The sequence below is a fragment of the Oncorhynchus mykiss genome, chromosome 11, assembly GCF_057628025.1.
Source record: "Oncorhynchus mykiss isolate SJ-2025 chromosome 11, ASM5762802v1, whole genome shotgun sequence".
Taxonomy (NCBI): domain Eukaryota; kingdom Metazoa; phylum Chordata; class Actinopteri; order Salmoniformes; family Salmonidae; genus Oncorhynchus; species Oncorhynchus mykiss.
The window spans coordinates 61,493,375-61,746,904 of record NC_143032.1 but is presented as its reverse complement, the minus strand read 5'-3'; the positions used below and the strand labels follow the sequence as shown (position 1 = coordinate 61,746,904).

Here is a 253,530-nt window from a genome sequence, read left to right as displayed (position 1 = left end):
TTGCAATTTGAGTAAGTAGCTAGAAACAATTGCTACAGAACATCAATGATGTACTTATGGCAAGGTAATAACAATTTTGAGACGTTTTCCCTAAAGACTGTTGGTGACATTGATTCAGGAGGCTTTGAACTCAGTTTTGTTGTGGGTGTCAGTTTTCAGGGCCTGGAGATCAGCATCGACGACCGCATGGGAATCTTCAGCACTATGCACCCTGGCATCGCTGGACTCACAGAGTTGGACTCACAGAGCTGGACTCACAGAGCTGGATGCACAGAGCTGCCTGAGTCAATCAAAGCCCTGTTCAGACCTGTGGTGGTCATGATGCCTGACCTGCAGCAGATCAGTGAAATCATGCTCTTCTCAGGGGGATTCCTCTTGGCCAAAATGAGCAGCATATCCTCTCATCAACACACACACACACACACACACACACACACACGCACGCACGCAGGCACGCACACACACACACACACACACGCATACACTCACATGCACAGACACATACACTGTTATAGATAAATGTTGTATCTGACATTGTTAGACAGTCACATTACTCAGTTAGTGATCTTCATTTGAATGCAGATTCTGGCCAAGAAGATGACAGTGCTGTACAAGCTGGCCAGGGAGCAGCTGTCTAAGCAGTTCTGCTATGACTTTGGACTGCAGGCTCTGAAATGTGTGTTAGTGATGGCGGGAGAACTGAAGAGAGGCTCACCAGATCTCAATGAAGACCTGTGAAAGTCCACTGTGATCCATCCGATTCCTCTGTATTTTATTTACAGTAAGTAGACAAAGCGAGCATTCATGATTTTCTGGAAATTGTGGGTGGTTTAAGTTCTATGCCCTTGAAGATGTCTTAGACAATTGTTCTCTTTCTCTCCCCCCTTTTTTAAAATGATCTTTCCCCTTCTCCTTCCCCAACTCCTTCTCACCCTCTCTCTTTCACTGTTTCTCTCTCAGGATTTTAGTGTTGATGCGTGCCCTGTGTGACATGGACCTGCCTAAGTTTGTGTTTGAGGACGTGCCTCTGTTCCTGGGGCTGATCTCAGACCTGTTCCCGGGGCTTGACTAACCCCTTGTGCGCTACCCCAGATTCAACGATGCTGCAGAGCAGACCCTTCTCTGTCTCAACGTTAAATCTCAGGGCATTGGAAACTTTGTGAAAATGACCATTAGCATTATACAATTGAAAGATGACAAATTCTGTTATTATTTCAACACATGAAACTGGAGATGTTAAGTCCCTATCCTAATGCTGTGGTGTGTCTGTGGTGTTCAGGTGGACAAGGTGGTGAAGATGTACGAGACCATGATGACCAGACACACCGCTATGCTGGTGGGCCCCACAGGTGGAGGCAAGTCAGTGGTCATCAGCACTCTGTGCCAGGCCCAGACCAGGTCATCAGCACTCTGTGCCAGGCCCAGACCAGGTCAGTGGTCTTCAGCACTCTGTGCCGGGCCCAGACCAGGTCATCAGCACTCTGTGCCAGGCCCAGACCAGGTCAGTGGTCATCAGCACTCTGTGCCAGGCCCAGACCAGTTCAGTGGTCATCAGACCACTGGGACAGCTGGCTTCCCAACAGCTTGGCTTCTCAAAGCATTCAAAAGAGAGTGTTTTGGGGGATAGGTTAGGCTTGGTGACCAAGCTGTACTCCCTGAACCCTAAAGCCATGAGTGTCATCAAGGTGTACGGCATTCTGGACCCTGTCACCAGAGACTGGACTGATGGGATCCTGTCCAACATCTTCAGAGACATCAACAAGCCCACCGACAGAAAGGAGAGGAGGTAAAGATCATGTCTGACTGCATCCCAGTTGGCACCCTATTCTCTTTATAGTTCACTACTTGTGACCAGGGCCCATAGGGATCTTGTCAAAAGTATTGGTCTTTAAAGGGAATAGGGTGTAATTTGGGTTTCAACCCTTGTCACTGCCATCCCCTTGTAGAACCTAACTCGACTCCACTGTATGAAGCTTCTTGGTATTTTGTTAGAGCATAGTATCCAATGCTGTATATATACATATCTTGTTGAGACATGGCCATAACCTACAGGTACATTCTGTTTGATGGGGAAGGAGATGCTCTGTGGGTGGAGAACATGAACTCAGGAATGAACGACAACAAACTGCTCACCCTGGCCAATCGAGAGAGGATCCGTCTGCAGAACCAATGTGCTATGCGCTTTGAGGTTTGTCAGTATATGATCACTATGGTCTCTTCAGACCAAACTTTATTTGCACAGTTGTCTGATTGAGAACCATATCAGTCCAAACATAGAAATGGGAAAACTAAACACACAACATAGAATGCCCACTCAGCTCACGTCCTGACCAACAATAAAACAAAGAAAATACAAAAGAACTATGGTCAGAACGTGACAGTGCCCAACACTATTGACCTGATAGTGGAGGGTATTGTTGATGGCAAACAGGTAGAGAAACTGAAGTCCATCGTCCCTCAGACAGATCACATGGTTAGTACAGCCTGGCCTTCTCAAGTGTTATAACACGTTGCTAATGATAAGAATATCTTAAGGCAGAGGTTTTTCCCAAATTGAATCTCATATTTCCTGCAACAAAATCAGTTGCTGTATCACGCACCTAAGGTTGGATCCAGCAAATTTCTTACCCTACATTTCTACTTCCATAGTCCATTTTCATGCCTGTCCATAACGTCTGTCTGTCTGTCTGAAAAAAAAGCCAGACTATGGTTTGCAACTGCACATGGGGACAAAGATCATACTTTTTCGAAAAATGTCTTCTGATGATCTGATGAAACAAAAATAGAAATGTTTGGCCATAACGACCATCGTTATGTTTGGAGGAAGCCGAAGAACACCATCCCAGCAGTGAAGCACGGAGGTGGCAGCATCATGTTGTGGGGGTGCTTTGCTGCAGGAGGGACTGGTGCACTTCACAAAATAGATGGCATCATGAGAAAGGAAAATTATGTGGATATATTGAAGCAACATCTCAAGACATCAGTCAGGAAATTAAAGCTTGGATGCAAATGGGTCTTTCAAATGGACAATGACCCCAAGCATGCTTCCAAAGTTGTGGCAAAATGGCTTAAGGACAACAAAGTTAAGGTATTGGAGTGGCCATCACAAAGCCCTGACCTCAAACCTATAGAACATTTGTGGACAGAACTGAAAAAGCATGTGCGAGCAAGGAGGCCTACAAACCTGACTCAGTCACACCAGCTCTGTCAGGAGGAATGGACCAGAATTCACCCAACTTATTGTGGGAAGCTTGTGGAAGGCTACCCAAAATGTTTGACCCAAGTTAAATAATTTAAAGGCAATGCTACCAAATACTAATTGAGTGCATGTAAACTTCTGACCCAGTGGGAATGTGATGAAAGAAAAAAAAGTTTAAAAAGTTCTATTATTCTGACATTTCACAATCTTTAAAAAAAAAGTGGTGATCCTAACTGACCAAAGACAGGGAATTTTTACTTGGATTAAATGTCAGGAATAGTGAAAAACTGAGTTTACATGTATTTGGCTAAGGTGTATGTAAACTTCCGACTTCAACTGTATGTGTGCTCAGCAGAAAACAAATAAATAAGCCATCCACTGGATTCCTACAAATAGCAAATGTACTCTTTTTTCAAACCTCACTTTTTTCTCCCTCACCATAATTTTTCTCTTCCCTCTTCCATCCCTCTCTTTCTCTCTCCCTCCTCTCTCTCCATCCCTTTCTCTCTTCATTTCTCTCTCTCTTACAGTCCCTACCGTGGACACCACACAAGCCAGCTGGCTAATGGAACAGATGGTGAAAATCAAGAGGCCTGTAGTTCTGGTGGGAGAGTATGGCATCTCCAAGACAGCCACCACCCAGAACTTCCTGAAGAATCTCAACATGGACACTACTGTGAGTTTACATCATAGGATGTCACAGAAACACAGACAGAGCCCAAGGCTCTGAAATAGCAACCTACTGCATTCCATAAAGTGCATTACTTTTGACCAGGGCCCATTTAGGACACACAGCATGTGTTTGAACTATGTTTAATGTTGCTTCCTTCAGCCTCCAGATGATGCTGATCATCAACTTCTCATCGCAGACCACATCCATGGACCGCCAGAGGAACGTTGAGGCCATCGTGGAGAAGAGCACAAAGGAGATATACGACCCTTCCATGGGCAAGAGACTGTTGATCTCAACAAGCCCAGGGTAGGTACCTGCCTGTTCTGGCACACCATCACCTTCTCTTTCATTCCTCAACTTTCTTCATCCTTTGCATGTGTCTGAATTGATGTAGGTTAACATGTTTGTTTGGTTGTTTGTATGTTGGTGTATAACTTTATCTGTGTCCTATGAGGTGGATGAGAATGGGACGCAGCAGCACATTGCCCTGCTGAAGGAGGAACGAGGTGGGCACTCACTTAATTTCCCTCTTCAGTGTCTTCAACATCCCCTTTCCAGAGGAGTACTTCCATCTCATCTACTCCTCCATCCTCAAGACACACCAGGGTGAGACTGTCACAGCTTTTAAAATACAGCTGTTACCACCAAAAACAGCATTACCACACATGAACTAAGAAGATGTTACTAACACCAACAAGCTCATGTTGAGTGTTGTGTCATGTTAAGACTCTGTCTCTGACGTTTCTCGCCTACATTTACATTTTAGTAATTTAGCACGACTTACAGTAGTGAGTGTATACATGTTCATACTGCAGGTTTCTGACGGTCACCCAGTTTGTGCGTGTGTGGAGGAACGAGTGCCTGAGGGTGTTCCTTGACAGACTCATCAATTAAATTGACAAAGCTCTGGTAAATTAATCTGCATGGTTCTGTTCTGCTTAATATTGAAAGTGACTTCAAAAGTTAGATTAAATTCTCGCTCTCAACAAGTCTGAGCCACGAGTCTATGAGGACACACAGGAATATGATGCTTTCAAAGCCTTGTCCCAGGTACTCAGAAGTCAGAATGATTACTTTCAAACATGTTTGATTTGTACCTTTTATAATTTGAGAGCTTCGAACTATAAGGTTCTATCTACAAAAAGATGATTCTGAGAAAAATGGCTTTAAAGTTCCGAACCCTCATTGGTTTGAATGGGGTTTTTAATATTGTATTCTTGTAACAACATGAATTGAGGTATTTAGACGACACTGAACAAAAATATAAACAAAATAGAGCTGAAATAAAAGATCCCAGAAATGTGCCTTCTGCAAAAAAAAGCTTATTTCTGTAACATGTTGTGTTGGTTTACATCCCTGTTAGTGAGCTTTTCTCCTTTGCCAAGATAATCCATCCACCTGACAGGTGTGGCATATCAAAAAACTGATTAAACAGCATGATCATTGCACAAGTGCACCTTGTGCTGGGGACACCTTGTGCTGAGGGTCACTCTAATGTACAGTTTTGTCACACAACACAATACCACAGATGTCTCAAGTTTTGAGGGAGCGTGCAATAACATGCTGACTGCAGGAATGTACACCAGAGTTGTTGTCAGAGAATTTAATGTTCTGTTCTCTACTATTTGCCTCCTTCAACGTTTTAGCGAATTTGGCAGTACTTCCAACTGGGCTCACAACCACAGACCACGTGTATGGCGTTGTGTGGGCGAGTGGTTTGCTTATGTCAATGTTGTGAACAGAGTTCCCCATGGTGGTTTTGGGGTTATGGTATGGACAGGCATAAGCTACAGATAACAAACACAATTGCATTTTAGCGATGGCAATTTGAATACACAGAAATACCGTAATGAGATCCTGAGGCCCATTTTCTTATTGTATCTGTGACCAACAGATGCATATCTGTATTCCCAGTCAAGTGAAATTCATTGATTGATTAGGGCCTAATGAATTTATTTAAATTGACTTATTTCCTCATATGAACTGTAACTTAGTAAAATCTTTGAAATTGTTGCATGTTGTGTTTTATATTTTTGTTCAGTGTATACAGTGCATTTGGAAAGTATTCAGACCCCTTGACTTTTTCCACATTTTGTTACGTTACAGCCGTATTCTAAAATTGATTAAATTAATATTTTCCTTGTCAATCTACACACAATACACCATAATGACAAAGCGAAAACAGATTTTGGGAAAACAGAAATACCTTATTTACATACACTACCGTTCAAAAGTTTGGGGTCACTTAGAAATGTCCTTGTTTTTGAAAGAAAATCATTTTTTTTGTACATTAAAATAAGATCAAATTGATCAGAAATACAGTGTAGACATTGTTAATGTTGTAAATGACTATTGTAGCTGGAAAAGGCTGATCGGAATATCTACGGAATATCTACATAGGCGTACAAGAGGCCCATTATCAGTAAAAGGCAAATGACAGCCCACTTGGAGTTTGCCAAAAGGCACCTAAAGGACTCTCAGATCATGAGAAACAAGATTCTCTGGTCTGATGAAACCAAGATTGAACTCTTTGGCCCAAATGCCAAGCGTCAAACCTGAAGGAAACCTGGCACCATCCCTACAGTGAAGCATGGTGGTGGCAGCATCAAATCAAATCAAAATGTATTTGTCACATACACATGGTTAGCAGATGTTAATGCGAGTGTAGCGAAATGCTTGTTCTTCTAGTTCCGACCATGCAGTAATATCTAACAAGTAATCTAACAATTTCACAACAAGCACCTTATACACACAAGTGTAAAGGAATGAATAAGTATATGTACATAAAAATATATATGGATGAGCGATGGCCGAATGTCATAGGAAATATGCAGTAGATGGTATAGAGTACAGGATGTACAGTGCCTTGCGAAAGTATTCGGCCCCCTTGAACTTTGCGACCTTTTGCCACATTTCAGGCTTCAAACATAAAGATATAAAACTGTAGTTTTTTGTGAAGAATCAACAACAAGTGGGACACATTTATTGGATATTTCAAACTTTTTTAACAAATCAAAAACTGAAAAATTGGGCGTGCAAAATTATTCAGCCCCCTTAAGTTAATACTTTGTAGCGCCACCTTTTGCTGCGATTATGGCTGTAAGTCGCTTGGGGTATGTCTCTATCAGTTTTGCACATCGAGAGACTGAACATTTTTCCCATTCCTCCTTGCAAAACAGCTCGAGCTCAGTGAGGTTGGATGGAGAGCATTTGTGAACAGCAGTTTTCAGTTCTTTCCACAGATTCTCGATTGGATTCAGGTCTGGACTTTGACTTGGCCATTCTAACACCTGGATATGTTTATTTTTGAACCATTCCATTGTAGATTTTGCTTTATGTTTTGGATCATTGTCTTGTTGGAAGACAAATCTCCGTCCCAGTCTCAGGTCTTTTGCAGACTCCATCAGGTTTTCTTCCAGAATGGTCCTGTATTTGGCTCCATCCATCTTCCCATCAATTTGAACCATCTTCCCTGTCCCTGCTGAAGAAAAGCAGGCCCAAACCATGATGCTGCCACCACCATGTTTGACAGTGGGGATGGTGTGTTCAGCTGTGTTGCTTTTACGCCAAACATAACGTTTTGCATTGTTGCCAAAAATTTCAATTTTGGTTTCATCTGACCAGAGCACCTTCTTCCACATGTTTGGTGTGTCTCCCAGGTGGCTTGTGGCAAACTTTAAACAACACTTTTTATAGATATCTTTAAGAAATGGCTTTCTTCTTGCCACTCTTCCATAAAGGCCAGATTTGTGCAATATACGACTGATTGTTGTCCTATGGACAGAGTCTCCCACCTCAGCTGTATATCTCTGCAGTTCATCCAGAGTGATCATGGGCCTCTTGGCTGCATCTCTGATCAGTCTTCTCCTTGTATGAGCTGAAAGTTTAGAGGGACGGCCAGGTCTTGGTAGATTTGCAGTGGTCTGATACTCCTTCCATTTCAATATTATCGCTTGCACAGTGCTCCTTGGGATGTTTAAAGCTTGGGAAATCTTTTTGTATCCAAATCCGGCTTTAAACTTCTTCACAACAGTATCTCGGACCTGCCTGGTGTGTTCCTTGTTCTTCATGATGCTCTTTGCGCTTTTAATGGACCTCTGAGACTATCACAGTGCAGGTGTATTTATATGGAGACTTGATTACACACAGGTGGATTGTATTTATCATGATTAGTCATTTAGGTCAACATTGGATCATTCAGAGATCCTCACTGAACTTCTGGAGAGAGTTTGCTGCACTGAAAGTAAAGGGGCTGAATAATTTTGCACGCCCAATTTTTCAGTTTTTGATTTGTTAAAAAAGTTTGAAATATCCAATAAATGTCGTTCCACTTCATGATTGTGTCCCACTTGTTGTTGATTCTTCACAAAAAAATACAGTTTTATATCTTTATGTTTGAAGCCTGAAATGTGGCAAAAGGTCGCAAAGTTCAAGGGGGCCGAATACTTTCGCAAGGCACTGTACATATGAGATGAGTAGTGTAGGTTATGTAAGCATCATATAAAGTGGCATAGTTTTAAGTGACTAGTGATACATCCAATTTTTATTACATCCTTATTACATCCAATTTTTTATTATTAAAGTGGCTAGAGATTGAGTCAGTATGTTGGCAGCAGCCACTCAATGTTAGTGATGGCTGTTTAATAGTCTGATGGTCTTGAGATAGAAGCTGTTTTTCAGTCTCTCGGTCCCAGCTTTGATGCACCTGTACTGACCTCGCCTTCTGGATGATAGCGGGGTGAACAGGCAGTGGCTCGGGTGGTTGTTGTCCTTGATGATCTTTTTGGCCTTCCTGTGACATCGGGTGGTGTAGGTGTCCTGGAGAGCAGGTAGTTTGCCCCCGGTGATGCGTTGTGCAGTTGTCACTACCCTCTGGAGAGCCTTACAGTTGTGGGTGGAGCAGTTGCTGTACCAAGGAGGGGATACAGCCCGACAGGATGCTCTCGTTTGTGCATCTGTAAAGGTTTGTGAGTGCTTTTGGTGACAAGCTGAATTTCTTCAGCCTCCTGAGGTTGAAGAGGCGCTGTTGCGCCTTCTTCACCACGCTGTCTGTGTGGGTGGACCATTTCAGTTTGTCTGTGATGTGTACGCCGAGGAACTTAAAACTTTCCACCTTCTCCACTACTGTCCCGTCGATGTGGATAGGGGGGTGCTCCCTCTGCTGTTTCCTGAATTCCACGACCATCTCCTTTGTTTTGTTAACGTTGAGTGTGAGGCTATTTTCCTGACACCACACTCCGAGAGCCCTCACCTCCTCCCTGTAGGCCGTCTCATCGTTGTTGGTAATCAAGCCTACCACTGTTGTGTCGTCCGCAAACTTGATGATTGAGTTGGAGGCATGCGTGACCACGCAGTCATGGGTGAACAGGGAGTACAGGAGAGGGCTGAGAACACACCCTTGTGGGGCCCCAGTGTTAAGGATCAGCGGGTTGGAGATGTTGTTTCCTACCCTCACCACCTGGGGGCGGTCCGTCAGGAAGTCCAGGACCCAGTTGCACAGTGCGGGGTTGAGACCCTGGGTCACCGAGCTTAATGAAGAGTTTGGAGGGTACTATGGTGTTGAATGCTGAGCTGTAGTCGATGAACAGCATTCTCACATAGGTATTCCTCTTGTCCAGATGGGTTTGGGCAGTGTGCAGTGTGATTGTGATTGCATTGTCTGTGGACCTATTGGGGCGGTAAGCAAATTGGAGTGGGTGTCAAGTAGGGTGGAGGTGATATGATCCTTGACTAGTCTCTCAAAGCACTTCATGATGACGGAGGTGAGTGCTATGTGGCGATAGTCATTTAGCTCAGTTACCTTTGCTTTCTTGGGAACTGGAACAATGGTGGCCATCTTGAAGCATGTGGGAACAGCAGACTGGGATAAGGATAGATTGAATATGTCCGTAAACACACCAGCCAGCTGGTCTGTGCTTGCTCTGAGGACGCGGCTGGGGATGCTGTCCGGGCTGGCAGCTTTGCGAGGGTTAAGACGTTTAAATGCTTTACTCACGTTGGCTGCGGTGAAGGAGAGCCCGCAGGTTTTGGTAGCGGGCTGTGTCGTTGTCACTGTATTGTCCTCAAAGCGAGCAAAGAAGTTGTTTAGTTTGTCTGGGAGCAAGACATCGTGGTCCGCGACAGGGCTGGTTTTCTTTTTGTAGTCCTTGATTGACTGTAGACCCGGCCACATACCTCTCGTGTCTGAGCCGTTGAATTGACTCTACTTTGTCTCTATACTGATGCCTAGCTTGTTTGTTTGCCTTGCGGAGGGAATAACTACACTGTTTGTATTCGTTCATGTTTCTGGTCACATTGCCCTGATTAAAAGCAGTGGTTCGCACTTTCAGTTTTGCACGAATGCTGCCATCAATTCACGGTTTCTGGTTGGGGAAGGTTTTAATAGTTGCTGTGGGTACAACATCACCGATGCACTTGCTAATAAACTCGCTCACCGAATCAGCGTATTCATCAATGTTATTGTCCGAAGACTATGCGGAACATATCCCAGTCCACGTGATCGAAGCAATCTTGAAGCGTGGATTCAGATTGGTCGGACCAGCGTTGAACAGACAGTCGTCTCAAATAAAACTTTGAAGGACCTCGGCGTTACTCTGGACCCTGTTCTCTCTTTTGACGAAGATATCAATACTGTTTCAAGGACAGCTTTTTTCCATCTACGTAACATTGCAAAAATCAGAAACTTTCTGTCCAAAAATTATGCAGAAAAATATATCCATGCTTTTGTTACTTCTAGGTTACACTACTGCAATGCTATACTTTCCGGCTACCCGGATAAAGCACTAAATAAACTTCAGTTAGTGCTAAATACGGCTGCTAGAATCCTGACTAGAACCAAAAAAAAATATCATATTCGTCTAGTGCTAGCCTCCCTACACTGGCTTCCTGTCAAGGCAAGGGCTGATTTCAAGGTTTTACTGCTAACCTACAAAGCATTACTTGCTCCTACCTATCGCTCTGATTTGGTCCTGCCGCACATACCTACATGTACGCTACGGTCACAAGACACAGGCCTCCTAATTGTCCCTAGAATTTCTAAGCAAACAGCTGGAGGCAGGGCTTTCTCCTATAGAGCTCCATTTTTATGGAATGGTCTGCCTACCCATGTGAGAGACGCAAACTCGGTCTCAACCTTTAAGTCTTTACTGAAGACTCATCTCTTCAGTGGGTCATATGATTGAGTGTAGTCTGGCCCAGGAGTGTGAAGGTGAACGGAAAGGCTCTGGAGCAACGAACCCGCCCTTGCTGTCTCTGCCTGGCCGGTTCCCCTCTTTCCACTGTGATTCTCTGCCTCTAACCCTATTACAGGGGCTGAGTCACTGGCTTACTGGTGCTCTTTCATGCTGTCCCTAGGAGGGGTGCGTCACTTGAGTGGGTTGACTCACTGATGTGATCTTCCTGTCTGAGTTGGCGCCCCCCCTTGGGTTGTGCCATGGCGGAGATCTTTGTGGGCTATACTCGGCCTTGTCTCTCGATGGTAAGTTGGTGGTTGAAGATGCCCCTCTAGTGGTGTGGGGGTTGTGCTTTGGCAAAGTGGGTGGGGTTATATCCTTCTTGTTTGGCCTTATCCGGGGGTATCATCGGATGGGGCCACAGTGTCTCCTGACCCCTCCTGTCTCAGCCTCCAGTATTTGTGCTGCAGTAGTTTATGTGTCGGGGGGCTAAGGTCAGTTTGTTATATCTGGAGTACTTCTCCTGTCTTATCCGGTGTCCTGTGTGAATTTAAGTATGCTCTCTAATTCTCTTTTTCTCTCTTTCTTTCTCTCTCTCAGAGGACCTGAGCCCTAGGACCATGCCTCGGGACTACCTGGCATGATGACTCCTTGCTGTCCCAGTCCACCTGGCCGTGCTGCTGCTCCAGTTTCAACTTTTCTGCCTGTGGCTATGGAATCCTGACCTGTTCACTGGACGTGCTACCTGTCCCGGACCTATTATTTGACCATGCTGGTAATTTATGAACATTTGAACATCTTGGCCATGTTCTGTTATAATCTCCATCCGGCACAGCCAGAAGAGGACTGGCCACCCCTCAAAGCCTGGTTCCTCTCTAGGTTTCTTCCTAGGTTTTGGCCTTTCTAGGGAGTTTTTCCTGGCCACCGTGCTTCAACACCTGCATTGCTTGCTGTTTGGGGTTTTAGGCTGGGTTTCTGTACAGCACTTTGAGATATCAGCTGATGTAAGAAGGGCTATATAAATACATTTGATTTGATTTGAGTCTGAATACTTTCCAAAATGCACTGTATGCTGTAGGTAGAGAACATTGAACAGCACAAGGCTATGTCAATAACTACATTTTGACAAAATAGATAGAACCTTATAGTCCCCAGCTTTCCCCCATCTGTACTTGCCACAATTAAACAGCACCGTCAGATGTCAGAACTTCATTGTGTGTCCAGTCTGGATCCTTGTCTTTGTGTCAGTGCTGACCTGCCCCTGTCACTGTTCTGTAGGAGATCCTGGAGGAGTACATTGAGAACAAGTCCAGAATGAACCTGGTTCTGTTTGATGACGCCGTGGAGCACCTGTGGAGGACAAAGCCAAGGATATCGAGGAGCAGAACAAGGTGATTGCTGTGGGGAAGAGGGATGCTGACTTGCTGAGAGCTCATTGGCTGAGGCCCTGCCTGCCTGCCCTGGGCAGCCCCCCCCCCCCCACACAGGCTGAATTCCAAATGGCACCCTATGGTGCACTACTTTAGACTGTACACTATATAGGGAATAGAGTGTCATTTGGGAGGCACCCATAATGTACTGGTGACACTCATATCAGATAGCCGGGCCCGGAGTCTGCAGTCTAGTCCTGATGAAGTGTTACGTTGTCATCTGGCCCGTTCCCCGGCTCTTGGTCCTCAGGAAAATAGGAAAATTGTGTCATAGGAAAATTACAGATGATTTGGGGAAATGTCTGATGTTGATTAATGGAACAAGTTGCTCAGTGGCTTTAACTTACACAAAGCATAGCAGACCTCCAGGAGCAGGACTGAACTGAACTAAACACACATGGTTCAGACCCCTAACCTCCTAGATAGAGGAGGCAACTGTGGTTAGACACAAATCAATGAAAACATATTATAATTAAACACAAATCAAATGCATGTCATTCCCACACATTAAAAACATTAGCTGGGAATACGTTTTGTTTTTATGCCATCTGTTGAAGGAGGATGTAAGTACGAACCTAGTGTGACCTATGCTTTTTTCCGTTATCCTTATCCTAATTCGTTGAAAACTCCATTTCAACAGTGCTCCAAAGAACATAAATCCTGTTTTACAGATTGCATTGTTGTGTTTAGAGGCTGTATATTCCTCCCTTGGGGGGGGGTGTAGGATTTGCAAATCCTATTCATTGTACACTTAAATGATGGATAAAAACAAAACAAACATTTTCTGCTTTAGATCGTTTTCCTGCTTGACTCCTTTAAAGCTGGAATCCATGCTTGGTGAAACTGCCACGTCCGTTTGGGATATTATAACAACCTATTATAACAACAAAGAAGTTACTCCCGAGTGGCGCAGAGGTCTAAGTCACTGCATCTCAGTGCAAGAGGCGTCACTACAGTCCCTGGTTCGAATCCAGGCTGTATCACATCAGGCCATGATTGGGAGTCCCATAGGGCGGCGCCCAGCGTTGTCCAGTTTTGGCCAGGGTAGGCTGTCATTGTAAATAAGAATTTGTTCTTAACTGACTTGCCAGGTTAAATATTATTATTATTTTTTCATTCTTCAAACAACGAACACTGTTTTTCCCCTCAGACATCATTGCTTACGCAATAGAACAGCAGAGTATGTACTGTGATTTTTTTTTACCATGATGCCGGACTTTCCTCTCCTCCATTTCATCAGCAAAACAAAATAATGACAAATCTGCTATGGCGAAACAGTGGCACTGTTTAACCTGATCCAAATTGCCTTAGAGCTCCATTCATGTCCATTGATTGTTGTTTTCCTGTCTTGTCTCTCTAGTTGTGCTTCTGTTTACTCGTCTGGCACGCCACCGCTGTGCAAATCGTTTGTCAAGTGACCCAATCAGGTCCAGGTGGTGTGTGAGTGCATTCTGGTTATGCGAGGCCAGGAGATCAGCTGGAAGTCAGCCAAGAGCATGATGGAAATGTACTGGGATGCCATCAACACCAGCCAGGTCAAGACTGTCAGAGGTAGGTCACTTCTGTTCTGTGGTGTTCACACCAAACAGGACAACAATAGGTCTAACAAAATCCACATTGCAACTTTAACATGAGCCATAAAATAGCAAATATACCATTTTACATTAGTCTGACATATGTTCACTCTATTCGCCATGTGTTTCCCCTTGGCCAAACTCTTGGAGAACCTGAACACCAGCTTTGAAGAAATGCAGACTATCAGTAAGGCTGGTTCTGGGATGTTCAAGTTTGTGGAGGCTGTCATGGGCTACTGTGACGTCGCCAGGGAGATCAAGCCCAAGAGAGAGAAGGTTACATGACCCAGGCAATATGATCGAGATAGTATAAACAGTGTACATTACTTTGACCGGCATTGGGGACCTTCCATAGTTATGAATCTCTTCTGTTTACGTAGGCATAACACTAGCCTGCACATGGCCCATGGCAGTTATATGGCACCAGCCAATGAGAATTAGCAGTGTTGTGTTAGTTAGTGGTTTTTCACTCCCCCTGGCTGTCTGTTGCAGGTGAGGTGCCCAGAGAAGAACATCTTCCAGAGCAAGCGTGAGCTGGAGCGTATTCAGAACCATCCATAGGGAGCCGGGGGCGCTGGGGGACAAGTACAATACTGCCATGGGGAGATGCAGTTGCTGCACAAAGAGGCTGAGGTCATGGAGAGGAGGCTGATCGCTGCTGACAAACTCATCTCAGGCCTGGGCTCAGAGAACAAGTGGAGTGGATATATTCACACACAGAGAAGACAGCATGGCTTACAGACAGTTGAAAGGCTGAGGATCATGTTGATATGTTCCATTTTCTGACTACCTTTTCTGTATCTTCCAGCCCTTCCACTTCTTCCACAACAAGGAGATGGACTACAAGATCCCTCCTGACGGGCCCAAGGAAAATTATGTTGGTCAGTGGATTAAGTTCATCACTGATCTGATATGCAGACGACAAATGTAGCTTTTTACACACGAGCTCTGCTGCACGACCATTGTTGTTATTAACTTGTCATCATCTTCCATGTTCTCTGATTTACTTGTTTTGTGTCACTGGGGAGACTGAGACCCTGCCACTGGCCAATACTACAGAGATTCATGATCTCATACGTTCTTTCTAACACACATCTCATAGAATATGCAATGAGTGTACAAAGCATTAGGAACACCTGCTCTTTCCATGACATGGACTGACCAGGTGAATCCAGGTGAAAGCTATGATCCCTTATTGATGTCACTTGTTAAATCCACTTCAATCAATGTAGATGATAGGGAGGAGACAGGTTAAAGAAGGATTTTAAACCTTTAGATAATTGAGACATGGATTGTGTACGTGTGCCATTTAGAGGGTAAATGGCCAAGACAAAATATTGTGCCTTTGAACAGGGTATAGTAGTAGGTGCCAGGTGCACCGGTTTGAGTGTGTCAAGAACTACAACGCTGCTGGGTTTTTCACGTTCAACAGTTTCCTGTGTGTATCAAGAATGGTCCATCACCAAGAGCATCCAGCCAACTTTGCACAACTGTGGGAAGTATTGGAGTCAACATGGGCCACCATCCCTTGTAGAGTCCATGCCCCAACGAATTAAGGCTGTTCTAAGAGCGAAAACGGGTGCAACTCAATATTAGGAAGGTGTTCCTAATGTTTGGTATAGTCAGTGTATATTATTAAAAGTTGCACTGTCTCAGTATCAAAGCAGCCATGAATATGCACGTCTCGTCATAAACAGATACAAAATACAACACTGTGTATACGGTATGTGCATGCATGTTGTGCATGTACTGTGTGTGTAGTTATGTTGTACTGAATGGTTCTTCCTTCCAGGTGGATGAAGTGGAGGCCCAATGGGATGTGGTTATCTGGGTTGCAGGTCCCAGAGTCCTACCTGACCGCTCTGGTTCAGGCCACCTGCAGGAGGAACAGCTAGACTGCTCCACACTCTATACACAGGTCACCCAGTACAACACTGAGGAGGAGGTCAACGTGAGACCTGGACAGGGTGAGAATCCTTTAACAGACACACACACACTGTCACGCCCTGGCCATAGAGAGGCTTTTATTCTCTATTTTCGTTAGGCCAGGGTGTGACTAGGGTGGGCATTCTATGTTCCTTATTTATGTTTTGTATTTCTTTGTTGTTTGGCCGGGTGTGGTTCTGATAAGAGAATTTTGTTCTCCAGGTACATAACCCAATTTAATTATATTACTCCGTCTGCAAACCAGAATTTGTAAGATCCTGGTTGAATGAAACAGACGGAGGCCCAGCTACAATAGATAGTCAAAAAGGTTTATTCACAGGAACATACTAAAGTCAGGAATACAAAACAATTCATTTTATACTGACTTCTCACGACCACACATTCACACAACCATACGCACACACACACACACACACACACACACACATGCATACAAACAGACGCACACACATGTCCTGCTCCCCAGCCGCCAGAGATTAGTGACCTTGTCCTTGAGACATACTCCCTGTCCTTCTCCCAAATCTCTAGTCAGGTCGGCACCAAGCTCAGACAGTCTGTGTTTATAATACCACAAAGACATATTGTCTTTACCCTAATTCTGACTAGACTACACATTTATTGATTATGATGATATACATTCTAATCACTTCCATACAATTATATGTTTCAGGGCAGAATATTCTAATCATTCAATTAACCGATAATTCTCACCTAACAGCTTCTCAATCAGAGGCAGCTGTCTATCGTTGTCTCTGATTGAGAACCATACTTAGGTAGCTTTTTCCCACATGGGTTTTGTGCATAGTTGTTTTCTGTTTTTGTGTCTGCACCAGACAGAACTGTTTCGGTTTAATTTATTCTCTTGTTGTTTTTGTTAATCAGTGTTCAAATAACAAAGATGAACACGTACCACTCTGCGCTTTGTTCCACTCCTTCCAACAGCCGTTACACACACACAGTGATGCTTTGATACTGAGGGTGCTGTTTGTGTTCCCCCAGGCTGCTTTGTGTCACGCCTGTATCTGGAGGGAGCAGACTGGGACATAGAGAGGGGTTGTCTGGTCAGGAGTAAAACCATCCTCAAGGTCATCCCCATAGAGGCACATCACCTCAAACTACAGTTAGGGAGAAGCACCACCTTATCTGTTTAGAATCTGGATATCTGGGATATCTGGCTGAGCTACTGTCCTCTCAAGCTACTGTCCTCTCAAGCTACTGTCCTCTCTAGCTACTGTCCTCTCTAGCTACTGTCCTCTCTAGCTACTGTCCTCTCTAGCTACTATCCTCTCTAGCTTCTGTCCTCACTAGCTAGTGTCCTCTCTAGCTACTGTCCTCTCTAGCTACTGTCCTCTCAAGCTACTGTCCTCTCTAGCTACTGTCCTCTCTAGCTACTGTCCTCTCTAGCTACTATCCTCTCTAGCTACTGTCCTCACTAGCTAGTGTCCTCTCTAGCTACTGTCCTCTCTAGCTGCTGTCCTCTCTAGCTACTGTCCTCTCTAGCTACTGTCCTCTCTAGCTGCTGTCCTCTCTAGCTGCTGTCCTCTCTAGCTACTGTCCTCTCTAGCTTACTGTCCTCTCTAGCTGCTGTCCTCTCTAGCTGCTGTCCTCTCTAGCTGCTGTCCTCTCTAGCTACTGTCCTCTCTAGCTACTGTCCTCTCTAGCTGCTGTCCTCTCTAGCTGCTGTCCTCTCTAGCTGCTGTCCTCTCTAGCAAATGTCTCTTTTGCCATTTTCTAACTGTGTCCATGATGTCAGTGTATATGTCTCTTAGAACACTCGAAGGACTCCAGTGTACACGACGTTCATGAGGACGAATGTTTTGGGTCTGAGGCTTGTGTTTGAGGCAGACCTCTTCACCACCAAGCACATCTCCCACTGGGTGCTGCTGGGAGTCTGTCTGTGCATCAATGTAGACTGTTTCTGTTTTTGTTTTATATTTATATGTAGATCATTTAAATGCTGATTTTATTATATCACTACAACACAAATAAATGTTTGGGAAACTATCACATATCGCATTTGATGACATGCTTATAAACTTACTATTACTTAAATAAAAATCTTTCAGAAAATGGATTACTCCACAGGTGTTCTTATTATCGCTCTAACACTAGGTGTCAGCCCACCCCAGTCCCTGGTCCTCTCAGGGTAGTGTAGTAGAGCCCCACAGCAGAACTCCTGTCTCCAGTCAGTCCTCTGGAGAGGTGCCAGTGGATATCAGAGCCTCTAACCCGAACCCCTGCTATTTTTAATCTCTGAAGACAGATTTCTTTATTAAGTCCTCTGTCTGCTTTATTCCGTGTGACATTTCTAACGCCCAGCATCTGTGCTCAGGTCACCCTGACCAACTGACGGGGGAGATAAATCCACAAGGAGAAGAAAGTCTGCTTTGTATTCGTTTTAATTAAAATCTTAACATTATTTCTCCAGGTTATATTTCATTCTCCCTCCTCCTTTTCCCTGACTACATAGATCTGGCGTATTGGGGGAGGAGGCCCTCAATTCTGATTCAGACTGAAGGGAGACGTTTTAAAATATATATCCCCACAGATTAAATGTAGATTTAGGTCTGAAACTGATCGTACAGGTCAGATGTGAACGTGCTGTCTCCATATGTTTGTACTTGAGTTCTTAGAAACATGTCATTTTTTTCATACATAATCCAAAATGTCTCAAAAGGAATTCAGTCAATGTTTAAAGATTAATGGATTATAGCTGTCGCATTGGGAAAACCAGGAGTCTGGAAAATGTGTATCTGAGTGAAACATTGACCAAAGTGCGCACTGTGAAACTTTTCCACAAACTTATCCTAGACCTCCTATATTCTTATCCTTTTTCATTATTTGACTAAGCTCTGGATATAATCTTTGCCTTTGTTCTCTCCCTTAAAGCTATTCAGAGTGAGCAAATAGACTTTATGATATTGACTAATCTCAGGTAGTGAGGTGAGACAGCAGTCTGGGTCACAGAGGGGCTCCAGGGTGACCATGACATCAACATACAGCACATGTACAGGCAGTTCTGTCTGGAATGAATTGGCTAATTCACCCTGCTCAAGCTCTGTACTGTATAATCCCACAGCAGTGATCAGTGAGCAATGTGACTTTAGTCCTCCTGACAGTGTGGGGCAATGGTAAGAGAGTGGGAGCCAGGCCAGAGAGCACTCACTGGTTTCACTGGTACGCTGTCATAAAGCAGACAGCACTGTGGACAGGAGCAGAGCAAGAAACACTTTTATTAGCCTACTCAGGAAGGGAGGGGGGGGGGCAGTAAAAAGTCTGTGTTGCCACTCCATAGAATAGGGAGTGGGAAAGGTCTACCTTTTAGTATATGTGCACAGCAAATTAGTCAAAGGAACTTCAGTAATTCAACCTTAGGGAGACAATAGGTAAAGGAACTCTTTATGTTTGATTGCACAGTGGAGAGAAGAAAAAAGGGTAGGAAAAAAAACTCAATGAAAACGACTCCCACCTCCCCCTTCAGAGGCCAAGATTATTTTCAGCTGTGAGGGACTGGAGGGATTTACATTAACCCTAAACTCTTCCAGTTCCTTCTTGGCACCGCTCTGCACCGGCCTGCTGCCTTATAATATGCCACCAGTGCCCTGAATCTAAAAATACAGACACATCACTAGCCCCCCCGCTCCCCGGTGTGATCGGGAGCAGGTGAGCCTAGGAGAGAGTAGACCAGAGCTCCCACTGCGCTGCGAGGAGAGCCCTGCGCCAGTCCTAAACCATGCACATCTGTGCCAGGGTGTCTCTGAGTCTGCACCCACCCTGTTACAGCCACAACTACAGACACTACATTAGGGAAGCTTGGCCAGTGGCCACCTAATGTGTGTAAGTGCTACCTAATCACATCATCACCAATGCAGGAGTGAACCACCACACAACATTATGTGTGCCCTCAGGAGGACAGGATGCCAAGATGTCTGTCCTGTGTTGTGGTGTAACTGTGTGCTGGTATGAATCATGCTCTTAGATGGCCTCTCTTCCTACTTGGCGTCATGCCTGCCTGCAGTGGTGAACGCTACTGTGCTGCCCATTGGGAGACCTGAGAAGTGTAGTCACTCTGACCACAGATATAGATTACTGGTTTCCAGGCTGCCAGGTGTTTAGCTTGGAGCCGTCCCACAGCCCTGTGGTTAGTGGCTGTTTGGACAGAAACCCTCCAAGTTCCACCTCCACTGGGTACGGGAAAGAGGTTACAGAGAGCTAACCTCCCCTGCTGTCTGGCTCTGTCTGCCTGGACCATGCCCAAACATTGGTGTTTGCCCGCACGGGCTGCTGAGTTATGATGCCAATGGCAACCACATAGCTCAAGGCTGGACAAAGGCCAAGATTGGGAGGAAGTGGGAGGAAGAAGGATACAGAGAAAAGTGAGAACAAATAGCATGTCTCTAAAAGGGTTGGGGTCAATTTAATTTCAATTCCAGTCAATTCAGGAAGTACGCTGACATTCCAATTCCAATTAAAGTCAATGCTTTTCAATTAGGAAAATGTGTAATTGGAATTTGGTTTACTTTCTGAATTGCCTGGAATTGAAATGGAATTGACCCCAACCCCGGTCAATATAAACCAGATGACACAATGCAAAAGTGTGTCTGGCATATGGGTCTTTTGTCCTACAGTAAAGCATGCTAATTTATATGACACTCAATGACAATCAATAACAAAGACTTTAATTTAAGGTCATCAACACCACCATAATATTAAACTACAGTATGTGTATGTATTCTTGTTTATTATCATCACTTTATTATCATCCTATTCACTTCTTTATTTCACAATCATGTGCACATGATTCCCACTTGTACCATAGTAGACTTTCTAAACTAAATGATTACTGAGGAATATCAGTCACTCTGGGGTAGTTCAGTGTTTAGTGTAATGACGTGATGACAGATGCGTAAAGCGAATCCGTGTTGTTGTAGGCATGCCTTGTCCGCGGTGAAAGGTTGAAACGGGGAATGGGCAGGGTAAAAGACTGCAGGCTCTGCTTTTAAAAGACTCACGTAGAGTATAAAACTATAGTTTCTTGCCCATTGTGAGACGCTCGACACGAGACAGGCTACATTACGCACAGACGGGGGGAGGGAGAGTTGATATTGAAAAGAAAAGAGACTGACCAGTCACAATTCCAAGTTCACTTCGTCTGGTTGCTTCGGAACACTGCTGATAGATTTGGGCATGTGGGGAACTTTCGGCTAAGTCCGTGATTTTGGTTTTTGTGCGACATCACGGGGTGTCATTGTCACCTTTCTTTTCGTGGCATTTACAAGGCATCCACTTAATTTTTTTGCTATTATAACGGTACGTGTAAATTATATATTTACATTTTATGTATTTGGTTGATGATGGGATGCGCTCCCTCTCGGTGACGCAAAAACCTGGACTTTAAGGCATATAAATATTTCACTCACTAGCTCTGCTTTCCAGTCAGCCTGAGTTTTTTAGGAACTTTTCTGCCTGTGCTTTTTTGAGGCCGCGGAAATGGGAGCGTGTCAACGGGACGTTGTGTCCGCGCTTTGCCGAAAAAGTTTCCGTTGGATTGTGCTGCTGCTGTGGCTGACCTCTGCAGCTCATGCCACCTGGAGGACGGGGCTTTACAAATATTCAGCTGGGACCCAACTCAACAGAGAGTCGTCCGCAGCGTCTCAAACCTCTATTTATCAAAAAAGGTATGGATACATGCATGATCATTTATTGTTGTTTATCTTCTAATTTCGTGTATTAGAGGCTAATTATAACATTTCATGGAAATGTTGATGATACTGTAAGTAGGCTAGATCATCATAAGGCATAATAAAACAAACGTGTCAAAGTCTCACTCAAAGGTTCTGTGTCCTTCAAGCATCCGTTCAGATGAACTACCTGCTTTAGTGTGCGTACCATTCTTAATGCATTTTCACAATGTGACACATTCATAGACTGTGCTACATTTAATGTCCCTCAATAAATACTCTATCCACAACTCGTTTTAGTTGACTAAAATGCTATTATTTATTTTCCAATATACTTATAATTAACCTTCTATTGTTATCAATTCCATCCATCTCCTCAAAGTCCCCTTTTCTGCCTGTTTATACAACCAACAATGACAGAGCTTCCCCATCCCTATCCTATCCATCTAGCAGGTCTCATTGTCTTCTTCACACTGGGCTTTCCTTTTTCCTGTCCAAGCAGCACACTGTCCCATCCTCATTGTCTCTGCGTTCCTGCCTGGCCTGCCCACTGTCGCTCTGGGTGGCCTATTGGCTCCTGTCCTGTGAGAGAAGCGCTGTCTCTAAACTGTGCTCTAGTCTGTCCAGCAGCACCTCTCTCTTCTCTCCAACATCTGCTGCCGCTCAGCTGTCATGAACCTCCTCACATCTGACCAGGCTCAGTCCTCAGTCCTTTGAGGCTCTTCCACTAAGCCCCATACACATCCTTAACGACAGGCACAAACCACAAACTCAACACTCTCATCTGGGGAGTTCTACAATGGGAATGGGTAGTGAATGGACAACCCTGGTCTGTTTTATGTTATAATAAAGTGGATCTGCTGAATAAAGGTACTATTTATCATTCTTTGCACAAATATACAAATATTTTGTGTGAACTGATAAGATCTCTGTTTAGTACTCTCTCTGTCAGTGTTTTGTATTTCACCCTTTGTGTGTTCCTCCCCTGTGATCCTCAGAGGTGAGTGTTCCACATGACAGCAGGGTTGTTGATGAGGGTGGTTCTGTGAGCAAAGCCCTCAGACTAAACACAGAGGGGGAAAACACCAGCTTCCCTTTAGAACACGTTTTTCACAGAGCCCAGACAGCCAATGTGGATGTGATTAAGTTCCCCATCACACTAATATTTACGCTCTCAGGTTCTGAGTGGTGGGGGGCAGTGGGTGGAGGATCCTCCTGATGGGTGAAGTGTCCCTGGGAAGTGTCCAGATGGTGCAGAGAGATCCTGGTTTTGGTCCGCTAGTGCTGTGTTCACTACCCCACCCTGAGCCTCTCTCTGTCATTCATGTGCCGTGGTTGGTGGACATGTTTGCTAAATACATTCAGCTGCAGGCCTAATGCATCTGGACTTGGAAGAGGTGAAGTGTACAGTTTACTCTGCTGCTTTTTGAAGGTTACTTGGGCTAGTGGGGAAGGGAGGGAGGGCGCATGGAGGGTGGAGAGGGGGGTATTCTAGTGAGTCAGCCCTGGTCTGAGGATGGGATCAGTGGGTTTGACATGACATTAGAGGAGCTGCATAACTAATCTCCCTCCACCTGCTGTCTGTCTAGGCTGCTTTATGTAGACAGGCATGTTTATGGTGTGTGTCAACAAGACCAGTTGGGGGCATTACCATTAGCTCTGTGTAGGACAGAGGGCTGTCCTCTCCGCTCACATGGCCATAGTAGGAGCACTGTAACATTCCTAAAGGCCCAAGTCCTTTGTCCACATACAAGGCATTGAACAATGTATTGACAACAGAGGTACTGAGAGAGATAAAAGTTGATTTCAACAAGGGAAGGGTGGTCAAGAGATAATGAGTATTGGTCAAGAGATAACAATGACTGAAAGAAGTCTCCAGTCATACCTACCTAGTGCTAGATTCAGACCAGCAACCAGAACGGCATAAAAAGGAATCAAAATAAAGAGAGACCTGGACCAAGACCGCATCATGAACGCGTCATACTTTAAAGTACTGCTTAAGTAGTTTTTTTGGGAGCAGTACTTTATTTTACTATTTATATTTTTTACAACTTTTACTTCACTACATTCCTAAAGAAAATTATGTACTTTTTACTCCATACATTTTCCCTAACAGCCAAAAGTACTTGTTACATTTTGAATGCTTAACAGGACAGTAAAATGGTCGATTTCACGCACTTATCAAGAGAACATCCCATGTCATCCAAACTGCCTCTGATCTGGCAGACTCACTAAACACAAATGCTTTGTTTATAAATTATGTCTGAGTGTTGGAGTGTGCCCCTGGCTATCCATAAATTAAAAAAATTCTCAATATAAGGATTTTTAAATGATTCGTACTGTTTCTTTTACTTTTGATACATAAGTATATTTAAAACAAAATACTTTTTGACCTTTACTCAAGTAGTATTTTACTAGGTGACTTTCACATTTACATGAATCATTTTCTATTAAGGTATCTTTACTTGTACTCAAGTAGGACTATTGGGTACTTTTTCCACCACTGCACATCAGTATCACACAAACAGGACATACATGACATACAATCAGGCAAAAATTACATCAATGCAATAAGCAGCACGTCAGTAAATAACATGTACACGACACAAGCCAGAAAAATATCAGAGTGCAATACGTCAAGCATCAGAGCTTGCAAAAAATCACATGGCTATTACATTTTTCCAAAATATTTTTAAGTAAACCACTATGCATTCTTACAATAGAGGCATGCTGACTAGTGACAGCCAGTGGCAAATAGAAACACTAAAGTATTAAAGCCAATACAGTATCAAAAATAATCGTACTAAACAACTATGCTTTCTTACAATAAGGCAATGCAACTTTTGACATTGGATAATAACTAGAAACAACTGCATGCCCCAACAACCTGTTCAATAGAAATAGTACCACCTATGCAAATGGAAGGGGTTAACTGTACTTGAGTGAGCTCTTGACTTGTACCGTCCCTCTGTTGAGTAGCCAGCCCAATGCAGCAGTTTTTCAACCGTGGCCTTAATGAGGGCTATTGGAGCCAAGCAGAGGGAAGGGTTAAGACAGCAGCTATTTCCTGTGCTGCCTGAGGAGGGGAAGTCATGGTCTGACTGCCAGACAGCCTACTCCCTGTGGGACCTTTAGAACCTGACCCATCACCACCTCCACTCAACCTCACCACGCATTCTCCTGAACTACCCCCAACAGAGGAGCTGACAGTCACACACACACACACACACACACACACACACACACACACACACACACACACACACACACACACACACACACACACACACACACACACACACACACACATCACAGGTGAACTCCAACCTGTTGTCTTGGCCACAGCTGGGCTGGATGAGGATGGGTCCATTCAGGCTCACTGTGTCAGACTGCTGTGTGATACCCACTTGTCTTCCAAAACCCCTTCAAGGCCTCGCTCTGGTACTTTGATGGTGTCTAGGTGTTTTCATTGGCCGTTCACTGACCCAGGGCAGGGACGTTTATCCAGTATGGAAAGCCCTTTTGCCAGCTCTGCTTGGCCCCCTCCTCTCATTCACCTGGCCCCTGACATGTCCTTTGAACCTGATTGAACCAGCAGCACAATAGGCCACCCCTAATGTCCCCAATTAAACTCTCTCATTCAACACCTCCTCTACACCTCTGCAGTATTTCAATCCACAGAGCAGTGCCGTGAAGACCATGAAACTCTCTATGTTAGTATTACTTATATCATCTTTACTTTTCTTTGGCGTTATCTTTTTTCTGTTGATCTCTTTTGCGTTTCTCTATCTCTATTAGTGTGGTTTTCTAAAAGAAAATACCCTTCTTATCTAACTCTGTGTTGTATTCTCTGATATCCTTGATAAAAAATCAGTCCTTCTAACTTTCCCTCTAGCTTTGTGCAGAATAATGTATTTCATTTGTCGACTAGATAGTCTAGAAGCTCGCTCTCATTCTTTCTAGCTCGTTCTCTCCAGTATCAAAAGTATCAAAAGTAAAAGTGAAAATAATTTAAAATTCCTTATATTAAGCAAACCAGACAGCATATTTTTCTTGTTTTTTATTTATTTACGGATAGCCAGGTGCACGCTCCAGCACTCAGATATAATTTACAAATGTGTTTAGTGAGTCCATCAGATAAGAGGCTGCAGGGATGACCAGGTATGTTCTTTTGATAAGTGTGTGAATTAGACCATTATCAATGTCCTGCTAAGTATTTGTGCGTACCTTTGGGTGTAAGGGAAAATGTATGGAATAAATATACATTAATTTCTTTAGGAATGTAGTGAAGTAAAAGTAAAAGTTGTCCGAAATATAAATAGAAAGTACAGATACCCCCAAAATCAACTTAAGTAGTACTTTCAAGTATTTTTACTTAAGTATTTTACACCACTGTTAATAAGGCTAGGGGTTCCTCGACAACATCCGCTGAAAAGGCAGAGCGCGAAATTCAAAAGCTTTACGAAAAAAGCACTCCATGCAATAATCTGAGTACGGTGCTCAGACACAAAAACAAGCCATACAGATACCCGCCATGTTGTGGAGTCAACAGAAGTCAGAAATAGCATTATAAATATTAACTTACCTTTGATGATCTTCATCAGAATGCACTCATAGGAATCCCAGTTCCACAATCAATGTTTGTTTTGTTCGATAAAGTCCATCATTTATGTCCAAATACCTCATTTATGTTAGCGCGTTTAGTTCACAAACTCACAAGGCGCGGGCAAGTCCAGGCGAAAGTTCAGACGAAAAGTCCAAAAAGTTACATTACACGTCGTAGAAACATGTCAAACAATGTATAGAATCAATCTTTAGGATGTTTTTAACATAAATCTTCAATAATGTTTCAACCGGAGAATTCCTTTGTCTTTAGAAAGGAAAAGGAACGCACCTACCTCTCACTGGCGCACGCGAGACTGAGCTCAGGGCACTCTGCCAGACCTCTTACTCAATCAGCTCTTATTCTCTCCTCCTTCACACTAGAAGCCTGAAACAAGGTTCTAAAGACTGTTGATATCTGTTGACCCCATTTACACTGTATATTTGATAGGCAATGAGTTGAAAACCTACAAACCTCAGATTTCCCACTTACCTGTGCCTTTGGACCCACAGTGCATCCTAATTGGTCCATCCTCTAACCCCTTGTCTCTCCTACTGGGGGCTTCCTTTGTGAACTCTATGGTAAAATGACCTCTGCCTCCTCCTCTCCTCCTCCTCTCCTCTCCTCTCCTCTCGTCTGGCTGTCTGCCAAATCTGTCTATTGTCATTTGTTCTCCACAAGCGCTTTTCCCACAGCCAGAAATCTAGAGAAAATCTGTGAGATTTTTTATCATACTAAATTTCATATTGTTTTGCATTCTACCCTCCTCACACAGCATAGGGGTAGAGAAAGAGGGGAATAAGGGGGGCTGGGAGTCTTAAACTCTGTCCTAAAGACAGAGCGTTATTGAGAGGGAGAGGGACTGAAACAGGAAGCTCAGTGGGGAACGCACCTGGACGTTATTCACCCTAACCTGGCCTTCTTCTGTACTCTGTGAGCCTGCCTGCCTCAACTACTTTTTCTTTCTCTTTGCATCTGAGGGCTTGGCTCTGGGGTTGTTCCTCTCTTTATCTCTCTCACTCTCTCTGTTGTTGTTCATCTCTTTCCAATGTCTCTCTTAAAGCTTAAAGTGTTATTAGCTAACTATATATGGTCTTGAAGGAGCCTTCTTGTGTTAACAGTCCCCAGCCACACTGCAGTGAGGGGACAACAGCAGCACATCTCTTTTTGAAGAGTAGAATCTTGTCATCAGCATCACGCTCCCCCCTCTATTTTACTGTCTTGGCGAGATCTTTCTCCCTTATGGATTTCTATTTTCTTTCTCCTTCTAAACATTGGCTGTGATCTGTTTGAGTGCTCATGGTGCTTTGTGATTTACATGGTTTTGGCCCAGCATCAGGAGTAAAGGAGGGAGGCAGGGAGGGAAGCTGGCAGGAAGGGAGGGAGTGTGGGGTGTTTGCAGAGAGACCTGATACCCACTGTGGGCCTGCCTGCCTGCCTAGTGCCAGTGCCAGTTAAACACAGCCGTGCTGTTGGGTTTCACACCTTGTACCCATGGGAACAGCTCAACGCTGTAGAAGGTTTGCACTAGAGGTCTTCACGGGTCCAAAAAGTTGGACCTGTTTCGAAATAGATCTGTAGCTTTCCCACCCGACCTAATGTGCATAAATATACTGTATATATTTTTAAACATAGACCCGTTCCGAAAAAGGCCCATTGGAAAAACAGACCCAAACAGACACGTGCCGGTTCGGATCCAAGAGAGCAGTATCCACATTGGATGTAGTGATCCTAATATAATAGCCATGTCTAGAAAAACCAAAGTTCCCGAAGACTGGACCTAAAATTGTGTATAAACAATCAAACAAGAGATTTTTCAATGATTCCTACATCGAAGGCATCACTTGAAGCATTTATTAAACTGCTTCTTCCGGTTACTGATAGGCATGCATCCATCAAGAAACTGACTTTTAGAACTGCCAAATCCCCATGGATAGATGATGAATTGAAAAACTGTATGGCTGTCACACCCTGGCCATAGAGAGGTTTCTATTCTCTATTTTGGTTAGGCCAGGGTGTGACTAGGGTGGGCATTCTAGTTTCTTTATTTCTATGTTGGTGTGGTTCCCAATCAAAGGCAGCTGTCTATCGTTGTCTCTGATTGGGGATCATATATAAGTTGTCCTTTTTCGTTTGGGTTTTGTGGGTAGTTGTTTTCTGTTAAGAGTCTGCACCTGACAGGACTGTTTCAGTTTTCCCTCTTTGTTATTTTGTTTGAGCGTTTTTAGTATTACATTTATCATGAACACTTACCACGCTGCGTTTTGGTCCACTCCTTCATACGACGATTGTTACAATGGCTGAGAGGGATGAGGCAAAGGGAATAGCAAATAAGTCTGACAACACAGCAGACTGGAAAACACACAGTAAATTGAGAAATCACCTAACTAAACTAAACAAAAAGAAGAAGAAACTATACTATGGAACAAAAATAAATGACATAAAGAATGATAGTAAAAATATATGGAGTACTTTAAATGAAATTCTAGGCAAAAAAAGAGCTTGGCTCCATCCTTCATGGAGGTAGATGTCTTGTTCATAACAAAAGTCTTTGATATTACCAAACTAGTAACATTTTTGCTGACAAGATTAGTAAACTTAGGTATGACATGTAAACAACAAATTCTGAGTGTTCATATTCATGCATAAAGGACCAAATAATGAAAGACAAGCGCTGTAGTTTTAAGTTCCACAAAGTGGGTGTCGAAGAGGTGAAAACATTGCTGCTGTCTATAAATAAGTACAAACCACCTGGTACCGACACCTGGATGGTAAATTGCTAAACGTTGGTATTGGAATACATTTTGACTACATATTGTGTGTATGTATTGATATGTAGGCTATGTTTGATGTTTTAAATGTATGTATTTCAGTCCTGGACTAATACTATTCTGTACTATGTATTGTGTCATGTTTCATGTGGACTCCAGGAAGAGTAGCGGCTGATGGGGATCCTTAGAAATACCAAATACCCATTCATTTCTGAGAGTAGAAAGAAAGAGAGAAAGAAATCTCCCACCGGGCGCTGCCAGTGCCATCAAATGACTGAAAATGGCCAAATGATCCACAGTTACTTGTCCTTAAAACCTGCCTAAAACACATTACAAAAAAATATTTGTTGTGTTTCGTTGTGTAGGATATTCAAAACTTTATAGCCTATGGTTTTATTCATTTTTACTTTCCTAAAACAATAATTGTTCACCTCACGGTTCAGCTGTCAGAGATTTGAGCACTAAATGCATCAGGGCACTACATACAGATAGGCCTATAGGCTTAGGCATCTCCACTCTACAGTATATTTATATATTTGATAAATATAATGCTTAGGCGTCTCCACTCTACAGTAAATTTATATATTTTATAAATATAATGCTTAGGCGTCTCCACACTACAGTATATTTATAGATTTTATAAATATAATACTTATATAATACGTCTAATATATATATATATATCTGATATATATATAATACTTATATAATACGTCTCCACTCTACAGTATATTTATATATTTTATAAATATAATGCTTAGGCATCTCTACTCTACAGTATATTTATATATATATTATAAATATAATGCTTAGGCGGCTCTACTCTACAGTATATTTATATATATTATAAATATAATGCTTAGGCCTAGTCCTAGAGAGATCAAGAGAAATATAGACATATGCCGGCGCCATGTTCCTGACACCAACATGCATTTATACTTGTCAGATAGGCTACTATTGCTATAGAGATATAGGCGTACAGAAGGATAAGCATTATTGTTAGATTAAAGTCTGGTAGGTCTAAAACCTTCTTCCTCAGCTCAAGTTCAACTGTCGGAGTCAGTTGAAACACTGGTGCGCATTGCCTTCATAAGCCTGCAGTAGTCAAACCTAATAATAGCTACACCACACCAAACCTTCACAAAAGTTTCTTAACTTTATTAGTGTAATACCAAAAGTAGACCTAAGTCAAGTCATACAAGCAAGTTATTATATTGCAGCATTAAATTAAGTTTTGCATCTCGCCCTCTTTGGTTTTTCCTTTTTATGGTTTTGAGTGCGAGTAGCCCCAGGACTACCAGTAATTCTGTTATATTGCGGCAACATAACATGAACATAACATGAACAAAGAAAATGGCATTAGACACGTGTACCTTGTGCTGGGGACAATAAAAGTCCACTAGAATGTGTAGTTTGGTCACACAACCCAATGCCACAAGTTTTGAGGGAGAGGGCAATTGGCATCCTGACGGCAGAAATGTCCACCAGAGCTGTTGCCAGAGAATGTTATGTTCATTACGCTACCGTAAGCGTGTGATATCCAATTGGTAGTTACGAACTTGTCTCATCGCTGCAACTCCCCAACGGACTCGGGAGAGGCGAAAGTCGAGAGTCATGCGTCCTCCGGAAACATGCCAAGCCGCGCTGCGTCTTAACACATTGCTCGCTTAACCCGAAAGCCAGCTGCACCAATGTGTCGGAGGAAACACTGTCCAACTGACAACCGAAGTCAGGTTGCAGGCACCCAACCTTTCACAAGGAGTCGCTAGAGAATGATGAGCCAAGAAAATCCCACCGGCCAAACCCTCCCCTAACTCGGATGACACTGGGCCAAGCATACGCCACCCAAGGGGCTCCCAGTAATGGTTGGTTGTGACAGAGTCTGGTATCGAACCTGAGGCTGTAGTGACGCCTCAGCAGTACAATACAGTGCCTTAGACCGCTGCGCCAGTTGGGAGGCCGTTTTAGAGAATTTGGCAGTGTGTCCAATCGGCCTCACAACCGCAGACCACGTGTGACCACGTGTAACCACGCCAGCCCAGGACCTCCACATCCGGCTTCTTCACCTGTGGGATCGTCTGAGACCAGCCACCCAGACAGCTAATGAAACTGTGGGTTTGCACATCTGAAGAATTTCTGCACAAACTGTCAGAAACGGTCTCAGAGAAGCTCATCTGTGTGCTTGATGTCCTCACCAGGGTCTTGATCTGACTGCAGTTCGGCGTTGTAACCTACTTCAGTTGGCAAATGGCCCCTGGCACGCTGGAGAAGTGTCCTCCTCATGAATGAATCCCAGTTTCAACTGTACCAGGCAGATGGCAGACACCGTGTATGGCATTGTGTGGGCAAGCAGTTTGCCGATGTCAATGTTGTGAACTTGGTGCTCCATGGTGGCGGTGGGGTTAGGGTATGAGCAGGCATGAGCTACGTACAACGAAAACAATGACATTTTATCAAAGGCAATTGGAATGCACAGAGATACTGTGAGATGTTGAGGCCCATTGTTATGCCATTAGTCCACCACAATTGCCTCATGTTTCAGCATTATAATGCATGTCCCGATGTTGCAAGGATCTGTACATGATTCCTGGAAGCTGAAAATGTCCCATTTCTTCCATGGCCTGCATACTCATCAGACATGCCAACCATTGAGCATGTTTGGGATGCTCTGGATCGACGTGTACGACAGCGTTTCCAGTTCCCACCAATATCCAGCAACTTTGCACAGCCATTGAAGAGGAGTGGGACAACATTCCACAGGCCACGTTTCCTAGACGTTTCCACTTCACAATAACAGCACTTACAGTTGACCGGGGCATCTCTAGCATGGCAGAACTTTGACGAACTGACTTGTTGGAAAGGTGGCATCCTAAGACTGTGCCATGTTGAAAGTCCCTGTGCTCTTCAGTACGGGCCATTCTACTGCCAATGTTTGTCTATGGAGATTGCATGGCTGTGTGCTCGGTTTTATACACCTGTCAGCAATGGGTGTGGCTGAAATAGCCGAATCCACTAATTTGAAGGGATGTCCACATACTTGCTGCACGAAATCTAAGGAAGTCTCTAGATTTACTCGCCTGAAGTAGAATGTCTTATGATGAACTGTAGACCACACTATTTGCCAAGAGAGTTTTCATCTATACTTTTCGTGGCTGTCTATTTACCACCACAGATGGATTTTGGCACTAAGACCGCACTCAGTCAGCTGTATAAGGAAATAAGCAAATAGGAAACCACTCACCCAGAGGCGGCGTTCCCAGTGGCCGGAGGCTTTAATACAGGGAAACTTAAATCAGTTTTACCTAATCTCTATCAACATGTTAAATGCGCAAAAAGAGGGGAAAAAATTCTAGATTACCTGTACTCCACACACAGAGACACGTACAAAGCTCTCCCTCGCCCTCCATTTGATAAATCTGACCACAATTCTATCCTCCTGATTCCTGCTTACCAGCAAAAATTAAAGCAGAAAGCACCACAGTCTATAAAAAAGTGGTCAGATGAAGCAGATGCTAGACTACAGGACTGTTTTGCTATCACAGAATGGAATATGTTCTGGGATTCTTCCGATTGCATTGAGGAGTACACCACATCAGTCACTGGCTTTATCAATAAGTGCATCGAGGACATCATCCTCACAGTGACTGTACGTACCTACCCCAACCAGAAGCCATGGATTACAGGCAACATTCGCCCTGAGCTAAAGGCTAGAGCTGCCGCTTTCAAGATGCGGGACTCTAACCCGGAAGCTTATAAGAAATCCTGCTATGCCCTCCGATGAACCATCAAACAGGCAAAGCACCAATACAGGGCTAAGATTGAATTGTACAACACCGGCTCCGATGCTCGTCTTATGTGGCAGTGCTTGCAAACTATTGCACACTACAAATGGGAAGCACAGTTGTGAGCTGCCCAGTGACACGAGCCTACCAGACGAGCTAAATCACTTCTATGCTTGCTTTGAGGCAAGCAACACAGAAGCATGCATGAAAGCATCAGCTGTTCAGGACGACTGTGTGATCACGCTCTCTGTAGCCGAAGCCGAAGTGAGTAAGACCTTTAAACAGGTCAACATTCACAAGGCCGCGAGGTCAGACGGATTACCAGGACGTGTGCTCCAGGCATGTGCAGACCAACTGGCAGGTGTCTTCACTGACATTTTCAACATGACGCAATCTCTGTTCCACTCCACACTGCCCTTTCCCACCTGGACATAAGGAACACCTATGTGAGAGTGCTATTCATTGACTTCAGCTCAGTGTTCAACACCATAGTACCCTCAAAGCTCATCACTAAGCTAAGGAACCTAGGACTAAACACCTCCCTCTGCAACTGGATCCTAGACTTCCTGACGGGCCACCCCCAGGTGGTGAGGGTAGGTAGCAACACATCTGTCACGTTGATCCTAAACACTGGTGCCCCTCAGGGGTGCATGCTTAGTCCCCTCCTGTACTCCCTGTTCACCCATGACTGCACGGCCAGGCACGACTCCAACACCATCATTAAGTTTGCAGACGACACAACAGTGGTAGGCCTGATCACTGACAACGATGAGACAACCTATAGGGAGGAGGTCAGAGACCTGGCCGGGTTGTGCCAGGATAACAACATATCCCTCAACGTAATCAAGACTAAGGAGATGATTATGGACTACAGGAAAAGGAGGACCGAGCATCGCCCCCATTCTCATCGACGGGGCTGTAGTGGAGCAGGTTGAGAGCTTCAAGTTCCTTGGTATCCACATTACCAACAAACTAGATTGATCCAAACACACCAAGACAGTCATGAAGAGGGCACAACAAAGCCTATTCACCCTCAGGAAACAAAAAATATTTGGCATGGGTCCTCAGATCCTCAAAAGGTTTTACAGCTGCAACATCGAGAGCATGGTTGCATCACTGCCTGGTACGGCAACTGCTCGGCCTCTGACCGCAAGAGCAAGCGGTACCGGAGCGCCAAATCTAGGACAAATCTAAGGCTTCTCAACAGCTCAACCCCCAAGCCATAAGACTCCTGAACAGGTAATCAAACGGTTACCCAGACTATTTGTATTGTGTGCCCCCCAACCCCTCTTTTACGTTGTTGCTACTCTCTGTTTATCATATATGCATAGTCACTTTAACTATGCATTCATGTACATACTACCTCAATTAGCCCGACTAGACACATTGGCTACCCGGACTATCTGCATTGTGTCCCGCCACCCCTCTTTGACGCTACTGCTACTCTCTCTTTATCATATATGCATTGTCACTTTAACCATACCTACAATTGGCCTGACTCACTAGTGCCTGTATAGAGCCTCGCTACTGTATATAGCCTCGCCACTGTTATATCTTTTTACTCTGGTTTTTTATTTCTTTACTTGTCTATTGTTCACCTAATACCTATTTTTTACTTAGAAATTGCACTGTTGGTTAGGGCCTGTAAGTAAGCATTTCACTGTTTTACCTGCTGTATTCGGCGCACGTGACCAATAAACTTTGATTTGATTTGATTTGCATTGGACCTTTAACCCTACCTGACCACAGCTCTGTCGAGACTGAATGGTACTACTGTGTGACTTCACCTGGCTTCGGGAAGGTGGAGGCTCTAACAGTATTAAATAGGGAAAAGTGACAGTAGCTGTTGTCGTGGTCTGTGTCAGGTGGATCAGTGTTTCCCCTAGGATTTTTTTCAGCAGCGGTGGCAGAGTTAGCAGGGGTGGGCGTTTTCCTGGGGCATACGTCTCTATAGCTACACAGTAGATGGTGCGCCACTGACTCTGCTTAAAGCATATTGGGAAACCTCTGGGTGGATGAATAAGAAGCAAGAGTTTAGCACTAGCATCCAGAAGTATGTTAGTTAGATGAAAAACATGTAAAGAAAGACTTCATTGTTCTGCTTGTGCTAATTCACCATGAAAGAGATCATTGTGTTTGCACAATTACGCATATTAAGTGTGTAGGTGGGAGGAAGACCTGTGCTCACGCATGGCCACTAGGAGCTGCCAACAGTGTCCTGCTGCATCCCACCTCCCCTCCTCTGTCTTCTAACGCAGATAAGGAAGTTGCATTTAGGATTTTATGCCCTTGGAAATTGCTCAAATAGTTCAAACTGGTTCCCTATATCATACAGCCCTAGTAGGGGCTTGTGTACGGACACCACAGCATGTGTGGATTGTTACTGTGAGGTGTTGGCATTGCCCAGCAGTGTACACACACACACAGTCTCACACACATTCAGTACAGTCATTGGTTGAAACATTGTGACTCCAGTGTTACTGTGTCACTTCTATTCAGCCCTAGCCATATGAGGGTAATCAGGGTATTTGTGCACTTCATTGTTAATAAAAGACTGCTAACACATGTTTCGTGGAATAGCCTCCGTACGTTCCTCATACATTACATGCCGCTCCATGTTTCCTTGATTTATGGTTGTTGGGATGGCTGATGAGGAAAAAAATATGATTTAATCCATTTTAGATTAAGGCTGTAACGTAACAAAATCTGGAAAAAGTGAAGGGTTCTGAATCCTTTCCGAATGCACTGTAGGACATGTTTAACGAATACCATGGAGAGGTTTTCCCCTTTATTTCTGAGTATTGTTTCCCTTGTTAGCATTTTCTTCCGACCAATAATGCAGTGATTGAAACCATCCCATAGCTCCTCTCCTAATCCGACTCAGATATCTATTCTACACGGCACAGCCCAGGGAAACAGATCTAGTCCTGGTTGACTAACATGGACAAGAGCTGGTCCAGGCTAACTGATACACTACTGCACTGACTCCCTCTTCTTTGTCCTTGGCTGCATATGGTTCAAAAGAGGTCCGAAAACCAAGAGCTTCGCTAGTAGTGAGAGCTTCATAAGTAGTGAGAGTAAGTATACAAAGCCTTTATAGAGACTATATAAAAACTTGAGGTAAATGTGTATAACTTATTCTTAAAAGACACATTTTGACTAATGAGGGCTCCAGCATCTGGTGTTGACCTGTGACCGCTTCGCGTTCCTAGGAAACTATGCAGTTTTTTGTTTTTTTACGTGTTATTTCTTACATTAGTACCCCAGGTCATCTTAGGTTTCATTACATACAGTCGAGAAGAACTACTGAATATAAGATCAGCATCAACTCACCATCAGTACGACCAAGAATATGTTTTTCGCGACGCGGATCCTGTGTTCTGCCTTACAAACAGGACAACGGAGTGGATCCTATGCAGCGACCCAAAAAAACGACTCCGAAAGAGAGGGAAACGAGGCGGTCTTCTGGTCAGACTCCGGAGACGGGCACAGCGCGCACCACTCCCTAGCATTCTTCTTGCCAATGTCCAGTCTCTTGACAACAAGGTTGATGAAATCCGAGCAAGGGTAGCATTCCAGAGGGACATCAGAGACTGTAACGTTCTTTGCTTCACGGAAACGTGGCTTACTGGAGAGACGCAATCCGAAGCGGTGCAGCCAACAGGTTTCTCCACGCATCGCGCAGACAGGAAAAAACATCTTTCTGGTAAAAAGAGGGGCGGGGGCGTATGCCTTATGACTAACGTGACATGGTGCGATGAAAGAAACATACAGGAACTCAAATCCTTCTGTTCACCTGATTTAGAATTCCTCACAATCAAATGTAGACCGCATTATCTACCAAGAGAATTCTCTTCGATTATAATCACAGCCGTATATATCCCCCCCCAAGCAGACACATCGATGGCTCTGAACGAACTTTATTTAACTCTCTGCAAACTGGAAACAATTTATCCGGAGGCTGCATTCATTGTAGCTGGGGATTTTAACAAGGCTAATCTGAAAACAAGACTCCCCAAATTTTATCAGCATATCGATTGCGCAACCAGGGGAGGAAAGACCTTGGACCATTGTTACTCTAACTTCCGCGACGCATATAAGGCCCTGCCCCGCCCCCCTTTCGGAAAAGCTGACCACGACTCCATTTTGTTGATCCCTGCCTACAGACAGAAACTAAAACAAGAGGCTCCCACGCTGAGGTCTGTCCAACGCTGGTCCGACCAAGCTGACTCCACACTCCAAGACTGCTTCCATCACGTGGACTGGGAGATGTTTCGTATTGCGTCAGATAACAACATTGACGAATACGCTGATTCGGTGTGCGAGTTCATTAGAACGTGCGTTGAAGATGTCGTTCCCATAGCAACGATTAAAACATTCCCTAACCAGAAACCGTGGATTGATGGCAGCATTCGTGTGAAACTGAAAGCGCGAACCACTGCTTTTAATCAGGGCAAGGTGTCTGGTAACATGACCGAATACAAACAGTGCAGCTATTCCCTCCGCAAGGCTATCAAACAAGCTAAGCGCCAGTACAGAGACAAAGTAGAATCTCAATTCAACGGCTCAGACACAAGAGGCATGTGGCAGGGTCTACAGTCAATCACGGACTACAGGAAGAAACCCAGCCCAGTCACGGACCAGGATGTCTTGCTCCCAGGCAGACTAAATAACTTTTTTGCCCGCTTTGAGGACAATACAGTGCCACTGACACGGCCTGCAACGAAAACATGCGGTCTCTCCTTCACTGCAGCCGAGGTGAGTAAGACATTTAAACGTGTTAACCCTCGCAAGGCTGCAGGCCCAGATGGCATCCCCAGCCGCGCCCTCAGAGCATGCGCAGACCAGCTGGCCGGTGTGTTTACGGACATATTCAATCAATCCCTATACCAGTCTGCTGTTCCCACATGCTTCAAGAGGGCCACCATTGTTCCTGTTCCCAAGAAAGCTAAGGTAACTGAGCTAAATGACTACCGCCCCGTAGCACTCACATCCGTCATCATGAAGTGCTTTGAGAGACTAGTCAAGGACCATATCACCTCCACCCTACCTGACACCCTAGACCCACTCCAATTTGCTTACCGCCCAAATAGGTCCACAGACGATGCAATCTCAACCACACTGCACACTGCCCTAACCCATCTGGACAAGAGGAATACCTATGTGAGAATGCTGTTCATCGACTACAGCTCGGCATTCAACACCATAGTACCCTCCAAGCTCGTCATCAAGCTCGAGACCCTGGGTCTCGACCCCGCCCTGTGCAACTGGGTACTGGACTTCCTGACGGGCCGCCCCCAGGTGGTGAGGGTAGGCAACAACATCTCCTCCCCGCTGATCCTCAACACTGGGGCCCCACAAGGTTGCGTTCTGAGCCCTCTCCTGTACTCCCTGTTCACCCACGACTGCGTGGCCACGCACGCCTCCAACTCAATCATCAAGTTTGCGGACGACACAACAGTGGTAGGCTTGATTACCAACAACGATGAGACGGCCTACAGGGAGGAGGTGAGGGCCCTCGGAGTGTGGTGTCAGGAAAACAACCTCACACTCAACGTCAACAAAACTAAGGAGATGATTGTGGACTTCAGGAAACAGCAGAGGGAACACCCCCCTATCCACATCGATGGATCAGTAGTGGAGAGGGTAGCAAGTTTTAAGTTCCTCGGCATACACATCACAGACAAACTGAATTGGTCCACTCACACAGACAGCATCGTGAAGAAGGCGCAGCAGCGCCTCTTCAACCTCAGGAGGCTGAAGAAATTCGGCTTGTCACCAAAAGCACTCACAAACTTCTACAGATGCACAATCGAGAGCATCCTGGCGGGCTGTATCACCGCCTGGTATGGCAACTGCACCGCCCTCAACCGTAAGGCTCTCCAGAGGGTAGTGAGGTCTGCACAACGCATCACCGGGGGCAAACTACCTGCCCTCCAGGACACCTACACCACCCGATGTCACAGGAAGGCCATAAAGATCATCAAGGACATCAACCACCCGAGCCACTGCCTGTTCACCCCGCTATCATCCAGAAGGCGAGGTCAGTACAGGTGCATCAAAGCTGGGACCGAGAGACTGAAAAACAGCTTCTATCTCAAGGCCATCAGACTGTTAAACAGCCACCACTAACACTGAGTGGCTGCTGCCAACACACTGACACTGACTCAACTCCAGCCACTTTAATAATGGGAATTGATGGGAAATGATGTAAATATATCACTAGCCACTTTAAACAATGCTACCTTATATAAATGTTACTTACCCTACATTATTCATCTCATACGCATACGTATATACTGTACTCTATATCATCGACGGTATCCTTATGTAATACATGTATCACTAGCCACTTTATACTATACTATGCCACTTTGTTTACATACTCATCTCATTGTACATACTGTACCCGATACCATCTACTGTATCTTGCCTATGCTGCTCTGTACCATCACTCATTCATATATCCTTATGTACATATTCTTTATCCCCTTACACTGTGTACAAGACAGTAGTTTTGGAATTGTTAGTTAGATTACTTGTTATTACTGCATTGTCGGAACTAGAAGCACAAGCATTTCGCTACACTCGCATTAACATCTGCTAACCATGTGTATGTGACAAATAAAATTTGATTTGATTTGATTTGACCTCTGGGTAAGCTGTTTTCCTGGCAGGTCATCCCGCTCCCAGCCTTTCCAGCTGTGCAAAGCAATTCCTGATAACGTATTACGAAAGGAGTCGTCTTGGAAAAGGAGTGGGCCTATGACCTACTATTAGCCTGTGTTTGAAAACTCACTCTATTCTCTGTGTGAGACCCTGCCCCCTCTGGTCCCCCTCAGTGACTCTGCCTCTTCTGAGACCCAGGCGGGAAAAAGCCAGCGGATGTGTATTGATAGGGGAAAGACCGCAATATAAACACAGCCTACAATGCACTCCCGCAAGTGTCACGGCTGATTGAACTCATGTAAACACCATAAGGACTTTGAAAAGAAAGAGGGCAGAGAATGAGAAAAGAGATTCAAATCCCAGAGTAGATGGCTTACTGAGTGCGAGGGCACGGCTAATTTCCCTTTGTGTGTGTGTGTGTGTGTGTGTGTGTGTGTGTGTGTGTGTGTGTGTGTGTGTGTGTGTGTGTGTATGTGTGTGTGTGTCTGTGTGTCTGTCTGTGTGTGTGTGTGTGTCTGTGTGTGTGTTTGAGAGAGGGAGAGAGAGATTGCAGGGTGTGTGTGTTTTTATCAGATAATGATATGACCACCTGTGGCTTGTATTTTTTTTTGTACAGGTGTGGAGCCAATAGTGTGTTTCTCTTACCCTTTGTCTTGTTGAATTTGAGTGTGCATGCTAAACCTGCTCTGTGTCCCACTTTCTCCCTCTCTCTCCCTCTCTTTCTCTCTCTCTTCCTCTTTCCTCTCTCTCAGGAACTGGTGTCCCCATACGGTCACTAAGACGGTGACATGCCAGGTGCAGAATGGGACAACCCTGCAGCGTGTCTACCAGACATGTCGCTGGCCACAGGGATGCACAGGGGGAAGGTGAGTCTGGGACCTCTTATCCAAAACACTGCATGTCAAAACCTCACCAAACACACCCGACATCTACACCTTGATGAATGAGCCACAAGATCAGAGGAACTGTTTCCTCCTTACACTGTTTGTGATGTTGGCCTGTGTGTGTTCCCCAGCTACCGGACAGTGGTCAGACCCTCCTATAAGGTGGTGTACCGTACCATCAACTCTCTGGAGTGGAAGTGCTGTCCAGGCTACAGCGGCACGGCCTGTGAAGAAGGTAAGAGGGCAACAGAGGTCAACATCTTCTGGGATTTATGCACTTACAGATTTCTCTGTTCTTCTCCAGCTGAGCACATCTCTGTACATCTCTGTACATCTCTGTACTTCTCTGTACTTCTCTGTACTTCTCTGTACTTCTCTGTACTTCTCTGTACATCTCTGTACATCTCTGTACTTCTCTGTACTTCTCTGTACATCTCTGTACATCTCTGTACTTCTCTGTACTTCTCTGTACATCTCTGTACTTCTCTGTACATCTCTGTACATCTCTGTACTTCTCTGTACTTCTCTGTACATCTCTGTACTTCTCTGTACTTCTCTGTACATCTCTGTGCTTCTCTGTACTTCTCTGTACATCTCTGTACATCTCTGTACTTCTCTGTACATCTCTGTACATCTCTGTACTTCTCTGTAAATCTCTGTACTTCTCTAGTTTCTGGTCCCTGTAGTGCCTTTCTCTCCTCTCTCTGCATCTCCCTCCCCCCTCAATGCTCACAACTGAAAACACATGAATGTGAACAGAACAATGAGGACATGAGATTTTGGTGCGAGGCGAGAGAGAGACCAGAGGAGGTGATGGTAATTAAGGGCTGAGGTAGTGAATCCTAGGCATGTGATATGTAGTCCTGGAGCCTGGTTCTGACGCAGCTCTGAGCGGGGGCCAGCCCATCAGCCATGTTGTGGTCGGAGAAACCATGAAGACCAGACGGCTGCCAGGACTGCCTTAGCTCTCCCCCACTTCCTCCTTCTTTCCACTCTCACTTCCCCTTCTCACTCTCTCTCGTATGGTTCACTTTCTCACTCTCAAGTTTGATATCTCTCTCATTTCTCTCTTTTTTTGTCATCCCTTTCTTCCTGTCTGTAAGTTATCTTTTCTCACTTATCTCAAGTTCAATAATGTATCTTTGTCTTCGTTCCATTCCCCATTTCAACATATCTCTCTATCTCTATTTTCCTCTGTGTTATCCAGTATCCCTAGTTCCTCACTGTTAGCCTCTTAGGGGTTCCTCAAAACTAATAAATGAGTAACATGGATAAACACTAGGATATCCCTCTGTTTGCCTGCATATCAATACACTCACTCGCCAGTGGTCTAGAGAAACCTCACATCAGCATTTTAGGGCAGAGCCAACAGCCTCCAGTTTATTCATCTTTTAGGTTTTTTAAGTGTCCAACTTGACTGTTATTGAATTGCATAAGGTCAATTATTTTGTATGGTTTTGCATTTCATGGTCCATCTGCAAGTATGGTTTCATCCCCTTAAAATGCCAACACTCTGTTATTGCTATTCTGATCCTTTCAACTCCAGTAACTCCCCCTGCCTACACTCCACACACTTCTCCTCACACCACTCACCCAGAACAGAGCCTAATAATTTCCCTTGGCGCTGGCTGGCCCCCTGTCTGGTGTAGAGGGTGGAGTGACTGTTTGTCCCAGGACCCAGGGCTGATTACAATAACCCTTTACTGTGATAACATGTTGAGTTCTCAGTGGTGTTGACATGGGACTACTGTTTCCCTCACCAGCCAGCCCACTCCTCCCAGGTGAGCTAACAGTCTCTCTGGGGGGCTCACAGGGGCCCACTACCTGCTGAAGGGTGCTTTAATAGGGCCTCATTTGGGAGAAATTACCCCACTTTTCCCATCCCACCAGCAACCCCTTTACACATGTGCCTAGGGCTGTGCTGGTCACGAAATATAGTCAGCTGGTGATTGTCAAGCAAATAACTGTCAGTCTCACGGTAATTGACCGTTAATTAACATAACACATTTAGCATCTCCTGGCTTCCACACAGTGGCCTACAAGCCACTGAAGCAGACCTTTGGAACATCTACATTTTGAAAAGTCTAATAAATCCATATAATATAGCCTACACCTTCACAATAAGTCCATTATCTATTTTAGACAGATCTAAAGAAACATGAAGAAAATGTCATGTATTTCAGAAGAACAGAATAGCATACTCTGAGATGTCCTTATGTTAGGTCCTGATCTGGCTATGCCAAACGGCTGTGGGCTACACTAGTTCATTTAGCAGACAAGATTTGCTTAGAATCTTGTGGCATTATTTTATATTATTTTATAGCATGAAGAATACAATTGAACAAAGCTGAATAAGATATAAAGGATATTTTCTCCAAAAGATTTGAGGGAGTGCGCACATGCAGCTATTCTGGGTTGAGTGGTTAACGAAGATATACGTACTTCTATATGCTTAATTTTTAGTTATTCGTGTAATTTTAGTTGTTCTACATACGTTGGGCTATATGTTTTGATTTTCAATACACTGTAATGCTGCGTGATGCGACTCTAATGATTATTTGAAAAAAGTTGCTTGAAGGGCATGTGCTCTGCTTTGTTTTTATGCGCAGGCTGTACAGACTCAGTCTCTCATTCACAATTTGGCAAGCACTTGATAATGCCTCGGATTTCACAGCGGCATCCCCTATGTGTGGATGTAATGCACCCTACAAAAATCCATGCTTTTTTAAGGCCAATGGCTGCGGTGCCTGGGCCCTGAGTGCTGCATTGTGCCCTTCTCCCTGAGTGCTGCACGCTCTGAAGCACCTCTCACTCACATGGCTCTCCATCCGTCTTTCTCACAGGCTACAAGTGAAGACAGGCACATCAGGGATGCAACTGCATGCGTCCTTATCCAATTCCGAGGTGCATATTGAAGATATTGGAAGAACTGTCCACATTTACTTTTCGTCAGCCGACAAGATAAGTAGGCCTAATGAACAGCAAAAGCACTAGCCTATGTCAATCTACTATCCCCCAAAGTACAAAAGTCGACCCATTATTTTCTGTGCGAGAAATAAAAATTCCAAACATAGTCTGGGACAGTTGTGGGATGCGATGGATCCCAAATGAATACCACTAGCATCAAAAAAACTTTTTTACGCAATGTGGCTGACACAATATCAGAACGTTTAGCTTGAAATGTTGATAAACTATTTCTTCACATTATAAGCGCAGCAATGCGTACATGGCAGAAGGCTATAAGCGCAAATGTTCCATTAGCGGGAAAACACTATTATCAAAAGTGACCACAAATGTGATTATGCATATAACGCTTTTATTATAAAGGTGCATTTTTATTGTGAAAATGATCTTCTCCAAACTTGAAACTCAAGTGCTGCTTATATACTGTATATACACACACACACACCAGTTAGGCTCTACTGTACACCTCTTGTATTGTAAAGCAGATTAATGTGCTTAATTTTAAGAAGTTTTTTGGCCACTTTAGTTGTGATACAAACCTTATCAAAAAATATAGCCCTACACTCTACATGAGGTGTGCCACTATGATTAGAAAAAGTTGCAAAAAAAGGCATTGTTTCTTATGCTAGGCATCATTCATTCTAGATTGAATCTTGTCTTTACATATACTAAATAATATATGTGTGAAATTTGTTTTGATTTAGAATGGACCATTATTATGCACCTGTCTTGAAATACATGCCCTCTATGCACTTAAATAGCGAATGGAGGATGCTTTTCCCATGGTTTATTTTCATGCCAGCCAGGTAGCCTGTATTCCTGTTGTAAAGATAAGCAATGTGCTTAATATTAGGAAAGTTGAGAAATAAAAATAGTAGGCCTAGCCTATAGAAAGCTGATGGGAGCCTCCTCTTTTTAGTAGAGGCCATCCCTCTGTTTTCTCGTACAATTGCATAGCCTGCAGAAATGTTGCACAACATGAGGTCATGGGCTCTTATGAAGTGTTTGAATCGATTTTTGATTACATTTGCATTGATGTCAGAGTTATTAAAGGGACAATAGAGTGCTGAGTACCAGGCAGTTAGCAAGATTGGTAGGCTATTAATCACCATCAGCAGCATCAGAGCTTGGAGAAGCCTAATTACCGTGACTGCCTTCATGAGTCGTCACAGCCGGTGTGGCGGTAACATGGTCACCGCAACTGCCCTACATGTGCCTACACATGGTACAAGGTGTACCGGTGGAGGCTCCTCAGAGGAGGAAGGAGAGGGCCATCCTCGGTAAATTTCATAAAAACAAAATTTTCAAAACATTGAAAAAGTTATACTTTTTAGATAAAACTATACTAAATAGAATCACGTCACCAAATAATTGATTAAAACACACTATTTGGCAATGAACGTCTACAGTAGCCTTAACAACACTCTGCAGGGTAGCACCATGGTGTAGCCGGAGGACAACTAGCTTCCGTCCTGCTCTGGGTACATTGCCTCAGTACAAAACCTAGGAGGCTCATGATTCTCACCCCCTTCCATAGACGTACACAGTAATTATGACAACTTCCAGAGGAGGTCCTCCAATCTATCAGAGTTCTTGCATCATGAACATGTTGTCCACCCAATCAAAGGATCAGAGAATTAATATAGTACTGAAAGCATAAGCTACAGCTAGCTAGCACTGCAGTGCAGTGCATACAATGTGGTAAGTAGTTTCAAAGATTCAAAGAGAGTGAAAGACAAAAGTTGAACAGTTTTGAACAAATCCATTTCTTCCAAAATGAAGGAGAAGCAAGTGAAAGATAGATACATCATTTATTTTTTAACTTTCAGTTTCACTTACTTAGCTAGCAAATGCGGCTAGCTTGTTTAACCTACTCAAACACCCTGCTCAAAAATAAGGATGCTATGTTAGCTAGCTGGCGATGACTATCCAACAAAACACGAGAACCCTCAAAATCAAGGTAAGCTTTTGGTTTTACTAATTTATTGCTACCGGGCCTGCCGGTGTAAGAGCTAAACTGCTTACTGACTGTAGACTGTAACGTTACTGTAACATCTTTTAGCTATGTTGACTATGACGTTACTTTAGGTAATATGGTGACAACGATGTAGGCTGTGTGTAGTGGTTATGATATGGTTTGGCTTGGAAAGTTTTTTTCGCTTGATCACATACAGCTGATGTGTTGTGCATTGAAGTCTACAAGCAAAGGGACAAGGTGATAGGAGGAGAGAAGGAATACAACTCTGCTATGAAAGTGAACTGTGAAATGTGATCAGAGGTGTATTCATTCTACCGATTCTGTTGAAAATAGTTTCTTAAACGGAAGCAAACGGAACAAAATGGGGATAGACGTACCTACATTTGTCGAATAGAAACTCTCGTTTGCAACTGTTGGACTAATGATTACACCTTATATCAGCTAGATGCAGGCAAGACTGTGCAAGGCTGTATTTAATGTGTCACTGTCTGTCCATGTGTCACTGTCTTTCACCTTAAATGTATCTCTCGACCTGTGTGTACCTACTTTGTAAAATGTCATTCATAGGCTAGGTTGTAGCAACCTCGTGATGACTATAGGGACATTTTTAGTATCATGTAGTAGCCTAAACCTCTCGCTGTTACATTGAACTGGGTGAATGGGATATGATTGACAGTCATCCAATATGCTATAAATATAGGCCATTCTCATGAAAAAATACATCTTAAATGTCACTGACCACCACTGAGGTGTACATATGTCAGAAGCCCTCTGATACAGCGTATGAGACACTCAAAAACTCCCACTCACGCATGGACAGACTACCGAGATACACACACACAGACAACACACGCACGCACGCACAGACACACACACACACACACACACACACACACACACACACACACACTGTCAAAAGACCTAGAATTATCCAGTTAAGTAGTACTAGAGGGCCATGGTGGGGGTTTGTCTGGGGGGTTTGAGACAGGGACAGGGATGCTGAGATTAGACACTTATGAGAGCGCCGTTCCGGGTGTCTCAGATCACAAGCAGCACTGAGTGGAAGTGTCAGCTCCTATTCAGAGAGCCCTACTATGCAGTGGGTGGATAGCATCCAGGACCGCCGCCGGGACTGTGTAGGAGAGGCCCCTGCCAGCACCCAACCTGATACCCCTCCTCTCAGCCCCCTCTTCAACTACCGTAAGGACAAATACAAACCAGCGACACTGGATGACTGGAGATGAGACAGCACATGTACAAATTGTTGCCATTGTGTTGCCAAGGGAAGTTAGTGCAGCATTCTCAGTTGATGCAGCATTCGAGTGCGAGGTCAAAGATGAGCTGTGTGTGACGTTGTTGTGATTGTTAGCCTCTAGCTTTGCGGATACATGGCCTAGAGAATGTATTTGTGTGTTTTAGACACATAACATAGATGTATGTTATTCATTATTCGTTGAAGTGGACATACGGGATATATCTTTGGTCTGAAGTTGAACTAATGTGATGTCCTGTTCTCTTGATCTATGACCCATTCAAAGTTCCAGTTAAGAGTAGTCTTAGGTGTTCCCCCCTTCCTTCCATCTACACACTCCCTCTGTTGCCTGTCTGCTGTCTGCCTCTCACAGACTGTGGAAAATGTGCATGATCCTTTGATTTACTTTACCTCCCCTAACTTCTCTGTACTGTACCACTACCCTGACTGACCCCCCTCCCAGGGCTGGTCTGAATTACTGCAGCCACCACCACAGCAGACAGGCCAGCTGCAAACTGGGACTGGGACTGGGACTGGGACTGGGGACTGGAGACTGGGACTGGGACTGGGACTGGGATTCTCACTGGGAGGGTGAGAGTTAAGGTGAGACTGAATGATGACAATCCTCCTCATTCAGGAAAGCCAGAGCGGTGAGGGCGCTGTAATCGTAGCGTTGATTGTTGGGGGTTGTTTTCACTTTTGTTCCATCACTCACTTAGCTGAGTTCTTTCCCTTAAATGCATGTACTCACTGACCTTGTTAGGTGCTTTGGAGTTTGGTCCCCTGCCTGCTGTCAGAGTGGCTGACTAGGGTCCAGTCTGTCTGGTGTGTCTGACCTAGAGATAACACGTCTCTGTTTTAGTTTAGAACCTCTTGAAGTGTTTCCCCCAGTCCCAATGGCCCGGGTGCAGAGTGCCCAGACCCAGGATGAGTGAGTGAATACTATTGGATGGGTTCAAGTCACTCAAGTCACTCCAATCAGAGGATCCTGTGGGATCTGTGGCCCGTTGGCTCCACCACATCCAGCCCATGGGCTCCAAAAACAAAACATTACATCACACACAGGCTGATAACAGACAAACCCACTGAGTCAGAGAGAGTCTATGTGGAGTAAGATAACACTGTATTAAGACAGCCACCCCTCATATTTCTCTCTGTTTCTCAAGCCCCCAACCAAATCTCAAGCCTTGGCTGAAATTCCAAACCAGTGGTGTAATTACCTCATCGTAATTGTTTTCTATGAGGTTGGGGAGATATTGTCTTACTGCTGGACCTGCATTACAATGGTCTTTATCTCTGATTGAGCTTGAAAAAACATCTAAGTATTTGCAGATGGAGGCACTTTTATAAACGGCCAGAGAACATGGATATAATGTATGCCTGGATCGCATCACCCTTCCAAGCAACACAACTCTTGTTTTCACTGGGGATATCCCAAGTTACAATACATAAAATAACACTATCAAAATTATACCCCATTTTATTACAACAGAATATCAAACATATTCTGTGTTCCTTATATTTGATTATGACATTGGAGTTTATGGTTGACTTCAGGAAGCATAGAAGGGAACATACCCCAATCCACATCAATGGGACTGTGGTAGAGAGAGTCACGAGTTTTAAATTGTTCGGCGTCCACATCACCGAGGACTTTCATGGACCAACATCACCACCTCCCTTGTCAAGGCGCAACAGCGTCTCTACTTCCTATGGCGGCTGAAGAAATACGGTATTCTGCCCTGGGTCCTCTCAAAATACTACGGCTGCATCATCGAGAGCGTCCTGACCGGTTGCATCACAGCCTGGTATGGGACTTGCTCTGTCCACGAAAACAAGACCCTCCAGCGGGTGGTGAAGACGGCCTAGCACACCCCTGGGATCGTGCTTCCACCCATCCAGGAAATCTACTGGAAATGGTGCCCGAAGAAGGCCGCAGCATCATCAAGGACCCCACACCCCAGCCACAAGCTGTTCACTTCTTTACCATTGGGCAGAAAGTATTGGAGGTCTGATACCAACAGGCTCAGAGACAGTTTCTATCTACAAGCCATCAGACTGCTGAACACTTGAACCTGCTCTGATTCTTCGCATCTTAGCACACATCACAGCTGCTGCTACCAGCTGTATACGCATATGCGCTGTGATAGTATTCCTGTCTCCCTGACATATACGCTGTGATAGTATTTCTGTCTCCCTGACATATACGCTGTGATAGTATTCCTGTCTCCCTGGCATATACGCTGTGATAGTATTTCTGTCTCCCTGGCATATACGCTGTGATAGTATTCCTGTCTCCCTGACATATACGCTGTGATAGTATTTCTGTCTCCCTGGCATATACGCTGTGATAGTATTCCTGTCTCCCTGGCATATACGCTGTGATAGTATTCCTGTCTCCCTGACATATACGCTGTGATAGTATTTCTGTCTCCCTGGCATATACGCTGTGATAGTATTCCTGTCTCCCTGACATATACGCTGTGATAGTATTTCTGTCTCCCTGGCATATACGCTGTGATAGTATTCCTGTCTCCCTGACATATACGCTGTGATAGTATTTCTGTCTCCCTGGCATATACGCTGTGATAGTATTCCTGTCTCCCTGGCATATACGCTGTGATAGTATTCCTGTCTCCCTGGCATATACGCTGTGATACTATTCCTGTCTCCCTGACATATACGCTGTGATAGTATTCCTGTTTCCCTCAGGTCAGGTGTGTTAGTTGGCCTCCTGCCCTTTTCCCCTGCTGTGACTGAGTTATGTGAGGATAGAGTGTGAGAAAGAGAGGATGACAATGGGAGGTTCCAGTTGATATCACAGACTGAACATGATTTATAAAGACAGACACGTGAAACAACACAACACCGGGCAGCTTACCTCAGGAGGGGGCCGCAGGCAGCACATTGAGACATTAGGGAGGCAGTGGAGGCTGCTGAGACACATAATAATGTCTGGAAATGAGTTAATGGAATAGCATAAAACACATGGAACCCATGTGTTTGACATATTTGATACCATTCCACTTAAGCCATTACCAGGAGCTCCAGCCATAACCAACCTCCTGTAAAGGGAGGAGGTTTTGCTGAATTAGTGCGGCTGAAAGAGCCCCATCAAGCCATGTTTCTCAGCCAAGCGGAGGCTGCGGTTTCTGGGCTGCAATTACGGCGTGGCCGAGAGGCAGAGGCTCCGCATCTTTAATAAGCCGCAAAAATGTAATCTGTGTTTTCACAGCTCAGCTCGGCTTATCAGAGGCCTACACTCTAAGCCCCTCACTTTAAACATCGCTGGGCTGCAGCTTGCCATTAGCAAGGGGAGTGTGAGAGTACGTGGGGGCTGGTGTGTTCAGGGTGTGTGTGTGTGTGTGTGTGTGTGTGTGTGTGTGTGTGTGTGAGCGTGCGTGCGTGCGTGCGTGTGTGCCTGCGTGCGTGTGTGCGTATGTATACATGAGTGTATATGTGTGGGTGGGAGAGCGAGGTGTTGAGCATTTGTATGATGAAGGATGCAGCTGTTAAGCGTGATTAGCCGTTTTAATGACTGTAGTTTTTAGTAGCTGTAAGTGGAAAGACCCCAGTGTGAGGTCACGGGTGTGGGAGCCGCACGAGACCAGTTCCTCTCTCTCTCTGAGTGCTGACCACTCCCACTCCTCTTGGATCACACAAAGGAACACTGTCAAAAACAACATATTATGACCCAACATAAAGCCACCACTTTCCAGAGCTGTCTCTGAAGTGGCCCTTCTCTCTCCTCTCAACCACCCCCCTGGTCCCACAGTCGCCTTGTTTGCATTAAACAGGTTTTAAAACCACTGGAACACTGACACGGGACATACACATACACATACACCCAAACACACTCATACATACACATACACCCAAACACACTCACACATACACATACACCCAAACACACTCACACATACACATACACCCAAACACACTCACACATACACATACACATACACATACACCCAAACACACTCACACATACACATAAACCCAAACACACTCACACATACACATATACCAAAACACACTTACACATACACATACACCCAAACACACTCACACATACACATACACCCAAACACACTCACACATACACATACACATACACCCAAACACACTCACACATACACGCAAACACACTCACACATACACACTGATTTATTTAGAAGGAAACATAGACACACACGTCACGAATTACACACATAAGCACTTTCAGATGCACACACATACTCCTGCACGTACACGAACACACACTCACCGTCAGCCACAAAACACTATTTGCACAGACACACATAGCCATGAAGGCATCCTATACATCCACACAGACAGGCATGCTCCCAGCCGTATGCAGACAGGCCTGTGCTGCGGAGATTCATGGCTGTGTAAATGGCAAGCGACAGCAGCACAAGTGCTGAGCCCAAATTGGAAGCAGCTGAAGCCAGGCAAGGCAAGGGGAGGAGAGCAAAGGGTCCCAGATGAGATTAGAGACGAGAGAGTCCAGCCCCTGGCACCTCGCTTCTCCACTCAGAGGGGATTAGTCACAACAGTCATTCATTACCATACGACACCAGCCGATTTATTAGTGGGACCAGCCATCAATTAACTAAAGCAAACAGGGGAAAGGAAGCTATTTTTCTCTCTCTGTCTGTTTTGCGCGCTACTCTGTTGTTGTGTGTTTGTGCTCATTTGTTAAGATGGAAAGAGTTGTTTTAGACTATTTCAAAGTATATCTTAGAGGAAACCAACTATTGCCACAGGTCAGATGAAGGTTGAGATTCCCTGTGCTGCAGGTCAGTTTATTTATGGTTTCCCTGGCTTCCCTGGAGTCCCAAGGCATCGTGGATTATTGAAAATCATGCTTCTTCTTCTGGGGAAATGGACCCAGCAGGCAGAGATAGAACTGTGTGCATGCCTGCCCTCTCCACCACACACACACACACACACACACACACACACACACACACACACACACACACACATACACACACACACACACACACACACACACACACACACACACACACACACACACACACACACACACACACACACACACACACTCCTGCCCTAGCCCAATGGCAGCCACTATGCGCTCCTCTGTACCCAATAAATGAGAGGCATTACCTCTTACCCTGCAGTTTAACATGACCTATGTGCTGCTGTATGAGTGACCCACAAGCAAAGGACTATCAATGAAAATGCGCAGAAAGGAGGAGAGGCGGGGGGAGAGTTGGGGAACAAACATAAATTGGGTTTAAACATCTAAAAGAGAACCCGTCAGATATCCTATTCTTTTTGTTTTGGGTCAGTGCTGCTAATGACCTCACCCTGATCTCCCTGTGTTAGCCTCAGTTCTCAGGAGAAGCTTGTGGTGTAAAGAAGGTCAGCCATGGTGTGGAATTGTGCTGCAGCCCTCGACTGTCTCTGCTCTACATCCTGACTGAGTGATGTCATCAGAGGTGCGCTAGGTCTGTCTGATGAGTCTAAACCTATTACCTTTACTGTAGCTTTGATGGATTATGACAAGGCCGGGAGGTATATTTCTAAATGTTTTGACATCGTTGAGGCTGAGACAATCGCAGCATTAATGGGACTGGCCTGTGCTCTCAGGGTGCTGGTGGTAATGTGCTGTGCATCCCTGATGAGTTCACCTAGCCCAGCGCTGGCTCCCAATGGGATTGCCCTCCCTTCGTCTGTGGATCTCTTTCACGGAAGGACCTCCACTCATTCCCTCAAGTTGGGGCGGCGCACAATTGGCACAGCATCGTCCGGGTTAGGGTTTTGCCAGGGTAGGCCGTCATTGTAAATACGAATATGTTCTTAACTGACTTGCCTAGTTAAATAAATTAAACCTAAACTATCGTTTCTCTTTTCTCAATCTATCTTCTACCTCTCTCCTCACCTTACCCTGTCAGTCTCTCCACTCACTTCTTCTCTCCTGTCTTCTTGCATCCTCATTCCTCGCCTCTCCTCTTTCCTCTTATCCTTTCGCCTGTTCCTCTCTTATCTCTACTTCTCTTCCCTCTCGCTGTGCAGTGCGTCAGTCCTGGCTGCCTCTCAATCCTCCACACTGCCAACTCTCTCTCTCTGACTGATCCCTTTATTATTTTATTACAGCCCTGGGCAGCTGCAGATATTAATCCAAATTAAATCGAATTATGCCCCTCCCTCCTCCTCTCCTCTTTCCTCCCTCCCTCCTGCAGTTGTCCAGATGCTGCAAAGCAAAATGTTTAGTATGAAACCAGCATGGAAACTATGCTAGCAGTTGCTATGCTGGTGCTGTGTATCATAGTGTATATGCAGTATTTGTTTGAGGTTTTGCATACTCCCAGAAGTCTTAATTGTCTGATTGCACATTCGTCATCTTTACATGAGTTCATAAACATATACGACGCCACATGAAAGGGACTCAAAGAATTGTGGTCCAATTGGTGTGGATTGAGAAAGCAGCTATCTAAACCAAACCATGCCTACCACTACTACACTCCCCTATCCCAAACCACAGACAGACAGACAACCACAACAAAGCATTGGGCTGCGGTGGATGGATGGGTGGTGTTCAAGGATCATTTCAGGGACCTCCCAAAACCCATCGTCTTGCTGTTCCTCTACAACCCAATCCTTCAAACCTGCAGCCACTGGATAAATAGGTAGACTCAGGTTGCAGTCACATTGCTATCCCCACTCTGCCCTTTGTGAACACTATTTACTGTTCCTCTCCTCTCGTCTGCGTATGTGGTGGAGTGAGGTGGTGCTGAGTCAGAAAGAGAGAGGTTTGGTGATGTTAGTGATTCATTATGGGTTGGAGCTGGAGAAGGGGTTTTGGATGAGCTGCACTTGCACACAGGCTAATTAGAGACAAGCCTGGTTCTGTGAGCAGCAACCAGAGACTACAAAGCACAATACTTCCCTCTGGCCTCTGTGGAACCAATCGCCTTGACTGGGGGAAAATGACTTCACCTCATAGGCTGGAACAGGGAACAGTGGAAGGTATAGGAGTGTCTCTAACGATCCGATTACTGGAATACAGTATGAGGCCAAATTAGGGGTGTGAACATTTAAACGTTTAAATGAAGTTGGGATCCTTAAAGCTGCAATATGTAACTTTCTGGGCGACCTGACCAAATTCACATAGAAATCAGTGGAGGCTGCTCAGGGGAGAACGACACATATTAATGGCTGGTATGGAGTAAATGGAATGGTATGAAAAACATAGTTTTCATTTGTTTGATACCATTCCATTTACTCCATTCCATCCAGTAAACTCCATTCCATTTACTCCATTCCATCCAGTAAACTCCATTCCATTTACTCCATTCCATCCAGTAAACTCCATTCCATTTACTCCATTCCATCCAGTAAACTCCATTCCATTTACTCCATTCCATCCAGTAAACTCCATTCCATTTACTCCATTCCATCCAGTAAACTCCATTCCATTTACTCCATTCCATCCAGTAAACTCCATTCCATTTACTCCATTCCATCCAGTAAACTCCATTCCAGCCATTATTATGAGCCGTCCTCCCAAGTCTAAGAAGCGGTAGATATGCTCTAATGGCGATATTTCAATGCTTCTTGTTCTTAAGTTTAGTTTTTTTACATCTTTTACTTTCTGTTTTGTTCACCAGCTTCAAACAGCTGAAAATATAATACTTTTTTAATGGGAACTCTATTTCACAGAGGTTTAGATGGTTCAATGATTCTCTACGCTATACTTGCTTGTTTTGTCACATAAACTGAAATTAGGTGAACTATTCACATTTTTGAAACCAGGAAATGGCGATTTCTGCATCTTTAACATCAAGGGCATCTTTAACGTTAAGAAAACTCCCTAGCCGACAATATGCTATAAAGTCATTGGGTAAAGTTGTGTAATTTCAATAAAACAGAGAGGAAGAGCTAAACTAAGCTACTTTGGTGACTCACTCTCCCTCGCGCTGGCTCGCCTGCTTTTGCTCGCCTGCTTTTGCTCTTCGCCAATGATTGCAAGTGTGTATTCAGTCTTCAGTCTGTTGCGTGTAAAATATATTATCCTATTAATTGATGTTAGGCCCTTCTTTACTGAAATTGCAAGATACAGCATTCCATTGTGAGATACAGCTTTTGATTGCCGATAGATAGCCCTAATGCACGTTTCTGACTGTCTGCCTTGTGGCCGACCTGCTTATACTGTGCCCCTCACCTCTCTTTCCATCCCTCGCTAGCTCGCTATGAAAAGATGTGGGTTCTCGGAAGTATGGCAACTAATCAGTGTTAGGGTTAGAATTAAGCTTAGGGTTAGGGTTCGGACGTAGAGTTAGTTTTAGAGTTAATGTTAGGGTTAGGGGTTAGGGAAAATAGGATTTTGAATGTGACTGAATTGTGTGTCCCCACAAGGTTAGTTATACAAGACTGTGTGTGTGTGTGTTGTCAGGCCCTGGCTGTGAGCTCAGTGTGAATGAGTGAGAGGATCATAAACACCTGAGGAGGCAGGAACACACAGCTCTCTCATTAGGCTGTATTATGTTCCTGACCAGAGTGGAGCGGGGGAGTCCACTGTTGGCTCTGCATGGCCGTGGAAGGCAGGCGGGGGTCCAACCATAACACAGGGCCATTAACCCATTCTGGATGAGTCCCAGAGGGTAGCAGGGCGGGGCAGGCGGAATGCAGGCCTGGGATTGGAGGTTCAGGGGTACGTCCTCTTGTTAATGATCTCACCCTGCAGAGACTCTCTGGCCAATAAGTTCTCACAGTTTCACTTCAGAATTAGACGTTCATCCATGTTTCTCAAACGTCAAATTTCTAAGTTGTCCCAAACGTCGAAATTCAAAGTGTTTTTAAGGTTAAGTTTAGGCATTAACTCGGTAATCATAAGGTAAGGGTAAAAAACAACTGTCACACTCTGACCATAGAGAGCTTGACTAGGGGGGTGTTCTAGTCATTTATTTTCTATGTGTCTGGTTTGTATGGTTCCCAATTAGAGGCAGCTGGTAATCGTTGCCTCTAATTGGGGATCATATTTAGGAAGCCCTTTCTCCCACCTGCTTTGTGGGATATTGTTTTGAGTGAGTGCATGTAGCACTTCAGTACTGGTCGTTGTTTGTTTCTTGGTTTGTTTAAGTTTCACTAAAATAAAGATGTGTAACTCCAATCCCGCTGTGCCTTGGTCCTTCTCTCCGCACGACCGTGTCAACAACTTTCTATGGCTGGATTCAAACGTGCAACCTTTTGCACCAGAGGCAGATGCTATGCTTACCCCCATCCGCCATCCCTGTCCACAACGCCCTAGCAAAACTGAAACCTACTTGAAGGTAACAGCGCTCACTGTTGCCCCTAGTGGCTGGTTTCCATGTCAACTCCTGACGTCCTCAGACACGGATGGGCATCGAATACTGACTTGTATCACGGGGGACCTGGCTGCTCTGACGTATCACGGGTGACATGGCTGCTCTGACGTATCACGGGTCACCTGGCTGCTCTGACGTATCACGGGTGACCTGGCTGCTCTGACGTATCACGGGTGACCTGGCTGCTCTGACGTATCACGGGAACACTGCTCTGACGTATCACGGGCACACTGCTCTGACGTATCACGGGTGACCTGGCTACTCTGACGTATCACGGGTGACCTGGCTACTCTGACGTATCACGGGTGACCTGGCTGCTCTGACGTATCACGGGCACACTGCTCTGACGTATCACGGGTGACCTGGCTGCTCTGACGTATCCCGGGTGACCTGGCTGCTCTGACGTATCACGGGTGACCTGGCTGCTCTGACGTATCACGGGTGACCTGGCTGCTCTGACGTATCACGGGTGACCTGGCTGCTCTGACGTATCACGGGCACACTGCTCTGACGTATAACGGGTGACCTGGCTGCTCTGACGTTTCACGGGTGACCTGGCTGCTCTGACGTATCACGGGCACACTGCTCTGACGTATCACGGGTGACCTGGCTACTCTGACGTATCACGGGTGACCTGGCTGCTCTGACGTATCACGGGTGACCTGACTGGTCTGACGTATCACGGGCACACTGCTCTGACGTATCACGGGTGACGTGGCTACTCTGACGTATCACGGGCACACTGCTCTGACGTATCACGGGTGACCTGGCTGCTCTGACGTATCACGGGCACATTGCTCTGACGTATCACGGGTGACCTGGCTGCTCTGACGTATCACGGGCACACTGCTCTGACGTATCACGGGTGACCTGGCTGCTCTGACGTATCACGGGTGACCTGGCTGCTCTGACGTATCACGGGTGACCTGGCTGCTCTGACGTATCACGGGCACACTGCTCTGACGTATCACGGGTGACCTGGCTGCTCTGACGTATCCCGGGTGACCTGGCTGCTCTGACGTATCACAGGTGACCTGGCTGCTCTGACGTATCACGGGTGACCTGGCTGCTCTGACGTATCACGGGCATACTGCTCTGACGTATCACGGGTGACCTGGCTGCTCTGACGTATCACGGGCACACTGCTCTGACGTATCACGGGTGACCTGGCTGCTCTGACGTATCATGGGCACACTGCTCTGACGTATCACGGGTGACCTGGCTGCTCTGACGTATCCCGGGTGACCTGGCTGCTCTGACGTATCACAGGTGACCTGGCTGCTCTGACGTATCACGGGTGACCTGGCTGCTCTGACGTATCACGGGCATACTGCTCTGACGTATCACGGGTGACCTGGCTGCTCTGACGTATCACGGGCACACTGCTCTGACGTATCACGGGTGACCTGGCTGCTCTGACGTATCATGGGCACACTGCTCTGACGTATCACGGGTGACCTGGCTGCTCTGACGTATCACGGGCACACTGCTCTGACGTATCACGGGCATACTGCTCTGACGTATCACGGGTGACCTGGCTGCTCTGACGTATCACGGGTGACCTGGCTGCTCTGACGTATCACGGGTGACCTGGCTGCTCTGACGTATCACGGGCACACTGCTCTGACGTATCACGGGTGACCTGGCTGCTCTGACGTATCACGGACACACTGCTCTGACATATCACAGTCACACTGCTCTGACGTATCATAGACACACTGCTCTGACGTATCACGTGTGACCTGGCTGCTCTGACGTATCACGGACACACTGCTCTGACGTATCACGGTGACCTGGCTGCTCTGACGTATCACGGACACACTGCTCTGACGTATCACGTGTGACCTGGCTGCTCTGACGTATCACGGGTGACCTGGCTACTCTGACGTATCACGGGCACACTGCTCTGACGTATCACGGGCACACTACTCTGACGTATCACAGTCACACTGCTCTGACGTATCACGGACACACTGCTCTGACGTATCACGGGCACACTACTCTGACGTATCACGGACACACTGCTCTGACGTATCACGGGCACACTGCTCTGACGTATCACGGACACACTGCTCTGACGTATCACGGGCACACTACTCTGACGTATCACGGACACACTGCTCTGACGTATCACGGGCACACTTCTCTGACGTATCACAGTCACACTGCTCTGACGTATCACGGACACACTGCTCTGACATATCACAGTCACACTGCTCTGACGTATCATAGACACACTGCTCTGACGTATCACGGACACACTGCTCTGACGTATCACAGTCACACTGCTCTGACGTATCACGGGCACACTACTCTGACGTATCACAGTCACACTGCTCTGACGTATCACGGACACACTGCTCTGACATATCACAGTCACACTGCTCTGACGTATCATAGACACACTGCTCTGACGTATCACGGACACACTGCTCTGACGTATCACGGACACACTGCTCTGACATATCATGGACACACTGCTCTGACGTATCACGGGCACACTGCTCTGACGTATCATGGACACACTGCTCTGACATATCACGGGCACAGTGCTCTGACGTATCACGGGTGACCTGGCTGCTCTGACGTATCACGGACACACTGCTCTGACGTATCACAGTCACACTGCTCTGACGTATCACGGACACACTGCTCTGACGTACCACGTGTGACCTGGCTGACAGGGTGGAGGTGTGACCTCACCTCCACCCTACCCGACACCCTAGACCCACTCCAATTTGCTTACCGCCCAAATAGGTCCACAGACGATGCAATCTCAACCACACTGCACACTGCCCTAACCCATCTGGACAAGAGGAATACCTATGTGAGAATGCTGTTCATCGACTACAGCTCGGCATTCAACACCATAGTACCCTCCAAGCTCGTCATCAAGCTCGAGACCCTGGGTCTCGACCCCGCCCTGTGCAACTGGGTACTGGACTTCCTGACGGACCGCCCCCAGGTGGTGAGGGTAGGCAACAACATCTCCACCCCGCTGATCCTCAACACTGGGGCCCCACAAGGGTGCATTCTGAGCCCTCTCCTGTACTCCCTGTTCACCCACGACTGCGTGGTCACGCACGCCTCCAACTCAATCATCAAGTTTGCGGACGACACAACAGTGGTAGGCTTGATTACCAACAACGACGAGACGGCCTACAGGGAGGAGGTGAGGGCCCTCGGAGTGTGGTGTCAGGAAAATAACCTCACACTCAACGTCAACAAAACTAAGGAGATGATTGTGGACTTCAGGAAACAGCAGAGGGAACACCCCCCTATCCACATCGATGGAACAGTGATGGAGAGGGTAGCAAGTTTTAAGTTCCTCGGCATACACATCACAGACAAACTGAATTGGTCCACTCACACAGACAGCATCGTGAAGAAGGCGCAGCAGCGCCTCTTCAACCTCAGGAGGCTGAAGAAATTTGGTTTGTCACCAAAAGCACTCACAAACTTCTACAGATGCACAATCGAGAGTATCCTGGCGGGCTGTATCACCGCCTGGTACGGCAACTGCTCCGCCCACAACCGTAAGGCTCTCCAGAGGGTAGTGAGGTCTGCACAACGCATCACCGGGGGCAAACTACCTGCCCTCCAGGACACCTACACCACCCGATGTTACAGGAAGACCATAAAGATCATCAAGGACATCAACACCCGAGCCACTGCCTGTTCACCCCGCTATCATCCAGAAGGCGAGGTCAGTACAGGTGCATCAAAGCTGGGACCGAGAGACTGAAAAACAGCTTCTATCTCAAGGCCATCAGACTGTTAAACAGCCACCACTAACATTGAGTCGCTGCTGCCAACACATTGACACTGACACTGACTCAACTCCAGCCACTTTAATAATGGGAAATGATGTAAATATATCAGTAGCCACTTTAAACAATGCTACCTTATATAATGTTACTTACCCTACATTATTCATCTCATATGCATACGTATATACTGTACTCTATATCATCGACTGCATCCTTATGTAATACATATATCACTAGCCACTTTAACTATGCCACTTTGTTTACATACTCACCTCATGTATATACTGTACTCGATACCATCTACTGTATCCTGCCTATGCTGTTCTGTACCATCACTCATTCATATATCCTTATGTACATATTCTTTATCCCCTTACACTGTGTATAAGACAGTAGTTTTGGAATTGTTAGTTAGATTACTTGTTGGTTATTACTGCATTGTCGGAACTAGAAGCACAAGCATTTCGCTACACTCGCATTAACATCTGCTAACCATGTGTATGTGACAAATAAAATTTGATTTGATTTGATTTGATTTATCACGGGCACACTGCTCTGACTTATCACGGGCACACTGCTCTGACGTATCACGGGTGACCTGGCTGCTCTGACGTATCACGGGTGACCTGGCTACTCTGACGTATCACGGGTGACCTGGCTGCTCTGACGTATCACGGGTGACCTGGCTGCTCTGACGTATCACGGGTGACCTGGCTGCTCTGACGTATCACGGGTGACCTGGCTGCTCTGACGTATCACGGGTGACCTGGCTGCTCTGGCGTATCACGGGTGACCTGGCTGCTCTGACGTATCATGGGCACACTGCTCTGACGTATCACGGGCACACTGCTCTGACGTATCACGGGTGACCTGGCTGCTCTGACGTATCACGGGTGACCTGGCTGCTCTGACGTATCACGGGCACACTGCTCTGACGTAACACGGGCACACTGCTCTGACGTATCACGGGCACACTGCTCTGACGTAACACAGTCACACCATCCTTCTCTTTCTCCAGCCCTGAACACATGACCTGGGAGTACAACACACTCCCTGACCATCACTTGGAAATCTCTGTACCACAGATCTAATCCTCTTCACCAACAAATTTCTATTCTCTAGTGAGGCAGAAGGCAAAAGACAGTGCCTAAGTTTGGTTCTGCCAAAGTCCCCGCCCCTCCATTCTGGGCTTGAAGGAGAGAATATATGTGCGTGTGTGTGTGTGCGCGCTTGCGTGTGTGCGTGTGGATACATGCGTGTGTGGTTTGTGTATGTGTGTGTGTGTGTGGTGTGTGTGTGCATATGTGGGTGTGTGTGTGTGTGGGTGGGTGAGTGCGCGTGTGCATGTGTAAGGACAGTATGATGGAGACTCTGAGGTGTGACAGTGAAGGAGTCAGGACAGAGGAGATATGAGCTCTTTCTTAAATGATGCATGTCTTACACGCTCTATTAACACAGAGTAAACCCTGCAGAGGGAAACGCTCCTCTGTGTGTGTGTGTGTGTGTGTGTGTGTGTGTGTGTGTGTGTGTGTGTGTGTGTGTGTGTGTGTGTGTGTGTGTGTGTGTGTGTGTGTGTGTGTGTGTGAGAGAGGGAGAGAGAGAGAGATAGATAGAGGCAGATAGGGAGAGGCAGAGAAGCAGAGAGAGGCAGATAAGCAGAGAGAGATAGAGAGAGAGATGAGGTCTAGACATAGTATAGTCTCAGTGCTACTGGGTGGGAGCACAGCAGGGCCTCCCATCACAGCCCTGTCTATCTGCTGCTGTCGTTGTAGTGAGGTAGGGTGGCTGTATTATTTATGTTGGCTCACCTCCATGTTGTCTGTCTGAAGGATTCACCTGACAGGGACTGCACTATCTGGGTCTGAGAGACAATGGGACGGTCAGTCAAATAACTGCTTATTCTGGAGATAGATACCTGCCTCTCACCTAATGAATGAAATGAAATAATGCCCTGGTTCTCAATCATCTCTGAGATGATCATCAGACTGTACACAAATCTCTCTCTGTCTTAGTCTCCTTAAAGATTATCATTCCTCCATGGACATAAATCCTTCATTACATCCTATTTAGAAATGAACTGAAACCTTATTCCCAGCTAATGCGTTTTGTATGAAACCTCCACTTTGGCTGTGTAAATCTAGCTGCTGGTGTAAACAGAGACACATTCAGACTGTGTTACTGAAACGGTAGCCAGATGGGTTCAGAGACTGTTGAGAAGGACTGAAAGTCCAAGCTCAGTTTAGATCCTTCTCTCATCTCTCTCCTCTTCTCTTTCTCCCTTTCTCTCAGACAGGTAATAGTCTATTCACCCCAGTTGTAGATGGAGAGAGAGAGGAGCTATTTTGGCAAACTGTGATTCCTTTCTCCTGACTGCACCTGACAGAACAGAAACCTGACCCACTCCTAACAGTACAGCAGGTTTCATAAAGCTGCGGTGTTCCGTAGTGTTCCATAGAGCTCCATAGTGTTCCATTGTGTTCAATATAGCTCCATTGTGTTCAATATAGCTCCTTAGTGTTCCATAGTGTTCCATAGTGTTCCATAGAGCTCCATAGTGTTCCATTGTGTTCCAAAGAGCTCAATAGTGTTCCATTGTGTTCAATATAGCTCCTTAGTGTTCCAGAGTGTTCCATAAAGCTCTATAGTGTTCCTTTGTGTTCAATATAGATCTATAGTGTGCCATAGTGTTCCATAGTGTTCCATAGAGCTCTATAGTGGTCCTTTGTGTTCAATATAGATCTATAGTGTTCCATGGTGCTCTATAGTGTTCCTTTGTGTTCAATATAGATCTATAGTGTTCCATAGTGTTCCATAGAGCTCTATAGTGGTCCTTTGTGTTCAATATAGATCTATAGTGTTCCATGGTGCTCTATAGGGTTCCTTTGTGTTCAATATAGATCTATAGTGTTCCTTAGAGCTCCACAGTGTTCCATTGTGTTCAATATAGATCTATAGTGTTCCATAGAGCTCCATAGTGTTCCTTAGAGCTGCATAGTGTTCCATTGTGTTCAATATAGATCTATAGTGTTCCATAGAGCTCATTAGAGCTCCATAGTGTTCCATAGAGCTCTATAGTGTTCATTTGTGTTCAATATTGATCTATAGTGTTCCATAGTGTTCCATAGTGTTCCATAGAGCTCTATAGTGGTCCTTTGTGTTCAATATAGATCTATAGTGTTCCATAGTCTTCCATAGAGCTCTATAGTGTTCCTTTGTGTTCAATGTAGATCTATAGTGTTCCATAGAGCTCTATAGTGTTCCTTAGAGCTGCATAGTGTTCCATAGTGTTCCATAGAGCTCTATAGTGTTCCTTTGTGTTCAATATAGATATATAGTGTGCCATAGTGTTCCATAGTGTTCCTTAGAGCTCCACAGTGTTCCATTGCGTTCCTAGGAAACTATGCAGTGTTTTGTTTTTTTACGTGTTATTTATTACATTAGTACCCCAGGTCATCTTAGGTTTCATTACATACAGTCGAGAATAACTACTGAATATAAGATCAGCGTCAACTCACCATCAGTACGACCAAGAATATGTTTTTCGCGACGCGGATCCTGTGTTCTGCCTTTCACCCAGGACAACGGAATGGATCCCATGCAGCGACCCAAAAAAACGACTCCGAAAAAGAGGGAAACAAGGCGGTCTTCTGGTCAGACTCCGGAGACGGGCACATCGTGCACCACTCCCTAGCATTCTTCTCGCCAATGTCCAGTCTCTTGACAACAAGGTTGATGAAATCCGAGCAAGGGTAGCATTCCAGAGGGACATCAGAGACTGTAACGTTCTTTGCTTCACGGAAACATGGCTCACTGGAGAGACGCTATCGGAGGCGGTGCAGCCAGCGGGTTTCTCCACGCATCGCGCCGACAGAAACAAACATCTTTCTGGTAAAGAGGGGCGGGGGCGTATGCCTTATGGCTAACGAGACATGGTGTGATGAAAGAAACATACAGGAACTCAAATCCTTCTGTTCACCTGATTTAGAATTCCTCACAATCAAATGTAGACCGCATTATCTACCAAGAGAATTCTCTTCGATTATAATCACAGCCGTATATATCCCCCCCCAAGCAGACACATTGATGGCTCTGAACGAACTTTATTTGACTCTTTGCAAACTGGAATCCATTTATCCGGAGGCTGCATTCATTGTAGCTGGGGATTTTAACAAAGCTAATCTAAAAACAAGACTCCCCAAATTTTATCAGCATATCGATTCGCAACATGGGGTGGAAAAACCTTGGATCATTGTTACTCAAACTTCCGCGACGCATATAAGGCCCTGCCCCGCCCTCCTTTCGGAAAAGCTGACCACGACTCCATTTTGTTGATCCCTGCCTACAGACAGAAACTAAAACAAGAAGCTCCCACACTGAGGTCTGTTCAACGCTGGTCCGACCAATCTGATTCCACACTCCAAGACTGCTTCCATCACGTGGACTGGGACATGTTTCGTATTGCGTCAGATAACAATATTGACGAATATGCTGATTCGGTGTGCGAGTTCATTAGAACGTGCGTTGAAGATGTCGTTCCCATAGCAACGATTAAAACATTCCCTAACCAGAAACCGTGGATTGATGGCAGCATTCGCGTGAAACTGAAAGCGCGAACCACTGCTTTTAATCAGGGCAAGGTGATTGGTAACATGACCGAATACAAACAGTGCAGCTATTCCCTCCGTAAGGCTATCAAACAAGCTAAGCGTCAGTACAGAGACAAAGTAGAATCTCAATTCAACGGCTCAGACACAAGAGGCATGTGGCAGGGTCTACAGTCAATCATGGACTACAAGAAGAAATCCAGCCCAGTCACGGACCAGGATGTCCTGCTCCCAGGCAGACTAAATAACTTTTTTGCCCGCTTTGAGAACAATACAGCGCCACTGACACGGCCTGCAACGAAAACATGCGGACTCTCCTTCACTGCAGCCGAGGTGAGTAAGACATTTAAACGTGTTAACCCTCGCAAGACTGCAGGCCCAGACAGCATCCCCAGCCGCGCCCTCAGAGCATGCGCAGACCAGCTGGCCGGTGTGTTTACGGACATATTCAATCAATCCCTATACCAGTCTGCTGTTCCCACATGCTTCAAGAGGGCCACCATTGTTCCTGTTCCCAAGAAAGCTAAGGTAACTGAGCTAAACGACTACCGCCCCGTAGCACTCACTTCCGTCATCATGAAGTGCTTTGAGAGACTAGTCAAGGACCATATCACCTCCACCCTACCTGACACCCTAGACCCACTCCAATTTGCTTACCGCCCAAATAGGTCCACAGACAATGCAATCTCAACCACACTGCACACTGCCCTAACCCATCTGGACAAGAGGAATACCTATGTGAGAATGCTGTTCATCGACTACAGCTCGGCATTCAACACCATAGTACCCTCCAAGCTCGTCATCAAGCTCGAGACCCTGGGTCTCGACCCCGCCCCCTGTGCAACTGAGTACTGGACTTCCTCACGGGCCGCCCCCAGGTGGTGAGGGTAGGCAACAACATCTCCACCCCGCTGATCCTCAACACTGGGGCCCCACAAGGGTGCGTTCTGAGCCCTCTCCTGTACTCCCTGTTCACCCACGACTGTGTGGCCACGCACGCCTCCAACTCAATCATCAAGTTTGCGGACGACACAACAGTGGTAGGCTTGATTACCAACAACGACGAGACGGCCTACAGGGAGGAGGTGAGGGCCCTCGGAGTGTGGTGTCAGGAAAATAACCTCACACTCAACGTCAACAAAACTAAGGAGATGATTGTGGACTTCAGGAAACAGCAGAGGGAACACCCCCCTATCCACATTGATGGAACAGTAGTGGAGAGGGTAGCAAGTTTTAAGTTCCTCGGCATACACATCACAGACAAACTGAATTGGTCCACTCACACAGACAGCATCGTGAAGAAGGCGTAGCAGCGCCTCTTCAACCTCAGGAGGCTGAAGAAATTTGGTTTGTCACCAAAAGCACTCACAAACTTCTACAGATGCACAATCGAGAGCATCCTGGCGGGCTGTATCACCGCCTGGTACGGCAACTGCTCCGCCCACAACCGTAAGGCTCTCCAGAGGGTAGTGAGGTCTGCACAACGCATCACCGGGGGCAAACTACCTGCCCTCCAGGACACCTACACCACCCGATGTTACAGGAAGGCCATAAAGATCATCAAGGACATCAACCACCCGAGCCACTGCCTGTTCACCCCGCTATCATCCAGAAGGCGAGGTCAGTACAGGTGCATCAAAGCTGGGACCGAGAGACAGAAAAACAGCTTCTATCTCAAGGCCATCAGACTGACTGTTAAACAGCCACCACTAACGTTGAGTGGCTGCTGCCAACACATTGACACTGACACTGACTCAACTCCAGCCACTTTAATAATTGGAATTGATGCAAAATGATGTAAATATATCACTATATCACACTGTGTATAAGACAGTAGTTTTGGAATTGTTAGTTAGATTACTTGTTGGTTATTACTGCATTGTCGGAACTAGAAGCACAAGCATTTCGCTACACTCGCATTAACAACTGCTAACCATGTGTATGTGACAAATAAAATTTGATTTGATTTATATAGATCTATAGTGTTCCATAGAGCTCCATAGTGTTCCTTAGAGCTGCATAGTGTTCCATTGTGTTCAATATAGATCTATAGTGTTCCATAGAGCTCATTAGAGTTCCATAGAGCTCTTAAATGTTCATTTCTGTTCAATATGGATCTATAGTGTACCATAGAGCTCTATAGTGTTCCATAGTGTTCCTTAGAGCTCCATGGTGTTCCTTTGTGTTCGAAATAGATCTATAGTGTTGCTATGGAAGCAGCCAAGGAGCCTGAGGGTTCTATCACAACATGCAGCCTCGCCCCCCTTTCCACCCTCATCCACCCACAGAAATATGGTAAAATGCTTTAGTGCTGAAATTGCTGTAAATTACTTTAGCATCTCATCTCACCACCAAGTGATGTCATTTATAATTACAAATCTTTTATAAAGATTTTAAATTAAATACTTTTTACGGCGGCTTTGTGTAACGACCATTTTGATATTGATGGGAGTATAATGACTTTAAAATACTTATTTTAACATGATTGCCCTAAATTGTCCCTTGTGATTTTTACAGATTTCATGAGTAGTTTAACAGGCTGCTGATAAAACATAGATAGTCTGCTAAGTCAAGGACCTTGTTCTTATTAAACTCTACCAAATATATCAAAACATTTCATACTCCCTGAAAAAGGACTTAGGAACTTCAGTTCAATTATACCTTCATAAACCCATTAAGTCCCAACAAAGAGTTGAGGATGGAGAAGGAGAAAGGGAAAGACAGGATGCGTGTGTGGACTCTTCACTGGTCTTCTTCCTCTTCCCACTGTTGCATCGTTTAGATTAGAGTTACTGTCCAACGGTTTGTATGACAGCTGGATCCAGGATCACCCCATCACTCAAAGCTACGCTCACCATGTAGACACATACTCACACACTCTCACTTATCCACATCCACACACCCTGTCCTGCTTACAGTACCAAACATACGCTGTCACATTCTCTCACTCAGAGACACATGAACACGCACACACTCTCTCTGTCTGTACCTGGATGCCACTATGTTTGATTTATGTTTCTTGTCTCACCAGTTCCTGGGCCAGGAGTGTGAGAGACAGTATACTATATATCCATTCGGCTTTACTACATTACACTGCCATACGCCTAGGGACCTAGGTCTCTCCCAGCCAAGACCTCTGGGCCTCCTCCAGAACACAACACACACTGCCAGACACATCAGGAGGACACACACACACAGAGGAGAGATACAGTGGAGCAGACAGAGAATGTTATGGCTGGATGTTTTATAAAGTCTCTGTACGTGTGTCACAGCACTGCGTCTGGCTGAGTGAAGAGTGCTAGTCTCTGGAGCGTGGAGCTGAGCTGGGCAGGTTTCCATTGTGACGGCTTAGAGGGACTGGGACCACTCCAATAAATCACCCCGACCCCAGTAACCATGGGGGGTCCTGCCTGCACATGATTTAGACCTTATAAACAGTTACAGTTAGCAGCCAGAAAACACTACTTTAACTGCAAGTCTCTAATAACTCGTAAATGCAGGAGATTTTCTCTGGTGACCATGTTTGCGTCCAATAAAATCAGGTAATGAAATTATACCCAGTCCCCTACTCTACTAGATATCAATGATTTGATAATATTACACCATGTTCCAATTTGTTAGTGTTTCTTTATTATGCCCCCCCCCCCCCCCCCGCTACATGAAAGCATATGGCTAACATCAATGGGTCATTCACATTGGTTCACCCTTCCACCAAGGCTGATGTGTGTGGGAGGGAATGTAGTACTTAGTGGTTAAGGGCTTAGAGTGGGGGAGCATGTGTTCTTTTGAACCAGTGTGCTGAGATAAGGGCCCCGTCCCACACGTATTCCCTTGCTGGGCCCCTGAGGGTGAGCTGACCCATGTTGACCCTGAGTTGTGATCAAACAGACCCTGTTTTATTAGCTGACGAGAGAACAGCTTTCCACAGATGGATGGTTCTGGATATATATATATATATATATATATATATATATATATATATATATATATATTCATTATTTCCCTTCGTTGTCGTTTTCTCTACAGTAAAGCCAGTGATAATTCTATTTTTTGTTCCTTTTCCGTTTAGATCTGCCTCCTCTATTGTCCCTCTCTCCTGATCCTCTAATCCTCTTCCACAATCCTGCATAGGAACCTCCGCTCTGTGCGTGCGTGTGTGCGTTCATGGCGCACGCGTTTGAGTGTGTGTCCTTTATCCCTGCATGTCTTCACATACACAGCTCTGTCTGAAGGCATATTGTGTTAATGTGCTTTTCAGAGATAAGATAAGACCCTCATCATTCTGCCTGCTGGGAAAAGGAGGGAACAAGAAGGGGGCGAAGACACCATGAATAGAATCCTCCCGCATTCTCTCTCTTACTCCTGTCCTTCTTTCACTCTCATTCAGTTTCCCTGCCTCAATTTCTCTCTGTCTCTTCCTGTGGTTGACGTGTAGTGTTGAGGTGGTCCAGTGTATTGAGAGAGCAGGCATGTGTCTCCGTCATGCTGTTATTGAACCCCAGCCTCAGCTGTATTGTTGCCTGGCTGGCGCTTGGGCTGAGAATGAATGTCAGAGGAAGGCTAGATCACTTTATCACTGCAGCAGCATCTCAACAGCTCAGGCTGATAGATGGAAGGGAGTTGGAAGAAGAGAGAGAGAGGAGAGAGGAGAGAGAGAGAGAGAGAGAGAGAGAGAGAGAGAGAGAGAGACAGCAAGAGGGAAAGGGAGAGAGAGGGAGAAACAGAGAGAAGGGGAGAGAGAGCAGCCGTCTCTATGGGCCTCTCTCGGAGTCCTCTACTGGCCTTGGTGTATTTCAGCCAAGACGCTGAGAAAGCCCAAGCCCCCACGTCTGCTATAAGACTCTGAGAGCACTCATCACACGCTTAATAAATTCGACCTTTAAAATAAACAACTCCCTCTTTTAGCCACAGTAAAACAATAATGACTGGGAGGGGTGCATGCGACGAGGGCATTTTCTGTGTGTGTGTGTGTGTGTGTGTGTGTGTGTATGTGTGTGTGTGTGAGTGTGTTGGTGTGACTGGTGAAATTTTACTGGTGCCTACACCTTGTTTTATTCATGCTTTCATTTACATTTTAGTCATTTAACACACACACACACACACACACACACATGCACACACACTGCTCTGGCACTTTTCTCTCCAGTTACTTAAGTGTCTACATTGCAGTCTGCCACTGAGTAAACACTCATTTGGACACTTAACTCTGAGAAAGGCCCCATGTTGAACCAAGTAGCCATCCCCAGTCCTCTCTCCTGATCCACTGGCCCCCGCTGACCACTTCTCCCCCAGCTCTTCTCTCCCTCCCCAGCCCTGCTCTCTCCCCAGCCTTGCTCTCTCCCCCAGCCCTGCTATCACCCCAGCCCTGCTCTCTTCCCCAGCCCTGCTCTCTCCCCAGCCCTGCGCTCTCTCCCCAGCCCTGCTCTCTCTTCCCAGCCCTGCTCTCCCTCCCCAGCCCTGCTCTCTCCCCAGCCCTGCTCTCTCTTCCCAGCCCTGCTCTCTCCCCAGAGCCCTGCTCTCTCCCCAGAGCCCTGCTCTCTCCCCAGAGCCCTGCTCTCTCCCCAGAGCCCTGCTCTCTCCCCAGCCCCCAGCCCTGCTCTCTCCCCAGCCCTGCTCCATCTCCAGCCCTGCTCTCTCCCCAGCCCTGCTCTCTCCCCAGCCCTGCTCCATCCCCAGCCCTGCTCTCTCCCCAGCCCTGCTCCATCCCCAGCCCTGCTCTCTCCCAGCCCTGCTCTCTCCCCAGCCCTGCTCTCTCCCCCAGCCCTGCTCTCTCCCCAGCCCTGCTCCATCCCCAGCCCTGCTCTCTCCCCAGCCCTGCTCTCTCCCCAGCCCTGCTCCATCCCCAGCCCTGCTCTCTCCCCAGCCCTGCTCCATCCCCAGCCCTGCTCCCTCCCCAGCCCTGCTCTCTCCCCAGCCCTGCTGTCTCCCCAGCCCTGCTCCATGTCCAGCCCTGCTCTCTCCCCAGCCCTGCTCCATCCCCAGCCCTGCTCTCTCCCCAGCCCTGCTCTCTCCCCAGCCCTGCTCTCTCTCTCCAGCCCTGCTCTCTCTCCAGCCCTGCTCTCTCCCCAGCCCTGCTCCATCCCCAGCCCTGTTCTCTCCCCAGCCCTGTTCTCTCCCCAGCCCTGCTCTCTCCCCAGCCCTGCTCTCTCCCAGCCCTGCTCTCTCCCCAGCCCTGCTCACTCCCCAGCCCTGCTCCATCCCCAGCCCTGCTCTCTCCCCAGCCCTGCTGTCTCCCCAGCCCTGCTCCATGTCCAGCCCTGCTCTCTCCCCAGCCCTGCTCCATCCCCAGCCCTGCTCTCTCCCCAGCCCTGCTCCCTCCCCAGCCCTGCTCTCTCCCCAGCCCTGCTCTCTCTTCCCAGCCCTGCTCTCTCCCCAGAGCCCTGCTCTCTCCCCAGAGCCCTGCTCTCTCCCCAGAGCCCTGCTCTCTCCCCAGCCCTGCTCTCTCCCCAGCCCCCAGCCCTGCTCTCTCCCCAGCCCTGCTCCATCTCCAGCCCTGCTCTCTCCCCAGCCCTGCTCTCTCCCCAGCCCTGCTCCATCCCCAGCCCTGCTCTCTCCCCAGCCCTGCTCCATCCCCAGCCCTGCTCTCTCCCAGCCCTGCTCTCTCCCCAGCCCTGCTCCATCCCCAGCCCTGCTCTCTCCCCAGCCCTGCTCTCTCCCCAGCCCTGCTCCATCCCCAGCCCTGCTCTCTCCCCAGCCCTGCTCCATCCCCAGCCCTGCTCCCTCCCCAGCCCTGCTCTCTCCCCAGCCCTGCTGTCTCCCCAGCCCTGCTCCATGTCCAGCCCTGCTCTCTCCCCAGCCCTGCTCCATCCCCAGCCCTGCTCTCTCCCCAGCCCTGCTCTCTCCCCAGCCCTGCTCTCTCTCTCCAGCCCTGCTCTCTCTCCAGCCCTGCTCTCTCCCCAGCCCTGCTCCATCCCCAGCCCTGTTCTCTCCCCAGCCCTGTTCTCTCCCCAGCCCTGCTCTCTCCCCAGCCCTGCTCTCTCCCAGCCCTGCTCTCTCCCCAGCCCTGCTCACTCCCCAGCCCTGCTCCATCCCCAGCCCTGCTCTCTCCCCAGCCCTGCTCTCTCTCCAGCCCTGCTCCCTCCCCAACCCTGCTCCATCCCCAGCCCTGCTCTCTCCCCAGCCCTGCTCCATCCCCAGCCCCGCTCTCTCCCCAGCCCCGCTCTCTCCCCAGCCCTGCTCCAACCCCAGCCCTGCTCTCTCCCCAGCCCTGCTCTCTCCCCAGCCCTGATCTCTCCCCAGCCCTGCTCCATCCCTTCCTCTGTCATGTTTTGGATGCCTGTCCTTCCCTTATCATCCCTTTGTGCTCTACACAGAGCATGCACACTTATCTCCAATGGTGCAAAACACAAACAGCTTGCGGGCCAGAGGGCTCTCTCTATTTCTGTCTGTCATGGAAATCAGATGAGAGACAGACCCACGCGCCTCTCTAACACTGTTCAGGAGAGGGGGGCTGGGGTGGCTGGTTCAGATCGGGATGAGATAAAAGGTGTAGATGCATAGATCTGTAGCACAAAGGACCAGTGTGGAGATTAAATGAGATGAGAGGGCTTCCATCTGGGCTGATATCAGTGAGACAAGAACAGCACACACAGAGAAATAAGATAACACTATACAACCATCCACACACACACACACACATTCTCAGTATTTGTCTTGGCTTACCCATTCATTAAATGCCAGGGAGGGGGAGTTGTGCCAGCTCCCGCCTGCCCGCCTGCCTGCCCACCTGCCTGGTCGAGCTCACCTGGTGCTGAATGCTCAGGTCCTTTAAAGGTCAATTAACTGCTATTCATTCTTCTCACAAAGCCATTGGATTTAGTTCAACTAGCATATTTACACTTATGAAATAACATATGTATTTATCTTATTACAATAGTCTTGTTACATTTATTCAGTGCCCACATGTTACCCACCAAAACAGCAGAATGTGTTGTGCTTATTATTAAAGTGTGTTCTGCACAGACCTCCCAGTCTATTGTATGGTTCATTTGTGTCCATATGCCAATGTGCCAACTATTTGAATGACTCCTATTATCTCTCCAATCTGTTTGTTGTCGTAGAGCAAGTGGGAGTGTGGGTGTGTTTGTGCACTCATGCGTGGGCATGTGTGTGTGTTGAAGTCTGTCACATTGTTGTGCTATATTTAGGTTGAGGTTTGAGATGCACCGAATATCTAAGGCTATACGTGGATAATCCATTGAAATTCCTGCACGCAAAGAACAAGGTTGTGAATGTGTGTGTGTGCTTGTGTGTGGGTGTTTTCCCTCTGTGTGTGTGTGCGCATGTGGACACACTGAACTGCCATGTATCATGTGTTGGTGAAGTGGCCTGTAGGCGCAGTAGAAGCAGGTTTATTTCCAGAGTGTGCCCAGGGGGGCCTCATAAAGCCATGCTAATCTTCCTCTTGTTTATCTCCATGTGTTCCCGGCCAGAGGGAAGAGAGACAGACAGAGTGCTAGGATCTCTGCCAACTCCACCTCTACTTGAGCTGCTTCACTTCCTGACTTTTACACAGTCTATTTTGATGATAAAGACTTGTCATTGCAGAACAGAGGAAAACCCTTCAGTTAGACATACTATTGAGAAATCTGCTCTTTCTCTCTCTGTGTCCCTCTGAGAGTATTTAACCTTTATTTAACTAGGCAAGTCAGTTAAGAACAAATTCTTATTTACAATGACGGCCTACCCCAGCCAAACCTGGACAACGCTGGGCCAATTGTGCGCCGCCCTAGGGGATTCCCAATCACGGCCGGATGTGATTCAGCCTGGATTCGAACCAGGAACTGTAGTGATGCCTGAGATGAGATGCAGTGCCTTAGACCGCTGTGCCACCCGGGAACAATTCCACGGAGTGTCTGCTGGTTTTTGCTCCAACCTTGTACTTGATTGATGAATTAAGGTCATTAATGAGTAAGGAACTCCCCACACCTGGTTGTCTAGGTCTCAATTGAAAGGAAAAAACAAAAACCAGCAGACACTTGGCCCTCCGTGGAATGAGTTTGACACCCCTGGTCTAAAGTAATGCCCTTCTATGACAGTGGTTCACAACTGTTTTTTCCTCTGGACCCAAATTGAACCAGGTTGTCTCAGTGGCGATCCAATATTTATGTGCCAAAATGCAGTCTGGAAAACTATGTTTAATGCTATATTGATAGTAAATGTACCAATTATATGACAAGGGAACAACACCTTTTTCATTGTCAATAATTCCATTTTGGTTTGAGACCACAAAATCAATAAAAATCCGCTAAATTGCGCTGCTAATAACTCTATGTTGAAAATACATTGATTGATAAAAAATAGTTGAGGGTATATAAAAAATATACAGATCTGGAAAACATTGAGACCACTGCAAAATGATCAGTTTCTCTGGTTTTAACATTTTTGTTTTATTCTATAAACTATTGACAACATTTCTCCCAAATTCCAAATAAAAATATTGTCATTAAGAGCATTTATTTGCAGAAAATGACAACTGATCAAAATAACAAAAAAGATGCAGTTTTGTCAGACCTTGAATAATGCAAAGAAAATAAACAACACAATACTGATGTTTTAACTTAGGAAAAGTTCAGAAATCAATATTTAGTGGAATAACCCTGATTTTCAATCACAGCTTTCATTCATGAAATTTGGTGGCGGATTGGTGATGATTTGGGGGTGCTTCAGCAAGGCTGGTATCGGGCAGATTTGTCTTTGTGAAGGCCGCATGAATCAAGCCACGTAGAAAACTTGCTTCCTTCTGCTCTGACAATGCTCCCCAATTCTGAGGATTGGTTTTTCCAGCAGGACAATGCTCCATTCCACACAATCAAGGTGTGGATGGAGGACCACCAGATCAAGACGCTGTCATGGCCAGCCCAATCTCCAGACCTGAACCCCGTTGGAAACCTCTGGAATGTGATCAAGAGGAAGATGGATGGTCACAAGCCATTAAACAAAGCCGAGCTGCTTGAATGTTTGTGCCAGGAGTGGCATAAAATCAGCCAACATCAATGTGAAAGACTAGTGGAGAGCATGCCAAGACACATGGAAGCTGTGTTTGAAAATCAGAGTTATTCCACCAAATATTGCTTTCTGAACTCTTCCTAATTTAAAACATCAGTATTGTGTTTATTTTCATTGCATTATTCGAGGTCTGACAACACTGCATCTTTTTTTGTTATTTTGACCAGTTGTCATTTTCTGCAAATAAATGCTCTAAATGACAATATATTTATTTGGAATTTGGGAGAAATGTTGTCATTTCCGTTACAGCCTTATTCTAAAATGTATTAAATTGTTTGCTTTTTCTTGTCAATCTACACACAATACCACATAATGACAAAGCAAACACAAATATGAAATGTTTGCAAAATTTGTAAACAACTTAAATAACACATATCACATCACAGTTTTCAGACCCTTTACTCAGTACTTTGTTAAAGCACCTTTAGCAACAATTATAGCATCGAGTCTTCTTGGGTATGACGCTACAAGCATAGCACACCTGCATTTGTAGAGTTTCTCCCATTCTTCTCTGAAGATCCTCTCGAGCTCTGTCAGGTTGGATGGGGAGCGTCGCTGTACAGCTATTTTCAAGTCTCTCCAGAGATGTTCGATAGGGTTCAAGTCCTGGCTCTGGCTGGGCCACTCAAGGACATTCAGAGGCTTGTCCCGAAGCCACTCCTGTGTTGTCTTGGCTGTGTGCTTAGGATAGTTATTATGTTGGAAGGTGAACCTTCGCCCCAGTCTGAGGTCCTGAGTGCTCTGGAGCAGGTTTTCATCAAGGAACTCTCTGTACTTTGCTCCGTTCATCTTTCCCTCGATCCTGACTAGTCACCCAGTCCCTCCTGCTGATAAACATCCCCACAGCATGATGCTTCCACCACCATCCCTCACGCTTGGCATTCAGACCAAAGAGTTAAATCTTGGTTTCATAAGACCAGAGAATCTTGTTTCTCATGGTCTGAGAGTCCTTTAGGTGCCTTTTGGCAAACACCAAGTGGGCTGTCATGTGCCTTTTACTGAGGAGTGGCTTCCGTCTGGCCACTCTACCATAAATGCTTGATTGGTGGAGTGCTGCAGAGATGGTTGTCCTTCTGGAAGGTTCTCCCATCTCCAAAGAGGAGCTCTGGACCTCTGTCAGTGACCATTGGGTTCTTTGTCACCTCCCTGACCAAGGCACTTCTCCCCCGATTACTCAGTTTGGCCGGGCGGCCATCTTTAGGAAGAGTCTCGGTGGTTCCAAACTTCTGTCATTTAAAAATGATGGAGGACACTGTGTTCTTGAGGACCTTCAATGCTGCAGACATTTTTTGGTACCTTTCCCCAGATCTGTGTTTCGACACAATCCTGTCTTGGAGCTCTACGGACAATTCCTTGGACCTCATGGCTTGGTTTATGCTCTAACATATGTTGTCAACTGTGGGACCTTATATAGACAGCTGTGTGCCTTTCCAAATTGTGTCCAATCAATTGAATTTATCATAGGTGGACTCCAATCAAGTTGTAGACACATCTCAAGTGGAAACAGGATGCACCTGAGCTCAATTTCGAGTTTCATAGCAACTGGTCTGAATACTTATGTAAATAAAAATGTCTAAAAACCTGTTTTCGCTTTGTCATTATGGGGTAGTGTGTGTGCAGATTGATGAGAAGAAAACAAATATTTACTACATTTTAGAATAGGACTGAAACGTAAATATGGTATTTTTGTTGTCATTATGGGGTATTGTTTGTAGATTGATGAGGGGAAAAAAATATTTAATCCATTTTAGAATAAGGCTGTAACGTAACAAAATGTGGAAAAAGTCAGGAGTTCTGAATATTTTCCGAATGCACTGTATTTACAGTAACAGTCAAACCTACTCATTCAAGGGTTTTTCTTTATTTTTACTATTTTCTACATTGCATAATAATAGTGAAGACATCAAGACTATGACATAACACATGTAGTAACCAAAAAAGTGTTAAACAAATCAAAATATATTTTATATTTGAGATTCTTCAAAGTAGCCACCCTTTGTGTTGATGACAGCTTTGAACACTCTTGGCATTTTCTCAACAGCTTTACCTGGGATGCTTTTCCAACAGTCTTGAAGGAGTTCCCACATATGCTGAGCACTTGTTGGCTGCTTTTCCTTCCTTTGGTCCAACTCATCTCAAACCATCTCAATTGGGTTGAGGTCGGGTGATTGTGGAGCCCAGGTCAGCTGATGCAGCACTCCATCACTCTCCGTCTTGGTCAAATAGCCCTTACACAGCCTGGAGGTATGTTTTGAGTCATTGTCCTCTTGAAAAACAAATGATAGTCCCACTAAGCGCAAACCAGATGGGATGGTGTATTGCTGCAGAATGCTGTGTTAGCCATGCTGGTAAAGTGTGCCTTGAATTCAGAGTTGCAAAGAAAAAGACATATCTCAGACTGGCAAATAAACAGAAAAGATTAAAATGGGCAAAAGAACACAGGCACTGGACAGAAGAACTTTGCCTTGAAGGCCAGCATCCCAGAGTCGCCTCTTCGCTGTTGACGTTGAGACAGGTGTTTTACGGGTTCTATTTAATGAAGCTGCCAGTTGAGGACTTGTGAGGCGTCTATTTTGCGAACTAGACACTCTAATGTACTTGTCCTCTTGCTCAGTTGTGCACCGGGGCCTCCCAATCCTCTTTCTATTCTGGTTAGAGCCAGCTTGCTCTTATAATCTCTACCCGGCACAACCAGAAGAGGACTGGCCACCCCTCAGAGCCTGGTTCCTCTCTAGGTTTCTTCCTAGATTCCTGCCTTTCTAGGGACTTTTTCCCTAGCCAACATGCTTTTACATCTACATTGCTTGCTGTTTGGGTTTTAAGGTAGGTTTCTGTATAAGTTGAAAATAAAAGAGAGCTGCACACTCTAGGAGCTCAGATGCAAAAATTTAATTTCCAACGTTTAATTTAATTACCAAATCTAAATTATTTATTTATTCAGACGAAAGGTACTGCTATGGGATCCCCCATGGCTCCTAACTATGCTAATTTGTATGTGGGTTACATGGAGAAACAGTCTATTTTCAATCCTCTCAAAAATATTTTCTTGCCTCACATCATTATTTGGAAATGGTATGTTGATGATATTTGTGTTCTGTGGAGGGGTGATGCAAAACAGCTCCAGGCGTTCCATGCTTTTCTTAACTCCTGTTCTGAGCATCTGAGATTTACTATGAAATCTGATACACGTCAAAATCAGTTTTCTTGATCTTCTGATGAAGATAATGTTCTATACACTGATCTTTACAGGAAGCCTACTGATCGTAACAGTTTGTTAAGGGCTGATAGTTGTCACCCACTTCCCTTGAAAAATAGTTTGCCCTAAAGCCAATTCTGTCGAATCAAAAGAATTTGCAAAAAACAATCAGATTTCAACAGAAATATGGCTGAGATGCAAAGAAAGTTCAAGGAGAGGGGCTACAAAAATGATCAGATTAATATTGCCATTGAGAAAATTCTAAACGAAACGAGACATGACCTTTCAAAAAGACGCATTCTTGTGTTCTAACTACCCGCTATTCAAAGTGCTCTGAACAAATTAAGGGAATCGTTCACAAACATTGGCACATCCTAAAATCCGATGATAGTCTCGGTAATGTGTTTTCGGACCTTCCCTTGGTCGTATTCTCGCGGGGCAGAAATCTCAGGGACCAATTGGTAAACTCTGATTTACCACCCCAATATATTCCTGAACAACGTCTATTTGCGCCCCTACTGGATGGAAATTACAAATGTAATGGCTGTGCTCAATACAATGGCACTTATAAATGTAGATCCTTCAAACACCCACAAACAGGGAAATCGATCCCAATCAAAGGTGTTATTACGTGCTCCACTAAGGCAGTTATTTATTTTATAACTTGTCCGTAAAAATTATGTAGGTAAAACAAACGCAAATTAAAAGTACATATCTCAGAGCATCGTAGCACCATTAGGTGTAAAAACTTTACTTATCCGGTTGCGGCCCACTTCTTGGAGGCAGGCCACTCGATTTCATCTCTGCGTTATATTGGCATCGAACATGTCACCCTCCCTAGGAGAGGGGGTCACCTTGATAATTTATTGTTAAAACGAGAGGCTGCCTGGATCTTTAATTTAAAGACCCTTGCGCCCTTCGGTCTCAACGTAGACTTTGATCTGAAGTCATTCTTGTGATTATTGTGACTTTGCCATTGTAATTGTTTGTAAGCTTGTGTAGTCAAATTAATCTATGATTGTATGTTATCCATTTGTTTGTATGCTGTTCTTTGTATGACAGTTTAATATTTGATTATTAACCAATGATATTAGGCCACTCTTGGCCATGATTACAGACACCTGTGTCTTTTGACACTATATAAACAAGTCATCCCGCAGTGTTTGTGATTATACCCTGATGAAGACAGCTTGGCTGTCGAAACGTTGGTAATTAAATTATTGCACCTGAGCTCCTAGAGTGTGCGGCTCTCTTTTATTTTCAAGTCTTCTACTCTGCTAGCCAGCACCTCGTCTTAATAGGTGTTCTACTCCGCTAGCCAGCACCTCGTCTTAATAGGTGTGTGTTAATTTTTCTTCTAGGTTTCTGTATAAGCACATTGTGACATCTGCTGATGTAAAAAAAAGCTATATAAATAAATGTGATTGATTGATCGATTAAAGAATTCTAGATTAAAATCAAAATAATTTCTAATTTGTGTTCCTTGTTTGTGTAACCTCCAGTAACGGAGGTCTCGAATAATTTGTGTAAACCCAGACCCAGGGCCAATCTGTCTCATCACAGCTCAGGTTAGCAGTGACACGAATTAGGTCAGATTTGACCCCCACCGGGTGTGTGTGACCTGTGTTAGTGTCTCATGTCTTTGCCGTGGTGTCAGGTTTCAATGTCCCCCTGTCAGTCTCAGGTGAGTATGGGCTCAGTGTTCCTCACACCACCACCCTGGAGGCCACAGCCCAATCAGCTTTGATCCCGCCCCACTGCCTCTGGAAGTAAATGGGTTCTAATCCCCAGAGAGCCCTATAAAACACAGAGGAATGCCTGGCACACAGGAGACCATTCAAGCAGGGATTTCACAGAAAGCTGCTCAGTCTCATGCGACCATTACCCCGCTGTGCGTGCGTGTCTGTGCGTGCGTGCGTGCATACATGTATATACTGAAGAAAAATATAAATGCAACATGCAACATTTTAAATATTTTACACATGAATGGGACTCCAGTCTAAGGCACTGTATCTCAGTGCAAGAGGCGTCACTACAGACCCTGCTTCGATTCCTGTAACAATTGTCTTCCTCTTCTGATGAGGAATAGGATGGATCGGACGAAAGTGCAGCGTGGTACATATTCATAATCATTTTAATAAAGATGAATACTGAACAAAGACAACAACCTGACAAACAAACAGTTCTGTAAGGTGCAACAAAAACACTAAACAGAAAATAACTACCCACAACCCATAGTGGGAGAACAGGCTTCCTAAGTATGGTTCTCAATCAGAGACAACGATTGCCAGCTGCCTCTGATTGGGAACCATACCAGGCCAAACACAAAGAAATAGAAAACATAGAACACAAAACATAGAATGCCCACCCCAACTCACGCCCTGACCAAACTAAAATAGAGACATAAAAAAGGAACGAAGGTCACGACGTGACAATTCCAGGCTGTAACACAACCGGCCTTGATTGGGAGTCCCATAAGGTGGCGCATAATTGGCGTTGTCCAGGTTTGGCTGGGGTAGGCCGTCATTGTAAATAACAATTTGTTCTTAACTGACTTGCCTAGTTATATAAAGGTTAAATTAATTAATTAAAAAAAATATAAGGAAATCAGTCAATTGAAATAAATTCATTAGGCTCTAATCTATGGATTTCACATGACTGGGAATACAGATATGCATATTTTGGTCACAGATACCTTTAAAGAAGGTAGGGGCATGGATCACAAAACCAGTCAGTATCTGATGTGACCACCTCATGAAGCGCGACACATCTCTTTCGCATACAGTTGATCAGGCTGTTGATTGTGGCCTGTGGAATGTTATTCTTCTCCTCTTCAATGGCTGGTGAAGATGCTGGATATTGTCGGGAACTGGAACACGCTGTAGTACACGTCGATCCAAAACATGATGAGTATGCAGGCCATGGAAGAACTGGGACATGTGTACAGATCGTTTTGATATCGGGCTGTGCATTATCATGCTGAAACATGAGGTGATGGCGGCGGCTGAATGGCACGACAATGGACCTCAGGATCTCATCACTGTATATCTGTGCATTCAAGTTGCCATCGATAAAATGTAATTGTGTTCATTGTCCGTAGCTTATGCCTGTCCATAACATAACCCCACCGCCACCATGGGGCACTCTGTTCACAATGTTGACATCAGCCAACCATTCGACCCACACAACGCCATACACGTGGTCTGCGGTTGTGAGGCCAGTTGGACGTACTGCAAAATTCTCTGGCAACAGCTCTGGTGGACATTTGTGCAGTTAGCATGCCTTTTGCGCACTCCCTTACAACATGAGACATCAGTGGCATTGTGCTGTGTGACAAAACTGCACATTTTAGAGTGGCCTTTTATTGTCATGTTGCATTTATATTTATGTTCAGTATATGAGTGCCAGTACCAGATCACTGTGCAGGGGTATGAGGTTTTTGAGGTATATATGTACATGAAGGCAGGGTAAAGTGACTAGGCATCAGGATAATAAAAAGGGTTTTGTGCGAGACTGTCAGTGAAGTGAGTGTGTATATCACGGTTTCCCAACTGTCGGGCCAGATTTGGCACGCGGATGATTTTATTTGGCCCCCCAAGTTTCCTGAGCAAAAAATCAGCTCTAAGTGATTTTAATTTTGGAAATCTGTTCCAAAAATATTCCTATGCATAATATACCATATATATTTTGAAAGTGTTCCATAGGGATGCTGGCCCATGTTGACTCCAATGGTTCCCACAGTGGTGTCAAGTTGGCTGGATGTCCTTTGGGTGGTGGATATTTATCAGTGGAGGCTGCTGGTTTCAATGTGGTTGATACCATTCCATTGACTCCATTCCAGCCATTATTATACATACTCTGAGTGTACAAAACATCTTTCAATGACAAACTGACCAGGTGAATCCAGGTTAAGCTATTATCCCTTATTGATGTCACCTGTTAAATCCACTTCAATCAGTGTAGATGGAGGGGAGCAGACAGGTTCACAAAGGATTTTTAAGCTTTGAAACAACTGAGACATGCATTGTATATGTGTGTCATTCAGAGGGTGAATGGGCAAGACATGAGATTTAAGAGATTTAAGTGCCTTTGAACAGGGTATGGTAACCGGTGCCAGGCACACTGGTTTGTGTCAAGAACTGCAATGCTGCTCGTTTAATCACGATCAACAGTTTCACATGTGTATCAATGGTCCACCACCCAAAGTGGCACAGCGGTCTAAGGCATTGCATTTCAGTGCTAGAGGCGGCACTAGAGACCCTGGTTCGATCCCAGGCTGTATCACAACCGGTCGTGATCAGGAGTCCCATAGGGCGGCGCACAACTAGTCCAGCGTCATCCGGGTTAGGGGAAGGTTTAGCCGAGGTAGACCGTTATTGTGAATAAGAATTTGTTCTAAATTGTTCTTAACTGACTTGTATAGTTAAATAAAGGTTAAATAAATAATAAATAAAAGGGACATTCAGCCAACTTGACAACTGTAGGAAGTATTGGAGTCAACCCTTTCGACACCTTGCAGAGTCCATGCCCCGACAAATTGAGGCTTTTCTGAGAGCAAAGGATGTGTAGTCCTGTGAGTGCATAGTCAGTGCAAGATACGATTCGTGCAGATAGTCTGGGTAACCATTTAATGAACTATTTAGCGTTCTTATGGCTATTTATCAGTCTTCTGGCTTGAGAGTAGAAGCTCTCTCAGAGCCTGTTGGTCTGAGAGCCGATGCTCCGGAGTCGTGTGCCGGACGGGGGCAGAGGGAACAGTCTATGGCTTGGGTGGCTGGAGTCTTTGGCAATTTTTCGGGCCTGACACCGCCTGATATAGAAGTCCTGAATGGCAGGGAACTCGGCCCCAGTGATGTACTGGGCTGTCCGCGCCACCCCCTGTAGCACTTTGTGGTTGAGGGTGGTGCATTTGCCATACCAAGCGATGATTTAGCCAGTCAAGATGCTCTCGATGGTGCAGCTGTATAACTATTTAAGGATCTGAGGGCCAATGCTAAATCTTTTCAGCCTCCTGAGGGGGAAGTGGCACTGTCGTGCCCTCTTTACGACTGTGCAGATGTGTGTGGACCATGTTATGTCCTTAGTGATGTGGATGCCATGGGCTCCACTACATCCCTGTGGATGTGGATGGGGGTGTGCTCTCCCCTCTTTCTCCTGTAACCCACCATCAGCTCCTGCTATTCTTCATATTATCTAGTGGAAGAGACATACTGTTCTTTTAGATGTAGCTATTATGCACTAAGGTTTTACAGTCGGCCCAAACCGACTGTGACGTTTTTATATGTGAAGAATAAATAGGCTATCTAAATCAAGGCCTCTGAGACCCAGCTATCTGTCCGCTGTAGTCTGTGTCTCTGTGAGTCAGGACCACAACAAAGATCTTCTACTGTTAACATAATTACTGGCTGCCTTACTGCCTGGCTGCCTGGCCCGCAGACACTGTAACCATCCAGTCTTCCATGTCTGTCTTCCATAGCCACAACCTCTGCTAGGAAACCAGAGGACCCAGAGTGCAGAGCTGTATACACAGATGGACCATAAGTGCTATTGTACATGTCAGTGTGGTGCCATCTCTGCCTGAATACTTGGGAGACTTATACATCAGCATTATGTCTGGAACTACTGATGCATAGCACTGAATTTACAATAACACAATGAATATAAACCAGGAAGTACTGTGTACCTAGCACTCTTTCCGGGCACTCTCCCTCTGCTCTGTACAAGTGTAACGGCTTTCCTCTTCCTCTTCTGAGGAGGAGTAGCAAGGATCGGACCAATACGCAGCGTGGTAACTGTTCATCTTAGTTTTTTTAATAAGAATAATGAACACTGAACAAAACAATAAACGACCACGTGAAAAAAACTAAACCGAAACAGTTCCGTGTGGAACAAAACAAAACACAAAACACTTACTCCCCCCATTGTGCCTGTCTCTGCTGCTTGGCCCCCCTCAATGTGCCTGTCCCTGGTGCTTGACCCCCCTCAATGTGCCTGTCCCTGGTGCTTGACCCCACCTCACCGTGCCTGTCTCTGCTGCTTGGCCCCCCTCAATGTGCGTGTCTCTTGCTGCTTGGCCCCCCTCAATGTGCCTGTCCCTGCTGCTTGGCCCCACCTCAACGTGCCTGTCTCTGCTGCTTGGCCCCCCTCAATGTGCCTGTCTCTGCTGCTTGGCCCCCCTCAATGTGCCTGTCCCTGCTGCTTGGCCCCACCTCACCGTGCCTGTCTCTGCTGCTTGGCCCCCCTCACCATGCCTGTCTCTGCTGCTTGGCCCCCCTTTACTGTGCCTGTCTCTGCTGCTTGGCCCCCTTCAATGTTCATGTCTCTGCTGCTTGGCCCCCCTCAATGTGCCTGTCCCTGCTGCTTGGCCCCCCTCAATGTGCCTGTCCATGCTGCTTGGCCCCCCTCAATGTGCCTGTCCCTGCTGCTTGGCCCCCCTCAATGTGCCTGTCCCTGCTGCTTGGCCCCCCTCAATGTGCCTGTCCCTGCTGCTTGGCCCCCTCTCAACGCGCCTGTCTCTGCTGCTTGGCCCCCCCTCACTGTGCCTGTCCCTGCTGCTTGGCCACTCCTTACCGCGCCTGTCCCTGGTGCTTGGCCCCCCCTCACCGTGCCTGTCCCTGCTGCTTGGGCCCCCCTCACCGCGCCTGTCTCTGCTGCTTGGCCCCCCTCAACGCGCCTGTCTCTGCTGCTTGGCCACCCCTCACTGCGCCTGTCCCTGCTGCTTGGCCCCCCCTCACCGCGCCTGTTATTTAACCTTTGTTTAACTAGGTAAGTCAGTTATTAAGAACAAATTGAAAAGACAAAAGCCCCTGCAGCGGGGATGGGGGCCTGGGATTAAAAATATACCACATAAATATAGGACAAAACACACATATCTACAAGAGAGACAACACTACATAAAGAGAGAACTAAGACAACAACATAGCAAGGCAGAAACACAACATAACAACAACATGGTAGCAGTAAGGAAGGTTTATGGTTTGCTTTTGGAGCAGAATATCACAGAGAGGGGAGTTGGAATAGCTACGTCTGGCAACCGCAGCCTGGCTTGGGGAGCTGTGCAGTCACTCTCATATAGTCAGTCAATGCATTAAAGCAAAACCTTTGTTTTTCGTTGCCATGGATACAGTTGCGCTGTTGTCATAGGGGGCTCTTGATTTTTTGCTGGTTATTTGGGTGGGTGGTGACAGGAGGGGAAGCTGGAAGTGTTTTAAGCCTTTTATTAATAAGCCTTGCCCTCATCTGCTCTCACGGACAGATCAGCTCTCTCTGTAAGGAAAACACAGTGCTATGGGCTGATGGAGCAACACCAGGCCCCAGAGCTATAACAAGTGATCTGGGTTTTACTGTGGCATATAAACTATGTGTGTTGGAGTCGGCTTGTCCTTCAAACATTTAGGCCACAGCGTGTACTCCCACAGAACCTTCTGTATATAGCATTAGACATGGGGCAGGATGTTTAGCTGCATGGCTGGACTGGGCTGCTTCATGCTTGACTGGCGTTGTGGGCAGAGTGGGCTCATTTGAATGTGTCCCAAATGGCACCCTATTCCCTATATAGTGCACTAATTTTGGTCAAAAGTAGTGCATTACATAGGGGCCCTGGTCAAAGTAGTGTACTAAATAGGGAATAGGGTGCCATTTGGGACTTAGCCCATGTCACCCCCAGGGTAATGAGCAAGGCCAGAGTACAGAATTCACTGGCCAAGATCAGGGTTCTTACCTGGGTTTAAGATCAGTGTTCTTACCTGGGTTTAAGATCAGTGTTCTTACCTGGGGTTAAGACCAGGGTTCTTACCTGGGTTTAAGATCAGTGTTTTTACCTGGGTTTAAGATCAGTGTTCTTACCTGGGTTTAAGATCAGTGTTCTTACCTGGGGTTAAGATCAGTGTTCTTACCTGGGGTTAAGATCAGTGTTTTTACCTGGGTTTAAGATCAGTGTTTTTACCTGGGTTTAAGATCAGTGTTCTTACCTGGGGTTAAGATCAGTGTTTTTACCTGGGGTTAAGATCAGTGTTCTTACCTAGGGTTAAGATCAGTGTTCTTACCTGGGTTTAAGATCAGAGTTCTTACCTGGGTTTAAGATCAGGGTTCTTACCTGGGTTTAAGATCAGGGTTCTTAGAATAATAGCTACAAACTTTCCTTTTCTCAGTTTTCAAAAATGTTCAAGCCAAGAGTGCAATACACTACATGCCTCTTAAGGCACTTCTAATAACTGTGTGTATATTTACTATGTATTGTCAAATTTAGCTAATCAATTCCTCAGTGGGTGTGATTTTGTTTTAGAATTTATGCATCGTGAGCATGGATTTCATATCTGTTAGGAGTGTGTATTGGAGGCAAAGTCAGGTGCAGGAGAGCAGAGTGTAGTGAACAGGCGCACTATTTATTCCGGTTCAAAATCACAGCACAAAGTATCATAAAATGTGCCCAAACACAGAACATAGACAAAAAGTAATGCGCGTAACAATATCCACAATTCCAAAATACACGTAACACAAACAATCTTACACAAAGACATGATGGGGAACAGAGGAATAAATACATACGGATTGATTGGGGAATGAAAACCAGGTGTGAAGGGAACAAGACAAAACAAATGGATACATGAAAAATGGAGCGGCGATGGCTAGAAAGCTGGTGATGTCGACCTCCGAACGCCGCTCGAACAAGGAGAGGAGCCGACTTCGGGCGGAAGTTGTGACAATATCTCATTGCGAAGTATTAATACATAGTAATGCATAGTAATGCACAGGATCGGAGCTGCTCTGTACTTGCTGTGTCCAACCTCAGTGAGCAGGGAAAGGCTGTGGTTATATGTGTCTGTGTATGTGGTTTTATCTGTGGCCATGTATGTGGTTATATCTGTGGCTGTGTCAGTGGTTATATCTGTGGTTACATCTGTGGTTATATCTGTGGTTATATGTGTGGCTGTGGCTGTGTCTGTGGTTATATCAACGGCTGTGTCTGTGGTTATATCTGTGGTTATATCTGTGGTTATATATGTGGCTGTGTCTGTGGTTATAGCTGTGGCTGTGTCTGTGGTTATATCTGTGGTTATATTTCAGCTCACTGGTCACCATAGCAGCAACATCCGTAGCACGCGCTCCAGCAGGTATATTTCACTGGTCACCCCCAAAGCCACTCCTCCTTTGGCTGCCTTTCCTTCCAGTTCTCTGCTGCCAATGACTGGAACAAATTGCAAAAATCACTGAAGCTGGAATCTTGTATCTCCCTCACTAACTTTAAGCACCAGCTGTCAGAGCAGCTTACCGATCATTGCACCTGTACATAGCCCATCTGTAAATAGCCCACCCAACTACCTCAACCCATATTGTTTTTTGTTTTTTGCTCCTTTGCACCCCAATATCTCTACTTGCACATTCATCATCTGCACATCTATCACTCCAGTGTTTAATTGTTAAATTGTAATTATTTCGCCACTATGGCCTATTTATTGGCTTACCTCCCTAATCTTACTACATTTGCACACACTGTATATAGACTTTTCTGTTGTGTTATTGACTGTACGTTTGCTTATCCCATGTGTAACTCTGTGTTGTTGTTCGTGTCGCACTGCTTTGCTCTATCTTGGCCAGGTCGCAGTTGTAAATGAGAACTTGTTCTCAACTGGCCTACCTGGTTAAATAAAAGTGAAATATATTTATATATTTTTAAATATATATATCTGTGTCTGTGGTTATATCTGTGGCTGTGTCTGTGGTTATATCTGTGGCTATGGAGATGGTGTGTGTATGGAAATGATTAGGCAGGCCGATTCCTGGACCCAGTTATTTTTGGAACACTTGTTTGTTGAGCCGTTTGTGGCTGTGTGTTGGCTGAGAGGACAGGGTTTTAATTGCTGTGCTGTGTCAGGACAAGAAGGGAGGATGTCACAGACGGTCCCTCCCTGTCACTCTAAACACACAACAGAGGATAGTGTGGTTTCACCCAGGCACTGTCAGTAGTACAATGCTCCTGGTTTTAATGGTCTCCCTGGTGACCATTCAAGGGGAATGAGGAGAGGGGGAGGAGGAGGGAGGGAGGGAATGCTAAGACACATCACAGGACAATACTCTTCTTGGGTTCAGAGAGAGAGAGAGAGACATTTCCTCAGAGAGAGATGTACATTTCCTCAGTGAAAACAATGTACTGAGCAAATGTCAAATTGGCGTTTTACTAACTTATCGTACAACAAACCGCATATTCATCCTGCACACCCTAATTTGACAAACAAACAAACCAAAACAAAGGCAAAATCTTGTCATGCTTTGTTGATTTCAAAAAAGATTTTGACTCAATTTGCCATGAGGGTCTGCTATACAAATTGATGGAAAGCGGTGTTGGTGGGAAAACATACAACATTATAAATCCATGTACACAAACAACAAGTGTGCGTTTAAAATTGGCAAAAAACACATTTCTTTCCATAAGGCCATCGGGTGAGACAGGGATGCAGCTTCAGCCCCACCCTCTTCAACGTATATATCAACGAATTGGCAAATTAGAACTAGAACAGGCTGCAGCACCCGGCCTCACCCTACTAGAATCTGAAGTCAAATGTCTACTGTTTGCTGATGATCTTGTGCTTCTGTCCTTGACCAAGGAAGGCATACAGCAGCACCTAGATCTTCTGCACAGATTAATTCAGACCTGGGCCCTGACAGTAAATCTCAGTAAGACAAAAAATAATGGTGTTCCAAAAAAGGTCCAGTTGCCAGGACCACTAATACAAATTCCATGTAGACACCGTTGCCATAGAGCAGACTAAAATGATACATACTTCGGCCTAAACATCAGCACCACAGGTAACTTTCACATGGCTGTGAACGATCTGAGAGACAAGGAGAGACAATTCGACATCCCAATTAGGACCTGGCTAAAAATACTTGAATCAGTTATAGAACCCATTATCCTTTATGGCTGCGAGGTCTGAGGTCCGCTCACCAACCAAGAATTCACAAAATGGGACAAACCAAATTGAGACACTACATGCAGAATTCTGCAAAAACATCCTCAAATATCAAAAATATATCAACATCCAGAAAAGAGCCATTAAATTCTACAACCACCTAAAAGGAAGCAATTCCCAAACCTTCCATTACAAACCCATCATCTACAGAGAGATTAACCTAGAAAAGAGTCCCCTAAGCAAGCTGGTCCTGGGGCTCTGTTCACAAACACTAACAGATCCCACAGAGCCCCAGGAGAGCAACAGCAACACAAGCAGACCCAACCAAGTCATGAGAAGACAAAAATATAATTACTTGACACATTGGATAGAATTTACCAAAAAACAGAGCAAACTGGAATGCTATTTGGCCCTAAATAGAGAGTACACAGTGGCAAAATACCTGACCACTGTGACTGACCCAAAATTAAGGAAAGCTTTGACTACGGACTCAGTGAGAATAGCCTTGCTATTGAGAGAGGCCATTGTAGGCAGACCTGGTTCTCAAGAGAAGACAGGCTATGTGCACACTGCTCACAAAATGTATGAACATATTAGAGACACATATTTCCCTCAGATTACAAAGACCCACAAATAATTTGAAAACAAAGAATTTTGATAAATTCCCACAATTCCCATTGTGAAATATCACAATGTGTCATCACAGCAGCAAGATTTGTGACCTTTTGCCACAAGAAAAGGGCAACAACAAACACCATTGTAAATACAACCCATAATTATGTTTATTTATTTTCCCTTTTGTACTTTTACTATTTCCACATTGTTATAACACTGTACATAGCCATAATATGACATTTGAAATCTCTCTATTCCTCTGAAACTTTTGTGAGTGTAATGTTACTGTTAATAGTTTTTATTGTTGATTTAACATATGTGTCCTATGCCAATATATCTTTTTGAATTTAATTGAGAGAGGAGGGAGAGGGTGATGAGGGAGGCGTCTGCATGCAGGTCAGCTGGGGTCACGAGACGGGGGCATGAAAGGAAGGAGATTTTATAGTTTTCCAATGTTTTTGTGTCTGTCTTAATAAAAAGTGATGTTGGGATTTGGTAACGTCAGCCTTTGCCTCACGTATTTATTGGACATCTGTTACTTTCAAGCGGAGGAAATGTTTAAAAAGCGTAGAGCGAATTTGTGGTGCAGCCCATCCCAACCGCACACCGTCTCAAACGCAGCATGCTTCATTTCCCCAGATGTGCCTGCTGCTAATGTTTGCCACTTTACACAGACCACAGCGTTGTTTGTTTTCGCGGCACCAAGATAATTGTTTCCATTGTGCCGTACACTAACAATCCCTATGTTTTGGGGGATGAAGGGGAGAGCATTGTCTTATTATGTTTCTACTTTTAAACTCCACTTTTTTAAACCATGTTTAGCCTTGCATTTTCACATCTGTTTGTTGGAATATACGATTCCAGAATAGTTGTATTTCCTGTGGCTTGCTCTGTGAACACACCCAGTTGTTGTTGTTGTGGGCATCCAGACATCATGTTGGTAAGATGAAACTTACTGAGAGGACTGACAGAGTGCTGAAGCAGATAAGAGAAAAAAAAGAAAGGGATATTTTGGAGAGAGAAATAAAGTGGTCAGGCAGCAAGAGAGGGAGGTACTGTAGTTAGTATACTCAAAGGTCAGAGGGAAAGTGAGGGGAGAGAGAGATTATGAAACAGCTCATGGTTTCTGTATTCACTATTATAGTCATTATTATTTATGAGAGCGCCTTGGAGCGATTCTCAGCAGTGAAAACTGTCAGGGGGGCCAGAGGACTGCACTCCAGTGTAGGTAACCACAGACCAGGCAGTTGGGAAATAATAACCAGAGGGTCAGAGAGGAGTGGAAGGAGAAGTGGGAGGGGAGCGAAATTAAGTTAAAGGCTGTCCATAGCAACCAGTCAGTCGGACAGGGTCCCAGTAGGAGCAGATGTAAATGTTCTAGACAGACAGATGAACAGACAAATAGGCAGGCAGGCAGATAGACACCAGTGCAGCATACAGCCAGGCCAGGCTAATCTGTAGTTGTAGACTGCTGCCTGCCAGGGAGAAGGTTGGTGGGGCAACCAGGCTCCACAGAGCCGTCTGGGACCCTGCCCCTGCCATCAGCCTCACCACAGGTATGGGAGAGAGAGGGAGGGAGAGGGAGAGGGGGCAGGAGAGAGGAAGAGAGGGGGCAGAAAGAGCAGCCCCTGTCTGGGAAGAGGAGGCGGGAGATTAGAGGTCCGTCTGCGTGCACATCTGGATGGAATAGATGAGCTGACAGGGCTGACAGACCAGCACTACACTACTGTAGGAACTTGTGTGTATGTGCGTGTGCACGGGAGCTTGTGCGCGTGTATGGATGCGTGTGTGTGTTTGTGTGTTTGGCTGTGCTCCATATTATGGGACAGCTTGGGCATGGGCTGCTTTAGGGTTAGTGCCACCCTGAGTCTGTCTGTCTACTCTGTAGAGGCCAGGTGAAGGTAAACTCAGCGATATGACGTAGGTGCATAAAGTAAACAGCATAGTGGGGCAATTTCTGCAACAACTAAGAGTGTTGAAGTGCGAGGCTAAACTCCCCACTGTTTTGGTCCCGTACTAATCTCTTGTGGACAGATTCATGTGTAAATGGAAAGTGACAACTTTTCAAGATTTTCTACTTCTGGGTGACCGAGATTAGTCCCGCACCTACCACGCTCTAACTGCATCGAAGTGAACCCATACACATGCGCAGACACTGTGTGTGACAGTGTGGGAGTGAAGTCTTGCATCTCACTTATCGCAATTTCTGCAGTGGTACTCGTGGCAATGTAATTTAGCTGAGTCTACCTTTATCATCTTAACTGGAATCAGAACACACAGGTGTGTTCTAGAACAAGAGGAAAGCATTAGAATGAAGTCAGTAACTGCAACCACACAAGTACCAACACTCCATTGAGTGGCCAGGCGAAGTGTTTGTTAAAGATCCCAGGCAGTCTTAGTCTGTTCTCAGACCCATTAGCGATGGAGTTATGAAGGTCTAGACTAGTGGAGGTGGAGGGGAGGGGGGGGGGGTTCTGGAGGCCAGGGATCTCCTGTCTGACTGTCTGGTCTGCCTGCCGGCCTGCTGGTGTTGACTGATGAAGTGAGATGTGTCTGTAGGAGGCGAGAGCCCCTCCCTGACCCCCCCACCACTCCACCCCTCACCTCAGGGTCCTAAAGGCCACGTCTGGTTTCAGTTGCAGTTTGGCTGGCCCAACACCTCTGCAGCAGGTCTGCTCACAACAACAGCCTTAGCAGTGTGTGTTTGTGTGTGTAGCCAAATATGTGTGAGTGTCCGTGGAAAGACTCTCTGAGTTTAACCTACCCTTATAGTGAATTCTGGAGATAGTCCATGTTGGCCCAAGGACCCCCCTTCCCCTTCCCCATTCAACTGCCCCTAATTACAGAGTCCCACAGGAACCCAGCGGGCACTGCAGTGTGAGAAGAAATTGTGGGCCTCACCACTGCAGGCTGAGGTGGGGGGTCACTGGAGAGTGGCAGTTCATGATGTAGGCCACCCCTCCCTCTCAGCCAATCACCTAATAAAAGCAAAGCTGGAATCCTGGGAAAGCACTATAAACGCTGGGGTGCAGGGCAGTTTGGGGTTGGCCCACTGAAGATGAGTCTCGGGTTGGTCACAGTGACGATACCATGGTCCCAACGCAATTTGGGAGATGGAAGCCATGTGTAGAGAGAGAGCGAGAGAGAGAGAGAGCGAGAGAGAGAGAGAGAGAGAGAGAGAGAGAGAGAGAGAGAGAGAGAGAGAGAGAGAGAGAGAATGAGAGGAGGCAGAGAGACAGAGAGAACTGGAGGAGCATCACCCAAATTTGTTATCATATGCCTTTTTTAGTCACACTAATAAACCAGTGAAACTGCTGGGTCAGAACTCATAGACAAAGGGTAGCCAGCCACTCTGTAAGGAATATTTGCAGGATCATAATTTTGTCTAAGAGGAATGCATCTACAGATGCATCCAAATCTTTGTCCACATGCACCAGTGGTCTTTAGTCTTCATGAAGGCTTCAACAGCAGCGTGACAGATAAAAACTCCCTGGCCTGGCTGGTCAGCAGCACCCGGTCACTCTCTGAGCAGACAGAGATGGATCAGATCAGGACGATTCCTCCCCTCCTCAGCCCGGCCCAGCCCTGTGTTGACTGGATGGTCTGTGTCCACAGCTGCTCGCCGCTCCCTCAGACCCCATACCTCCTTCTGGGAACCTCTGGCTCTGAGCTGAACCAGTCTTATGAAACTCAAGCTAAAGGAGGAGGAGGAGAAGGTGTAGACAGAGCCCCAGTCCCCTCTGACAAGAGTTCATTCTCAGGTTCTGACCTGTGCTGTGGTAAAATAACATAGTTTCAATGTACACCTCGTTGTTGATTAAACTCCATCAAGGCCACCACTGAGACGAGATGTGTGTGAGCTTGCATATAATCATCCTCCCACCATTACTGACCATATGTATTGAGAAACAAAGAGACATTTTAGCCATAGAAATACCTCCAGAAGACAGGCCTTCCTAGCACGAGGGCTGTCTGTCTGCACATGGCTACGTCTTTTGCATATCAAAGAGAGAATAAATAAACCAGGGCAAATAATGAGCTAAGGAGAGGGAGCCTAGAGTGAGTTGGAGCGTTAATGGGCTCTGTAAAGAAAAGAAGGAGGAAATGTGCTCTCTGGGCAGGCTAGGCTGGCTGGGCTGGCTGCAGAATGGTCTGGTTTATTTTCACTGGGAAAGTAACACTGGAGGACTGAACTTGGACCATTAAACACAAATACACACACAAATACACACAAATACACACAAATACACACACACACACACACACACACACACACACACACACACACACACACACGTTTGTTGTACTGTAATTAAGGGGACCAAAACATGTATTCCCTAACCCCTAACCTTAACCTTAACCCTTAATGTACACTAGCGTTCAAAAGAGCGGGGTCATTTAGAGATGTCCTTGTTTTTGAAAGAAAAACTTGTTTTTTGTCCATTAAAATAACATCAAATTGATCAGAAATACAGTGTAGACATTGTTAATGTTGTAAATTACTATTGTAGCTGGAAACTGCTGATTTTGATTGGAATATCTACATAGGCGTACAGAGGCCCATTATCAGCAACCATCACTCCTGTGTTCTCTTTGGCACGTTGTGTTAGCTAATCCAAGTTTATTGTTATTATTTATTTATTTATTCATTTTTCACCCCCTTTTTCTCCCCAATTTTCATAGTATCCAATTGGTAGTAGTTACAGTCTTGTCTCATCGCTGCAACTCCATTATGGACTCGGGAGAGGCAAAGGTCAAGAGCCATGTGTCCTCTGAAACACAACCCAACCAAGCCGCACTGCTTCTTGACACAATGCCCATCCAACCCGGAAGCCAGCCGCACCAATGTGTCGGAGGAAACACCATACAACTGAAGACCGTGTCAGTGTGCACTGCGCCTAGCCTGCCACAGGAGTCGCTAGTGCACGATGAGACAAGAATATCCCTGCCGGCCAGACCCTCCCTAACCCAGACGATGCTGGGCCAATTGTGCACCGCCCCGTGGGCCTCCCGGTCGCGGCCGGCTGTGACAGAGCCTGGACTCAAACCAGAATCTCTAGTGGCACAGCTAGCACTGCGATGTAGTCCCTTAGATCACTGCGCCACTCGGGAGGCCAAAAGTTAATAATTTTAAAAGGCTAATTGATCATTAGAAAACCCTTTTGTAAGCACAGCTTAAAACTGTTGTCCTGATTAAAGAAGCAAAAAAACTGGCCTTCTTTAGACTAGTTGAGTGTCTGGAGCATCAGCATTTGTGGGTTCGATTACAGGCTCAAAACTTTCTTCTGAAACTCATCAGTCTATTCTTGTTCTGAGAAATGAAGGCTATTCCATGCGAAAAAATTGCCAAGAAACTGAAGATCTCGTATAACGCTGTGTACTACTCCCTTCACAGAACAGAGCAAACTGGTTCTAACCAGAATAGAAAGAGGAGTGGAAGGTCTCGGTGCACAACTGAGCAAGAGGACAAGTACATTAGAGTGTCTAGTTTGAGAAACAGACGCCTCACAAGTCCCTATCAATGTCTACACTCTATTTCGGATTAATTTTATGTTATTTTAATGGACAAAACATTTGCTTTTCATTTCTAAGTGACCCCAAACTTTTGAATGGTAGTGTATATGTATATTTATATTTCAGACTTTTTCTGGATTATGTGTGTATCGTTTTTTTATATTGCTAGGTATTACTACATTTCACTACACCTGCGATAACATATGCAAATCTGTGTACACGACCAATAAACATTGATTTAATATGACACACACACACACACACACACACACACACACACACACACACACACACACACACACACACACACACACACACACACACACACACACACACACACACACACACACACACACACACACACACACACAAGCCTGCTGGTTGGTGAGATGGCTCCCAGCCCCCTCTCCCTGTGACTGTGTGCTGTCAGGGGCCTCCCCCGGACTGCCATGGAGGGCCCTCAGGGGCTGCTTAAAGGGTGTTGGAGGGGGTTATTTTGGTAACCACCGTCACAGGGGGGGAAGGTGTTATGCTCCTACTGCCAGTATTGACACATACACACACACACACACACACACACAGTGCCTTGCGAAAGTATTCGGCCCCCTTGAACTTTGTGACCTTTTGCCACATTTCAGGCTTCAAACATAAAGATATAAAACTGTATTTTTTTGTGAAGAATCAACAACAAGTGGGACACAATTATGAAGTGGAACGACATTTATTGGATATTTCAAACTTTTTTAACAAATCAAAAACTGAAAAATTGGGCGTGCAAAATTATTCAGCCCCCTTAAGTTAATACTTTGTAGTTCCACCTTTTGCTGCGATTACAGCTGTAAGTCGCTTGGGGTATGTCTCTATCAGTTTTGCACATCGAGAGACTGAAATGTTTTCCCATTCCTCCTTGCAAAACAGCTCGAGCTCAGTGAGGTTGGATGGTGAGCATTTGTGAACAGCAGTTTTCAGTTCTTTCCACAGATTCTCGATTGGATTCAGGTCTGGACTTTGACTTGGCCATTCTAACACCTGGATATGTTTATTTTTGAACCATTCCATTGTAGATTTTGCTTTATGTTTTGGATAATTGTCTTGTTGGAAGACAAATCTCCGTCCCAGTCTCAGGTCTTTTGCAGACTCCATCAGGTTTTCTTCCAGAATGGTCCTATATTTGGCTCCATCCATCTTCCCATCAATTTTAACCATCTTCCCTGTCCCTGCTGAAGAAAAGCAGGCCCAAACCATGATGCTGCCACCACCATGTTTGACAGTGGGGATGGTGTGTTCAGCTGTGTTGCTTTTACGCCAAACATAACGTTTTGCATTGTTGCCAAAAAGTTCAATTTTGGTTTCATCTGACCAGAGCACCTTCTTCCACATGTTTGGTGTGTCTCCCAGGTGGCTTGTGGCAAACTTTAAACAACACGTTTTATGGATATCTTTAAGAAATGGCTTTCTTCTTGCCACTCTTCCATAAAGGCCAGATTTGTGCAATATACGACTGATTGTTGTCCTATGGACAGAGTCTCCCACCTCAGCTGTACATCTCTGCAGTTCATCCAGAGTGATCATGGGCCTCTTGGCTGCATCTCTGATCAGTCTTCTCCTTGTATGAGCTGAAAGTTTAGAGGGACGGCCAGGTCTTGGTAGATTTGCAGTGGTCTGATACTCCTTTTCAATATTATCGCTTGCACAGTGCTCCTTGGGATGTTTAAAGCTTGGGAAATCTTTTTGTATCCAAATCCGGCTTTAAACTTCTTCACAACAGTATCTCGGACCTGCCTGGTGTGTTCCTTGTTTTTCATGATGCTCTCTGCGCTTTTAACGGACCTCTGAGACTATCACAGTGCAGGTGCATTTATACGGAGACTTGATTACACACAGGTGGATTGTATTTATCATCATTAGTCATTTAGGTCAACATTGGATCATTCAGAGATCCTCACTGAACTTGTGGAGAGAGTTTGCTGCACTGAAAGTAAAGGGGCTGAATAATTTTGCACGCCCAATTTTTCAGTTTTTGATTTGTTAAAAAAGTTTGAAATATCCAATAAATGTCGTTCCACTTCATGATTGTGTCCCACTTGTTGTTGATTCTTCACAAAAAAATACAGTTTTATATCTTTATGTTTGAAGCCTGAAATGTGGCAAAAGGTCGCAAAGTTCAAGGGGGCCGAATACTTTCGCAAGGCACTGTATATACGCCAGTGGAGGCTGTTGAGGGGAGGACGGCTCATAATGGCCGGAACGGAGCAAATGGAATGGCATCAAACACCTGGAAACCATGTGTTTGGTGTATTTATACTGTTCCAATGATTCCACTCCAGTCATTACCACGAGCCTGTTCTCCCCAATAAAGGTGCCACCAACCTCCTGTGACACACACACTCAGAGCTGTGGATAATTGTATAACACTAATGAGATTTTAATTAACCCTGACACAGCAGTGGTGTGACCTTCACCCTTCTCCTTCTGTCTCCTGAGAGAGTTTCACCAGGCAGGCCAGGCCAGTGGGGAGGAAATGACTTGTCAGTGTTTGTAAACAGTGGAAAACTCCCCCTTGTGCTGTGCTCTGTGTCCTGTCCTGTCCTGTCAGCCACAGAGCCTGGAACCAGACACAGAGCTGATGTCAGGACAACCTCTCCTCTCTCCACAGGGGTCTCTTCTAATGAAGAGCTCTGATTCAAACCTTGATTAGGGCCCAGAACATCACAGGGTCAAGGGTCAAATGCACTCAGGCAAGTCTCTCTGACCCCCCCCCCCCCTTTAGCCGAGAGAGAGAGAGAGAGAGAGAGAGAGAGAGAGAGAGACCAGTCACAAGCCCCGACATTGTTACTCTTGGCCCAGATGAATAGATCACACTCAGCACATCCAAGTCAACACACACTGCTTCACAGACACTGTCTATGGGAATATAGGAAATAAGTTGACTTGTTATCCTGTGATTTCTCAAACTTGAGACATGGACAGGCAGAGTGAATGAAAGAGAGAGTGAGAGAATGGAAGTTGGGGTGTGTGGGGGATGGTTGTCTGAGTGCCAGAGCCAGCTGAACGTTTTATACAATGTGTTTAAGTGTGGGAGGGTGGATCTTGGCACGTGAATGGTCTATAATCTAAAGAGAAAAGAAGTGCTGTCTGTCGGAAAGGGAGTCTGGGTTAGAGGTGCCCAGTGCGTTCTGGAGCAGGGGTAAATTATCAATTCCGAGCCTATTTGAAATCGGACACTGTCATCAATATTACCTGGTCTCCATAGGACATCTCCATTGAGTCCCGCCCCACCCCACCCCTACCATACACACACACACCCTCACATAGACAGGCAGACAGACGGACATGGAGCAGAATGAAGACTGTGTTATTTCCCCACTCGAAGTTCGCCGCTAATTTTGCATTCTTACTGAAATGGAAGGTAGGGCTTTTAGCAGTACATCTTTACACATTTCTCAGAACATACCATTGATTTACAGTCTCAGCTTGAACCTTGTTTCATTTCCACATGTGCTAGTAGTAGCCCACTGAGAAAGCCTTTCAACCCAAAACATAGAAAATCAAATCCACAAAGATTGAGGGCAAGTGTCTGGAGCAGGACCCATTTACACTGTTAATTTCCCTTTCTCCTTCTCTCTCTTTATGGGCACTAACTATTTCTGTTGTGCTCTCTTTTGTCCTCTTTTGCTTTCTCCCACTGAACTCTGAACAGAACATGAACTCATTGTACTGTATTTCTGTCTGTGCTGTCACTGACGAGCATCAGTAGCACATAATATATATTACAGTAAGTGTGGCTGACTGTGTGAATGACAGAGAGAGATTGAGTGAGCTCAGGCAGTGCTCAGGCAGTGTTGGCCAGTGGTTTGCAGTGTGTTTGGCTCCAGCTGACTCTGAGAAGAGGTGTTGGCTGGCGTCTAACGAGGTGCTGAACCCAGACTCTTGTTTGTGTCCGCAGAACCTGGGTCATACAGACACAACAACAGTAACACACACAGAGGAGACAGTGTGGAACTCCTCAAAGGTCTGCCCATTTAAAACATCCCCAACCCGCAGGAACACAAACTCCCACAGGCGAGATAGAACAGAGCACTCAGAGCTGAAACTGTTTTTATATTCAATCAAATCATACCAACATGAAAGCAGTTTGGCCAAGTGTAGCTTTTGTTGTGTGTGAATATGATACAATTGCAGTGTACAAATCATTTGATCACTCTTTTGTTGCTGAGAATCTTTCTGCACAGCAGGAAATGCAAACTTGTAGTGTATTCAAGGTATAAAAAGGCTTCTAAAGTTTGTAATTTTCCCTTTAAAATGCCAGACTTGATTTGCCCTAAGAAAAATGTATCCATTAATTATAATCCACATAATAATTCACATTTCCTGTTGTTGCAGGATTATTTCCTTGCTGTAGCAAACTGGCTCAAATTAAGATCCTACTTCTGTAGGATGTTTACAGTATGGTATTTGGTATTTTATTAGATAAAAGTCACGCCTGCTCTAGCATTATCATCCCTCTTTCTATCCATTCCTCCATCCGTCCATCCCTCTCCCTTGTGTTCCTCACCTGCTAGCCCACCCTGACAGTGGTGTTGGTGAGGTCACCTGGTAGAGAGAAGCTCCCTGTCTCCTTGCAGTCACAGGACGCTAGATAGTTTTTGTCCAGGGCTTTCAGAGCAGAACTCTCTCATGCAGTCCAACTAGCCTGCCACTGTGCTTCATCATAATCAGAATGACAAATTATGTGAAGAAAAATAATGGAATAAAAAAAGACTACTGAATTGACAAGGGAACTGAACATTCTGAAATTGAGTGAAAATACTTTGTGGGAGGGTTGGTATTTTCTTGTTGATGTGGACTGATTATGCTGTTGTCTGGAAGCCTCACTGCTTATAAGGGCCATTTGCATGACTGACTTAGTGCATCATAACGGAATGACGACTGTATGAACTCACTGTGTGGTCTACTGAAATGACTCCTCTTCAACCTCCCCTTCCTCTTCTGCTACAGAGTCAGGAAACCAGCTGGTGGCTCAGGAGGCGGTGAGGAAGCCGTCCACTCTCCGCCGACCTCCTGCCTCTGCCCGCACAGAAGCAGGAACAGGGGAGCAGCTCTCCACCAGTAAGAACCAGGACCCTAACACTCTCTCATACTGTACTATGACACCTGGAACCATATTTCTCTTTTAAATATCAGCAGATTCAGAACACCTGGGATCCAATTTATCTCCTTTACAATGTTTTGCTTTAACACTCAGGCCCCATGTTTCTCATATTCATTGAAGTACATTTTTGGAAGTGCTTTTTGCAGATATCGACACTTGTCCACGTATAGTATTTTTTTCTTTGTCTGTTCTCCAGATTGCCTCAACTGTAGTCGATTCACAGCCCTGACAGACAGACTCCGCTCACTGGAGGAAAAGGTACAGTCATGGACTCCTCTACTGAAAACTGTGCTGCAGCGAGAGGCTACAGTCTCTGATCATGAGTCCATTTGAAAGGCATTGGCATTTCTCTGATAAATGAAAACACACATGCACACTACAATAAATTCGAAGAATTTTATCTGTATTGTCTTTTTCGTTATGTGTCGGACCCCAGTAAGACTAGCTGTCGGCACTGGTGTCGGATAATGGGGATCCTAATGAAAATGTAAATTAAAACGTCTCTTCAAATTTCTCTCTTTCCTATTTTATCCAATAGGTCCAAGTGCTGTCCTCTCCTGGCTCCACTTCTCACCGCCACCTACAGGGTGAAGAAGGAACGGCACCGGAGTCTTCCTCACAGACAGGGGCTCCACAAACCAAAGGAGCCCCTGGCGAGCAGGGATCCGTAGGTACGTACAAGTCTCCTATACACATGTATGGGCAGGTTTTAGGAACAACCATGTATTCCTACTGATTTGAGTGAAGTGGGTTATGTTTGATAATTTCTTAGAAAATCACTCTGCACGGCTCTCTTCGTGTGCTGTAATTCGTTCTCCATTGCATCTCAAACAGCTCTCCTCCCCAATATCATATTTCTTCTGTCGCTATAAGAGAGACGTGCACACACGCATGCACACACACACACACACACACACACACACACACACACACACACACACACACACACACACACACACACACACACACACACACACACACACACACACACACACACACACACACACACACACACACACACACACACACACACACACACACACACACTAATTTCCAGTTGTCTGCGCTGCTCTCTTTCAGGGTTCTGTTGTGTGGAAAGTGAACACTTCAGGGCATGAAAGCCCTCTCCTTCCCTGGAGCTCAGCCCAGCGTTGGCTGCAGCTAGAAAGATAGAGTGTTCTGCTGGTGCACTTTCAAAAGGCTTTTCAATAGTGTATCAACTTCCATCCAATTACATTCAAATCTGTTTTAGCCAAAGGCTCTCTCAGGTTAAGATCCTCACTGGCCTTCTGAGGCCTGTAGAAGAATGTAAATGCACCATTATGTTTGTCCTGCCACACAGACAATGTTTGTGGGTCAGTCTTAGTAGTTTTGAGAGAGAGAGAATTATCTGCTCCGTGTATACAGTACCAGTCAAAAGTTCTGACACACATACTCATTCAAGGGTTTTTCTTTATTTTACCATTTCTACATTATAGAATCATAGTGAAGACATCAAAACTATGAAATAACACATATGGAATCATGTAGTAACCAAAATAGTGTTAAATATATTTATATTTGAGATTCTTCAAAGTAGCCACCCTTTGCTTTGATGACAGCTTTGCACACTCTTGGCATTCTCTAAACCAGCTTCACCCGGATTGCTTTTTCAACAGTCTTGAAGGAGATCCCACATATGCTGAGTACTTGTTGGCTGCTTTTCCTTCATTATGCGGTCCAAACTCATCCCAAACCATCTCAATTGCGTGATTGTGGAGGCCAGGTCATCTGATGCAGCACTCCATCACTTTCCGTCTTGGTCAAATAGCCCTTACAGAGCCTGGAGATGTGTTGGGTTATTGTCATGTTGAAAAACAAATGATAGTTCCACTAAGCACAAACCAGATGGGATGGCGTATCTCTGCAGCATGCTGTGGTAGCCATGTTGGTTAAGTGTGCTTTGAAATCTAAGTAAATAACTGACAGTGTCACCAGCAAAGCACCCCCACACCAGCACACATCCTCCTCTATGCTTCACAGAGGCAACCACACATGCAGATATTATTCGTTCACCTGTTCTGCCTCTCACAAAGACCCAGCGGTTGGAACCAAAAATCTAGAATTGGGACTCATCAGACCAAAGAACAGATTTTCACCAGTCTAATGTCCATTGCTCATCTTTCTTGGCCCAAGCAAGTTTCTTATTATTATTATTGGTGTCCTTTATGTTTTGTATATATTTTACCTTTATTCAACTAAGCAAGCCACATAATTTACAATGATGTCCTCCCCCTGCCAAACCCGGACGACGCTGGGCCACTTGTGCACCGCCCTATAGGACTCCCAATCACGGCTGGATGTGATACGGCCTGGATTCAAACCAGGGACTATAGTGTCGCCTCTTGCACTGGGATGCAGTGCCTTAGACCACTGCGCCACTTGGGAGCCCTTTGGTAGTGGTTTCTTTGCAGCAACTCGACCATGAAGGCCTAATTCACTCAGTCTCCCCTGAAAAGTTGATGTTGAGATGTGTCTGTTACTTGAACTCTGTGAAGCATTTATTTGGGCTGCAATTTCTGAGGCTGGTAACTCTAATGAACGTATCCTCTGCAGCAGAGGTAACTCTGGGTAATCCTTTCCCGTGGCAGTCCTCATGAGAGCCAGTTTCATCATAGCGCTTGATGCATTTTGCAACTTTTTTTTTAGCAAGATGGCGCCGATAGAGATGGTCGGCTCACTTCGAGTCCTTAGGCTGACCCAAAACAACAGCGCCGCAGAAGGGGCAGACGGAGCGGTCTCCTGGTCAGGCTCCGTAGACGTGCACATCGCCTACCGCTCCCAAGTGTACTACTCACCAATGTCCAGTCTCTTGACAACAAGGTTGATGAAATTCGAGCAAGGTTTGCCGTCCAGAGAGACATCAGAGATTGTAACATTCTCTGTTTCATGGCTCTCTCTGGATATGTTGTTGCTTCATGATTAACGACTCATGGTATAATCATAACAACATACAGGAACTCAAGTCATTCTGCTCACCCAACCTAGAATTCCTTACAACCAAATGCCGGTCATATTACCTCCCTAGAGAATTCTCGTCAGGTATCATCATAGCTGTGTACATTGCCCCTCAAGCAGACACCAAGATGGACCTCAAGGAACTCCACTGGATTCTATGTAAACTGGAAACCATATATCCTGAAGCTGCATTTATTGTAGCTGGGGATTTTAACAAAGCAAATCTAAGAACAAGGCTATCTAAATTCGATCAGTATATTAATTGCACTACACGAGGAGTAATACACTCGATCACTGCTACTCTAACTTCCGCGATGCATACAAATCCCTCCCCCAGCCTCTCTTCAGCAAATCCGACTACAACTCCATCTTGCTCCTACTGTCTTATATGCAGAAACTCAAACAGGATGTACTAGAACCATTCAACGCTGGTCTGACCAATCGGAATCTACGCTTCAAGATTGTTTTGATCACGTGGACTGGGATATGTTCTGGTCAGCCTCAGAGAACAACATCGATCTATACACTGACTCGGTGAGTGAGTTTATAAAGAATGCATTGGAGATGTTGTACCCACTGTGACTATTAAACCTACCCTAACCAGAATCCGTGGATGGATGAAGGCATCAGCGCAAAACTGGAAGCGCGAACCACCGCATTTAACCATGGAAAGAGGTCTGGGAATATGGCTGAATATAAACAATATAGTTATTCCCTCCGCAAGGCAATCAAACAAGCGAAATGCCGGTACAGGGACAAAGTGGAGTCGGAATTCAACGGCTCAGACACGAGACCTATGTGGCAGGGTCTGCAGGAAATCACGGACTACGAAAAGAAAACCAGCCACGTCACGGACACCGACGTCACGCTTCCAGATAAAGTAAACACCTTCTTTGCCCGCTTCGAGGATAATCCAGTGCCACCGTCACGGCCCGCTAACAAAAACTGCACCCTCCCCCTCTCTCCTTCTCTGTGGCTGACGTGAGTAAAACATTTAAACGTGTTAACCCTCGCAAGACTGCTGGCCCAGACGGCATCCTTAGCCGTGTCCTCAGAGCATGCGCAGACCAGCTGGCTGGTGTGTTTACAGACATATTCAATCGCTCCCTATACCAGTCTGCTGTCCCCACATGTTTCAAGATGACCACCATTGTTCCTGTACCTAAGTAGGCAAAGATAACTGAACTAAATGACTACCGTCCCGTAGCACTCACTTCTGTCATCATGAAGTGCTTTGAGAGACTAATCAAGGATCATATCACCTCCACCTTACCGGCCAACCTAGACCCACTTCAGTTTGCATACCCCCCCAACAGGTCCACAGACAATGCAATCGCCATCACACTGCACACTGCTCTATCCCATCTGGACAAGAGGAATACCTATGTAAGAATGCTGTTAATTGACTACAGCTCAGCATTCAACACCATAGTACCCTCCAAACTCATCATCAAGCTGGAGACCCTGGGTCTCAACCCCGCCCTGTACAATTGGGTCCTGGGCTTTCTGGCGGGCCGCCCCCAGGTGGTGAAGGTAGGAAACAACATCTCCACTTCGCTGACCCTCAACACTGGGGCCTCTCCAAGGGTGCGTGCTCAGCCCCCTCCTGTACTCCCTGTTCACCCACGACTGCGTGGCCACGCACGCCTCCAACTCAATCATCAAGTTTGCAGATGACACAACAGTAGTGGGCTTGATTACCAACAATGACGAGACAGCCTACAGGGAGGAGGTGAGGGCACTCAGAGTGTGCTGTCAGGAAAATAACCTCTCACTCAACATCAACAAAACAAAGGAGATGATCGTGGACTTCAGGAAACAGCAGAGGGAGCACCCCCCTATCCACATCGAAGCGACAGCACTGGAGATGGTGGACAGTTTTAAGTTCATTGGCGTGCACATCACAGACAAACTTAAATAGTCCACCCACACAGACAGTGTGGTGAAGAAGGTGCTGAAGAAATTTGGCTTGTCACCCAAAACTCTAACAAACTTTTACAGATGCACAATCGAGAGCATCCTGCCGGGCTGTATCACAGCCTGGCACGGCAACTGCTCCGCCCTCAACCGCAAGGCTCTCCAGAGGGTGGTGCGGTCTGCACAACACATCACCGGGGGCAAACTACCTGCCCTCCATGACACCTACAGCACCCGATGTCACAGGAAGGCCAAAAAGACAACAACCACCCGAGCCACTGCCTGTTCACACCGTTACCATCCCACTAGTCACTTTAAACAATGCCACTTTAAATAATGCCACTTCAATAATGTTTACATATCTTACATTACTCATATGATATGTATATACTCTATTGCACCTTGCCTATGCCGGCTCGGCCATCGCCCATCCATATATTTATATACTGTAGACATATTCTCATTCACCCCTTTAGATTTGTGTGTTGGGAAATTGTTAGATAACTTGTTAGATATTACTGCACTGTTGGAACTAGTGGCACAAGCATCTCACTACACTCACATTAACATCTGCTAAAATCATCTGAGTTGATTTGATTTGAAGAAACTTTCAAGGTAATTTCTCTTTGCTTATTTGAGTTGTTCTTGCTGTAATATGGACTTGGTCTTTTACCAAATAGGTGTCACGGCTTTCTTCCTGGGAAGGAGAGGCGGACCAAAACGCAGCGTGGTTATAGTTCATGGTTTTTTAATAAGAAAACTCAAACATGAACACAACTACAAAACAAGAAACGTGAAAACTGATGCAGTAAAAACTGGTGCAGTAAACACAAAGACAGGAAACAATCACCCACAAAATACCCAAAGAATATGGCTGCCTAAATATGGTTCCCAATCAGAGACAACGATAAACACCTGCCTCTGATTGAGAACCACTCTAGGCAACCATAGACTTACCTGGACAACTAAACTGAACACAACCCCATAAATCTAATAAACCCCTAGACAAGACGAACACAATAAGTCACCCATGTCACACCCTGGCCTAACCAAAATAATAAAGAAAACAAAGATAACTAAGGCCAGGGCGTGACAATAGGTCTATATTCTGTATACCTCCCCCTACCCTGTCACAACTCAACGGATAGCCTCAACTGCATTAGGAAGGGAAAAAAATCCACAAATTAACTTTAAACAAGGTTAATTGAAATGCATTCCAGGTGACTACCTCATGAAGCTGGTTGAGAGAATGCCAAGAGTGTGCAAGGCTGTCATCAAGGCAAAGGGTGGCTACTTTGAAGAAGTATATATTATATTATTATATTATATTTTGATTTGTTTAACGCTTTTTGGGGTTACTACATGATTTCATGTGTTATTTCATAGTTTTGATCTATTCACTATTATTCTACAATGTAGAAAATCGTAAAAACAAATGAAAATCCCTTCAAACTTTTGAATGGTACTGTACGTTTTGAGTTTCAGTACAATATAGGAGCTTTAATTTCGCAGAATCTGCTGCCCTGTGTGGGACTCTTGGGTTTTAGTCTCCCATGACTAGCTAAGGGGTTTGTTCCTCTCTGGCACCTCTGTGGCCCTAATTAACATCTCAGTGCTTAGTCTTTTAGCCAGTCTATCTAATCCAGTCCACGGCTCAGCTGCTCTGCCACCTCCATCTGGTAACCCTTCACCTCAGGAATCGCTCAACGTCTAGTCCATTTTTCCACACAAGGCAATGGAACCCCTTTCTCTCCCTCTTTCCCTGGACCCTTGTCTGCTCTCTGACGCCTGTCTATTTCTTCCCAAACACACAGGTCCACAGGGCGATAGAGGCAGAGACGGTACCCCTGGACAAGATGGTAGGTTTGAGGTGTCAAGTCAGTCATTGCTTTGTAACACAAACTCTTATTTGTGGCTGTATCAGTATGGCTCAATGGTTACTAGTGTCTGTCCACTGTCTTTGCTCAGGGAAGCTAGGGTCTCGGGGACTGCCGGGCCCCAGTGGCCCCAGGGGCGAGGCTGGGATGAGAGGCCCTTCTGGGACCCCAGGACTAGTGGGTAAGATACTTACTGTAACTAGACAATGACAGAGTGTATGATTTATAACAACCACTGATTTCACTGTAAAATTGTGTAAACCTACAAATGTGTGACAGTCATTCCTTTTGGCTGAAATATGATAATAACAGACTGTACTCAGTAGATGTTTGTTTCATGAATAATAGATAAATTCCAGATTTCCAGTTGATTAAGCAGGGTGCACTGATGTCAAACAAATGCTTCTTGTCTTACAAGACATTGACACTGTTTGTCAATAAATACGCTTGTGGTAAAGATGGTGAAGATCAGTGTAGGGACAGGGGGATTGTGTGTGTACCCACCCACTTAACCCATTGTCTCCAAGACAACTATGACAGTACTCTCTGTCTGCCAGGGCAGACAAGAACCTGTTGACTTAAGGCCTGAAACAATTGTGGAAAAGTCACTCAGATCTCAACAAATTGCATCATGACATCCTGCATCAGAGTGTTTGTCTTTCTGTGAAACCACTCTGCCATTCCACAAAGCCATGTGTAGTCCATAAAAAACACAGCAGTTCCTCTGCGGACAACATGGTGATAACTTACAGACTTTTCAACCATAAGACTTACTAAATGCAAAGTTCGCTGATTCAGCATGGTTTCCAGCAGCCCGCCAAAAATATTTCTCTTCAGACTACACAAAACTCCCCTATGGCTCGCAATACTCGCTGTTGTTCCTGCCTGCTGACTAACCAGATTCGATTCGTTCAGCAACATAAAGAAAAGCATAAATCTGTTGCTTATATTCGAGGGTAAATGGTTACGGACAAATAAGAAATAACAGTCCGAAAACAAGAAATCCCTAGACATTCCTGAGCAGCTATGAGTTTAATGACAATAAAATACATAGTAAAATAAGTTTGTCATACATGTGCTCCTGTAACTTGCGTCTGCTAAATTACTCAAATGTAAACGTAGAATGTTGGAGCTGGTGGCTGTGGTTCTGGTTCCTCTCTGTATGGAACAAGCAGACAGTGTACCCCTCCCTCTCTGAGGGACATATGACCCCTGCTCTCTGCCTGCTGCTGCTTGGTAGAAATGAGATGTAGAGCAAAAGTTAAGCTACAAACCCACTTTTTGAGAAACACCATGTGAATCCAATCTGAAATGAACATGAGCTATGTGTATAAATCCTGTCTCCTTATGTCTTCCATATGTCTGCGGTGTTATTGTTGTCCCCCATGATGAAATCGGGGAGGGAACTGTGGATCTGTCTCCATCCGTACGTACATTCGTTCGTACATTCGTTCATACGTTGGTCACATGCGATATCTCAGACAGCACTGGGCTGATTTTGACTAAACTTGGGTGTAACTAGACAACTAGACAAATGTGTCTTGCCATAGAGATCTGGCATTTACAAAATTGTACTGATTGGCCCAAGGTGGGAGCTGTAGTAATTCACAGAAATGTGTTAGTCACAAGGTGCATCAGTGGTGGGGGACGACGTGTTTATTGTTGCCTTGTTTATAGGGTTTCTATTACAAACAATTTGCTCCCCTATATGCTGAATTCTTCCTGTACATTGCACATACTAGAAATGATAACATTGACAAAAATGTGTTTGATGTTACTGTAACCCTGAGCCTTATGAGAGCATGTTTGGTAGCAAGAGTTTAGGAGGAAGGGAAATGAATGATCTCAGCAGTGGTGTAAAAGTGGTTCAGACAGATTCATAAAGAGTCAAGGGGAGACTGTTGTCACACTCAGGGACTTCCGCAGGGAGGGAAGCAGTGTGAGGTTGGAGTTAGGGTTGAGGTGTGTGGAGCCGTGCACTGATGTATTTTGGGTTGTTTTTCCCTGAATCAGCGCAAAGACAGGACATGTGTTTCCTGTACAGAAGAACTACGATTTCCTTACACGCATGCACGCACACAGGCACCCAGACACACACACACGCACCCAGACACACACACACACACACACACACACGCACACACACACACACACACACACACATATGCACACACACAATTTTACTCACACCTTGACACTGTAGCCCACAGCTGCTCCAGGGCCCCATTATCCTGCTGGAAAAATAGAGCCTAGTTTGCCTTAACGTCATGCTAACACACAGACTCTGGAGATGGAGCCACTTTGACTACCCAGCTGTGCCACTGTGCTGCTGACCATGGGTTATGGTCCTTCAGGTGGAATTGAGTGTGTGCAGAACCACAACACAGTCAGTCTTTGCATTAATGTTTACTAAAGCAAAGTGAAAATGAATCAGCGAGGTGTCAAATCCAATTAGAGCAGTAATAACACATTACAAATGACCCTCTTCTATGCCAAGTTATTCATAGTTGATAATACAATCAATGATAGCTGTTGTCAGTTGCATCACCCTCCAGAGCATTATTCGGGTTCACAAGGCAAAGAGATAGGAGATAGAGGGTGTGTGTGTGTGTGTGTGTGTGTGTGTGTGTGTGTGTGTGTGTGTGTGTGTGTGTGTGTGTGTGTGTGTGTGTGTGTGTGTGTGTGTGTGTGTGTGTGTGTGTGTGTGTGTGTGTGTGTGTGTGTGTGTGTGTGTGTGTGTGTGTGTGTGTGTGTGTGTGTGTGCAAAGCATTACCTCAGGAAAGTGCAAACAATGATGTCAGATGTTGTTGTGGTGGGGAGGTGAGGCACTTTGTTTGGGTTTGTGGATGGAGCAGGCCAATCCAGCTGGGCCACAGGGACAAGTCACATCTCAGCTTTTCTTTCTCACCTTTTTTCAACAAAAGGAGAAACCGATGTGGGAGGGAGAGAGAAACACTTTCACGAGCTGGCTTGTTGGGACTGGTTGTGCACACACACACAACCGTGAGCGCTCTCACACTCCGGCTCATGCAGATGCAGACAGCATTTAATTTATTGCGCACCAGTGCCGCTAATATGCTCCAACATTTAATAGTGTTTATTTGAGTTTTCCCAGGTCCTCCTTTGAGCTCCCACACAGACATTAAGAGCCTGTTAATTAAAGCTGAACAGCAGTCAGTCGCTCAGCCCGCTCTCTCCTCTCCTTGCCTGCTGCTGATGTTAACCACCAAGCACAGAAACCTAATACACCATGCATCGCTCACTTCCTCTCTCCCTTCACATTCTCTACTATACATCTATACAGCCCTGTCTGTACCCTACCAATTTGTCTAGGTTCACCAGGCCTCCCCTGCCATTGTGCGGCATGCCAGGAAAGGCAACACAGGGTGAAACCTCTTCATCGTGGGTTCACCTATCTGGTGCCCTTTGAAATGATGAAAATACTCAATGAAAAATCTAATGATATACCAAAAGAGAATAAAAGTTTCTCTCTGGACACCGGGCACTTTCCCCACTGCACTAAAAACTGAAGAAACTTCTGAAGAAAAGTAATCTAGATTCTTCAGCTCTTAGCAATTTCCGGCCAAAATACCTTCCATTTTTAAGCAAAATTCTGGAGAAATTGGTTTTCATACAACTAAATCATTTTTAAAGTGCCAACTGTATCTTTTTTAAATTCCAATCTGTTTTTTGTAGTTTTTGTGCCCACCACAGCACAGCCTTAGTTAAAGTGGTACATTATCTAATGGTGGTGTCCTTCTGGACAGACTGGAGAGGTGGGTTGGCCTCTGGTCCAGCTCTAAATTGGTTTAGAACCTATTTAACCGGTCAATAGTTTTTTTGTAACCGTTGGTGAAGATAACTCAGAGAAAATGCATATCACATGTGGCGTTCCACAAGGTTCCGATTTTGGGTGCGGTACTGCTCAGTTTACATATGTTAACCCTTGGCAGCCTTGTAAGAAAGCACAGCATATCATGACTCAGGATATGACCCAGATGCAGACACAGGATGCGGATAGTACAGTTCTCAATCATTTATTATAACACAGGGCAAAGGGCAGGTCGAGGGCAGGCAGAGGTTCGTAATCAGGTCAGAGTCAAGCAGGTACAGGACAGCAGGCAGGCTCGGGGTCAGGGCAAGCAAAATGGTCAGAGTTGGGAAAACTAGGAAACAAACACTTGAGAAACAGGAAACCGGGAAAGCATGCTGGTAAGACCTGACAAGACAAGACAAACTGGCAACAGACAAACAGAAAACACAGGCATAAATGCTCAGGGGATAATGGGGGAGATAGGCGGCACCTTGAGGTGGGTGGAGACAAGCACAAAGACAGGTGAAACCGATCAGAGCATTGATTTTCACTACTATGCAGACGATACAAAACTTTACATTTCTGTGTCACCAGAGGATATTAACTCCACGGATAAATTATTAAACTGTATTAGTGATTTAAATACTTGGATGGCTCACAACCTCCTCCAGCTAAATCAAGACATGACGGGAGTACTTATTGTTGGAGCCAAAGCACAGAGAGAGAATCTGGCTGTACATTTTAATTCACGGGCAATAAAGATAAAACACCAGGTAAAAACCTAGGTGTCATTTTTGATTCTGAACTCAATTTTGAATCACATGTGACCAAAATAGCTTTTTACCACCTGAGGAACATTGCCAAGGTGCTGTCATTTCTCTCTCAGGCGGATGCAGAGAGCTCATCCATGCTTTTATTACAAGCAGGCTTGACTACTGTAATGCTCTCCTGTCTGGTCTACCCAAGAAAGCCATTGGTCAACTGCAAAACGTACAGAATGCTGAATGCAGAATGCTGACCAAGACCAGACGTAGAGCACACATCACACTGGTTTTAAGGTCTCTGTACTGTAAAACATACAGAATTCTGCAGCACGGGTACCGACCAGACGGAGAGCACACATTACACTGGTTTTAAGGTCTCTGCACTGGCTGCCTGTGAGTTTTAGAATTCATTTTAAGATAATTCTATTGGTTTTTAAATCAACCAACGATTGTGCACCCCAATACATGTCAGACATGCTCTTAAGTTATGTACCCAGTGGGTCCTCAGGTCATCTGGCACTGGCCTTTTAAAGCCTAGGACCAAGAGGCATGGAGAGACAGCCTTTAGTTACTATGCCCCCAGCCTCTGGAACAGCCTGCCAGAGAACCTGAGGAGGCCGAAACTGTGGACATATTCAAAAGACATTTTAAAACACACCTTTTTAGCTTTGCTTTTCCTTGGGGTGCTTTTTAGTCTTATTCAGTTTGTATTGGTATTCTTAGTTTTTTATCCTAAAGCTTGATTTGATTTGAATGCTGTCCCAATGCTGATTCTTGCTTTTGTCATGGAGTTTTTTCCTACCCTTTCCATTGTTGTCATGCCAATGCTGTCCCTCAGTGAAACAGTGCGGTGTATCTCCCCTCCCCCAGGACCCAAAGGTCCATCAGGTCTTCCAGGAGAGAGGGGTCTACCTGGGCTTCCTGGACCTCCTGGACCCCCTGGACCCCAGGCCCCAGCCAGCGCCCGCATCCCAGAGCCAGACCGGGGTAAGAGAAGCACCACTATACCCTAAAGACATATCCATCACCACACACAATCAGATTAACAGTTGTGTTATGGACCACTCAAATCATTTGTTTATAAATATAATCTTGGTGGGGCAAAATATTGTTTTTATTTTTCATGCATGGGCTACTAACAGCTTATTACACAACATACACTTATTATTACTTTCTTAGCTACAGTATACATATCTCCCTGGCATACAATACATTTTTGGACTCACCTTGTTGTGCTGTGCTCACTTGAACAGGAAGGTGGGGCGGCAGTTCTTCGTGGGGCACATTTTGTCATCAAACTTTGTCATCAAAGTTATTCCCTGGATTTATTATATTTTCAAGACAACTCGGATCTCTGAAAAAGGTCCAATCATGATGACGTCAGTGATCTTCAGGTTGGAGCTCTAGAAAGAAGCCCAAGTTCCCGACTTGGAATTCCGAGTTGGATGACCGTTCAGAACATATTTTCCCAGTAGGAGATCGTTCCCAGTTGTCTTGAACTCACTGAAGTCAGATTTCCCTGTTCTGAGTTTCCAGTTGTTTTGACCGCGGCAGAAGTCATGCTGGATTGACAGCATGGCCAATGTTGAATGTTTATCCTTTTAAGTTTGGAAAAGAGACCCACACACCCACTCCACTGAATACCAGGCTAGTGATTGCTTTGCAATGCTTGCAGTTAGCCACTGATTCCTTCAAAATCACTCATTGTTGAATTTGCGAATTCCAACATGTTGTGTAATGTCCAATGGCCGATGAGCACCAATACGATTTATCTATAATTTCTATTACATTATTTCTCTTCATATGACAACGATTAAAAAGGATTTGCCAGTAGATTGTCAACTAGATTCATGATAAAGACAACTAGATTCCTACCTAAGAGTTTGAAAGTATGATGTCGAGATGATCAGTCCAATCAAAGCTGCTGTAGATATAAGATGATTTGACATTTTATCTGTGGCCAATGACCTTGAGCCTTATAGGATGGGCACTTCTAATGTAACTCTATGGCAGCGCCCAAGAGGCTTGAATTTTCGAGCTCTACTCTTAGATTTGGTGGTAACGTATTGTCCCCATGACTGACAGAACACTGAGCCAATAACGGCACAACTAGAGAACATTACCAACCCCTACGCTCCATATTTTCCACTGGCTACCCCACCACAACAGAAAGCACCGAGCTAGGCTGAAACACCTGCATTTTGGAGCTACCTTACTCAAGAAAGCCAGAAAGAGACAACGTTTCTATGCAGCTTAATTAACTTTTTTTTACATTGTTTGCCCACTGATATGTTACACGTATTAATGCCAAAATAACATGCAAAACAGGCATGCCCCACCTGCCCTGAATGACAGGTAGCCACTGTCCATGGGTAGGCCAATGTGCTTGCCTTGCAGCCCTAAGTGCTCCATACCACCCTCGCTCATGCCCATCTGGGTACAATTTTCCATTCAGTGGGTATGTGTGAATATGGTAAACCATTCTAGTGCAGCTCATGAGTTTTCACACCCCAGTATTATGGACTTGGAGATGTCCCAGAAGAAAAAAAACGGATGGATAGTCAGCCCCTGTCAGACAACCACCCTCACCCCTCCCCTTCTCACAATAGGTGGTCTTTTTCTGGGCCAAACTGGAGGAAGTGACCTCAATCCGCACATAATCAATTCCAAAATGATTGGAGCTGCAGAGACAGTAGTTTTCGTGAGAGGTGTGGGCTGAGGATTCTACCTTGCTTAGATCTTTAAATAGGTGATACTGTTTATTTCCACTGAAAATCAACATGTTCCCAATGTCTATTACATTACATAGAGTCATGATGAGCATCTATTTGAGTTAGAAGGGATGGAGGGAGGGAGGGAGGGAGGGAGGGAGAGCGAGAGAGAGAGAGAGAGAGAGAGAGAGAGAGAGAGAGAGAGAGAGAGAGAGAGAGAGAGAGAGAGAGAGAGAGAGAGAGAGAGAGAGAGAGAGAGAGAGAGAGAGAGAGAGAGAGAGAGAGAGAGAGAGAGAGAGAGAGAGAGAGAGAGAGAGAGAGAGAGAGAAACTGAAGGAGAAACAGAGAGAATGGCAAAGGGAAAAAAAAGTAAGGATATTAGAAAGAGACAAATGTATGCAATGTGTTTTAACGGACTCTCCCTCTCACCTGTCATGTGTGCCTGCCAAAGGCCTGAGAGGAAGGTGATTGAGTGGTTGAGAGGGTCTGAGTCTGGGGAGAGAAAGAGAGCGGCAATGGCTTGACCCAAACGTCACATGCTGGGATAAGGACCTGTCCGCCGCTGATGTCACTCAGCCACTTCCAGATGTGGCGTTGAACCAGCTGGGGGGGGTTCATAAAGCCTCACTTAAGGGTTGGAGCCCAGGCAGTGAGAAGGGATGAGGACTGAGAGTATGAAATGTGTTGAACAGTGGAGCCCAGGCAGTGAGAGGGAATGAGGACTGAGAGTAGGAAATGTGTTGAACAGTGGAGCCCAGGCAGTGAGAAGGGATGAGGACTGAGAGGAGGAAATGTGTTGAACAGTGGAGCCCAGGCAGTGAGAAGGGATGAGGACAGAGAGTAGGAAATGTGTTGAACAGTGGAGCCCAGGCAGTGAGAAGGGATGAGGACTGAGAGTAGGAAATGTTTTGAACAGTGGAGCCCAGTCAGTGAGAAGGGATGAGGACTGAGAGTAGGAAATGTGTTGAACAGTGGAGCCCAGGCAGTGAGAGGGAATGAGGACTGAGAGTAGGAAATGTGTTGAACAGTGGAGCCCAGGCAGTGAGAAGGGATGAGGACTGAGAGTAGGAAATGTGTTGAACAGTGGAGCCCAGGCAGTGAGAAGGGATGAGGACTGAGAGGAGGAAATGTGTTGAACGGTGCACAGATGTGTAGGTTGACAGAATAATTCTAGCTGTGGGTAACTTAAGGTTGGCATTGAGAATTCTGAGACTGTGAACTGTTTCTTTCACACCAAAGTGAAAGCAGCAGATGCAGGGGTTATGTGCTAGGCTTCCTTTGGAAAACCCTGGCTTATTGGCTGTCCCGTCTGGATCTGGAGGCTGGAATCTCCTGCAGCAGAATTGGACTGAACCCTCCAACTTTAAGCTGGGACAGGGTCACAGGTAGAGAAGAGGAGGATAAGGGGATGTAGGAACCCAGCCATCTTAGAAGATCATATGCATTACATTGTAGAACACTGTGGGGTTGGAAAGGACATGGACAGAGACTCACTATCAGAGAGGGTGTTGAAGTACAAGAGCTGGAGATGAAGATAAAATCATGTTTCAATAGAGACAGACAGGCAGGTGGACGGACAAGCAGACAGGTAGGCAGGCAGACAGACAGACGGACGGACACCTCTTTTCCTGGGCTATTGTTAGCAAGGTTATGTGGGGCTGGAACAGGGATCAGAGTCAGTCTGGCAGCTGGAGGATGTGTCTCGTTGACAGTCCTTCCCCTCACTGTGGTACTCCATCAGCACAGTGCTACCTGTCAGCCTGAGACAACCCTTTAAAACCACACACTTACATCTTTCACTGGACATTTCCTACCCTTCTCCCTCTCTCTTTCCCTACAGATAGATATAGGTCAGCTCAGAAGTGCTCTGTCAGCACAATGTCAATGGAGGTGACACAAGTCTTTCTTAATAAGTACTGTACCATGTGTACCTGTAGGACATGAAGTACACATACAAATGAGTGCAAACAATGTGATAATTATGATATTCAGCCATATATATATATATATATTACATTTACCTTTATGAAAGATGGACAGTGTAAAGGTTTGATACTTTATGGGGCTGAAAGAAGCCTGAACATTTGTGCGAGAACATCGCCCCCTGTAGGTACTTTTCAGGTATGTGGTTCAGCCCTCGTTTGTCCTTTTTATTAACCACTCAATCTTCTGTATTCCAGGTCAGGGCAAGGAGCTGCTCCTCTCCAACACCTTCCCTGACCCACGAGGGATGCCTGTCCAAGGCCCACAAGGCCCTGCTGGACCTGCTGGTCAGTATGTCTGTTTTTCTCTCCTGGTCGCTAGCCACTAGCCAGTAACATATTGGTTTCATTATCCTGTCAGTGTAGTGATTAAATTCAGTATTAATTTGGGTTAATACTTAAAAGTCTCCATTCTCTGTCAGATTCACTGAAACACAACTCCCCTGTCCTCAACTCTCATCTGGAGATGCCTGACTTCCTCTTTAGAGGAAGTTGGATTTGCTCCCAGTCTCTCAAATGTTGGATTGATTTGTTGTTTGCCTGTCCCTCTTGCCTCAGTTTGCATCAACAGTGTTCCATCAAATCATTTGTCAAGATGAGCCTTTTCCATTCTCATTTTTAAAGTGAACTGTCAGTGAGCTTCGGCCAGCTCCTACTATTGATCGGATTTTGGATAAGACTTATCCAGCATCACTTCTATCATGACCAAACAAGGAAGATTTAAGAGTGTTCATTATAACATTATAACAAGCATGTCCATATTTGTAATGGTTTGCCATGGCCAGTAATTCTATACACACCTATGGTGAGGGTAAGAATAGAAAGACAATGTGGACACAGTTGTTAGTATTCATCTGAGATTTCTGGATATTTTCTTACTTTGTTTATAGTGGTTTATGTCATAGTCCAAATACCTTTGCATAATCTGATTGTCTTAACCCTGCATCTGTTCCTCAACACACATGTAACATGAAACCCTTTCCTATCGTTCATCCATAATTCATCATTTTTTCCTCCTTTATTTTGTCTCTCTTTTCATTCTCAATTTGCCTTGTGTGTCTGAGAAGAACCTATCTTGGCCTATAAAGGCAACCTGACCGAAAGGCTGCCTATTAGGTTGATGCTCACAGTCCTTGTGTATACAGGTCCTCCAGGCCCCAAAGGCCCCGTGGGACCCCCTGGCCCAGCAGGACAGAACGTAAGATTTTGCCTTAGGATTATAGTGGGCAGTGTGTAATGGAGCAATGGAAATAATAATCATATGAGTGAGATTAGATCCACTTACTGTCCACTTTAACAAATGTGTATGTGTCTGTTTGAACCTTTTCTCCTGTCTCTCTACAGGGGAAGTCAGGTGCCCCCGGGTTACAGGGCCCGGTGGGGCCAGAAGGAGAACGTGGGGAGAGAGTGAGTACCATGCACAGGCCAGGGCCCAACCACACCTAATGTTTCCTCCCCATTCTTTCCATCACCTAGATAGAGAGACAAAACTCCTTCTAACTAGCCTCTGGCTTCCTAGGGTCCTCTGGGTTATCCAGGAGAGAGAGGTTTCAGAGGAGAGCCGGTAAGCCACCTACTTCCTGTCTAGCTGTGGCCCTAATGAGTGTGGCAAAAACCAACACGTCACACCTGATTACACCATGGTCAACTATACAAACCAGTGATCTCACAAACTCGGAGAATGGGTTTTACTGCTGCTATTTCACCAAAAGAAAGGGAAAGGGAGATACCTAGTCAGTTGTACAACTGAATGCATTCAACTGAAATGTGTCTTCTGCATTTAACCCAACCCCTCATAGTCAGTACTTTCATGCCAGTGATAACTAGTTATCACTAGTGTGCCATTACTCTTGACTCAATGTTTCTATACAGGGAGTAGCAGGAGCCAAGGGAGAGCCAGGACAGAAAGGCCTGCCGGTAAGACCACCAGAGATGGGGCCGTAGCTCACCCTGTGCCTCACTGACTCTCACTGGGCTGTATAGGACCAGGAGCCAGGAGGGGAAATAGTGGCCGATTCCCAATGTCTTTCCTTGATTCCTTGTGTCTTCTATCCTTGCGTCCTTCTCAAAACTCATAGGAGGAGAATGTCTGAGGGGAGGAACCTTGGGTCTTCTCCTCCAATGGGGTTTGATAAGGATGCGAGGAAAGAGGATGCCAGCAATTGAGAAAAACACATTGAGAAGTAGTCAATTTCCCCACTGTATGCTGTGTAGACAATTATTCTGTGTCTGTCTAATCACTTATTTTCCTTTGCCTCTATCTCATTTTACAAGAACAATCTAAATGTAAGGGATTTATGAACCAAGTCACCGCTTGGTCCTTTTTATGATCCATGTCCAATCACCACATTTACATATTTATTATTTTTATCAAGTTTACTTTCCACTTATCTATATTGTTATTGGTGTTGTTCTGCAAATCGTCCTGCACTTGTTTTAAAATGTACTCAATTACCCATAGTATGTCAGTTTGCGGCATGTGGGATTGTGTTTTTTGTTGTTTGTGTGGGCTCTGTTATGATGTTGGGATTATTGTGGTTTTTTGGTCCTCGGGGTGTGCTGTGGGGTGCTGCCCCTTGTTGAAAACACTGTCCTACTCCTGTCTGACCCTAAAGCTGCCTGACTCCCTCTGCAAGCTACTGTCTCCATGGTTACCTTTCACAGTCACATTCTGAGCATCTGACGTTGGCATATACACACACACACACACACACACACATACACACCTGCTGTTCCTACATCACGCATACTAAGGCATTTGCTGATTGAGGGAAAGAAAATAGAATCTAAAAGAATCTGTTGAGTGTCATGTAATACAGCATTGTATTATTGAGTATATTGAGGATCAATATTTGGTCATGCCATGCTTTTACAAACACTTCTACCAATGATATAAATGATGCCAAGGATGACATGTTCATATGTCAAGTCATCTTGTGTACAGTACGTACTGTTTATACATTGTATAAATTAACGTTGGTATGTGTGGAATGTATATGCCAAATCACTCCATATAGAGTTATTGTGGGAACCGTGGTGGTGGGTTAGTGCTGGGTGGACTGGGGTTGGAGATGTGAGTGGATACAGCTATCCTCCAGTGTCCCACAATGCATGGCTGCATGGTCCCATCCTTAGTTACTGCACTGTTTTCCATCTATCTCTTGCTTGCCAAACTCATATGTAAACGTTTTAACTTAGTGTAACAATTCATCAATAACACAGGAACCAGGCAAGGTCACTCTAAATTGTATCTCAAACCAAAAATATATTTCTTATCTCCTCAATGGTCTCACAATAGCCCCGTTATCCTTTCAGCTCTAATCTGCTCCTCATCAATCAACCATGACTCAGAGGATCTTGTTATTGTGGAAACGTACAAACTGGACAAACAAAAACACACTGGACATTAGTCTTTGATATGATTTATTGATATAGCTTAATGAAATCTTGCCTGTTGTTCCGTAGAGGTTTGTCCTTTGCTCGTTAATCAGTTTATTTCTTGACCCAAGAGAAAAATACTCAGGCATCCATACTAACGTCATATTGTGCATGCATTCTTTATCAACTGTCACTGACATGATTGCTTTTGTCTGTTTTCTTTCTGTTTATTTTTTTCAATGTTTCATATTTATTTATTAGGGGTTGACTCATAAAGCCAGTGGGTCTTTCTTGACAAGTAGATATTGATCTGTTTCTCATTTTAAACAGACTCAATAAAAATAGTAAAGGTTTACTGGCTTTATTTGGTGAGCATGTTTAATACAGTGAGTGATGGATGGGCAGCTATTGTGAACTCAGCTCTAATAACCGTTATGTAGATACAGTATACTGAGACTTCAGAAGTTTATTTTCAACCGTTTTAGAAAATCCCTCTGAAATGCAACAGAAACTTGCCTGGCTGAATAGCTGCTCATCTTGATCAAGTCCAGAAGGAATGCAGATGGCATGGTCAAACCTGAAGCCCTGGACCGTCTCCTCCACTTCTGTTATGTCAACAACATGGGAATGTCCTGTGATGTGCATGCTGTTTTTGCACAGCATGGCAAAGACTGGCCTGGTATGGCAGCATGGCCAGAGAATGAGGGAGACAGAGAGATACAGGGGAGGGATAAGGTACAGATGTAGGATCTTAATTTGATCACTATTTTGTGGCTGAGAATCTTCCTGCACCGCAGGAAATGCAAACTTAGTGTATTCAAGGTTTAAAAAGGCTTCTAAAGTTTGTAATTTCCACTTTAAAATGTCAGACTTGATTTGCCCTAACGGAAAATGTATCAATCACTACAAAAAAATGTTAATTCACATAATAATACACACATTTCCTGTTGCTGCAGGAAAATGTTTTCCTGCTGTAGCAAAGTCTCTCAAATTGTCAGGTCTACTCCCGCTCCACCTCTCTGGCACTCATTGTCATCAGTTTATTCATTATTACACACACCTGCCACCATCGTTATGCGCACCTGCGCCTCATGAGACTCACCTGGACTCCATCACCTGCCTGATTACCTCCCCTATATTTGTCACTCCCTTTGGTTCTTTCCCTAGGCGTTATTGATTATGTTCCTGTGTTATATGTCTGTACGCTACTCGTGGTTCTTGTTTTGTTCCATGTTTGTTTATTTATTAAATTCACTCCCTGTACTTGCTTCCCGATTATTAGCTTACTCGTTGGAGAATAACGGCTCGATTTTTATTTTTACTGGTGACGTTTGGTCCAAGGGCGGCTGCTGACGCAACCCGGGGATGCCTCAGCCAGCTCGTCAGGCTTCCATGCCTCAGCTGGCTTGACAGGTTCTCAAGCCTCGGTCGGCTCCTCAGGCTCCCATGCCTCGGTCGGGATCGTCAGGCTCCCATGCCTCGGCCGGCTTGTCAGGCTCCCATGCCTCGGCCGGCTTGTCAGGTTCCCATGCCTCGGCCGGCTCGTCAGGCTTCCATGCCTCAGCTGGCTCTACAGGTTCTCAAACCTAGGTTGGCTCGTCAGGCTCCCATGCCTCAGCCGGCTCTACAGGTTCCCGCGCCTGGTCCTCGGGACCGTCCCTCTGGTCACGTCTACTACCGCTCCCCCTCTCTGGCACTCATTGTTGACAGTTTATTCATTATTACGCATACCTGCCACCATCGTTACGCGCACCAGCGCCTCATGAGACTCACCTGGACTCCATCACCATCCTGATTACCTCCCCTATATCTGTAACTCCCTTGGGTTCTTTCCCCAGGCGCTATTGATCCTGTGTTATGTCTGTACGCTACTCGTGATTCTTGTTTTGTTACATGTTCGTTTATTTATTAAATTCACTCCCGGTACTTGCTCCCGATTAGTAGCGTACACGTTACACAAATGAAGATCCTACATCTGTAAAGGTTGCGGGGTGGGTGCGTGGACTAGTTTTAACCTTCTAACTGCTGTATTAGTTTGATAGAGAAAATTACTTGCACCTTGGCGAGCAATATGTTTGGCTTGTGCTCCTTACCTTGACGGCTATATCTATCTTCACAGGGGGACGGGATACATCAGATCAGAGAAGCGCTGAAGATCTTAGCTGAGAGGGTTTTAATCCTCGAGACTATGATCGGTATTCATGGTGAGTAGGAGGCCTGAGGCAGCAGGGTCAGCTTTAGGCAGGGGTCAGACGAGGCTGGGTGTCACCCCACCCTCCACTCCTGGGCCGTGAGACAGTGGGTATGGCCAGAGTCAGACAGCCCCAGGACCAGGCCTGGTGTGTCCACTCCCCACCCCTCACCCAGTCCCCTTGTCACTGTTCTCTGATAGGACATTAGTTTGAAGATGTTCCAAGACTTGCAGGCAGACCTGGAGCTTCTGGCTCGCAGGGTGACGCTGCTGGAGGCTATCATCTGGCCAGGTAACGCTGGTAACCATCCTCACCCCCAGGTCACACTAGTACATTATCTACTGCATTAGGCATGCAAGAACCATATGAACAATATATATTTTATGTGTGTTTTGATTTAAGTTGTTTGTGTAACTGGACTCGCATTAGTGGGCACCTACCTACTAGTACAATCTTATTAATTCACTAAATAGCTGATGTTACTCAAAGATTTAGACTTGTCTAGATCACTTTCATAGTTAGGCACATCATAATGATGGATACAGTGCATTCTGAAAGTATTCAGACACCTTGACTTTTTCAAACGGTTGTTACATTACAGCTTTACTCTAAAATTGAAAAAAACAAATCCTCATCAATCTACACCCATATCTCATAATGACAAAGCAAAAACGGGTTTTTAGTAATGTTTGCAAATGTATTAAAAATAAAAAACTGAAATATTACATTTACATAAGTATTCAGACCCTTTTCTCAGTACTTTGTTGAAGCACCTTTGGCAGTGATTACCTGCTCGAGTCATCTTGGGTATGATGCTACAAGCTTGGCACACCTGTATTTGGAGAGTTTCTCCCATCTTCTCTGCAGATCCTTTCAAGCTCTGTCAGGTTGGATTTGGAGTGTCGCTGCACAGCTATTTTCAGGTCTCTCCAGAGATGTTCGATTGAGCTCTGGCTGGGCCACCCAAGGGCATTCAAAGACTTGTCCTAAAGCCACTCCTGTGTTGTCTTGGCTACATGCTTAGGGTCATTGTCCTGTTGGAAGGTGAACCTTCGTCCCAGTCTGAAGTCCTGAGTGCTCTGGAGCAGGTTTTCATCAAGGATCTCTCTGTACTTTGCTCCGTTTATCTTTCCCTCGATCCTGACTGGTCTCCCAGTCCCTGCCGCTGAAAAACATCCCCACAGTATGATACTGCTGCCACCATGTATCAGCGTCGGGTTGGTGCCAGGTTTCCTCCAGGCATGACACTTGGCATTCAAGCCAAAGAGTTCAATCCTGGTTTCATCAGACCAGAGAATGTTGTCTGATGACTCCAAGCGGGCTGTAATGTGCCTTTTACTGAGGAGTGGCTTCCGTCTGCCCACTCTACCATTAAGGCCTGATTAGTGGAGTACTGCAGAGGTGGTTGTCCTTCTGGAAGTTTCTCCCATCTCCACAGAGGAACTCTGGATCTCTGTCAGGGTGACCATCGGTTCTTGGTCACCTCCCTGACCAAGGCCCTTCTCCTCGATTGCTCAGTTCTAGGAAGAGTCTTGGTTGTTCCAAGCTTATTCCATTTAAGAATAATGGAGACCACTGTGTTCTTGGGGACCTTCAATGCTGCAGAATTTTTTCAGTAAACCCTCCCCAGATCTGTGACTCAACACAATCCTGTCTCAGAGCTCTACGAACAATTCCTTCAACCTCATGGCTTGGTTTTTGCCCTGACATGCACTGTCAACTGTGGGACGTTATATAGACTGTTGTGTCCCTTTCCAAATCATGTCCAATCAATTGAATTTACCACAGGTGGACTCCAATCAAGTTGTAGAAACATCAAGGATAATCAATGGAAACAGGATGCACCTGAGCTCAATGTCATAGCAAAATGTATGTAAATAAGGTATTTATGTTTTATACATTTGCAAACATTTCTAAACCTATTTTCGCTTTGTCATTATGGGGTATCTGCGTAGCTTGAGGAGAAAATGTATTTAATCAATTTTAGAATAGGGCTGTAATGTAACAAAATGTGGAAAAAGTCAAGGTCTCAATACTTTCCAAATGCACTGTATGGCAACATCATATAAACTCAGCAAAAAAGAAACGTCCCTTTTTCAGGACCCTGTCCTTCAAAGATAATTCGTAAAAATCCAAATAACTTCACAGATCTTCATTGTAAAGGGTTTAAACAATGTTTCCCATGCTTGTTCAATGAACCATAAACAGCTAATGAACATACACCTGTGGAACAGTCGTTAAGACACGGACAGCTTACAGACGGTAGGCAATTAAGGTCACAGTTATGAAAACTTAGGACACTAAAGAGGCCTTTCTACTGACTGGAAAAACACCAAAAGAAAGATGCCCAGGGTCCCTGCTCATCTGCGTGAATGTGCCTTAGGCATGCTGCAAGGAGGCATGAGGACTGCAGATGTGGCCAGGGCAATAAATTGCAATGTCCATACTGTGAGACGCCTAAGACAGCACTACAGGGAGACAGGACGGACAGCTGATCGTCCTCGCAGAGGCAGACCACATGTAAAAACACCTGCACAGAATCGGTACATCCAAACATCACACCTGCGAGACAGGTACAGGATGGAAACAACAACGGCCCGAGTTACACCAGGAACGTACAATCCCTCCATCAGTGCTCAGACTGTCCGCAATAGGCTGAGAGGCTGGACTGAGGGCTTGTAGGCCTGTTGTAAGGCAGGTCCTCACCAGACATCACCGGCAACAATGTTGCCTATGGGCATAAACCCACCTTCGCTGGACCAGACAGGAGTGGCAAAAAGTGCTCTTCACTGACGAGTTGCGGTTTTGTCTCACCAGGGGTGATGATCAGATTTGCATTTATCGTCGAAGGAATGAGTGTTACACTGAGGCCTGTACTCTGGAGCGGGATCGATTTGGAGGTGGAGGGTCTGTCATGGTCTGGGGCAGTGTGTCACAGCATCATTGGACTGAGCATGTTGTCTTTGCAGGCATTCTCAACTCTGTGCATTACAGGGAAGACATCCTCCTCCCTCATGTGGTACCCTTCCTGCAGGCTCATCCTGACATGACCCTCCAGCATGATAATGCCACCAGCCATACTGCTCATTCTGTGTGTGATTTCCTGCAAGACAGGAATGTCAGTGTTCTGCCATGGCCAGCGAAGAGCCTGGATCTCAATCCCATTGAGCACGTCTGGGACCTGTTGGATCGGAGGTTGAGGGCTAAGGCCATTCCGCCCAGAAATGTCCGGGAACTTGCAGGTGCCTTGGTGGATGTGGGGTAACATTTCACAGCAAAAACTGGCAAATCTGGTGCAGTCCATGAGGAGGAGATGCACTGCAGGACTTAATGCAGATGGTGGCCACACCAGATACTGTTACTTTTGATTTTGACCCCCCCTTTGTTAAGGGACACATTATTCCATTTCTGTTAGTCACATGTCTGTGGAATTGTTCAGTTTATGTCTCAGTTGTTGCATCTTGTTATGTTCATACAAATATTTACACATGTTAAGTTTGCTGAAAATAAACACAGTTGACAGTGATAGGACATTTATTTTTTTGCTGAGTTTAAATGCTTTATCATATGTAATAACGTGCTCTATTAACTAACTATTTTATATTTATGTCTCATATGTATGCATAGGGTAGCATGGCCCCAATTCTTTGTTTCTTCAACAGAGCCTGATCTAGGGTCTGGAGATGGTCAATACGGGACTGCATCCCCAGGTGGTTTCTACAGGGATAAGCGAGCAGGAGCCAAACCCTATCGGCTCGTCTCCCCTCCTCTGTCCACAGACACAAAGGTTCAGGGGAAGTAGCATTGTTCCCTGCTGCATCTCTGAGGATCACAGGCTGGGTTTAACTACCCCCTCCCTTAGGTCTCTCTGGCACTCTACTGATCCAGACCTTATCTGATACCCTCTGTGGGCTGTACCATCAGACGAAAGGTGGGGGACACCTCAGGGAAGCTCCACTGGTGCTCCGGAGTCTGCCCACCTCCATTGGGAACCAGTACCAGCCACCTTTACCCCAACATACACCTCCTCGTAGACCCATGGCTCCCGCTGTGTCCCATCCCTGTTCCCCCTGTGTCCCACCAATGTGGCTACAGCTAGAAAATATTTCAAGAAAATATCCTATAGGCCTCTGGAAAACATGCAAACATTAAAAAGCTTGATATGTTAAATGGTGCTCAATCATCTGAAAACAATTCTGGACTATAAGGGTCATTGCAGGATAGTATAAATTGCGGTAAATTAAAGGAGGAATTAAGTGTAAAAGAAAAGACTGGCTCTGAGAATTTGTTTGGACTGTAACAATGTTGGGAATCTGAGGTTTACTTATTTAAATATATTGAGCATGTACAGACTGCAAGGCACACGTACACAAAAAAAACTCTTCCTCTTATATTCCTTTTGTTTTGTTTCTATAATATTGTGTTAGTCCTTGCTATGTAGTGCACTATAAAGATGAAGACATGGCACGCCTTTCCTATTGAGATGTCAGTTAGTAGTACCGTTATGGAAAGCATTGCTTATCAGTGCACAGCATTTGTCTTGGTGTCTGATAACCATCCCTTTAAATCAAACAAATCCAACAAGAGATTTAATGTATTTATTTTATTCACATTTTATTGTAGATTTGTTAGTGCACAAAAAAATGCAGTTATGTTTTTCTACACTCTTAGACAGTATTTGTTCTCAACAGCAGTGCTGGAATACAAAACTCATACCCATATAGCTAAGTATCTCCTTTACCAAAACTGATATGTGATCAAATTCCTGCATTTATTTCAAACCCCAAACTGCAGCTCCTGCATAAACTGGCAGTAGTTGACTTATTTTAAACCCACAAGCTAAAGCAATGATATCTCTAAGAACCCCCACTCATGGGACAGGTGTATCTTTCTCCTACAACAGCTTCAGTCCTACGCACACACACCACACGGTAGTACAGGACCTGTTGATGCAACTTGAATACATTTTTGTGTAACTTTGTACCACTACTACATTCTTATACTTAGACTGATTTCTCTGTCACAGTAAAAAAAAAAAAAACGTATTCTTTGATAATTTGTTTCTTTATCTTATAATACAAATTTTGTGAATTATTTAAAAAAAGATAAATAGAAGCTTATTGTTTTGTATGCTGATATACAGTATGTAACATCATGTATTTTCCATTTTGGGCATATTTGATATTGCTTGCTAATGTGTTATTGTGCTAAAATAATCTTCTAGATGGTTTTTATAATAAATAATTGTTTTGCTTTTTTAACAGGCCAATAGTCATTTTTTTCATAATGGCATTAATTTGGGTACTCGTCTTTTCCTTTTAGCCCACAAGGTACATTCAGCTCAGCAAAACTCAACAAAATATCAATATCATCATGCTAAATCACACCTTCTGTTCCAAGGTCCAGTTGGTCACCATATGCTGATCTGACAGGCCTCAGGTATTTCTTGGTGGCAGGGGGATCTTCCCTTTGGATGTCATCACAGCCTCCTCCCCAACTCTGTCATCAATGAGCAGGGAGATGGCGCCATCTAGCTGTCTAGTTGCAGCCAGTGCCACCACAGCTTTATCTGTAGGAAACCCCATCTTCTCCAGTTGCTGAAGCCTGAGAGGGGAAAATAATGTAAAGAAATAAAAATACATATACCGTACCAGTCAAAAGTTAACACACCTACTCATTCAAGGGTTTTTCTTTATTTTTACTATTTTCTACATTGTAGAATAATAGTGAAGCCATCAAAACGATTAAATAACACATCTGGAATCATGTAGCTACCAAAGAAGTGTTAAATATCTTATATTTTTGATTCTTCAAAATACCCACCCTTTGCCTTGACAGCTTTTGGCTCTTGGCATTTTCTCAATTAACAGGTGTGCCTTGTTAAACATTTATTTGTGGAATTTCTTTCCTTCTTAATGCATTTGACCCAATCAGTTGTGTTGTGACAAGGTAGGGGGGTATACAGAAGAGAGCCCTATTTGGACCATATTATGGAAAAAACAGCTCAAATAAGAAAAGAGAAACGACAGTCCATCATTACTTTAAGACATGAAGGTCAGTCAACCCAGAAAATTTCAAGAACTATGAACGTTTCTTCAAGTGCAGTCACAATAACCATCAAGCGCTATGATGAAACTGGCTCTCATGAGGACTGCCACAGGAAAAGAAGACCCAGAGTTACCTCTGCTGCAGAGGATAAGTTCATTAGAGTTACCAGCCTCAGAAATCAGCACCTCAGATTGCAACCCAAACTAATTATTCACAGAGTTCAAGTAACAGACACATCTCAACATCAACTGTACAGAGGAGACTGCGTGAATCAGGCCTTCGTGGTCGAATTGCTGCAAAGAAACCACTACTAAAGGACACCAATAAGAAGAAGAGACTTGATTGGGCGAAGAAACACAAGCAATGGACATCTGTCCTCAGGCTGATGAGTCCAAATTTGAGATTTTTAGTTCCAACTGCCGTGTCTTTGTGAGACGCAGAGTTGGTGAACGGATGAACTCAGCATGTGTGGTTCCTACTGTGAAGCATGGAGGAGGTGGTGTGATGGTGCTTTGCTGGTGACACTGTCTGTGATTTATTTAGAATTCAAGGCACACTTAACCACCATGGCTACCACAGCATTCTACAGCAATACGGCATCCCATCTGGTTTGCGCTTAGTGGTACTATCATTTGTTTTTCAACAGGACAATGATCCAAAACACACCTCCAGGCTGTGTAAGCGCTATTTAACCAATAAAGAGACTGATGGAGTGCGGCATCAGATGACCTGGCCTCCACAATCACCCGACCTCAAACCAATTGAGATGGTTTGGGATGAGTTGGACCGCAGAGTGAAGGAAAAGCAGCCAACAAGTACTCAGCATAGGTGGGAACTCCTTCAAGACGGTTGTAAAAGCATTCCAGGTGAAGCTGGTTGTGAGAATACCAAGTGTGCAAAGCTGTCATCAAGGCAAAGGGTGGCTACTTTGAAGAATCACAAATATAAAATATGTTTTAAACTTTTTTGGTTACTACATGATTCCATATGAGTTATTTCATAGTGTTAATGTCTTCACTATTATTTCTGTAGAAAATAGTAAAAAAAATAAAGAAAAACCCTTGAATGAGTATGTGTGTCCAAACTTTAGACTGGTACTGTATGTTTTGCTCAGAATGTATTTTTTTTGATGATATATTTAATCACAGCTTGCATTTGGCCGGAATCAAAGTTAAGCATTATATGACAAACTACAAAAATGATTCTTAAAAAAATATAGTACATACACTGAGTGTATAAAACATTGCTCTTTAGGCCTCTCGAGTGGCGCAGAGGTCTAAGGCACTACATCGCATTGCTTGAGGCGTCACCACAGACCCGGGTTCAATCCCAGGCTGTGTTGCAGCCGGACGCGACCGGGAGACCCATGAGGCGGCGCACAATTGTCCCAGCGTCGCCCAGGTTAGGGAAGGGTTATGATAAGTGCCTTTGAAAGGGTTATGATAGTAGGTGACAGGCAAACCGGTTTGAGTGTGTCAAGAACTGTAACACTGCTGGGTTTTTCATGCTCAACAGTTTCCCATGTGCATCAAGAATCCAGCCAACTTGACACAACTGTGTGAAGCATGGGAGTCATCATGGGCCAACATCCCTGTGGAATGCTTTCAACACCTTGTAGAGTCCATGCCCTGACAAATTGAAGCTGTTCTGTGGGCAAAAGGTTGTGCAGCTCAATATTAGAAATGTGTTCCTAATGTTTTGTACACTTTGTACACAGTGTATAGGCTGCCACAAATGTGCTCTTCTATACTAGTAAATGTCAGAATAAACCTGACTGACCTCAGAAAGGACACTGAGGACTTTGACACCTCAACTTTGGTCCCTGGTTCCTCAGGAGCATCCTGTAAGGAGGCCAATATCCCCGCCCTCAGCATCTGCTCCTCCAATAACTGGGCCTCTGACACTGCTGCAGACCCGTCCAGCAGCCAATGAGGAACAGACGCTAACCAAGGCTGTGGGTTCACGGGTGGAAAGTCCTCCATGGGGGTTCTGTTAGAGGGAGATACCTGAGGGAATGGCCCAGATCTGTAATAAACAAAGTCTCATTGTTTCATTTCACTTTGTCCTGCATTCACTGTACAACCCTGCACATGTGACTATTAAATTCTCTCATCTCACTCATGCCACCAACTCCATTCCCAGAATAGGTAGTAGTAAATCAGGCTTCAACAAGCTACTGTAACTCATGAGTTGTTCTCACCTCTGTGAGGTGTTATAGGTGGGAAGCCTTAGCCTGGAGTAGTAAGGAACATAGGCCCAATCAGGGAGGAAGTTGAAAATCCCTATATTCTCTATTTTCTGCAAAACCCCAATAAAGGATGGGCGATCTTTAAACAAAGTTAAGGTTCATAATCACAGAATGTAAAAGATATGGCAGAGACAATGGGGACAAAAACACTTTCCAATAATTTGTTGTATTTTTTGGCAGAGAAGGATACAGTTGTGTCCTATCAGTATGGCACAGAAGTGGAGCAGGCCCGGTGTGCTTGGAAGCAACACCAAATTGAGGAGTAAGAGAAGCCAGGGCAGGAACCAAACTGGTACACATCTGAGCAGCTTCCTTTGGGTCACCTGACGACACTGGGCTGTAAACAGAGCCAGTTGAGTGGCAGAGGAACCACAAACACGACTAGCCTCATCCCCACTGATGAAGAGTAGGATGGCATACAGTGGAGGAAGGAGAGCTATGGAGAGGAGTGAGAGGGCAAGAAAAGCCACTGTGCCCCAGCGTCGCTCCTGGCATGGTCCAAGCAACAGCAGGAGAATTGCGTTGTAGAGAAGAGAGGGCAGCTCCTCATGACTAAAGGCATAGAGTGACAGATCTGTGTGTGAGAGAGGGAAGGTTACTTTCTATTTTCTATTCAGGGGTAACAAATCAAATTCCATACCTGCTTTACTCTAGGTGTGTCTGGCAGATTACCTACCTCGGCACCCTGGGTACTGTCCACCTGGGCCTAAACTCAGACTGGCTGGAATACCACCAAGCCACATCAGCCCCATCAGAGTTAACAGAAACGTTGTTCCAAGAAAGAATCCCGGACGATTCGAGCCAAACCAAAACCATATTGAGCAAATACGGTCAACCATTGTAGCGGACTTACTAGTGCTTGTCGTAGAAGCACTATAGTAAGCTTTCTAATCAAACACTTTCCCCATTCAAACGATATTCAGGACACACGAAGTTCGTATATGTTTTATGTCCAATAAAGACAATGGCACATATTTGACTTGAATATTTCTAAATATGACAACGCCATCTTCGCTTTATAACTGACAACATTCGCTTCATTAACTGACTGACAATATTCAAAATAAGATTGCACGACGTATCAGAAAGCGAGCATGATAGCAGCGAGAGGATTCCTACTTGTCCAAGTGTGTTTGTCCAAGGGTCGAAAGATGTACAATAAGTGTAAGTTACTTCAATGACATTCAGTATTTAGTTTTTCGTGTTAAAATTCATAAATCATGAACACTCAAGTATTTCCTTAGCCGATAGAAAATGTGCCACTTTGCAATGTATCAACACTTCCTGTTTACGTTCTTGGACGAGTTCATTCACGACTACCTTAACGTAAAACCTCCTATTAAATCGAGTTATTATAATTGACTACATACGGAAAATATTTGTGGGGTGTTTCTGTAATTATTTGATTCATGAAATGTTTCTGCACCCTGATTTTGTAAATGTGTTGGTACCCACTGAAATATGGTGTATGCCAGAGACACAGATTGCGCCATATCTCAGTGGATTACCACAGCCACAAAGTCATACCCCCTTATTTCTACAATGTATTTGATTAAAATCAGATTTCAAACCTAGCCCTGACCACACTGCTAAACGTATGCCTAACCTTAAATTAAGGGAAAAAAAGATTTTGTTTTCATTACTTTTTTTCGATATAGACCATTTTTACTTTGTGACTGTGGTAACTAGTGAAAACCAAGTGAAACCCTTCTAGTCGGTCTAAAAAACCAAACGAAACGATTCGTTCAGTCATTCCTATGGGGAAAATGAATTGGGAAATAATCGGTTGGGTTGCAAAGTAGGGTTTTGGCATAAACGCCGAAAATAAGGTCTGAGGTTAACACAGGTTTAGGATATCTTGAATATAGGATATCTATGCAGTGCCTAGCTCCACTCCTATTCCCCAGGCGCTCTCTTTTGATTACTTCTTTAACCGTAATAGCCTTGGTTTCATGCATGTTAACATTAGAAGCCTCTTCCCTAAGTTTGTTTTATTCACTGCTTTAGCACACTCTGCCATCCCGGATGTTCTAGCCGTGTCTGAATCCTTTAGGAAGACCACCAAAAATTCTGAACTACAACATTTTCACACAAGATATAACGGCCAAAGGGGGCGGTGTTGCAATCTACTGCAAAGATAGCCTGCAGAGTTCTGTCCTACTATCCAGGTCTGTACCCAAACAATTTGAACTTGCACACCTCTCTAAAAACAAGTCTCTCACCGTTGCCGCCTGCTATAGACCACCCTCTGCCCCCAGCTGTGCTCTGGACACCATATGTGAACTGATTGCCCCCCATCCACCTTCAGAGCTCGTGCTGCTAGGCAACCTAAACTGGAACATGCTTACAGCTTTTTTCGATTGCTAAACCTGACAGTGGGCACAACTGGAGTCACATGTGCAAAACTCTAACTACAGTCTGCACTGTCATATATACACATATTCATATACATAGCTCATATATCAAGCACATATATTAAGCCGCCTGACTCAAGTCATTGCACGCACCCCTGTCCAAACAGGAAGTACCCTACCCCCAGCCATAAACTGCCCCTCTCAGTTCTCTTATCTTACGACCCCAGGACACACAAATACCTTCTTGCATAAACACACACACTTCATCCCCCCTCTACTGGTCGGGTGCCCAGAGCAGAAGAACTCTGCTGCGCACCAATGGGGCTCCTGCTCTGGCTAGAGCAGGTCCGCCTCCAACTCTTCGGGACCAGTCAGAAGACCACCACGACAAGACATCACCTACATTATTCTATGTATAAAAACTGTTGTAACCTTTGTTTAGGCCCCTTTTTCAGCTAACTCCATTTTGAGCTATATGAATCAGGTCCGTGCACGTTAAAACTGTAGGACAAGATATCTTTTGACTCAATAAACTGCCTTTTTGTTACAACTGAAATCCACTCTGTCCAGCATCCATGATTTGGTCTCACTCTCCTGTAAGTTAATCATCAACAGCACTACCAACAGTCACCTGAGCTAAACAGTTCACATCACCTGCAAAACTCATTCCAAGCAACACAACTCTTAACACATGGCTCAAAACACGCTCAGTGCAGCCAAACACTATGCACAACCCTCACTGAGATAACACACACTGTCACTCAGAACACACTGAGAGTAAAAACACTAGCATCAAACACCAATACAGAAAATACAAACTTTTCATCTTTACAGTTTGAACAATTTCAGTGACTTCATACAAAGTAATATTTTCTTCAAAGAAAAGAGTGACATTCTTTCACATGATTTATTAAATTTTTTAGAACATAACAATTCTTTAAGGTAAATGAAAATTAGCAGTTTGCTTCAATAGTCTGTAGTAATTTACGGAATTACAGTAATGAGAAAAAAAAGGTAGAAACTAAAAGTACATACTGTAATTCAAACAAATAATTGAGGGGCTAATCCTGCCTCTCTCTAGCATCAGGCCACAGGTTTTCTTCAACATCACATCTAATGTTTTCTCTTGCCATGCACCTGGGGAAGAACCTTCTGGAGTGCCTTATCCATCCCTGGCAGTCCTCTGGACTCGTGTCCTCACATCCGGCACGCATTGCTTCCAAAAGAGACATTCCACCTCCAGACAGAGAAAAACTCCTCTATTGGGTTGAGGAAGGGTGAATATGCAGGCAGGTACAAAACCACTAATCTGTGATGTGCTGCAAACCAATCTGTGACAGCTGCAGAGTGGTGAAAAGCAACGTTATCGCAAACTATGACAAAAACTTGGGGGTTTCTTACTGGCTCCCCCTGTTCTGCTGGCACTAGCTGAGCATAGAGCTGTTCTAGGAAAGCTATAAGCCTTTCTGTGTTGTATGGGCCAATGAGTGGTGTGTTGAGAAGCAAACTATCATTGGCCATTGCAGCACACATGGTGATATTTCCCCCCCTTTGGCCTGGAACCTCCACAGTGGCCCTTTGACCTATAACATTCCTTCCTCTGCGCCGTGTTTTGGCAAGGTTAAATCCAGCTTCATCGATAAATACAAATGAATGTGGTCTTTCCAGTGCTTCCACCTCCATTACTCTCTGAAAAACAGTAAGTGCACAGTTTTACTGTAGAAATGCTAGTGTTTTTTTTTACTGTAAATATTTTGTATAACTGTGTACGTAACCTCAGACGTCTTACCTGGACATATTGGTATCTTTGCTCTTTTACCCGTTCACTGTTTCTCTCGAACGGTACAGTGTATAACTGTTTCATTGTAACTTGGTGTTTCTTTAGGACTCGAGCAATAGTTGTTGTGCTGACAGAATTAACATTTTCAAATATATCATTATCAGCCAGCACTCTATCTTGAATCTCCCGCAGTTTTATTGCATTGTTGACAACAACCATGTCAACAATAGCATTTTCCTGCGCATCTGAAAATATTTTTCCTCTTCCCCCTGTTGGGGGCAGCCTTTGGGTCCTGTTGTAAAAATACATTTTACAGTCAAACTTACTGTAATATATATCTGTGTAAATATTCTATAATTGCAATACAAAATAGATTCCTGTAATGTTTTCATTTACTGTAAGGATGTAACTCTCACCTGTTTGCATGATGGAAATTCTCATTACAGATGCCACTGTGGATCTTTGCAGATTGGGTTGCACCCTCAACCCTGCCTCTCAATGAGAGACCATGGTTCACGACACGGTCTATAAGTGTAGCCCTTATTTCATCTGAAATAACAGCTCTTTGTCTTCTTTGTCTTCCTCCACGCATCCGCCCTCTCCCTGCCACCCTTCTCCCTCCACGAACCCATCTTCCTTGTTCCATTTCCAAAATGAGTCTTTCTGAGCTCTACCTATATATACTGTAATATGTGTGTGTGTTCACTAACAAGTCTAAAACAAGACACCTTCTTAGCCTTTCAGCTGAAATTGCAATCAGCAGTGTTTGAAAGGCACAAGGCTGAAATCGATTTCGTTTTGAATGTGTGGTTCACAGTTTTGACAGCAGTGTGTTAGCATTTGAACAAAGTGCTGTAAATCCACAGTGTTGTGCAGGTTGTGGTTAAAGTCATGGGATAAGTGTGTAGAGTTTTGAAAACTGTGTTCAAGCAATGAAAAACGAACAAGAGTTTGGTCCACATGAACTGCTGCTGTGCAGACTGTAGTTAGAGTTTTGCACGTGACTCCAGTTGTGTCCACTGTCATTTAGCAATCGAAAAAAACTGTAACACCTCCCAGCCATCCTACAATCTAAGCTTGATGGCATGATAAAACATGTTAAAAGCAAACATTTTAACAACCAAAATCCTCAAGTCAAAGACACAAAAATACATGAAAACATTCTCAGAAATAGTAGAACACCACCTATGGCCTCAAGTAGAGGATAGAAACCAATATACACAGGCAGTTAGAAAAGCCAAGGCTAGCTTTTTCAAGCAGAAATTTGCTTCCTGCAACACAAACTCAAAAAAGTTCTGGGACACTGTAAAGTCCATGGACAATAAGAACACCTCCTCCCAGCTGCCCACTGCACTGAGGATAGGAAACACTGTCACCACCGATAAATCCACTATAATTTAGAATTTTAATAAGCATTTTTCTATGGCTGGCCATGCTTTCCACCTGGCTACCCCTACCCCGGTCAACAGCACTGCACTCGCCCAAGCCTTCCCCATTTCTCCCTGTCCCAAATCCAGTCAGCTGATGTTCTGAAAGAGCTGCAAAATCTGGACCATACAAATCAGCCGGGCTAGACAATCTGGACCCTTTCTTTCTAAAATTATCTGCCAAAATTGTTGCAACCCCTATTACTAGCCTGTTCAACCTCTCTTTCGTGTCGTCTGAGATTCCCAAAGATTGGAAAGCAGCTGCAGTCATCCCCCTCTTCAAAGGGGGGGACACTCTTGACCTAAACTGCTACAGACCTATATCTATCCTACCCTGCCTTTCTAAGGTCTTCGAAAGCCAAGTCAACAAACAGATTACCGACCATTCTGAATCCCACCATACCTTCTCCGCTATGCCATCTGGTTTCAGAGCTGGTCATGGGTGCACCTCAGCCACGCTCAAGGTCCTAAACGACATCTTAACTGCCATCGATAAGAAACAATACTGTGCAGCCGTATTCATTGACCTGGCCAAGGCTTTCGACTCTGTCAATCACCATATCCTCATCGGCAGACTCAATAGCCTTGGTTTCTCAAATGATTGCCTCGCCTGGTTCACCAACTACTTCTCTGATAGGGCCTCTGTCAGTCTCTATGGGGGTGCCACAGGGTTCAATTCCTGGACCGACTCTCTTCTCTGTATACATCAATGATGTCGCTCTTGCTGCTGGTGAGTCTCTGATCCACCTCTACGCAGATGACACCATTCTGTATACTTCTGGCCCTTCTTTGGACACTTGTTAACAACCCTCCAGATTAGCTTCAATGCCATACAACTCTCCTTCCGTGGCCTCCAACTGCTCTTAAATACAAGTAAAACTAAATGCACGCTCTTCAACCGATCCCTGCCTGCACCTGCCCGCCCGTCCAACATCACTACTCTGGACGGTTCTGACTTAGAATATGTGGACAACTAAAAATACCTAGGTGTCTGGTTAGACTATAAACTCTCCTTCCAGACTCACATCAAACATCTCCAATCCAAAGTTAAATCTATAATTGGCTTCCTATTTCGCAACAAAGCATCCTTCACTCATGCTGCCAAACATACCCTTGTAAAACTGACCATCCTACCGATCCTCGACTTCGGCGATGTCATTTACAAAATAGCCTCCAATACCGTACTCAATAAATTGGATGTAGTCTATCACAGTGCCATCCGTTTTGTCACCAAAGCCCCATATACTACCCACCACTGCAACCTGTACGCTCTCGTTGGCTGGCCCTCGCTTCATACTCGTTGCCAAACCCACTGGCTCCAGGTCAACTACAAGACCCTGCTAGGTAAAGTCCCCCCTTATCTCAGCTCGCTGGTCACCATAGCAGCACCTACCTGTAGCATGCGCTCCAGCAGGTATATCTCTCTGGTCACCCCCAAAACCAATTCTTCCTTTGGTCGCCTCTCCTTCCAGTTCTCTGCTGCCAATGACTGGAACGAACTACAAAAATCTCTGAAATTGGAAACACTTATCTCCCACACTAGCTTTAAGCACCAGCTGTCAGAGCAGCTCACAGAGTATGGCACCTGTACATAGCCCATCTATAATTTAGCCCAAACCACTACCTCTCCCCTACTGTATTTATTTATTTATTTAGCTCCTTTGCACCCCAATATTTATATCTCTACTTTGCACATTCTTCCACTGCAAATCTACCATTCCAGTGTTTTACTTGATATTTTGTATTTACTTCGCCGCCATGGCCTTTTTTTTGCCTCTCTTTTTACCTCTTATCTCACCTCATTTGCTCACATTGTATATAGACGTATTTTTCTACTGTATTATTGACTGTATGTTTGTTAATTCCATGTGTAACTCTGTGTTGTTGTATGTGTCCAACTGCTTTGCTTTATCTTGGCCAGGTCGCAATTGTAAATGAGAACTTGTTCTCAACTTGCCTACCTGGTTAAATAAAGGTGAAATATAATAAATAAAATCTTATATGTTTTGTTCTATGAGATAATATCAGTCAGTTAACATTCCCTTTATGAATTATGAAGCCTTTATGTGCATTTTTTAAAACTAAAAATCACACCACAATTCACAAAACGTTACGTTTGCTGAAAAAGTTCATAACATAAAACTAAATGTAGGGTGAGTATTGGTTAAGAGGGATACTTAAGCTTTGTAATGAATAGCTTTGAATGTGTACAATAACACAGCCACCAATCAATGCCTGTATGTTAGTAAGTGTCACGGCCGTCCTCCTCTTCATCTGAAGAGGAGAGGCGAAAAGGATCAGAGGACCAATATGCGGCGTGGTAAGTGTCCATGGTCAATCTTTAATAAAGAAAGTAGTGAACACTGAAAACTACACAAAACCAGTAAACAAAATAACAACCGTGAAGCTAATCATATGGACTGTGCTGAAACAAGCCATCAACATAGACAATCACCCACAAACAAACAGTGCAACCCAGGCTACCTAAGTATGATTTTCAATCAGAGACAACTAATGACACCTGCCTCTGATTGAGAACCATACGAAAACATAGAAATGCCCCAAAACATAGAAAAACAAACATAGACTGCCCACCCAACTCACGCCCTGACCATACTAAATAAATACAAAACAACGGAAATAGAGGTCAGAACGTGACAGTAAGGAAGTATGTGATATTATTATTATTTTAATTTTTCGTAATACAAAAATCAACAACTTACATTGCTACATCAAACATGTCAAACAAAACAAAACACAGGTATTAACAAGAAAATACAAAAAAAAAAAAATTTAATCTATAAAAATAGCAAAAAATAGCAAAAAATAAACATTTCTCGTGCAATTGTATTCACTCTGAAAAAATCTCATTATTATGATTCAGGAAGATGTTATTCTTGTTATTATTCACGAGGAATAATGTCTTAACAAGATGATTAAATTAAATAAAAAATATGTGTAATTTTGGTATAGAATTCTGAAATGTTTGTTTGTATATAAAGTATTTGGCAACAAGAATTCTAAAAATTCACAATTTCAATGGTCTTGTTATCATTGCAGTAGTAACATATTATTTCCTTCATGTCAAAAACATGGGTAGTGTTCATAATGGTAAATAAGTATTCTGCAAGGTTTTCCCCAAATTCTGACACAAATTTACATTCACGGAACAAGTGACTCAGATTCTCACTTTCTTTTTTAACAGATAATGCAGATATCATCAATACCCACATATTTGGACAACATAGAATTACATGGATCTATCATATGTACAATTTTAAAGTGCACTTCCTGAAATTTGTTTGGTATACAATATTTGTAGGAAGTATACAAAAAGGAAAGGGTTCACAATAGATGTGACGTCATCACTGTGGGCGTGGTATCCCGTGTAAAGACACGTGTCTGAGGTAAATAATGTTAAGGTTATACAAAACGAACAAAGGATATTCAGTGCATCATTACAAACATATTTGTAATGGGATGTAATTGTAAATCAAAATGACTGTACGTGGTTTTCTTACTACTCTCACCTTTTTAGAATATTTACATTTTGAGAGTGTAGCCTAAAGTTACTGTCAAACTGGGACAGCCTGTTACTGTCAAACTGGAACACTCCCCTGGGCAATTTTAATGCAGCAAAAATATTTGGGGGAATTATTAAATAAATGTTCTCTTAACAGAAATCCATTTTCTAAATAGGATAAAATGTTAAATTTCATATTCCTAAAATCTGCAATCAGCTAGCTTGCTAGATAGAAAAAGCTAGCACAGCTGCATTTTACTCACCAACATATTACCTCACCAACATAAACAATTAAAACTAGCCATATTCCTAACTTGTACCCCCGCACATTGACTAAGTACTGTTACCCCCTGTATATAGAGTCATTATTGTTATTTTAATTTGTTACTTTTTGTATTTTAAAGTTTTACTAGTTTATTTAGTAAACATTTTCTTAACTCTTATTTTCATTAAAACTGCATTGTAGGTTAAGGGCTTGTAAGTAAACATTTCACAGTAAGGTTACCTGTTGTATTCGGCGCATGTGACAAATACATTTAGATTTGATTTGATTTTGGTTGATTTTGCTGTATTTGACTCTGGTGACAATAAAACAGTCATTGAAATTGTTGAGGGGTAAGGTGTTTCTGGTTTCATTCTACAAAATGTCCATTAGAGTGTATTATTGAGAATGTTGAGCTGATAGGCCAAGATTTAGTTAATTTTGTTTTATTTAAAAGCTATATAATTACATATAGGCTACGTCATATAATTATAATCAAGTATGATCATCATAATAATAATAATAATGATAATAATACATGATGATTCTTAATGTTCCACCAAAATACATAAAGAATGTTTTAATACATAATTTAAGTTTATCAGTTGTTTTGAGCGCAGCATTATGCAGAAAAGTGTAGTTTTATTGTCTTTTACTTTTTGTTTTGTACACCAGCTTCAAACAACTGAAAATACAATTTTTTTGAATATGGAAAATATATTTAACTTTGGTTTAGATTTATAGAGGCTGCTGAGGGGAGGATAGCTTTTAATAATGTCTGGAACAGAGTGAATGTAATGGCATCAAACCTTGTGTTTGATGTATTTGATACCATTCTGCCGATTCCGCTCCAGCCATTTGCACTAGCCCGTCCTCCCAAAATAAGGTGCCACCAACTTCCTGTGATTTAGATGGTACAATGATTCTCTACACTACACTTGCTTATTTTCACACATAAACTGACATTTGTATTGGTCACATGCGCCACATACAACAGGTGTAGTAGACCTTACTGTGAAATGCTTACTGACAAGCCCTTAACCAACAATAAGGTTTTAAGAAAAACAAGAGTTAAGAAAATATTTACTAAATAAACTGAAGTAAACATTTTTTAAAGGTAAATATAAAATAACAATAACGAGGCTATATACAGGGGGCCCCGAATCAATGTGCGGGGGTACACATTAGTCAGGAGCCATGGATTACAGGCAACATCCTCACCGAGCTAAAGGGTAGAGCTGCCGCTTTCAAGGAGCGGGACTCTAACCCTGAAGCTTATAAGAAATCCCGCTATGCTCTCCGATGAACCATCAAACAGGCAAAGCATCAAAATAGGACTAAGATTGAATTGTACTACACCAGCTCAGACGATCTTCGGATGTGGCAAGGCTTGCAAACTATTACAGACTACAAAGGGATGCACAGCTGCGAGCTGCCCAGTGACATGAGCCTACCAGACGAGCTAAATTATGCTCGCTTCGAGGCAAGTAACACTGAAACATGCATGAGAGCATCAACTGTTCCAGATGAGTGTGTGATCACGCTCTCCGTAGCCGATGTGAGTAAGACCTTTAAACAGGTCAACATTCACAAGGCCGCAAGGCCAGACGGATTACCAGGACGTGTACTCCGAGCATGCGCTGACCAACTGGGAAGTGTCTTCACTGACATTTTAAACCTCTCCCTGACTCAGTATGTAATACCATTGTGTTTCAAGCAGACCACCACAGTCCCTGTGCCCAAGAACACAAAGGTAACCGGCCTAAATGACTACCGACCCGTAGCCCTCACGTCTGTAGCCATGAAGTGCTTTGAAAGGCTGGTCATGGCTCACATCAACACCATTATCCCAGAAACCCTAGACCCATTCCAATTTGCATACCACCCCAACAGATCCACAGTTGATGCATTCTTTATTGCACTCAAAACTGCCCTTTCCCACATGGACAAAATAAAACCTATGTGAGAATGCTATTCATTGACTACAGCTCAACGTTCAACACCATAGTGCCCTCAAAGCTCATCACTCAGTTAAGGACCCTGGGACTAAACACATCCCTCTGCAACAGGATCCTGGACTTCCTGACGGGCCACCTTCAGGTGGTAAGGGTAGGTAACAACACATCCACCACGCTGATCCTCAACACGGGGGCCCCTCAGGGGTGCATGCTCAGTCCCCTCCTGTACTCTCTGTTCATTCATGACTGCACGGCCAGGCACCACTCCAACACCATCATCAAGTTTGCCGATGATACAACAGTGGTAGGCCTGATCACCAACAACGATGAGACAGCCTATATGGAGGAGGTCAAAGACCTGGCCATGTGGTGCCAGGACAACAACCCCTTGCTCAACGTGATCAAGACAAAAGAGATAATTGTGGACTACGGGAAAAGGAAGACCAAGCAGAGGGCCATTCTCATCGACGGGGCTGAAATGGAGCAGGTTGAGAGCTTCAAGTTCCTTGGTGTCCACATCACCATCAAACTGTCATTGTCCAAACACACTATGACAGTCGTGAAGAGGGCACGACAAAGCCTATTCCCCCTCAGGAGACTGAAAAGATTTGGCATGGGTCCTCAGATCCTCAAAAGGTTCTACAGCTGCGCCATTGGGAGCATTGTGACTGGTTGCATCACTGCCTGGTATGGCAACTGCTCGGCCTCCGAACGCAAGGTACTACAGAGGGTAGTGCATACGGCCCAGGTTATCACTGGGGCCAAGCTTCCTGCCATCAAATACATCTATACCAGGGGGTTTCAGAGGAAGGCCCTAAAAATTGCCAAAGACTCCAGTCACCCTAGTCATGGACTGCTCCCTCTGCTACCGCACGGCAATTGGTACCAGAATCTAGGTCCAAAAGGCTTCTTACAGCTTCTACTCCCAGCCATAAGACTCCTGAACAGCTAATCAAAGGGCTACCCAGACCCCTCTTTTACGCTTCTGCTACTCTCTGTTTAATATCTGTGCATAGTCACTTTAACTTTACCTACATGTTACCTCAATTACCTTGACTAACCGGTGCCCCCTCACATTGACTCTGTACCTGTACCCCCTTTATATAGCCTCGCTATTGTTATTTTACTGCTACTGTTTAATTATTTGTTACTTTTATTTTCTTTTTTTTTTTTTACTTATACTTATATATATTCTTATTTACAATGACGGCCTACCCCGGCCAAACCTGGAGGACGCTGGGCCAATTGTGCATCGCCCTATACGACACCCAATCACGGCCATATGTGATGCAGCCTAAATTCGAATCAAGGACGACATTGACCCCTCTTGCACTGAGATGCAGTGCCTTAGACCGCTGTGCCACTCAGGAGCCCTTTTCATGTAGTCCACGATCATCTCCTTTGTCTTGATCACGTTGAGCGCGAACTAATAGAATTTTAGCAACCAGGAAATGCCGGAGCGGTTACTACATAGTGCGTTTTTAAAGTAACGGTTAAGGTTAGGGCTAGGTAACGGTTGTTGTTAAGGTTAAGGTTAGGGTTTAGGGTAGGGACATCCCTAGTATCCAGGATAGCGCTTACCGAACATCTTTGCCAGAGGCTCGTCTACTTTTACGCGCATGCGCCGTTCTCTGACTAAACGAAGAAACGAAGATGGCGTCAGCTCCTGGTGGGTTTCGTTAACGGTCTTTTATTATCTGATTTTGCACGAATACATTACTTATTGTTGCATATCAAAAGAAAGTTATATGTAATTCTGCATAGTTACATCCATTTTATTATCCAACATTCAAATCTAATGCGAACGTTTAAATCTGTACAGTAGTCGGTAGCTAGCTATTAAGCTAGCTAACGTTAGTAGTTAGCCAGCCAAATTGACCAGTTTGGTGAATTGACCAGTTTACTACTGTAGCTAGCTTAGCTAGAATCTAGGGCAGTAGGCCCTAACTAGCCACGATGCCGGGCGATGGTACAAATTGACCACACACGTTTATCTGCTTTGTTAATTCGTGCCTGTGCAATTCCGTTGGTCATGCGGCCTTGCAAATCTAGCCGCACGTCGTTTCTTTGTCTGCAAATTGAAACGTGTGGCTAGTTAAAAAAAAAAAAAACGTTTGCTAACGTTAGCTACGGTAGTTATGCAAGCAAAGGCGGGATGTCCTCCACTACACAACGCCGGAAAACGGCTTAGAGGGAATTGCAGTTATGCTTAGTCAATTTTCAAGGTCTGTTGAACTTGAAATACTTTCTATTGTGTGCCGTTGTTGACAATGCAAAAGGTTTACACGGTATTATTGTCGAGCAGTTCCATCTCACGAGTCCCAAACTGAATTTGATACTAGGACTGTTGCTGAAAGTTAAGCCTAGGCTAGTCATTTATTTTGTTATTTTCTTTTAAAGATTACAGTTCCTACAACCAGGCCAGTGCCCAGCAGGGGTAAGTCTTTCTACATGGGTATTGTGCTACCAGACTATTCAAATCAATGCAGTGGGATGGGTGTTTTGTGTAATTAGGTAAATTCATTATGATTTACTAAGACGCCAACATCAGAGATGGGTACTGTATGATTGAATGCTATTGTGTGCCTGCAGGTATGGATCCTATGCTGCTCAGCCCTCACAGGCCTATGGACAATCTGCCCAGGTGAGTTTTATTAGAAGTAATTTAGAAATGATTCAAACTGGAATAATGGTCAGTGACCCACATTATGCCCAGATCTCATGACATGTTTGCATACAGCTTGAACTAAAGCACAGGAAAACTTGTACCTTGGGAAAGCAGACTTATTCTTCTATAGACTAATAGCTTATGGCCTTTTGTATTTCAACAGGGTTATAGCCAGCAAGCATATGGGTCCTATGCCCAACCAGCTGCAGCTGAGACCGGTTACCCTCAGGCAGCACCCTCTGCTGGTGGCTATACACAGCAGCAGTATGGTTCCTCCTATGGGCAACCAGCATCAGGTCAGTTCCAGAGAGACCAAAATGTTTGGTCAACTGTATTTTGGGGGGGCGGGAGTGAGAATTGTCTATTAAATGACTCTAACTATAGACCTCATGTAATGTGAACATTTTCTCCTCTATTGCTATCACGTTCCAGCTGGGAGTAAAACAGGTTTGGCACAGATTCCCTTTCATGCATCTCCATCCATTTCAAGTCTTCAATGCCTTGATGGAGTGATCCATATAATATACTGTATTTAGAATCATATGTAGTAGACTATAGTATTGTTAGTAGACTAGATGAACGCTGGACATGCTAGATTTCTTTGACATTGTATGTACTCATCCTGAATCATAATTGTAACAGACATGTTAGTGATACAAGACGATAGTCCCTTCATAATATTATTTATCTAACACTTATTCTAATACTCTTAATCACACAATGGTATTCTGTGCCATAATATTCTTCATCAGTTCTCCTTGTTGTTTTTGAAGTCCTGGGTATAGAGTGATCCAAATAAGCAACAGATTGCTTCATTAATTTGGGTAGTTCAGCCTCTGGTCTAAAATCCCAACAGTGTGTGCCTGGAATTATCCATCTAAAGCGTTTTAGTTAAACCAGCTCCTCTTTGTCCACAGCTGGGTACCCTGCTGCCCAGCCCAGTGCCCATGCCTACTCCCAGCCCGCCGCGGGCTATGGAGCCAGTGGATATGAGAGCGCTGCTGCTGCTGCCCCCGCTGCCTCTCAGCCAACCTATGCATCCCAGCCAGGCTATGCAGCCCAGTCTGCCTACGCTGGCTACAGTCAGCAGCCTGCCTCCACTGCACCTCAGAGGTAGGCTAACAAGTGTTACATTAAGACCTAAGGGAATATTACAAAGCAGGATCAAGGAGTTGGCCATCTAACTTGCCAAAATATTCAGATAACTTTTTTTTATTTTATATAAAGTTGTTTGAAATGGACATGTTCTAATTGATTGAACAAACTAATAGACATCTAAGTTTACCTATTTTAATTAATCATAAAATCAGTAGTTATTTCTGGTTGCTTAACTAATTGATTCTGCTTTGTAGTAAATCCATCTGGGTGTAATGGAGGTCGTTGTGCAGTTAGTTACACAATATTTTGTTAATGATTGTTCACATTAGAAGACAAGTTGCAGCTGGCAACTTATAAGAACCATCTACTGTGTAGTGTTTTTTTTTTCTCCCCAATTTCGTGGTATCCAATTGGTAGTAGTTACAGTCTTGTCTCATCGCTGCAACTCCAGTACAGACTCGGGAGAGGCGTAGGTCAAGAGCCACGCGTCCTCTGAAACACAACCCAACCAAGCCGCACTGCTTCTTGACACAACGGACATCCAACCCGGAAGCCAGCCGCACCAATGTGTCAGAGGAAACGCCGTACACCTGGCAACCTGGTCAGCGTGCACTGCGCCCGGCCCGCCACAGGAGGCGCTAGTGCGCGATGAGACAAGGATATCCCTGCCGGTCAAACCCTCCCTAACCTGGGCGGCACTAGGCCAATTGTGCGTCGCCCCATGGGCCTCCCGGTTGCGGCCGGCTGCGACAGAGCCTGAGCTCGAACCCAGAATTTTTCGTGGCACAGCTAGCACTGCGATGCAGTGCCTTAGACCACTGCGCCACCCGGGAGAGATAGTTATGTAGCGCTCTTTGACCTGTTCAATCCCTGCCTGTCCCTAATCACTTTAGTTACAGTGCCAGCAGCCAGCCTGCTGGCTACAGCCAGAGCAGCTACTCTCAGCCAGGGGGATATGCCGCACCGCAGAGTGGGTACCAGGCCCAGCAGGGAGGCTATGGGCAGCAGCAGAGTGGATACCAGCAGCAGCAGCCCCCACCGCAGCAACAGGCTCCTGCTGCGGGCTATCCCCCTCAGGCCTCGGGCTCCTATGGGCAGCCTGCAGCCAGCCAGTATGGACAACAGAGCGGGCCTCAAAGTGGTTACAACCAGTCAAGCCATTATAGTAAGAGCATCAGTCTCCTGCTATTTCAACACCCATGCCTACCTGCTATATATTGTCAGTCATGTGATTTTTCCCTCCTTTTCCCCTAACCTTGTTGTTATGCTATTCTGTAGATAACTATGGGCAGGAGGGCAGAGGCAGCTCTGGCTACTCTGGCTCTGAGCCTGCTGGGTTCCCAGGGTCAGGGGAGAGCCGTGGGCCTCCCAGGGATGGCTATGACAGGGGCGGCATGATGCACGGTGGCCGGGGCCGTGGAGGCATGGGCCGTGGAGGCATGGGGTAAGTGAGACTCCTTATTGCTTAACTTAACCTCCATCCACTCTTACAAGTGCTTCGTCAAGGCAGAGCAGGGCTGAGTCTGAAGTTTCCCTAAAACGTAAGTGGGCCCCCGAGATATAACCCTATAAATTGATGACGGACAACAAATTTATTAGTGGGGGAAGTCAAACTGTTCACTTTTGTGTAAAATTAAAGATATAATGCATACAGAAAGTTAGATGAAGGGACCCTCCATAAATGAGTACTAACTCTCAACCCTGCCATAGTGGCCAAAGGTAAGAAGGGAATATGTTTTCATGAATCAAAGAGTTGGGACTGACGTGTGAACAGAGAGCTGGACTCGTAAACTATTCAATCGGATATCCTTTGTTGCTGTACCGCAGCATATCATCCATAGCATTGATTATGGTAACTCTATTCACAAGGCTTCACAGGGTCACTGCTGTGGGCACACCTCACCTTCTAAAATGATTGCTTTGATGTTAAATACATTTTAAGATGGTTTAAGAACGTATCATTCTCATGGGTATTTATTCCATCCTCTGGTTTTCCTTTTAAAAAGCTGATCCAGAAGGTACAGTATTTGAGAGTATGCACTATGGAAGTTTAGTTAAATTAACTGATAATTTTAGGTTTTGGCTTGTGTTGACTATTGTTTATATAAAGGTATTATTTCACATTAATATATGTCTTGCTTCTTCAAACCACAAAGTTCTTATCTTTAAGCTAGCAAACCTTTGCAATAAAATACAATATTTTTTCACATTGATGGTGGGAGGTGTGCCCCTTTCTGTCCAATGAGGTAATTTCTGGACAACATTTCTGGCCATTTAAGGGACCATTTTTGGCTCATGACCCGTGAGGAAGGTCTTTTAAAATAACTTTTTGTTTAATAAGCAAGATGCATTGATTACTTATTCTAATACATTTTTTGCATATCAAGTTGAGGTCAATGCACATTTGAGGTTTTTTGTTTGTTGGGAAAACCGATAAAATACATTTCTTCAGGGCACATCCATGCAGAACCAAAGTTATCCCCCTTATAGGTTGTTGGTACTGTACTTGCCACCTGTAGCCTTTCATGTTTAGTTAAAGCTTTCACGGCATTATGATAGGACCTCGAGAGTTTGAGTCGATGTTGATTCCATTGAGTATCAGACGGCTCAAGGTAATATTCCTGTAATAAGAAAAAACGGATCACATGTTCACTAGGTCACACCAGACTCCTATGGTGTTCAATTGTGTTTTGCCCTAGGCTTATATCACAGTAATAGGTTATTCAGTACATGGCTGTGTGTGTGCCCTAAAAGGATAATCAAAGTGAATAATACTGCTCTGCCAACAGCACAATATTTGATTAATTACATGTCACATTTTTTTTTTACCTCAATTAGATAATGTTATTGAATTAGCCCTGTTTTCACAACCCTAGCTCTCAGCTGACATTGGTTAAAGTAGTCTAGAAATGTAGCTTCTCATCCATATGTTACTCATTCATTTACTTTCATACAGGATAGTTTTTTTGTTCAAAATGTTTTGGGTCCGGTTTCCCAGACTCAGATTCAGTCTAGTCTCCTGAAAAGAATGCTGAGAATGCTTTTTAGCCTTTGGACTAGGCTTAATCTGTCTGGAAAACCACCCCCTTATGTGTGTTTTTGAAATGTGTTTTGGATTACAAATGTTTTGTTTAATCAAATGAACACCTTTTTTAACATGCTTTGTCACATTTACGCTACAGGTAACACAGTGAGAGCCATGTAAACCCAGCTTTATTCTATAAAGTGCCTGTACTCACTAAAGAGCCAGCATCTTAAACAACAAAGGGGTTAAACAACAGAGATTTGGGTTCTGCCTTAAATCCAAGAGATGAGGATGGTGCTGTCTAAAGCGTGCTGGGAAACTCAAATTATACTATTCAAATGTAACTTATTACTTTTACAGCATAACATTGTAACTTGGTCAAATTAAATTCTGTATTAGAATTGTGTAACTTCAAATCATCTTTGTAAAAATGTACATGGATTTATTTTATTTTTTTCCTCCCCAAGGTGGCTATCACCTGTTTGTAATATTTCAGATCCATTGCATTTGACCACTTAAATAAAGAAATGTTTTTTTAGCTGGTTGCTTCAACTGTAAAGTGGACATAATGCATAATCAACTTACATTTACAGTTAAATATGTGATCTTCTAAGCATTGTATTATCTCCAGGCTAGATATTTAGCCTTTACTTGTCTACATATGAAATGCATCTGAAATCGTTTTCCTCTGTAACAAATACCTGGGATTCTGTCCCATATTTCCCAAACGTAACAGATTTAGCACCCCATGGCTACCTCCAAACTATCCAGTATCTGCTATTGAATGCTGTCATTAAGAAGCCATTTAGTAAAGGAGTCATGCCACGTAGTTGCTGTTAATACCTTAATTCCCAATTAACTGGATTGCATAGACTGTATAGGCATGTTGGGGGGGTTGTTAAATGAGCTAGTCAGAACTGTGTCCGTCAACCTCCCCAAACGAGCCACGAGGCTCCAGACATGGAAGTGGCTGATAAAAGGGAAATCGCCTTCATATCTCCATTTATTCCCCCATAGCGTCGCCGGAGACAGAGGTGGCTTCAATAAGCCTGGTGGTAAGTTAACGAGTATTACACTGGCTAGTCCACTCCAGACCTTTACCTACTAGAGCATGTACGCTCTGAGCATTTACCTAAGCCCTTACATTATGTGTGTGTGTGTGTGTGTGTGTGTGTGTGTGTGTGCGCAGCGTTTTTTGGGTAGCCAAATATCTATATAGGTGGCTATTAGGATGGATGGAAATAGAGAGGGATCCAGTTTAAAATGTCTGAGACATCTGTTTGGAAAGGGGTACTTTTAACTCATTTTGGTTTATCACTCACTGCTTAAGGTAACCTTGAAAAGCAAGGTACTTATTTTACAATGACAAGTTAATGACAAATGCCTGCTGCTAAGAAATGTGTCGGGTTTGGAAAAATGGTTTTGCATTTACAATTTCATGGAGCAAACTCCTGGTATTTTTTGGGGACTGTGGTGGCATAAGAACTTTTCTTATGGCTCACATTTTTATACGGAAGGGTCTGAGGTTTTATTTTACATCATTATTAATATACACTCAGTCGCCAGTTTATTAGGTACACCCATCTAGTATGCCCCTTTGCCTCCAGAAATGCCTGTATTCTTCGGGCCAGGGAAACGTTGCTCAGTATCAAGGGACCTAATGTGCCAGGAAAACATTCACGACAACTGGCACAAGCATGTACTCTTGACGGCGGGCAGGCTGGGGCCATGGACTCATGTTGATTTACACAAAATCCTGACTGCCATTAGCATGATTCAACAGGAACTGGGTTTGGTCAGACCTGGCAATGTGTGGTCGTCTCCTGCTATAGCCCAGCCGTGACAAGGACTCACTAGTTGTGTGTTTCAAGATGCTGTTCTGCAAACCACTGTTGTACTGGGTTATTTGCCTGTTTGTGGCATGCCTGTCAGCTTGCATGATTCTTGCCATTCTCCTTCGACCTCAACGAGCTGTTTTTGCTCACGTGACTGCCGCCAATGTTTGTTTAGTTGTCATACCAATTTCGGTAAACCCTAGACACTCGTGCGTGAAAAGCCCAATATGCCGGCCATTTCTGAGGTACCGGAACCGGTGCACCTGACACCTATGATCATACCACGGTCACTCGTTTTGCACATTTCTAACGTTCAACCGAGCAGTATCTGAATTCCTCTTTGCTTTATATAGCAAGCTACGGCCACGTGACTCACTGTCTTGTAGGAGCAAACCATTTTTGTGAATGGGGTGGACTCCTAATATACTGGTTACTGAGTCTTCCACTTAAGAGGGGAACATGGTTTACCACAGTACCATTTTCAATTTTCCCAAATGTCTGACACCTGTGTTTTTGGAGGAGTGTGTCTGGGTTGTCACTTCAAATTCTCTTCAGCAGTGGACTTGAGTGGCACAAACTGACTTTTCTTTGCCTTTTTCTCTACCTTGCCTGGTGGACAACAGGACCCATGAACAACGGGGCAGAGCGTGACATGGGTAAGTAGACACCAACTGACCATCAAACTTTCAGTGTTTATCTTACTGATTTGGCAGTATTGCATACACCTGAAAGTCTTTGTTGCGTTCATCTTGAAGTGGCTTTGCCTAATGGCGTATGCTATGAATCTGACATGAAGGACAGTATAGTGGCAGTGTGTTCAGGCTTGTTTTAAACAGTAGTTCTGTCTGTTCAGGGCGCCCTGAGGAGCAGGATGACTCTGAGAACAGCACCATCTACATCACAGGACTCACGGAAAGCGCAACTCTGGAGGAGATGGCTGTTTTCTTCAAACACCCTGGACCTATAAGGGTGAGGATATGCTCTGAAACTAAATAATTTCAATTTAAACCTGTAATAGGTCTCATACATTCCATTTGTTCCCCTGTATTCATCTAGCATCGGTATACCTCAACTGCTAAATTGTTGCCACAAAAATGTCTCTTTTAAAACTTAAAATTGTTCACATAGTCAACTTACACACACACTTACCCCACCAGACATGTCACCAGGGGTCTTTTCACAGTCCCCAGGTCCGGAACAAATTCAATGAAACGTATAGTATTATAGAGAGCCATGAGTGCATGCAACTCCCTACTATCATATAACACAAGTGAACAGAACCTGGTTTCAAAAAACAAATAGAGGAACACCTCACAGCACAATGCCCCTCTCCCATACTTGTGTGTATGTACACATACATTTAAAAACATTAACATGTAGTGTATGTAAATTCTTCTGTCTAATGTCTTTTCGTTATGTGTTCAGACCCCAGTAAGACTAGATGTTGCAAATGGATCCTAATAAATTAAAACCACACTTTTTTTTTTATTTAAAAAAGTATAATTTGGGATGGAAAAATAGTGTAAATTACGATTACTGACGCAAGGTACATGCCCGGGGGCCCCGATTGGGGTCCCCATTGGATGTTTAATAATATTTAAGCAAAATGCATAGAATTGTAGGAAATTCTTTCACACTACAGAATTCTCAGCTCCATGGAGAAATGTATAGAACTGCAGGAAATTGTCTAAGAAAAGGCACATTTTGCTCTCGGCTGCCAATTCCAGACACATTCAAGTTGTGCCCTCCCCCTTTCACAACTGTTGCCGCCAGGGCATTAATAAATAGGGGAAACACGGCATTCCTTTAGTCTTTCCCAAAGAATGCTTTTATAAATGGCCACTGCTAATCTCCTGTATTGTTCTCATTTTAATTGGAGGATTGAACAGTTTTAGAAATGCTATAAAAAAGAAATACAACTGCAGATAGTTGTCAATGGTGTGGTAGTTTGACTTGAGTGATTCATTCCTCTGTTAATGTTCAGATGAACCGGAGGTTGGGCAAGCCTGCCATCAACATCTACACAGACAATGATTCAGGGAAGCCTAAGGGAGACGCCACTCTGTCCTACGAGGAGCCCCTCTGTGCCAAAGCTGCTGTGGAGTACTTCGATGGTTAGTCTCACTGGCCCTGTTAAACCTACATCAGCCTATTCTCTGATGTTACCCGTGAACTGTCCAGATTAATGCATAAATGTACTGTAGAATACAAGAAAGGACCAGTAACCCAAGCCTCTCTCCATTTTCTATTTATTCCTGTTTCCTTCTGTTCATGATCTCCACAGGGAAAGAGTACCAGGGAAAGAGGCTGAAGGTGTCCATGGCTCGCCGTAAGCCCATGATGGGTGGGATGAGAGGGGGCATGCCCATGAGAGGTGACATGATGGGCCGTGGAGGACCTGGAGGTAAATGTCCAACTTTCTTTTGTGGGACTTACATTTTCAGTTTTGAACAGAAAGGTATTGTCCCACGTTGCCATGACCATTAAGTGAAATACTGAAATGACCTCTGGTGTGTGGTGTTAGGCATGATGGGCCGTGGAGGGGAGCGTGGAGGTTTTGTCCCACGAGGAGGACCACGTGGCATGGGCAGAGGTGGGCCAGGGGGCCCGGGTGGCAACATACAGCAGAGAGCTGGAGACTGGGAGTGTCCCAGCCAGTAAGTACCGCAAGAAAAATGTATTTTCCCTTTCCCCTTTTTTAAATGTACAGTTTTTGTGTATAACGTGTACTGACTGAGTGGTTGTCTTTCTCAGGGGCTGTGGCAACCAGAACTTTTCCTGGAGGATGGAGTGTAACCAGTGCAAAGCTCCCAAACCAGAGGGCTTTGGGCCCCCTTCAGGTACGGCTCTCACCGGCACAGCAGCGGTATTGTCAGGGCCTGATTCATAACTAGACAGGAATAGACAGGAATCATTATAAGTGTTATTTGAGCAACACGGGCTGATTCCTATTTCATATCTTAATGCTTGAAATGTAAACAGACAAATCAAACCGGTTTATCACCTTGACTTCGGGTCCATGCTTAGCAGTTGTACTTGATTCGTGTCAACTCTAGGGAAACATGAAATCATCTGTGCAGCAGTCAGCTCACTGTAATGAAACGCTTTGGCATTGGAGGACTTGTTCTGTGTTCACTTGGAATGCCACTTATGTTTAGTAGTCATATTTCCCTCCCTGTGAAGTACTCCATGATATGAAGTTCAGTTGTCTTTGGACGTTTGGAATTTTCTGGTACTATCATTACCAGCAGCCCAAATTATATCAACAGCAATCTACACTGTGTAGCATACAATATGTCTACAATAGTCTGTGGTGGCAAGCTAAACTGGGCCTTGTGTGGTTTTGTTCAGGTGGTGAGCGAGGCAGGGGTGGCATGGGGATGCGTGGGGGCAGAGGGATGGACCGTGGCGGACCAGGAGGGCCCGGTGGTCCTGGCGGCTTCCGTGGAGGATGGGGAGGTGACCGTGGCGGTGGCTTCAGAGGGCGTGGTGGAATGGACCGAGGGGGATTCCGAGGGGGTAGCAGGGGAGGACCACCGATGGACAGAGGAAGAGGAATGGGGAGAGGAGGAATGGGCGGGCCCCCAGGCAAGATGGATATGAGGTAAGGGGATATTTTGGACTGCTGTCATCATTCTCAAATATTATTTGCTTACTTAATGCATGTTTGTTAGACACTAAATTGTTTTTTCCTCTCATAGGGACCATCGCCAGGAACGCAGAGACCGACCCTACTAAAAGAAAGCAATTAAAATGTTCCATCTGACGCAGGATTAGATTTTTAAAATGAAAATTTTAATTTATGATTCCATATTATAAATGGTTATATAACTGCTTTTGAAATACTCTGCAGTTTCATTCAACTCCTAGTTAAATGTTTTTTGTTTACCCTTGGTTCAGTTATTTTGACTTGTGCACGTTTATTTTTGCATTTCTTAGATGTACAGACTGATTTTTTTGGACAGTGTATTGTAAAACATGACACGTTTCTTTTTTAATTGTAATTGCTTTTCCTTCCCACAGTTGTGTAATGAACAATTTTGAAAATAAAATTTCCACTCCTATTTGATGCTAAGAGAAGTTCAGATCCATTGCTGTTATGAGGCATCGTGATTGGTTGACTGTTTGCATTTACATTTTCAACTGTTCTACTAGAGTGGTAGGAATTATACAGTATTTGACAGCTCTGCTCCTTCAGCAGGTTTCTCTTAATGAATTGTCCACAAGGAGGCACTATGTAGTCTGCAGCTTTGCAACAATACCAGCATGATAGATGCATCCATTTTCCCAAGAACATAGTGGCTGTCAGAGGACTTCTCTAAGCCACAGAGGATATATAACTGGTCTGTGACACTTCATGTTGCATTTGTAATCATATACAGTGCATTCGGAAAGTATTTGGACCCCTTTCTCCATATTTTGATGACATTACAGCCTTATTCTAAAATGGATTAAATAAATAAAAATATCTACACAGAATACCAATACCCCATAATGACAAAGCGAAAAGGTTTGTAGAAAATGTTAAAGTATTACAAATAAACAAAGCCTTATTTAGATAAGTACTCTGACCCGTTGGTATGGGACTTGAAATTGGGATCAGGTTTGTCCTGTTTCCATTGATTATCCTTGGTGTTTCTAAAACTTGATTGGAGTCCCATCTGTGGTAAATTGGACATGATTTGAAAAAGCACACACCTGTCTGTGTAAGGTCCCACCTTTGGCAGCTTGTCAGAGCAAAAACCAAGCCGTTAGGTCCAAGGAATTGTCCGTAGACCTCAGACAGGATTGTGTCGAGGCACAGGTCTGGGGAAAGGTACCAAAAAATGTCTGCAGCATTGAAGGTCCCCAAGAACACAGTGGCCTCCATCGTTCTTAAATGGAAGAAGTTTGGAACCACAAAAAGAGCTGGCAACCCAGCCAAACTGAGCAATCGGGGGAGAAGTGCCTTGGTCAGGGAGGTGACCAAGAACCTGATGGTCAATGACAGAGTGCCAGAGTTCTTCTGTGGAGATGATTGTCCTTTTGGAAGGTTCTCCCATCTCTGCAGCACTCCATCAATCAGGCCTTTATGGTAGAGTGGCCAGATGCAAGCCACTCCTCAGTAAAAGGCACATGACAGCCCGCTTGGAGTTTGCCAAAAGCCACCTAAAGAACTCAGACCATGAGAAACATGATTCTCTGGTCTGATGAAACCAAGATTGAACTCTGGCCTGAATGCCAAGCGTTCCATCTGGAGGAAACCTGGCACCATCCCTACGGTGAAGGCAGCATCATTCTGTGGGGATGTTTTTCAGAGGCAGGGACTGGGAGACTAGCCAGGATCGAGGGAAAGATGAATGGAAAAAAGTAGAGACATCTTTGATTAAAACCTGCTCCTGAGTGCTCAGGACCTTAGACTGGACAACGACCCTAAGCACACAGCCGAGGCAACGCAGGAGTGTCTTCGGGACAAGTCTCAATGTCCTTGAGTGGGCCAGCCTGAGTCCGGACTTGAACCTGATCGACCATCTCTGGAGAGACCTGAAAATAGAAGTGCAGCGACGCTCCCCATCCAACCTGACCGCTTGAGAGGATTTGCAGAGAAAAATAGGAGAAACTCCCCAAATACAGGTACGCCCAGCTTGTAAATTCATACAAGAGGACTCGAGGCTGTAATCACTGCCAAAGGTGTTTCAACAAAGTACTGAGTAAAGGGTCTGAATACTTATGACATCTAAAATTAAAATGTAAAAAATGTATACATTCCCAAACATTTCTAAATATTTTTGCTTTGTCATTATGGAGTATTGTGTGTAGATTGAGGAAAAACTATTTACACATTGTTACATTAGCCTCATTTTTAACAATGTGGTAAAAGTCGAGGTCTGACTACTTCCCGAATTAACTGTATAATGACTAGTGAATGAAGAGGTACTAGGTCAAAAATGACTGAACTAAATTGTACATTTGCTGGTGAGAATAGACATCGACTGCCTTCAGGCTTTTTTACAGAATTGCGATGACATCTTTGCAAGTTATTTTCGTTGTTTGAGAAACCTCTCAATCATATCAAGAGGCAATGGATGTTATTAACCAGATGTCAGCCTCCCCTGGCTGTGACTTATACCACATTTCTTAATGCATCTGTTCAGCATATGTCCAGACATTCTCAGAGCACTTTTGATAATCACTCTTCACTTCCCAATGAGAATGAATTGAGCTTTGTTTAAATTTAACAGTTGGGTCTGCTTTTATAATCCAGTCTGTTTGTATACCTGTAATCACTTTTGACATCACAGACAGGGTGCATTCATTGTACTTTGTTGTACGGTGTCCTGGTTATCAAATGAAATATGAACGTTCTAAATGCTCCAGCCCTAACTTCTCAAATGTCTAATTTCCAGTTAAAGAGCAAAGCCCAGTGTTTTGTGTGCGGGTGAAGTCCGGTCACAGCCGATGAGAGTTCTCTCTGATGACTGGGAGCCAGTTGCTCATGCTGGGGAACTGAGCACGGTGTGTGAGTTGTCTGTGTCACAGAAAAGCTGATTCATCCCGGCCCTGAAAATGATGTCATCCCACCAGTCTCTCTCTCTCTCCCTCCACCACCCTCTCTCTCTTAAAGAAACAACTGTATTTTTCAAATCAAAACAAGGCCCTCCTTTTTCCATACTGAAATTCAAATCATCACATAACAGCAGAGCAGCATGTGCAGAGACAAGAATGGTGCAGCTGTTGTTTCAGACAGTGCTTGTCTGGCTCTGCCTGTGAACTGGAATAGCAGTGGGAATCCAAAATGAAGTTTGAATATAAACAGGCTAGGTATCAAAGTGTAACTACTAGGGAAGGCTTGCCACTAGATGTTGGAACATTGCTGCAGGAACTTGCTTCCATTCAGCCACAAGCATTAATCGAGGTCGGGCACCAATTCATCCCAAAAGTGCTCAATGGGGTTGAGGTCAAGGCTCTGTGCAGGCCAGTCAAGTTCTTCCACACCAATCTCGATAAACCATTTCTGTATGGATCTCGCTTTGTGCACAGGGGCATTGTCAAACTATTGTCACAAAGTTGGAAGCACAGAATTATCTAGAATGTCATTGTATGCTCTAGTGTTGATTTCCCTTCACTGGAACTAAGGGGCCTAGACCAAACCATGAAAAACAGCCCCAGACCATTATTCCTCCTCCACCAAACTTTACAGTTGGCACTATGCATTGGGGCAGGTAGTGGTGTTCTCGCATCTCCCAAACACAAATTACTCCGTCGGACTCCGAGATGGTGAAGCGTGATTCATCACTCCAGAGAATGAGTTTCCACTGCTCCGGAGTCCAATGACGACGAGCTTTACACCACTTCAGTCAATGCTTGGCATTGCGCATGGTGATCTTAGGCTTGTGTGTGGCTGCTTGGCCATGGAAACCCATTTCATGAAGCTCCCAACGAACAGTTATTGTGCTGATGTTGCTTCCAGAGGCAGTTTTGAACTCGGTAGTGAGTGTTGCAACCGAGGACAGACGATTTTTACTCACTCGGTGGCCCCGTTCTGTGAACTTATGTGGCCTACCACTTCGAGGCTGAGCTGTTGTTTCTCCTAGAGGTTTCAACTTGATAATAAAACCACTTACAGTTGACAGGGGGAGCTCTAGCATGGCAGAAATTTGATGACCTGACTTGATGGAAAGGTGACATCCTATGACTGTGCCACGTTGAAAGTCAATGAGCTCTTCAGTAAGGCCATTCAACTGCCAATGTTTGTCTATAGAGATTTCATGGCTGTGTGCTCGATTGTATACACTTGTCAGCAACGGGTGTGTTTAAAATAGCCAAATCCACTCATTTGAATGGGTGTCTGTGTGTGTGTGTGTGTGTGTGTGTGTGTGTGTGTGTGTGTGTAATAGATATATATCTCACTGATTTCCCCAGAATGCTTAATGCACATGCTCGTCTGAGGGACGAATTACATCACTGGTTGAGAGGACTTCCCTTATACTGTTTTCTCCTCCTCACCCGGTTTTACATTCAGCTTTCAATTCTACATAATGAACCACAGCTAAAAATAATTAGCCCAACACAATCTGCCTAAATAGAATTACTTTCGCCTCCCGCCAAAGATCTCTAAGGCACAGCAAAACTAAAGTGGAGTTAGTGTGTTGATAATCTTTGAAGACTGTAGACTTTTCTTGGTCGTTACATTGTAATATTAATTTCTGCTTCATTTGGAATAATCTGGATACTAATTTGGACCAATTTGTCCTGTAGTAAAATGGGCATGCCTGAATTTGATGCAGTCTTCGGACGTAGGCTGCCTGATGACCTGCTAATGTTTCCTTGGCAGGTTTTGTCTGCCTTTTCAAGCCGGAGGAAATAGACTCGCCTCCCTCTCTTTTTTTCTTGCCCCGTGTCCTGGTGTTGAAAGTGATTTGGTGTTTTAGCAATGATATAAACAAGTGTAAGGACAGATGGTGAGGGTGTCTTTTTTAAAACGACTAGGGTGTCATTAATTCTACACTTTTGAACTCGTTCAAAGTGTAGGCAATATTACAGCTCTTGTTCTGGGGGATGGTTTCGATTTGTTTCTTTCGACAAACGTCGTCCTTGACAGAAAATGTAGACAGGTCAAAGGTATGTAAAGAATGAAAATGTTTTTCATGAGAATTAAGTTGTATAATTTAGTAAATCTTGGTCATGTACATTAACCACACAGTGAGGTCATTGCGTCATTTGAAATATTGTCAAGATAGTATAATGATGGTATTTTCTTTGACGGCTTATGATGTGCATTTAAAGACGGTGGTCGCTTACCCGTGGTCCGTTAATTCTCGATGTCATGTTTTTTCTCACCATGTGAACACTTATGTTCTTTATCTTCTTATGATAGCTGTAGCCTAATGTAAACATGAGTTCCACCCCTTTATCAGTACACTGACTTCACGACCTGATATTACATTATTATAGGCTACTGCAGGTAATAATGTAGGCCTTTGTAGCCTAACAACCTACTTGATCTTAAATGCCCACAGCTCATGTGCCAAATCCAACGTATTAATGGGCATCTGCATGGTACAGTGTGACAGGTTGTCAATTGTCAACTCTGCAATTGAAGGCTATATCCTACGCAATAGGTGTGTTTCATTCAAAGAGAATGGCTACCGTTTTTCAGTGGTATAAACCCTAGGCTATGCTATATTATTGTCAAGCGGTGGATACAGGGTTAAGTTTTTTTCCCCTTCTACCGGCGCTTATCCCTCATAATGGGATATGCCACTGAATCGCTCTGCCTGTCTCTTGTCTAAGCTAGAGCCGGTCAGCATGCTTATAGCAGGAGGCGGTGCAATATGGGCCGAGCAATTAATGAGCGGGGGACGATGTTACTCGGCAAGGGAACTGTGAAGCCTGCCACTGGTCAGTGTGGAGTCTTTATATTGAGGGAGACTGCGAAGAAGTGATTTGGACCATCCAGGCAAACCAGCAACATGACTATCGCAACGCATTGTATATTCACCGGGGTAGGATCTAGGGCACCGGGAAGCTTTATGCATTGGGTGTGTATCCATCTGTAGCTAACCATACCGGTTTCTCTCTCTCCCGCAGTTGGAGTTCGGTGAGAAATAGCGATGCTATCATTATAGGCGATGCTATCACGCAGACATCCGGAAACGCATCCATGCGCCACGGTTTTCTAGCATGATGTCAATATGCTTTAACAATACAAAGGATTCATTCAAGGACCTCGATTGAGATGCCGTATATGCGCGTTTGTCATGGGTGCGTCTACGCGGTTAATTTGCTCTGCTCCATACGGTTTTGGACTGTGTTTATGGAATGATCCAATCTGGAATGATTAAATAGCCTGCATTGATACATTTTCCGACAATATGGCTGATCAGAGTAACATCCAGTCTGCTGCTTCCAAAAGCATCCGGCCATTCAAGTCCAGCGAGGAATACCTGTATGCTATGAAAGAGGACTTGGCCGAGTGGTTTAACACGCTGTATGACCTGGATATAACGGCGGACACCTTTATGGAAGGGCTGGAGACTGGCTGTGCCCTCTGTCGGCATGCCAACAACGTGAATCGCGCAGCGCTGGACTTTCAACTGGAGTACCCAGAGGCTGCACAGTCATTGAGGATGCCAACCAAGGATGTGGTCTTTCAGTCAAGAAACGTGGTTCCTGGCTCGTTTTTGTCTCGGGACAACGTGTCCAATTTCATCGGCTGGTGTCGTCAGGAACTGTGGATCAAGGATGTTCTCATGTTCGAGACCAACGACATAGTGGAGAAATGCAACGAGAAGAACTTTGTGCTGTGCCTGCTGGAGGTGGCGAGGCGTGGCGCCAAGTTCGGCATGCTGGCCCCGATGCTGATCCAGTTGGAGGAGGAGATCGAGGAGGAGATCCGGGACCAGGAGAACCTGGGGGAGCCCAGCCCAAGCCTGCTTCCAATAAGCAGGGCTTTCGTTCGGAAAGAGAGTGTGGTGGATGAACCCGAGCCTGCCCCCTATGCACATTGGCAACAGAAACAGAGGGTGCTGTGTGACATGAGAAACTTAGATGAGTTGGTAAGTAACACCTCTCACGTGTATTGTTTCACTGATATACCTACAATTGAGTTTGGGAAAAGGAAAGGAAAAATGACTGGACAGAATGCCCTCCTATTACATCTCCATAAGTGTTTAGTATGCCTAGCTGTTAAGAGCATTGGGCCAGTAACCGAAAGGTCGCTGGTTCAAATCTCAGAGCTGACTAGGGGAACAATCTGACGTGCACTTGAGCAAGGCACTTAACCCTAATTGATCCTTTAAGTCACTCTTGATAAGTGTCTGCTAAATGACTAAAATTTCAAATGTAGGATGCAGACCGTTCTTAAATACACTGCTCAAAAAAATAAAGGGAACACTTAAACATCACAATGTAACTCCAAGTCAATCACACTTCTGTGAAATCAAACTGTCCACTTAGGAAGCAACACTGATTGACAATAAATTGCACATGCTGTTGTGCAAATGGAATAGACAACAGGTGGAAATTATAGGCAATTAGCAAGACACCCCCAATAAAGGAGTGGTTCTGCAGGTGGTGACCACAGACCACTTCTCAGTTCCTATGCTTCCTGGCTGATGCTTTGATCACTTTTGAATGCTGGCGGTGCTTTCACTCTAGTGGTAGCATGAGACGGAGTCTACAACCCACACAAGTGGCTCAGGTAGTGCAGCTCGTCCAGGATGGCACATCAATGCGAGCTGTGGCAAGAAGGTTTGCTGTGTCTGTCAGCGTAGTGTCCAGAGCATGGAGGCGCTACCAGGAGACAGGCCAGTACATCAGGAGACGTGGAGGAGGCCGTAGGAGGGCAACAACCCAGCAGCAGGACCGCTACGTCCGCCTTTGTGCAAGGAGGAGCAGGAGGAGCACTGCCAGAGCCCTGCAAAATGACCTCCAGCAGGCCACAAATGTGCATGTGTGTGCTCAAACGGTCAGAAACAGACTCCATGAGGGTGGTATGAGGGCCCGACGTCCACAGGTGGAGGTTGTGCTTACAGCCCAACACCGTGCAGGACGATTGGCATTTGCCAGAGAACACCAAGATTGGCAGATTTGCCACTGGCGAAAGCAGGTTCACACTGAGCACATGTGACAGACGTGACAGTCTGGAGACGCTGTGGAGAACGTTCTGCTGCCTGCAACATCCTCCAGCATGACCGGTTTGGCGGTAGGTCAGTCATGGTGTGGGGTGGCATTTCTTTGGGGGGCCGCACAGCCCTCCATGTGCTCGCCAGAGGTAGCCTGACTGCCATTAGGTACCGAGATGAGATCCTCAGACCCCTTGTGAGAACATATGCTGGTGCGGTTGGCCCTGGGTTCCTCCTAATGCAAGACAATGCTAGACCTCATGTGGCTGGAGTGTGTCAGCAGTTCCTGCAAGAGGAAGGCATTGATGCTATGGACTGGCCCGCCCGTTCCCCAGACCTGAATCCAATTGAGCACATCTGTGACACCATGTCTCGAGGTCTGGGAGGAGATCCCTCAGGAGACCATCCGCCACCTCATCAGGAGCATGCCCAGGCGTTGTAGGGAGGTCATACAGGCACGTGGAGGCCACACACACTTCTGAGCCTCATTTTGACTTGTTTTAAGGACATTACATCAAAGTTGGATCAGCCTGTAGTGTGGTTTTCCACTTTAATTTTGAGTGTGACTCCAAATCCAGACCTCCATGGGCTGATAAATTTGATTTCCATTGATCATTTTTGTGTGCTTTTGTTGTCAGCACATTCAACTATGTAAAGAAAAAAGTATTTAATAAGAATATTTCATTAATTCAGATCTAGGATGTGTTATTTTAGTGTTCCCTTTATTTTTTGGAGTAGTGTACATTCTCCCATATTGAACAAAAATAACAATTTATAAGATTTCCTAAAACAACACATCCCCAGCCCTTGTCCAAGAGAAAAACACATTCAATGTTGTTTCATGGTGCAAAAGCAACCCATGGAACAGTTGAATTCAGTCCTGACCTATAGGAATGCTCTCCCAGAGTTAAAAACATTACTGTGCCAGAAGTGAGGTCCCTTTCGTAAAAACGAATCTCCCTGATATGTTAACTCCCTGCTCTCCTGTGTGTGTTTAGAGTGCATGCTGCCTTACTGTGTGTTTGCCTCCTAATCCACACATTCACTCACACACAGGCTCTAAAAGGCTGTGTAGGTAGGTAGCTGGTGACATTTTAAGGATTCCTCTAGGGAAATGTCACTTCAGCCCTGCCCCTACGAGGTGGTTAGCAATCAGGGGAACTACTGCTCCTTCTTATTTGTTCATGTGCTTCTTATTTGTTCATGTGGAACAGTGCAGCTGTATGGTAAGTATTATGGTAGCTGGACACATTCTGACATCAGTGTTATACACAGTCTGTTATCCCTTTATAACTTGATGCTTCCATTTGCATGCAGATGGGGTGTAGTGTGTTCCCCCTGGGCTGTCTTAAAGCAGTCTTATACACCTCAACATCCAGTCCCACTGTGTGTGTGAGCATGAGAGAGGCATTGTTAAAGACAGAGAAACTAGCAGGCAGACAGGGGTTAGCTGCTGGAACGCGTGCTTAGGTTACGAGTGGAGAGGAATTCATATTTTGGTGCAGATGAGCAGAGTGAGGACAATGCCATCCTTTCACACCACAGATAGGAAGGGGAGGTAGACAGAGAGAGCGAGAGCCAGTCAGCAGTCAATACTCATGCCCACTTGGCCCTCTGTAGTCCTCACATGGCCAAGCACTAATTGCTTGATCACAATCATGAACACTTGCTTCTGAGGGCGTACAGAGAGAGGTACTATGCACCCAACCCCTGACCTAGTACTAGTGCCCACATACACTCACTACCATAACTGGATACACTGATATTACTATTAGAAACTTTAATCTTGGTTGACTGCTGATGTTCCTATGAGAATGTGAGGGCAAGGGGGTGAGACATGGTGTCTTACCTCATCACCCACCCACACCACTAAGGGATAGTGAGGGGACACAGCAAGTCAAGTGCATGTCCTTTTTCTAAGGGGCAGTATGACTCACCGTGCACGCTGAGTGAACTCAGCTATGATTCAGCTACCCTGAAAGTCTTTCTGTCTACCTGAATAAAGTGCCTGGATGCTGGAGGAAAACTGCCTGCATCAGCAACATGAGGCTCTCACAGTAAGAAACCAGGAGGGCACAGAAAGGGGAACACACCAAAGCAGCATTATTAGTTACAGTCCTGCATAGTACAAGAATATAGCATTACTATACTGCACTGTGTTCCTGTAAATGTGCTAAAGCATCCTGTTCCAGTTAATGCAGCTCTTTGAAATCCCTTTTGGTCTATAGATCTGCTCATACAGTATTTGATTTCTCTTTTGGAACTGACCTTGTCTGGATCATAGTGGCATTGAGGCAGGCCAGTCAATGCTGGCCCATATCTGGACTAAATGGACCAGCAGTAAATTAACTGAAATTCTACTTTTGTACAACTGGAGGGGTTTTGATCCAACAGTCAACAAAGCCAGCCACTGAATATCCACTAACCCGCAAGGCATTATGGGTCATCCACAACCTTAGTCACCGGTATTCTCGGCATTGCACTTGCCTCGGCCTTCCCATACTCTTGTATTTCCAATATAGATGCTTCCCAGGAGATTGGTCTCTGTGTAATTACTGGAAACGTCATGAGAGCTAGATGGGGAGGGAGAGAAAGTAAGTTGAAGGGCTTAGTGATATTATCATTGGTCCACAGCTGTGTCACCAGCCGTGTTTCCAGTGTGCAGAGCAGTCAGTCATGCAGCCACGGCTGTTTTCTTGCATTGTGCTGGCCTTGTGGCGTGTCAGGAGGTTGGCCCTCTCGCAAGTCTTTTAATTTGAATAAAGGGAATTTTCATTTAAAGCTCTAAGCCCCTGGGTTTGAATAGTGTATTTTGGCAAATCAGTGATAGTTAGTCACTAGTTACCACAGCCACAAAATCAAAAATGTCTATTGTAAAAATTCATTAAAACAAAAATGATAATTTTAGAAAAACAAGGTTAGGGTTAGGCATAAGGATATAGGTGTGGTTAGGTTTAAAATCGGATTAAGATATTGTAGAAATAGGTGGGTTTAGCCATAATTATCGCTGTGGTAACTAATGACAACCGATAGCCTCCTTCACACTAACTTTATTGGCAAAATGTCTGTCTTGATGACAATGATTCAAAGGGTTATCATATGAGCAATTATCAATCAATGACACTCAATTTGCTCTATTAATTAACCACCAGACGGCTAAGGACAGAAGTTCACTAACCTGGTGATCAGCTTTGCTCTATGGGTTAACTGACTTAGGCCTAAACTGTTGAAGTGCCAGCAGGAGTCTGGCTCAGGGATAGTTTTCTGATCTCTCCTATGATGCCATTCTGTCAAATTGTGGATAACAGAATGTTCTTACTGTCATCCATTACATTAAACTATTTATCAATCCAAGCAACTTCTCTTCTAAAATATATTACACTCTTGAATAACACAACAATTCACCAGTATGTGCAGTATGTCTTGTACATACACATTAAATTAGCAGACAATTTTAAATGTTTTTATTTAACCAGGAAAAGCCCATTGAGACCTGGTCAAGAAGGCAGCAACAATCAATATATTACAGAATCAAAACATACAACATGATCCAGCCTAAAAAAAAGCATTTACACTCTGTTAGTCTCCCATCAATATTTTAAATGCATTCAGTGGCACTAATATATCTAGATGAAGCATGGATTGTAGACTATTCCATGCCTCTTGTGCACAAGACGAGAAGGCAGTCTTGTCTAATACTGTACATTTCCTAGCAATCACCTAGCAGACCGGGTATGGTAACTGCTGGTGGTGAAGGAGACCAGACTAGAGAGGTAAAGAGGGAGTTTAACCAAAAGGGCTTTGTAGGTGAATTGAATCAAATCAAATTGTATTGGTCACATGCACCGAATACAACAGGAAAATAAAAGTAACTAATAATTAAACCGCAGCATTAAAATAATAAGTAAGTCTATATACAAGGGGCTACCGGTACAGTCAATGTGCGGGGGCACCGGTTAATTTAGGTAATATATAGAGTTAGTGACTATGCATAGATTATAAATAGAGTAGCAGCAGCGTAAAAGAGGGGTCTGGGTAGCCAAGCCCTGTGATTAGCTGTTCAGAAATCTTATGGCTGGGGGTAGAAGCTGTTTAGAAGCTTTTTGGACCTAGACTTAGCGCTCCGGTACCGCTTGCTGTGCAGTCCATGACTAGGGTGACTGGAGTCTGACAATTTTTAGGGCCTTCCTCTGACACTGCCTGGTATAGAGGTCCTGGATGGCAGGAAGCTTGGCCCCAGTGATGTTCTGGGCCATACGCACTACCCTCTGTAGTGGCTTGCGGTCGGAGGCTGAGCAGTTGCCATTACCAGTCAGGATGCGCTCGATGGTGCAGCTGTTGAGGATCTTTTCAGTCTCCTGAGGGGGAAGAGGCATTCTCGTGCCTTCTACACAACTGTCTTAGTGTGTTTGGACACATACAATGTAGCTTTTATACGCATATAAAGTGAGGTACAATCTATAATTTGGTACAAGGTACAATGGTGGGTGAGTGACTTGACATTTGTAATAAAGTGCAAGGATGCATGATAAACAGAGTCCGTAGGAGGCTGCATGCATATACAACAAGTCACCATATTCAATTACAGAGAGAAAAGTGTCCTGAACAGCCAGCTTCTTTCTAGCCATAAGCGGGAAGCAAGCCTTATTACAAAAATAAAATCCCAATTTCAATTTAGGCTTCCTCACAAGATTATCCATATGAACTTTAAAGGACTTGTCATCCAACCATATATCTAGGTATTTGTAGGATGACACTTCAATGGATAAGCTGCTAGATATGACAATGCTAACCTTCTCTGGCTGAGTGCTAGCTCTGGTAAAGGTCATGAATTTAGTTTTTTGTACATTCAATACCAGTTTGAGACCACAAAGGGAGGCCTATAGTGACTGAAAAGCAGTCTGGAGCTCTTCAACAGCCTGAACCAGAGAAGGTGCACATGAATATATGACTATCATCTGCATATAGATGCAGCTTTACTGGTTGCATCCCATTTCCCAAATCATTAATACACATTGAGAACAACAAAGGAGCTAAAATGGAACCCTGGGGCACACCTCTATTCATCTTAAGAAAGCTAGACTTGTGATTGTCAGTATATACACATTGTGTTCTGTCAGAAAGATAGTTCCTAAACATATTTACTGCCCCTTCACTGAGACCAATGTTAGCAACAATTTATGGTCAACTGAATCAATTGCCTTTGATAAATCAACTAACAGAGTGTAACGGATGTGAAACCGCTAGCTTAGTTAGCGTGGGCGCTAAATAGCGTTTCAATCAGTGACGTCACTTGCTCTGAGACCTTGAAGTAGTAGTTCCCCTTGCTCTGCAAGGGCCGCGGCTTTTGTGGAGCGATGGGTAACGATGCTTCGAGGGTGACTGTTGATGTGTGCAGAAGGTCCCTAGTTCGCGCCCGGGTATGGGCGAGGGGACGGTCTAAAGTTATACTGTTACAAGAGCAGCACAATGTTGCTTTTCATCAAGTGCATTTGTGTGATTTTCCACTGCCATAGCTGCAGTTGTGGTGCTGTGTCCCAATCTAAAGCCAGTATGTTATTTTCAGTTAAGATGTTTTCTAACTGTGAGTTCCCTATGGATTCATAGACTTTGGCCAGGATAGGGTTTGGACATGGGACGATAGTTATTAGCATCTGAGGGATCTCCAACCTTTAGCAGTGGGAGAACATAAGCTGATTTCCAAATACTGGGTATGGAATTGGCCAAGAGACTCAAGTTGAAAATGTGAACCACAGGTTCAGTAAGAATACCAGCTGCTATCTGTAGGAGGTAGGGATCCAAGTTGTCTGGATCTGCAGACTTTTTAGTGTCTATTACCTTTAGTGCTTAATAGACCTCAGCACAATATACAGCTAACTCCTGCTAACAACATGCTTACGTTAGAATACCAATAATGAACGTTTACCACTCCCATACGAATAAAAGTACAGTAACGTTATCATGCAGTATCATTCATATTATAATATAGCTAGCTAGTCGACACCAGAGATGTTAGAGAAAGGAGATGCTAGGAATCACATTGGGCAATGAATGTTGAAACGTATAACCGCCCACCCAGCACTGTCGACCAGTTGCGTTGTCACGCGGTTGCTAAGCTAATCATCACGCAATCCCTTCTCAAACTCCGGGAATATGAGTTGATAAACCTGTCTATTTTCCTTTAAAGAACATAATGTCACGATTCCAAAGTTATACGATATTACTGAGAAGTTAATTATCTCACAACTCTGAAAAGTTTTGTAATGTTGTACTTCTTAACAACATTTATGCTGATGTTGGGTTTTTGGGCTAGCACCCAATTGACTTACATTCATTCGTTGAAGGAGCGCTCTCCTTGTCCAAGAATCACCCAGAACGCAACGCGTGATGACGTACGGGAAACATAAACATTGGACGTAAAAAAAAAAAAAACGAAAAGTATTTCTGGCTACATAGCTAGGTAACGTTAGCTAAACCAAATAATTTCTGCATCTTTCTCACATCAAATCAAGCTTTATTTTTTACAGCACATTTCAGACATGGAATGCAACGCAATGTGCTTTACAGGAAAAAATATGAAAATAAAAGCTGAAATATTTACTACACAACAAACAAGGTTTTAAAAAAGAATGACAACTGAATGACTAAAAAGCCCCCTAAGGAAATGCAAAGCTACAAATATGTTTGAAGATCTCTTTTTTTAAGAGAAAGTTTAGGCCCCCCTCAGGTTCTCTGGCAGGCCATTCCAGAGGTTTGGGGCATAATAACTAAATGGCTGCCTCTCCATGCCTCTTGGTCCTAGGCTTTGGGAGTGTTAAAATATCAGTACTGGGCCTCCCGAGTGGCGCATTCTGTTTGTACACTTGTTTACATGAATATGCTTCTTAATTAAACCTATTTGAAACGAGCCATTACACTTCCTTATTATCATGGCATTTAATTATCATTCAGGTTATTACCTAATCAACATATGAAGAAAGGCCAAATTGGAGAGGATCTGTCGCATTTTCGTATTGACACAACATTAATGGGTCAAAATAAAAATGCACTATACAGTACCAGTCAAAAGTTTGGACACACCTACTCATTCCAAGGTTTTTCTTTATTTAGACTATTTTTTTTTACATTGTAGAATAATAGTGAAGACATCACAACTATGAAATAACACATGGAATCATGTAGTAACCAAAAAAGTGTTAAACAAATCAAAATACGTTTTATATTTGTAGCCACCCTTTGCCTTGCTGACAGCTTTGCATACCCTTGGCATTCTCTCAACCAGCTTCATGAGGTAGTCACCGGGAATGCATTTCAATTAACAGGTGTGCCTTGTGGAATTTCTTTCCTTCTTAATGCGTTTGAGCCAGTCAGTTGTGTTGTGACAATGTATGGGTAGAATACAGAAGATTGCCCTATTTGGTAAAAAAAATATATATAATAATATATATAATGGCAAGAACAGCTTAAATAAGCAAAGAGAAACGACAGTCCATCATTACTTTAAGACATGAAGGTCAGTCAATCCGGAAAATTGTAAGAACTTTGAAAGTTTCTCCAAGTGCAGTCGCAAAAACCATCAAGTGCTGTGATGAAACTGGCTCTCATAGGGCCGCCACTGGAAAGGAAGACCCAGAGTTACCTCTGCTGCAGAGGATAAGTTCATTGAGTGGCACAGCGGTCTAAGGCACTGCATCTCCTTGCAAGTGGTGTCACTACAGTTCCTGGTTCGAATCCTGTCTGTCACATCTGGCCGTGATTGGGAGTCCCATAGGGCGGCGCACAAGTGGCCCGGGTTTGGCCGGAGGTAGGCCGTCATTGTAAATAAGAATTTGTTCTTAACTGACTTGCCTAGTTAAATAAAATAAAAAATACAAATTAGAGTTACTAGCCTTAGAAATTGGCAATTAACTGCACCTCAGATTGCACCTCACAGAGTTCAAGTAAATGACACATCTCAACTGTTCAGAAGAGACTGCGTGAATCCGGCCTTCATGGTCAAATTTCTGCAAAGAAACCACTACTAAAGGACACCAAAATCAAATTTATTTATATAGCCCTTCTTACATCAGTTGATATTTCAAAGTGCTGTACAGAAACCCAGCCTAATAAAACCCCAAACAGCAAGCAATGCAGGTGTAGAAGCACGGTGGCTAGGAAAAACTAGGAAGAAACCTAGAGAGGAACCCAATTGAGACTGTTTGGGATGAGTTGGAAAAACAGAGTGAAGGAAAAGCAGCCAACAAGTGCTCAGCATGTGTGGTAACTCCTTCAAGACTGTTGGAAAAGTATTCCATGTGACTACCTCATGAAGCTGGTTGAGAGACTGCAAAGCTGTCATCAAGGGAAAGAGTGGCTACTTTGAAGAATCTCAAATATAAATATATTTTGATTTGTTTGACACTTTTTTGTTACTACATGATTCCATGTGTGTTATTTCATAATGTTGATGTCTTAACTATTATTCTACAATGTAGAAAATAGTAAAAAATAAAGAAAAACCCTTGAATGAGTAGGTGTCTCCAAACTTTTGACTGGTGCTGTACATACAAAAGTGCCTCTGGAAGCAACGTCAGCACAATAACTGTTTGTCGGGAGCTTCATGAAATTAGTTTCCTTTGCCAAGCAGCCATACACAAGCCTAAGACCACCATGCGTAATGCCAAGCGTCGGCTGGGGTGGTGTAAAGCTCACCACCAATGAACTCTTGAGCAGTGGAAAAGCATTCTCTGGAGTGATTATTCAGGCTTCACCATCTGGCAGTCCAACGGACTAATCAGGTTTTGGCGAATGCCAGGAGAATGCTACCTGCCCGAATGCATAGTGCCAACTGTCAAGTTTGGTGGATAAGGAAGAATGGTCTGGGGCTGTTTTTCATGATCCAGGCTAGGCCCCGGTGGGAGTGGGGCTGACGGACAGCCGGCTGACACCAGACCAGAGGTAGATGGAGGCAGAGAGATGGAACGAGGCCAACTCTGAGAAACAGAGAGCTGTGAGGAGGAGGAGAGAGTGCGGTTTTACTGCCAATATCGGTTTCTGGTGGTAAACAGACAGCTACGAAAAATATAGATGAACGCTCTTGGTAAATTAGTATAGAATCATGAGGTATTCTAACTCAGGCGAGCAGAACCTCAAGATTTGCTTAATATTAGCGATTACGCACCAACTGTTGTTAACAAAGAGACACACACCCCCTCCCCTGAGCTTCCCTGACGCTGCGGTTTTGTCCTGCCTGCCGAATATATAGTAAAAACGGAGTTATATTTAAGCAACGACTGAGAAACAGGATGTTACAGTTTTTCAGATCACGTTGATTGGATAGTCTCGAACAGAGCTCATCCAGTTAATTCTCCAGTGATTGCACATTCGCCAATTGAACGGATGGTAGAGGCTATATCCACTTTAATACATGCATTAACAGAAATGAATGTAACCAAATGGAAGGTATTCACGGTAAATAGCCTGTTATTCAAAAGGTAGGCTACCACATGGGCATTCATAAAATTGCATTGTGGGCTGACAGTATAGTGTAGGCTATTCATTCTACTTTGCAGGGATAGGAGGATGGCATTTTTTTTGCTGTCTTGCCTAGGGTGGCATATCGACCAGGACAGGTCCTGATCAGTGTTGATTAGTCTATAAATTAAGAAAAGATTCTGTATCAAGTTATACCATGCCAGGTTGGAGAGGATTGGGGCATTGTCCATTTGACACAACATTAGCCTCAGAGCCATAACAACCTTGTCGACTGCTGTTGAATAATTAATGAATAGTCCAAACTTTTTTAAAATACCTATTTATTTATTTACTAGCAAACAATGAAAATGTACATTTGTATAAATGAAAGTTCACCTCTTGAAACTAGGGGCACAATTTTTATTTTTGGAAAAATAACGTTCCCAAAGTAAACCGCCTATTTCTCAGGACCAGATGCTAGAATATGCATATAATTGACAGCTTAGGATAGAAAACACAGTTTCCAAAACTGTCAAAATATTGTCTGTGAGTATAACATAACTGATATTGCAGGCGAAAGCCTAAGAAAAATCCAATCAGGAAGTGACTCATGTTTTGAAACCGTTGTGTTCCTTTGCACCCCTATTGGCCAATGAAAGGGATATCAACCAGATTCCTTTTTCTACGTATTCCCTAAGGTGTCTACAGCATTTTGATGTAGTTTCATGCCTTTATGTTGAAGAATGAGCGTAAACGACTACATTGCGTAAGTGGCCAGCTAAGGGCTCTCAGAGTGATTCTTGCGTAAAAGACAGAGGTAGTCATTTTTCCTCTCGCTCCTACTGAAAAGCCAATTGTCCTGGTTGATATATTATCAAATAGATATTTGAAAAACACCTTGAGGATTGATTATAAAAAACGTTTGCCATGTTTCTGTCGATATTATGGATATAATTTGGATTTGTCGTGACCGCTATTTCCGGTGGATTTCTCAACATAAGGTGACCAACAAATGGAGGTATTTTGGGTATAAAAATAATCTTTATGGAACAAAAGGAACATTTGCTGTCTAACTGGGAGTCTCGTGAGTGAAAACAACCGAAGCTCATCAAAGGTAAACAAATAATTTGATTGCTTTTCTGATTTTCGTGACCAAGCTTCCTACTGCTAGCTGGATATAATGCTATGCTAGGCTATTGATAAACTTACACAAACGCTTGTCTTGCTTAGGCTGTAAAGCATAATTTCAAAATCTGAGATGACAGGGTGATTAACAAAAGGCTAAGCTGTGTTTCACTATATTTCACTTGTGATTTCATGAATATGAATATTTTCTAGTAATATTTTTTGACCGTTGCGCTATGCTAATTAGTGTAGTTGATGACAATTCTCCCGGATCCGGGATAGGTAGTTCACTCATTCATTTTTTTGCTGAAGTGCCATAGCCTATAGTGCTCTACACCCCTGTATATCTAGCAGATTAGCTGCTCCTGCATCAAAGAACACTTAAAAAAAATATTTTACCTTTATTTAACAAGGCAAGTCAGTTAAGAACAAATTCTTATTTTCAATGATGGCCTAGGAACAGTGGGTTAACTGCCTTGTTCAGGGGCAGAACGGCAGATTTGTACCTTGTCAGCTCGGAGATTCGATCTTGCAACCTTTCGGTCCAATGCTCTAACCACTAGGCTACGCGGCCGCCACTTTGAAGAAGAGATGTAGAACGTTTAACCTCAACAGTTTAAGTTAGCTTAAAAATGTCTTATAATCATTTAGTAAACACTCCCACTAATAGGTACATTTAATCTACATGAAAAGAAAGTTAATTAAATAAAAATCCTAAAATGAATGTAGGCCTATTTTAAACGGTTTTGACAGTTATTTTATTTTCAGAACTGTCAGTGACACAGTTATTCAATTACTGTCACAGGCCTACCTGCAGTGTGTTGTTCTCTCAGCTGTGGGCTTGGAAAGCACTCAGGCCCTGGAGTTAGTGGCCTACATAGAACTCTAATACAGGCTCATATACAATAACACATACATAACATACTTGGCCACTGATGTACTTACACAGCCATTAAAACTGTCTCTGCTTAAATCAAATTAGCATAATAAAAACATGACTGTCAAAATCTGAATATAAAAATATGTTTTTTTTGCATGGGCTGCATCTCAATCCACCACATGCGCTGATGTCAGCCTTCCGCATCTGCGGTGGAAGGTGGCAGAGCTACATCGATGTTTGTCAGACCATGAGACATCCTGAAAATTGGTCTTCTCATGAAAACGTTGGTAGCTTCCCAACGGTTTAGCTTACAAACTAATATGACCTCCTCTATGGAAACATCACCAACATGATGGTGTTTTGCTCTTCGACCCCCATAAGCATCATGAGACTGAAGTCGGTACAGCCGATCTGCCAACTTCTGTCTGCAGCATCCAAACAGTTTGGGGTACACACTAATATGAGCCACCATCGATAGTCGGCTACATGTCATTTTTTTTGTTCTCGGACAACCACAAGACTCATCTGAAGGTAGCCCAGTACCAGTAAAGAAAAATATGAGAGTATATATGGAAGTAGTTTAGTGCCCTTACACCTTAGGGGTGCACATTCACTTACTACATTCAGGTTTTACACACACATACCGACACATACATTTTGCTGGCCAGCATGCACTCAAGGACAATAATGGCTGACGCTGGGAGCTCTGCCTGCGTTCAAAAAGGATGCCTTTTTGATTCTTTCTCCCTCCATCTCTCTCTCTCTCTCTCTCTCTCTCTCTCTCTCTCTCTCTCTCTCTCTCTCTCGTTGTTTCCGCAAAATTGTTTGTGTCTACTCCTCACCCTCAGGCTTAAATACTCGGCCTCTGGTTTATTTCATAAACGTACAACTACCCCCCACAGCCCCCATCCCCCAACTTCTTCCCTTGGAGACGATAAGGCAACAAAGAAAGTATGATTTGTTGGTGGCAGGAGAGAGGAGAAGGGAAGAGACTGCCAGTGATGCCAACGCTGTAATCTATGGCGGTCATCTCACACTGAGATGGTCTGATGGGCCCTGATGGTCTGGGAGTAGACACAGGAAGAGGAGCAGGCACTGGGGGGGAGGGGGCTGCTGTATGACCACTTATGGTACAGTTCATGCATTCAGAAAACAAGGAGAAACACAACAACAGATAGTATGCCTGGAGTGTCTTTACTGTACACTCTGCTACACCCGACTAATGAATTTTACACACAGGGAAAGATAGAGGGAGGGTGAGAAAGAGAGGAAAAGTAGGTCATCATGGCTTGCAGTGTGTCAGGCTCATGGGCTTTGCTGGGAGAGCATGTCTCTGTTTCTGTTTGCAGCGTCACACACACACACACTTCTTGGGATAATATTCTACATGAGATCAGTGTGCAGACTGACTGGGCCCGAAGTGTTTTATCATTTTATGGTGATTTATTAGTTCAGCTGACTCTGATACAGAACAGACCTCTGTCTCTTCTGCTCTCCATCATGTGACAGGACACAGACCAAAGGGCTGACTTCACAGATTGGTGTTGGTTATATGTCAATATTGTAGTGTCTAGCTACATTGACAGTTGAGACTGTGTACTTGTGCATGTGCTTAACATTCATGTGTGTTTTTGTTTGGGTGAGTAGTCTTGTTTTGATGCACCTCCCCCAGCTGAGCCTTGCCTGGAGTCTCAGGTGTAGACTGGCAGAATCACGAATCACTGTCTATTGCCAGTCACTCGTATAACATTGGCTGACAACAGACAGCAGTCTAGTCTGATGATAAAATAGTAAAGCACTGTTCCATAGTAAGCTATGGACTGAGATTAGAGTGGTCTGGCTCCTCAATGGTGATCAGAACAACTAACCAGTTCAAGCATCCCTCCTTTATTTGATTTTGAACTGGAAATTACTCCAACCCTGTTTCTGAAATTGTTAGTTTCTCCTAAAGTCAGATACACATTCCTATTTCTGCACAAGGAATAAACATTTTTCTGTTTGAATTGTAAAGAGTCCAGTTACATACAGTAATACTAGGTCTGTCACTGTGTCCTCTGCATGGCAATGTGATGTGTTAAGATGGAGGCAGTGCAGTGTTGTCATCACGGCTGGTTTCAACCCCTCCCCCAGACACTTGTTTTTTATTTTGTCACACAGCTCTAAGCAGAAGGGCTGGCATGTAGTTTTTTTTGGGAAACCTATCTTTAAATTCTAGGTAGGCCGTCCCCTTTAAGCAACGTTACTAATACAATTCACCTTATTAAAATACAGAGCTGTTTATTGTTGTGATTGATCACTTTTATAGAGGTTGCAGCATCAACCAAGAACCAATTATAATTGTACACTTCATTTCTAAGTAACAGCGTCGCCATTCTTTCCATAGTCCCAAACTAAATGTTCTTGGTTTTAGTTGACATTTTTAGTCCCTGTTCTCACCATCCTCAGCTGGTCTAGTCTGTTGGTGTAGCATACAGTAGGGAATAGTGTTCTTACAAGTACCCACATTAAATCAAACTTTATTTGTCACATGCGCAGAGTACAACAAGTACTTTACCGTGAAATGCTTACTTAAAAGCCCTTAACCAAAAGTGCAGTTCAAGAAGAAGAAAATATTTACCAATTAGACTAAAATAAAAAGTAACACAATTAGAATAACAATATCGAGGCTATATACAGGGGGTACCGGTACCGAGTCAGTGTGCAGGGGTAAAGGCTAGTTGAGGTAATCTGCACATGTAGGTGGGGGCAAAGTGAGTATGCATAGGTAACAAACAAACAGCGAGTAACAGCAGTTTACAAACGGGAGGGGGGGATCAATGTCAATTGTCCAGTGGCGATTTTATGAATTGTTCAGCAGTCTTATGGCTTGAGGGTAGAAGCCTTTTGGTGTACATGATCACTCCAACAATGCTGCTTTCCTCGGGGTATTGGTTCAACAGCACACTTTCGTCACCGTAAACACAAACATTTGGTTATTCCTTTCTATTTAGATGAACACATTTTTTCTTAACCTGTCCAGCATAAATTAGGCTCAATTGGAGAAAAATGGCTGGCTGAGAAGGCCAATTAAATGTACCTTGATTGTACCCAAAACTGTTTGTCTTTTGAGAAAAGGGGATTGCATAAGAAGATATGGTTTCTGTGTCCAGTGTTTTTAGTCCAGAGTTACGTGAGAGGCTAAAAGAGTAATCCTCCCTGAAATTCCAAATATGCTCCTCCCTGCCAAGAACCCCCTGTGGCCTAGATTCAACTCGAAGAAGATTCCATTACTCATCTGATTGTATGGTTTGGGTTGGGACGCGTCCAGTCATTTCTAGAGACCCCCAGCAGGAAGCAGATTAACTCAATGTCCCTCCTGTTCTTCTTTTTTATGTCATTTATTAGAGAGCTGCTCATTATGGTAGATAATCTATTCACTCTCTCCCATTTCCACAAGGATTTTATCTTTCTGGGCCAGAAATCAAACCCTGAAAATGCCTGAAACGTAAAATCCCCTTTGGTGTAAGGTGTTACATCACTCAGTTGGATTGTTGTTGAGGCTGGGACACAGTCATCACAGTCATCCCTTTATTGAACATAAAAACAAGCAAAATCAGATTAGCACGTCTGTGGTCAATCACAATGTACCAAACTACTGCAAAGCTTTGTGGCTAAAGGAACAATCAATTACTCTTTTAAAACTCAGCTAGACAGTCATTAACTGTCAAATTTCCTTTCACATGCCAATAACTGCTACATTCCAAACTGTTGAAAATATTACCTGAAGAGTGAACTTTGACATACACAAATCACTCTCTCACCCCCACTCCCATTTCCTCTGTTTCCCAATTACATATGTCTATGGTGTGTCTCCGGGGGTTGGACGAGCCTCACCCCTCACCTTATCTCCTCCATGGCCTACCTTGTGCTTTCCTCCGTCCCTATGTAGGACAGGAAGGAAGGCAATAAAGAGTCGATTACCTCAATCTCTGTTGGAGGTGGAGTATCAGAAACCACAGATATGGTGTGTGGACTCAATTATCAAAGGAGGGAAATATATCCTGCAAATACTCCCTGTTCGAAGGCAAACCAGGGAACACTAATTCATTTCACAACACTTTCTCTAGTTGTTCATGACTGAACAAAGCAGATGGTGTTTACGTAACATTCCTCCAGATACATGAACATTCTCCAGCTTGAGATGATTACAGAATTCCTTCAAAGTATAGGGGTGTTCTGTGGGGCTGTCTGATTCTTGCTGCAGATGTAGGGCATTGGTTTTCTCCCTTTTTCTCTCTCTCTCTTTCCATAATTCATCTCCATAATTCATCCACTAGCTCTCACACATCACTCCAGTTCCATTTCCACATGCTTCCTGTGTGACCTTGTGGCCCCACACATATGTGTGTGCACAGTGTGTGTGTTTTAGTGAATCTTTGAGCTTGTTGTGTTGTACAAGGTTTGTTTTTGATTTTGCTAAAACACAGCTGTCACAGAAATGTATATTAAATTATGTTAACTAATATTTAACCAAAAAAGCTCAATGGTGTCATTGATTGGGTTAACAAGTACAGTGAGGAATGTCTTAGACCATGTGTCTTTGAATGATCTTTTTGTAACAAGGTTGTTATGTTCTCTGTATATTTACAACTCTCAACTCACTAACCTCTTCTCCTTCTCTGGAGGCAGACAAGCCCAAAGGGGTTATGGGAGGTGTTGTCTGGGGCAGCAAGGAGAGACAGTTGAAAGGCTGTACTAAGGCTGTACAAAATAAAGAAAAAAGAAAACAAACTGTAAGGCTGTGTGTGTCTGTAACCAGGTTGATGTTTCTATTAACTCACTGGATGGGGGTTTTCCAAAGAGGGCTTGTCTACGTAGTGAAAAATGACTTTGAGAAAGAAAGAGACCCGGGAAAAGACTAAGGACGAATGATAGAATGAGATGAAGAGGGACTGATAGACTGGCAAATGGAGAAGGAGAGTGGGAGAACGAAAACAGGAAAGAGACAACAGTAGAGAGAGCGGGAAGACTGTGGTAGACTAATGATAATGATTTAGCATGTATTCCTTTGGAGGCAGGTGAGATGTGTAGACTTAGCACTGATTCCACCATCACTTTAATTAGTATGGGGAATAAAGATATCTTTTTTAGGAAGAAAAAAAATCTCCCTAATCTCCTGAATAAACCATAATCTGGAAAATGAGCCATTCACCACTTTCAGCACTGAGCACAGCCCCACCGGTGGCCAGTTATAACCTGCAACCAATATTCCCTCTAATGTTTTTTGGCACAGAGCAAATTTCAGGTCTGCTGAACGCAAATTTGAACATTGTGAAAATTCTGTGTAACTTCCAGCATGCGTTTACTGTCAACAGTTACAGTTTTAACAGTGGCCAAGTAGGCTACTGTGGCTATTTGATCATAATGTAGGCCTGCCAGGGTGGCCTACCATCAAAAACAATGGAGAAAATGCATCCCATAATATTTTAACATGGAAATAGCTGTTCTATCATTCAGCCTACAGAAGCAACTAATGTGTGGTGTTCAATGTAGGCCTACATTCCATGAGACATTTGAAAAAAACATGCAGGGCTTGACATAACTGTTTATCCACTTTATCCACAAGACTGAAAGTGACTGAACATGTCCTTGTCTTGTTTGATGCAAGACACGACTTTACAAAATAAAATGCATTATTATTCCTATACCATTATTACAAAGAATCAGACAAATGATGCTACCCTCTGCCTATTGGCTAGTTAACTTATTCAAGCCTGTCTCAAAATACATCACTGCCCCTTTTTAAGACAAAAAAAGCTCTTTAACAGACTAGCTTTTCAAAGGTATTTAGAAATGTAAACATTTTGTGCTCTTGTAGGAATCAACTGCCAACTACAAATGATCTATAACTAGGCTAATAACTCACTAACTAGCAAAAGATATGAACAAAATGTGCAGACGTGGCTACATGCAGCTGTTGCTTTGATCTGAAAACAAGTGCGTCTGAAGTTCCGAATACCTGTGCCCCCGCGCAGGTCGAGTAATAACAGCAACAAAGTCATGCCAGTGATGTGACAGAGTGTGAGAACGTGCCCCTGCGGTTCATATTAAATCGTACGTTAGACCACCCACTGTCTCTGAGAATCTTATCGCCCAGAAAACTCTGAGTGACAGGAAAGTACTGGCGCTCATCCAGGTATTCGTAGAACCATAGTTACAGTCGTAACTTCCATTCTACTTCATACCTTTCAGACCGTCAGTACGGTTGAAAGTATGGATGACTCATACCAACAAGGTCACGAGGAATAGCACTACTAACCTCTGACTAATGCAACAGTGCCACTGGAAAAATGGCAGAGCCCATGGTGTGTCAGGATGCGACGTTGAACTTGTAAAATCTTGAGAACGTGCGGGTCCATGACCAGGTAGCAGCTGCGCATATCTCGTTCAGGGGGACGTCACTCAGCGTAGCCCAGGATGTGGCAACACTTCTGGTGGAGTGACATATCACACCTTCTGGGACAGGGAGCCATACACCCTTGTAGGTCTGAGTGATGACATCCACAACCTAGTGTGAAAGCCTCTGCTTGGACAATGCAAGGCCTTTTGACTTCCCACCGAAGACCAGCTGTTTCTGTGCCAACTTCCGAGTTTTGCATATAGCGTTTGAGGGCATGGACTGGGCACAGGAGATTTTCTCGCTCTTTCTCCGTATTCTGGAAAGGAGGGGGACAGTAGGCCGCCAGTTCGATGGCTTGATTGATGTGAAGGTGTGATGAAATCTTAGGCAAAAAGGCTGGATTGGGCCATAAAGTCTCGTCTAGGTTGTCTGCCTTCAATTGTAGTCAGACAGGGCTCATAGAGAGCACGTGGAGCTCACTCACACGTTTTGTAGCTAAGAGGAAAGCCGTTTTCAGAGAGAACCATTTTATGTCTGGCTCCTCTGTATGCTCGAAAGGAGATTTTGTCAAAGCCTCCAATACTAGTGGCAGGATGCCGCGCAGACGGCCCTAGGGGAATGCAGCCGGCGGACACCTTGTAAGAATTGGCAGATGAGGTAGTGGGCCCCTGACGATTTTCCAACGATGCATAAATGGTTAGCCAATATGGCTGAGGCATACACCTTCAAGGTAGAGGCAGAGCGACCAGAGTCCAATAGTTTCTGAAGGATGCTCAGTATAACAGGTACAAAGCAGGACACCGGTTCCTCTGCCCTGGTAGAGCACCATTCGGTAAACAGCTTCCAGCGACCAGCATTCATTATCCTGGTTGATGGGGCTCTGGCGTTCTGTAACGTCTCAATAATAGCAGGATCGCTCCTTCTGAGGCCACACCTATAGCTGTAGTTAGTCTGGGCTGGGATGCCATATCCTACCGTACAACTGTGAGAGCAGATCCTGTCTGTTAGGGAGCTGCCATGGCTCTCCCTCCAGAAGACTGAGGAGGGTTGGAAACCAGGGTCTCGCTGGCCATCTGGGGGCTACAAGCAGCAGCTTGTGCTGAGCCTGAGAGACCCTTTGCAGCGTTGCTAAGATCAGGGGGGTCGGAGGGAAAGCATACAGTAAGCCCTCTGACCATGTGTGGGCTAAGGCGTCCGTCTTCCTCCACGGCCGCAGAGGAGAGTAGCACACCCTTGTCACCTGTATTTTGGTGTTTCTGTCCTGCTTGGGGTCCAAGCGGAGGTCGTTGAACCACACTTGGAATGGCCTTAAAGACTGCAGACCTAATGGTATCACCGTGTAGGCCGCCGCGAGCCGCCCATCAGTTGTTGGAACATTCGTACCTTCACCAATTCATTCAACTGGAATTTTTGCAGAAGAAGAATACTGTCAACGTGCAGAGGTGTTATATGTGCCCTCATAGTGCGGGAGTTCAGAGCCATGCCAATAAAGGTGACTTTTTGGTTGGTTTGTAGTTGCTCTTTTCATTGTTCACGGGAAGACCCACTGCGGTGACATGGGTCAGTGTCAGCACTGTGCTCTCGGCCGCACACTCGCAAGAGGGGGTGCAGATGAGCCAGTCACCGAGGTAAGGAAGGATCTTGATCCCCTGTAGGTGGAAGGAGCTCAGGGCTGCGCTGACGCATCTTGTGAAGACGCAAGGATCCAGTGAGATACCGCAAACTGGTATGCCTGGCCCTGGAAGGCGAACCGTAGAAAACTCCTGAAAGAAAGCATCCTGTACATGAACCATTCCCCTGCGGTTACTGTCTGGAGAACGTCAACCGTCTGCAACAAGTGAAAGGGGCGAACTTTTAAGAGAACATTGAACCATTTTAAATCCAGAACTGGACAAAAGCATCCGTCTTTCTTCTGAACCAGGAAATAGGTTGAGTAAAAGCCATCTTGCTGTTCTGATGCTTTTACTCGTGATTGTGCCCGACATCGGAACTGCAGTCTGTACCATTGTGAGCGGGTCATCACCACCCATGGGTCTGAGGAGTTGGATTCCCAGTAGGTCAGGTGCTGCTGGGTAAACTGGCCAATGGGAGAGGGGGGGGGGGGGGGGGGGACTGACCATGACCATGACCACGGCCCCGGCCTTTTGGGTATTTGGGGGGTGGCTGCATTGCCGTCTGGGGCTGGCGAGCACCTGTGTTAGGCTGGTGGTAGGACCAAGGGCGTGTGTAGGGCAGGGCCGAGTGAGAGCGGCGAGGTTCACGCGTGTTAGGCCTCCCTCTTCCACGACTCTTTGATGCCTGGTTTCTGGGCTTTGGGTTCCACAGCGGTGTAGCCTGACTCAGCTGTTTTCTACGTTTGATGAGCCCGCTCAGCCAGGTGGGCGAAGAGCAGCCCAGGGACCACTGGGAGCTTTCTCAGCGTCCGTCTGGAGTCATCAGACATTGGGGTTTGGCGAGCCAGACCTTTCGACGAGTCACAACAAGGGTGGACATCAGTCTGCCTAGCTCTCTGGTAATGAGTCAGTCAGGTTGCAGAAGTCCAGGTCTGAGTGGTCCGGCTGGAGCATCCTGTTCTGTGCTAGCATGAGCACTGAGAGAGAGTTCCCTATGCCGGCTGCTGTGTCGTAGGCCCATGACAGTAGCACATCTGAGGTCTGGGGCAGCGGGCATCATCCTTCAGGGATTCATCTGGGGAGAGCATCGGCTCTGCTATGAATTCATCTACCTTAGGCATATTGTTCAGCCCGTATTGTTTTGCTTCGCGCATGGCAGATATCGTCCCATTGTCCTTGCCATGGTGGGCTAGAGCCTGCGGGTCGGCCCAGCATCTCTGAAGCTCTGTAAGAAAAGCCGGTACAATGAACAGTGTAGCTGCCGGGGCCTTCTTAAAGAACGGGTTAGGTGCAGGGGCCTTCTTAAAGAACGGGTTAGGTGCAGGGGCCTTCTTAAAGAATGGGTTAGGTGCAGGGGCCTTCTTAAAGAACGGGTTAGCTGCAGGGGCCACCTTAAAAAACGGGCTAGCTGCCGGGGCCACCTTAAAGAACGGGTTAGCAGCAGGGGCCGCCTTAAAGAACGGGTTAGCTGCTGGGGCCTTCTTAAAGAACGGGTTAGCTGCAGGGGACTTCTTAAAGAACGGGTTAGCTGCAGGGGCCTTCTTAAAGAATGGGTTAGCTGCTGGGGCCTTCTTAAAGAACGGGTTAGCTGCTGGGGCCTTCTTAAAGAACGGGTTAGCTGCTGGGGCCTTCTTAAAGAACGGGTTAGCTGCTGGGGCCTTCTTAAAGAACGGGTTAGCTGCTGGGGCCTTCTTAAAGAACGGGTTAGCTGCCGGGGTCTTCTTAAAGAACGGGTTAGGTGCAGGGGCCTTCTTAAAGAACGGGTTAGCTGCAGGGGCCTTCTTAAAGAACAGGTTAGCTGCTGGGGCCTTCTTAAAGAACGGGTTAGCTGCTGGGGCCTTCTTAAAGAACGGGTTAGCTGCAGGGGCCTTCTTAAAGAACGGGTTAGCTGCTGGGGCCTTCTTAAAGAACGGGTTAGCTGCTGGGGCCTTCTTAAAGAACGGGTTAGCTGCAGGGGCTGTGGCTTGAGGGTCATCAAGCTCTAGCCTAGCAAAGGCCGCACGTAGGAAAGCACGTAGTGAGGCAGAGCTTTCTTCTGACTCTGTGTGATCAGAGCCACGGAATTACTCCTCTGACCCATCTTCAGTGTTCAGACTGAATGGGTCCACAACACTGGTTGGCACCTCCTTCATGTTGGGTGTGTCATCATCCTGGTCACTAAAGTGCCAGTTGGCTGCCTGAGTGAGTAGCAGGTCATCATCACGGCTATCTGAGTCCTCTGTTGCGTCCCCCATGTATGAAGGAAGTGCTAGAGAGCCCCGACTCAGGGCTTGAAGGAACACAAAAGTGTTTTTAGCTGCTCTATCTCAGAGGATAAGGAATCGACCTTCACGAGTGAAGCTCTTATGTTTTTACCAGGGTGGCGCCATCAGCTTTGTGGGTTTTCCCTCTTTCAGTGGACCTGGGTGGGTCCTGGCAACAACGTCTGACACTGGTAAATTATATTTGAAAACCAGGCCCTCAACTCTGGCTAGCCGCGCTTCCCTCACCTTCACAGGCAGGATGGCGCAGTTAATGCAGGGGTCAGAAAGGGCCTCACGCAGGTGGCCAACACCTAGGCAGTGGGGGCACAGGTCATGACCATGACTTGTAGTTCAGCTTCACAAGAGGAGAAGCCATGCATGCCCAGCATCATGGTGATGCGCTGTTGTCTCAGCTCAGAATGTGAAGAAAATGTATAAAACAAATAAATATAAAATATTTCTTATGCTAATTACGGATTCATCAAATGAACTAATATAATAGTAACCGGAGACTGTAAAGAACAGCTACCACAATACACAGTAAAGGTAGAGAGCTACAACAGTCTGGTGGGAGCTGTACAGCACCCACAAAATGATTTTGGGTGAGCCTAGCTATGACCATAGGGCTGGAGCAGGAGAGATATCATACGTTCTGCCTACAACAAAATCTCTTCCGTAGTTTTTTTTGTTTCGGTATGTTGCATTGAAAGTGGCTAATATTGAGTTGATTCGATCACAATTGCCACAGTAAAGGGAAACGTTGATAGTGTTAACTAACAGGGAAAACTCTAGAAAGTTGATAGTGTTAACTAACAGGGAAAACTCTAGAAAGTTGAGTGAAGTTCAATCTCTTGCTTCTTTCCATGGGCTGATATTTCTTCTGCACTCTGTGTGGCAATCCTGGGGAGCTGCGCAGCAGTCTCTGGGCTACTGCACACCCAAGCATGCACACAGTTTAGAGGGAACACTGTTTAGCGGGAACATTGCCTGCAACATTTATACAACCTCCAGCTAAATATATACTGTACATGGATGGTAACTGTCTTCAATCGATACCTGACAGTCTCACATTTCATCTATTTTGATCTAATTCAATCTCTCTTCATCTGATTTATGTTCTTAATGTGATTCATTCCTTGGGGGACTACTGAGAGCCTTTCCCTTGTTTCACTGTGTTTGTGTTTGTACTGTACATGTGCTTTCTCTGCATTGTTGTGCCCGTAAGTAGTCTACACCTGTTGTTTATGAAGCATGTGATGAAAAACATTTGATTTAATTGATTTGCTGCTGTATATACAGTACATATGGAGTACAGGAGTCCCTGTTTCTTTGTCCTTGCTCAGCTCGCCTATTTTTGTCCTCTGTGATGTTGTTTCTCTCTTTCTCTTGGTCGACAAGTGGGCACACGCCTTTGTCTGAGAGAGCTGCCAAGAATATCATCAAAGCTGGCCAATCCCAGGCGAGAGAGAGAGAGCCCACACAACACAGGCCTCTCTCGCCCCACCCTAGAGTTCTGTCTGACTCCAATGTGCTAAATATGCACCCCCAACTGCACAGTACAGGACCGGAGAGTGTCTCTCTCTCAACCCAAAACGCATCTGGAACCACAGACTCAGATGAACGTCATCCCTCTGGCTTTAGTTAGGGCCTCACCTTATTGCTGCAGTCCGGAGGTCTTCACAGCAGTGTGTGTGTGTTTGTGCGTGTGCGTGCTGTGATGTTTATTTGTGTGCCTTTTATGACTTTTTGCACTGCAGCAATGAGCTGGACTAAGCGTTCCAGGCAGATGAGGCAATATTTGGTGAGGCAGGGAGAGATGGGCCCTCCATTACACAGGTACTCAGAGGGACCTCTGCTCTGCTTGAAGCTAAGACACACACAGTCAGCTAGGGCTAGCCATGTCTCACCCTAATGTAATATAATCACTGTGCTGTTGACACACACACACACACACACACACATACACACACACACACACACACACACACACACACACACATACACACACAGAGAACTCAGGACCAGAGGGGATTTTGTCATGGATATGAGTAAGCATGATGTCATAGGAAGAGTTGAAATGAAATGAAGAAGACGGTAGGTTGAACAGAGAATGAACAGTTTATGCCTTTCTGTAGATTTGTGAATGTCGACTGTCATGTTTCGTAGGCTGTGGGTGGTAACCAGGGTTCTGTTATGTCTCTGTAGGTGCGGGAGATCCTGGGCCGCTGCTCCTGCCCTGCCCAGTTCCCCATGACCAAGGTGTCTGAAGGGAAATACAAAGTGGGAGACTCCAGCGCTCTGATCTTCATACGGGTATGAACCGACCATCAACATCAACCCCATCCACTAAACCAGACCATAAGAATAGTCAACAATCAGCCTTGAGTGTAGTGTGTGTGTCTGCGTGCATGCATGTGTGAGTATGTCTTAAACCTGTGGATGCATTAGTAACCAGGTTAACCAAACAGGTTAACCATTGCACCTTTACACAGTCCAGGAGTCCATAGATAGGTTCTTTTGTCTTTTTCACAGCTCATGGACGTGACTTTGGATTACTCTAATATCACTTAGATTGCATTGCAGTTTAATAGTAGGCTACAGTTAATATTTTGGATAAATGCAAATATTATGCCCAGGAGAAATTAGATTGTCAAATGTTCATATGCTGCTGTTGTGATGACTGCTTACACAGTGTTACAATGGAGGCATGCAGTGTGTATATTTAGCTAAATTTGTTGCTGCAAGGAAAACCAGAACAGGGTCAAACAAACCAACTATTCTGTAGATATAATAAATGTCCCCTGAACTACAGTATGTACAGTGATCTCACTCTCCCCAGTCCAGGCTGCATATTGTTTATAATTTGAACTGATCTGACCTATTCCAAGTCCACTGCACTGCCTCTTGGTACCTCCCTACTGGCTGGCCCAGACCTCCCAACTCCCATACACGCTGGCCCAGCGTGACACAAATAGAGTTTTGGGTCATTTCCTGTATGGGCCCTTATCTGTCCTGCTCTGCTGCTTGCTTCTGCTAGGCTGTGTGCCTCAGTCTGGGCTCTGCCTGGTGTCGCCACTGAAACTTTATCTTGCCCTCCGGGCCTCTGCCTGCAGGAAGGCTCCGTGCCAGATAGATCGATTCTGTTTCTTACTTCCCATGTACCTCCGCCCAATTAATGGACTCAACGGATGCCAGTCCAAATCGTATCCATTTCCAGGATGTCTGCCTCAATATTTCCACTCTTCTTTTGAGCAGCTCAAACTTTCCCAGAGTTTAAAATGGCTAGTCATGTAGGTCCGTTAAAAGCACAGTGTGTATGTTCGGATCTGTGGTATGCTTTTACACTTCAGTGAGATGTTTCTGTTAAAAGTTTATTAAAGATTGGATGACTGACTGTGTGTTTGACTGTATGTAGTGGAGTGCCAGTTTTAGTAGGGTCTTACTTGTGTAGTATGTTATAGTGTAGTGGCTGTTTTGGAAGCAGATAACGTAGAATTATTAACTTTAGTGCCGTGGCTTTGTTGGAAGCAAATAAAGTGTTAAAACTAAAGTGTAGTGGCTTTTGAAGCAGGTAAAGTGTTAAACTCAAGTGTAGTAGTTGCAGTGTGTTCGAAGCATGTCACATCTTAGTGTAAAGCCTGTCTGGAGATTGTATGTAGGAGCCATTTCTCTGGCAGATTACCCCCCCCCCCACACTGTCTCTGCATTCTCCTCCACTCACTGAGGAGGACAGTGATTATACATATCCCCCAGCAGCCACTAGTGCAGCCCAGCCAACACGCTTCCATATTTATCTTCAGGGAGGAAGCTAGCCTGCTGGCTGCCACCATCAAAGCCAACAGGCCTCATTCAGCTGCCAAAGCCTGACTAAGAGTGCAGGCTAGAGGATGAGGTGTAGGAGAGAAGGAGGAAGTGAGGGGAAAAAGGGGGATAAATAAATGGAGGAGAGTGACTAGGGGGGACTCTGGGAGGTCGCCCATGTTCAAGGGAAGGGTGCTTGGGGTTGTAGTACAGTGTCAGCTGGCCATGAGCTTAAAACTTCAAGCCTGATTTGGGAGGGAATTGGTTTACTCCACCCCCATCGTGATTACAAGGAGTCTCTGTTCGTCGTTGACATAGAAACAGGGGTTGGCTCTATGGAGTTGTGGAGTGTGGGATACCCCATCACTGATGGAGTGGCTGCTGAGGCAGAGGGCTGGAGCATCACTGGTTCCAGGGAATCAACTAATCCTTATCATGGTACTCACAGCACAGAGGCTGGGTCAGTCATAGTGGGACTCCACTAGTGGACCAGACAATAGACAATAGGCCAACAGTTTACCATCGCATAGCCTCTCTGCTGGGAACAAGACCAAAAGTTTCAGGAGTAGAGTGGCAGCAGTAAAGGACTAGAGATAGAAAAGAAGAAGGAAGGCAGAGGACAGCTGTTTTGCAGACAGGCAGTGTGTTGTGTTGGCGGTGTGGTGAGCATGTTGAAGAGCAGCAAAGGACAGGTGGTAGATGTCCTGAGTCAGTGTGGGAGGCCTTGCATGGCCACGTGATTTAGTGCAGAATGGCTCCCCGCAATATCCAGCTCACCCAGAGCACCCTCATGGTCCTGCCTGGCCTGGCCACAGAGACACGGGCCCAGCCCCTGAATGAAACATGTGGCTGGCAGCAGTGACTACACAACCCAGAGAGGAGGCAGACTGGTGAGGCTGCCTGTATCCACAGGACTTTCACATCAAGCTAAATATACAGCCTCTCTCTCCCTGCTGTGAGGAATGCATCTGCCTGCAGGGGAAAGAGAGCGACAGAGAGAAAAAGACTCTGTCTGGGGTTCATACTCTGGGTCTGTTTGCCTCAATGAACAACCCCCTCTCCTCTCTTCTCCTTTCCCCCTCTCTTCTCGCTCAACCCCCTCTCCTCTCTTCTAGCTGAAATTGTAGGATTGGAGGGGCAGGATGAGTTGTTACCATGCTAATTCACCCCCCCCCCCCCTCTCTAAAAGCATGGTTACGCCAGCTGAGAGGGAGAGAAAAGGAGTGTCTTTCATAGCAGTGTGCGTGTTTATTCTTCTCCCCTCTCTTTTTAATTGTGTGTTGGCATGGCGATGAAAAGTGCTCATAATGGCGGCAGCTGGGGGGTCATGTGGGAGGAGGCGGAGGCATGGGCACTGGCAGGGGTGCATCTGATGGGAGTGTTATGTCAGTTTTGGGGAAGGGGGAGGGACTCCAGGCCAAGCACTCAGCATTCTGCTCCACTTGTCGGATTTATATATCTATTGACTTGATCTGCAGTTTGTGTGGTATCGCACCGTGTCACTGGGTTTCAACATCACTTTAGTTTTTTTAAACAGTGTGTGTGCGTGAGCGGTTGTGTGTGTACGCAGGGTTTGGTTTTGTACGTGTGTGCTAAGCTTCAAAGTATATAGTCTCCCGCTAGTCTTCATTATGAGAGTGAATTTGTGAATTGATGCCATGTTTGTCAGGGTTGTAACCTTGTCTCCTTTCTCTCTCTCTCTCCTCAGGTCCTTCGTACTCATGTGATGGTGCGTGTGGGTGGGGGATGGGACACATTAGAACACTATCTGGACAAGCATGACCCCTGCCGCTGTGCTGCCTTCGGTGAGGTCACCTCTACCAAAACAACCAGCCCTTTACCCTTTATAGTCACTGAGTTGTATTGTATTATATTGTACTGTATTGTATCTAATTCTGGTCAGTCTGCACGGTTCACAATTGTTTTACAATTGTATCCATTTGAACCGCTTATCTGATACAACTCAGGTCAGGAGTTGTACAGCTCACACTGTGGTACCATAGTGTTAACACAAAGTTACCACAGTCTTACCACAGTGCTACCATAGTCTTACCACAGTGCTACCACAGTCTTACCACATAGTCTTACCACAGTGCTACCATCATCTTACCATGGTGTTACCACAGTGTTACCACAGTACTACCACAGTCTTACCACAGTCTTACCATAGTGTTACATTGTGTTACAACAGTGCTACCATAGTGTTACAACAGTGCTACCATAGTGTTACAACAGTGCTACCATAGTGTTACAACAGTGCTACCACAGTGTTACCACAGTCTTACCATAGTGTTACATTGTGTTACAACAGTGCTAGCATAGTGTTACAACAGTGCTAGCATAGTGTTACAACAGTGCTACCATAGTGTTACAACAGTGCTACCATAGTGTTACAACAGTGCTACCACAGTGTTACCACAGTACTACCACAGTCTAGTGGTACCACCAGTGTTACATTGTGTTACAACAGTGCTAGCATAGTGTTACAACAGTGCTACCACAGTGTTACCACAGTACTACCACAGTCTTACCATAGTGTTACATTGTGTTACAACAGTGCTACCATAGTGTTACAACAGTGCTACCATAGTGTTACAACAGTGCTACCATAGTGTTACAACAGTGCTACCACAGTGTTACCACAGTACTACCACAGTCTTACCATAGTGTTACATTGTGTTACAACAGTGCTACCATAGTGTTACAACAGTGCTACCATAGTGTTACAACAGTGCTACCATAGTGTTACAACAGTGCTACCACAGTGTTACCACAGTACTACCACAGTCTTACCATAGTGTTACATTGTGTTACAACAGTGCTACCATAGTGTTACAACAGTGCTACCATAGTGTTACAACAGTGCTAGCATAGTGTTACTGTAACAGTACAAATTTAGACCGTCCCCTCGCCCATACCCGGGCGCGAACCAGGGACCTTCTGCACACATCAACAGTCACCCTCGAAGCATCGTTACCCATCGCTCCACAAAAGCCGCAGCCCTTGCAGAGCAAGGGGAACTACTACTTCAAGGTCTCAGAGCAAGTGACGTCACTGATTGAAACGCTATTTAGCGCCCACGCTAACTAAGCTAGCCGTTTCACATCCGTTACACTCACCCCCCTTTTGACCTTCCTCCTCTTTTTTTCCGCAGCAACCAGTAATCCGGGTCAACAGCATCAATGTAACAGTACAAATTTAGACCGTCCCCTCACCCATACCCGGGCGCGAACCAGGGACCTTCTGCACACATCAACAGTCACCCTCGAAGCATCGTTACCCATCGCTCCACAAAAGCCGCGGCTCTTGCAGAGCAAGGGGAACTACTACTTCAAGGTCTCAGAGCAAGTGACGTCACTGATTGAAACGCTATTTAGCGCCCACGCTAACTAAGCTAGCCGTTTCACATCCGTTACATTACCACATTGCTACCATAGTGGTATTGGTATATTATTAGGATCCCCATTAGTTGTTTTTGAAACCAGGTTTGCTGTTCATTTGAGCAATATGAGATGGAAGGGAGTTCCATACAATAATGGCTTTATATAATACTGTACTGATTCTTGAATTTGTTCTGGATTTGGTGACTGTGAAAAGACCCCTGGTGGCTTGTTTGGTGGGGTAAGTGTGTGTGTCAGTGCTGTAAGTTGAATGTACAAACAATTTGGAATTGAGTCTTCAGTAAAGACTTTAAGGTTGAGACCGAGTTTGCGACCGAGTTTGCGTCTCTCACATGGGTAGGCAGACCATTCCATAAAAATGGAGCTCTATAGGAGAAAGCCCTGCCTCCAGGTGTTTGCTTAGAAATTCTAGGGACAATTAGGAGGCCTGCGTCTTGTGACCGTAGTGTACGTGTAGGTATGTACGGCAGGACCAAATCAGAGAGATAGGTAGGAGCAAGCCCATGTAATGCTTTGTAGGTTAGCAGTAAAACCTTGAAATCAGCCCTTGCCTTGACAGGAAGCCAGTGTAGGGAGGCTAGCACTGGAGTAATATGATAAAATGTTTTGGTTCTAGTCAGGATTCTAGCAGCCGTATTTAGCACTAACTGAAGTTTATTTAGTGCTTTATCCGGGTAGCCGGAAAGTAGAGCATTGCAGTAGTCTAATCTAGAAGTGACAAAAGCATGGATTAATTTTTCTGCATCATTTTTGGACAGAAAGTTTCTGATTTTTGCAATGTTACGTAGATGGAAAAAAGCTGTCCTTGAAACAGTCTTGATATGTTCTTCAAAAGAGAGATCAGGGTCCAGAGTAACGCCGAGGTCCTTCACAGTTTTATTTGAGACGACTGTACAACCATTAAGATTAATTGTCAGAGTTTAAAAGTAGAAAGTTTGCAGCCATCCATTTCCTTATGTCTGAAACACATGCTTCTAGTGAGGGCAATTTTGGGGCTTCACCATGTATCATTGAAATGTACAGCTGTGTGTCATCCGCATAGCAGAGAAAGTTAACATTATGTTTGCTGTCATCTTGCCGTTTTCCTGTTTAAACTTATCGAGCTGACCCTGGGAGAACTGCAAACTGTTCTTCAGGTCCTGGACCTCTCTGGTCAGGTTGTCTGTTTTTGTTATTCGTTGATTCCACCAGTATTTGGACAATTGTATTGTTGTAATAGCTGCTTGTAGAACTATTTTTGTTCATTTAAATGATCCTTCACCTGTGATAGAGAGACACCATTGTCTTCAACGGTACTCCCACCAGCCTTGGTCTTTGTCATGGTAGCAATGTAGGCTACGCTGTTACTCCTTGCAGTTCCAGACAGGGCAGGTCGCAGGGAAGATGGAAACAGAAACAAACAGCAGGGATCTAGACAGACACAACCCAGGGACAATCCGCGGTCCCAGCCACAAGGGCTAACTGTGTCACGGGCTGCTTTCAAGCCCTCAAGGAAATCCTGCTAGCTTGATAGGCAGCTAACAGTGGCAGCTAGGCTAGCTGCTACGCTAAGCAGCTCACCAGACCCTTGGTCGGCAGGAACCAAGTAGCAGCGGTCCCAGCAACTGATGCCAACCGCATCACGGGATCCAAACTCAAAAGGTAGCTAGCGAGTAACCAAAGCTTGTAAACAAACTAGTGCAACCACAGGTACAACCCCAAATCCGTAAACACAGGCACCCTCATAGATATCATCCTAACCAACCTGCCCTCTAAATACACCTCTGCTGTCTTCAACCAGGATCTCAGCGATCACTGCCTCATTGCTTGCGTCCATAATGGGTCTGCGGTCAAACGACCACCCCTCATCACTGTCAAACGCTCCCTAAAGCACTTCAGCGAGCAGGCCTTTCTAATCGACCTAGCCCGGGTATCCTGGAAGGATATTGACGATATGCAACTTTTCAGGGAAGTTAGGAACCAATATACACAGGCGGCTAGGAAAACAAAGGCTAGCTTTTTCAAACAGAAATTTGCATCCTGCAGCACAAACTCCCAAAAGTTCTGGGACACTGTAAAGTCCATGGAGAATAAGAGCACCTCATCCCAGCTGCCCACTGCACTGAGGCTAGGAAATACTGTCACCACCGATAAATCTACAATAATCGAGAATTTCAATAAGCATTTTTCTACGGCTGGCCATGCTTTCCACCTGGCCACCCCGAACCTGGTCAACCGCCCTGCACCCCCCACAGCAACTTACCCCAGCCTCATCCATTTCCCCTTCACCCAAATCCAGATAGCTGATGTTCTGAAAGAGCTGCAAAATCTGGACCCTCTCATTCTAAAATTATCTGCCGAAATTGTTGCAACCCCCTATTACTAGCCTGTTCAACCTCTCTTTCGTGTCGTTTGAGATCCCCAAAGATTGGAAAGCTGCTGCGGTCATCCCCCTTCAAAGGGGGAGACACTCTAGACCCATACTGCTACAGACCTATATCTATCCTACCCTGTCTTTCGAAGGTCTTCGAAAGCCAAGTTAACAAACAGATCACCGACCATTTCGAATCCCACCGTACCTTCTCCTCTATGCAATCTGGTTTCCGAGCTGGTCATGGGTGCACCTCAGCTACGCTCAAGGTCCTAAACGATATCATAACCGCCATCAACAAGAGACAATACTGTGCAGCTTTATTCATCGACCTGGCCAAGGCTTTCGACTCTGTCAATCACCACATTCTTATCGTCAGACTCGACAGCCTTGGGTTCTCAAATGACTGCCTCGCCTGGTTCACCAACTACTTCTCTGACAGAGTTCAGTGTGTCAAATCGGAGGGCCTGTTGTCCGGACCTCTGGCAGTCTCTATGGGGGTGCCACAGGGTTCAATTCTCGGGCCAACTCTTTTCTCTGCATACATCAATGATGTCACTCTTACTGCTGGTGATTCTCTGATCCACCTCTACGCAGACGATACCATGCTGTATACTTCTGGCCCTTCTTTGGACACTGTGTTAACTAACCTCCAGACAAGATTCAATGCCATACAACTCTCCTTCCGTGACCTCCAACTGCTCTTAAATGCAAGTAAAACTAACTGCATGATCTTCAACCGATTGCTGCCAGCACCTACCCACCCGTTCAGCATTACTACTCTGGACAGTTCTGAATTAGAATATGTGGACATCTACAAATACCTAGGTGTCTGGTTAGACTGTAAACTCTCCTTCCAGACTCACAACAAACATATCCAATCCAAAATTAAGTCTAGAATCAGCTTCCTATTTTGCAACAAAGCATCCTTCACTCATGCTGCCAAACATACCCTCGTAAAACTGACTATCCTATCGATCCTTGACTTCGGCGATGTCATTTACAAAATAGCCTCCAACACTTTACTCAGCAAATTGGATGCAGTCTATCACAGTGCCATCCGTTTTGTCACCAAAGCCCTATATACTACCCACCACTGCAACCTGTACGCTCTTGTTGGCTGGCCCTTGCTTCATATTCGTCGCCTAACCCACTGGCTCCATGTCATCTATAAGTCTTTGCTAGGTAAAGCCCCGCCTTATCTCAGCTCTCTGGTCACCATAGCAGCTCCCACCCATAGCACGTGCTCCAGCAGGTATATTTCACTGGTCACCCCCAAAGCCAATTCCTACTTTGGCCGCCTTTCCTTCCAGTTCTTTGCTGCCAATGACTGGAACGAATTGCAAAAATCACTGAGGCTGGAGACTCATATATATTTTTACTAACTTTAAGCACCAGCTGTCAGAGCAGCTCACAGATCACTTCACCTGTACATAGCCCATCTGTACATAGCCCATCTGTAAATAGCCCATCCAACTACCTTATCCCCATACTGTTATTGTATATATATATTTTTTTACTCCTTTGCACCCCAGTATCTCTACTTGCACATTAATCTTCTGCACATCTATCACTCCAGTGTTTAATTGCTAAATTGTAATTATTTCGCCACTATGGTCTATTCATTGCCTTACCTCCCTTATCTTACCTAATTTGTTTTTGACTTTATGTTTTGTTTATTCCATGTGTAACTCTGTGTTGTAGTTTGTGTCGCACTGCTTTGCTTTATCTTGACCAGGTCGCAGTTGTAAATGAGAACTTGTTCTCAACTGGCCTACCTGGTTAAATAAAGGTGAAATTAAAAAAAAGTGCTTCCACAATGCTATCACAGTGCTACCACAGTGTACTCATATTGCTACCATAATGCTATAATAGTTTTACCATAGTTCTACAACAGTGCTTACACAATGCAGCCACAGTGCTATCACAGTGTTATCATAGTCCTACCATAATGCTATCATAGTGTTACCGTAGTGCTACTACAGTGCATTGCCAGTGCTACCTCATTCAATATCATGTCAATGGCCTTTCAGACAACACTACACTTCACTCATAAAGCCCTCATCACGCTGTCATAAACATGACATGACGGCTGCCATAACCATTCTTATCGGTTAATGTTTAACCTTGTGTGTGATAGCCAGGCCTGGGGCTGGTGTTACTCTGTGCTGTGGGTAGAATAGCTCTTCACTCTCCATGAGTCCACACTGCTGCCAGACCAATGATGTCAGTGGCCTTGTGTCTGGACAACTGACATGGGCTGAATTAATGCTTGGTGTTGCATTTCTAACCCATGAACTCATATGAAAGGGTTTTTACAGGTCTCCAGATTTTTATGAGCTGTAGGCCAGCCCTACACTAATGTCAGCCCTACACTAATGTCAGCCCTACACTAATGTCAGCCCTACACTAATGTCAGCCCTTCACTAATGTCAGCCCTACACTAATGTCAGCCCTACACTAATGTCAAGCTCATGCTTTAAATCATTCATCTGATTGCATCAGTTGCTTCATCTCTTGCAGTCATAGGACATGCATATGCGCTGTGACTGCCACCAGTTGTGAGGGGCTGTTGCAATGTGTGCTCTGCTATGTTGATCCTTGGATCAACTCTGGATCTATTCTATTTCTACACTGACTGTTGTCTGTCTGATGCCAGAGTCAACTGCACAGTTGTTCTGGTTCTCCATGGTATATAACCCATGCCTCTACTAATATTGTGGTTTCCTGTGCTTATTCCCTGCAGCTCACCGGTACCACCAGGCCAAAGCCAGCGGGCAGGGTGCCCACAGCAAGTCCTCCAGTGCCCACTCCTCCCGCTCCACCAGCCCAGGCCCACACTGGCGTAACGAGGGCATTGCCCCATATAAGCCCCCTGACAGACGCACCCAGGGCCTGGAGCCTCCATCATGTACCTCCTCCTCCTCCACCCGGCCTGGCCGCTCCCACCACCCCTCCCTCCCTACAGAGCTCGACTCAAACGCAGGACGCACCCCCCTGTTACCACGACCACCGCGGGAACGCTCAGAACCCCGCCACTTCAACCCTGTCAGGTGAGTGAGTGTGTGTGTGTGTTGTGCTAATGACACTTCGTCTTTGTCTGCATCACCAGCACGGATCCACTTTTCACCACAAACACACACACACACACAAAAACACAAACACAAAAACACACACGCACAGCACAGCGCACACAACTGGGAAGTGACAGATTATACAAGGCAGAGTGAGACTTTCCTAATCTCAGGTGACATTCCAATGAGACCTTGCCCTGACACTGTCCTGCCGACCCGGCCGTTCCACTCTGCCTCCTGGTGGCTAGACTGGACACACACCTTGATTGCTGCTGTTGCCTCACTCCCTCTCTTCCCCTGTCCTCCTTACCTCCCCCTCACTCTCCCTTCCCCTCCCCCCTCTCCCCCCTCTCCTCCTTCCTCTCCTTTGGTTCTGTTAATTACACTAATGACTGTCTGAATTCGGATGGGATTCAACATCCAAGTGTTGCTGTTGGTGATGTTTCTGTTCTCTCTCCAAGGCCCGGAGCTGATGGATTGAATTAGTCTACATGTTGACTATACTAGAGGAAACACATGTCTCTCCTTTTTTCTGCTGTCTCTCACTGAAGTGGCATGACAGTCAGAGTACTGGTTTTCATTGGCTATAAAACTATTTTCTGGATAGTAAAGAGAATGCATTCCCTCAGCTCTCCACATAAGGTCCAGTTAAGTTGGTCTCACATACCTCCCTCATACGTCAGAGTTGCCATTGTTCAACACAATTAAGGGCTGTGGGCTCGTTTACTTTGGCTCCCGGCCAATGAGTGGCTCAGTATCCGGAGTGAGTGATGGCTCAGGCCCGGCGTCACGGCAACAGGCCTCGGGACAGGTTAACCCCTTCAAGGTTGGCACCTCCAAATGCACCAGACTAGATAAGAGTTAATCTGACTGACAACTGTTGCACCCCTAGGCCCTGCTGCTCCCCCTAGGAAGTAGGTCACAGTTGGGCTAACCTGTGAAGGAAAACACCATGTGCTTCGTTATGCCAAGCCGTCAGAATGCAGTCAACCTAAGTCAATATTGGTTTGCCTACGTCATTATTTTAAAAGGCAATATTTGATTAACATTTCAACCTTGTCACTCATTTATTTTGCCCTGTTTATATAGTGTACAATAATATTTTCTTGGTTGTTTGTTCTGGTTACTCAGAGCATTATAGAAGTGGTTACATAAAGAATGTCAGCAAAGAAAGCGGATATAGCTAATTCTTCTTACAGGATATTGCCAGAGAGCACATGATTCTGAAAGACATGTCTATCAGGTTGTTGTTTTGGCCACTGATACAGAGCTCTACTGATTATGCTCTATATTGCTGTAAGTCATTAGTTGTATCCTGTCTTGGATGGTACGTTGTCCCGAGGGGCCCCACCGGTGCGTGTCAGTGGAGTGTTGTGGTGAGCTCTGGGAAAGAAGGGCAGGCAGCGCTCTCTGCGGCTGTGTGTGGGGTCAGTAAATCCACAGGGCCTATAATCCTGCCCCCACTTGCTCTCATCTTCCCTGTAATCCCTGATCCAGCCCAATGTTCTGAGAAGCACCCAGCCCTACGTGTGTCCGTCAGGGTAGGCAGCAGCAGAAGCCTGCAGGGAGGTTCTTCATGATCACTGGAGGTCACAGATCCCATCATGAACTGGAGGTGGATGGTGTTTACTATAAACCTTTGTGGGCCAGAGGAGTGGGGTGAGGCATAGGCACTATGGTGTGCTGGGTTGGAGAATGGGCACTGGGCAAGTTGTTTTTCTCAAACTAGTATGAATGTAAAAACATATATATAATGTTACATTTATTTTATTCCTATGATACAATTTCAGGCCAGAAATAAATAAAAGATACTGCAACTATAATTAACTCCTTGTCTGTCTTCCTCTGTGTTCTGCAGGTCCAAGGACTCGTCATTGTTGCCAGTGACCCGCCGTCTATCAGGGGACAGCGACTCCTCTACAGCCTCCTCTAAGGGAGGAGGAGGAGGGACAGGGGGAGGCCGCTTTTCTCTGGGGGGCACCCGCCGCTCCAGAGAGGAGGTGCTGTTGGTTAACAGGAAGGAGGGGAAGCATATAATCGAGAGGCCTGGAGAAGGCGGACAGGGTCCATCCCTGTGCCCCCCAATGCCCCGCACACGCAGCCACTCCCGGGATCGCCCTTCCCCCGCCTCCATCCTCAAACCCAGCCCTCCACAGGGCCCCTCTGACGGGCTCAGGAGCAGCCATGGGGAGAGGGGCCGCTCTCTCGGGCCCGAAAGTCCCCGCAGGCTCCAGGCCCTGCGCTCCCACAGCCAGGGGAAGATGCCCAGCCGGAGTCGGACCAGCGATGCCAGCCCTGGACCCTCTCCCCGTCACGGGGCCTCGCAACCCCTATCCTCTGACAGACGAGAGGAGCTCAGGACCAAACAACTGCCCCCCGCTTCCCCCAGAATCAATGGAGGTTTCTCCAGGAGACAATCGTCCTCCTGCTCTAATTCACCTATCAAAGGGCTTCAGAGCAGCAGCCTCAGTAAGAAGACTATAGTGGCTCCCCGGCCCCCCGCTCCACGCTCCCCCTCGGTGGGGAGGAGTAGGCTGCTGCCCACAGTCACCCAGGCAGGCCGGCGCTCTCCTCACTCCTCCTCCCCCCGCTCCCCTCACCACCATGGGCATGGACCCCGCTCCCCTCGAACCTCCCACGGCCCTCGCTCCAATGGGCATGGCCACAGGGGGTGGGCCAGCTCTGAGCGACAGGAACCTGAGGAGGAGGGGCTAGGCTATAACTTCCAGATCCTGCCCAACCTGGACCCCCAGAAAGAGCAGGACCTGTACCGCAGCTTCGAGGCTGAGTTCCTAGCTAACACAGGGCAGCGCAGAGGGGGGCCTAGTAGACCCACAGGGGGGGGGGCCCTTCAGCTTCCTGCCTCTTCACACCCACAGCAGGGGGTTGGGCCCCAAACACTGCCCACGCCTGCCTCTGCTGACCCTAACGTCACTGACTCGGCCTACTCCTCCTCCAACTCCTCCAACTCCTCACTCAACGTGGGGGGTAAGGTAGGAGTTCTGCCTGACCTCCGGGAGTCTAAAAGAACTAACCCACGTTCCTCTGGAGGCCTGGAGGATACCCTGGCCCCACTGCATGGCCATAGCCCTGGCGGACTATCCAATGGTGGGCACGCAGAACCAGAGCGCTGGGGCGGGCGAGGTGGAGGTCTCAGGAAGCTCCCTGCCATCTCCAGTTCCATAGACGAAGGGGAGCTCCTGTCCTCCTTGCCCGGCCGGAGAGACTCGGAGCTGGGCATATCTCTCAGCCATGCCCCCTCACAACTTCCTTTCCACCGCAGGAGCATGAATGGAGGGGGGCATGTCAGTGGTGCTTTAGTAGAGGTGCTGATGGAGAGCCAGCAGGGTCAGCTGGGCTGGGGCTCAGGGCCTGAGGGAGACGTCCCTCTGGAGGATCACCAACCAAGCTTCCCCTACGACCTGGAGGGTGGAGACCCCAACGATGACCTCCCTCCCCCAGAGTCTTGTCCCTCGCCCATCCCCCTGCCCCCCTCGGAGGACTGCTCCTTCCAGGAAGACTCCTCCAGTGAGAGCTCCTCCATGTGCTTCAGCCTGAGTGAATCACGCTCAGAGTACTCTCCGCCACCTCCTCCCCTGGCCAATGGGGATGCAGTTGATGGGGGTGTAGTCTTCCGGCCCAAGAGGGCAGGGAAAAAGGCTGACAGGGTGCCCTCCATCTACAAGCTCAAGCTGAGGCCCAGGATCAGACCCCGTACAGACAACCGGCCAGGGAACAGCCCGTCACGTATCCCCACCCCAGTCAGCTACAGAGACCTTCAGGCCAGGGGCAACCATACTCCTCTCCAGACCCCTACCCCGCCACAGTCCCCTCAGAGCTCCCATTCCAACGACCATTCACCCTCACGAAAGGCCATGCACCAGGCCTTTGCCGACCTGATCCACCCCCAGTCACGCTCCCCTGCCATGGGCAACAGGGACCGCTCCTTCTCTGTGGAGTCAGAGAGCGGCTTGGACACTGAGGCCTGGATGTAACACACAACTAACTAATCCTGATGATGCTGATATAGAAGAGTCTGTTGACTACTGTCTAAAATAGACTGGAGACTGGGCTACAGACTATTTTTTATAGAGCATGTCGCACACTCCCTCATTTTGTCATGCAGTCATGCCCTTTCCTACCTATAACGGTCAGGGTTTCAGTATCCAATTATATTCTTTGCACTCTAAGCCTAATTATTTATTACCAAAGGATCGATCCCGAATCGAATACTATTGTTTAAGTTGAATGGATTTATTGGCATTATATGGGGATGCTTTGTTCAATCATAAAGTGTCTAATACAAAGCATGCACTGTCTTGAAAGCCCCATGCTATACGCATCGCTGAAGAAGTGTCAGGGCTGAGGGGGAGGAAAGAACCCCAGGCAGGAGCAGTGAATCACAAGCATCATCATCAAGTCAACTGGACTGGCTCCCTCTAGTGGACAGTGTATGCCACAGCATCTCTCTGCTTTGATTGTCAAAATACTGGTGTGGAGAGCGTGCTGTAACAAATACTTTCTCTCATTCTCCATACTGCCACTCACCCTCTGCTCGTTACCTTCTGTGGATCTTTACACATCTAATCTGTATTGGACTTATATATCAATACAATACTCTACAATAATTTACTGTACAATGTTCACATCTAACAGTCCTTTGGACTTTGTATTCCATATGTGCACTTCTACTCACCTTCCCCCACCAACCCTCTGCATCCTGACTTGTTCATTGTCATACATGTATGATGTCACTTTCTCACTGCCAATCCACATGGCCATGATTGAGTGATGTCTTCTGATTCTTTTTTTTTAGCTTTTATTGTGGAAATATACAAAGTAGTATTTTTCACATTATGTTCTGTGTGTTAACTGCAGTCTGGGGCAAGAGTAAGATAATATGTCATTGTCACTGAAACATACTTCCAATGATCAAGAGTTATCTCAACTTGAAAATCAACACTAAAATATGTGTACAAAAGAGTAAGTTAAGTGGGATGAATGTGTTTATATATGTACATGTGTATATACAGTGCCAGTTAAAAGTTTGGACACACCTACTCATTCCAGGGTTTCTCTTAGTTTTTTAGTGGTAGTAGTGTTCTACATTGTAGAATAATGTTGAAGACATCAAAACTATGAAATAACACATATGGAATCATGTAGTAACCAAAAAAATGTTGAACAAATCAAAATATATTTTATATTTCAAATTCTTTGAAGTAGTCACCCTTTGCCTTGATGACAGCTTTGCACACTCTTCTCTCAACCAGCTTCATGAGGTAGTCACCTGGAATGAATTTAAATTAAGAGGTGTGCCTTGTTAATTTGTGGAATTTATTTCCTTAATGCGTTTGAGCCAATCAGTTGTGTTGTGACAAGGTAGGGGTGGTATACAGAAGATAGCCCTATTTGGTAAAAGACCAAGTCCATATTATGGCAAGAACAGCTCAAATAAGCAAAGAGAAATGACAGTCCATCCTTTCTTTTAAGACATGAAGGTCAGTCCATACAGAAATGTCAAGAACTTTCAATGTTTCTTCAAATGCAGTCGCAAAAACCATCAAGCGCTATGATGAAACTGGCTCTCATGAGGACCGCCACAGGAAAGGAAAACCCAGAGTTACCTCTGCTGCACAGGATAAGTTCATTAGGAGTTACCAGCGTCAGAAATTGCAACCCGAATAAATGCATCAGAGTTCAAGTAACATACACATCTCAACATCAACTGTTCAGAGGAGACTGTGTGAATCAGGCCTTCATGGTTGAATTGCTGCAAAGAAACCACTACTAAAGGACACCAATAATAAGAAGAGAGTTGCTTGGGCCAAGAAACACGAGCAATGGACATTAGACCGGTGGAAATCTGTCCTTTGGTCTGATGAGTCCAAATTTGAGATTTTTGGCCGCCGTGTCTTTGTGAAACGCAGAGTAGATGAATGGATGATCTCCGCATGTGTGGTTCCCACCGTGAAGCATGGAGGAGGAGGTGTGATGGTGTGGGGGTGCTTTGCTGGTGACACTGTCGGTTATTTATTTTCAAATTCAAGGCACACTTTACCAGCATGGTCACCACAGCATTCTGCAGCCATACGCCATCCGCATCTGGTTTGCGTTTAGTGGGACCATAATTTGTCTTTCAACAGGACAATGACCCAAAACACACCTCCAGGCTGTGTAAGGGCTATTTGACCAAGGAGAGTGATGGAGTGCTGCATCAGATGACCTGGCCTCCATATTCACCCAACCTCAATCCAATTGAGATGGTTTGGGATGAGTTGGACTGCAGAGTGAAGGAAAAGCAGCCAACAAGTGCTCAGCATATGTGGGAAGTCCTTCAAGACTTGTGGAAATAGTATTCATCATGAAGCTGGTTGAGAGAATGCCAAGAGTGTGCAAAGCTCTCATCAAGGCAAAGGGTGGCTACTTTGAAGAATCTCAAATATAAAATATATGTTTACAACTTTTTTGGTTACTACATGATTCCATATGTGTTGTTTCATAGTTTTGATGTCAGCACTATTATTCTACAATGTAGATTAAAGAAAAAAAGAAAAGCCTTGGAATGAGTAGCTGTGTCCAAACGTTTGACTGGTACTGTACATGTATATGTATACTTGCATAAAGATGTGGTTATAGTGTATATAACAAGACATAATTATGACATGTGTAAATATTTGCTGTATGGGGTTATATGCTGCCTTAGCTATGCAATTTTGCTGTTGGAAATGCCTTGACAATTCCCTTTGCCTTAAAATGTGTGTTTGAGTGTGGTTTGAGAATGTTAGTGCCCAACAACAACACCCATCCAACGTGAGTGTCATTGCCATCACCATCAGTTTGTTTCTCAGTGTAGAATTGTTCAACGACACTAAATTAAAATAACCACTTTTTTTTAGATGGATTATAATCTATTCGTATAATAGATACATAGACAAACCAATCTCTCGGGAAAGTGTCTTCAGTGACATCTAGTGGTTGTAAAAAGTGTCATATTTGGATGAAATTCCTTCACATATTGAGTTTTGAATCATGTGCATGCTTTGCTGGATTGGTTTGGAGTAGATGATTGTTCATCGTGATGTATTCTGTGGTGTATTGAAATGGCTTAAGAATATGTGTAGGTTTTTCTTGAGTGCTTTTATGTGGAGAATGGACATGAATAATTGATAGTGTAATGGTTATGTCTGTCCCCTGTTATGGACTCTGCCTTATTGGCAATATCAATAACAGAGCAGGCCAGGGATCTGAATGTGGGGTTGACACTCAACAAGGCTTTAGAGCCTGTAAAACTACTATGAATGGTTTTACAGTGGAATGACAGGGACCTTTGCTGCAGTGGGTTTTCAGTAATCGGATTGCACAAGCAGAGGTGGTGTGTCAGCAATCTGAATCTGAGTACATACTGTAGGAAGGAATATGTACCAGGTGTTCTGGTGTCAATGGGAACGTAGGTAGCATTGCTGATGAAAAGAAGGGAGGGATGTAGTTGGTCTTATTTATTTATTTATTTATGAATTGGTCTCGAGTTACAGGTATGGCTCGACGTGAAAAACAATGATGTATGTAGAGTCTGAAGGTGAGGGCCCAGAATAAGTCATAAAAGGAAAATATTTTTTTTTGTTAGAACTGTGGCTCTCCATTATCCTAATGGCTTTAGCCAGAGCCCAAAGTTCAGTAATGCACAGGGTTCCAGGGACCTTATCAATTCTCTGCAGACACGTTTAATTTTTTAAATTTTTATTTCACCTTTATTTAACCAGGTAGGCAAGTTGAGAACAAGTTCTCATTTACAATTGCGACCTGGCCAAGATAAAGCAAAGCAGTTCGACACCTGCAACAACACAGAGTTACACATGGAGGAAAACAAACATACAGTCAATAATACAGTAGAAAAATAAGTATATATACAATGTGAGCAAGTGAGGGAGGTAAAGGCAAAAAAAGGCCATGGCGGCAAAGTAAATACAATATAGCAAGTTAAACACTGGAATGGTTGATTTGCAGTGGAATAATGTGCAAAGTAGAGATAGAAATAATGGGGTGCAAAGAAGCAAAATAAATCAAGTAGGGAAAGAGGTAGTTGTTTGGGCTAAATTATAGATGGGCTATGTACAGGTGCAGTAATCTGTGAGCTGCTCTGACAGCTGGTGCTTAAAGCTAGTGAGGGAGATAAGTGTTTCCAGTTTCAGAGATTTTTGTAGTTCGTTCCAGTCATTGGCAGCAGAGAACTGGAAGGAGAGGCGGCCAAAGGAAGAATTGGTTTTGGGGGTGACCAGAGCGATATACCTGCTGGAGAGCATACTACAGGTGGGTGCTGCTATGGTGACCAGCGGGGGGATAAGGGGGGACTTTACCTAACAGGGTCTTGTAGATGACCTGGAGCCAGTGGGTATGGCGACGAGTATGAAGCGAGGGCCAGCCAATGAGAGCGTACAGATTGCAGTGGTGGGTAGTATATGGGGCTTTGGTGAAATAACGGAATGCACTGTGATAGACTGCATCCAATTTATTGAGTAGGGTATTGTAGGCTATTTTGTAAATGACATCGCCGAAGTCAAGGATTGGTAGGATGGTCAGTTTTACGAGGGTATGTTTGGCAGCATGAGTGAAGGATGCTTTGTTGCGAAATAGGAAGCCAATTCTAGATTTAACTTTGGATTGGATATGTTTGATGTGAGTTTGGATGGAGAGTTTACAGTCTAACCAGACACCTAGGTATTTGTAGATGTCCACATATTCTAAGTCAGAGCCGTCCAGAGTAGTGATGTTGGACAGGCGGGCAGGTGCAGGCAGCGATCGGTTGAAGAGCATGCATTTAGTTTTACTTGTATTTAAGAGCAATTGGAGGCCACGGAAGGAGAGTTGTATGGCATTGAAGCTCGCCTGGAGGGTTGTTAACACAGTGTCCAAAGAAGGGACAGAAGTATACAGAATGGTATCGTCTGCGTAGAGGTGGATCAGAGACTCACCAGCAGCAAGAGCGACATCATTGATTTATACAGAGAAGAGAGTCGGTCCAAGAATTGAACCCTGTGGCACCCCCATAGAGACTGCCAGAGGCCCGGACAACAGACCCTCCGATTTGACACACAGAACTCTATCAGAGAAGTAGTTGGTGAACCAGGTGAGGCAATAATTTGAGAAACCAAGGCTATCGAGTCTGCCGATGAGGATGTGGTGATTGACAGAGTCGAAGGCCTTGGCCAGGTCAATGAATACGGCTGCACAGTATTATTTCTTATCAATGGCGGTTAAGATATCGTTTAGGACCTTGAGCGTGGCTGACGTGCACCCACGGAAACCAGATTGCATAGCGGAGAAGGTATGGTGGGATTCGAAATGGTCGGTAATCTGTTTGTTGACTTGGCATTCGAAGACCTTAGAAAGGCAGGGTAGGATAGATATAGGTCTGTAGCAGTTTGGGTCAAGAGTGTCCCCCCCTTTGAAGAGGGGGATGACCGCAGCTGCTTTCCAATCTTTGGGAATCTCAGACGACACGAAAGAGAGGTTGAACAGGCTAGTAATAGGGGTGGCAACAATTTCGGCAGATCATTTTAGAAATAGAGGGTCCAGCTTGTCTTGCCCGGCTGATTTGTAGGGGTCCAGATTTTGCAGCTCTTTCAGAACATCAGCTGACTGGATTTGGGAGAAGAAGAAATGGGGAAGGCTTGGGCGAGTTGCTGTGGGGGGTGCAGTGCTGTTGACCGGGGTAGGGGTAGCCAGGTGGAAAGCATGGCCAGCCGTAGAAAAATGCTTATTGAAATGATCAATTATAGTGGATTTATCGGTGGTGACAGTGTTTCCTATCTTCAGTGCAGTGGGCAGCTGGGAGGAGGTGTTCTTATTGTCCATGGACTTTACAGTGTCCCAGAACTTTTTTGAGTTTGTGTTGCAGGAAGCAAATTTCTGCTTGAAAAAGCTAGCCTTGGCTTTTCTAACTGCCTGTGTATATTGGTTTCTATCCTCTACTTGAGGCCATAGGTGGTGTTCTAGTATTTCTGAGAATGTTTTCATGTATTTTTGTGTCTTTGACTTGAGGATTTTGGTTGTTAAAATGTTTGCTTTTAACATGTTTTATCATGCCAATTAATGTCCACACATCAACCAAATAGTCACAGTACAGCAGATGCTGTTATGCTTTTGCTGTATTAAGGGAACACTCCAGCAATGAATATAGCCAATCCAAGAGGGTCACTGGTTTTGTTGATAACTACACAGGGAGGAGCCAACCTACACACTGCCTATTAACTGCTCAAAGATACCGTTGCATTTTTATTTGACCCCCCACTGGCATAAGTAGGCTCTGTTTGCATTATTAGCCAATATAAATGTTCTCTCTTCACTGACCCAATGAAAAGTTGGGTCAGTGAAGAATACCATTTCATTGTATTGCTTTTACATGTAGCTGTCTTTAAAAAAAGTACTGTTTATATATTTGTTTTTGATACATTTTCAATTAAAATTTTCAATTGTCAAATGGGTTTGAAATATTAAAACATGCATGATGGGTAAGCAAGTGACAGATGTTTTACCAGTAAACATGTTGAAACCCATGGTCTAATGATTTAGTTTGGTAATTCAACTGTAATTGCAAAATTATTTTCTAGTTTAACTTTCTCCTTAGGGTGCAACATTTCTTTTGATTGTCAAACACTGCTTTTAAAATAATTAATTATCTCTCTTTCGCTCGTTCTCCCTTTTATCTCTGATATCTCTGTCTAAATGGTATAATAAAAAGTAATGAAATGAAACGGATCATCACATCCATTTTGAATGTCCATTTGAATTTATTTTTTGTGTTTAAGAGTCATTTGCTGATGTTATTTTCTATCAAATAATGACAATTAAATGTACTGAAGATGAGTACTTAACATTTGTGGAATTTGTCTGTATTAAATAGCAATACTGCAATACCAAGACCTCACTCTTCCTTGAAAAATCAATTGCTGTCAAGCTGTTCTTGTAATAAAATATGTTCCTCTGATTTGTCTCTTATCAACTGTGTTTTTATTGTTGAAATTTTTAGTGAGATGATGATGAGAGGACCTCTAATCATGCCAATGGTGACTGAGGTTAGTCTATGCACTAGGTTTTGAAGCAACTTTTTAAATGAGACTAGAAAGTCCATAGGCCCTATAACCAAAAGTCATTAAAAACCATTTTCACAGTGCTAACCACCATAAAATCCAGGGAAGATGAAGAGGATGAAGCATTCTTATATCTCACATTTCTGACCTTATTGACATGGCACATTATGTTTCTATTTAGCATACACATTTATTTATTTTTATACAGGTGCCTGCGTGTTTGTGTGTGACACACAGAAAGAGAGACATTTTGGTATTCAGATAAATGTTTTCATATTTTTAAATAAGACTGTGATCAAGCTCCATCTCAGTTTTGGCATAATATAGCTAGTTGACATTTTTGTCTGAACATTAAAGAAAAAGGCTTGATTGGTCTATTTACGATGTGAAAAAAACGTGATCTGATACCCACTTAATGATAATCTTCTCACCAAATTAGTCATTTTCATAATTATTATCCACCTAAAATTACCTTATTGCGGAAGTCGGAAGTAAAAAAACACCATGATCGATGATAGCTATTCAAGTGGGAGGGAACGAAGGCCAAGTAAAACACACACTTCGCAACGGTAAACTGCTTTCGATTTTCTCTGCTGTTTTATTCTGTGTCGTGTCTAATTTTAACTTCAGTAGGCACGTTCATTCTGTGGGGTTGGATTTGAAAATAGGTCGATAGATTAAGAGCTTTACTATCCCGGCAAAGGCTCCCTATAAGCCTCTACTTTAGAAGGTAATTTCTTTAGACAGCAGCATAGCATCAGCTACAGTACCTAGCTGAGCAGCAGGTTCATTCATCAAGCAAATATGGAGTGGGCTAATCAATTATGCGTGAGTAATCAGTCGAAGTTAGAAAGAGCAGTTTTAAATCTGATTTGTGCCATTCGATTTGGCTTGATAGAATTTTAGCTTTAAAAATGAACGAGAGCAAAGCCGATGAAGTGCTAACCATTCTGGCTAACTAACGTTAGCTAGCAGTTGTTGGCTATCACTGTTTGCTAGCGATGCTATGAATGACGAGGAAGTGAACATGTGTAGCTAGTTAGTTATGATAACAATAGTTTGCCAGGGTTTTTAACACTACCTTAACCACATAGGTCATAGCTAAGTAGCTAGCTAAGTTACAGGGTATTCAAATAGTTTAGTGGGGCCCCGCGTTAAACTAGCATTGGATATTGATTAGTACTAGGTTAGCTACTGTACATTGTTGGGTTTAACTAGAGCTGGCAAGAAAGGCATTTCACTGTACTTGCACGTGACATTGAAACTTGAAACCGTTTTAATTAAGTTTCCAGCCAAGTAGATAACACTTCGTAACCTAGCTGTTTGCTAACTAATAACAATCTGTCAATAGCTTTTGACTGCTGTCAGAGATACCACTCAGTTTGTCAATTTCAGCTCATTTACTAGACCTTGACAAATTTGCTAACTAGGTAGCTGTTGAAAATATTGATTCATTTACAGAAAATTGTCTTTGGGGAAGTAACGTTATTTACTTCATGCTGGATGCAGTCAGTCAGTGTTTTAGGCTACATTTGCGTTATGACAGCTGACCGTTGCCTGCCAGTTATTGCCATAACACAGAAAATAATGTAGGCTTACTGTTAGTTGATATTTCTTCACAAAGGGCCACAGATCTGATTGCCATGATGCAGTTAGTTTATACCTACACTTTGGATGTAGGCAACACCTTTTATTAATGCGCCTCAAGTCAATAAAATGTTAACTAGCATAACTATTTAGGCTTAACCTAAATATATTTCTCCAGCTTCTGAATCAGATTGACTGACCACTGCTCTTGCCTGCGTTGTAGCCAAGCTAGTGACTAGGTAGTCCGCAATGACAGCTTCCCATTAGCAAGGAGTCTAACATTGTGTATTTTTTTGTTCTGGTGAGAGCATGAGATTGGGAAGAGAGTAGTGGGGGGGGGGGAAGAGTATCGAGTTTAGTTCCCAGGGAATTTGATGAGGGTCCTGTCTATTGAACCACTACAGCACTGTAATTTACGAACTTGTCCAGCCAGTGTGGTGGGCAGCAACATTGTTATCAATGCCCGACCAGACAGCCTCTCAACAGGCATTGTGCTTTCTGCACTATCACTTTGGGAGCAGGGTGTGATAACATGGTAGTCATTTGTGCCATTTTTCTAGTACTCTGGTTGTTTTGTATGTCTAAATTATTTTTCATACTGTCAATACTTTTGATATCTATAAGACTACCTCATGCAGAAAAAAAGCAAGTACTAGAATTGGGTTAATGTTGATGGATGAAATACTCAAGAGTCAATACACTGACTACTCGCAGCATCATTTATATTGCATTATATCAACATGTGAGGCCCAATCTCATCCTGAAGTGCTAAAGTTGGGTGTGGAAGGGGGGGGTGTTAATCCAGTGAAATAAGAGACAAATGTTTTTAATTTCGCAGGAGCTTTGTTACTTTCAAGGCCTGCTACTTTGCAGTGTTGTTTTTTTTAGTGCAGAGAACAGTCTGTTTTTTTTCTTAGTGGGAAGATCCATCACATGAAGGTGGTGGATTGAGTGTGATATTCAACAGCAGGAAAGGGATAATGCTGTGTGCTACAGACTGAGTTTCCGTGGACCCCAAACGACAGGTCCAGTCAGAGGCCGGCTGATTAAGTAGGCCTATGTGCTGACTAGGAGGGTTTTAGCTTTTTTAGGGGTTGTCGACCAATGTGTTTTAACAAAAAACATCAAAGCTAAGTGTCCAAGTGATGAAGACTTCCTCCTATTTTGCCTGCACTTGCACTTCTACAATTTCCTGTCTTCTTTGCAGATCCCTCTCCTTCTAGGAAAAATATACCTTGGTGCCTGTTTTTCATTAATTATTTCGTGCTCTCGCTCTCTTGCAGGAGAACCGGCAATTTGGATCCAAGATGACGGACTCTAAGTATTTCACCACTACCAAGAAAGGTCTGGCCCGCTTTGACTTTCAAAAGTGAATTTTAAATATATAAATAAAAAATGTACAGTATCGAAATTCATTCAGAGCTGCTGTTTTTAGGCTACTCTTATCATATTAGTCATGACTTGATTTTAGGCCCTAATCTAAATGGTGTGTAGGCTTAATCAGAATATGGAAACAGGCTTCATGACCCCGCTGATGGAAAGAGCCACCATGTGTAACAATGGTTGACTTAGAGAATGTTATATCGAGAATGTTCTAGAAATGAATTGCTCCCAACCACATACTGTCACAAAAAAATACATGTCAAATTCAGGGTATTTACAGCCAAGAGAAAGCAACATCAACAAAAGGAGTAGAAAACCGGCTCAGCAGCAGCCTGGCTATGTGTGTTTGGCTGATGAAAGCAGGAATAGAACAGCTGAGGTTGTCCTCTAAATAAGATTAGGGCCTCAGGCTTTAGCACTCCTTAAGTTAGCCCTCCTGCTGTCCCTCTGGCTTTCCCCGGCTCTCTGTCTCGCTCTGCATCCCCTCTCACCTCTTCAAAAACAGCCCCCAAACAGCCAGCCAATCACTACCATTCAAACTGATATGGTGCTTATGAAGGAGACTTGTCTCTTCATGTCTGTTTGCCTTGTATGAGACATTGGAGTCAGAAGTGCTGAATAAGCAACCCTTCGCTTTAATTTATTGTCCTTCAGGCAGATCATCACTACTCTCTGTGTGTAGGTGTGAGGGAGGCTCATTAATGGGTTTTCCTTGGAACCAGGGGGAAGTTGTGCTCAAGGTTAAGCCCACAGACAGTGGTGTTTGAGAGTAAGCACTCCTATCCAAGCCCAGAGAGAAGCTGAACTGATCTGTAGTGTTACCTGAGGACAGGCTGTACTGCGGAGAGGTTGAAGTCCAGCCTCTGCTCTGTCTGTGTTTGTCTTTGCACCTATTGCACATGCAGTGGTGGAAAAAGTACCCAATTGTCATACTTGAGTAAAAGTATAGATACCTTAATGAAAGTTACTCAAGTAAAAGTCACCCAGTAAAATACTACTTGAGTAAATGTCTAAAAGTATTTGTGTGCAAATATACTTAAGTATGTAAAGTATAAATCATTTCAAATTCCTTATATTAAGCAAAGCAGACGGCACCATTTTCTTGTTTTTTTTAAATTTACGGACAGCCAGGGGCACACTCTAACACTCAGACATAATTTACAAAAGATGCATTTGTGTTTAGTGAGTCTGCTAGGCCAGAGGCAGTAGGGATGACCATGTGTTCTCTTGATAAGTACATGAATTGGACCATTTTCCTGTCCTGATAAGCATTCAACATTTAATGAGTACTTTTGTGTGTCAGGAAAAATCGAGTAAAAAGTACATTGTCTTTAGTAATGTAGTAAAGTAGAAGTTGTCAAGTACAGATACCCCCCCCAAAAAACTACTTAAGTAAAAATATTTTAAAGTACTACTTAAGTACTCTACACCACTGCCTACATGTACAGTTGGCCCTTCAAATAGAACAAGTCTGCCGATGTATCTTGGAGATGTGCATGGTTTAACTTTAAAAAAAAATATAAATATATATTTTTATTAACCCATCCACCACCACCCCCCTCTTCGGAGGACACATCTTTTTTTGTTTTTTCAGCTTTTCTGCTACATATACATACATTTGACATACATGGTACTTTTATATGCAATAATACATTACTGAACATGAGCTCTTTAATCCCACCCCTCAACCACTCTGTCCATCCCACCTATCAATATAGACCAGCCTCTATGGAGTGTTGTTTAACCAAGCTTCGTCCAGTGTTTAAGCAATTCTAGGTCAACCATATCTCTATAACAATACATGTGTTCCTGTCATGAAATTAATTGTAATCAAAGTAACAGTAGTGTGTGCAGTGCACCCTTCACTGACTGGTTATAATACACGCTCCGGTCTTGATCTAAAGAATTAAGCATGACTACTCCACATACACACACTTTTGCTATCTGTTTTAATGGTATGTTCTGTTTCCATCTGTGCAGGAGAGATCTTTGAGCTGAAAGCTGAGCTGAACAGCGATAAGAAGGAGAAGAAGAAAGAGGCTGTGAAGAAGGTCATTGCCTCCATGACCGTTGGGAAGGATGTCAGGTGAGTCGTGTTAGACCCGCGCTCTGTTGTCACCTCTGAACATGTGACAATGCGGTGGATAGTCATGGCCCATACTGACTCTGCTCCCTCCATAGGGAACCTATATTTCACGAGTGGCTGCTGTCATACCTTCATGATTCTATATGTAATTATCTGGCACCCCTCCCCCAGTGCCCTGTTTCCAGACGTGGTGAACTGCATGCAGACTGACAACCTGGAGCTGAAGAAGCTGGTCTACCTGTACCTGATGAACTATGCCAAGAGCCAGCCTGACATGGCCATCATGGCTGTCAACACCTTCGTCAAGGTAAAGCACAACACCAGGGCAGGTCAGACAGACGGCACTGACCTATACAAAATATTGTCTCACTGACAAGTGAGAGAACTGGGGTAGCTACATCTCAATACTCTTCAGTGTGCAAAACTAACATAGAGAGACTCTCCTCCACTTTCAGGACTGTGAGGACGCTAACCCCCTGATCCGGGCCCTGGCTGTGCGTACTATGGGCTGCATCCGCGTGGACAAGATCACAGAGTACCTGTGTGAGCCTCTGAGGAAGTGTTTGAAGGACGAGGACCCCTACGTGAGGAAGACTGCAGCCGTGTGCGTGGCCAAGCTCCATGACATAAACGCCCAGCTGGTGGAGGACCAGGGCTTCCTGGATACCCTCAAGGACCTCATCTCTGACTCCAACCCCATGGTGAGGCTCCCACGGCAGGCTGACCAGACTGCTAGACTACCTCCCCCTGGGCGAGACTACTGGCTCTAGGGCTGTAGTACTACTTTTCATGAATGGGAGGTTTATCCCAGTATAGGAAAAAGTGCACTTGCGGTATCAGATTTGTATCGCTGTTTGGAAATTAATTCCGTCATCTCATTGCTGCCTACTAGGTTATGTGTTCTTGCAGTCTAACTTACCCTCTCCTTCTGTCAGGTGGTAGCGAATGCCGTGGCAGCCCTGTCTGAGATTGCAGAGTCCCACCCCAACAGCAACCTGCTGGACCTGAACCCCCAGTCCATCAACAAACTGCTGACGGCCCTCAACGAGTGCACAGAGTGGGGTCAGATCTTCATCCTGGACTGCCTGGCCAACTACACCCCCCGTGACGACCGCGAGTCCCAGAGGTCAGAAAGCACAGGATGCCACCTCATTCATCACATTCATTCATTGTCTATGACGCACTGATTCTCCTTGTCAGTTTCCACATCATCTGCTGTATATGAAGTGTAATGTATATCAATTTCCCCATAATCTGTACTCGTCCCTTGTATTACTTCTGCCCTTTTCTCCCTCCCCCCCGCTGTAGTATCTGTGAGCGGGTGACCCCCCGTCTGTCCCATGCCAACTCTGCGGTGGTGCTGTCGGCGGTCAAGGTGCTGATGAAGTTCATGGAGATGCTTCCTAAGGACCTGGACTACTATAGCACCCTGCTGAAGAAGCTGGCCCCGCCCCTGGTCACCCTGCTGTCTGCAGAGCCTGAGCTGCAGTACGTGGCCCTGAGGAACATCAACCTCATCGTACAGAAACGGTAGGAAGGCCTGGAGATAAATAGGGGGCCTACCAACAGAAATTAGTCAGATAATTACAGCTGTTCAGTGTGTGCAGTCCAAATGGCACTCTATTCCTTATATAGTGTGCTACCTGGGCCCTGGTCAAAAGTAGTGCACTCTATAGGGATTAGGGTGCCATTTGGGACTCTCCCGTGCTTTCTCAGCACATTCAAAGTATTTAATGTGTTGGCTGTATTCTACTAATTTATTGAAATTGCTAGTTACTTTTCTTTTGATATCGACTGTACCGGTTTCTCTGTGCAGCCCAGAGATCCTGAAGCATGAGATGAAGGTGTTCTTTGTGAAGTACAACGACCCCATCTATGTCAAGCTGGAGAAACTGGACATCATGATCCGCCTGGCGTCTCAAGCCAACATCGCCCAGGTGACCCACACACACCACAATCTCATTACAGTTAGAACATTTACTTCCAATGGAAGCCATGATGTTTGATTTTAAAGTAACATTTGGTAGGTAACATGGACAAGCAGTAATGTGTGATTCCTAGACAACATAAAAGCCAGTATAAATGACCTCATGCTGGGGGTTTCATAGGTGCTGGCAGAGCTGAAGGAGTATGCCACTGAGGTGGATGTGGACTTTGTGCGGAAGGCAGTCCGAGCCATCGGACGCTGTGCCATCAAAGTGGAGGTGAGAGCGAGGAGATGATGGAACGCTGTCATGATACACTGTAGTATAATGTTTCAAATCAAGTACAACAAACTGTCAAGCTAACTGTAGTGTTTTTACTGCTAGCCTTATCACTGTGTGTCATGTGTTTACTGCAGCATGTGTAGTATAAATGTCTATGAAAGGTTGGAGCTTTTTCATGCATCTAATAACAAAAGCCTGAATAATGCCAATTGTTACTGTAGTGTCTCCCTTGACTGCTCTGTGTTTGGCTGACAGTCTCTTCTGTCTCTGTCTGTCAGCAATCAGCGGAGCGCTGTGTGAGCACCCTGCTGGACCTAATCCAGACCAAGGTCAACTATGTGGTGCAGGAGGCCATCGTGGTCATCAAGGACATTTTCCGCAAGTACCCCAACAAGTAGGTCACCTGTTGATGGCCCCATGTCAGGTCTAGGCCTGGTTATAACACAGTGGCATAGGGCTCTGGTCAAAAGTAGCGCACTACAGTGCATTCGGAAAGTATTCAGACCTTTTCCACATTTTGTTACATTACAGCATTATTCTAAAATACCCCATAATGACAAAGCAAAAACGGGTAGTAGAATGTTTTGCAAATGTATTTTTTAAAATTACTTCTGTAAATTTGACAGTTTTTCAGACCATTTACTCAGTACTTTGTTGAATCACCTTTGGCAGTGATTACAGCCTTGAGTCTTCTTGGGTATGACACTACAAGCTTGGCACACCTGTATTTGGGGAGTTTCTCCCCTTCTCTGCAGATCCTCTCAAGTTCTGTCAGGTTGGGTGGGGTGCGTCGCTGCACAACTATTTTCAGGTCTCTCCAGAGATGTTAGATCGGGTTCTGAATGTAAGTCCGGGCCCTGACTGGGCCACTCAAGGACATGCCAAGACATGGCTTGGCTGTCGCTTAGGGTCGTTGTCCTGTTGGAAGGTGAACCTGCGCCCCAGTCCCATCAAGGATCTCTCTGTACTTTGCTCTATTCATCTTTCCCTCGATCCTGACTAGTCTCCCAGTCCCTGCCGCTGAAAAACATCCCCAAAGCATGATGCTGCCACCACCATGCTTCACTGTAGGGATGGTGCCAGGTTTCTTCCAGACCTGTGTGAATGCTTGGTATTCAGGCCATATTGTTCAATCTTGGTTTCATCAGGACTCTAGGTAGTCTTGGTGGTTCCAGACGTCTTTAATTTAAGAATGATGGAGGCCACTGTGGGACCTGCAATGCTGCAGAAGTTTCTTGGTACCCTTCCCCAGATCTGTGTTTCAACACAATCCTGTCTCCGAGCTCTACAGACAATTAATTCGACCTCGTGGCTTTGTTTTTGCTCTGACATGTACAGTACTGTCAACTGTGGGACCTTATAGACAGGTGCATGCCTTTCCAAATAATTTCCAATCAATTGAATTTACCACATGTGGACTCGAAAGTGGAGGACATATTAACTTCATCACTACTTGTATGTGTGAGAGGTATTGACATGTTGAATGCACCAAGCTGTTTGTTTGAACTACTGGCACAGCTCAAACACCCATAAACAGCCCATAAGACATGCCACCAGAGGTCTCTTCACAGTCCCCAAGTCCAGAACCGACTACATACTGTAGAGACATGACTACTTGGAACTCTATTCCACATCAAGTAACATAGTTAAAAAGATGATAATACACCTTATGGAACAGCGGCGACTGAAAAGCAACACAAACATGCAGTGACAAGAAAGTATGTAAACCCTTTGGAATTACCTGGATTTCTGCATAAATTGGGCATCAAATTTGATCTGATCATCTAAGTCACAACAGACAGTGTGCTTAAACTAATAACACGCAAATTATTGTATTATTCTTGTCTATATTGAATACATCATTTAAACATTCACAGTGTGGGTTGGAAAAAGTATGTGAACCACTAGGCTAATGATTTCTCCAAAAGCTAATTGGAGTCAGGAGTCAGCTAACCTGGAGTCCAATCACTGAGACGAGATTGGAGATGGTTAGAGCTGCCCTGCCCTATTAAAAAAAAAAAAAAAAAAAAAAAAAAAAAACGTTTAGTTTGCTATTCACAAAACGTTGCCCGACGTGAACCATGCCTTGAACAAAATACATCTCAGAAGACCCAAGATTAAGAATTGTTGACTTGCATAGAGCTGGAAATGGTTACACAATTATCTCTAAAAGCCTTGATGTTCATCGGTCCACGATAAGACAAATTGTTTATAAATGGAAAGTTCAGCACTGTTGCTACTTTCCCTAGAAGTGGCCGTCCTGCAAAGATGACTGTAAGAGCACAGCGCAGAATGCTCAATGAGGTGAATAAGAATCCTAAGGTGTCAGCTAAAGACTTACAGAAATCTTTGAAGCATGTTAACATCTCAGTTGACGAGTCTACGATACGTAAAACACTAAAATACGATACTAAAAAACACAAGAATGGTGTTCATGGGGGAACACCACGGAAGAAGCCACTGCTGTCAAAAAAAATATTGCTGCGTGACTGAGGTTTGCAAAAGTGCACCTGGATGTTCCACAGCGCTACTGGACAAATATTCTGTGGACAGATGAAACTGAAGTTGAGTTCTTTGAAAGGAACACACAACACTGTGTGGAGGAATAAAAGGCACAGTACACCAACATCAAAACCTCATCCCAACTGTAAAGTATGGTGGAGGGAGCATCATGGTTTGGGGATGCCTCAGGGCCTGGACAGCTTGCTATCATCAACGGAAAAATGAATTCCTAAGTTTATCAAGACATTTTTCAGGAGAATGGTAGGCTCTGTCCGCCAATTGAAGCTCAACAGAAGTTGGGTGACGCAACAGGACAACGACCCAAAACACAGAAGTAAATCAACAACAGAAGAAAATAGGCCTTCTGGAGTGGCCCAGTCAGAGTCCTGACCTCATCCCGATTGAGATGCTGTGGCATGGCCTCGAGCAGTTCACACTAGACATCCCAAGAATATTGCTGAACTGAAACCGGTTTGAAGAGGAATGGTCCAAAAATCCTCCTGACCGTGGTGAAGGTCTGATACGCAACTACAGAAAACGTTTGGTTGAGGTTATTGTTGCCAAAGGAGGGTCAACCAGTTATTAAATCCAAGTGTTCTCATACTTTTCCCACCCTGCACTGTGATTGTTTACACGGTGTTCAATAAAGACATGAAAATGTATAATTGTTTGTGTTATTCGTTTTAAGCAGACTGTGTTTGTCTATTGTTGTGATCTAGATGAAGATCAGATCAAATTTGGTGACCAATTTATGCAGAAATCTAGGTAATTCAAAGGGTTCACATACTTTTTCTTGCCACTGTAGGGACAGACACACACACACACACACACACACACACACACACAGTGGGGCAAAAAAGTATTTAGTCAGCCACCAATTGTGCAAGTTCTCCCACTTAAAGATGAGAGGCCTGTAATTTTCATAGGTACACTCCATCTATGACAGACAAAATTAGGAAAAAATATCCAGAAAATCACATTGTATGATTTTTAATGAATTTATTTGCAAATTATGGTGGAGAAAGTATTTGGTCACCTACAAACAAGCAAGATTTCTGGCTCTCACAGACCTGTAACTTCTTCTTTAAGAGGCTCCTCTGTCCTCCACTCGTTACCTGTATTAATGGCACCTGTTTGAACTTGTTATCAGTATAAAAGACACCTGTCCACAACCTCAAACAGTCACACTCCAAACTCCACTATGGCCAAGACCAAAGAGCTGTCAAAGGACACCAGAAACAAAATTGTAGACCTGCACCAGGCTGGGAAGACTGAATCTAGGTAGAAAAATAGGTAAGCAGCTTGGTTTGAATAAATCAACTGTGGGAGCAATTATTAGGAAATGGAAGACATACAAGACCACTGATAATCTCCCTCGATCTGGGGCTCCACGCAAGATCTCACCCCGTGGGGTCAAAATGATCACAAGAACGGTGAGCAAAAATCCCAGAACCATACGGGGGGACCTAGTGAATGACCTGCAGAGAGCTGGGATCAAAGTAACAAAGCCTACCATCAGTAACACACTACGCCGCCAGGGACTCAAATCCTGCAGTGCCCGGCGTGTCCCCCTGCTTAAGCCAGTACATGTCCAGGCCCGTCTGAAGTTTGCTAGAGAGCATTTGGATGATCCAGAAGAAGATTGGGACAATGTCATATGGTCAGATGAAACCAAAATATAACTTTTTGATAACTCAACTCGTCGTGTTTGGAGGACAAAGAATGCTGAGTTGCATCCAAAGAACACCATACCTACTGTGAAGCATGGGGGTGGAAACCTCATGCTTTGGGGCTGTTTTTCTGCAAAGGGACCAGGACGACTGCTCCGTGTAAAGGAAAGAATGAATGGGGCCATGTCTCGGGAGATTTTGAGTGAAAACCTCCTTCCATCAGCAAGGGCATTGAAGATGAAACGTGGCTGGGTCTTTCAGCATGACAATGATCTCAAACACACCGCCCGGGCAACGAAGGAGTGGCTTCGTAAGAAGCATTTCAAGGTCCTGGAGTGGCCTAGCCAGTCTCCAGATCTCAACCCCATAGAAAATCTTTGGAGGGAGTTGAAAGTCCTTTGTTGCCCAGCAACAGCCCCAAAACATCACTGCTCTAGAGGAGATCTGCATGGAGGAATGGGCCAAAATGCCAGCAACAGTGTGAAAACTTTGAAGACTTACAGAAAACGTTTGACCTCTGTCATTGCCAACAAAGGGTATATAACAAAGTATTGAGAAACTTTTGTTATTGCCCAAATACTTAGTTTCCACCATAATTTGCAAATAAATATTTTTTTTCTCATTTTGTCTGTCATAGTTGAAGTGTACTTATGATGAAAATTACAGGCCTCATCTTTTTAAGTAGGAGAACTTGTACAATTGGTGGCTGACTAAATACTTTTTTGCCCCACTGTACACATTTTGTGTTGGTGAGTAGGGGCCTGAGGGCACAAACTTAATGTGTTGTGAATGTATTCTAATGTTTTTAAAATTGCATAGCTACCTTAATTTTTCTGGACCCCAGGAAGAGTATCTGCTGTCTTGGCAGCAGCTAATGGGGATCCTTAATAAATACAAATAAAGTTGTAGAAACATCTCAAGGATGATCAATGGAAATGGGATGCACCTGAGCTCAATTTCAAGTCTCATATCAAAGGGTCTGAATAGTTATGTAAATAAGGTATTTAATTTTTTTATTTTATATATATATGCAAACATTTCTAAACCTGTTTTTGTTTATTATGGTGTATTGTGTGTAGACTGAGGATTTTTATTTAATCCATTTTAGAATGAGGCTGTAACGTAACAATGTGGGATGAACATGTGGCGCAATCCTAGTAATCCAGTTTAGTGTGTTTTCCTATAAATGGATTTTCAAATGGTTTAGAAGTGAATGACTTTGATGGAAGAGGCACTGCATATATCACAATTTTAATGAATCGGTGAATGAGTCTACTCAGGAAGCCAGTATAGTTCTAAATAGGCTTGTTATTTTTCTGTGGGTGAGGTGTTTACTGGTAAACCATTCCATCCATCAAAATGGCTTGTCTGTCAAATTTTCACAACCGTATCCGTAGTGATCAATGCAACCAGGGATATAGTGCTGTAGTAAACCAACCATGGATGATTGTGATGGAGATTGATATTCAATTTGTCATAGAGGCTGTATTGCACATCAGCAGAGCTTGCTATGCTTGTTAAAATGGCCTATGCTCTCCCGTTGTCACTTAGTATGCTCTGTTTGTGTTAATGCAAGCAAATGCATTCAAACTTGCACAAATTCGCACCCACACCCTGGAGCCCTGTCTGTTCCAGCTCACTGCCCCAGATCACATTTTATTGTCTGGAAGAGGCAGGGAGAAAGCTCATTACCATGACACAGAGGGTTTTCTGCTTGTCTTTCATCGTGAAAGGTATGAAGATAAGCTTTTGAGGCGAGTGAACGCTCCTCTAACCTCTCCCCTACACATGCAGGGTGTCAGTCCTTGAGAATGGCGTAGCACTGAAACCCTTCCCAAGATAACTCTCAAGCAGTCCCAGTCAGAAAAGGGGACAGGCTGAGGTAGCCACAGCTAGACTCCGGCTATATCTAGGCCCAGGAGACTGGATCCATATGCTGCACAGACCGACAGAAACGTATACCCTCAGGCAGCCCAGTCTACGTTGCCCTGTGCTTAAGTTACTGTACTGCTGTTTCCTGACCATGGTCTCACAGCCATGAGTCACTCAGTGAACCTTTGTCTCAATTAGCTGGTGAAATGGATGATTGCATTCTATTTGTTCTTACTTTGCTTTGCCGTCTTTTTAATTGTTAAATAGTGAATCATTTAAATTTCTGAAGACATTGCGTTCCCCCTCTTATAGTTTTTGTCAGCAAAATTTAATTCAGAAACAACACAGTTCATCCAGCATAAAGTTTGGTAATTGTGTTGTCAAGAGGGCCCACAAAATATTTGTGTAATGTGCGGTCATGTAAATATTCAGAGGCACACAATACAAATGTGCTAGAATTTAGTGAAGTGAAAGTTCAGAAGCTGTGAAATTTCTGTTAGTCTTCGCAACAGCACGAACAGATTGTTGCCTTTTATTTAAATTTTTTACTGGCCCAATGCTCTTAAGCGCTAGGCTACCTGCCGCCTCCTTGCCCTCGCATTACTGCTCCAGCACATCCTGTTTTAAATGCTATGTTGGCATTTAACTTCAACTATTTGTAGTCCCCTTTGAAAACGTTTTTCTGTCTGTTAGTTCCTGACCGTGGTATCTGTTCCCAGGTATGAGAGTGTGATCGCCACGCTGTGTGAGAACCTGGACTCTCTGGATGAGCCGGAGGCGCGGGCTGCCATGATCTGGATCGTAGGAGAGTACGCGGAGAGGATTGACAACGCTGATGAGCTGCTGGAGAGCTTCCTGGAGGGCTTCCACGACGAGAGCACCCAGGTCTGACTCTCACACATGGCTTTTGTCCCAAATGGAACCCTATTCCCTGTATGGGCCCTAGTCAAACATAGTGCACTACATGGGGAATAGGGTGAAATTTGGGACACAGACAAGATTCCATTTACCTCTCACTGTCTAAACAGGAATTCACTGGAAGAGGTTGGGGGGGGGGGGGCTGCATTTAGCAGCCTATACGCAGGAAGAGTAGTCCTATACTTGACTGGCCACTCTGTTCTTTCATATGATAACTGTTTTGGCTCTCGAGAGACAGCAGCAGGTCTGTGCAAATGCTGACTGGCTGTTTATGGAACGCTGAAAGGCACTGCTTGTGAAAGAGCATTGATTTGATTTACTTCAACCTGTTTGTGATGAAGATAAAAAATAAAACTGAATAATTCTGGAGAGACACTTAAATGCCTAGTTTTTGTTTCCTTAAAATGTCAGAGTCCAGATGATAATGTAAAAAACAACACTTTAATTGGAGCACTTCAGTAACAATTGAAGTATGGAGCGGTTGGTATTCATTTACATATTTTCCTGTGTATACAGAGTAGTCTTCAGTCCAGAGTAGTCTTTGTTAGGTGTGTAAATGTTTTGTCCATAAGGCTTTTCTGTACTGTAAGGATGTTGATGTGAATAGTACTAGTGAGTTTAACCTGGTCTCATCTACTCTTGGTTCCCAGGTGCAGCTGCAGCTGCTGACAGCCATAGTGAAGCTGTTCCTCAAGAAACCCACTGAGACCCAGGAGCTGGTGCAGCAGGTGCTCAGCCTGGCCACACAGGTGAGTGCCCCGGGACACATACATACACAGTGAACAGCTTGGATCTAATTAACAAGTCTCACAACAGCACTCCTTATGCCAGGGCCTTCAGGCCATGTCAGATGTCATTCCAACCGCCCAATAGAAGAACAGAAACCAGTATGTTATGATTGTCTTGTCTTAGAATTGCTCAAATTAAGTTGGAGAGGTGGGACGTGTATTGTCCAATCTTTCAACAACTAGGGTACCCCATTCCCAGAAAGCGTGGAACACCTCCAAGTGTTATCCTATATAGACCAATAAGCCAAGCAACACAACAGGAAGAAGGGAAGGTCAAAAATAAGCAAGATTAAGAGTTTGATTGTATTCTGCTCAAAGGCATGGGGAACAACCCAGTTTAAAAGTGGACTGTGATCTAAATACTTGTAGCCTTTCATTGGTCTAGTTACTGTGGGATGTGCTTGACTAAACATGACAACGAGGGCACATGAGTTATTATATATGGGTGTTATTAGTTTCTCTGTTTTGTAGAGTGTTTTATGAGTAGTTAATCTCCCTCCACAGACTCCTCCGACTGTCTAACTTTGGAGTTTAGTTTCAACACTGCCAGGAAGCTGCCAGGAAGCTACCAGGACCAGAAATATTTAATATTTTCTACACGTTCTAGTTTTATGCCCTTGTTCCTCATGTCTTACTTCTAAGACTTTCTTATGCTGTTCCCTAGGATTGACTGACTTACAGACTGGGTGAATTATTCTAGCTCTACCCCTCAGGGAACCGAACCTAAACTGACCCTTAGATTATTTGCTTAGTATCTGACTTGACATGGGTGAGAAGAACAGACTGAGTAGCAGAGAGAAGAGTCTGAAGCAGCAGTTAGTATTTATTATGCACCACATCAGTCATCCGTCCATCTGTTGTCTGCAGGACTCTGACAACCCGGACCTGCGCGACCGTGGCTACATCTACTGGCGCCTGCTCTCCACTGACCCCGTGGCTGCCAAGGAGGTGGTACTGGCTGAGAAGCCCCTGATCTCAGAGGAGACTGACCTGATTGAGCCCACCCTGCTGGAGGAGCTCATCTGCCACATCGGCACGCTGGCTTCCGTCTACCATAAACCCCCCAGCGCCTTCGTGGAGGGCAGCCGCGGTGTGATGCACAAGAGGCTCCCCGCCCGCACTGGGTCGTGAGTCTCATACACAAGGATCACTTAGGGCCCACTTGATGTGACCCAGAGCAGTCAGAAAGATATCCTATGAGGCTGTGTTCCAAGCAGACATCAAGTGCAGCCCACTGCACAGAGCAGATTAAGTTTACTGCCATTTAATTGTTATTTTCATTAGATTTAAGATGTGCCAGTGGTGTTCCCTAAAATTACTTTAGGATCCATTTTAAGCAGGTTTGGTTTATTGAATAGAGTTCCAGATAATTTAGCTTGGCTTGGACTAGGCCTGTATGTATTTTGGCACAAAGCACTGCATTTATGAATTTAAACAAGTTAAAAAACTTCTTAAATGCCCCTTTTTATTGTGTGACTCTTAGTTCTATCTAACTCCCTCATCCCCCAGAGGAGAGAGTACGGAGAGCCCAGACGTGGGCGCTGCTGGGGGCTCTGCCCCTGAGGCTGCTCCCTCTATCATCCCCTCCCAGGGAGACCTCTTGGGCGACCTTCTCAACCTGGACATGGCACCCCCCACCACCAGTGGCCCCCCACCCCCCTCCACCGGCATGCAGATGGGGGGCATGGACCTCCTAGGTGGAGGTCTGGACAGCCTGGTAGGTATTTCACATAGTGTAGACCCCTATGCTGCTACTCCTGGTCAACCAGTGAACCCTTTCTGGGTCAAATGGTCTCTGCAAACAGTCATTGTAGCCAGAGGTTACGGTTATTATACCCCCCCCCTCTCTCTTTTTTTCCCCAAATTCTTCTCTTTTCTTTTTTTGACTGAGTGTTTTCCTCTGTTTATTTGATGCCACACCTGCAGATGGGGGATGAGTCTGAACCGGTAACTACATGGAGGGAGAGGGCATAGCTCTAGTGTCACACATCACATTGTATCATCATTAGTTAGATGTAGTAGCTCACTTTTATTTCTGTGTCTACAAGTATATACTATACGTATCATACTGTGTGCTGTATTCACCTCTTCACTATTCTTTCTCTGTGCTTCATGCATCCTGATTGTTACATGTCAATGAATACATCTGACAACCCTACATTATCCTGCCATCAGCCCCACGTTCCCCTGCGGACGGACACTCCTCGCTCTCCGTCACCTCAGCCCCCGTCTCCAGTGTACACCCACACTGACTACACCTACACTGACTACAGTCACACTGACAGCCCTCCTGACCACAGCCCTACTGAGCACAGCCCCCCTGCAGAGGTTGGTTGAGGGGCATCAGTAGAGGCTGCTAAACAGTCTAGACTAGAGTCCCCCTCTGGTACCCTGTGCTTCACTGTGACCTCTCACTGTCTTTAGCAGCAGTGTCACTGTCTATTTCCTCTTGTCTCAACATGTTTCTTTCAGGGCTCTTAAACTCTTGTAGGTCCTGTTCTTCTTGTTTGTTGTTCCAAAAGCCCTTACTTACTCTAGCTAGCTGTGTTTTTACATGCTACTCTAGACTTTTGCTCTGCTCTCTTCATGAAATGTTTGGGAGTAATATGTATTTCAATACTGAATTCTCTGTGAAACCACCTAACGGACCACTGTGCTGGCAGACAGTTGGCGTTTAGTTTCAGAGGGATGTCAGAATGACCCTGAATACATGATGCTCGTTCTGCGCTCTTCAATCTCCCTCCTTTCATCCACAGTTATAGAACACTGTTATATTGTCTCTGCTCTCAACCCCTCATCACCCCCCTCCCTCCTTCAGTCTTCCTCTAGCATCTCCCTCTCAACCTGCTGGGAATAAGGTGTAATATTCTAGTAATGTAAAACCTGAACCTCTCTCTCTCTCCCCTCAGCTTGGAGGAGATATTGGTGGCAGTCCTGCAGTAAGTCTACTTGCCTGGTTGTTTAAACATATATATACATTTTGAAGGTTGATATTTCAATGCAGTTTTTGGATGCTCATGTCTTACATGTTAAACATGATCTCTCATCCACAGATGGGGGCAGGTTTTGGGGCGGCTCCTGCTGTGATGCCAGCCTCGCTCAACGCCCCAGTGGGGGGTGGCCTAGGAGACCTGTTTGACCTGGGTGGGGTTGGCATGCCGATGGGAGCATATATTCCTCCCAAAATAGTAAGTCTCTCTCTGTACAGTATTAGTATGATAGTATATTATTGCAGTGTCAGATTAGTATGCAGAATAGGTGTTTTGTATTTATATAATGGCCTTGTCCTCTGCAACAAGCAGTTAGATGGATATAGCTGCTATATGATACTGCTGCAGTGCTGTAGAGGCGTTCTGATGGCATCCTGTGTCTTCAGGTGTGGCTCCCGGCCATGAAGGCTAAAGGTCTGGAGATTTCTGGGACCTTCGCTCGGCGTGCTGGAGTCATCCAGATGGAGCTGATCCTCACCAACAAGGCCATGAGCGTCATGACCGACTTTGCCATCCAGTTCAACAGGAACAGGTGAGAGGACCACACTGTGACTGATGTGAGCTCACATTCTGAATGACTGTCATTGAACGCATCCATCTCTGGTCTGAATGTGATTTCCTCTTGGGTGGTTTCTGGTTCTGACTTGGACTCATCTTTCTCTAGTTTTGGACTGGCCCCTGCCGGCCCTCTCCAGGTCCTCACCCCTCTCGGCCCAAACCAGACAATTGAAGTCAGCCTCCCCCTCAGCACTGTCGGGCCAGTCATGAAGATGGACCCTCTCAACAACCTGCAGGTAACCTTCCCACAACATTAGTTGTACAGGATGTTTCAGAAAACTAGGCTGTGTGAAGAGTTAATTGTTTTAAATGTCAGCTTGACATATTGTTACCACATGTGATGTCAGCTTTGGCCTTGACATACAGTTCCTTCAGAAAGTATTAACACCCCTTGACCCCTTCACACCTCTTGACTTTTTCCACATTTTGTTGTTACAGCCTGAATTTAAATGGATTACATTGAGATTGTGTCACTGGCCTACACGCAATACCCCATAATGTCAAAGTGGAGTTATGTTTTTAGTAATGTTTACAAATTAATTAAATGAAATGCTTATGTCTTGAGTCAATACAAATTCAATCATTTTGTTATGGCAAGCCACATAAGTTGCATGGACTCACTCTGTGTGCAAAGTAGTGTTTTAACATGATTTTTGAATGACTACAGTGCCTTGCGAAAGTATTCGGCCCCCTTGAACTTTGCGACTTTTTGCCACATTTCAGGCTTCAAACATAAAGATATAAAACTGTATTTTTTTGTGAAGAATCAACAACAAGTGGGACACAATCATGAAGTGGAACGACATTTATTGGATATTTCAAACTTTTTTTTAACAAATCAAAAACTGAAAAATTGGGCGTGCAAAATTATTCAGCCCCCTTAAGTTAATACTTTGTAGTGCCACCTTTTGCTGCGATTACAGCTGTAAGTCGCTTGGGGTATGTCTCTATCAGTTTTGCACATCGAGAGACTGACATTTTTTCCCATTCCTCCTTGCAAAACAGCTCGAGCTCAGTGAGGTTGGATGGAGAGCATTTGTGAACAGCAGTTTTCAGTTCTTTCCACAGATTCTCGATTGGATTCAGGTCTGGACTTTGACTTGGCCATTCTAACACCTGGATATGTTTATTTTTGAACCATTCCATTGTAGATTTTGCTTTATGTTTTGGATCATTGTCTTGTTGGAAGACAAATCTTCTCCTTGTATGAGCTGAAAGTTTAGAGGGACGGTCAGGTCTTGGTAGATTTGCAGTGGTCTGATACTCCTTCCATTTCAATATTATCGCTTGCACAGTGCTCCTTGGGATGTTTAAAGCTTGGGAAATCTTTTTGTATCCAAATCCGGCTTTAAACTTCTTCACAACAGTATCTCGGACCTGCCTGGTGTGTTCCTTGTTCTTCATGATGCTCTCTGCGCTTTTAACGGACCTCTGAGACTATCACAGTGCAGGTGTATTTATACGGAGACTTGATTACACACAGGTGGATTGTATTTATCATCATTAGTCATTTAGGTCAACATTGGATAATTCAGAGATCCTCACTGAACTTCTGGAGAGTTTGCTGCACTGAAAGTAAAGGGGCTGAATAATTTTGCACGCCCAATTTTTCAGTTTTTGATTTGTTGTTAAAGTTTGAAATATCCAAAAAATGTCGTTCCACTTCATGATTGTGTCCCACTTGTTGTTGATTCTTCACAAAAAAATACAGTTTTATATCTATGTTTGAAGCCTGAAATGTGGCAAAAGGTCGCAAAGTTCAAGGGGGCCGAATACTTTCGCAAGGCACTGTATCTCATCTCTGTACCCCACACATAAATTTATCTGTAAGGTCCCTCAGTCGAGCAGTGAAATTCAACCACAAAGACCAGGGATGTTTTCGAATGTCTCACACAAAAAAAAAAGACATTCTAAATCCTTTTGAGCATTATGAAGTTATTAATAACACTTTAAATGGTGTATCAATACACTCAGTGCCTACAAAGATACAGGTGTCCTTCCTAATTTAGTTGCTGTAGAGGAAGGAAACTGCTCAGGGATTTCACTGAGGCCAATGGTGACTTTTTAAAACAGTTATAGAGTTTAATGGCTGTGATAGGAGAACTAAGGGTGGATCAACAAAATTGTAGTTACTCCACAATACTAACCTAAATACTAACCTAAATGACAGAGTGAAAAGAAGAGAGCCTGTACAGAATACAAATATTCTCAAAACATGCATCCGGTTTGCAATAATGTATTTTTAGGATAAAACTAAATGTAATCGCGTTAAGCACAGGCAAAATCCTAGAAAACCTGGTTCAGTCTGGTTTCCAACAGACATGGGGAGATCAATTCACCTTTCAGCAGTACAATAACCTAAAACACAAGGCCAAATATACACTGGAGTTGCTTACCAAGACGACATTGAATGTTCTGGAGTGGCCTAGTTACTGGTTGGACTTAAATTGTTTTGAAAATCAATGGCAAGACTTGAAAATCGCTGTCTAGCAATGATCAACAAGCAACTTGACAGAGCTTGAAGAATTTGAAAAAGTGTGCAAATATTGTACAATCCAGGTGTGTAACACTCTTAGAGACTTACCCAGAAAGACTTACAGCTGCCAAAGCTCATTCTACTTATGTAAATGACATTTCTGTATTTAATTTTCAATAAATTAGCAAACATTTCTAAAAACATGTTTTTACTCGTCATTATGGGGTGTTGTGTAGATAGATGGGTGAGATCTATTGAATTCATGCTGCAACAAAAAAAAGTTGAATAAGTCAAGGTGTATGAATACTTTGAAGGAACTGTATGCCTTGTTAAATTATACAGTACAGCCCCCAGCTGATGTTATTCGCTTCACATTGTCTTAGCTAGGGCTGGGCAGAATATTGTATTGATGCAGGGACCGGTTTGTGTTTTTACTTTACCTTCTATACCGGTATTTGAATGTTTAGGTTTGTTAAATGTGATACGCCATGTGTAATGTCAATTTGTATAGTTTGTTACTTGAGTCATCTCTCTCAGCTCTTTCTCCCGGTGCCACTTTCCACACACACCTAGCCACGCCCCCTGTCACTCAAGGCGCGCATTTGATGTTACTCAACCACGAGACACTTGTGTTCAGTCTGCATGGTCAATGCAACAATACTGTTTTCACTTTGCTTCTTAATATAAATCCACTAGCGTTCAATAATGACACAATTAGTTTGTGTTTCTTACATCAGCAAACAGCTAATTTATTTTCTTGGCAAGTTGCCCTAAATCTTGTGACGCTTATTGTTAGCCGCTAATAAATGTACAGAGTAAGAGCAAACGTAGCTAGCTAATACTGCCTGATTAATACCAGTGATGGTGTAGACCTGAATTGGCATGTTGTTTCTGCAACAGTATCTTTTAAATCAAAGAGGAATATGCAAAGCAAGAATATGTTAGCTACATGAAGTAGCTAAGAGAGAACATGCAATGTAGCCAAAGCTTATAGGATCCCCTAGGAAACACGTGTCAACACTGTAGTTTCTACCCTGTCACAATAAATCCTCTGGCATTTTAATTCGTTGTCATCTCAAACAACACTGTATTCAAAGTACCCACTATTCTGTTCTAACTATATATTAGAATAGTCATTCCATTTCCACGATTCCAACAGTTTTGCTCTAATTCGCAAGTCAAATCCTAATTGCAACATTTGGTTAAATATAAGTCCTAGATTATTAGCCCATATCCTGCAGCCCTATGTGGCAGGGTGGAAATTCAAAATTGAGCGGTGGTGTAAAGTATTTTGAAAGTTTTTTTTTTTTTGCTTTTTTTTTTGTTGCTATCTGTACTTTACTTTACTATTATTTTTGATAACTTTTACTTCACTACATTCCTAAATAAAATACTGTACTTTTTACTCCATACATTTTTGAATGCTTAGCAGGACAGGGAAATGGTCCAATTCACGCACTTGTCAAGAGAACATCCCTGGTCATCTACTGCCTCTGATCTGGAGGATTCACTAAACACATGTTTTGTTTGTAAATTATGTCTGACTGTTGGAGTGTGCCCCTGGCTATCTGTAAAAAAATAAAATGGTGACATTACTTAAGTATATTTAAAACCAAATACTTTTAGACTTTAACTCTAGTAGTATTTTATTGGGTGACTTTTGCTTGAGTAATTTTCTATTAATTTATCTTTTACTCAAGTATGACAATTGGGTACTTTTTCCACCACTGCAATTGAGTGCAGGAAATGCAGAAATGATAAAAGTGCTGAAATTTATTTTGGTTGAATTATAAAACAGTATAAAACAATCAGAATGGAGAAAGACTCTTTGAAATCACTTAGAATGTATGTGTTGCCACCCTAGGATCACTCACTACTCATAAAGCACCCTAGGATCACTCACTACTCATAAAGCACCCTAGGGTCACTCACTACTCATAAAGCACCCTAGGGTCACTCACTACTCATAAAGCACCCTGGGGTCACTCACTACTCATAAAGCACCCTGGGATCACTCACTACTCATAAAGCACCCTAGGATCACTCACTACTCATAAAGCACCCTGGGGTCACTCACTACTCATAAAGCACCCTGGGATCACTCACTACTCATAAAGCACCCTAGGATCACTCACTACTCATAAAGCACCCTAGGATCACTCACTACTCATAAAGCACCCTAGGGTCACTCACTACTCATAAAGCACCCTAGGATCACTCACTACTCATAAAGCACCCTAGGGTCACTCACTACTCATAAAGCACCCTGGGGTCGGTCACGGCTCATAAAGCACCCTGGGGTCACTCACGGATCATACAGCACCCTGGGGTCACTCACGGATCATAAAGCACCCTGGGGTCACTCACGGATCATAAAGCACCCTGGGGTCACTCACGGCTCATAAAGCACCCTGGGGTCACTCACGGCTCATAAAGCACCCTGGGGTCACTCACGGCTCATAAAGCACCCTGGGGTCACTCACTACTCATAAAGCACCCTAGGGTCACTCACTACTCATAAAGCACCCTGGGGTCACTCACGGATCATACAGCACCCTGGGGTCACTCACGGATCATACAGCACCCTGGGGTCACTCACGGATCATAAAGCACCCTGGGGTCACTCACGGATCATAAAGCACCCTGGGGTCACTCACGGCTCATAAAGCACCCTGGGGTCACTCACGGCTCATAAAGCACCCTGGGGTCACTCACGGCTCATAAAGCACCCTGGGGTCACTCACGGCTCATAAAGCACCCTGGGGTCACTCACGGCTCATAAAGCAAATGTAGAACTTTTTAGTCAGCAACTAAAAATACCGTCAAACAGTCTTCGCGTCCATTTAAAAAAACTACTGTGATATAATACTTTGGACATATTGCCCAGCCCTAGTCTTAGCTGTGTCATGGCTTCACCTCAAACCATGTTCAAATAATGTCAGGTTATTTAAATTCCTGTGCTACAGAAACTAAGGATGAAATATGACCTAAGAAAGTCTCTGGAACTAGTTTTAGTTTTTAGTTCAGAACCATAACTGAGACGGGGCCTTTGGATAAGAGCAGTCCGACGACTTGGAGGGACGAGAGGCTGGAACGAGGGTGGAAGGATGCAACGTTGTGCATCTGGTGAGATGAGATGAGAGAGTCCAGGAGAAATGAGCGAGAGGGGGGGGGATAGTCGTTAGAGGTCACCCCACTCTGTGGTATTAGTCTACACCACGGCTCTGCTCTGTTTCCCTTGGCGCCAACACTGCTCCTCCCAGCCGGCTGTATTCCTACAGGAGGAGGAAAAGCTGTGGCCTCTGTACTGTACCTGCTGACTGTTATTTAGCCAACAGTCACGTTCTCGTATCAGCTGATGGAAATACTTTACTCATCACTGCTAAACTATTTGATCCATACAGGCCCAGGACTTGTATGATGGTACTGTAGGCTATAAAAACAAATAGTTTAGCAGCAGTGATAATAAAACGGTTTCCATTATTATCCAGTCAGTTGTGGAAGGTTCGAGAGAGACGTAGGGCGACCGAGAGATACAGAATAGCCTTACTGCAGTATAGACAACCTGTCAGGCAGAGAGGCACTCTGTCCACACAGCACCAATACTACCTTATGGATTATGCAAGAGTTTCTCCTGTCATGCCCTTCCTGCCACAGGCTTAACTGAACCTCATGGTCCTCATCACTCTTCTATAGAGCAGGCTGATCAATACGGTGACTGCTCCAGGCTCCACAAAGTTCTTAGAGACTAGACTGTGGTTTAATCCCAACTGTTCCCTATATTGTGTGGGCCCTGGTCAAAAAATAGTGTACTATAAAGGGAATAGGGTGCCATTTGGGATGCATCCTATGTGAAGCTTCAATGAAGATGTAGTCAAATGGCCTTTTATGCATCTTCTGGTCTATGGACAAATAGTTTTTTTATTTTTTATAGCATGCTTTCTTTATTCTCAAGTTGTCCGAGGAAGAACAGAATGGATAAACGTTGAGGGAGGAATAAAAGATGTTGCCTTAGCAATTGGGCCTCACAAATACAGAGAAAGGGATAGAGAGAGAGAGAGAGAGAGATCACATTGTGTAGTAGAATACAGAGTGCAGTGGATGCTATCGTGTGTGTTGTCGTCTCCACAGGACAGTAACCTCTTGTTCAATAACCCCACACATGCCCTGCAGTGTCTGTCCTTTCAGACCACTTGAAAACAGTGAGTCATAGATTGCCCTCTTCATCTCTCCGTCCTCTCCCTCCTCTCTCTCCCCCTCCCCTCTGTATGATCACTCTCACAGGTGGCTGTGAAGAACAACATTGACGTCTTCTACTTCAGCTGCCAATACCCCATCAGCATGCTGTTTGTGGAAGATGGAAAGATGGGTGAGTGTCTGAATAAACTACTCAGTGAATCAGTGCGTCACTGTTGATTTTAGAGTTTTGATTTATTAGGATCCCCATTTGCCGACGCCAATGGCGACAGCTAGTCTTACTGGGGACAGACACAAATCAAAAAATACATTACAGACAAAAGACTTTACAATTGACATGCATTCAAAAACATGAACATATTGTGTCACCTATCAATAGCCTCAAACCAGGATAAGGTCAGCCCCTGACCATTACCTCAATCTCCTAGAAGCTGTGTTTGTGTGCACACAAGTATCTTGTCATGCATTTGCTCTCAGATCACACAATCCTGACGTTGGGTCCAATTTGCCCTGTTCTTTTCCCGCTCTGGTTGATTGGTTCTGGGGGAATGTGGGGGTGTCTGTCCCCCTGTGGAGACTGCAGATGGGGGAGCAGTAGGAACACTGCTGGGAGCTAATGTTCCGGATCCTAAAAGCGCAGCAGGGACCGCACTGTTCAGCACCGCAACAAATTGTTTACCTTTCATTTGTTTTTTATTTCCATTTGCTTTCTCGTCCTCGGTCTCCCTCGTATTTTGCTTTCTTTCTTTCACTGTTTGTCAATTTTTCCCACCACCTGAACTCTTCTTTGTATCCCTCCCCAGAGCGTCAGGTGTTCCTGGCCACTTGGAAAGACATTCCTAATGACAACGAGTCTCAGTTCCAGATCAAAGACTGTCATCTCAACTCAGGTGAGACAGACAAACACGGAGGGATAAAAGGAGAGGGGAGAGGAGGAGAATGTGTACCTCTACATGCTATATGTGTTAAGACAGCTTGACATGTAACCTGGGATGTGGGCTGTGGAAACAGACTGGAGCTCTGACCGGACATGGTTCTATCTATCTATTTAATGGATACACAGTGCATTTCGAAAGTATTCAGACCCCTTGAATTTTTCCACATTTTGTTACAGCGTTTGTCTAAAATGTATTCAATTGTTTGTTTTTTTGTCCCTCATCGATCTACACTCAATACCTCATAATGACAAGGTGAAAACATGTTTTTAGAAATTTTGGCAAATTTGTTCAAAATTAAAAACTGAAATAACTTATTTACATAAGTATTCAGACCCTTTGCTATGAGACTCAATTGAGCTCCGGTGCATCCTGTTTCCATTGATCATCCTTGAGATGTTTCTACAACTTGATTGGAGTCCACCTGTGGTAAATTCAATTGATTGTACTTGATTTGGGAAGGCACACACCTGTCTATTTTAAGATCTCACAGTTGACAGTGCATGTCAGTGCAAAAACCAAGCCATGAGGTCAAAGGAATTGTCCGTAGAGCTCCGGGACAGGATTGTGTCGTGGCACAGATCTGGAGAAGAGTACCAAAAAATGTCTGCAGTATTGAAGGTCCCCAAGAACACAGTGACATCCATCATTCTTAAATGGAAGCAGTTTGAAACCATCAAGACTCTTTGTAGAGCTGGCCTTCCGTTCAACCGGAGCAAGGGTCTTGGTCAGGGAGGTGACAAAGAACCTGATGGTCACTCTGACAGAGCTCCGGCGTTCCTCTGTGAAGATGGGAGAACCTTCCAGAAGGAGACCCATCTCTGCAGTATTCATCCTGCCAAAAGGCCATGAGAAACCAGGTTCTTTGGTCTGAAGAAACCAAGATTGAACTCTTTGGCCTGAATGCCAAGCGTCACGTCTGAAAGAAACCTGGCACCATCACTACGGTGAAGCATGGTGGTGGCAGCATCATGCTTTGGGGATATTTTTCAGCAGCGGGGACATGGGAAACTTTCAGGATCGAGGGAAAGATGAAGGGAGCGAAGTACAGAGATCCTTGATGATAAATCTGCTCCAGAGAGCTCAGGACCTCAGACTGGGGCGATGGTTCACCTTCCAACAGGACAACGACCCTAAGCACTCAGCCAAGCCATGTCTCTGAATGTCCTTGAGTGGCCCAGCCAGAGCCCGCACTTGAACCCGATCGAACATCTCTGGAGAGACCTGAAAATAGCTATGCCATCCAACCTGACCGAACTTGAGAAGATCTGCAAAGAAGAATGGGACAAACTCCCCAAATACAGGTGTGTCAAGCTTGTAGCGTCATACCCAAGAAGACCTTAGGTTAATCGCTGCCAAAGGTGCTTCAACAAAGTATTGAGTAGAGTCTGAATACTTATGTAAATGTGATATTTCAGTTTTTTTATTTGTAATATATTTGCTACAATTTCTACACCTGTTTTTTGCTTTGTCATTGTGTGTGTAGATTGAGGGGGGAAAAACAATTCAATCCATTTTAGAATAAGGCTGTAACGTAACAAAGTAGAAAAAGTCTAGAGGTCTGAATACTTCCTCAATGCACTTTATTTCGTTAGGTAACCTGCTCACCTTATTTACATGTGATAATTAGATTTTACACAAGCATGAAAACGGTTGGGTCTGAGCTAAATGACTAATGCCAGCTTATAGTATATTTTCCTTAATAGATTTAATTTCCTGTAGATTGAAAATTGATGGTTTAGACCTTCCTGTAGTGTGACAGAGAGACAAGGGCAAGTTAATTAAGGAGTATATCTTTGCTATGCAAGGTAGTTTAAACAGAGTGACTGTAATTGAAAATTAAGAGTTTAGCTTTTGAATGAAAAAGCTAGAGCTTAGTTAGACTATGGCAGAGTTTTATCAGTGCTCTGCAGATGAATAAAGCCACAGACATGAAAAGAGACTTGTGTTTCAGAAAGCTCCATTTCGCTGAATTCTTTCTATGCCTGTTATACACTATATATACAAAAGTATGTGGACACCCCTTGAGAGTGGATTTGGCCGTTTCAGCCACACCCGTTGCTGACGGGTGTAAAATCAAGCACACAGCCATGCAATCTCCATAGACAAACATTGGCAGTAGAATGGCCTTACTGAAGAGCTCAGGGATGCCACCTTTCCAACAAGTCAGTTTTTTGTGGTTCGGGCTAGGCCCCTTAGTTCCAGTGAGGGGAGATCTTAACGCTACAGCATACAATGACATACTAGACTATTCTGTGCTTCCAACTTTGTGGCAACTGTTTGGGGAAGGCCCTTTCCTATTTCAGCATGACAATGCCCCTGTGGAAAAGAAACGCGAGGTCAATACAGAAATGGTTTGTCAAGATCGGTGTGGAAGAACTTGACTGGCCTGCACAGAGCTGGTTCCATTATGGTTCTGATTGCAATGCTGTCCCCAAACCCCTTCACATTTTAAAGTTGAACAGTAAAATAGCTGAAGGTCCAGGCCTCTGCATGGAGGCCTATTAGATAGCCATCATATTGCTTCATTCTGATTCCCTCAGTTATAGTAGATTGTTTTAAATACAGGAGCTGGCGCACGCCCAGAATAATAGTTTGTGTGGAGGTGCTGACTGACGGCAAATAAACTATCAACATAATGTTGCACACTCCATGTATTGTCTCCCAGAAATGTAATGGGTATTTACCGTTTCGGCATCACTGTGCTTTCCTCAGGTTAATGTCATGAATACTTGAACCAGGTTATGTATGCACAGTGCAATTAGTGTAACCAATGACAGTAGTAAGAGGTGTGTCATAATGATTAAGTTAATTCAAATGAATTAGTGAAACTGTTCAAAAAATAGTATATGGCGTATTAAATAAATATATTATGCTATTATCATATAGACACATAATGGAATATAGTACATCCTATTAGCGTCAACCTACATTATTGTTTCATTAAATTTCACGATTTTGTATTTCATTTTTGTTACATGTAATCTTTTGGTTCAACCTTGATATATAATGTACATCATCAACAGGGGGAACATATTAGGTGTACGCTAAGAAGCTGTACAAATAATTGTTCAATTTACAAGACTTGTTTATATGAAGGGTCTGAGATCAAAGTCAGTATTCAGACCACTAGGGGTCAATGTTTTTGGATAGGATATCCAGTAAGCCTCCCTTTTGAGGTAGTAGGATCTCGATGTTACCTCCTCTCCTTGGTAGAGCAACATACTCAATGCCTGTGTATTTGAGGGAGGAGATTGGATGGTTAGCTTCAACAAAGTGAGCTGCTACTGGATAGTCAATGTTCTTACACCTGATTGAGCAGCGGTGTTCAGCTATGCATTGTTTTAATTGTCTTTTTGTTTGTCCTACATAGGCTTTTCCACATTTCCAGGTGATGAGGTAGATTACTCCATTGGTCTTGCATGAGATGATACTCCTAAAGGGGATCTTTCGACCTGTATGTGGGTGTCTGAAGAAAGATGTTTTTATGGTGCTATTGCACTGTGTGCATGAGCCACATTTGTAGTTCCCATTTGGGATAGGTGTCAAGAGTGTCTGAGTGGGCTCAGGGGGCATGTCAGATCTCACCAAACTCTCCTATATTGCGACCTGTTGATGATGTACATTATATATTAAGGTTGAACCAAGGGATTACATGTAACAAAAATGAAATACGAAATTATTATGTGAAATTCAATGAAACAACAATGTATGTTGATGTACAATATTCCATTGTTTCTATATGGTAACAATAGCATAATATATCTCATATGCTATACACTATTTTTTTTTTTAAAGTTTCACTAATTCATTTTAATTGAATCATTATGACACACCCCTCACTACTGTCATTGGTTACACTAATTGCACTGTGTGCATACAACCTGGTTCAAGTATTCATGACATTACCCTGAGGAAGGCACAGTGATGCCAAAACGTTGGTAAATACACATTCAATTGCTGGGAGACTGTACATGGAGTGTGTGACTTTCTTTATTTTGATAGTTTATAGTAGACAACCTGTAACACAAGCCTAACAACACCCAGGGGCTACTTATCAATGTTTTATTTAGTGAACATGTGGCAATGAACCAGTGTTTGCCTGGGAGAAAATGATTGAAAAAAATGTATATAATTTTTTTCAATCATTTTCTCCCAGGCAAACACTGGTTCATATATACACTACCGGTCAAAAGTTTTAGAACACCTACTTGTTAAAAGATTTTTCTTTATTTTTACTTTTTTCTACATTATAGAATAACAATGATGCCATCTAAACTATGAAATAACTCGCATGGAATCATGTAGTAACCAGAAAAGCGTTAAACAAATCAAAATATATTGTATTTGAGTTTCTTCAAGTAGCCACCCTTTGCCTTGATTACAACTTTGCACACTCTTTCATTCTCTCAACCAGCTTCATGAGGTAGTCACCTGGGATGCATTTCAATTAACATGTGTGCCTTGTTAAAAGTTCATTTGTGGAATTTCTTAATGTGTTTAAGCCAATCAGTTGTGTTGTGACAAGGTAGGAGGGTATACAGAAGAGAGCCCTATTTGGTAAAAGACCAAGTCCATATTATGCCAAGAACAGCTCAAATAAGCAAAGAGAAATGACAGTCCATCATTACTTTAAGACATGAAGGTCAGTCAATCCGGAAAATGTAAAGGACTTTGAAAGTTTCTTCAAATGCAGTCACAAAAACCATCAAGCGCAGGAAAGGAAGACCCAGAGTTACCTCTGCTGCAGAGGATACGTTCATTAGTTTCCAGCCTCAGAAATTGCAGGCCAAATAAATGCTTCAGAGTTCAAGTAACAGACACATCTCAACATCAACTGTTCTGAGGAGACTGTGTGCATCAGGCCTTCATGGTTGAATTGCTGCAAAGAAACCACTACTAAAAAGGACACCAATAAGAAGAAGAGACTTGCTTGGGCCAAGAAACACGAGAAATGGACATAAGATCGGTGGAAATTTGAATTTTGGTCGAGTCCAAATTTGAGATTTTTGGTTCCAACTGCCGTGTCTTTGTGAGATGCGGTGTGGGTGAACAGATTATCTCTGCATGTGTATTTCTCACAGTAAAGGAGGTGTGATGGTGTCGGGGTGTTTTTCTGGTGACACTGTCTGGGATTTATTTAGAATTCTAGACACACTTAACCAGCATGGCTACCACAGCATTCTGCAGCAATACGGCATCCCATCTGGTTTGCGCTTAGTGGGACTATCATTTGTTTTTCAACAGGACAGTGACCCAAAACACACCTCCAGGCTGTGTAAGGGCTATTTGACAAAGCAGAGTAATGGAGTGCTGCATCAGATGACCTGGCGCCACAATCCCTGACCTCAAACCAATTGAGATGGTTTGGGATGAGTTGGACCACAGAGTGAATGAAAAGCAGCCAACAAGGGCTCTGCATATGTGGGAACTCTTTCAAGACTGTTGGAAAAGCATTCCAGGTGAAGCTGGTTGAGAGAATGCCAAGTGTGCACGGCTGTCAAGGCAAAGGGTAGCTTTTTAAAGAATTTCAAATATAAATAAGTGTTTAACACTTTTGGTTACTACATGTGATATGTCCATCGTTTTGATGTCTTCATTATTATTCTACACCATAGAAAATAAAGAAACCCTCACAACGCTGATAATAGCAAACCGCTCTCCCACACGGTTGGACGTACGGCCAAATTCTCAAATGATTTTACAGGCGGCTTATGGTAGAGAAATTAACGTTAAATTATCTAGCAACCGCTCTGGTGGACATTCCTGAAGTCAGCATGAGAATTGCACACTCCCTCAACTTGAGACATCTGTGGCATTGTGCTGTGTGACAAAACTGCCCCCAGAAGAAGGTTCACCTGTTTAATGATCATGCTGTTTAATCAGCTCCTTGATATGCCAGACCTGTCAGGTGGATGGATTATTTTGGCAAAGGAGAAATGCTCACTAACAGGGATGTAATTTGTGCACAACATTTGAGAGAAATAAGCTTTTTCCTCATCAATCTACACCCAATACCCCATAATGACAAAGCAAAAACGGGTTTTTAAGAATGTTACAATTAAATTTGACAAGTATTCAGACCCTTTAACTCAGTACTTTGTTGAAGGACCTTTTGGCAGCGATTTTAGCATAGTCTTCATGGGTAGGACTCTACAAGCTTGGCACACCTGTATTTGGGGGGTTTTTCACATTCTTCTCTGCAGATCCTCTGAAGCTCTTTCAGTTTGGATGGGGAGCGTTTCTGCACAGCTATTTTCAGGTCTCTCCAGAGACGTTCGATCAGGTTCAAGTCCGGGCACTGGCTGGGCCACTCAAGGACATTCAGACTTGTCCCGAAGCCACTCCTACGTTGTCTTGGCTGTGTGCTTAGGGTCATTGTCCTGTTGGAAGGTGAACATTCACCCCAGTCTGAGGTCCTGAGTGCTCTGGAGCAGGTTTCATCAAGGATCTCTCTGTACTTTGCTCCATTAATCTTTTCCTCGATCCTGACTAGTCTTCCAGTCACTGTAAAACATCCCCAAAGCATGATGCTGACACCACTGTGCTTCACCGTAGGGATGGTGGCAGGTTTCCTCCAGGCGTGACGGTTGGCATTCAGGCCAAAGAGTTCAATCTTGGTTTCATCAGACCAGAGAATCTTGTTTCTCATGGTCTGAGTCTTTAGGTTCCTTTTGACAAATTCCAAACAGGCTGTCGTACCTTTTACTGAGGCGTGGCTTCCATCTGGCCACTCTACCATAAATTACTGATTGGTGGAGTGCTGCAGAGATGGTTGTATTTCTGGAAGGTTCTCCCGTCTCCACAGAAGAACTCTGGAGCTTGGTCAGGGAGGTGACCAAGAACCTGATGGTCACTCTGACAAAGGCCCTTCTCCCCCAATTGCTCAGTTTGGCCGGGTGGCCAGCTCTCTGAAAAGTGTTGGTGGTTCCATTCTTCTTCCATTTAAGAATGGTGGATGCCACTGTGTTCTTGGGGACCTTCAGTGCTGCAGAAATGTTTTGTTACCCTTCCCCAGATCTGTGCCTTGACACAATCCTGCCTCGGTGCTCTACGGACAATTCCTTCGACCTCAGGGCTTGGTTTTTGCTCTGACATGCACAGTCAACTGTTGGACCTTTTTTTGTTGATAGGTGTGTGCCTTTACAAACTATTGCTTCTCTTTTGACCCAATGATCACTCGGCTACACAGCTGATGCCAACTGGACTTTTCAATAACACGGTACCTCATTTTGTTTACCTGTCGGCCCAAGCCTCAAACTCTGGTCCTCTATGTACCTAACTGACCCGCTCTGCCCATTCATCACCATTTACCTGTTGTTGTCTTAGCTCTCTTGATCAACACCTCTGATTGCTTTATGCCTCTCTGTCAATATGCCTTGTCTACTGCTGTCTTGGCTAGTTCTTAATGTTGTATTTCACTGTAGAGCCCTCAGTCTAGCTCAAAATGCCTTGGATAGCTCTTTTGTCCCACTCCACACACATGCGGAGACCTCACCTGGTTTACAACGTGTCTCATCGTCACTCAACGCCTAGGTTTACCTCCACTGTACTCACATCCTACCATACCCTTCTCTGTACATTAGGCCTTGAATCTATTCTACCACGCCCAGAAATCTGTTCCTTTTATTCTCTGTCCCCAACGCTCTAGATGACCAGTTCTTATATCCTTTAGCCGTACCCTTATCCTACTCCTCCCCTGTTCCTCTGGTGATGTAGAGGTTAACCCAGGCTCTGTAGCCCCCAGTTCCACTCCTATTCCCCAGGCGCTATCATTTGTTGACTTCTGTAACCGTAAAAGCCTTGGTTTCATGCATGTTACCATCAGAAGCCTCCTCCCTATGTTTGTTTTATTCACTGCTTTAGCACACCGTCAACCCTGATGTCCTAGCCGTGTCTGAATCCTGGCTTAGGAAGGCCACCAAAAATTCTGAAATTTCCATCCCTAACTACAAAATTTTCCACCAAGTTAGAACTGCCAAAGGGGGTGGTTAGCCTGTAGAGTTCTGTCATGCTATCCAGGTCTGTGCCCAAACAGTTTGAGCTTCTACTTTTAAAAATACACTTTTCCAGAAACAAGTCTCTCACGGCTGCCACTTTCTAAACGACCTGGCCCGGGTATCCTGGAAGGATATTGACCTTATTCCATCAGTAGAGGATGCCTGGTTATTCTTTAAAAGTGCTTTCCTCACCATCTTAAATAAGCATGCCCCGTTCAAAAAAAATTAGAACTATCAACAGATATAGCCCTTGGTTCACTCCAGACCGGACTGCCCTTGCTTTCCACCTGGCTACCCCTACCCCGGTCAACAGCTCTGCACCCCCCACAGCAACTTGCCCAAGCCTCCCCCATTTCTCCTTCACCCAAATCCAGATAGCTGATGTTCTGAAAGAGCTGCAAAATCTGGACCCCTACAAATCAGCAGCGCTAGACAATCTAGACCCTCTTTATCTAAAATGATCCGCCACAATTGTTGCAACCCCTATTACTAGCCTGTTCAACCTCTCTCTTGTATTGTCTGATATCCCTAAAGATGGGAAAGCTTCCGCGGTCATCGGAGACACTCTAGACCCAAACTGTTACAGACCTATATCTATCCTAGCCTGCCTTTTGTAAGGTATTCGAAAGCCAAGTTAAACAGATCACCTACCATTTCAAATCTCACAGTACCTTCTCCGCTATGCAAGCTGGTTTCCGAGCTGGTGCACCTCAGTCACGCTCAAGGTCCTAAACGATATCATAACCGCCATCGATAAAAGACAGTACTGTGCAGCTGTCTTCATCGACCTGGCCAAGGATTTCGACTGTCAATCACCCCATTCTTATCGACAGACTCAACAGCCTTGGTTTCTCAAATGACTGCCTTGCCTGGTTTATCAACTACTTCTCTGATAGAGTTCAGTGTGTCAAATCGGAGGGCCTGTGTTCCGGACCTCTGGCAGTCTCTATGGGAGTGCCACAGGGTTCAATTCTCAGGCCAACTCTTTTCTCTGTACACACAAATGATGTCGCTTTTGCTGCTGGTGATTCTCTGATCCACCTCTACACAGGCAAAACCGTTCTGTATACATCTGGCTCTTCTTTGGATGCTGTGTTAACTAACCTCCAGACGAGCTTCAATGCCATGCAACACTCCTTCCGTGGCCTCCAACTGCTCTTATATGCAAGTAAAACTAAATGCAACTCATCCTTTGGCTGCCTTTCCTTACAGTTCTTTGCTGCCAATGACAGGAACAAATTGCAGAAATCACTGAAGCTGGAGACGCATCTCCCTCACTAACTTTAAGCATCAGCTGTCAGAGCAGCATACCGATCATTGCACCTGTATATAGCCCATCTGTAAATAGCCCACCCAACTACCTCATCCCCATGTTATTTATTTTTTTGCTCCTTTGCACCGCAGTATCTCTACTTGCACATTCATCTTCTGCACATCTATTACTCTAGTGTTTTAATTGCTAAATTGTAATTATTTCGCCACTATGGAACATTTATTGCCTTACCTCCCTAATCTTACTACATTTGCACACACTGTATATAGATTTTTATATTGTGTTATTGACTGTACGTTTGTTTATCCCATGTGTAACTCTGTTGTTTGTGTCGCACTGCTTTTCTGTATCTTGGCCAGGTCGCAGTTGTAAATGAGAACTTGTTCTCAACTGGCCTACCTGGTTAAATAAAGGTGAAATAAATCAAATGTCCAGTCAATTGAATTTACCACAGGTGAACTCCCAGGTTGTAGATGCATCTCAAGGATGATCAATGGAAACAGATGCACCTGAGCTCAATTTCGAGTCTCATAGCAAAGGGTCTGAATACTTATGTAAATAAGGTATTTCTGTTTTTATTTTTAATAAATGTGCACATATTTCTAAACCTGTGTTTTTCTTTGTCATTATAGGTATTTTGTGTAGATTGCAAAAAATATATATTTAATACATTTTAGAATAAGGCTGTATAGTAACAAAATGTGGAAAAGGTCTAGGGGTTTGAACTTTCTGAAGTCACTGACAATATAACGTTTTAAAATGTGAACTGTGTATTTCAAGTTTATTCTCTTATCCCCCAAAACAGATGCAGCCAGCAGCAAGCTGCAGGGCAGTAACATCTTCACCATAGCCAAGCGCACGGTGGAGGGCCAGGACATGCTTTACATGTCCATCAAACTGTCCAATGGCATCTGGGTGCTGGCTGAACTGAGGGTGCAGGCTGGAAACCCCAACTACACGGTGAGCACAGGGACAGGGGATTGACTGAGAACAACTTGTTATTAAAGGAGAGAGAAATCTAGGAAAGACGGGTGGATAAGAATCACTTCAGTGACAGCAGAGCGGAGTGTAGGGATGGAGTGGGGATGAATAGAGATGGGCATGATCTGGAGTGTAGGGATGGAGTGGGGATGAATAGAGATGGGCATGATCTGGAGTGTAGGGATGGAGTGGGGATGAATAGAGATGGGCATGATCTGGAGTGTAGGGATGAATGGAGATGGGCATGATCTGGAGTGTAGGGATGAATGGAGAAGATGGGCATGATCTGGAGTGTGGGGATGAGTAAAGATGGGCATGATCTGGAGTGTAGGGATGAATGGAGATGGGCATGATCTGGAGTGTAGGGATTAATAAAGATGGGCATGATCTGGAGTGTAGGGATGAATAAAGATGGGCGTGATCTGGAGTGTAGGGATGAATAAAGATGGGCGTGATCTGGAGTGTAGGGATGAATAAAGATGGGCGTGATCTGGAGTGTAGGGATGAATAAAGATGGGCGTGATCTGGAGTGTAGGGATGAATAAAGATGGGCGTGATCTGGAGTGTAGGGATGAATGGAGATGGGCGTGATCTGGAGTGTAGGGATGAATAAAGATGGGCGTGATCTGGAGTGTAGGGATGAATAAAGATGGGCGTGATCTGGAGTGTAGGGATGAATAAAGATGGGCGTGATCTGGAGTGTAGGGATGAATAAAGATGGGCGTGATCTGGAGTGTAGGGATGAATAAAGATGGGCGTGATCTGGAGTGTAGGGATGAATAAAGATGGGCGTGATCTGGAGTGTAGGGATTAATAAAGATGGGCGTGATCTGGAGTGTAGGGATTAATAAAGATGGGCGTGATCTGGAGTGTAGGGATGAATAAAGATGGGCGTGATCTGGAGTGTAGGGATGAATAAAGATGGGCGTGATCTGGAGTGTAGGGATGAATAAAGATGGGCGTGATCTGGAGTGTAGGGATGAATAAAGATGGGCGTGATCTGGAGTGTAGGGATTAATAAAGATGGGCGTGATCTGGAGTGTAGGGATTAATAAAGATGGGCGTGATCTGGAGTGTAGGGATGAATAAAGATGGGCGTGATCTGGAGTGTAGGGATGAATAAAGATGGGCGTGATCTGGAGTGTAGGGATGAATAAAGATGGGCGTGATCTGGAGTGTAGGGATGAATAAAGATGGGCGTGATCTGGAGTGTAGGGATTAAAAAAGATGGGCGTGATCTGGAGTGTAGGGATTAATAAAGATGGGCGTGATCTGGAGTGTAGGGATGAATAAAGATGGGCGTGATCTGGAGTGTAGGGATTAATAAAGATGGGCGTGATCTGGAGTGTAGGGATTAATAAAGATGGGCGTGATCTGGAGTGTAGGGATGAATAGAGATGGGCGTGGTCTGGAGTGTAGGGATGAATAGAGGTGGGGGTGATCTGGAGTGTAGGGATGAATAGAGGTGGGGGTGATCTGGAGTGTAGGGATTAATAAAGATGGGCGTGATCTGGAGTGTAGGGATGAATAGAGATGGGCGTGATCTGGAGTGTAGGGATGAATAGAGGTGTAGGGATGAATAGAGGTGGGGGTGATCTGGAGTGTAGGGATGAATAGAGATGGACATGATCTGGAGTGTAGGGATGGACATGATCTGGAGTGTAGGGATGGAGTGGGGATGAATAGAGATGGGCATGATCTGGAGTGTAGGGATGAATAAAGATGGGCGTGATCTGGAGTGTAGGGATGAATAGAGATGGGCGTGATCTGGAGTGTAGGGATAAATAGAGATGGGCGTGATCTGGAGTGTAGGGATAAATAGAGATGGGTGTGATCTGGAGTGTAGGGATGAATAGAGATGGGCATGATCTGGAGTGTAGGGATGGAGTGGGGAGGAATAGAGATGGGCATGATCTGGAGTGTAGGGATGAATAGAGATGGGCATGATCTGGAGTGTAGGGATGAATAGAGATGGGCATGATCTGGAGTGTAGGGATGAATAGAGATGGGCATGATCTGGAGTGGGTATGGGTGAGTGAGTCGTCATCACCACCAACCCTGCTGGCTAAGAGTATTTCACCGGGGTGTCTGTGTGTGTGTGTGTATTGTTTCATTTGTGACGCATTGTGTGTCAGTGTACTGTTGTCTGCTTACTTGGTTGTTAGCAGTAGCCCAGGACATTGTGCATGAGTATTTCAGAACAGTGACCTTGACGTGACTCCTCAGCCCATCTCGTTTGTCAATGTGCTTTAGGATCATGTTTTTATTCATTATACAGGCATTTACTGTCTTCCTTCCCCAGCCCAGATGAGTCCATTTCAGTCAGTCAATCTGTTTTAACCATCTCGCTCAAATGTAGCATTTTAAATGTAATTCCTCCACAGTTCATTGTGCATTCAGCTTGACTCATCTGTCAGTGGTTGAAGCCTCTGTATTTGTTGGTCTGTTGGTATTTTCGTTCAGGAGATGAATGAGTTTTCAGTCTGTGAAATGACTCAACTGAGGTGTTTGATCAGCCCTTGACTGTTTGTCTTGTTCTGTTAGTATGTCTGTAGTCATTTTTGTAGTTGATGTGTTTTTGTCTCCTCTTGTGCTGTTCTTAATTTGTCTAGGATTTAGAGGTTTTTTTTCTTCTTTTCATTTATATCTCTCAGCCTGAACACCTGTCAGGATATGCCCTCTTTCTGTTGCTTTCTCCTATTCCTACTACCCCTTAAGGCTCTCTTCCTCCCTACAGATGACTACCATCAGATCTTCACTGAAGATGCTAACATTTTTCACATGTGCAGCATGCACTCGCACATCTCTGTGCTGCTGCTGCTGCATGGATCTGATGCTCTCTCAGTACAACACGTGAAAGTCAACCTGACACATGCTTGTGTTGAGCAGTTATTTTTAGCATGAGAAAAGAACACTGTGGATCGTACTCAGCCTGTGGGAAGATTCCACAGCTCCCTGTAGAAAGGCAGTAAAGCTGACATCAGTTAAGAAATTATGCCCTCCTAACTCTATATATTGGCTAGCTGACAACGTCACAAGCGATGCGCGTGATTCAGTGGGGCAAAAGTCTGTTGTGATTCTGGATGGCCAGATAGCTAACAATAATGCCAAGAAGCTGCCATGTGGGGAGTCGTAAGTGGCTCGTTTCAGCTAGTTGTCTTGTTCTTGATACCATTTTGAGGTGTCTTGACTGATGTCATGTCTATTTGCTAGGTAACCAACAACTGTAATAATGTATTTGAGAGAAGTGCTCATTGTGCAAATGTATTTGTTTTCAATAAATGTTGGAGACTAACTAATGTAGTTTACATGTCAACAATCTAAGCCAACCCTGTCTGTTTTGCCTCATAGTTGAGCACACGTCGGTTTGGTTGCTAAACAACCAAACCTTCTATACTAACTGGGTCTACTCTAACGTAACGTTGCTAACCCCAATGCTCCTCCATCACCCCACCTATTTGGTCCCAGTTATCCCATGATGCTCAGCCTCTTAGCTCTGTCTTTTAAAGTGGAGCACCGGGCCCTCACCTCTCGTCCCCATGGCAACAGCATGACCAATGGCAAGGGCTGGTTCACTCCCCCCTCCCCAAGAGTGGCTAATTGCAGGGGTTTGTGGGAGAATGGTGCTCTGGTACAGCCAGCGCCATGACCGTGCCACCATGCACAACTTCTATTTACTCAACTTTCAGCTCTCCTTCTTCCCCCACTCATCGTTCAATCTCGGATATCCTTATATGGTACAGAAATCACAGCATCTTTACATCTTCCTACATCTTCTTCCATTCTCCTAAAACACTACCACCACCCACCTGCACTGTTTCTACCAGTCACTGTTCTCTATAGCTAGTTATTTTTCTCCTCTGTCCTTTATTCTCTCACTCTCTCCTTCACACGCCACCCTCATATTGACTCACAGGCAGATTATTCAGCAGCATTTTACAAAGCCTTTAGCAAAATGCCCACACACCATGTAAACCTAGTTGATCAGAGCTTTTCTACAACCTGGTTTAATAAGCTGATCCTTATGACAGCCAGCTAGGCCTCGTTTTCTCCAACTTGGCCTAGGTTGTGTGTTTCTGACTAATCATGCCAGCACCATTATGCATTAGTAAAGAGCCAGCAGTACACAGAGCAGCGGCAGCCCTGGAGGGAGGAGTTGTGTAGTGTTCCCACTCGTCTAGCGCAGCATTGTGGAATGTACCAATGCAGTGCTGGGGGACACTCTGTCACCATGGTACAGCAGTGTGATCTCTTGTCCCATGGGTCAGAGAGGGACCTGGTGTGAACTTCTGTCTAATGGGACTTCAAATGCTTCTGGCCAGTTAATGACAATTGCTATTAGAACTGCTAAGCACGAGCCAGCCGGAACTGTCAATCAACACACAATCACCCTGGCACCTCAAACGCACGGCTACAGTAGTACCGCTGCAAACGCACGGCTACAGTAGTACTGCTACAGTAGTACCGCTGCAAACGCACGGCTACAGTAGTACCGCTGCAAACGCACGGCTACAGTAGTACCGCTGCAAACGCACGGCTACAGTAGTACCGCTGCAAACGCACGGCTGCAAACGCACGGCTACAGTAGTACCGCTGCAAACGCAGGGCTACAGTAGTACCGCTGCAAACGCACGGCTGCAAACGCACGGCTACAGTAGTACCGCTGCAAACGCACGGCTGCAGTAGTACCGCTGCAAACGCACGGCTACAGTAGTACTGCTACAGTAGTACCGCTGCAAACGCACGGCTACAGTAGTACCGCTGCAAACGCACGGCTGCAAACGCACGGCTACAGTAGTACCGCTGCAAACGCACGGCTACAGTAGTACCGCTGCAAACGCACGGCTGCAAACGCACGGCTACAGTAGTACCGCTGCAAACGCACGGCTGCAAACGCACGGCTACAGTAGTACCGCTGCAAACGCACGGCTACAGTAGTACCGCTGCAAACGCACGGCTGCAGTAGTACTGCTACAGTAGTACCGCTGCAAACGCACGGCTACAGTAGTACCGCTGCAAACGCACGGCTGCAGTAGTACTGCTACAGTAGTACCGCTGCAAACGCACGGCTGCAAACGCACGGCTACAGTAGTACCGCTGCAAACGCACGGCTACAGTAGTACTGCTACAGTAGTACCGCTGCAAACGCACGGCTACAGTAGTACCGCTGCAAACGCACGGCTGCAGTAGTACCGCTGCAAACGCACGGCTGCAGTAGTACTGCTACAGTAGTACCGCTGCAAACGCACGGCTACAGTAGTACCGCTGCAAACGCACGGCTGCAGTAGTACCGCTACAGTAGTACCGCTGCAAACGCACGGCTACAGTAGTACCGCTGCAAACGCACGGCTACACACAGAATTTTTAGCTTTTCCTGCATGAGCTCTAATGAAAAGGAAACCGCCTCTAAGAGCTCTATTAGTTCCTGCAGCAACAGACTCTCTCAACTTCACAAGGAGAGAAGGAATGAGACATTTTTTTTTTCTGCTCCAAGCTGATAAGATTGAATAAAAGGCAGCATTTATAATGCTAATAAATTCTCCCCCGCAAATAAAATGAAACAAAATGCCTCTGCTGAAATTGTGGGAATAGAGGAGGTTGGGAGCTATTCACTCTTCTCTTCAGTCATGAGTCAGTGAAGCTGCTGAAATAATTACCATGCTTATTAAACAGACGGTGCTTAAAGTCCTGCCATTACAGTTGCATTGCACTAACTGACTAGACTAGCATATCGAAAGGAGCTTTTCTTGAAGGTATGAAAAAGTGACCCGGCGAATTAGCCTTCATCCCGTCCATACAGCTTCCTCATCCCTGAAAAGGCTCTCTCTCTCTTAAGGATGTTCGGTCAAATGATGACCAGGAAAAGTGTGATTCTGTTTTAGATCACTGAACTATAGTTCATCTCTCATAGCACTTGACTCCTGAGATAAAGACGAGGGCAGCAGCTGCTCCACATGAGAGATTATATTTGTTGTTTATGAAGAAATGACACAGCTCTTTTGTTGATTTTAGTTATTAAATAGAAATGTACTGTATATTGTTGACTGCTTGGCTAGCTTGTCCATGTCTTTCTAAAACAATAGCTTCTACCTGACGTTTGTTCTCCAGCATGTCACGCTGGCTTTTGAAACTGTTTTGCTTTGACTGAACATCTGAACTAGTGTTCTTATTGATCAGGTGCTCTCAACACCTAACACCTGCTAACAGAAGGACTACTATCTCCTTGCCCAGCCAGACCATGTAGTAACTAACTCTCTCTTCTCTCTCCTCAGATCTCTCTGAAGTGCAGAGCACCAGAGGTGTCCCAGTGTGTGTTCCAGTGCTACGAGGCAGTGCTGAAGAACTGAACCCCTGACAGGGCTGAAGTAGGGGGTGCAACCTGAGGCATGGAGACTGGAGACTGGCCCTGACTGGAGGGACCTCCTGGACCCCCAACCCTCCTGACTCTCTCCTCCCCCTTCTCCTCCTGACATACAGGCTTCTGAAAGACCCTTTCCTTGTAGAATCTCCAACTTTGCTGTCTGTCTGTGTGCCTCCCTGGGGACTCTGGTTTCTATCTATTATTTCTGTCAAGCACTAACCCTCCACTCTACAAGTCCTTATCTGATTTAAGTCTGAAGTCTCTAGCCCTCATGGTCCCAAAGCTTTCTATAGACCAATCCTGTCACTCACGTCAATAGTTGGAATGGCCTTTGTCTTCTTCACCTTGAACATGGTTTCCCATAACCCACCAAGTCTAGTCGGTCTTCAATGAGAGTTCACTACCCTGTCAGATCTCCCTTGCATGATGGCCTAACTCCAGTCCAGCCCGTGCTGATCTGATTCAGTTCCCCCCTCTCCCATGAGCCTCTAATCTGGGACACACCTGGTAGGGATTTTCAGCTAGTGCTGCTGGAGGAGACTGTGATGCGATGGACTCTTGTTCCTTGTGACTGTTTCTCCATATCCCCCCCCTCCCCCCTGATGTCTTCTCTTTTCACGATTATCTCACCTCGCGTCTCTGCAAATTAGTACCTATATTTAGTGTGTGTAATCAGCAGTTAAATCTCTACTGTCAGCATACCTTTTTGGTGCTTCACATTAAAATGTGGCAGTACAGACACATTGTTTCCCCATATCTTGGGGCTGTGAAGCACCTGCTGTGTTCCTGTTCTCACTTCACTCACCTCTCAGCGCCCCCTCCCCCCCCCGCCCCTCTCAATGTCTTCACTTCTTCTCTCTCACAAACACTTTCCTCCTTTTTATTTTAAAGGGATGTGATGTCCCAGCTAGTAAGAGACACTAAATGTTTTGGAACACACCATGTCACATATGTGTTTAGTTTGTTGTTTGCTCTTGATGTGCCCATTGGGCTTGTTTATTGTTGTTGTACTCAATCTCTGCTGTCTCTTGGAGCAGGACTCTCTCTCTCCCGTGTGTGTGTGTGTGTGTGTGTGTGCATGTATTTGTGTGTTGGGGTGCCTGTGTGCTATTTGTTATTAGAGAGGGTTGGAGCAACATCTAAGGCTACATTTACACAGGCAGTCCAATTCTGATATTTTGCCCAATTATTGGCGAAAGATCTGATCTGATTCGTCAAAAGACCAATTATTAGACCAACTATTATTGCCAAATAGATCAGAATTGGGCTGCCTGTGTAAACTCAGCAACATACGCCTCACTACTACATACAATACCTTTTCTTTCCCTAATTCCTGCCCCTTTTCTTCTTTAAAGTAATTCCATTATGTATTGCCAGGTTTGTGTTTGCAGTGTAATTGAAGTTTTAACTCTGGGCATGCAGGCGGGCGAGGGCCACAGATGTTTGGATGTTGTTTCTGCTGTGTGCGCTCTGTTAATCAGGGCTGCTTGGGCTCCCTGCCAGGTTGTTGCATTCTCCTCCCCTCTTAGTTGGTCAAGTACCTCTGCCACCTGTCATAGAGGCTTCAAACCACCTGTATGTTCTATACTGTATCTGTATAGGAAACTAACTGTAGAGGTAGCACACATCATGAAGTCTTTTGTATGAAGAAAATCTGACCAACTCAACTTCACCATTCTGTTTTACCTAGTCTCTTTGGAAAATGAATTGGAGATTTAAACTTTTGAGTCATTGAATCAGAACCCTCTGGAACAGCTCCACAGTGAGCACTTTCACTACTTGGAGATTAGTGGATTTACTTGGTCTGTGTGTGGTGAAAACTGACTAGTGTGTATGTGATGAGAAGCTGTAAAATAGCTGGTGAAGGAGAAATCTAATGTTTTTTTGACTGACCGTTTGTGTGTACATTATTTGAAACAGAACTATTAAAAATCAGATATATTCACAAATGCCACAAGTGCATTTTCTGAATTGATTTGAATCATCAATTAGGAATGGTATACCACGTTTAGTTCCATCCAATAAGGATTCCATAAGATATACACTGTGTACAAAACATTAGGAACACCTGCTCTTGCCATGAGACTGATCAAGGGAATCCAGGTGAAAGCTATGATTCATTATTGATGTCACCTGTTAAATCCACTTCAATCAGTGTAGATTGAGGGGTTAAAGAAGGATTTTTAAGCCTTGAGATATGGATTGTGTATGTGTGCAACTAAGAGGGTGAATGGGCAAGACAAAAGGTTTAAATGCCTTTGAACGGAGTATAGTAGTAGGTGCCAGGTGCACTGGTTTGAGTTTGTCAAGAACTGCAACGCTGTTGGGATTTTCACTCAACAGTTTCCCATGTTTATCAAGAATGGTCCACCACCCAAAGGACATCCAGCCAACTTGTGGGAAGCGTTAGAGTCAACATGGGCCAGCATCCCTGTGGAACGCTTTCGACACCTTGTAGAGTCCATGCCCCAACGCATTGAGACTGTTCTGAGGGCAAAGGAGGGTGCAACTCAATATTAGGAAGGTGTTGCTAATGTTTTGTACACTGAGATCTTACATTATATTATATATATATATAGACACAAAGTAATATAAAGGACTAAGCCAATCGCAACACTGGTTAGTATTGTACTAGTAGAATTTACAATCTGATGAGTAACTCTTCTTCCACACTTGGCCACATATGCAGACACTGCTTGATGGACAGGGAGAACATGTCTGCTTTATAAGTCTCTGAAGTAGGGAAGATGATCAGAAGTTGTTTTAAATCATTTTTTGTCCTTTTGTGTAATATGTACATACAGATTCCATATTAACAAATGGGTTCATGTTGTATATTATAGGCATATCTACAGTTATCTTTACAATGACCTTCGGAAGGTATAGGGCTGTCCACACTCGGTTGAGTGAGCTGTCATTTTTTTTACAGTATTGTTGGGCAGCCTTAAACAGCTTTGCATACTAATTTGATGTTCCCTTCCCCCTCTCCCCTCATCCCTGTTCTCCTCTACCCTAATCCCTTCACATATCTGCTCTCCTCTCCCTTCATCCCTGCTCCTCTCTCTCTGTCCTCACCCCTTCTTTCTCCATGAGTCCAGAGTGAAACCCAAGGTTTATCTGGAGCTCAGGGCTTTATTTATCCCTATGACAGACTGGGAGCAAGAAGATGGTTTTGAAGTGATAGTAGATCGAAGCTTTACATTCTCTGAGCTGTACCCACTCAATCTAGCAGCTGCCAAGAGTGACTGGGGTGGGTGGATAAGCTAAACTGCTCAATTTTGTGGTTGGTTTGTTGACTGGAACCCAAATCTTGTTACCAGCAGTGGGTTGAAGAACTTAAATTAATATTCCTCAGCACCATACACAGTATATGCTACTACAGTACATGGAACAGCCTGTGGATCAAGGTGTGAATTACGGGGGTGGGGGGGGCTTGGCTCCCCTGAATGAGACGTTAGCTTTTTGTTGCATTTAGGAGAGCTAACTTTAGGAGGGTTTCTAAATAATGCTAATTGAACCATTCTCTATTTGTTTGAAATGTAGTGGTAAATATGAAAATTAAAGCATCCAAATTAAATAAACGCCCCAACCTCTCTGTCATGGTTTAAAATAGGGGTGTCAAACTCATTCCATGGGCGGCCTACTGTATGATGGTTTTTGGTTTGTCCTTTCAATTAAGACCTAGACAACCAGGTGAGGAGGTTTCCTTACTAGTTAGTGACCTTAATTCATCAATCAAGTACAAGGTAGGAATGACAACCTGCAGACACTCAGCCCTCCTTGGAATGAGTTTGACATCGTGGTTTAAACCATTTATTTCTATGTGGCGGTGCTGTCCACTCAGCAGTGCTGAATTTCGGCCTCAGCTGAGCTCCTGTACGTATAGACCTTCCTTTGTACGTGCTCATTTTTGCCATTTGTTTGCAATTTGTCCTTGATTTAAAAAAATAGCCTTCATTCCAAATTCATTTGATTTATTCGTTGATTTTATCATTGTTTGCTTTAGTCAATCATTTGTTTAGAGCGCTCATTGCGTTGTTTTTCAGGTGCGCACAGGTACTGGTGTTCTCCGTGCCATCCTAGGCCAGAAGAAGTAGACCATTTATTTAGCTTTGTAATTTTTGTTTGCTTTCATGGATCAGATGATGATAGTCGACAATATCAGTAGACAACTACCCTACAGCAA

General features: G+C 44.6%; 5 protein-coding genes across 23 annotated transcripts; 4 read left to right on the top strand and 1 right to left on the bottom strand.

Moving 5' to 3' along the window:
* The first annotated feature begins 19,266 nt into the window (after positions 1–19,266).
* LOC110535075 (EMI domain-containing protein 1) lies at positions 19,267–126,580 on the top strand. Of its 7 annotated transcripts, none has more exons than XM_090190792.1 (18): positions 20,920–21,305; positions 21,477–21,673; positions 40,254–40,367; positions 40,517–40,620; positions 98,481–98,546; positions 99,533–99,643; positions 99,883–99,944; positions 100,225–100,357; positions 106,415–106,459; positions 106,569–106,658; positions 111,927–112,043; positions 115,948–116,037; positions 116,895–116,947; positions 117,094–117,156; positions 117,269–117,313; positions 117,622–117,666; positions 121,520–121,610; positions 124,982–126,580. In XM_090190792.1, exons 2-18 carry the CDS (start codon positions 21,486–21,488, stop codon positions 125,119–125,121), a joined length of 1,557 nt encoding a protein of 518 aa, XP_090046918.1. In that variant the 5' UTR covers positions 20,920–21,305; positions 21,477–21,485; the 3' UTR covers positions 125,122–126,580. The 7 variants fall into 7 exon arrangements, with proteins under 7 accessions (XP_036791854.2, XP_036791855.2, XP_090046920.1 ...); XM_090190793.1 differs by lacking the exon at positions 121,520–121,610 and adding an exon at positions 121,247–121,331; XM_036935959.2 differs by having other exon boundaries at positions 19,267–21,673.
* rhbdd3 (rhomboid domain containing 3) lies at positions 125,908–131,111 on the bottom strand. Of its 2 annotated transcripts, none has more exons than XM_021621650.3 (5): positions 130,292–131,111; positions 129,806–130,189; positions 129,568–129,694; positions 129,147–129,392; positions 125,908–126,923 (listed from the first exon to the last, which is right to left on the bottom strand). In XM_021621650.3, exons 1-5 carry the CDS (start codon positions 130,452–130,454, stop codon positions 126,755–126,757), a joined length of 1,089 nt encoding a protein of 362 aa, XP_021477325.1. In that variant the 5' UTR covers positions 130,455–131,111; the 3' UTR covers positions 125,908–126,754. The 2 variants fall into 2 exon arrangements, with proteins under 2 accessions (XP_021477325.1, XP_090046923.1); XM_090190797.1 differs by having other exon boundaries at positions 129,147–129,373; positions 130,292–130,907.
* Positions 131,112–142,205: 11,094 nt separating this feature from the next.
* On the top strand, positions 142,206–153,620 carry LOC110536095 (RNA-binding protein EWS). Of its 4 annotated transcripts, none has more exons than XM_021621647.3 (17): positions 142,254–142,588; positions 143,320–143,356; positions 143,512–143,563; positions 143,751–143,883; positions 144,020–144,034; positions 144,505–144,700; positions 145,585–145,850; positions 145,964–146,129; positions 148,728–148,765; positions 150,169–150,201; positions 150,399–150,514; positions 151,530–151,659; positions 151,830–151,949; positions 152,070–152,202; positions 152,300–152,385; positions 152,897–153,149; positions 153,247–153,620. In XM_021621647.3, exons 1-17 carry the CDS (start codon positions 142,573–142,575, stop codon positions 153,281–153,283), a joined length of 1,827 nt encoding a protein of 608 aa, XP_021477322.3. In that variant the 5' UTR covers positions 142,254–142,572; the 3' UTR covers positions 153,284–153,620. The 4 variants fall into 4 exon arrangements, with proteins under 4 accessions (XP_090046916.1, XP_021477322.3, XP_021477321.3 ...); XM_021621646.3 differs by having other exon boundaries at positions 145,579–145,850; XM_090190790.1 differs by lacking the exon at positions 144,020–144,034 and having other exon boundaries at positions 142,206–142,588.
* Positions 153,621–155,019: 1,399 nt separating this feature from the next.
* gas2l1 (growth arrest-specific 2 like 1) lies at positions 155,020–202,587 on the top strand. Of its 2 annotated transcripts, XM_021621645.3 has the most exons (6): positions 157,571–158,146; positions 159,116–160,083; positions 185,050–185,157; positions 188,354–188,450; positions 195,143–195,449; positions 197,329–202,587. In XM_021621645.3, the coding sequence occupies exons 2-6, from the start codon at positions 159,400–159,402 to the stop codon at positions 199,463–199,465; spliced, it is 3,333 nt and encodes a 1,110-aa protein (XP_021477320.2). In that variant the 5' UTR covers positions 157,571–158,146; positions 159,116–159,399; the 3' UTR covers positions 199,466–202,587. The 2 variants fall into 2 exon arrangements, with proteins under 2 accessions (XP_090046915.1, XP_021477320.2); XM_090190789.1 differs by lacking the exons at positions 157,571–158,146; positions 159,116–160,083 and adding an exon at positions 155,020–155,158.
* A 4,264-nt stretch (positions 202,588–206,851) lies between these two features.
* Positions 206,852–251,293, top strand: LOC110536093 (adaptor related protein complex 1 subunit beta 1). 8 transcript variants are annotated; one of them, XM_090190784.1, is made up of 24 exons: positions 207,022–207,129; positions 209,431–209,491; positions 211,511–211,616; positions 211,788–211,923; positions 212,072–212,317; positions 212,552–212,742; positions 212,925–213,146; positions 213,433–213,553; positions 213,725–213,820; positions 214,102–214,217; positions 220,587–220,752; positions 221,436–221,534; positions 222,441–222,700; positions 223,083–223,290; positions 223,500–223,520; positions 223,749–223,901; positions 224,483–224,512; positions 224,627–224,761; positions 224,950–225,095; positions 225,228–225,357; positions 231,882–231,966; positions 232,598–232,684; positions 242,808–242,962; positions 249,256–251,293. In XM_090190784.1, exons 2-24 carry the CDS (start codon positions 209,455–209,457, stop codon positions 249,328–249,330), a joined length of 3,021 nt encoding a protein of 1,006 aa, XP_090046910.1. In that variant the 5' UTR covers positions 207,022–207,129; positions 209,431–209,454; the 3' UTR covers positions 249,331–251,293. The 8 variants fall into 8 exon arrangements, with proteins under 8 accessions (XP_090046913.1, XP_090046910.1, XP_021477318.1 ...); XM_090190785.1 differs by having other exon boundaries at positions 207,106–207,290; XM_090190783.1 differs by lacking the exon at positions 207,022–207,129 and adding an exon at positions 207,137–207,388.
* The last annotated feature ends 2,237 nt before the right edge of the window (positions 251,294–253,530 follow it).

Bases quoted from the DNA above. Each gene is read 5' to 3' on its own strand.
- LOC110535075 (XM_036935959.2), top strand. From the start codon at position 21,486: ATGGGAGCGTGTCAACGGGACGTTGTGTCCGCGCTTTGCCGAAAAAGT. The intron at 117,157-117,268 runs GTGAGTACCATG...CTGGCTTCCTAG, and splicing joins AAGGAGAACGTGGGGAGAGA to GGTCCTCTGGGTTATCCAGG. The intron at 117,314-117,621 runs GTAAGCCACCTA...GTTTCTATACAG, and splicing joins GAGGTTTCAGAGGAGAGCCG to GGAGTAGCAGGAGCCAAGGG.
- rhbdd3 (XM_021621650.3), bottom strand. From the start codon at position 130,454: ATGGTTGACCGTATTTGCTCAATATGGTTTTGGTTTGGCTCGAATCGT. The intron at 129,695-129,805 runs GTATCCTTCTCT...CTTTGTTTAAAG, and splicing joins CATACTGATAGGACACAACT to ATCGCCCATCCTTTATTGGG. The intron at 129,393-129,567 runs GTGAGAACAACT...TGTTTATTACAG, and splicing joins ACCTATAACACCTCACAGAG to ATCTGGGCCATTCCCTCAGG.
- LOC110536095 (XM_021621646.3), top strand. The intron at 144,701-145,578 runs GTAGGCTAACAA...TAATCACTTTAG, and splicing joins GCCTCCACTGCACCTCAGAG to TTACAGTGCCAGCAGCCAGC. The intron at 152,203-152,299 runs GTAAGTACCGCA...TGTCTTTCTCAG, and splicing joins GACTGGGAGTGTCCCAGCCA to GGGCTGTGGCAACCAGAACT.
- gas2l1 (XM_021621645.3), top strand. From the start codon at position 159,400: ATGGCTGATCAGAGTAACATCCAGTCTGCTGCTTCCAAAAGCATCCGG. The intron at 188,451-195,142 runs GTGAGGTCACCT...TATTCCCTGCAG, and splicing joins CTGCCGCTGTGCTGCCTTCG to CTCACCGGTACCACCAGGCC. The intron at 195,450-197,328 runs GTGAGTGAGTGT...TGTGTTCTGCAG, and splicing joins CGCCACTTCAACCCTGTCAG to GTCCAAGGACTCGTCATTGT.
- LOC110536093 (XM_090190783.1), top strand. From the start codon at position 207,365: ATGGAGTGGGCTAATCAATTATGC. The intron at 212,743-212,924 runs GTCAGAAAGCAC...CCCCCGCTGTAG, and splicing joins GACGACCGCGAGTCCCAGAG to TATCTGTGAGCGGGTGACCC. The intron at 213,147-213,432 runs GTAGGAAGGCCT...TTCTCTGTGCAG, and splicing joins AACCTCATCGTACAGAAACG to CCCAGAGATCCTGAAGCATG.